This window comes from Gobio gobio (genome assembly GCF_949357685.1).
Source record: "Gobio gobio genome assembly, chromosome: 1".
NCBI lineage: Eukaryota > Metazoa > Chordata > Actinopteri > Cypriniformes > Gobionidae > Gobio > Gobio gobio.
The window spans coordinates 49,090,629-49,336,848 of record NC_137097.1 but is presented as its reverse complement, the minus strand read 5'-3'; the positions used below and the strand labels follow the sequence as shown (position 1 = coordinate 49,336,848).

General features: G+C 38.1%; 12 protein-coding genes across 24 annotated transcripts; 5 read left to right on the top strand and 7 right to left on the bottom strand.

Moving 5' to 3' along the window:
- The first annotated feature begins 6,400 nt into the window (after window positions 1–6,400).
- abat (4-aminobutyrate aminotransferase) lies at window positions 6,401–35,673 on the top strand. 5 transcript variants are annotated; one of them, XR_013816886.1, is made up of 17 exons: window positions 6,401–6,719; window positions 14,174–14,353; window positions 15,333–15,430; window positions 15,914–15,943; window positions 16,876–16,993; window positions 23,142–23,191; window positions 23,801–23,881; window positions 24,253–24,345; window positions 24,865–24,927; window positions 25,033–25,096; window positions 25,343–25,491; window positions 28,499–28,636; window positions 29,059–29,226; window positions 31,264–31,410; window positions 31,686–31,797; window positions 32,539–33,685; window positions 34,997–35,512. XR_013816886.1 is itself a non-coding variant. In XM_079821691.1 (16 exons), the coding sequence occupies exons 2-16, from the start codon at window positions 14,284–14,286 to the stop codon at window positions 32,658–32,660; spliced, it is 1,503 nt and encodes a 500-aa protein (XP_079677817.1). In that variant the 5' UTR covers window positions 6,401–6,719; window positions 14,174–14,283; the 3' UTR covers window positions 32,661–35,673. The 5 variants fall into 5 exon arrangements, 1 of the variants encoding a protein (XP_079677817.1); XR_013816887.1 differs by having other exon boundaries at window positions 32,539–33,806; XR_013816888.1 differs by having other exon boundaries at window positions 32,539–33,810.
- Window positions 35,577–70,891, bottom strand: carhsp1 (calcium regulated heat stable protein 1). Its single transcript, XM_079821716.1, has 4 exons — window positions 70,763–70,891; window positions 38,593–38,798; window positions 37,968–38,090; window positions 35,577–36,196 (listed from the first exon to the last, which is right to left on the bottom strand). Exons 2-4 carry the CDS (start codon window positions 38,781–38,783, stop codon window positions 36,034–36,036), a joined length of 477 nt encoding a protein of 158 aa, XP_079677842.1. The 5' UTR covers window positions 38,784–38,798; window positions 70,763–70,891; the 3' UTR covers window positions 35,577–36,033.
- A 106-nt stretch (window positions 70,892–70,997) lies between these two features.
- On the bottom strand, window positions 70,998–79,680 carry naa60 (N-alpha-acetyltransferase 60, NatF catalytic subunit). The gene is made up of 7 exons (XM_079813303.1): window positions 79,441–79,680; window positions 78,646–78,761; window positions 78,439–78,568; window positions 73,950–74,046; window positions 73,576–73,810; window positions 72,562–72,744; window positions 70,998–72,474 (listed from the first exon to the last, which is right to left on the bottom strand). Exons 2-6 carry the CDS (start codon window positions 78,753–78,755, stop codon window positions 72,588–72,590), a joined length of 729 nt encoding a protein of 242 aa, XP_079669429.1. The 5' UTR covers window positions 78,756–78,761; window positions 79,441–79,680; the 3' UTR covers window positions 70,998–72,474; window positions 72,562–72,587.
- A 1,028-nt stretch (window positions 79,681–80,708) lies between these two features.
- On the top strand, window positions 80,709–84,164 carry dnase1 (deoxyribonuclease I). Its single transcript, XM_079822011.1, has 9 exons — window positions 80,709–80,826; window positions 81,012–81,150; window positions 81,237–81,325; window positions 82,266–82,352; window positions 82,468–82,580; window positions 83,350–83,462; window positions 83,594–83,748; window positions 83,823–83,916; window positions 84,037–84,164. The coding sequence occupies exons 2-9, from the start codon at window positions 81,013–81,015 to the stop codon at window positions 84,082–84,084; spliced, it is 837 nt and encodes a 278-aa protein (XP_079678137.1). The 5' UTR covers window positions 80,709–80,826; window position 81,012; the 3' UTR covers window positions 84,085–84,164.
- On the bottom strand, window positions 83,114–87,850 carry eci1 (enoyl-CoA delta isomerase 1). Its single transcript, XM_079822001.1, has 7 exons — window positions 87,537–87,850; window positions 86,991–87,113; window positions 86,777–86,904; window positions 86,543–86,689; window positions 86,321–86,442; window positions 85,635–85,813; window positions 83,114–85,541 (listed from the first exon to the last, which is right to left on the bottom strand). The coding sequence occupies exons 1-7, from the start codon at window positions 87,577–87,579 to the stop codon at window positions 85,375–85,377; spliced, it is 909 nt and encodes a 302-aa protein (XP_079678127.1). The 5' UTR covers window positions 87,580–87,850; the 3' UTR covers window positions 83,114–85,374.
- Window positions 87,851–88,195: 345 nt separating this feature from the next.
- arhgdig (Rho GDP dissociation inhibitor (GDI) gamma) lies at window positions 88,196–127,270 on the bottom strand. Of its 2 annotated transcripts, none has more exons than XM_079835761.1 (6): window positions 126,762–127,270; window positions 108,959–109,135; window positions 104,115–104,198; window positions 93,275–93,351; window positions 92,463–92,526; window positions 88,196–89,998 (listed from the first exon to the last, which is right to left on the bottom strand). In XM_079835761.1, exons 2-6 carry the CDS (start codon window positions 109,128–109,130, stop codon window positions 89,793–89,795), a joined length of 603 nt encoding a protein of 200 aa, XP_079691887.1. In that variant the 5' UTR covers window positions 109,131–109,135; window positions 126,762–127,270; the 3' UTR covers window positions 88,196–89,792. The 2 variants fall into 2 exon arrangements, with proteins under 2 accessions (XP_079691887.1, XP_079691886.1); XM_079835760.1 differs by lacking the exon at window positions 126,762–127,270 and adding an exon at window positions 120,930–121,674.
- A 2,191-nt stretch (window positions 127,271–129,461) lies between these two features.
- On the top strand, window positions 129,462–130,905 carry LOC307135392 (retinal cone rhodopsin-sensitive cGMP 3',5'-cyclic phosphodiesterase subunit gamma). Its single transcript, XM_079831790.1, has 3 exons — window positions 129,462–129,701; window positions 130,006–130,046; window positions 130,167–130,905. The coding sequence occupies exons 1-3, from the start codon at window positions 129,550–129,552 to the stop codon at window positions 130,241–130,243; spliced, it is 270 nt and encodes an 89-aa protein (XP_079687916.1). The 5' UTR covers window positions 129,462–129,549; the 3' UTR covers window positions 130,244–130,905.
- Window positions 130,906–143,717: 12,812 nt separating this feature from the next.
- On the bottom strand, window positions 143,718–158,769 carry clcn7 (chloride channel 7). 2 transcript variants are annotated; one of them, XM_079834039.1, is made up of 25 exons: window positions 158,561–158,769; window positions 157,826–157,900; window positions 157,355–157,420; window positions 157,107–157,172; window positions 156,394–156,526; window positions 155,861–155,970; window positions 155,032–155,112; window positions 154,522–154,584; window positions 154,356–154,439; window positions 154,184–154,277; window positions 153,912–153,976; window positions 153,687–153,803; window positions 153,470–153,524; window positions 153,307–153,367; window positions 152,252–152,393; window positions 152,046–152,139; window positions 150,037–150,209; window positions 149,827–149,878; window positions 149,526–149,653; window positions 149,244–149,329; window positions 147,855–147,987; window positions 147,700–147,759; window positions 147,419–147,595; window positions 146,375–146,455; window positions 143,718–145,090 (listed from the first exon to the last, which is right to left on the bottom strand). In XM_079834039.1, exons 1-25 carry the CDS (start codon window positions 158,663–158,665, stop codon window positions 145,004–145,006), a joined length of 2,388 nt encoding a protein of 795 aa, XP_079690165.1. In that variant the 5' UTR covers window positions 158,666–158,769; the 3' UTR covers window positions 143,718–145,003. The 2 variants fall into 2 exon arrangements, with proteins under 2 accessions (XP_079690165.1, XP_079690166.1); XM_079834040.1 differs by lacking the exon at window positions 157,826–157,900.
- Window positions 158,770–159,414: 645 nt separating this feature from the next.
- On the bottom strand, window positions 159,415–161,806 carry ptx4 (pentraxin 4, long). The gene is made up of 3 exons (XM_079812980.1): window positions 161,568–161,806; window positions 160,734–161,487; window positions 159,415–160,310 (listed from the first exon to the last, which is right to left on the bottom strand). Exons 1-3 carry the CDS (start codon window positions 161,700–161,702, stop codon window positions 159,670–159,672), a joined length of 1,530 nt encoding a protein of 509 aa, XP_079669106.1. The 5' UTR covers window positions 161,703–161,806; the 3' UTR covers window positions 159,415–159,669.
- A 9,180-nt stretch (window positions 161,807–170,986) lies between these two features.
- Window positions 170,987–176,771, top strand: litafd (LITAF domain containing). The gene is made up of 5 exons (XM_079835835.1): window positions 170,987–171,020; window positions 172,725–172,792; window positions 172,951–173,061; window positions 174,723–174,897; window positions 174,987–176,771. The coding sequence occupies exons 2-5, from the start codon at window positions 172,747–172,749 to the stop codon at window positions 175,099–175,101; spliced, it is 447 nt and encodes a 148-aa protein (XP_079691961.1). The 5' UTR covers window positions 170,987–171,020; window positions 172,725–172,746; the 3' UTR covers window positions 175,102–176,771.
- Window positions 176,772–176,919: 148 nt separating this feature from the next.
- usp7 (ubiquitin specific peptidase 7 (herpes virus-associated)) lies at window positions 176,920–217,192 on the bottom strand. 7 transcript variants are annotated; one of them, XM_079835195.1, is made up of 31 exons: window positions 216,243–217,192; window positions 213,157–213,261; window positions 212,875–213,073; window positions 211,930–212,068; window positions 211,741–211,829; window positions 211,558–211,666; window positions 207,401–207,531; window positions 202,468–202,522; window positions 202,269–202,349; window positions 202,089–202,179; window positions 201,753–201,835; window positions 195,749–195,858; window positions 195,065–195,221; window positions 188,512–188,656; window positions 188,167–188,297; window positions 187,801–187,935; window positions 187,068–187,169; window positions 186,855–186,960; window positions 186,610–186,702; window positions 186,431–186,498; window positions 183,595–183,695; window positions 183,358–183,511; window positions 183,211–183,278; window positions 183,009–183,117; window positions 182,824–182,901; window positions 182,590–182,690; window positions 179,989–180,088; window positions 179,750–179,869; window positions 179,589–179,660; window positions 178,231–178,321; window positions 176,920–177,482 (listed from the first exon to the last, which is right to left on the bottom strand). In XM_079835195.1, exons 1-31 carry the CDS (start codon window positions 216,322–216,324, stop codon window positions 177,376–177,378), a joined length of 3,312 nt encoding a protein of 1,103 aa, XP_079691321.1. In that variant the 5' UTR covers window positions 216,325–217,192; the 3' UTR covers window positions 176,920–177,375. The 7 variants fall into 7 exon arrangements, with proteins under 7 accessions (XP_079691321.1, XP_079691320.1, XP_079691323.1 ...); XM_079835194.1 differs by having other exon boundaries at window positions 195,044–195,221; window positions 216,243–217,164; XM_079835197.1 differs by lacking the exon at window positions 216,243–217,192 and adding an exon at window positions 215,663–215,812 and having other exon boundaries at window positions 195,044–195,221.
- Window positions 217,193–219,573: 2,381 nt separating this feature from the next.
- hapstr1a (HUWE1 associated protein modifying stress responses a) lies at window positions 219,574–226,409 on the top strand. The gene is made up of 4 exons (XM_079831484.1): window positions 219,574–220,025; window positions 221,478–221,558; window positions 221,658–221,933; window positions 223,263–226,409. The coding sequence occupies exons 1-4, from the start codon at window positions 219,830–219,832 to the stop codon at window positions 223,505–223,507; spliced, it is 798 nt and encodes a 265-aa protein (XP_079687610.1). The 5' UTR covers window positions 219,574–219,829; the 3' UTR covers window positions 223,508–226,409.
- Window positions 226,410–246,220: the final 19,811 nt, after the last annotated feature.

Sequence of the window (246,220 nt, the reverse complement as noted above, 5' to 3'; positions counted from 1 at the left end):
CGGCGCGTGATGTTTCAAGCGCCGTTCGCCGCTCTCTCAGCACAGCTTGTCTGTCTAGAAGGCCGCGAATCTGACTCGCCAACGACTCCAACTCCAACTGCACCGAATGCAGCTCGAACGTGTCCTCACCTGCACTCAAAGGTAACATTAGACACACATCCGAGTTATTCGCCATTGTAGCAGAAGTGCTACGATGGCGAATTGTAGCTATCAGTGTTTACCGGGTGTAACGTTAAACAAGTTACCACGCGTGCAAGGCTAGCGGGCTACCGGTGTATACAAGTTACCACGCGTGCAAGGCTAGCGGGCTACGGCTAGTAGCGGAAGTTCGGATATAAGTAGCGATATCAAAGCAATCCGATTGTTTTTTATAGAGAATCGTATCGGAGATATGTTCACACGCTGTAAATAATAGAAAGTATTCGTTTGTAAGCGAGTATTAAGAAGAAAATCAAGGATTATGAATCAATTTGACGGAGCTCAAACACAAACAACGCGCTCACAACCCGCGCATGCGCACGTCCCGTTGTCTACACTTCAGAAGGGACTAAACTGCTTAACCCGGTGGTGTCTACAATTCCACATTAAGCTCGGAGAATCCAAACTTGCCCCAAGCACGCTACATACCCGCGGGCAAGAGAGGCAACCTCAACTACTCATACACACTTGATGAGAGAAATAACACAGAAGGGCGGCTATAAGCAGGCCCTGCAGTGTCCAACGAAGATTCCATAATCCCCAAACCCTCCCAGGAGAGCGAAAAAGGTCCTGAAAACATAATAAAATAATGTTTCACCCTTCTCGAGGGGGACTCACCAGCTCGCTCCTCTGGTGCTTCAGTCTTTGAAAAACCAGCCATCATGCTAGGTCGACCACCGTCCTGAGGGGGGCGCTCTCACAGACCAGCCAGGCGGGACCTAGAATATCATCATCACGGATGTAAGAAGCGCCTGGGGAGAAGATGAAGAGGAGGAGTGAGGGCCAATGCAATTCTTAGCTCACCCTCAAGGAGGAGACCCATCATCAACGCTGACTGCGATTGTGATACAGAACTCCTACTTCTCCCGGGAGTCCGCCTCTGTGCGCCCCACCCTCGACCGAGGGGGCGCACGAGAGGCGATGCTTGCCCTCGGGCCCCGTCTTCGGTCCTTGGACCGTGACGCCTCCTGCCTGCCAGGGAGCCGGATCTCAGTGGTATGCAGGTCCTCAGACGCTGCTGAATGCACCTCTGCGATGCTGGTCCTCAGACCCAGTCTCCGGCTGGTGCACCACCCCCGCATCAGGAAAACATCCCCTGATTGAGATCCTCAGCAAATCTGCCTGGTGCACATGCAACACCGCCATGGTGAGAGAAGTAGCACTGGGCTGACCTGCTTCTGTGTATGCCCTGCCAATAAGTTTGTGAAACATCATTTTGAAGACTTAGATGCCAGGGTTGGAGCTCTCAGTTTCCTCGCCCACCCAGATACGAGATTGCAAACATCCCGTCAGTCGGTGGCAACGACACATACCCATATACTCTTATCCTCCCAACATCAGCGACATACCGAACAAGCCGAATATGGGTTATTCCATGCCCTCTCTATCTAAATAGGAAGATCAGGAAGGAATGAAAAGCTCAACTGAGCCAATGATTTATGGACGGGGAGAAACCAATAGTTTAATCTAACACGAGCGATCTCTCCTCTACCGCGCCAACATGGCAGTCGCAGCCCGCCTGCAGCGCGTTTCATAACATTCAACGGCTCAGTATACACAGTCGGGATTGCTGAGAAGATTAATCTCCCTTCTCACCGCCATCCCTAGAGCACTTGCAGATAAGTCTCATCAGCCGCCAGATTGTCTGAGGGAAGAAAGCCTTCCCGTGACAATCAGCGAGCTCTATCCAAGAAACCCATGACACGCGTCCGCGCTCAGCCTCGGCATGAGCGGGACCGCATCATCAGTCTCGGATGCCAAACCTTCTTCCCTCAGGAAGAGAACCAGACGAGAGCGGAGCGATCTCGGATTGACAAACGCTCACATACACAAACAAACAAACAACTCCATAAGAGCTGAATGAGCATGCTCTTGATCCCAGGCAGAAATACACAAATTTGGATTACCTTAATTCGAAGCATTCAGACAAAACAGTCCCTGAAGACGAAAAAACATTGAGATATTTGCAAGGTGCCCTTATATACTTCCTGGTCGCACCTTGATGACATCATAGGCTGTCGCCGGTCAATAGGATTGCCGTGATTCGATATTAGTTCAGACACCTGTCACGCTGGAGGCGTTCCCCGTAGCGCCAGTTGACGCAGCACGAGTTCCCTTTCGAAAGGGAACTCTGTTTCTCTTTTGTGACTGCGCGAGTGAATTGCGCTTGAAAACAAAAATGCAAGAAGATAGTGCGCACGCCATGCGCGAGTGAATTGAGCGCTTGAAAACAAAAAAGTCCACTAGATATTGCGCACGCACCGAACCCGTCTTTCCGCACTCACGGTCAAAGGAATACTTTCAAAGGCTTGCGCGCGAGACAGAGCAGAACGTAGAAAGTATACCCGCGACTTTAGCAGTTGTATTACCAATTTGAGCTTGATCTTCAGAAATGCTTGGGAATATGTAGCCTAGCTTGTCTGGACGCTACCGTACTACTTGATCAACAAAATAGTTCCGCTGCTGAAAAGCAATTTGATTCTGAAAACAGCGACGCTACCACCACGCTATTGAAAAAAATTAGTTAAACTAGTAACACTACTTGTAGCGACGCTACTGCCCAACACTGAGCGTTAGGGTTAGGTTTTGTGTTTCTTTCTCTGAAAATTAGAACATTAGAGGTTGCAAGAGTTTGGAAAGGACTTGTAAAGCAGATGACTACGAATTCATGTCACTCTCTCAGCCTCAGGTGTGACCAGTTTTTCTCAAGTGGTATTCATTGCAGAGTTAAATTACATCCAGCTCTACCTCTCCGGACATCTAATGGGTAGGATTAGGGGTGTGGTTGGAAATTCTAGCTTCACCCATTAGGCCCAAATTACATTCGCTCCTCCTCACTAGAGCTAGATATAAACTCCATCCATTTGCTCTGCAGTGAACAGCCTCTTGTTTTTCTTGCTTTGGCTAAATGTTCATGGAGCCATTCAATTTATAAGTCAACCTGAATACAATCACTCAACATGCATGTAAAATCATTGCACCCTTCAAAGTTCATTTTAAAGCTTAATGTAGACTATATATTTTCCCCAACCAATTAAATGCTTTTTTTTTTAAATACATGTACATGTAGTTTTTGTAATGTTGTGTGCACTCTGACTGTAGCATTGGATACAATATTGGAAATGTAAATTTTTTACTTAACGGCACAACGGGCGCGTGCTGCTCCCGCTCTCCATACGCACTGCTTGCGCGTGCAGTGTGAAACCGGCGTGAGACTTGAAGCTGGCTTCTGCTGATGAAACTGCAAACTATTCTTCAGTAAATTTTTCTTTAAACGGGTGATGAAATGAGAAATCAACTTTCCTTTGAACTTTTGATATATAAAAGATCATGGTAATATAAGAATATCCTGTAAGTTTCAGAGCTGAAAACTTCCTTGTTAGTCAAAAAAAAGCTTTTATTGACACCAGGCCCAGCAAACGATCGATTTCAGAATGTTCCCGGCTATGATTGTAGTGAAGCACCTCCTCAACAGAAGAACAACGCCTGATTCTGTAGCCCCGCCCACCGACTCGTGCCACTAACATGACAGCTAAAGCCCCGTTCACACTGCCAGCGACACGATCCCATTCATTTCAATGGAAGGCTGGCGACTTCTGGCGGCACGAGCGACAGAATGTGGGCGTGTCAAGCGACGCGAGACACACGACAAAAGTTCAACTTTATGCAAATGAGAAGCGATTTTCGCAAGCGACAACCAATAGAAGTGAAGTCAGTGGAGTGCACGTGATCCGTCTGCTGTACTGCTACTGCTGTGTCGTGTCAAGGTAGAGGAGGGTGATCTGCTACTGACGTTTATAGGCAACCTGTAGTGGGAATGCCCACTAGCGACATGAATCTCTGGCGCTGGCGACATGCAGCGACAAAACCGCTGGCGGTGTGAACGGGGCTTAAGAGCAGCAGAGAGCTAAACAGCATCGAATTTCTAAGCAGTAAACATACCACGTAAGCTTTTCGGATTCAGATTTTTAAGCATTCGGATTCCATATATTATGAATGCATGGATGAACTTTATTTTTAATGACTATCCAGCTCACGTGGGGAAGACATTGCACGTATGTTAATTTAACCACGGAGTCGTTTGTAAAGAAGAGACTGGATTTGCAGACAGGATGAGATTACATGAACGAATTAAGCAACACACTAATGTGAGTAAAACATTTTTTTTATATGTAATAGTATTGCATTGTTACAGATCGTTTGATATCTATGGATTATGTGAACGTGTCTAACAGAACATACCTTAGCACGCTCTCACAGGCTGGAGAATACTTTATTTGTGGTGTTCTTGATTCATTACTGTCTTGCGTTGTTCACTCTCTTGACTCGTGTGTGTGTGTGTGTGTGTGTGTGTGTGTGTGTGTGTGTGTGTGTGTGTGTGTGTGTGTGTGTGTGTGTGTGTGTGTGTGTGTGTGTGTGTACGTTTTGCGGTTATATTCATCGATCGGGCGGGCCAAGTAAAGTTAATTAAAAAATAACATTCCAATCAATGGCGGGTGGATGAGAGATGAATCATTGTGTTTGTTTGATAAAGACATTTTGCGAGCCCTGGCTGTGGGCTGGGCGATTCATTCCGGTTGCCGGTTGCCACACGCTGTCACTGACAGGGGGAGCAGAAGCTTATTAAATATGCAAGTCTTATCCAATCCTAGCCGTGGACGTTTACTTCCAAGTCTTCAGTGCGGCACACCCATCAAAACCGAGTGTTTTTCAGAGAGCCTCAAAACCAAGGCAGAAAATAGCCTATTATTCATTATGATGTTTTTGAATGTAAAAACCATGCGAATGCAATAAGTTGACCTCAGACAACAGTATAATTTTTTTTTAATCCAGTTCATGACCCCTTTAATTAATTGCACTCCTGAAACTTAGTCTTCATTCTTCACAACTGGTCTTGGGCCCTAAACTTGTTATCACCCAACAGAATGAATGTTCATTTTCATGCACCCATTTCACTGACTGCTGAGACTGACAATAGGATGAGCCAATAGCACTAGAGTGTGGGCTGTTAACAAGCATTTAAGTGGTTGTACCTAATGAAGGAACACACCCCCATTCAAGTCTAAACGAATAATTTACAACAAAATGAACGGAAGTGGGAATATGAATCATTCTGGGGTTTTTTTTTTTTTTTTTTACATTTATTAAATATCTATCTATCTGTCTGTCTGTGGACTGAGAATGGATTTTCAAACTGTAAATTGCTGAGTGGGAAAAGGTGGGTCATATGGTGCAGCTACATTTACGTTTCTGTGAATGACACCCACACTGAATTTCCGAAATCGCCCCCTATACCCTCAATCACTATTTTCCCTACATTAGTCAACTAATACAGTTCACTTGAAGGAGTGAATAAAAAAGAGCGAGTGAATTCAGACAGCCGCGTTGAGTATACATTACACTTGTTATTGCGGTGCATTGTTGAACAGAATGAGTGCACTCGATAAAATCCACTATGGTTTTGGACACCACTACAAATGGGTTCCTTCAAATAATGCCCTATTTGAGGGTATAGGGGACGATTTCGGATTCAGCCAAACAGTTTAGTCTAGGGCTGCACGATATAGGCCTACCAACATTAAATAGAAATCGTGATATTGCTAGTGCAATTTATTGATCGCAAAGGTCGCGCAATTGAATTAGCCTACATAAATATGCTATGTGTTTTTAAGCGTGCTGCTACAGTTCATTACCCGACTGGAGCGAGCTTGTTTTAAAGACATATACTCTTTTATGTCTCTAAATGAATACATTAAAATGTAAATTTTAGTATTGAAATTTTACAGTTGTAGCCTACTATAATAATAAAACAAAATTTTATTAAATACTCTATTTCCGATATCAAACTATTGATTAACATAAAGCTGAATGTAATGTCAATTGTTTTCTAATCTCAAATATTTTGGTGGTTATTGAGATTATATATATCTAGGTGGGTCCAGCTAGAATGGAAAAAATTGAGAACCTCTGAATTGAGCTTTTAAGGCATCCCTTTTTTCAGCTGTTTTTAAACTGTTATTTTTTAAATGTATTTTAATTACTGTATGAAGTGTTAGCTTTGCAATAATACGAAATATTATTTTTGTAAGGAATCGGTTGAACGAATGATTCAATAACTCTCTCATAAGGCCACCTACTGGCATACAGAACATTGATTTAATCAGTGAGTGAATCTTTTTGGTGAACCGCGTCCTGATTCAAAAGATTCGAGTCACGGAAATGAATCAAAACCTACTACTAGCCTGGAGCTAGAATATGGGAAATATGAAGTGCTGACTGAACTACACACAGCTGTGCTTACAGTAAGGGAGCTGACATTTCCGGGAGCTGCAGCTCTCTCTCTATTGGCTGAAGTCGGCGGAACCCCAGCAAAACCCTCCTCTCGGGGAAAAAAAGCCAGACTTCAAATGATGTTTTAAAGTCTGGCTGTGTTCCACACTCCTGCGCGCTTGTCTTTCTTTTTCGTCCTTCCACCAAGAACCTGATAGATTTCACCTCCCGTACAGCGAGAACACATAAAGGTGAGTCTTTAAATGTCATTAAGTATCATTACAGCAGCTGCGAACAAGTGTAGCGAAAGAGGCGCTGCAGCGTTTTCACCGCAGCGCAAAATCACGTTTGTTTTTGTAAATTATAATCATAATCAAAATAAGTTTATCGTGCATTAGAGGTATTGCTGCAGCAACGCATCGGTGGGCGTTGCTGCAATAGCTATCTTATTTTGTAGCACGCGTTTCTTATGAAACATTGCAGCGTTGTGAGACAGACTGGCCTGCTGCATCGATTCGATTCTCTCCATACGTCTCGCTCTCAGAACCGTTTGACAGGTCAGATCCAGTCGGAACCGGATACTGTTGCTTCTCATTTCCACCAGCTGCTTTGTGCGCTTAAGTTTTCATGTATGAGCCACATGCCATTCAAATGCACTCATTTATTGCACCTCATAACAGCTTTTTAATTGTTTAGTGGTTTTTTCTCGCCTTAAGCATAGTCTGTGTGTCCGTAACGGCACGTTTGCCCATTTGCTGTATTAATTTTCTCGAGGAACAAAATTGCATAAAATAAGTTATGTTAGATTTATAGTTAGCCTACTTATAACAAGATACACATGAAATGGGTTAAGAAAAATAAACTATATATATATATATATATATATATATATATTCCCCCCCTTAAATTTGTTTCAAGTATGTCTAGATGTTTTAACGGAAAACGGGGGATAAAATACTGAATAAATAAAATAATTTTTGTATTGAGGACCTGTTGTTGAACCATAATACATTAGTGGGATCTAGGCTATAGGATCACTGTTTTTAGGAGAAACTCTATTAAGACTTCTCAAAGAAGTCTGTTTCTTTGAAACTCGAAAGGCCAGTTTCCTTTTTTTAATATTCTGTAAGATTATTTAAAGTTTACGTATTGTGTTACAAGAAACCCAATTTTGTTCATAATCAAATATAATTACATTTTATACACTAGGTTGTACATTGCTGTTGAATCTTTTTAAGTTGAGTTTCCAAATCATCCATGTGAAATGTTGTTTACATGTTCAGCTGCCCTTGGTTTATGTCATCCAGTGACATGTTCATAGACTTGTTTACGCTCTCTCCTGCAATAATATCCTTGAGTTGCACACTGCATACAGCTAAAGGATGATTTATCCTTCACTGTAAAAAACATAATTTTCATTTTCATTTTTGTTAAACAACAACAAAAACTGGTAATTGTGGTTGCAAGACACTGACAATATTTCCAGTATGCCTATTACAGGATGACATGTTGGTGCCTATGTATTTAGTAACTTATAACCATATATATATATATATATACGCTAAGTACCGAAATCAGCTTTTTAGCTTAAAATGGTTCACAAAACACCCTAATGTACATGTAAATATTATGTATATTTATAAATAATATAATTAAATGTATTGTGTCATTCAGGGACTTCTGGGAATGTTCTTTTATAGTTTTTACTATAAATTATATGGTATATTCATGTTGTTGTTTTTTTTTGCTTCCAAAACCTATACATTTATAGCAAAATTACATAATACAACCCTCTGCAATGAAAAAAAAAAAAAAACATGGTGCTCTTGACTGAATAACCTTTGGAACTTTAATAAGGATTCATCTATATTTAATTTATACAGTGAACTTATTTTACATTTGATATTCAATTTCTGTACATAATATCTACCTAATCTGTTTCTAACTACTGTTATCTGCCTGAAAAACCTGAAAGCACTGTTTATTTCATTTGCATCTTTGTTCTATTGTGTTTATTTGTGCTATTGCTTGTAGTTTGATCATTATTTTGTTCTTATTTTATTAGACTGTTTACTTTAATAGTGTTTGAAATGTATATTATATTTATGTAGATTTTTATTTGCATAGTTCTTGCATTTCATGTAAAAAAGATTAAAAAATGTAATAGCCAATGGCGACTCAAGCTTTAGTGTGTCCACTCCAGAGGGTTGATTTTTAATGCAATGTTGTTGTTTTTGAGTTTATTATTATAGTATAGTTAGAGTTAGAGTGGACAGGAAGCGAGGTGGGTGGGTGGGAGGAAGAGAGGGGGACGGGATCGTGGGAATGGTCCACGAGCCAGGGCTTGAACTCAGGTCGCCCAAAGTGTAACGCTCTATGTCAAAGTGCTGCTCACAAGCCTGTCGGCTCTGACTTATAATGATATTTAAACCATTTACCGTTAATCCATCTGCCGTTAAACCATTTTCAATTTTCACCTTATTGGGTAAGGTAGCTATACAGCTAATCAATTTACAGGTTTTTACTGTAGCATTTTTTTTTAATTGCACCGATTTTTACAGTGTAGATAGCTCGAAGATTGACAGACAAAAGACCTGCTTAAACATTTGATTGTGGAGCAGGTTTTCAGAAATGCTGAATGTTTTTGAATGCACATTTCAGATGACAGATGGATTTTCCGATCTTTCTGTTCATGTATGTGGGACTTGTTATTCAAAGCATCTTCCCATCTGATGCTGAGCTTCACATATCCCTGTCCAAATCATGCTTTGTTTTAAATGAATCAGCCATGCATTTATTATTCTTGAGCTATTGATAGGCATAAAACATGCAAAATTGCTTCTTAACCAAGATTTATCCTCTTAATAGCACCCCAGTTTTTTCTCTCCAGAGGTTGATCGGTCGTCCAGACAAGAAAGACAGCCAGTTGTACTATTGTTTTCCTCCTTGGTTCCCTTGGCAACTGTCTTGCAGTATCTATTAGATGTTTTACTTCCTCAATTCCACCGAATGTCCCCGTTTTCATGTACCATTGCTACAGAGACTGATTAAAGACTCTTAATGTCTATTTCAGCTTCATAACCTCTCAGATTTTGACTGACTCTTTTTATTAGTCATCTTTTCATTGAGCTTTCATATTCTGTATTAGAGTCTAGATTCTTTTTAATGAAATTGAGGAAACTCCTGTGAAGGGGTTGAATCTTTCTTCACCCTATTTATAAGAGCGAGTGTAGCAAAGAATGACTTCTGCATGACCTAAAAAATGAAATTGTCCAGAGGGGAATTGGTGTATGAAGTTTACCAATAGGCTTTAATGGGGTTAAAGGGTTAGCGATGAGTAGCTATTGTGCGCAATGAACCGTGCTCATATCCTTCACTGACAGCTCGGTGTCTTTAGTTAACTCAATGTTATCAGTAGATCAAAGTTCATTTGCTGGTGATTGGGATTATGATGATTATTTCACAAAGTGCAAAACAAAATCATCTCTCTGCTATCTCTTTGGTTACAACAATGGTTTTTTTACTACATTTTGTCTACTCTGAAGTTTCAAAATGAGTTTTCTTGTATTGAGGATGTATTCTGAAGACTCTTTCATGTCTTCTTGCTTATTTCTACTGATGTTCTCTGGCCCCTTTTCCGAGGGGAGCCGCTCCCAATTCCATGTTACGTAACCAAAATAATTTGCATTTAAAAAATGGCTTTGTGTTTGGTACGTTTGCTCATTGCTCTCGTGGACCGCTGACTTTAGTTTACACTCTGAGCTGAGAGGATGAAGTGCAGAGGGATTGGTGGCGGCTCGGAGTTGTGTAATCCAGCACAGGCGGCTATTGTTCACTTTGAAATGGTCCCCCAGCACAGCGACCATACAGAGATCCCTGATGAATATTGATTAGTTGAGAGAGAATCAGATGTAATGTGATGTGAGCAAAGAGTGCTGGTTTGATTTTGATGTTGAAAATGAGCAAATGAACTTTGAAAACAAATGTAATGTTTTGTTTGTCATTTAGGACCTTGACGGTGGTTTTGGATTTCCGTTATTTTATTGCCTGCACAGTCTCTCGTATTATTATTTGTATTATTATTCAGGATCAACCAGCCAGTTGTTCAAATGTATTGGCTTATTAACCAATTCCCCTAACCTACATTTTCACGTTACAACACAATATTTGATTTGGCTTTTAATTTGCAATAATGACTAGAAATGAAGCTATATAATGTATTCACTGCTGATATAAACTCTTCAGCTGGAAAACGATCCACAATGTCATGAAAAATGTTTATGATCTTCTACCTTTCGCAAGCCATTCTTGCAATTTCGACAAATCCACAACTACGTTAGCCAGCTTGACAACAGTGTTAAAAATGTCACAGAAAACCAATTTTATACATTTGCATAAACTCATGTATATATAATTTTATTCAGCAGGAATGCCTTAAAATGGTCAAAAGTGATAATAATGACATGTATAATGTTGCAAAAGATTTCTATTTCAAATAAATGCTGTTCTTTAGCATGCTTATTAAGCAGCACAACTATTTTCAACATTGCTAATAATAAGAAATGTTTCTTGACCGGAAAATCATCGTATTAGACTGATTTCTGAAGGATCATGTGACACTGAAGAGTAATGATGCTCAAAATTCAGCTTTGACATCACAGGAATAAATTACATTTTAAAATATTAAAAACAGTTATTTTAAATTGAAAAAAATATTTCACAATAGTGCTGGTTTTATTGTATTTTTGTTAAATATTGGTGAACATAAGAGATTATGATCAGTGATATGGAAAGTGACATCAGTTGGCCTTAAAATAATTAAGACCACAAGGTTTCAGTGACGGTGTCCATACTGTTTTACACTTTGGCATGAAGCTCTCACCTGCTTTTACCATACATCATTTCAAAGATGTATCTGCACTCCTCTTCCCATCAGCATTCTCTTAGCTCTCTAGCAGTCAAAGAAACAATCCAGCAGCGATTACATCTCTTGTGTTATGTTTAGAAGAGGTTAAATCATGGCTAGCCCAAAATGTCCTCTTCCTAAATGAAGATAAGACCGAGGTTATTGTTTTTGGCCCAGACACAATTTCATCTGTAATTGGATCCAGTTTCTATCAACTTCGTCTACTGTCTAAAATCAAAGACTTTCTCACTCCCAAAACTCTAGAAATGACTGTTCATGCGTTTGTTACGTCTCGGCTAGATTACTCCAACTCTTTATATTGCGGTATATCTATGTGGTAAAGACCCTAGCGATCACCAGGAGAATCCAAAAAGGTGTCTATTAAAGCAGTTGTGCAAAATGTGCAAATAAATACGGTCAAGAGAAATAAAAAAAGGTTATCCGTAAAACATTCTAAAAACTAGAACTGCTGTGTACTACTACAGTACAAACTCTCCTCAGCATTCGAGGACAGAGTTTCAGTGCGCTCACACAGCGCTTTAGTAACCAGGTTAAAGTCTCAAAACCATGATCCGTCCTCCCATCCTCTAGTGATGGCTTGTTATATAAACACCTTTTCCCCTGTTGCACACCTTGTTGCCCCCCCCAAACTAGTTTAACGCATTTTGCTTGCTGCATCCTCACAGGCGCATAACAACAGGCTTGTGTAACAGAAACCGGTTCTATCCAGTCGATGAGCTGTCTGGTTGTAGTGCTTCTGAGAGACGGAGCGTCTGGATTTTTCTTGCTTCTGCCGCCTCTATTGCGTAATCGCCCTCATATTTGGAGCACGAGAGATGCACTTTCTGCTTCTCCTCTCCTGCACATGAATAAAGATGCCGTGGGTCTGCTCCGCTGTCCAACAGGCGACCAGTTCTCCCTTCTGAATTGATTCCTTCGGACAAGCAAACGTATTAGACTAGCTTCCTTTCAATAAAGCAGGAAGACTGATTCACAGGTTTTCAATGAACAGACTGGAAACAAAGGCCAATGACATTTAAACTAAGCAGGAACAATATTGCTTCAGAAACATGGTTTGTTCTAGTTAAGAACATTTTGTGCATAATAATTGCATAACGTCACTGTGCTGTTCCTTCCCTAAGCATATGCTCAGTCATTATGATAGCTGAAGATATGTCGGTCGGGATTCCCTAAGGCATCAGCTTTTCCCTTAGGCTGGACTATTCTTCCCAATTAATCTTAGGGCCAAAGTGTGACCTAGTGTGCTCGAGTTCCCTGAACCCTGTGCCTGTTGGGAAGGTTTAGCGGTACTTGAAAGTCACGGCGTTAGTCACTTGTCTGCTGCCGCCCCTTGTCCTCACAAGACTCTCTGTCCCAAGAAACGACTCTGCAGTGCAAAAAGATCATCCGAGGTCCAGTGAGGGTCTAAGCCATGTTGTAATTAACACCAATCAACCGTGCTTTAATTAAGTGGCATGAGGGCCGACTGTCAGGACCACTGGAGTAGGACAGGATTGATGGGCATGGCTGAACCTGCTGCTCAGGGAGAGAGGAACTGTCTGTGGTACTGAAGCCTGATCCCAAGACTGTCTTTCTGCAGACTGTAAGATTTGCTCCCATCTGGTAGTTAATCAGTTTCTGATTTAATTTTTATTTATTTTTTCAGAACTAAGGCTTGAATAGTGATGTTAAAATACGTCCTGTTCCCTGTACTGTCCCAAAAAAATGCAACTATTTGTAGAGACGAGCTGCATTTTGGCCCTGGGGTGCTTTCTGAACATTGCTCAGTTTGTTTGAATCAGGGTTGAACTAAAGCCATTGTGAACTAAAACTAAACTAAACTAAAACAAGAACTATTAAACAAAGTCGAAAAACTTAAACTGTAATGGAAATTAAAAATGTTACCTTGGCAATAAACTGAAATAAGTTTAAACACTAGAATTATTAACTGGAAATAAATACTGTAAAACTAAAACTAAACTAAAGGGCCGTTTACATGACACCATTTTCAACTAAAAACAAAAATATTTTTATGCTGTTTAGACACGAGTCATGACAACGGCGTTTTGGGGACCTGAAAATGCAAGCTTTTGGGTTTTAAAGTTTTGGAAAATGATACAATTATTGTACAAAAACGTGAATTTGTGAAAACGGTGACATCATGTGCTTGCGTATTATGTTTACAGGCATGTGTAAAAGAAACAGTGTTTCTTTACAAAGTGACATCTCCAACTACTGGCCGGTAAACGTATCCCAAAACTGAAATAAAGATAATTTTATATATATATATGTATTTATATATAACTTAAAAAGGTTCCCCTATGATTACGAGCCAAGAACCATTTTTGGTGCCATATAGAACCTTTTTTTTTTTGAGTGTAATAAAATAATTTAATAACACTTGTTTGAGCATCTAGACCAGGCCAATGTAGTGCAATTATTATAATCAATGTTGCAAATTTGTGGCAGGACTATGTTTGTCCAACCAGTGTCAAATTGAGTGATATTTAATTGTTTGTGGTAATATGTTTACGTTGTCATGATTCTAATATCACAACCACAATTTCTGAACAAACTGTTCTTTGTACTTTCTGTTTTAACTAAATGAAAGTCTCTATAATAGTATGTTTGAACAATGCATATATACCTGTATAATTATATGTAAGATCAAGGGAATTCCTTTAATGTCACATAAGATTGTGGATATTATTATTTCTCCTCTGACCTGCAGATTATAATTTCATTCAGAACCCATATTGGCTTCCCTGTAATCTTATCTCTCTCTTTGTCTTTCTTCAGGTGAAGTGAAAGGCAGGTGAAAGGCAGGCAGTGTGCTGTCTCTCTCTCTCTCTCTCTCTCTCTCTCTCTCTCTCTCTCGCTTTTCATCTCTGCCTTAGTGAGTGCTACACATGGCTTCCTCACTCCTGACCCGCCAGCTGGCAGTCTCCCTTCAGCAAAACCTGCGTCTTGCCGCTCCAGGTAAAAATACCACACTGAGATGGAGGACTATGAGACCCTCCGGTCTTAAGAGCTTGTTTAAAAATGTTCTCAACCTACTAGTGACCTCAAAAAGAGCTGTAGCTGTCACAGAGACTTTATCAAAGTGATGAAACTCCATGCTCAGCTTAGTAAGTGAGAGGTTTCCATTACAATGATAATGATGTGTGGATATGGAGTTGAATGTAAAGAGGGACATAGTTCAAAGTTACTTAACCATGTAAATGAGTTACTGAGATCTGGTTCTGTCCAGCTTTGGCTGGTGAATTCTGCTTGCATAGAGATGTATGTGCGTGTCTTGTCCTTCAGTGGCTGGTCACATTGACCCAATCCTGCCATCGTCCTTCATTAATCAGTAGCTCAGCTATGAGCCATTCTGTAAACGTATGTAGCCCCTCAAGTGCACATGGTTACTACTGTTCAAATATGGCTATAAAAACATTTTGCTATGTGTATTTGTTGGCCACTGTTCAGATATACAACTTAAGTTTAAAAAAATCTCTTACAGTTGGTTAAATACTTTGAGCAAATGCACATCTAAATTGCATTGCTAAGAATTTTATTAGTACAGATGGTGTGAGAAGCCTCTTGGAATTGCTCCGTTTATTAGGAAGTTATCTTCACTGAAACTGAGGCAACCTTTCAAAATTCAAGAGGAAATTAAAGGATGAATGAACGACTCTTTCCTGTTATGCAGCACCTTTTGAACTCTGTAACCTTTTTAAAAAGTGAATTTCTATAAAAGAGTACCAGATTTGATTATTTACACAACAGCAATTCTCATGTTCAGCTAAAAGTGATTTTATTTTAATTTTCTTCTTGTAATATGATTTCCCTTTTTAGAAACCGTGAGTTTAATATATTATTCAACATATTTCGTAATTATGGGAAAGTATAATATAGCATAGTAAGAGCCCATGATTAGTCTTATTTAAGTTTTTATTCTGTTTTGCTGTATTAGGTTCCAGATATGTCAGCAAAACTGCCACTAAAACGGTTTCAGAGTTTGAATATGACGCCCCATCTATGAAGACGGCTGTGCCAGGTCCAAAGTCCCAGGTTCAGTCTCTGCATTTATACTCTTTTACCATGAGATTTATCACCAGATTGTTTTGTGATGTCTCTACCAATAAAAGCTACATACTGTTTCTTTCCTGCATTTAACTGCAGACTCACTTTAAAAATGCTGTCAAAAGTTTGGACACGCAACCATATTATTATTTTTTATATATATATATATGATTATTTTGCATCAACACAAATTAAATTGTAAATTTATGTTGTGACCAAAAAAAGTGTCGTTTTTCCTGTGTATGCCTGACGCTACTTTCCCATCTCTTTCCAATCCAGGTTTCCATTTAGAAAAGGAAAAATTGTAGTTTTGTAAAGATTTTTTTTTATTAGGCATTTAAGCATAAGCGCTTTTAAAATCATAAGAAAAACAGTGTGTGTCCAATCTTTGGTGATTAAAGCTGACAGAAATATCTTTTGATAACTCTGCAGAGCAGAATGACTAATAGATTAATTTCTTTCATTCAACAGGAGCTGATGAGACAACTCGGAGAGATTCAGGTGAGACAGACATGGAAACCTTAACGAACTTGTGTTTTGCAAATAGATAGAAGTCGTACATCCTCTGTACATGCAGATATTTCAAAGCCAGTGTCAATCACATACGGTGCAGTTCTCTTAGCTTGTACTTGGATAAGGATTTAAGTATATGAGTCACATTTTCACACGGTGCCATACAAAACAAAACTATATCATTAACAGTAGTAAAGCAAAACTGCGCTAGATCAACAATGTCACTTCTGATGTGTCGTCTAGCCATATTTCAGCCTGACTGGGTGTCTTCAGTGTATTGAGTGATGAATGTATTTCAGGCATTAATTTATAAGCTGTCTGGTCTGGCTTCTTGAGAGCAGTCACAGTCATCTTTTGACCGCTTTGCTGTGGATGAGCACATTGATGTGAGCTGACAGGCGTCGATGAAGCTAATATCACGGATTCGCTTCGCCGCAGCTCCTGTGCGTGTCTGCTGGCCGCTGTCTGTCTCCCGTGCACGTTAAGCAGACATAAGAAAAGTCTTATTCTATTCATCAGATTTGCTAAAAATAGATTCTGCATCAGGTTCAAAGCCACAGAGACGGAAAAGCCATTTTCATTAGATAAAGCACCGTTGCTCACAATTTTGTGGTATTGAGTCACGGTCCAAATCTTGACAGCTTTTTCAGTTGTACAGTACATGTGAATTCTTTAAAGGGAATATATTTTAGACTTTTGTAGGTTTAATTTTTTTATAAATTCTTGTGCCAATTACCATTTAGTTGTACAATCCCCACTTTTACATACACGACATCAGTGCAAATGCTGATATAGTTCCTTTTTAGCCATTCGCTTGAGATGGAGCTGAAGCCAAAAAAAAAAAAAAAAATCAGATGTGCAGACGAATCACAAATCACTTCAATAGCAACATTCAACTCTACTTCTCTCTTGGTTCGCAGAATGTTGGAGCGATTCATTTCTTCTGCAACTATGAGGAGAGCAGGGGGAACTACCTGGTGGACGTGGACGGCAACCGAATGCTGGACGTGTACACACAAATCTCCTCCATCCCCATCGGTGAGCTCAGTCAGTAAGCTGGTCTCTGTTACAACACTTGCATCTCTCTGCAGACCACTGACACGTCTACTGTAAGACAGGAAATAAGTCAACTTTGATTTGAAAGTCTTTTCTTCCCAATGGTGACGTATATCCAAGTGAAACAGAAAAGAAAAAATGTGTGACAGGTTGTCCCGTCCTCACGCCAGTAAACACTTAATCAGAGGAGAGAAGAGATGTCGCTGCAGGAGGGAGAGGAAGCTATTTTGATTAGTGGTTACGAGGGCACGTTAATTAAAAAAAAGATGTGTGCACAGATAAATCACTTATAATAAATACAACAATTGTAGAAGAACTGTCAATGTCATGATGATTAATGTTGTTCTCTGGAGGTAGTACTTGTTTTGATTTAGTGTGTCTGAAGTGTTTTGACACCCAAGACCCAATAGCACTTGGTGTTTTGGTGTTAAACCATATTTGAATATATAGAATAATTTGCTTATTATAGAAGACAATAAATCATATGGGCTTTGTAATGACATTAGGTTTAGTAAAAGAAGTTTTAATGAGTTAGCTATTTCAATTATTATTAAGAGATTGGTTTTGAGATTTAAATATTTTCTTTGAATGTAAATAATATAGAGAAGTTACAACACTAGCAGCAGTGTTATTATTATTATTATTATTTATAAACTATTATAGTATTTATTCATATTTGTAATGCATTTTTATATTTGTATATTTTCAGTTTTCATTTTAGTTTTGGATTTAGTATTTTTATGTGCTCTTGTCATTTTATTATTATTGTTTTTTTTTGTTTTTTTTATCTGTTTAGTTTGAGTAATTTTTGTACTTAAATGAAAATTTGAAATGTATCCTTGACAGCTAATTATAAAATAAGTTAAAAGATTTGTATCTAATATTTAGGGCCCGAGCACCGATGGTGTGAGGACCCTATTGGAATTGCTCTGTTTATTATATATTGTTTTTCATTTTATTTCATTAATGAAAATTTGTATAGTTTTAGTTAATAACAACACCTCACTTCTTCCAACACCAGGATCTTCCAATCCAACATACAGTGTTGTCACTGTGGCCACTGTCTGTGTTGTTCAGTAAATGTGAGCGGTGTCCTGTGGCTTTGCATGCTGCGACTGTTGGTGTGGATGATTAAATGTGAGCGACAGGAACTTGGGACTTCCTTTGAGGATTGCCTGTACAGATACGACATACAGACTTGAGAGGCAGAAAGACTAGAGCACCTTTCCTCTGTCTGCATCTCATTTGTTTGGTCCGTTAGCTTACTTACATTTAATCAGCCTCAACAAATTGAGTGAAGCTACTGTCTCTCGCTCTCAGATGTGCCTTCAGGTGGTGACTCAGATTTAATGAGCTTTGATTTCCCTTGCACTTGCTGCTCCTCTATCATTTGGACAAAAATGCATTATGGGATATTGTTGTTACATTAGTGTACAACCCCCACTCACCCACAACATTTCCAATGACAGACACATGCATACACAAACATGCACTACAATCCACCACACTTGTGCTCTTACTTAATGTGTTGCACGCCCGTATCCTTTGTGTTTGCCCTGTGGGCTGTTCTTTGCACGTGTCAGTAAAGCACATGGCTTCATCTAAAGCTTTCTGTGATCCTGGATCAGCCGCTGGACAAATTCAACCATCAGTCTGCAAAATGGATAACTCTATAACTAGCTTTAATGGTTTTGTTTTGTTTTTTTAATGAGCTTGAAAATGAATTGAACTTCTACTGTACTTCTAATGTATTTAATCCCTCCCTCTTGAATGTATAACAACTACAAATTATACTGCCTTAGTCAGACTTGTTGGATGACTACAGCACGTGTCTCAGTAAAGAGTAACTTATGCTTGAGACGTCTCAACGTCTCCTGGTCTCTGCTTCGACGAGGAAAAAGGTTCCTACACTAGTCTGTACTGGCTTGTCAAGAGTTCATATGAGGGCCATTCTTGTTTTTCAGTACATTTTTGTACTCTGTATAGGTTTTAGAAGTAAATGTGCTTGTGCTTGTGTAATTTAAGGACATATTTCTTTGAAACAATATACAAGACTTTCAGAAATGTGCTCTGGTCAATCTCAGGCAGTTAAATTGCGTTAATTCTGACTTAATTATTAACGCTATGGCAAAAAAAGTAATCAATATAGATTATATTATATCAAACTAGATAGTCAACATTATTCCCAAGAAGACATTTGTTATATTTTATCACATTTCAAAAACAGGTTGAAAAGATAAACAAACTTCAGTATTGTCCTCCTTAATAACAATTTTAACTTTTTCAAATAACAAAAAATACTAGTGAACATAAATAAATATAATAAAACAATACACAATAAATGAATACAAAGTGTATACAAATGTTTTAAAGTGGGAGGTTTACATTTTTAACTGATTAATGGAAATGAAAGGGTTAGTTCACCCAAAAATGAAAATTCTGTCATTAATTACTTACCCTCATGTCGTTCGACACCCGTAAGACCTCCGTTCATCTTCGGAACACAAATGAAGATATTTTGGTTGAAATCTGATGGCTCTGAAAGGCCTCCATTGGCACAATGCACGGTTCACTCTCAAGACCCTTAAAAGGTACTAAAGACGTCGTTACAAAGTCCATCTCACTACAGTGGTTCTACAATAACTTTATGAATCGGCGAGAATAGTTTTTGTGCGCAAAAAAACCCTAAATAACGACTTATATAGTGATGACAATTTCAAAATACGGCCTCATGAAGCTTCGAAGCGTTATGAATCAGTGAGTCGAATCATGATTCGGATCGCGTGTCAAACCGCCAAACTGCTGAAATTTGGCGATCCAAACTGCTGATTCGGTTCACTGATTCATAACGCTTCGAAGCTTCATGAGGCCGTGTTTTGAAATCGTCAGCACTATAGAAGTCGTTATTTAGGGGTTTTTTGCGCACAAAAACTATTGTCGCCGATTCATAAAGTTATTGTAGAACCACTGTAGTGAGATGGACTTTGTAACGACGTCTTTAGTACCTTTTAAGGGTCTTGAGAGTGAACCGTGCATTGTGCCAATGGAGGCCTTTCAGAGCCATCAGATTTCAACTAAAATATCTTCATTTGTGTTCCGAAGATCAACGGAGGTCTTACGGGTGTCGAACGACATGAGGGTAAGTAATTAATGACAGAATTTTCATTTTTGGGTGAACTAACCCTTTAAGCTAATGTGCACTCTAGAAATCTTAACAATTTGGAAAAGAAGTGCCCACAATAACAATACCATTCATTACCACGTTAATTACCGCGATATACAGAATACTGACACATGTCTGTTTGTGTTATTATAATAAAGGAAACTTGTATGATTTAATCTTTAAGAATTATAGTTTAAAAGAATTATAGCCTACAAATATAATGGGGGCATGAAAACGTACTGTATATCAGGAATGATCCATGAGGTAACAGCTGGTGTTCTGCTTGTATGGACAAATGCTTGTTTCAGTTGACTTCACAGGGCTAAAAGAGCCAGATTCAGCGTTTAGCACAGAATGAACTCCATGTAGAGTTCAAACTAGTACTGTTTCTACATCTAGTGAGCTGTAGGCATGCAGTTTTAAAAGCTGTCATTTTGAATAAGCTGCTGTGGTAGATTTTCACCTACGCACCTGACTTAAGTTAAACGGGCGTTTTCTCTTTGACACCTACAAATTTATACTCTACTAGGCATCTCCTCTTCGACACCTGCTTCTAGTTGGACGACGTCTCGCCTCTTTTGAACACTATCACTTTGGAAAAAGGTCTCTAGTGTTCCACTATCACTTGGGAATGGAAGTATGATCTGTAGTGTCTAGCCCAGTGTTTCCCAACCACGATCCTGGAGGCACACCAACACTGCAGATTTTGCATGTCTCCTTAATCAAACACACCTGATTCAAATGATCATCTTATTATCAGAGACTCCAAGACCTGAAATGGGCGTGTGGAATAAAGGAGACATGCAAAATCTGCAGTGTTGGTGTGCCTCCTGGATCGTGGTTGGGAAACACTGATCTAGCCTACCGCGCAGCAGTAATCAGACAATGCCTTCGAATATGCTTTCATCGTGGCAGCAAGGATCCTATCAACTACAGAGAATCCCCTCGACAAAAAGAGTATAACCATGTTTATATAATAGGAGCATGGCAAACGTGACATGATTCATTCACCAATATGGTTGGTTCTTCATGTGTATAATTCTGTTACTAGTAAAAGCTAATTTGGATTTATACTTTATACTTCAGCTTGTTGCTAGGGTCATAAGGTTAAATATATGTAAATATATTCAGAGAGCTGTCTAGTTTTGTTTCCCCTTTTGTGATATACTGACACCTATTCAGACACACTTTGGCCCAAGTGTTGGGGACATTTAGTTTTCTAAAGCATGTAAATGTTAATCCTGCAAGAAAAAGAAATGTTAGTTATGATTAATTAAAAATGTTCTTAAATTGATAGTTCACCCATAAATGTTGTCATTACTTACTCACTGTTCCAAACCTGTATGAGTTTTTTTCTTCTGTTGAACACAAAAGAAGAGATTTTAGTTGACGGCACCCATTGACTTCCATAGTAGGGGGGAAAAAAACATTCTTTAAAATAACATCTTTTGTGTTCAACAGAAGAAAGAATTTCATACAGTTTTGGAACAACATGAGGGTGAGGAAGTGATGAAAGAATTTTCATTTTTGGGTGAACTATCCTTTTAACACTGCTTTAAAAGGTGCCTAATTACAAATGAGAGATATGTTGATTAAAAAAAAACGATTTATAATTTTTATACGCAGACATGCTGAATATCACGATACTGATTATGATTCAAGATTCAAGAGATTTATTTGTCACATACACAATTATATAGAGCATATATAACCAGCAGTGAAATGAAAGTCAGGTCCGCTCCATGGACAGTGCAATATTAAAGAAAAAAAAATAATAATAATAAAAATAAAACACAGATGAAAATATACATAGAAGTACAATATACACAGATAAAAAATATTCATAAATATAGCTATGCGAAAATGAATTAAGGTTAATGATGTACAAGAGGCAATGTGCATATGTGCATTATACTGTAGTCTTAAATATTAAGATATACAGGAATGTATAAGAGGTAAAAGTGCAAACGGGTCGACACTGTATGTCACATTGAGGTAGTGAATGATGAAGATCTTACTGATAAAGTGAATATTAAGGAGAGACATCAAGATGTTAAGAGGCTGGTTTTGAATTTAAGAGCCAGATGAATGTGTGATTTGCAAAAATTTGTCAATTGTAGCTTCACTATGTGCAAGAGCTCTTTGCTGCTGGTAGCTGGGATTGCTATGAACAATTGTATGTAATGTCAATATTGGGGGGAAAAAAAAACACTGAACATTGTTTGTGCTTACATTTTGGATGTATAAATGTCAATTGAATAAATGTCAAGATTCACATGAACATGTACCCTACATGTTCATATGAAACTTGACATTTATTCAATTTGTTCTGGGCTTGTCTTGTTCTGCAGACATAACAGATCAGTTCAGGCAGGCAAGGTGCACAGAGTCAGAGATCCCAAAAAGTCACTTAACCAAATTAATAAATGTCATTATGCAAGTTTGCACCAAAATATGAAATCCTTATTTAAGTTACTTCTTAAGTAAAACATTTCACATAATTAATTAAGCTTTTAAATCATAAGTCAGTAGATGTGCTGTTCAAACCAAAGACATTGGACATTTTCTTGAGGGGAATCGACTTCATACATCTACACTACAAATGGGGACCAAGAAAAGCTCTAGCATTATTTTCCATTTGGTTTGATATTTCTTTATGTATTGCAATGCCATGCCTACATATTCAATTGTGGCCTAAGTTTCCTATTACTTTTGGGTGCTTTGTATAAGAGTAGTAGTATCAGAGCTGTACTCTCTGCCGCTGTAGTCATTGGGAGCGACTATTTCATTTATCCACCTCAACTCACCAGCATGCAAATACATTTGTTTGCCATCAGCTCCAATTGACAGATATGACAAGTCAATTCAACTGCTGTTTGTTTTGGTGTGTTTACACTGTCAAATCTCTTTAAATATCTCACTGTATGTATAATGAATAGATTGACAGTGTGTTTGATCTTTTTTTAGGTTACAATCATCCAGCCTTAATGAAAGTGATGACTAATCCAAATAATATGGTGAGTCCTGATCAGACTATGTAATATGAAATTTGTGTGTGTGTTCTTGTTAAACCTACATTGAGAGGATCAAATGTCCCCACAAAGATAGTAAAATGTGAAAATATTGACATTGTTTGGCCATTTGGTCGGAAAACAGCTTATAAATCATACCAAGTGATTTTTTTTTGAAAATGTAAAAATGCCAAAAGTTTTCTGAAGGGTAGGGGGATAGAATATACAGTTAGTACAGTATAAAAACCATTACAACTAACTATTGAAAGTCTATGTAAAGAGATAAAACAAGTTTGTGTGTGTGTCTATTCATAGATCACTGCACTCTAATTTCCATTGTACAATCTGTCAAACAAAGATGAGTTTTAAAGGTGTGATACACAGAGCTGATTTTCAGTGGCACTGCTTCACTTCATTTTTCCCTTACAGAACAAAATTCTTTTTTTTTATTATAATGTTTTGAAAGTCTCATGTTCACCAAGGCCGCATTTAAAAAAAAAAAAAAATCAAAAATATAACATTTGAGTACAGCGTGATGCGCGTGGTGGGAGCGGCTGCGCTGTGTATACACTTATGTGTAGTAGTCTCAAATTGTGTGTGAATTTTTGTTTTCAGAGTGCATTTATCAACCGGCCTGCACTTGGTATTTTGCCACCTGAGAACTTTCCAGACAAAGTGACTGAGAGCCTGCTGTCGGTGAGTGTGATTTGAAGAGACACAAGTGAAGCATTTCTTGAAAGATCAGGGTTTCCACAAACTTCCACAAAAGCTAATAACAGCATATGTCTCAGAAAGTATTGCTGATAATGCTTACAATAAAACATCTCACAAGTAGAGAGTAAGGACTGCGTTTTGCGCAGGGATTCTATTTTTCTCTTGAAAAACAGATTGTTTTTGTAAAATAAAGCCCTTTGGGATTTTCTTTATCTTGATAACGTCCTTTGCAGATATCACTATGAACCTAATAAATAACTGCGCACTTTTTCACATTGGCCGGAAGGGGCTTGCAGTTTATTTGTAGAGGTGCCAGTGTGGAGTGCTGTAAATGACTCTTTCTTCAACATCAGATTGCCCCCAGTGGGATGACGCGAGTACAAACCATGGCCTGTGGTTCCTGCTCCAATGAGAATGCTTTCAAGAGCATGTTTATCTGGTACAGAGTGAGTGGACTTTCCTCAATTTGCTCCTGCTCACACAAAGTGCAAACAAACAAATTTGCTTTATATAGGTTAATGTTGGTTGTATTTTGGCAATAGTATAATACCCAGGATAAGTCTTTTTGAAACTCTTGGTGGTAAAAAATCACTGTATATCACTATAATTATTATTATGATTTTTGATATTAGTATGATTGCTTGCAACAGTTTATCAGAAGCTTTAAAGCTTAAATCTGTTAGAGATCCTGATTTAATTCAGATAACCCTTAATAAGGGCTGTCAACTGATATGGATAATCATAAGAAAATATTATATAATTACACAAACATTCCTGACTGGTATGTAAGTTCCATATTAACTGGACCATATTAAAAAGGACTCTTGGACAGTGCTTTTATTAATTTATATAGAAATAAAACAATAAATTGAAAAATATATGTATTTATATTGGCAGAACAACTCCATACACATGAATACTCTTAAATCATCTGATATCTAATACTTCTTTTTAATGGTTTCTAGAATAAGGAGAGAGGACACAGCAACCCCTCTGAGGAGGATGTCAGCTCTTGCATGATCAACCAGGTTAGACAATAAACACTGTGAAAGACACACATTATGCATTATGACTGTGGCCCTCAACATCATAATTTTCTTTTTACACACACTGTTCTCTTTTCCCTCTCTCAGAGTCCTGGTTGCCCAGATTTGAGCATCTTGTCTTTTATGGGAGCTTTCCATGGAAGAACTCTGGGTAAGTGCTTGAAAAGTGTCTGTTGTTTTATAAGAGTATAATTGAAAGATGTGTCTGATTCAGCTCAGTACACCATGAGGGAGGGACAGATTCAGGGATTTGACCTAGCACGCATGTATTTGCCTTTCATTTGTTTGCCTTTGCAGCTGTTTGTATCATATGACTTCATTTGACCAACAAAGACACCTGGCTGTTTTGTTTTAACTGGGACATCCATCCCCTAATGTGTGTGGTGTTGGATTACAGGTTGCCTGGCCACAACACATTCCAAAGCCATTCACAAGTTGGATATACCGTCCTTCGACTGGCCTATCGCACCCTTCCCTAAGCTGCAGTACCCTTTGGAGGAGTTTGTAAGGGAGAACGCCCATGAAGAGGCCCGCTGCCTGGAGGAGGTCAGACATCTCTCCTTAATGTGCTCACAGAAAATTAATTAAAGGAATATTTTGGGTTTAGTACAAGTTAAGCTTAATCAACAGCACCTTTTCTTCAAAAAAGCTAAAATGTATGTTACACTGAGATACTTACAATAGAAGTGAATGTGGCCAATCCATACATTTTAAAATACTCACCATTTCAAGTATCACCACAAGATGTAAACAATAAATATTTACTGTTTAAAGTTATGTCCCATTTTACAGCATGAAAACAGATCACTGTAAACCCTAAACCATTAAAACGACTGTATAAATGAGTATTTAAACAGCTTTAAGTTGTTTGTTTAGCAGAATTTCGTGGGTGATTTTCAGTCATTTCAATAGGAATATATGCAATTGGGAATGTTGCACAAGGCAAAACATACCTCCAAAGCAGGTATCCATGTTTTTCACGCAAAATCGCCTTGTTGCCCAACAGAAAGCTGCATTGTCCACTGTCAATAGTGTAGTAATGCACAATGCACCGCTAACACAGAAGTCATTTTCAACCAAACGGCTGTTTGTCAATATGGTGGAAAAACTTGAACCCAATGCGAAATCAGCGCGGTGAAATGTTTCGCCATTACTAGAAATACCTGATTGAATGAATGGAAATTATTAGATTTTGCACACTATAATTTCACAGAGCAATGATAAATGTGATGACACCAACGTTTTAAGTAAAGTGATTTTTTTTAAATTATAAGCTTAACATTTCTGCTTTTAAATCCTTCAGGAATCCTTTTATTGTTATTATTTTATGTATATATATAATATATTTATTATTAATTATTATTATAATTTTTTTATTTATATATATATATACACTCACCTAAAGGATTATACTCCAAACTGAATGTCAGAATGGGAAAGAAAGGTGATTTAAGCAATTTTGAGCGTGGCATGGTTGTTGGTGCCAGACGGGCCGGTCTGAGTATTTCACAATCTGCTCAGTTGCTGGGATTTTCACGCACAACCATTTCTAGGGTTTACAAAGAATGGTGTGAAAAGGGAAAAACATCCAGTATGCGGCAGTCCTGTGGGCGAAAATGCCTTGTTGAGGCTAGAGATCAGAGGAGAATGGGCCGACTGATTCAAGCTGATAGAAGAGCAACTTTGACTGAAATAACCACTCGTTACAACTGAGGTATGCAGCAAAGCATTTGTGAAGCCACGACACGCACAACCTTGAGGCGGATGGGCTACAACAGCAGAAGACCCCACCGGGTACCACTCATCTCCACTACAAATAGGAAAAAGAGGCTACAATTTGCACAAGTTCACCAAAATTGGACAGTTGAAGACTGGAAAAATGTTGCCTGGTCTGATGAGTCTCGATTTCTGGTGAGACATTCAGATGGTAGAGTCAGAATTTGGCGTAAACAGAATGAAAACATGGATCCATCATGCCTTGTTACCACTGTGCAGGCTGGTGGTGGTGGTGTGATGGTGTGGGGGATGTTTTCTTGGCACACTTTAGGCCCCTTAGTGCCAATTGGGCATTGTTTAAATGCCACGGCCTACCTGAGCATTGTTTCTGACCATGTCCATCCCTTTATGACCACCATGTACCCATCCTCTGATGGCTACTTCCAGCAGGATAATGCACCATGTCACAAAGCTGGAATAATTTCAAATTGGTTTCTTGAACATGACAATGAGTTCACTGTACTAAAATTGCCCCCACAGTCACCAGATCTCAACCCAATAGAGCAGTGGTTCTCAAACTTTTTATGCCAAGTACCACTTCAGAAAATAGTTGGCTCTCCAAGTTCCACCATAATGACCAACATTAAAATACAGTAGTGTAGTAGGCCTAACTATTCAGCTACAGCTCTGCACAGTTCAGAAACGAGGCAGTTTATTCCTAATAAGAATATTTATTGTTGTCAGCCACTTTAACATTGTCAATACACAGTTAGTACATTAACACTGTACTGTGGTTACATACAGGTAAATAAAATAATTAAAATAATGATTAAATTAAAATGTGTTGTAAAGTTATATTAAAACTGTACTGCACTTAAATGTAAAAAAAAAAAAAAAACTTTACTCAAATAAAGATTAAATTAATTTATTATTAATTTATTTAGTGATTCCTCTGCGTACCACTAGAGGCAGCCTGAGTACCACTAGTACCACACTTTGAGAACCACTGCAATAGAGCATCTTTTTGGATGTGGTGGAACGGGAGCTTCGTGCCCTGGATGTGCATCCCACAAATCTCCATCAACTGCAAGATGCTATCCTATCAATATGGGCCAACATTTCTAAAGAATGCTTTCAGCACCTTGTTGAATCAATGCCACGTAGAATTAAGGCAGTTCTGAAGGCAAAAGAGGTATATGTATATATGTATATATGTATATATGTATATATGTATATATATATATATATATATATATATATATATATATATATAATATATATAATATAAATGAATAGTTAAAAAAATCATACATTGTGATTTCTGGAATTTTTTTAGATTATGTCTCTCACAGTGGACATGCACCTACGATGACAATTTCAGACCCCTCCATGATTTCTAAGTGGGAGAACTTGCAAAATAGCAGGGTGTTCAAATACTTATTTTCCTCACTGTATGAATGTATGTATGTATGTATACATGTGTGTGTATATATGTATATATATATATAATATATGTATATGTATATATATGTATATTATATATATATATAATATATGTATATGTATATATATGTATATGTATATATATATATGTGTATGTATGTATGTGTGTGTGTGTGTGTGTGTGTGTGTGTGTGTGTGTGTGTGTGTGTGTATATAAATATATAGATATAAATATCTTACTTAAAATGTTGGATGGAGTGCAGCATAGTTTACTAAAAACAGACAGTAAGCGTTACAATGCACCGACTGTAAAATTGTTATATAGTTCTTTACATACAATTAAGATAAAGGTAAGTAAAGCATTGTGTAAGTTTTAAACTTGTCTGTGTGTCAGGTTGAGGATCTCATTGTGAAGTGGAGGCAGAAGGGCAAACCAGTTGCTGGCATTGTTATCGAGCCCATCCAGGCAGAGGGAGGGGACAACCACGCCTCACCTGACTTCTTCATCAAATTGCGAAATATTGCACGCAAGGTGAAGCTCTTTTTTCCAAGCTAACTCTTCCATAACGCTTAGTCATCCTCCATAGTCATCCTTTCTTACTGGATCTGTGCTTTTGAAGTCGTTTCAGATTGACACTCCAGTTATAAATGGCTAAAATGAGACGCTTTGAACTCTCTAATATAAAAGACACTCACGACTCTGCACAAAGTTCTTTTATCTGCTCTAAATTGAGTCCTTTTGAACGAGATAAGGCAGAAGACAAAAGGGAATGATTTAATAAGGCTGCTTTATGCAGAGAAAAGAGGCCCTTTAAGTAATTGTGGTGATGTCCGCGCTCTCCCTGAAAAACTCAGGTAGAAGTGTTCACAACAAGTGGAGCGCAGTGGGTGTTGTATGCAGTTTTATGCAGACTGACAAGATGACAGATGCTTATTTGTGTCTGGATCTTTCAGCATGGCTGTGCTTTCCACGTGGATGAGGTGCAGACAGGTGGAGGAGCAACAGGCAAGTTCTGGGCCCATGAGCATTGGGGTTTGGATGACCCTGCTGATATTGTTTCCTTCAGCAAGAAGATGCTGACAGGAGGATACTACCACCGGGATGAACTGCAAGCAGACAAAGTAAGAGCTGTCATCGTTTCCCCAGATGTCCCCTCATGAAAAATTGTCAATCCCATTCCCTGTAATTGTTCCCAATTGGCTGCTTTATCGTTTTTGTTAATCGTTAATGAATGGCTTTATAATGTGTTTTAGAACCAGATGATTGTCGAGTCAGTTTCACAATCTTGTTCTAAAATGATTGCGTGTCCTTGGATGAGGTTCATAGCTGATGGAACTGAACAATCATGCCCCCTACTGTTTCTTTCTGTAAAGTGACCTCCAATGGTGCAGTTTTATATACATTCTAAGCCGCATAAACTTGGACTACATTTAATTAAATGGCTAGAAAGGCTAAATTATATAAATAACAGCTGATTGAATTAAATACCTTCTAAACAAACGTTGTAAATTACACACTAGGTTTTAACTGGACTTTCAGTGAATATATTATTATAACTATTATTATTAGTAGTGGTATACATTAATAAAACATAAAATAGTGATGGTAATTTCTTATTTATTAGGAAAAATAAGTTCAAGTGAGCTTTATTGTCACTATATGTGGACATACAAAGGAATGAAATGTCTCACAGGACCACAGTGCTACATATGTAAAAATATATGAACATAAACAAACATTTAAACTAATACATTACAAAATATGTATCTACATATAAACTATAATATAATAGTAATTGTTGTTGTTATTATTACAATAATAATAAAAAATTATTATAACAGTATTAATAATTTTTATTAATACATTTATTATTATTTGTATTATTATTATTATTATTATTATTATTATTATTATTAATACTTTCCCTGCCAGAGTTTTTTTTTTTTTTTTAAAGGGTTAGTTCACCCAAAAATGAAAATTCTGTCATTAATTACTTACCCCTGTTGATCTTCGGAACACAAATTCGGAATCAGCAGTTTGGATCGCCAAATTTCAGCAGTTTGGCGGTTTGACACACGATCCGAATCATGATTCGACTCACTGATTCACAACGCTTCGAAGCTTCATGATTCCGTGTTTTGAAATTGTCATCACTATATAAGTCGTTATTTAGGGTTTTTTTGCGCACAGAAACTATTCTCGCCGATTCATAAAGTTATTATAGAACCACTGTAGTGAGATGGACTTTGTAACGACGTCTTTAGTACCTTTTAAGGGTCTTGAGAGTGAACCGTGCATTGTGCCAATGGAGGCCTTTCAGAGCCATCAGATTTCAACCAAAATATCTTCATTTGTGTTCTGAAGATGAACGGAGGTCTTACGGGTGTCGAACGACATGAGGGTAAGTAATTAATGACAGAATTTCATTTTTGGGTGAACTAACTCTTTAAGTTGCCAGCCACCGTCAGTATTGTTGATCATCATAAAATGTTAATGGACCCCAGAATATTTTGTTTTCTGAATTAATATATTTTTATCGAAAGAAAGAACAGAGCCTCTGCTTTATAAGAAATAAAAAATTATTCTAGTTTAATGCATTCTTTTTTTAATAACAATTTGAGCTAAAAGCTGAGAAAATCACGTTTTTGTTAAAGACTATGTCCAGATCGGATGATTAAAACATAGCTTGCATAACACCCTCAAAGCTTGTACTTTGTATGCTGTAGCTCGTCCTGGGTCGAGATTTCATTCAGCAACATTAGGCTATTTTGACTTATATGATGTTTAATGTTGATGATCTTGTTATTTTACATATGCATCAGCATACATTTGCTATCGCTTGTTTCTGCTTCTTTACACGCCCCCTACCATATAGCAGTGATAACACGGAAAGCCTGAAATTTAAAACGGTGTGATTTAAAAAAAAAACATGAAATTACATTAAAACCAGAAGTTGAGGCAGGACATTGTGAAGGGTCTGTCCCTTCTATTAAAATAGCCAATAGCCTTTTTGGTCTATTTCCATGGGGAATTTTTATTTTCTTTTTACAGTATATTTGCCTATGAAAGACCTCAAAGCTAACAGACATTAGTAACATTTTTGGTTTCATGATGTCTTTTAAAGAATTTTTAAACTGACATGACTGTGTGCACCTCAGCCCTATAGAATCTTCAACACCTGGATGGGAGACCCCTCGAAGAATCTGTTCTTATCAGAGGTGCTTAATGTGATTAGAAGAGAGAACCTTCTGGAAGAGGTGGTACGCTCAGGGAAGACTCTTATGCAGGGCCTTTACGCACTGCAGGTATAGTCATCTTCATTTTTATCCTTACATGCCTGATTCCTCACAGATGCCACAGCTCATCATGAGAGGCTTTAAAAACGTTAATGGTTCCATCATGACATTCATTGTTCATCTGAGGGCCGGCCTCATAACTCTTGCTTCCGGATAGAGAATCTGAGCCTGTAATCGATCTTAGCGGCGTAATGAGTGTTTGTTTTGAAGCTGTGGATTTATGATTCTTTCCACATCGTGAGCTGTGCATTTGTTTTAATGTCTCGCTGATTTTCTTCACGTAGACCCAGTACCCTCATATCCTGAGTAGCGCCCGTGGCCAGGGAACATTCTGTGCCATAGACGCCTGCGATGATGCCACACGCAACAGTATCATGATAAAAGCCAGGAACAAAGGTAAGCTGTGGCCGCCTACACCATCGGTTCTTTGCTGAGAGAATTAAAAGAAACTAATTTTATGATAAATGTTTTTTGTTCTTAGGACAAGTGGGTTGGTTATTGCTTTTTATCTGTGCGCTCTGAAACGCAATTTAATTTACGATGTAGGGAAAAAAGTCACAGGTCCTTCCTCGATTGCAGCAACTTACATTTTTATTACAGATACTTTAGGTTAAGTTACATTAGGGCTGGAAACATAGCTAGTGACAAAGCTCAGGTCATTGTCAGGTATGATATTATGCAAGAATGATATTAGTAGTATAGTAATAATATTATATTAAATGGATAGTTCACCCAAAAATGAAAATTCTGTCATTATTTACTCACCCTCAAGTTGTTCCAAACCTGTATGAGATTCTTTGTTCTGCTGAACACAAAATAAAATATTTTGAAGAATGTTTGTAACCAATCAGATAGAGCAACCATTGACTAACATAGTAGGGGAAAAAAATACTATGGTAGTCAATGGTTGCTCTATCTGCTTGGTTATCTATCTTCTTTTGTGTTCAGCAGAACAAAGAAACTCATACAGGTTTAGAACAACTTGAGGGTGAGTAAATTATGACAGAATTTTCATTTTTGGGTGACTATTCCTTTAATAGTAGTAACAAATAGTGTTAATTAATTTTAGACCCTGTCCACTCGAGATGCAGAGGCTGTATGTTCTCTAAAATAAAAATTTTCTGTTTATCTCACCAGGTGTGTTTTTGGGTTCCTGTGGAGAAAAGTCCATCCGTTTCCGTCCCGCTCTGGTCTTCAAGGAGTACCATGTCCATCAGCTCCTGAACATCCTGAACGACGTTCTGGCCGAGCATAAATAGAGTTTTGGTTGCCAGGTCGGCCATGATTATGAAACACTTAGGGTCCAAGCCCAGTCAAGGGTTTATACCAGCCTGTCACAATTAATTGGTCACAGTCTCTCTCTTTCCGTCCGCTCTCTTCCTGACATGTCTAAATAAGAAGGACAGAAATCTGTTTTCTATCTCTTTTTATTTAGCTGATGCAGATTTTCAGATTTTGCCCTGCTACCATATTTCTCTTTTCGTTTTTTTTTTTTTTACTAAGGGTGGACATTTGAAGATATGAAGGATTATACAAGAATTATCCCAGCGGTAATGCCCCCAATTCAGGGTCATTCACTCAAATTATATATTTAAAAAAATCTCTCTTGCTGATGTCGCAACTTGTGAACTGTAAGGTCATTCAGGACCAGAGAGTTTCACAAACAAAAAGTCCTTCTGTTGAAAGTCAGTTAAATAAAGCAATATAGCGACCTCAGAGATAGTACAAGATTTCTAATTGCAATATTTCTTATAACCCTTTTTCATGTCAAATAAAGAGTCCAGGTCTGAGCATTTGGAAGTTAACATGAAAAGATGTGTATGGCACTAAAACTATATGAAAGTAGCTACTACTGTCTTATATCATTTATGAAGATAAAATATAACTATTTTAGTATCTATAAAGAAATGGATGCACTGGATATGTCTAATTTGTAATTTTGCATGATGAATTTACAGAGCACCTGAATATTACGGTCCTCTCTGAATTAAAAGCATGCGTGAAAGACAAGTCGTGGAAGCATTGTTGGGCTGATTGCATCTTGAGGTGCTGGAGAGAGCCGATTGAAAGCTGGAAAAAGTGAGAAGGTGCTGAGAACTGTAGAGCCTCTAGTCCTGTTTTAACACGACGTCTATTGAGCCAGTATCCTTCAATCAATCAGAAAGTCCCTTTATTGAGGTGGCTGCTTTACTGTGTTATTCCTCAATCATAAAGAGCCACTGTCTTTATTGTGATGCGAAGCGGTGAGATATGAACAGAATGTTGCCAGCACAAAACATTCAAAGCACAACCTGGTGAGGGCTGATATTTGCTACAGGACTGCAAGATTTCATAATTGACGATAATGAATTTGTATTTTCACAGCCAAACATCTACCTGATCTAACAATAGAAATCCGCCAAGAAGCATGTTTTAAAAGCACAAGCTTGGGGCTGTTCAACTTAGCGTCAATCCTCTGCTCAGGTGAGCATGATCCCCTCATGTTTCACATTACAGGCCATGTAAGAAAAGGTATGTGGTTCCGCTAGATAACATCTACAAGGTCATCTTCACTTAATGGCTATTACAGTCTGTAAATGTTTATCATCTTTGGGGTGATTCTCCTGTTCCAGTTTCTCCTAACTGAAAGACTGAACATCCCTTCAGCTTGGTTTGTTTCAATCGTCCTTTCCTTTTTACAGTTTTTCTCAGTCGCTTTGGTACATTTCTCAGATCAGAATTGAAATTCTCAAAACTACCTGTTCAATCTTCACATCGTGTCACTTGTGCACACCAAAAAAAAGCAGTTTCTCATTTCTTTGAACAAGTTGCAAAGGATTTTGTCCAATTCTCTGCTGTTCCCTACATTATCAATTGCTTATGTCATGTTGATCAAAATGTATAATAATGGGTCTCTGTTGAATAGTCTGACCCCCCACAACGTTTAGGCATTAGTTCATAGCATAAATCTTTACATGCAAAATGGTAGAACTAGTTGTCATATGTCAAGCATATTTCTAAACATTTCCATTAGACTTTTTTCTTAAAGATATTCATTGTGATGTGGATGAGAATTTGTGGCCCAATAGACAGGAGCGTCAGGAGGTGTAGGACGACTGCACTGTGTTCACATTTCTACTTTTCTTTCTTCTTTGTGCTATGCAGTGCTGTCTTTTCCTTTCTGTATCACAATGACATGGTCTGTCAACAAATATACAGTACAAACAGTAAAAGCGTAAATGTGAATCTTGTCCAGTCTCTTGCACTCAAACTCCCACATACACTAAGATGTAACCTACAATTTAAAATAATTATCACCGAAACTTTAGCCATAGTTTACATCAGAACATCCCTCCAGAGTACACTGTTATATTGACAACATGACTAAGCAATTTGACTGTCTTATCCGTACACAATGACACAAGGACTTGTCATTCTGATGGCACTGACATGTTCATTGACACAGATATTTACTTTTGAGAGATAAATTAAGGATTATGAGCAAGAGACTGGCTTTTACAGGTAATCCAGTTTTGCTATTTGTATAAATTGTTTTGAGAAATGCACTTACTGTTTTGCAAATGTCGAGGATGATGAATCGAGAAATGTACCAAAGCAACTGAGAAAAACTGTAAATACTTAAACCCCAGTATGTGCTTAATGTAGTGAGATTATGAAGTGCTCATTGTATAAGCTTAATTAGTGAAGACTAACCACGTTTTCACGTTGTTTACAGCCACACCAGAATCAAGTTCCTTATTTTACTGACATTTACTCATCAAATATAAATATGTATAAAATCACATCTCTAACAAAGTGTTATTCCTTCGTGATGTTGTGTCCCATGTCAGTGTAATGTAGAAATGTAGTTTTGTATCCCTTTTAAATGTTGTGGACAGGCGGCAGGAGCAATTCGAGATGTAATAGCTATCTATATCTGTTTGTACTTGGCAGTCAGAATTTAATGGAGAAACGTGTATTATTGATACCTATACTAACAATGACAAAAAACGGCAAATGGTTTACCCTGTTATATGTAGTAAAATTAGAAAGGAGGTAATTTCTACATGAAACCTTAATATTGTCTGAGGAAGTTATAAAATAAATCTGTTATAATAAATCTGACAATTTGAATATTTTTTTATTCTTGCCTGTCGTTGAAGCAAAATGACCAAGAAACACACATGCACATGAGAAATGATCAAAATGATATATTTTCACAATAAATGTACACATACACAGTGAACATGTTTTTTTTTTTTCAGTGAATAAAAAAAGGGAAATCTACATACTAGATATGCGTTAAGGCTTCCTGTTAAGAGTGTGCAATCAGTTCTTAAGCGTAAATCAAATCAACCAGAAATTCACAGATGATTAATGCAAGCATAACTGACTGCGGTTCATGCCACATAATTGAACACAAACCAAATAAATCAAGATCATTTTAAACAAACTCCCTTCCTGAAACCAAATAAAGAAAAAAAAGATGCAAGATTTTTTCTTTGATTTGTGCTGTCATGTCACAGCTCTTAAAGGCATTCATTCATTAAGCCCTGTTCCCTTCCCCCCACCCCCCAAACCTCCAGAAAAGAAACCCTTTCCAACATCACTATTGAACCATACAGAGTCAGAGAGCTGCTCTTCTCCAGGACCTCATGATTCGAACACCGCTCCTGACCAGGTCTCATGCTTCGTGCCTGGTGCTAAATGAGTGATGGTCACCTCAACGGCCTGGATCTTCTCGTGTTTGGGTGGAAGAGAGCAGATCTTGTAGCTAACTTCATCTCCTTCCACAGGCACATATTCACCCTCGATGCTGTTGGAAGAATGGAGGTCATCAGCAAAACACGTGTGCTTACTGAATTTAGACAAAGGCATGCGTTTAAAAATTGCATCATATGGAAAACACTGTGCTTTTCAGATGGAAAGAAACAATGCTCGGTAGGCCGTGGCATTTAAACGATGCCCAATTGGCACTAAGGGGCCTAAAGTGTGCCAAGAAAACATCCCCCACACTATCACACCACCACCACCAGCCTGCACAGTGGTAACAAGGCATGATGGATCAATGTTCTCATTCTGTTTACGCGAAATTCTGACTCTACCATCTGAATGTCTCAACAGAAATCGAGACTCATCAGACCAGGCAACATTTTTCCAACGGTCCAATTTTGGTGAACTTGTGCAAATTGTAGCCTCTTTTTCCTATTTGTAGTGGAGATGAGTGGTACCCGGTGGGGTCTTCTGCTGTTGTAGCCCATCCGCCTCAAGGTTGTGCGTGTTGTGGCTTCACAAATACTTTGCTGCATACCTCGGTTGTAACGAGTGGTTATTTCAGTCAAAGTTGCTCTTCTATCAGCTTGAATCAGTTGGCTCATTCTCCTCTGACCTTTAGCATCAACAAGGCATTTTCGCCCACAGGACTGCCGCATACTGGATGTAGTTCCCTTTTCACACCATTCTTTGTAAACCCTAGAAATGGTTGTGCATGAAAATCCCAGCAACTGAGCAGATTGTGAAATACTCAGACCGGCCCGTCTGGCACCAACAACCATGCCACGCTCAAAATTGCTTAAATCACCTTTCTTTCCCATTCTGACATTCAGTTTGGAGTTCAGGAGATTGTCTTGACCAGGACCACACCCCTAAATGCATTGAAGCAACTGCCATGTGATTGGTTGATTAGATAATTGCATTAATGAGAAATTGAACAGGTGTTCCTAATAATCCTTATATATATTTATATATATATATATATATATATAATCCCAGTTATATAATATAATATATATATTATATATATATTTAGGATAATAAATGGAGTGGAGGTGGACATTTTAAAGGCAGACTAACAGGTCTTTGAGGGTCAGAATTCTAGCTGATACACAGGTGTTCAAATACTTATTTGCAGCTGTATCATACAAATAAATAGTTAAAAAAATCATATATTGTGATTTCTGGATTTTTTTTTTGATTATGTCTCTCACAGTGGACATGCACCTACGATGACAATTTCAGACCCCTCCAAGATTTCCAAGTTGGAGAACTTGCAAAATAGCAGGGTTTTCAAATACTTATTTTCCTCACTGTATATGCATCATTTTTAAGTTAACTGCCAATGTAATTTTATGTAGTTAAAGAACATTAAACTATCAAGTCCAGAGAATGAGCAAATTACAAAAGGGTGCAAACGCTCCTTGAATCATGAATCATAAAATAATTTGATATACTGAATACACAACGGGCAGCTGGCAAGGCTATCCGTTTTTCCACTGGTCAAACACACTTCATCTGAAAAAAGCCAGTCTAGCGCCCTTATCTCTCACATTCAAGTATTTAACTTAGCCCTAAACCCAAAACCTTTCACACGCACTCCACAAGTTTCTATTCCCAGCTGCGCCTCCTTCATGATCAGTTCAACAAATTTGGTCTGCATATTAAAGATGATTTGTGTTTGGATCTGCGTCACTGATAATCAAGGTGTTGTGATTCCGATTTAACTGGGTTTGTGGTGGAATGTGTGTTGGCTTTGACATAGGAGCATGAAATCTTGTTGAAGACAGAAGATGTTTGCCCAGTGAACTCACTCAGATATGTGCACAAAGATGTCATTGCCTCCGTCTGATGGCGTGATGAAACCATGTCCTTTGGAACGTGAAAAGCACTTGCAGACCCCACTGAAGACCGGCCCCTCAGCTGCACGAGCTGCACTGTCGGGGTAGAGGGACAAAAATATTATTAGTACTGGGTGTCCCGACTCAGTCCTGGAGGGCCAATGCCCTGCAGAGCAGGGTTCCTCAAACTTGGTCCTGGAGGGCCACTGTCCTGCGGAGTTTAGCTCCAACCCTGATCAAACACACCTGAGCAAGCTAATCAAGGTAACCAGGACCACTAGAAAATCACAGGAAGGTGTGTTTAATTAGGGTTGGAGCTAAACTCTGCAGGACAGTGGCCCTCCAGGACAGAGTTTGAGGAACCCTGCTGTAGAGTTTAGCTCCAACTTGCCTCAACACACCTGCCTGGAAGTTTCTAGTATGCCTAGTAAGACCTTGATAAGCTGGTTCAGGTGCATTTCATTGGGGTTGGAGGAGCTAAACTCCGCAGGACAACGGCCCTCCAGGAGCAGGATTGTACTTCCCCGATGGCTGATATAGATACATTGATGGGTTATAACAGTGGATGGTTCTGTAGATGACGTGCTGCTGTACTCACGCTGAGCAGGTGCGGTTGCGGCGGGTGGGCAGGGGGCTGGGAATCAGGTAGCTCCTCATGGGGGAGGGGGACCGGTCTCTGTGGCGGCAGGTAGGCAGACGCAGAGAGCTGGGGGACACCGGAGAGATCGGCGACAGTGGGGACAGAGGAGGGGTGGTGGACTTCACAGGAGATGACGCTTCTGAGGACATGCTGACGGTGGGACACTGGGAAGGCAGAAAGTGTGAGAAGCTTTACTTTTAATAACTGAAATACATTCTCTAGCAGTATTTCCTTAATATAAGAGCACACAAAAACAAGTTCTGTCTTCCGAGTGACATTCTTGCAAAATGGATTTCTGTGAAATGTAGGCCAGTGATAGGCTTGTATTATGACTAGAGGTTTCGCAAATTCGCAATATACCCGTATTGATGAAAAAAATCAAATAATCCACATACGATAATCCAGCACCAGCAACAATCTGGTTGACACTTCAACACTGTACCGCATCCTAACTCTGGTTCAGTCAGGTCCACTTAAGTCAAAAACACCATAGACAAAACTTTTAGTCAACTTTTTATTGGCATATTTTGCAAAAATTTCCATTTCCATTTTAAGGCTCTGATCTAAATTCCCCATCCTTTTCATGAGCTTCATGAAAAGCCAAGACGGGGAACAGCAGCAGATTCTGGGGACAGCCTCACATTTTTTTAACTGGGAGGGCAGAGAAATCCCCCATTTAGAACAGAGTATGCATCAATGACAACAGAATGACATTGATTAAGTTAACAGTTTAAGGAGGAGCTGGGGTGGCGGTGGGTTGCAAAGCAGCATGCAGCAGAAGCAGCCAGCAGGCAGATTGAAAACAAGCTACGCATAAGTAAGGCGTCCTGTTTGAGAGTTGCCAATTGAGTGCATAGGAATCGGATCACCTGATATGGGCGGGGTTGGAATTTTTCCAATCAGCTGATAGCGGAGCTTGACTACGTGGCCTGCCTGAACTAACGCAGAATGCTTGATTTGTCACCCTTCATAAAATGGGAAAAAAAAGACGAAGCAGTGTGCAGCAAAAAGAAGGGGTGTTAGATTGTCAGTTAACTTCCTGCAGACCCTAGTCTCCCTACACTTTTTATTTTGAGTTTGATTCACTGGCCCAAAAATAGAACACAAAATAAAGTAAAAATACAATTTGACACGTGCCATTATTCCCCAATAAATTTGATTGCAATTTTGAATCTTGTTAACATAACTTATTGGAACTATATTACAAGGAGCCCTCAACATAAAATCACCACCAATTTCCAGCGAGTTTACAAATCCAAATAAAGCTATCACTAAGACGATGTGGCATGATTCATCTCAAAACAGAAACCTGATGGCCTTCCTTTTGAGAATTTGCCACTGCTACAAAAATAATGCAATTCCCTCTGATAGCTGGCCTGTGATATTGACACAGATCTCAGGTAACTAAATGTCTCTAGTGTACAACGCAGTGGAAGAGCCTGAGGGAGCCACTTGACAACCCAACACTGAATGACTCAGATCAGCAATTAGTTACGTACTACTGAAACATGAGATATAAAGCCTTTCTTCTCTTTCTTCATCTAAATATATACTGGTATAATATTCTGTAGTCATGCTCCACTGCGTCTCTCACTCCTGTATTCATTTCAAATACAAGGCATTATGTGCAGACATTATAGATGTTAATTATTCATATATTATTTATATACAATTTTAAGCAGACAGAATGTCTTTTTAAGCCATTTGACTTGATCGTTCGGTATCCCTGATAATCACTAGCACTGAAACACAACCCGGGCCTTCAGCGGCAGCTCCCATTTGCGACAGTAATATGATCGTTCACTGTTGATGCTGCAGGCCACGTTCAGCCTTTGTTAGCCCTATATCCAGGAATATATTACAAACCTGCTCTGCCTGCAGAGCATTTGGTCAGGCCTCTAGAGGTTGTAGGATCTGTTAAGTAATGCACTGAGCACCAGAGCGCTGCATGTTAACACAAACAGCCTGCGAAGGGTCAAGCATCCCCAGTAATCACAGCAGGAAATGGCACCGAATGCATAATCGCACGCCCTCCCCCACTGTCATCGCTCTCCTCTGGGTCATTACAGCCCCGCACAAATGGAGGGAAAAGAGCGGGATGACCACGAGAGATGTTCTTTATGAGCCATAAAGTATATTATATAATAATTTGATTATTTCAAATCGCAAATTGGCTTTCCGGGCACTCCCAGGCGGTTCTGCCATGGCAACACTGTACCAACGACTCCCTCGAGAGATGCCAGATGAGAATGGGCCCCTTTGTACCTTCAGATGGATTACATCACTACAATTATAGCTTTCTGCTGTCAGACTCAGCATGCCCCATAAACAGAAAACGAGGCCAGTGAGTGTTTGAAAGCCAGGACCAATTATACAGCGCTGATTGTGTGCTGAGGTACTGATGCATGGGTGAACGTTCGCTTCAGCTCTCATTCGTTCCACATTCACATCAGCAGAAAGAACACAGGCAGTACATCCCCAAGCGGAGGAAGAAACTTCCACCGTGTGGCCAAGATTTTTGGGGGATATGGCATTTTAAATGGCTTGGTGTAATGTAAATACCACAACATGAATTTGGCAATCATTTATCTAAATGTATATATTAAAACAGCAAGATATTACCATACTTTTACAATACTTCCTTGTAAGAAATGATGAAGCTTCTGCTAATATAAAGCAATCTCTTTAGAAGTGGTTCTCAACCTCTGAAACTCCAAATGGGTCTCCCATTACCCAAGACAATATTTGAAGATCAACCCCCTACACAGGCTATGATATATTTCCTCTTGCACCCCTGCTGAAATGAAAGCAACGGTGCTTGGGAGAAACTAGGGGCTTATATTACAATTAAAATAAAAGTAATCTTTTTGTTACCAACACATTAAATGATAAAATGCAGAATTTGTTACTGTGAAGTTGAACATAAACCTAAATTGGCCACTTGCTCAGCTTAATTAAGTAAATATTCCCAAAGAGCGAAGAAACAACACAAACAAATTAGCTTGATCTGTTGCCGATTATTGAGAGGATGAATTAAAAATGCGAATTATGTTGTTTATCAAGGTTGTACACTGCAATAACAAATGTCAAAAATTGTCATGTTGAACTATACCTTGATTTTTAGCTTATATTATTATTATTATTATTAGTAGTAGTAGTAGTAGTAGTAGTAGTAGTAGTAGTAGTAGTAGTAGTAGTAGAAGTTGCAGAAGCAGTAAAAAAAATATTAAAAATGTGAAATAGTTGTGTATATAAACCTTTATTTTTACTACCATTTGTTTCAATGTATATACCATTCAAAAGTTTGAGATTGGGGAGATTATTAATGCTTTTGAAATAAGTCTTTTTTTTCCTCACCATGGCTTGAATAAAATACAGTAAATATTGTGAAATATTACAGTTTAAAAAAAATTCAGCAGCCATTAGTCTTCAGTGTCACGTGACAAAATCAAAAATCATTATAATATACTGACTTGCTGCTCAATTAATTTCTTATCAATTAAAATGTGACATCTTTTTTTCGGAATTCTTTGATGAAGAGAAAGTTCAAAAGAACAGCATTTATTTGAAATATATATATTTTTTGTAACGTCACTTTTGAAAAATTGAATGCTTCCTTGCTGATTCAAAGTATTAATTTCTAGTTTAAACAAACAAAACAATTACTTAAAACAAAACTAATATGGAACTAGTTGGTAGAAAATGTCAATTCCAAAGAAGTCTAACAGCAAACAACAGTTTTTGAAAACTCTTTCCTCGCCATTGACGTAAAATTTCTGGATCTCCGGGTTTCTACTGTTATACAGTAGGGGGCATTATTATGCAACTTCTGAAAGAGTACTGAATCTCCTGATCAAAACGCATATCAAACGATATCATATGTAAGCAGATGCATATGTAAAATAACTGCTTAATGATACCGAATGAAACGTCAACCTGGAACGAGCTAGGACTAGGGCATGCGTATCACCAACAATGTCACGATACGATACGCATCACCATATTGATCAATTTGGAATTTAATTTCTTTTGAGCAGAGTTTAGTAACAGTAATATCTGTTCATTGAATAACCAGTGTTAGAACAGTTGTGATAACTGAAAAACTATTTTGTTTTTGTCATTAAAAAAAACTATGAGTTAAATGAAATGAATAAATTGTCACAAAAAAACTTTGGAAAGGCTTGGTTCAATATTGATTATTTTGGATATATATCAGGTACAATATATGGCAAATTTTGGAATGTAAAACAAATCTCGCAATAAATCTAAAATCTAAAACAAATTTGGGAAAACAAATCTCTTAACTAATGCTGTAAACTATGGGAGTCAGTTGTACTATAATATTAAAGGTCAAAATGAACTGATTTGTACAAACACTTAAATTGCACTAAATTACATGATGTTTTTTTATAATAAAAGTTTACATAATCCATTTTTTAAAAAATATAAACATTTAAATTGTGGCTGTCATAAAAACTTGCCAGATTAATTCAAACATGCATTAAATATTGAAGAACATGAAATATTATAATGCATATGGAATATGGTGCATATATTTAGCAAAATGCTCCTCTCTAGAGTCAATTTTTCCAGCTGACCTACGAGTTTATGGACACAAGATATGTTTTTTTCTGAGGTAAATGTGACGTTACATGACACTATAGAGATTGCTAATGTGTCGTCATCATGACGTATTCCCAGTGGTGAACGCAAAGCATTTTGGGAATCCGCGGCACAAACGGGGCTGGCCGCGGGCGCCAGACTTCTTTGCATGGAGGGAAGAACGCAGTGTTCAAGATGCGTCTACCTGCTGTGTTATAAACTGTAATAGTCGTTCTCACGATAGAAGTGGCATAAAGCTTAAGAACGGGATATCCTTTTATCGTTTTCCAGCGTGGAAAAATAATAGTAGAAGACATGTTTCAGAGGTGACAAAAAAGGCGACGAATGGCGGAGTATGTTTTTATGGTTTTTATGTTTCCACTGTTCGATTGCGCCCACGCCTCTCTCTCTCACACACGCACACAAACACACGCTGGTTTGTTGAATTCTGACTGCATGGAGATAGATGAGAGAGAACGAGGAGTGTGGTGCTTAAAACATTAGCATACCTTTGAACGGACGACAGTTTTCTGACCCACTTTTACAATCTTCATCCATCTGTAAAAAAGACCTGGGCCTGCTGCAGTGACTTGAAGTTACTGAAAACTTTGTGTGTGTACGCACTAACACTTAATAACACTTAATATCATGTAGTTGTATATATATGGGTGCTGGAAGTTGGGCAACAGTTTGACATCCCTTGACCAGTCGCTCAGCTCGTAAGGATCCAGTCCTTTGATTCCCTTTATTTTCTCATCATATCTCGTCTTTGCATTTGGATTTAGTTTTAGGCGATATAGTCCGACAAGGTTTTCTTTAGCCCGCTGCATTTTGTAGGATTATATTTTGTTTTTTCCTCAAAATTGTTTTATTTTCATGCCAGAATACTAGCCTGCTATGCCAGGCCATGTAAAGGGGCCAAACATACCCATAATTCTTTGCGTTCTGATGACGTTGCCGCCCAGTTGGTCACATGTCTTAGCGATCTCTATTTACAAGCTGTTTTACTAACGCGATCGAGTGATTCCATGTGACATGATACAGATTTCGGTAAGTTGTACTCTATCTTTTAACACACGTTCAGATGTTCATTCATGTTTATTTCGCGCTGTAACTGGTATTAAGTATTAAGGCGGAAGAGAAGATCCGTTCACGTGCGCTGCTAGCGGCCGCTTCTCTAGAGCTGAGCTGCGCCAAAGCAATCTCACGCCACAGCGCCAAAGCGGTGTTTATGTTTTTGAAATTTGTAATAAAATGGACGTCATTTGAAATCTGAGACTTTGTTTTATATCAATAGCAACAAAGCACAAAGAGTATTGCTATTTAATGGATGTGAGGCGCGCTGCAATTTTTTTTATTAACTGAAAACCTCTTCTCCATTTTGAATGTCTTGCACTGCTGCTCGCGTCGCGTTGATTACATTCAAAAGCACAGTATCGTACGGCAGCTGCTGTATCGATACGCGCATCGTCAGGAGTTCATGACGATGTATCGTTGTATCGATATTCTGAGCACAGCCCTAGCTAGGACAGTGAAGCTTTGAGGGTGTTCTTGATGGACTCAATCTCCGACTGTGGTTCTGAATCCGATTGGACGTAGTCTTTGACAAAAACGCGATTTGAGCTTTTCGCTCAATATTGCTTTTCTATGAAACACCCATATTCAAGTGTTGATAAAAAAGGAATGCATTAAACTAGAGTAAAATGTGTTTTGTTCGTTTGAAAGCAGAGGGTCTCTTCTTTCTTTTGACATATTGCATGTTCAGATATTCATACAACAAAATATTCTGGGGGCCATGAAACTTTTGTGAAAATGATCAAAAATGCTGGCGGTGACTGGCTACTTTCTGACGGGGAAAGAGTTAACGTATTATTAGACAAACATCAACAGAGGGAGGAAGACATGACCTCAGGATGAGCACACACACGCCTCTACATAAGGTCAGCTATGGAATTTACAGGATTTTCCCCATCAACTCTAACCAGAGTTTGCTTTTGAAAAGTCTGCCAGCGTAGGCAAATAACTCTGTCTGGCCCTAACCAACACAATAGGGGCACTACGCTATATTGTGAGCAGAGATCCTAAACTATGCCATGTCACTAGGCAAAATAGCACTAGAACAAGTCTTAATAGACAAAATGGGATTTCAACCACAGGCTCTGCGCACTCAAAGAAAACCTTTTTTTTAGGGAAAAAACATGCGGTGGGGCAGAATGACGTACATTTGCATTGACCTCACCTAACAGGAAACAAACATGTCGTGGCAGCAATGATGAAAGAAGCTGCCCACATCAGCTACAAATAACTAGTTTAACAAAGTAAAGTCACAAGGTGTGTTGTTCACGTCACTATCTAGTTCTTTCAAGCCAAATGTTTAGCATACTCTTTACATGAAGCACACAGAGCATACAAAGGCCGTAAACAATTCTGTTTGCAAGTACACAGAATCTCAAATTACAGCATATTAGTGACATTGACAATATTCCCTCAAGGATTTATGGGTGGGATAAACAACCTCCGCAGGTAGATTACAAGTGGACGTCACCAGCAGACAGTTATGCACCGTATTTAACTGCTGATTTACTAATCTGCACCTGATCTAGCAACTGTAATAACAAGCAGCTCTGAAATCAATCTCATCTCTGCCCTTGGTGTGACCGGGCTACTCACCTGCAACAGTGTGCTCGGGTACAGACAGGCACTGCTTGTTCTTCAATGAGGAAGCGTAACTTTGGTTTGTGTCAACCACCTCCCCCTCTTTTACTCCACCTGGAGCCTATGTATGGAGGGCGGAGCTTCTGTGAAAGTGGTGATTATATGGCAGTGATGGAGAGATAAAGGGAATCTGAATGCTCTCCATCTGGATGGTTGAGTTGCTAAACAGCTGCGGGACATTTCCGGGAGAGGGACGGACTGTGAGTCTGGAGTTGGGAAAGTTGCGTGGGTGACAATTTGCTGTTTGTTTGCGCTCAAGAGAGCACCTGAAGAGGTCTAGTTTGTAAAGTACACAGGAAGTGAGCAGCACAGCTTTTATTGCCTTTTAACGCTTTAATGAATGTACATTCCCAACAAAACACAAGTTATGAGGGACAACTAACAACTGCACTACTTAATGGAATAAAACAACGATTATAACACCAGCACAGAAAAAAAAAAACATCACACCAACCTCAGCTGCATTCGCCCAACAACATGCCCACTCCTGCCCATATTTTCCCAGAGGACAACATGCTAAAAGGATATAAACTGATGGATAAATATAATAAAGAGTTTGTACCTCTGCAAGGTCTGGACTCTGGACGCCTACATTCTTCAACTATAGATGTTTCTACACACAGTGACGGCACACTATTGAATCCAGCCTACAGTTTCAGAGGGCAAGGACAGGACAGCTCTGACTCAGACCCCTGCTGTTACAACTGCATTAAGTAGCGTGAATGAAAGCACAAACACAACTTTCTCAGAGACTCAATGGGTTTTATAACATATTTAAGCAAAATGTGGCGCACAATGTAAGGACATAGTACTTCGCCCAATACTCAGAAAAGCAATTGATACTTCAATGGCATATGAATTTGAGCAAGTTCAAAACATTCTCCATTGTTTAAGCACTGAACAAAAAGAACTTCTTGAAATTATCAAGTACAACTTGCTGCCTATAGAGATCATTTCCCCAGCTATAATATATGAATAAATAGATATTTTACTCCCTGATTGTGCTTAAAAGAATAGTTAACCAAAAGTGTAATTCAAGTTTCCATTAAATAACTTATTTATAGCCAATATATTTTTTGTATATTCCATGATATAATGAAAATATTTCCATACAGGTTTATAATGACATGAGGGTATGTAAAACAGTTTTCATTTTTGCATGAACTATTCCCTAAACGGTCTCTAAACAAAAATTCTTTATATTCAAATTCACTTGCCGCACAAAAAACTAAACCACATGCAACCTGATAAAATGCCACTGCTAAAATTCATTACATTTTAAGAAATGCTGAAATACAAGAAGAAAACTAGGGACATCTTTAGTTTTGCAAGAAGGGTGGAGATCATGTTTGAGATGTCAGATTATGACAGGAATAGTTTGGTAATGTATCCAAGTTTCCATATAGCCTTGAGGGAAAAGAATAGCAAGAGGAAAAACAGGGAGGTAGGGACCTTCTGTTCAATCAAAGAACCCAACCAGGAAACAGCTAATCAAAACCGTAGTTTCATCCTGCAAGGATGGGTTTACTTTCAAACAATATATTTATGATGAAAACAGCTTTTTTTTTTTTTTTAATCCCAAAATACATTTAAGGCATTTGTTTTTATTTCAAATGCCTTAAAAATAGCATGCGGGGGCATTCGTACACTTTATCAATTTATTCATGGTGCCTCATTGAGATCCCCATATCTCTCAAATTGAGCCATACAGGGCCTTCAAAACGAACCTTAAGAACCTGAATATAAGATATCTTTAATACTTCTTGGGTTACAGTCATGCAAACTGTCGCCATTAACCTGTAATGCAACAAGGGTGGTTAAAGTCAGCAGATTTTACTAATAGACCTACCAATCTCTGTGTAAAAAAACAAAATGAGGCTGCCATCTTTCTTTAATTATTGTCCCCCTCCTGTAATTTGGCTCAAAGAAATGTTGCTACATAATAGTGGATTACTCAGCAAAAAAATAATCCATGGCATTTACTATTTTGGCTTATTAGGCATCAGTATATGTTTGTCTTTCTTCAGAATTTTTTTTTTAGATGGGAGGTTTCTGAAATTTGGTTGACACAGAGTCACCTACATAGTTAGCTTACTGTTGTCCTTGGAATATAACTAATTCAGAAACATATTTATTTTTATGATATCATTAAAATATTAATGCTAAAAATGTGTTACAGTTATGTGACAGTGAACAAGTCTTCACTTTTATTTATTCAGTGCTTTTTACAATACAGATTGCTTCAAAGAAGCTTTACAGTGATAAGAGGAAAACAATGCAAGTTTGTTTCGGCTGTTCAGCAGATTTAGAAGAAAATTGTGTCATAGTCCAGCTTAAGTAAATTCAGTGATGGTTCACTTCTGTCGACGACGACGACAACAACAACAACAACAACAACAACAACAACAACAACAACAATTTAGTTCATTTATCTATAGAGCCGCTTTGGAGAAAAGTAATGTCATCATCCAGCTTAGTTCGACGACAACGACAACAACGACAACAACAACAACAACAACAACAACAATTTAGTTCATTTATCTATAGAGCCGCTCTGGAGAAAAGTAATGTCATCATCCAGCTTAGTTCAGTTCTCATACAATGGTGTCAATGCAGGCAGATCAATTATTGTTGAATATTTATTGTCCCCAACTAAGCAAGCCAAAAGCCAAAAGGCAACAGGGGCAAGGAACCAAAACTCCATCAGGTGACAGAATGGGAAAAAAAACCTTGTGTAACCCATTAAGCCTTGGACATATGTTATTTTCAGTACAATATTTCAAGGTTGGCCATTTGGAAGTTTTTCCAGAACCTGAGAAAAGCAAATATCTGAAGTTAGCACATCACAGATCAAGCCGCTTCTGAATTTCTCTGGTACGTAACAACAGACAAAGCGAATTAGCATGGTAGGTAGACTCCGACTGTTATTAGGTTCAGCCCACTTGGCACTGCTTGACTAAGGGTGGGATTGCACAATATGAACAGTTATGAAAGGCAAAGGTTACACACATGGTTGGGGGACTTGCAAAATATGATCTTTGTAAGAAATGTATTTGACTTGTATAGTTGAAAAGGTTAAATCTATTGTGTCAAGAGGCTCTGAACTCGAATACATCTCAATAGCATTTTCCGGCAGATCACTACAGGGTGCTTTCTCTAGAAACAATTACCATAATTTGCATTTCATTGCCTTCTTATTTACTATGAGCTTAGTCTTGAGTTTGTACTGCAACAGATTGTGCTAGTATGTGTAAACAGACGATAAGACAGCCGTCTGCAATAGTCTTTATCTACATTCAAGCTGAGTTTTGGATAACTGTTTGCTAACTTAAGTTAACATGTTCTCTATTAACTAAATGGTTGGTTTATACAATGAAATATGCCCTTAATTCATGTTTTTTAATATATACCAGGTCACATAAAATGGTTACACATGGGCACAGAAACCCTGGTAACAAAACCTCTGCCTGAATAACCTTGTAATTTTCTAGTAAGGGAAGAGCACACTGCAGTATTTTCCAAAACAGTAACAGATTCAGTACATGACCTCTAGTTGTCTTTATATGGTCCCAACAGGGTATGCTGTGACTGCCCAAAGTCCAATATTACAACTTGAGAACTATCAGTTACGTATGGCCCAATGGTCTAGGTAGAAATGAGTGTAACACACAATGTGTTCTTGGAGTAAAGAGACAACATCATTTTTAAGACAAGAAATTGTGAAAATGGGAAAATAGTGGACCTAAGCCAGGAAATTGTAAGCGCCAATGTAATCAGCCTTTTTCTTGTCCTTGTAGTTTACAGTAAATCCTCATTTTGCAAACACAAATTAGGAATGATAAACTAAATAACTATAAATGACAGATAATCTAAAACATTCAATGATAGTTCATCCAAAAATTAAATACAAATGTTATTTACGGTGCATTCAAGTTTGTATTGTTGGGAAGACAACATGTCACAAGGTGCATTCAAATCACTTCGCTCTGAGCAAGACGATGATGTACCTTTTCTACAAAAAAAATACAGCAAGATTTTTATACTTTATTTCTACAAAATATATATAGGCTAAAGAATCTACATCAGATGTGGTTTTGCTTCATAATTTTTGTTGTGTTCAGAAGTACAATTGTGTTGTTGTGACTACTATTTAAAAAAATGTTGTGTAATAATTAGGGATTCTCATTTCGGTTAATTTTCACAACCGACAACCGCTGCTCATTATCCGATTATTAACTGTTAACTGATAAGATTATAATATTGAATTGCCATTAAATAAAAATACGATTGACGAGTGTCTGACCCGTTGGTCAGACACTCGTCAATCGTATTTTTAATTAATACGACGACTGTCTGACCCATTAAAAAGACACTTTTTTCACTGGTTTATTTTACTGTGCAAACAGCAGCATACAGATCAGATGAAATATAAACTAAAGCATAAAATAAATAGGCGGCCTCCACTAAATATTTTTCACTTTTACAAATAATTACCAAATAAGATGACAAAACGAAAATAAACTGAATTCGTTTGAAGCTTTGAAGAACCGGAATAGTTTTTTTTTTGTCGAATAAAAATAGCAGGCCTACCTCAATCCACACCTTGTATGGTTTTTATTTTTATTTTTAAAGTAACATGTCTAAATGATGTGGCGCCGGCACAGCCTGTTGACAGTTAAACCCGCGGCATAAACCCGAGGTGCGAGCCTCTGCTGACTGCGCGCGCGCCTTCTTCGCTCGCCGCTGTGTTGTTCTTTGAAACAACAGAGGGCAACTCGGGGTAGTTGTTCTAAACCAGGGGTCTCCAAACTCGGTCTTGGAGGGCCACTGTCCTGCAGAGTTTAGCTCCAACCCCAAACAAACACACCTGAACCAGCTAATCAGTGTCTTACAAGGCACTTAATGTTTACTTTAGCAAACTTGACCAAAACCACACAACGAAAAGCCTTAAACAAGGCTTCAGATGGTACTGGTGCCCCGGGAATACAGCAATAAGTAGAGTGGCCAGCACCTTTTATCTGCTTTCCACCAGTCTAGAGCTTGTACTACTGCTGTATTTTAATACCGCGTAGCATATTTTTCAAGTAACTTTGTCGCCCTTTCTGTTGAAATGGTCCCACACAGTAGGCTTCTTCTTTCCCATTGCTTCATTTTGTGAAATATGTATATATGCACGTGTCAATGCGCTCCGTGAGTGAACAAATACAGTAGGGATGCACGATATATCGGCAACATATCGTTATCGGCCGATAAATGATTATTTTTGATGTTATCGTTATCCGTCCAATAAGAAAATTTGACCGATATATTCAAGCCGATAGATAATGTATTATTTCCTTCAGCTGAGACGGACGCGCTGTCCACCATGATGGGTTTGAATTGCTCTAAATATGTTTGGAATCACTTCGAAAAGGAAAATACAGTTATGTGCAACATGTGCAGCGCAAGTCTTCTATAATCTACATAAAATGATAATGAGAATAGAATAGGCTGTAAAAGAGCGTTGTGTTTCAGCGCGTTTGTTGAGGGAAGAGCGCGCCCACGGAGTTACACCTTCATGACGAGCACAGTCAAGTTCGCTTGTGCATTCACAGCCTTTTGTGCCATTGTAAGTTGTAATTAGGGGCCAAGCACCGAAGGTGCGAAGGCACCTATTGAAACCGTTCCCGTTCCTATTATTATTATTATTAGGGGCCAAGCACCGAAGGTGCGAAGGCACCTATTGAAACCGTTCCCGTTCTTATTATTATTAGGGGCCAAGCACCGAAGGTGCGAAGGCACCTATTGAAACCGTTCCCGTTCTTATTATTAGGGGCCAAGCACCGAAGGTGCGAAGGCACCTATTGAAACCGTTCCCGTTCTTATTAGGGGCCAAGCACCGAAGGTGCGAAGGCACCTATTGAAACCGTTCCCGTTCTTATTATTATTATTCATCTTCTTCTTCTTCTTCCGCCACGAAGTCTATGGCAGCCCATAGAACCGTATGGTAAAAAGTTGTGAAATTTGGCACACTAATAGAGGACAGTCTGAAATGTCACCGTAGCAAATTTGGAGTCTCAAACTCAATCCCTCTAGCGCCACCATCAGTCCAAAATTTGACTCATGTTTATGCTAATAACTTTTGAACCATAAGGGCTAGAAACAAAATTCTTTTTTCCTCTGATTCCTTGGCTCAATGCGATTCGATTGCACCCTATGACGTCATTTTCCGTCATAAAAATTTTCCCGCCATTTTTAATTTTCCGAAAAACCTACTTTTACGAACTCGTCCTAGACGGTTCATCCGATTTGCACGAAAATTGATCCAGATCATCTTCAGACCATGCTGACAAAAAATCTTGCAAATCAAGTTGATTCGTCAAATCATTTGCGATAAACGCGCAAACAAATTTTACGTAGCGGTTGCAAAAACACTCTTAAGGCAATATCTCCGCAACGCTTTATCGTATTTAAACCAAACTTGGTACATGTCATCACAAGCATGACTTGAGGCAACATACAGCGTTTCGGCGCAGCGCCACCTACTGGTCCGGAGATACGAAAAATTGCTATTTTTGCTTATAACTTCTGAACTGTTTGTCCAAAAATCATAAAAGTGGTCTCGTTACATTCAGGACGGCATGCCGAGTCGTCTGATATTCAATTTTACCATATCGGCCATTTTGGCTGTCGGCCATTTTGAATTTTGTCAAAAAATGCGATATTTTACAAATGCATTAGTATATTGTTACTAAACTCGGTATGTGACTTCCTTGCTATGCCCTGAAGGTACTCAAAAAGTTTTAGGGCAGTGCCACCTTGTGGTCAAAAGATATAACAAACTTGACAAAAATGCTAATAACTTTTAATTAAATTAGCCTAGTATATTGAAACTGGTCATAATAGAGTCATTGGCTCATGCAGATTCAATTGCAACCTATGATGTCATTTTCGGTCATGATAATTTCCCCGCCATTTTTAATTTTCCAAAAAACCTACTTTTACGAACTCGTCCTAGACGGTTTGTCCGATTTGCACGAAAATTGAACCAGATCATCTTCAGACCATGCTGACAAAAAATCTTGCAAATCAAGTTGATTTGTCAAATCGTTTTCGATAAACGCGCACACAAATTTTGCGTAGCGGTTGCAAAAACACTCATAAGCCTATATCTCCACAACGCTTTATCGTATTCAAACCAATCTTGGTATATGTCATCACAAGCATGACCTGAAGCAACATGCAGCGTTTCGGCGCAGCGCCGCCTACTGGTCCGGAGATACAAAAAATGGCTATTTTTGCTTATAACTTTTGAACTGTTTGTCCAAAAATCATGTCTTCCGCACCATGCTTTGAAGGTACTCAAAACGTTTTGGGGCAGTGCCACCTTGTGGTCAGAGGTTATAACAAAATTTACAAACATGCTAATAACTTTTGATTAAATTAGCCTAGTTTAATGAAACTGGTCATAATACAGTCATTGGCTCATGCCGAGAACAGAGATACAAATTTTTCCATATTTGGTCAAACATCCTGTCCTCAATGTTCTTATTTGATCAAAACCTACTTTTTCAAACTCATCCTAGACCGTTTGTCCAATTTCCACCAAAATCGAATCGTATCATCTTCAGACTGTGTCAACAAAAAGTTAGGGATTTTGCATCAATAGATGAAACCGTTTTTGTAAACCGCAGCGACGAAGTTGAGCCATTATGCCAAAATTACTCTTGAGGCTGTATCTCTGCAATGCTTTGACATATTGGCATCAAACTTTGCATGTGTCATTGTTCCCTTATTCTGACCACACCACATCAATTTCGTATCTGTGCCACCTATTGGTCAAAAGTGATAAACCATTAACTTACATTATCAGTGACTCAATATATGATATTTCAGCCATTTTGCCTAATCTTCTTAAACTGTATAATTGTTAATTGTTGCAGTTGGTCTGACACTCTCAGACTACAATGCATTTTCAGCCTTTTGCTTAAAATCATCTTAAAACGTGATTAATTGCTCATTGCTCCAGTTGATCTGACACTGCCAGCCATTTTGGCATGTATTGTCTTCTTCTTTGCGCTTGGCCCCGGTATTGCTGCTTGCAGCTATATTTATTATTATTCATCTTCTTCTTCTTCTTCTTCTTCTTCTTCCGCCACGAAGTCTATGGCAGCCCATAGAACCGTATGGTAAAAAGTTGTGAAATTTGGCACACTAATAGAGGACAGTCTGAAATGTCACCGTAGCAAATTTGGAGTCTCAAACTCAATCCCTCTAGCGCCACCATCAGTCCAAAATTTGACTCATGTTTATGCTGATAACTTTTGAACCATAAGGGCTAGAAACAAAATTCTTTTTTCCTCTGATTCCTTGGCTCAAGACGATTCGATTGCACCATATGACGTCATTTTCCGTCATAAAAATTTTCCCGCCATTTTGAATTTTCAGAAAAACCTACTTTTACGAACTCGTCCTAGACGGTTCATCCGATTTGCACGAAAATTGAACCAGATCATCTTCAGACCATGCTGATAAAAAATCTTGCAAATCAAGTTGATTCGTCAAATCATTTGCGATAAACGCGCAAACAAATTTTACGTAGCGGTTGCAAAAGCACTCTTAAGGCAATATCTCCGCAATGCTTTATCGTATTCAAACCAAACTTGGTACATGTCATCACAAGCATGACTTGAGGCAACATGCAGTGTGTCGGCGCAGCGCCACCTACTGGTCCGGAGATACAAAAAATGGGTGTTTTTGCTTATAACTTTTGAACCGTTTGTCCAAAAATCATAAAAGTGGTCTCGTTAGATTCAGGACAACATGCCGAGTTGTCTGATATTCAATTTTACCATATCGGCCATTTTGGCTGTCGGCCATTTTGAATTATGTGCTAAAATGCTATATTTTACAAATGCATTAGTGTATTGTTACTAAACTCGGTATGTGACTTCCACTCCATGCCCTGAAGGTACTCAAAACGTTTTGGGGCAGTGCCACCTTGTGGTCAAAAGTTATAACAAACTTGACAAAAATGCTAATAACTTTTGATTTAATTAGCTTAGTATAATGAAACTGGTCATAATACATTAATTGGCTCATGCCGATTCAATTGCACCCTATGACGTCATTTTCGGTCATGATAATTTCCCCGCCATTTTTAATTTTCCAAAAAACCTACTTTTACGAACTCGTCCTAGACGGTTTGTCCGATTTGCATGAAAATTGAACCAGATCATCTTCAGACCATGCTGACAAAAAATCTTGCAAATCAAGTTGATTCGTCAAATTGTTTTTGATAAACGTGCACACAAATTGTACGTAGCGGTTGCAAAAACACTCATAAGGCTATATCTCCGCAACGCTTTATCGTGTTCAATCCAAACTTGGTACATGTCATCACAAGCATGACTTGAGGCAACTTGCAGCGTTTTGGCGCACCGCCACCTACTGGTCCGGAGATACAAAAAATGGCTATTTTTGCTTATAACTTTTGAACCGTTTGTCCAAAAATCATAAAAGTTGTCTCGTTAGATTCAGGACGGTATTCAGAGTTGTCTGATTTTCAATTTTACCATATCAGCCATTTTGGCTCTCGGCCATTTTGAATTATGTGACATATTGGCATCAAACTTTGCATGTGTCATTGTTCGCTTATTCTGACCACACCACATCAATTTTGTAACTGTGCCACCTATTGGTCAAAATTGATAAACCATTAACTTATATTATCAGTGAATCTTTATATAATATATCAGCCATTTTGCCTAAAATCATCTTAAAACGTGATTAATTGCTTATTGCTCCAGTTGATCTGACACTGCCAGCCATTTTGGCATGTCTTGTCTTCTTCTTTGCGCTTGGCCCCGGTATTGCTGCTTGCAGCTATATTTAGGGGCCAAGCACCGAAGGTGCGAAGGCACCTATTGAAACCGTTCCCGTTCCTATTATTATTATTATTCATCTTCTTCTTCTTCTTCTTCCGCCACGAAGTCTATGGCAGCCCATAGAACCGTATGGTAAAAAGTTATGAAATTTGGCACACTAATAGAGGACAGTCTGAAATGTCACCATAGCAAATTTTGAGTCTCTAACTCAATCCCTCTAGCGCCACCATCAGTCCAAAATTAGACTCATGTTTATGCTAATAACTTTTGAACCATAAGGGCTAGAAACGAAATTCTTTTTCCCTCTGATTTCTTGGCTCAAGACAATTCGATTGCACCCTATGACGTCATTTTCCGTCATAATAATTTTCCCGCCATTTTTAATTAACCGAAAAACCTACTTTTGCGAACTCGTCCTAGACGGTTCATCCGATTTGCACGAAAATTGAACCAGATCATCTTCAGACCATGCTGACAAAAAATCTTGCAAATCAAGTTGATTCGTCAAATCATTTGCGATAAACGCGCAAACAAATTTTACGTAGCGGTTGCAAAAGCACTCTTAAGGCAATATCTCCGCAACGCTTTATCGTATTCAAACCAAACTTGGTACATGTCATCACAAGCATGACTTGAGGCAACATGCAGTGTCTCGGCGCAGCGCCAATTGCTGGTCCGGAGATACAAAAAATGGCTGTTTTTGCTTATAACTTTTGAACCGTTTGTCCAAAAATCATAAAAGTGGTCTCGTTAGATTCAGGACGGCATGCCAAGTCGTCTGATATTCAATTTTACCATATCGGCCATTTTGGCTGTCGGCCATTTTGAATTATGTGCTAAAATGCTATATTTTACAAATGCATTAGTGTATTGTTACTAAACTCGGTATGTGACTTCCACTCCATGCCCTGAAGGTACTCAAAAAGTTTTGGGGCAGTGCCACCTTGTGGTCAAAAGTTATAACAAACTTGACAAAAATGCTAATAACTTTTGATTTAATTAGCTTAGTATAATGAAACTGGTCATAATACATTTATTGGCTCATGCCGATTCAATTGCATCCTATGACGTCATTTTCGGTCATGATAATTTCCCCGCCATATTTAATTTTCCAAAAAACCTACTTTTGCGAACTCGTCCTAGACGGTTTGTCCGATTTGCACGAAAATTGAACCAGATCATCTTCAGACTATGCTGACAAAAAATCTTGCAAATCAAGTTGATTCGTCAAATCGTTTTTGATAAACGTGCACACAAATTTTACGTAGCGGTTGCAAAAACACTCATAAGGCTATATCTCCACAATGCTTTATCGTGTTCAATCCAAACTTGGTACATGTCATCACAAGCATGACTTGAGGCAACTTGCAGCGTTTCGGCGCAGCGCCACCTACTGGTCCGGAGATACAAAAAATGGCTATTTTTGCTTATAACTTTTGAACTGTTTGTCCAAAAATCATAAAAGTTGTCTCGTTAGATTCAGGACGGTATTCAGAGTTGTCTGATATTCAATTTTACCATATCGGCCATTTTGGCTCTCGGCCATTTTGAATTATGTGCTAAAATACTATATTTTACAAACGCATTAGTCTATCGTTACGAAACTTGGTATGGGTCTTCCGCACCATGCTTTGAAGGTACTCAAAAAGTTTTGGGGCAGTGCCACCTTGTGGTCAGAGGTTATAACAAAATTTACAAACATGCTAATAACTTTTGATTAAATTAGCCTAGTTTAATGAAACTGGTCATAATACATTTATTGGCTCATGCCGGGAACATAGATACTAATTTTGCCATATTTGGTCAAACATCCTGTCCTCAATGTTCTTATTTGATCAAAACCTACTTTTTCAAACTCATCCTAGACCGTTTGTCCAATTTCCACCAAAATCGAATCGTATCATCTTCAGACTATGTCAACAAAAAGTTAGGGATTTTGCATCAATAGATGAAACCGTTTTTGTAAACCGCAGTGACGAAGTTGAGCCATGATGCCAAAATGACTCTTGAGGCTGTATCTCTGCAATGCTTTGACATATTGGCATCAAACTTTGCATGTGTCATTGTTCCCTTATTCTGACTACACCACATCAATTTCGTAACTGTGCCACCTATTGGTCAAAAGTGATAAACCATTAACTTATATTATCAGTGACTCTATATATGATATTTCAGCCATTTTGCCTAATCTTCTTAAACTGTATAATTGTTAATTGTTGCAGTTGGTCTGACACTCTTAGACTACAATGCATTTTTCAGCCTTTTGCCTAAAATCATCTTAAAACGTGATTAATTGCTCATTGCTCCAGTTGATCTGACACTGCCAGCCATTTTGGCATGTCTTGTCTTCTTCTTTGCGCTTGGCCCCGGTATTGCTGCTTGCAGCTATATTTATTATTAGGGGCCAAGCACCGAAGGTGCGAAGGCACCTATTGAAACCGTTCCCGTTCTTATTATTATTATTCATCTTCTTCTTCTTCTTCCGCCACGAAGTCTATGGCAGCCCATAGAACCGTATGGTAAAAAGTTGTGAAATTTGGCACACTAATAGAGGACAGTCTGAAATGTCACCGTAGCAAATTTGGAGTCTCAAACTCAATCCCTCTAGCGCCACCATCAGTTCAAAATTTGACTCATGTTTATGCTAATAACTTTTGAACCATAAGGGCTAGAAACAAAATTCTTTTTGCCTCTGATTCCTTGGCTCAAGACGATTCGAATGCACCCTATGCCGTCATTTTCCGTCATAAAAATTTTCCCGCCATTTTTAATTTTCCGAAAAACCTACTTTTACGAACTCGTCCTAGACGGTTCATCCGATTTGCACGAAAATTGAACCAGATCATCTTCAGACCATGCTGACAAAAAATCTTGCAAATCAAGTTGATTCGTCAAATCTTTTGCGATAAACGCGCAAACAAATTTTACGTAGCGGTTGCAAAAACACTCTTAAGGCAATATCTCCGCAACGCTTTATCGTATTCAAACCAAACTTGGTACATGTCATCACAAGCATGACTTGAGGCAACATGCAGCGTTTCGGCGCAGCGCCACCTACTGGTCCGGAGATACGAAAAATTGCTATTTTTGCTTATAACTTCTGAACTGTTTGTCCAAAAATCATAAAAGTGGTCTCGTTACATTCAGGACGGCATGCCGAGTCGTCTGATATTCAATTTTACCATATCGGCCATTTTGGCTGTCGGCCATTTTGAATTTTGTCAAAAAATGCTATATTTTACAAATGCATTAGTATATTGTTACTAAACTCGGTATGTGACTTCCTTGCTATGCCCTGAAGGTACTCAAAAAGTTTTAGGGCAGTGCCACCTTGTGGTCAAAAGATATAACAAACTTGACAAAAATGCTAATAACTTTTGATTAAATTAGCCTAGTATATTGAAACTGGTCATAATAGAGTCATTGGCTCATGCCGATTCAATTGCAACCTATGATGTCATTTTCGGTCATGATAATTTCCCCGCCATTTTTATTTTTCCAAAAAACCTACTTTTACGAACTCGTCCTAGACGGTTTGTCCGATTTGCACGAAAATTGAACCAGATCATCTTCAGACCATGCTGACAAAAAATCTTGCAAATCAAGTTGATTTGTCAAATCGTTTTCGATAAACGCGCACACAAATTTTGCGTAGCGGTTGCAAAAACACTCATAAGCCTATATCTCCACAACGCTTTATCGTATTCAAACCAATCTTGGTATATGTCATCACAAGCATGACCTGAAGCAACATGCAGCGTTTCGGCGCAGCGCCACCTACTGGTCCGGAGATACAAAAAATGGCTATTTTTGCTTATAACTTTTGAACTGTTTGTCCAAAAATCATGTCTTCCGCACCATGCTTTGAAGGTACTCAAAATGTTTTGGGGCAGTGCCACCTTGTGGTCAGAGGTTATAACAAAATTTACAAACATGCTAATAACTTTTGATTAAATTAGCCTAGTTTAATGAAACTGGTCATAATACAGTCATTGGCTCATGCCGAGAACAGAGATACTAATTTTTCCATATTTGGTCAAACATCCTGTCCTCAATGTTCTTATTTGATCAAAACCTACTTTTTCAAACTCATCCTAGACCGTTTGTCCAATTTCCACCAAAATCGAATCGTATCATCTTCAGACTGTGTCAACAAAAAGTTAGGGATTTTGTATCAATAGATGAAACCGTTTTTGTAAACCGCAGCGACGAAGTTGAGCCATTATGCCAAAATTACTCTTGAGGCTGTATCTCTGCAATGCTTTGACATATTGGCATCAAACTTTGCATGTGTCATTGTTCCCTTATTCTGACCACACCACATCAATTTCGTATCTGTGCCACCTATTGGTCAAAAGTGATAAACCATTAACTTACATTATCAGTGACTCAATATATGATATTTCAGCCATTTTGCCTAATCTTCTTAAACTGTATAATTGTTCATTGCTGCAGTTGGTCTAACACTCTCAGACTACAATGCATTTTCAGCCTTTTGCTTAAAATCATCTTAAAACGTGATTAATTGCTCATTGCTCCAGTTGATCTGACACTGCCAGCCATTTTGGCATGTCTTGTCTTCTTCTTTGCGCTTGGCCCCGGTATTGCTGCTTGCAGCTATATTTCATCTTCTTCTTCTTCTTCTTCTTCTTCTTCCGCCACGAAGTCTATGGCAGCCCATAGAACCGTATGGTAAAAAGTTGTGAAATTTGGCACACTAATAGAGGACAGTCTGAAATGTCACCGTAGCAAATTTGGAGTCTCAAACTCAATCCCTCTAGCGCCACCATCAGTCCAAAATTTGACTCATGTTTATGCTAATAACTTTTGAACCATAAGGGCTAGAAACAAAATTCTTTTTTCCTCTGATTCCTTTGCTCAAGACGATTCGATTGCACCATATGACGTCATTTTCCGTCATAAAAATTTTCCCGCCATTTTGAATTTTCCGAAAAACCTACTTTTACGAACTCGTCCTAGACGGTTCATCCGATTTGCACGAAAATTGAACCAGATCATCTTCAGACCATGCTGACAAAAAATCTTGCAAATCAAGTTGATTCGTCAAATCATTTGCGATAAACGCGCAAACAAATTTTACGTAGCGGTTGCAAAAACACTCTTAAGGCAATATCTCCGCAACGCTTTATCGTATTCAAACCAAACTTGGTACATGTCATCACAAGCATGACATGAGGCAACATACAGCGTTTCGGCGCAGCGCCACCTACTGGTCCGGAGATACGAAAAATTGCTATTTTTGCTTATAACTTCTGAACTGTTTGTCCAAAAATCATAAAAGTGGTCTCGTTACATTCAGGACGGCATGCCGAGTCGTCTGATTTTCAATTTTACCATATCGGCCATTTTGACTGTCGGCCATTTTGAATTTTGTCAAAAAATGCTATATTTTACAAATGCATTAGTATATTGTTACTAAACTCGGTATGTGACTTCCTTGCTATGCCCTGAAGGTACTCAAAAAGTTTTAGGGCAGTGCCACCTTGTGGTCAAAAGATATAACAAACTTGACAAAAAGGCTAATAACTTTTGATTAAATTAGCCTAGTATATTGAAACTGGTCATAATAGAGTCATTGGCTCATGCCGATTCAATTGCAACCTATGATGTCATTTTCGGTCATGATAATTTCCCCGCCATTTTTAATTTTCCAAAAAACCTACTTTTACGAACTCGTCCTAGACGGTTTGTCCGATTTGCACGAAAATTGAACCAGATCATCTTCAGACCATGCTGACAAAAAATCTTGCAAATCAAGTTGATTTGTCAAATCGTTTTCGATAAACGCGCACACAAATTTTGCGTAGCGGTTGCAAAAACACTCATAAGCCTATATCTCCACAACGCTTTATCGTATTCAAACCAATCTTGGTATATGTCATCACAAGCATGACCTGAGGCAACATGCAGCGTTTCGGCGCAGCGCCACCTACTGGTCCGGAGATACAAAAAATGGCTATTTTTGCTTATAACTTTTGAACTGTTTGTCCAAAATTCATGTCTTCCGCACCATGCTTTGAAGGTACTCAAAACGTTTTGGGGCAGTGCCACCTTGTGGTCAGAGGTTATAACAAAATTTACAAACATGCTAATAACTTTTGATTAAATTAGCCTAGTTTAATGAAACTGGTCATAATACAGTCATTGGCTCATGCCGAGAACAGAGATACTAATTTTTCCATATTTGGTCAAACATCCTGTCCTCAATGTTCTTATTTGATCAAAACCTACTTTTGCAAACTCATCCTAGACCGTTTTTCCAATTTCCACCAAAATCGAATCGTATCATCTTCAGACTGTGTCAACAAAAAGTTAGGGATTTTGCATCAATAGATGAAACCGTTTTTGTAAACCGCAGCGACGAAGTTGAGCCATTATGCCAAAATGACTCTTGAGGCTGTATCTCTGCAATGCTTTGACATATTGGCATCAAACTTTGCATGTGTCATTGTTCCCTTATTCTGACCACACCATATCAATTTTGTATCTGTGCCACCTATTGGTCAAAAGTGATAAACCATTAACTTACATTATCAGTGACTCAATATATGATATTTCAGCCATTTTGCCTAATCTTCTTAAACTGTATAATTCTTCATTGTTGCAGTTGGTCTGACACTCTCAGACTACAATGCATTTTCAGCCTTTTGCTTAAAATCATCTTAAAACGTGATTAATTGCTCATTGCTCCAGTTGATCTGACACTGCCAGCCATTTTGGCATGTCTTGTCTTCTTCTTTGCGCTTGGCCCCGGTATTGCTGCTTGCAGCTATATTTATTCATCTTCTTCTTCTTCTTCCGCCACGAAGTCTATGGCAGCCCATAGAACCGTATGGTAAAAAGTTGTGAAATTTGGCACACTAATAGAGGACAGTCTGAAATGTCACTGTAGCAAATTTGGAGTCTCAAACTCAATCCCTCTAGCGCCACCATCAGTCCAAAATTTGACTCATGTTTATGCTAATAACTTTTGAACCATAAGGGCTAGAAACAAAATTCTTTTTTCCTCTGATTCCTTGGCTCAAGGCGATTCGATTGCAACCTATGACGTCATTTTCCGTCATAAAAATTTTCCCGCCATTTTTAATTTTCCGAAAAACCTACTTTTACGAACTCGTCCTAGACGGTTCATCCGATTTGCACGAAAATTGATCCAGATCATCTTCAGACCATGCTGACAAAAAATCTTGCAAATCAAGTTGATTCGTCAAATCATTTGCGATAAACGCGCAAACAAATTTTACGTAGCGGTTGCAAAAACACTCTTAAGGCAATATCTCCGCAACGCTTTATCGTATTTAAACCAAACTTGGTACATGTCATCACAAGCATGACTTGAGGCAACATACAGCGTTTCGGCGCAGCGCCACCTACTGGTCCGGAGATACGAAAAATTGCTATTTTTGCTTATAACTTCTGAACTGTTTGTCCAAAAATCATAAAAGTTGTCTCGTTACATTCAGGACGGCATGCCGAGTCGTCTGATATTCAATTTTACCATATCGGCCATTTTGGCTGTCGGCCATTTTGAATTTTGTCAAAAAATGCTATATTTTACAAATGCATTAGTATATTGTTACTAAACTCGGTATGTGACTTCCTTGCTATGCCCTGAAGGTACTCAAAAAGTTTTAGGGCAGTGCCACCTTGTGGTCAAAAGATATAACAAACTTGACAAAAATGCTAATAACTTTTGATTAAATTAGCCTAGTATATTGAAACTGGTCATAATAGAGTCATTGGCTCATGCCGATTCAATTGCAACCTATGATGTCATTTTCGGTCATGATAATTTCCCCGACATTTTTAATTTTCCAAAAAAACTACTTTTGCGAACTCGTCCTAGATGGTTTGTCCGATTTGCACAGAAATTGAACTATATCATCTTCAGACCATGCTGACAAAAAATCTTGCAAATCAAGTTGATTTGTCAAATCGTTTTCGATAAACGCGCACACAAATTTTGCGTAGCGGTTGCAAAAACACTCATAAGCCTATATCTCCACAACGCTTTATCGTATTCAAACCAATCTTGGTACATGTCATCACAAGCATGACCTGAGGCAACATGCAGCGTTTCGGCGCAGCGCCACCTACTGGTCCGGAGATACAAAAAATGGCTATTTTTGCTTATAACTTATGAACTGTTTATCCAAAATTCATGTCTTCCGCACCATGCTTTGAAGGTACTCAAAAAGTTTTGGGGCAGTGCCACCTTGTGGTCAGAGGTTATAACAAAATTTACAAACATGCTAATAACTTTTGATTAAATTAGCCTAGTTTAATGAAACTGGTCATAATACAGTCATTGGCTCATGCCGAGAACAGAGATACTATTTTTTCCATATTTGGTCAAACATCCTGTCCTCAATGTTCTTATTTGATCAAAACCTACTTTTTCAAACTCATCCTAGACCGTTTGTCCAATTTCCACCAAAATCGAATCGTATCATCTTCAGACTGTGTCAACAAAAAGTTAGGGATTTTGCATCAATAGATGAAACCGTTTTTGTAAACCGCAACGACGAAGTTGAGCCATTATGCCAAAATGACTCTTGAGGCTGTATCTCTGCAATGCTTTGACATATTGGCATCAAACTTTGCATGTGTCATTGTTCCCTTATTCTGACCACACCACATCAATTTCGTATCTGTGCCACCTATTGGTCAAAAGTGATAAACCATTAACTTACATTATCAGTGACTCAATATATGATATTTCAGCCATTTTGCCTAATCTTCTTAAACTGTATAATTGTTAATTGTTGCAGTTGGTCTGACACTCTCAGACTACAATGCATTTTCAGCCTTTTGCTTCAAATCATCTTAAAACGTGATTAATTGCTCATTGCTCCTGTTGATCTGACACTGCCAGCCATTTTGGCATGTCTTGTCTTCTTCTTTGCGCTTGGCCCCGGTATTGCTGCTTGCAGCTATATTATTATATTTATTATTATTCTGTGTATGTAATATCATATAAGATGCGTTTGGTTGAGTTAATAAACGATGCAGTAAAGCACTTCATTGTACCGGTCTTTAGCTTCAGCGCGCGCCCACGGAGTTACACCTTCATGACGAGCACAGTAAAGTTTGCTTGTGCATTCACAGCCTTTTGTGCCATTGTAAGTTATAATATTATATTTATTATTTTGTGTATATAATCCCATATAGGATGCGTTTGGTTGAGTTAATTAACGATGCAGTAAAGCACTTCATTGTACCGGCGCGCGCATTTCAAACAGAAATGCACAGCATTAATAACTACTGGGACTGTCCTATACATAACACTGCAATGAGAATATTTCTGTTATAAAACGTAGTGAATTCTCTGGGTTTAGTTGTTTTTCAGCGCGCTGTTGTGGGAAGCGTCAACAACGCATTCTGACCAGCACAGTCAAGTTCGCTTGTGCATTCGCTTCATTTTAAGCATATCGTTAGCCTCATAGCATAATTGCCCAGATCATATTTCAATGTGTTTGGACTTAGGCAATTATGCTATGAGGCTAACGATATGCAAGTCGTAATATTACGTTTTTGTAGTATAAACATCTGATTAAAGTCATATAGGATGTGTTTCGTTAAGTCAATAACCCGCAGTGCTTCACTGTAACGGTGATCATCTTAAGTTTCAGCACGCTCTCAAACAGGGGAAGAGCATCCACAGGAGTTATAACCCTTCACCTATGCGTGATTTTGTGCTAATATAAGTTGTAATATTATATTTATTTTGTATAAATATCTGATTGTTCTCATATATGATGCGTTTAGTTGTTAATTAAACTTCTAAGCGCTTCAGTTTATGGTTGTTCGTTCATTCTCTCCAGCTTCAGCGCGCTCTCAAACAGCAACATTATTCCTAATAGACTAGACTAATATTACAGATGTTTACTATTACTGTAATATTAAACATATTTTTTTTTCAAAAACACAGAAGCATTATTTTTTATAATTAGCACTTTTATTGTTCTGGTATCATTTCCATCAACAATATGGTTTGATTAAAACCATTTCTTTATCGTCTGTGCGGAGGTTATTTCATGCACTTGCATTCTGATTCTTTATTATGCAGCCTAAGTAATGCTGTTCAATTACTTGTTTGCATTATTTAGGTATATTATTTTTATTTTTTAGACAATATAATTTTTGGTAACATTTTACAAATAAGGTCTCATTTTATTAATGCATTAACTATCATGAACAAACAGAGAGCAATAACCTTTGTTTCTTTTAGTAATAAAATGTTTGTGTTTTGTAACAGTCCATTCACAGTTCATACCTAATGTTAAAAGACACAACTTTGGGTCTGAATATGTTGAGATTAACATGAACTAAAATTAATAAATCCTGTTGAAGTAGTGTTCATTCATTGTTGGTTAACTAATACTAACAAAAATTAAACCTTATTGTAAAGTGTTAAAAAAAAAATTTTGGCCATAGGAGTGTAAAATTAATTTGAAACGGTAAGGAATCTCACACTGGTTCGAATAGGCTACTGTAGTGTATAGGTTTGATTTATGTTGAAGTGTTTGGGGCATGGCTTTTAATGGTGAGCCTTTTGTTTTTGTAATCAGGCTCTCAGAGTTTATTAAAATTTGTATTTAGATTTATCGGCCAATATATCGGTTATCGGCTTTCAAATATTAAGAATTATCCGTTATCGGTATCGGCCAAAATGTTCATATCGGTGCATCCCTAAAATACAGTATATTTTTCTTAAACCATGCAGCAAACAAACAAACAAAAAAGCCTTTGACCGATTAATACTATCAGTTAAACGGTTTAAACTTCTTACTTTTAAATGGTCAATATGAGCATCCCTAGTAATAATGTATTGTGTGGAGAACGGAAGTGAAGAGTAAACAAGAGATAGTAAACTATCTGTCTCCTGTTCTTTATTGGCTGTTACGATAGCAAGCTAGATTGAATCTGCTACCAATCACGCTAAATCCATTTCAAATTCCTGCCAAGTAACCGCCCTGTACAAGCGGTGCAGCCGACAGTAAAACGCAGAACAAAGGGGAAATGGTCACATGCACCTCTTAACGCAACAGTGTAAAAAGATTGGATATGCTAAACTGCACATATCAGGGCAATCAAATATGCCCGTGAAATTTAATTGCCAGAAGTTACTGTAACAATAAAGTCCTGCCTCCTAGTGCCCTTCCTATGCTGATTCTCCTGTATCAGTCTTTCAGTGCACTGTTGTTGAGTCAACAGAGTTTGGATGTGTTAAAAACTATACACCGCCACACCTGTCACCGTCTGCCACTCTCGTAGTGCTGTTCGTAGTGCGGTGTCAAAGAAATAAAAAAACTTGCTTGCAAGCAGCTGGGGTGATAGAACACATCAACGCCTCTGCATGGGTGTCTCAAATTGTTGTTATGCAGTAATCATGGATGCTTTTCAGGTGCCACACATCAACAAACTGCTCTCTGCTCTAAAAGGTTCTATCTTTTACTCTATCATCAACCTGACTAATGCTTTCTACCAAGTGCCACTGCATGAGGACAGTAGTGACCTCAGCCTTTATCACTCACGACGGACTGGTCCTTTTTTGTCGCGTTCATTGCAGACTGGCTTCAGCAACTGTCCCATTTCAGATGATGATGACCATCATTTTGTCTGGCTCGATAGGGGTTGAAAATTTTCATCCACAGATGTGACATGTCTAGGCCTTAGAGCGCTCTTACAATGACTAGAAGCTCCTGGCCTGTAGCTCAGTAAAGAAAAGTTATGCTGATGCTGATCTTAGGTCAGACCATTTCAGCGGAGGGTCTTCTTTGTGAAGAATCACGTGCACAGGCGATTAAAAATGCCCCTGCCAATCATCTATCACGTTTGCCCTTACCTGCTTCTCCTGCAGATAATGCTGTTGCTCCAGCTCCTACTGATGATGTTGATGAGGAGTTTACTGCTTTTCTGCTGCCTGTGCTTCCTGGCCTGCTTTAACCAAACTTCATACACCAGTTTTTAATGGTTGGCCTCCTTGACCCAAGAAACTGGACGTCGAGTTGTTGCCATACTATAAACTTTGACTGGAACTCTGTTAAAGGGGTGATTGATTGCCCCTTTTTACAATATGTAAAATATGTCCTCAGAGTGTACATGTGAAGTTTTGTTTTAGCTCGAAATACCCCACAGATTATTTTTTATAGCATGTTAAAATTGTCCCTTTAAATGCAAATGAGCTGCAGCTCATGGGGCGGAGCTTCAAGAACTCCAGTTAGCAGGTTTGATAGCCTCATGCAGACAGGCAATGAAACTGTTCAGCCTTTTATGTTCAAACCGGAGTTGGACAATGATGGAGAGACTCAAGAAGAAGTGACAACATGTAGAATGCAACAGGACGTTTCTGAATGGTTAGTTGATGAATTTATGTAGCTGATGTGGAGTTAACTATCTTCAAGTTATTGATTAGCATATTATGTCATGATAATCTCACCCCCTTTCTTGTGTTTTCCTGGGGGCAGGGTTTATGTAAATTTCAGGGTTAGTGATGTCACTAACCCGGGAGGAAGCTTGTGTAGTCCATACCAGCCGTTTGTTGTAGTCCTTAAAAAGCTATTTCTGTAAAAGAAACTATCTCCCTTTGCTTTGAAAGTTGGAGCGTTGTAACTTTGCAGATATTGTTTATGCTCAAACAGAAACATTACACACATTAACTAAAGTTTAAAAAGCGAAATCATTATCAACCACCCCTTTAAGGATAACTTTGTCTTCCGAGGCTCACAGCTGATTGGCACCTGCTGCTCTTCGATCTGTGCTGGTCTCTTTAGCGCACAGAGGACATCAGGGAGAGTTAATAACCAAACAATGCTTTCGTGCTCTCTATTGGTGGCCAGGGATGGATCCTCAGCTTCATGAGGCTGTCCGTTCCTTCCACGCGTGTCAGCTCAATGACAAAACTGTCAAGTCACATCCTGCTCCTCTCCAGCTGGTGCCGCTGCCAGATAGACCATGGCAGAAAGTATACTGTGCTGCTTATATAGGTGGGCCATTTGACACTGTTGCCTCCGACTGCAGGTTAGCTATAAAATTAACTGACATTAACTGTCTCCTTTACTCACACTGCCACTCAATTTTGTGGTTTAGTTTCTGTTATCAGTTTTCAGCCACCATGGAAATCCATTGAGTACAAGTCTTTTGCTGCTTTTCTGGAAGGAATATTCGTCACCATCATTCCTCTCTCTACTACCCGGCAGCTAACGGTCTGTAGAGAGGTGTGCAGTGTGCTGGCCATCCAGCAACATCAGCCATGGAAACCTGTGGTAACTGGAAAGACATGGAATGCTTCCAATCTCCATGCACACCAACAACTCCGGCTGAGAACACTGCTCACTATATAAACACTCATACCACTAGATGGTCTAGACCTAAACGTGATGTTCGGAAGCCTAGTTGGTTATATCTTACCACGCAGTGGAAAAGCAAAGCAAGCTAAGACATACCAAGCGTTGCCATTAGGGTTGGGTACCGAACTCTGTACTTTTAAAGGCACCGACCGAAATTACGTCTGTACTACCGAGTACCGATTCACATTAAATCAATCTGTACTAAATTTCGGTACCCAACCCTAGTTACCATACAGTGCAAAAGCACCATTACTTAGATCTGATGTGCTCTTCTGGATATGTGTGAATGTGTCTGTTGTCGATGCGGCTAAAGGGGAAAATATTGTGTGAAATTGTGTTGTGACTACTATTTTGAAAAGTGTTGTGTAATGATGTAATGTGTGGAAGTGAAGAGTAAACAAGATGGATGAAGTTCGCTACTGCTGTAAATCCATACTTCCATCGCAATTTACAGTACTACCGTCTTTTAAACATGCAAATTATCTAGTTTTATTGTAAATGAAAAATACTAATTTCATTCATTTTAAAAATGTTACCATATCCTACATTCAATACTGATTCTACATTCATTGTGTAACACAACTTTGTGGTGCCATCCTTGTGTATTCAACATGTAATTACAATCTTTCCGATATGCCTTGAATGCCCTATTATATAATTTTTTTTTTTATTTGTGCACTATATTTCAAATTCAGAAGACTTGTCATATAGTGCACAAGTTGTATGAACCAATAGTTTGATACTTGCTTATGTTGCTTTTGCATTGTTTTGAAACAGTCCTCATTCAACATAAGTACACAAAAAGGGGGGGGGGGGGTACATAAGATAACATTTTCATTGTGGGGTGGAAAAACACAATATACAAAAAGAATATTGAATTCTTCAACGTGGGACACAAAGTTACGTTGTTATTTGTAGTAAAGCAAAACTGAAAACCAGAGCACATCTCAGAGAGGATCTGTTTTTCACTGTCATCTGATGTCAACAGGACTTCTGCAATATTGTGTCAATATCTGAGATTCAGCAAAAAAAACTTTCAAGACAAATGTATCAGGGTGATAGTCAGTCTGACAACAAAACACCTTCACTACACGTAGCACGCATCTTTGCTGTTTATTTCCTTGAATTGTGGCACATGTTTACTGGTAACCTTACTTCGACGAGCTGCTTATTGACCCCTCCCTTCACAAGCTCAACTAGTCTCTCTGTGCATTAATTAAACCATATTTCACACCATACTTGCTCAAAAAACTTCATACAAAAGCTCATATCCGATACCTCAAAAGTTATAGCCTAGCCCAAAAAATATTCAACGTAAGTGTAGAATCATGCCAATGACCGAGTGAAGATGCAACAGATTATAGTCAGATACGTCTAAAAGAGAAATGAACCAATGCTTAGACCGAGTTAAACAAGATTAATCCGAAACAGAACAGAATGCATCTCTCATCATAACTCATTAGTCTCTCGAATAATTAACGAGCATGCAGAAGTCGCGCGTCTTTCACTTTCATAAAAAAGTCACTTTGTTTGGATGTAATCTTTCCAAAAAAGAATCACAGCATTACTCACCGTTCGCAAATGGGCGCGAGCCAAAGAAAACAACCGTGGGTTGTTGAAGGCAGTGACTAACGAAAAACAGCCACGAAAGAAAGTAGTTGTTGCTTATCGTTCGCTGGTCTACTCTGACTGTGAATGAGGGTCCAAAGAGGCGTGACTAAACCGATACCATTCAAAATTACCGTAAAACCTCAAATATCCCGAGTCTGAGACGTAAACAAAAAAAAGAACATTCAAACAAACGGTTGCACAATCTTTTTTATTATTATTTCGCTCTTACCTGTAGGTAATCTGCAGGATGCTCTTAATGCATGAATCGATTGATAAATGAAGAATAGACAACTGGAGGGATGCAAACGGATAAGAGCAATACAACAAATAAAATTAATTTGTGTACAAATTAAAAAATCTCCTGATCGACAATCCTCTGTCAACACTAGAGGGTGCTTTACAATTCACAGACTATAAGGAAACATTCAGTTTCTGCTTTGATTCATTTCACCTCCACGTTGACCATCTTAGGGTTAAAATGTATTTTTACTGTAAGAGTATATTTCAGTTCTTACTACCTACATAATGAAAATGTTATACAATGAAATGTAAAACAGAACAATGTACCAATTCACAAGAATGCAACATTAAAAACAGACTGGAGAATAATTGTAGGATATTTACACACAATTTCACACTCAGAAGCACAAGGTGGTAGTGGTTCTATTATCTATCTTGATACCTATTCACACATGCTTTTTGTAACTCAATATGTTGCATGAAACAGTGTTTATACAGATCATGAAATGGAAGAAACATGTTTTCCAAATGCATGACGCCCAATAACACAATAATACAGTTTCCGTAAGGTTCCTCTTGTATTTCCACAGAAATGCTTCTCTGTGAACGTCCTTCACCAATACATAAGTGTGTTTCAACAAAGACATGAATGGATAGTCAAACACAAATAAATACTATCTTTGATATTGTGTAACGCAGGAGAATGTTTCTCAAATATGTTTATTTTGTGTGTAAATCCCTGATTCACAGCAACATCCCGAAATTAAAACATTTCTCCCCCACTACATTCATTCATTCCCCCCTTTAAAAGAACATAGTACATTGCAAGGAATGGCAGGGTGTAATACTCCAGCTAAATTCAGATTTTCTGAATTTAAAGAGTTTTCACATTTGCATTTGACATTAACAATACACATTTGGTGAGATGGAGGGTTTTCTGAAACTGTGGCATTTTTCCCTTCACAGCAACACTACATTCATTGCCTCTGTGCAAATGTTTTTTCTTTTATTTAAAAAAAAAAACCCATCTAAACTTAAAACTGGGGCTGAAATACATGCTTAGTGTCAAGATGTTCCTGCACAAACAAAACACTAGAGCTTGACATGGATGAAAATGACTCAATTAATCAATTAAAAAGTATGCATACTTCTACCATCAAACCCTAAAATCATCTATATCGAAGTCACAAATAAAAAAAATCTATTTATATTAAAAATCTGGATTAACAATAGAATATTTCTAAACAGCAGCAGAATTACAGGCATGAAGTAAAAGGGCAAACTACTAATGACAATGCATATATTAAAGTATATATATATGTATATATATATAAAATGTACAACTATAATACACTGCTCCAAACCAGAGAGTCGATATCAGTCTTCAGCAACCCAGGCATCTGATGTGACCCAAACAAATCAATCTCTTCCACCTGATAAATAAGACATCATTATTGCTTAGAAGAAAAAGAATGATACATTTACGAGTGGAAAGAGGTGATCTCATGAGTCAGGCTTACCCCGCACCGATCTGACCTCACAATCCTCACATGGTTCTGCTGTACTCAATGCCACTCTTGGAAGAGATGCCAGACCACGGCAGAAAGCTGCGCAGGAGATTCTGTGCTTGCCGGTAAATTCTCTGAGGAATAGAGCAGGGGCTGAGACTGGCCAGTGCCGAACCTATATGATGAATATAATCGGTGCTGAGCGAGTCAAGGAACATTTTTTTCTTACAGTTCAAATTCATTAAACTAGTATATCAAGGGATCTATGTTGCGTTTTTGGAGGTTACATTTTTCCTGTTTAAGTTTGGCAATGGTAAGATCATTTTTTTTTTAAGAAGTATCTTATGCTCACCAAGACAGCATTTATTTGATCAAAATACAGTTTAAAAAAACAGTAATATTGTGACATGTGACCATTTAAATGAACCGATTTATATTTTAAAATGTAATTTATTCCTGTGATGGCAAAGCTGAATTGTCAGCATCATTACTCCAGTCTTCAGTGTCACACGGTCCTTCAGAATGATGATTTGTTGCTCAAGAAACATTTCTTTTTATTATCAATGATGAAAACTAAATTTTGAAAATTGATGAAAAATGAAAATTAATTTTTTTGTAATACTTTGTCAGAAGGACAGTAATTATTTACAAATTATATTTTTATATTATACATTTATGTACTGTCAGTGTGACGTATCCTTGTTTTGAATAAAAGTGTTAATTTCTTTAAAAAAAAACAATCTTACTGGCCTTAAACTTTTCAACAGTAGTGTAGTAAATATAGTATTCACTACACTGCCAGTAGATATGTACCAATGAAACATGCTAACTTTTAAAAACAATTCTCTGTATTGGAAAAAAAAAAGGTGCTTGTAAAAAATACATTTCGAAAATATCATTCCTAATAATTACATTTTTATCAACAAACAACATAATATGCAGCTCTAATTACCAATCGCCTTGAGTATTCCCACTCACAGACAAATGCGACATGAACACAAATAGGTGAGATAAAGAAAAGGATATAAGATAGTCCATGGAGGATGTCCACCATTGATGTAGAGGACGTAGGTGAAGCCATCCTTCAGCACTCCTCGTATAGAGTAATAATACGGTAAATAGTGGTGCTGTTTAAAGTCTCTGTTCTCATAGAAGTGGATGGCAGTGTTATTGGTGGTGAGCACATGCAGGTAGATGGCTTTACAATGGTCCTGTGCCGTGGTGGAGATGTGCTCCTTTAAACTGTCCAGCAACAAAGAGCCTGCAGAGAGAGAGAGAGAGAGAGAGAGAGAGAAAGAGACATGAGTGACCTTACAAACTCTACAGCCCAAGTTTTATGAGGGGAAGCATATGTCATGGCAGACATGCTTACTCAACAGCAAACAAACGTCACCTCTCACCTATCCCATGCTTGCGAAACTCTTTCACGACTCCTAAACTCAGGATGTACGCAACTTGAGTGTCAACAGGAAAGCTGGAGGCCAAGATGTCTCCATCCTGATAGGGAGAAATATAAGCAGAGTTAGTGACACAGATGGTTAGCAGGGACAATATACTGGAATAGCAAAAAATCATGATTTCAACTTTGTTGTTACTGGAACATATTGAGGGTGTTAAGAGATATTTTAAGGGGTTGGTAAAGTTTTTGAAAGAAGTCTCTTATGCTCACCAAGGCTGCATTCATTTAATTTGATCGAAAATATAGTAAAAACAGTAAAATATTATTACAATTTAAAATAACTTTTCTATTTTAATACATTTCAAAATGTAATTTATTTCTATTATTCATTATTATTAGTGGAAAATGACTGTGCTGCTTAATGTAGTAAAAAAAGATTTTATAAATTAATAAATGTCTTTACTGTCACTTTTGATCTTTCAAAACAAATCGTACTGAATCCAAACTTTTGAACTGTAGCATAATATCAGCATAATATTCAGTACACAACACCAGAGTAACCTTTTTGGTGTTTAGCATATTTTAGAGAAAAACATAAAATCGCACCAAAACAATTAAATAAAAAAAATGTAAATAATATATATATATTTATTTATTTAAATACTTAAAGGATTCATTGTAGGGATGCACGATATATCGGCAACATATCGTTATCGGCCGATAAATGATTATTTTTGATGTTATCGTTATCGGTCCAATAAGAAAATTTGACCGATATAGTCAAGCCGTTAGATAATGTATTATTTCCTTCAGCTGAGACGGACGCGCTGTCCACCATTATGGGTTTGAATTGCTCTAAATATGTTTGGAATCACTTCGAAAAGGAAAATACAGTTATGTGCAACATGTGCAGCGCAAGTCTTCTATAATCTACATAAAATGATAATGAGAATAGAATAGGCTGTAAAAGAGCGTTGTGTTTCAGCGCGTTTGTTGAGGGAAGAGCGCGCCCACGGAGTTACACCTTCATGACGAGCACAGTCAAGTTCGCTTGTGCATTCACAGCCTTTTGTGCCATTGTAAGTTGTAATATTATATTTATTATTATTCTGTGTATGTAATATCATATAGGATGCGTTTGGTTGAGTTAATAAACGATGCAGTAAAGCACTTCATTGTACCGGTCTTTAGCTTCAGCGCGCGCCCACGGAGTTACACCTTCATGACGAGCACAGTCAAGTTTGCTTGTGCATTCACAGCCTTTTGTGCCATTGTAAGTTGTAATATTATATTTATTATTTTGTGTATATAATCCCATATAGGATGCGTTTGGTTGAGTTAATTAACGATGCAGTAAAGCACTTCATTGTACCGGCGCGCGCATTTCAAACAGAAATGCACAGCATTAATAACTACTGGGACTGTCCTATACATAACACTGCAATGAGAATATTTCTGTTATAAAACATAGTGAATTCTCTGGGTTTAGTTGTTTTTCAGCGCGCTGTTGTGGGAAGCGTCAACAACGCATTCTGACCAGCACAGTCAAGTTTGCTTGTGCATTCGCGTCATTTTAAGCATATGTAAGTCGTAATATTACGTTTTTGTAGTATAAACATCTGATTAAAGTCATATAGGATGTGTTTCGTTAAATCAATAACCCGCAGTGCTTCACTGTACCGGTGATCATCTTAAGTTTCAGCACGCTCTCAAACAGGGGAAGAGCATCCACAGGAGTTATAACCCTTCACCTATGCGTGATTTTGTGCTAATATAAGTTGTAATATTATATTTATTTTGTATAAATATCTGATTGTTCTCATATATGATGCGTTTAGTTGTTAATTAAACTTCTAAGCGCTTCAGTTTATGGTTGTTCGTTCATTCTCTCCAGCTTTAGCGCGCTCTCAAACAGCAACATTATTCCTAATAGACTAGACTAATATTACAGATGTTTACTATTACTGTAATATTAAACATATTTTTTTTTTTCAAAAACACAGAAGCATTATTTTTTATAATTAGCACTTTTATTGTTCTCGTATCATTTCCATCAACAATATGGTTTGATTAAAACCATTTCTTTATCGTCTGTGCGGAGGTTATTTCATGCACTTGCATTCTGATTCTTTATTATGCAGCCTAAGTAATGCTGTTCAATTACTTGTTTGCATTATTTAGGTATATTATTTTTATTTTTTAGACAATATAATTTTTGGTAACATTTTACAAATAAGGTCTCATTTTATTAATGCATTAACTATCATGAACAAACAGAGAGCAATAACCTTTGTTTCTTTTAGTAATAAAATGTTTGTGTTTTGTAACAGTCCATTCACAGTTCATACCTAATGTTAAAAGACACAACTTTGGGTCTGAATATGTTGAGATTAACATGAACTAAAATTAATAAATCCTGTTGAAGTATTGTTCATTCATTGCTGGTTAACTAATACTAACAAAAATTAAACCTTATTGTAAAGTGTTAAAAAAAAAATGTTGGCCATAGGAGTGTAAAATTAATTTGAAAAGGTAAGGAATCTCACACTGGTTCAAACAGGCTACTGTAGTGTATAGGTTTGATTTATGTTGAAGTGTTTGGGACATGGCTTTTAATGGTGAGCCTTTTGTTTTTGTAATCAGGCTCTCAGAGTTTATTAATATTTGTATTTAGATTTATCGGCCAATATATCGGTTATCGGCTTTCAAATATTAAGAATTATCGGTTATCGGTATCGGCCAAAATGTTCATATCGGTGCATCCCTATTGCAATTATTGTACGAAGAAATTACACTCAAACCTCTACAAATCGCATACATCACACATAAATCACACACAGGACTATTCAAACTCACACTACTACATTCAGAAATTTCTACCACAGTGCTGTGAAAATGCTCAACACACAACAACATTAATGTGTAATAATATCAATAACAACACTGAACTTCACACTGTCACTCTTGCAACCTGATCTTTTACCAATTTCTTTAAGTTATCAATATATATTTTTGTACATAGCAATACTGTCTATTTTATTCTATAGTCTGTAGAGAAGCATTCAAGTAAGATTTCCATTGTTCACTAAAAGTGAACTAACAGTAATATCTAACTTAAATACACTGTGCTCCAAATTATTATGTAAGTGACATATCAGTAGAATTTCAGTACAATAAACATTCAGATTTTAGTTTTTTAAAGAAAGTTTGTTTGTTTTATTTCTCCATATCTTTTTAGATAACTGGTATCAATCTCAGACAGGTTTGTTAAATAGTTTACCAGCTCTACATAGGTAAATGGAAACCCTACTTAAAGAGGTTGTTCCACATTATTAAACGGTTCTCATGCAATACAAGGAAGAAAGATCTTTCTGAAGACATGAAAAAAACTAATATTGTGTGAAAACTGAATGGAGATTATAGAATTATCATAACATTGAGAAATCAATGTTAAGTGGTCTCTTAATTTTTTCCAGAGCTGTATCTCGGTCAGATAAAGGCTTATTAAGGAAATTTTCTGTCAAAAATATAATATTTGTTTAAAAGGACAAAAGCCAGTTTTGAGCAGCAAACAGGTATTTGAAGCTCCTGGTGTCTCTGGAGTCTCAAGAACCTTTCCATACAGGCTGGCAGTTTTGTGTAAAGTTGCATTTCACCTCTAACCAAAGCTCACAAAGAGAAATGTTTAAATACCAGTTATATAAAAAGATATGGATAAATAAAAATCAAATCTGAATATTTATTGTGCTGAAATTCTACTGATACGTTGCTTGCATAATAATTTGGAACACAGTGTAATATATAAGCACTTAATAACAGCGAGTGACTGCAAGCTTTAGTAGAAGACATAACTGTACTATGGAAAAGCAAAATCCTCTCTAATGAAGGTCTTTATATAGTCTGTAACCTAATTAATCACCTGCTATAAAAAGGCTTTGGATATGTCACATGATTTGAATTATGATCCTGTACATCAATGCTCCAGAGGATTTATTTTCAACATTTATATTATAAAACACTGTAAACAAACTTCTGCTATGTTTTCATAGAACTATAACCCCATAATAGTATTATATTATTTTATTCTGAAACTTGAGTCCATCCTCATTAGGGCTTTTCACACTGCGCTTAACCCCAGGTTATCATCATCGTTCTAAACACCGCTTTTAACTCCAGGTAAAGAAGAGACCGTTTCATTCTTACCTTTCTAGTCTGAAATCTCCATTCAGTATAAACTCAATAGTACAGTCGGCAATGCTAGAGCTTTTATATTAACAGGTTGCGTGCTTTGTTTATCCAATTAATGACACTGAGCCCGCAAATAAGAACGTTAACCCAGGGTTTAGGAATGTACAATGTGAAACGTCAACATATGAATACCCAGGATTAACTGTTAACCTCGGGTAAATTTTGACCAGTGTGAAACATGTAGCAAGATAAGGATTCCGTTTACCTGGGTTTAGAATGACCCAGAGTTAACCATTTCGTACCTCTTTGTGCACTTTCGTTCTGCTTTTTATTTCTGCCACAATCATCCCCGCAATTCCACCTCTATAGGTGGCAGCCAGAGAGAAGAACTTCTTATTTGATGTGATATCATGGTACCATGAGTCTGGATACCTAAAACAAAAACAAATAACAGTGTGTTAGTGTTGTACTTGACCCGTATAAAAGGATAGTTTGGTTCAAGCACTCACTCAATGGGGAACCACTCTCCACAGAGCACTTTTATTCTCTCTATGTCATCGTGGCAGAGCAGGCGGAGCTTTACTTCACTGAGGGCGGTGGTAGACACCACGTCGGTCATTCACACCTGAAAGAAAAAAATTAAGATGAACAATTCAGTAGTGCTTAACAACATACATCTCAGTTTTAAAAACCATTCGTTTCATTGATCAGTCCATTATGTGTTAAAAGATTCATGGATTGGGACATGGCTATATATAACTTGCTTTCAAAAGCTTTTAGCTACTTGTTTAATATAATCTCACTACCAGTGAAATAGCCACTATTAGGAGAAATGTGATAAGAGTAAACATGCCACTTTCTGTTTACGGTCAACTCAAATGTTGTCATTTGTAAAGATAAAGCGAGACAAGTTGTTAAAGTAAATAGATAACCTTTTAGCCATAATAAGTAAGTAAATGAACATATTATATTAAACAAATACACATCACTATTGACACTTAAGAGGTATCAGTTACAGTAACCTCATAGTAATCTATTTCAATATGAGGAACAGCAAACACAATTCAAAACAAAATGTTGAGTAAATGAATACACATAGAAAAAGTCCAAACTGAACGACCTCATAATCTTAAAACTAGCAGCTAGTTAGTACTTCTGCATGTCAAAATACACAGACATGGATAGCATGATGTGGAAATACAGTAATTCAAATTATCAAACTGTCAGTCGCGTTTCCTTGGTATGTTTACATGCTAACAGCTACATGCAGAAATCATTAGCTGGGGTGCGAAACAATTCCTAACCTGCCTAGGTTCACCGCTTGGATAAGCAGAAGGATATGCCGTCGTTTCTTTCTATTGCAGTGGAGAATGTTCACTGCTGCGGTAGCATGGCGATAGTGTGTGAATTTGTGTCCGGGATGAAGATGACACATTCAGTCAGAGACTCGATCTGCGTTCTGTAATGCATTAGCGTAGCCGTTAGCACTTCGTCAACTCTAGGCAGACACTTCCGGTCCATTCCGTTCCGTTCCGGAATCAGCCGAAAGCCACCGACGAAGTGCTTGCCTTCGAGACAACAAGAAGATACGATACATTGTTAAACTATTAAATTCCTTACAATGTAATGTCCCCCGCTATTCATTCCCAACTACTTTTGATCCTGAATTTGTCTCTTGGAAAAAATAATAAATATTTTATAGTTGTTGTTGTTATTATTATTATGTTTGATTTTCTCCGTCAGAATGTTATATTGTATTTTAATGTCTCTCCTTTAAAGTAATATTTTCTTCTGTATCTGTTAAAATGTTTACGTCAATGCTCAACTTAACTGTTTCATTAGAAAAATCAGGGGGAAAATTCAAGTTCAAATTGTTAGATAGCTTGCAACATTATTACCTAGATACATTATTACCAAGATAGCTTGCAACATTATTACTAAGGCAAACTTTTTGTTTGGTTTCAATTTCTCAGCATCCAACAATTAACAATGTACGGTATAACATGTGTATGCACTATATAAACACAATTCACATAAAAACAAAAGTATATACATAATATATCTATATTATTTATATAGTAAGGGTATTTGCATGTCAATGATTTGCACAAACATGAAGCGCCCCCTGTTGCACGGAAGTTGAATTACTCTAAGGGAGGGTGGGCTCAGTTAACAGGGGTCAATTGATTTGAGACCTTAAATGTCAGAGTACTAAATCAAGTTTCTTGTTGGTGACAAACAAATACATTTTATATAGGCCTAGGCTATGGCTTTCTACGCAAACTTTTTACAATCAAATAAATATTAAATATATTTATGAAAAGTTACATGCAAAGATTCTGACCCTATAAGAGATCATTGTGTTAAAAAAAAGTCCTTGAATACTGAGGTACAGCAGCCAGCTACAAAATAAATATTTTCTAAATACTTCTATTGTCAAGCCACCTGTAACAAAGTTACATTAGACTTTGTCTTATCACCCATCTGTTTATTTCCCAGGGAGAAAGTGGGCGAGAGGTTGGCGTCTTTACACAGTAGTGGTAAATAAAAACTCTCTAGAATATGTGATACCACTTTTATTCCCTGAGAGAGGGACTTGCTGAGGTGGAGTATACAAAGGCTCCTTAGTGGTGCAAAAAAGGCTTTCTCCCAGTTCTCACGGCATAAGTGAAAGCAGAAATCAGCAGCAGGTAAAGCTATTTTTATTTCATAGAATCAATTCTAATGCATATTTATATTAAGAGTAATATTTACTATACATTAGTTACACTAATGTTTTAAAATTCCAATTGACTTTTATCTGTGCTAATCTGTCTTTTAAATGATTAATTACTGTCTAATGCATGTCTGAATATGTTTTCATCTCGATATAAAGCATGAAGATTATTACCACTATAAGTCTGCTCCTGGCATCTGTCCACATTGGAAACTCCTTTCTGATTGGAGCATTTAACATCAAATCCTTTGGGGACTCCAAAGTATCCAATGCTACTCTACTTGACATCATTACTAAAGTGAGTGACACCCATAGAATATATACTTACACCCATATAATACTTACACGCCCTCGTTTGGTATAACGTTATACTGTGTCTGTTAGGTAGTTCACCGGTATGACATTGTACTCATCCAAGAGGTGAGAGACAATGATCTCTCTGCAACTAATAAACTGATGGAAAGTGTAAATGGGTAAGTTGTGTAAATTAAAGGGATAGTTCACCCAAAAATGAAAATTAGCCCATGATTTACTCACCCTCAAGTCATCCGAGGTGTATATGACATTCTTCTTTCAGACAAATAAAATCTGAGTTATATTAAAAATGTTCTGTCTAATCCAAGCATTATAATAGCAGTAATAGTTGCTCTGTTTTTGAAGTCCATAAAAAATGCATCTGTCCAATGAATAACGTGCTCCATGCGGCTCCGGGGTGTTAATAGAGGCCTTCTGAAGCGAATCGATGCGTTTGTGTAAGAAAAATATCCATATTTAAAAATGTCTTTCATTTTTTTCTATGGCTCTGCATCAGCCATCCTCGCGGCATCACTTCCGGCGAATAAGGTCAAAATACATGCAAAATACCGGCGCGATCATAGATATATACATAGATTCCTCATTAGTGCCTGCGCGGATCGGTCAAATGAGAAATCTACGTATTTATATCTTTGATCACGCCAGTATTTTGACCTCATTTGCCGGAAGTTATGACGCTGGGAATACTAGATGACATTCGTCTGATAAGAGGTAAAAAAAAAAAAAAAAACATAAATACTGTTCGGTTTCTCGCAGAAACCGATCGTTTCGTGTCTTAAGACATCAATGTGTCGCCACGAGTCGCATGGTTTAATAAGGATTCGTATGTCCATGTGTTTTTACTCTCATTGCTCTCATACTCTAAAATATCAACATTGACATGCATTATACGACTATCACACTGCAACGGTTGGAGTTAAAAATCTTAATTTGTGTTCTACTGAAGAAACAAAGACACCTACATCTTGGATGCCCTGGGGGTAAGCAGATAAACATAAACATTTCGTTTTTTGGGGTGAACTATCCCTTTAATGTCTATAAGTTACCGGGTTTATTTGAATACAAATAAATAAATATATATATATTTTTTATTATCAGAGGTTCCCCTCCAAATGAGTATCAGCACATTGTAAGTGAGCCCCTGGGTAGGAGCACTTACAAAGAGAGATATCTCTTTATTTACAGGTAACATGTAGCTCAAATATCATATAAGACTAATATGTGTACTGTAAATGTGTACTAATATGTGTACTTGTGGTTCATTTTAAACAAATAATTTTTGTTTTTTTATTCTCATCAGGCATCAGACAGTGTCCGTTTCAAACAGCTTCCTGTATGACGATGGCTGTGAATCATGTGGAACTGATACTTTCAACAGAGAACCCTTTGTTGTGATGTTCTCCTCTAAAACAGGTGGACGTCCCAGTTCATTGTGAAAATGTTACCAGAATACAGTCGAAACGCACTGTTCGGCAAAAGCTTTTCGTCCAAAGAAATGTATGGTGCACTCAATTCAGAGACAGTTCATCTGAGGTTGAGTGTCGTTCTAAAGGCCACAATGAAAATGAAAGGAATGTGATTTACAGTTCCTGGGTGACCATATTTATGGCTGAATATACATTCCCATTCAAAAGTTTGTGGTCAATAAGAAATAAAAAAGTAATTATCACTTTTCAGCACGTTTGTTGAGCAGCAAATCATCATATTAGCATGATTTCTAAAAGATCATGTGACACTGAAGACTGGGGTAATGATGCTGAATATTCAGGTTTGCCATTACAGGAATACATTACTGTACATTTTAAAATCTACAACAACAGAAAATAATTATTTTAAATTGTAGTTTACAATATTACTGTTATACTGTATTTTTGATCGAATAAATGCAGCCTTGCCAAGCAAAAGAGAGAAAACCATAAACATATCTTATACACCTCCAAACTGTTGAATAGTAGTGTACATTGTATTTAAAATGCAATTTTGACTGTATTTGGAAAACATAATTATTCATATACAGCAGTAAAGAGAAAGGATATCAATTATTAAAAGAAATTTGAAGCTCACAGTGACACTAAACAAATTTCTAACACACATGTATTTTCTTCCTCAACAAAAACTCAAAATCACTATTGGAAATAACAACAAAATATTTCCAATAAAACTGAGTCTTTCTCCTCCATAGCTGTCCAGGACTTTGCCCTCATTCCCCAGCATACATCTCCTGAAGTTGCTGTGCAGGAAATTGATGCTCTGCATGATGCCGTCTTGGATACTAGACAACGTTTGAACACAAATGTAACTATAATGAGGCATAGTGAGCTATACACTGACGCTTCAATTTAATTGAACATCACTTACCGGTATAACTATGCTAATATTATACAGTATGATTTAGGTGATTTGTGACATTTCAAATTTTATTTTAGAACATCATGCTTTTGGGAGACTTCAATGCTGGCTGTAGCTACGTTTCAAATTCGAATTGGTCAAAAATACGACTGCGCACTGACCAAAGTTACACCTGGCTCATCCCAGACAGTGCGGACACAACCGTCACACACACAAACTGCCCTTATGACAGGTAGGGAAAACATCACAAGCTATTTAGCTGGATTATCCGTTATGTAATGACTCGTGATATGCTTGATGTAAAAGGATTGTGGCCACCCCTGACATGATGAGAGGAGTGTCCCCTGGATCAGCACAGGTCTTTGACTTCATGGAAGCCTATGGATTGAGCCAGAGCTGGGTGAGGACATGTTTTGCCCCATTGGGATTATTATTCTAAACATTAATCCTAAAGATCTCTAGAGACTGAGTTATTGCTGAGTGCGTTCATCTGTCTGAAGTGCTCATGTCTCTCTCACAGGCCCTGGCAGTGAGTGATCACTTTCCAGTCGAGGTCAAGCTCATGTGAAAAAAATCAAGGTTGTTCCCTCCCAGTAGATATACACTGATTGTAACACTTGGTGAAAATAAAAAGAAATCATTTGCTTCAACAAATCATTTTCCAACATCATGCTATAGCTATAAGAAATGCATAAATGAATGTGAAGTTGCAGCTTTATAATTTATGATATATTTATATTTGCATTTACAAATTTAGCCACAAGACCATTTAAAATGAACGAGTGGCAAAAGCTGATTAAAAATTCACTTGAAAAAGGTGAAAATCATGAAATTAACAGATTTTTTTTAATGGAATATTGCAGTTTATTATAAATGTTTTATTTATGCACATACTTTTTAAAAACATTAATGTGCATCTGTAATATTTAATCAAAATAACTTCTCCCACTTGCAACGACATCTCTACACTGATGTTTACTGGCGTGAGGGATGGACAACCCGTCACTCGCATGACATCACAGCAATTGCAAATCTCAACCATCCAATCAATTACCACTGGACAAAAATTCAAGTCCCGTCCTACTTTCTTTTTCTTGATCAAGCTGACGTCACAATAGGGAAGAAAAGACTATCGAAACTTCCGCTTCATGCAGACTTTAAAAGAAATGGCAACCAGTTATTCAACCTGACACACACACACACAACTTTAATCTAAATGTTGAATTAAAAAAAAAAGTTCAATAGACAAGTTAGATGTCCACTAGTGTTGTAGTACTTGAGACCGGTCTTAAGACCATTTTTTGAAGGTCTTGGTCTTGTCTCGGTCTCGACCACATTTGTACTCGGTCTTGTCTCGGTCTCAGACTAAGAGGACTCTGGATTTTGTTTCAAGACCACAACTGCTGGGATATTCCTAAATTGCCAGTGCATTAATGATGTTGATAAATAAATCAGACAATGTAATTGGGTAATTTCATTTGATTGGTAATAGCTCTATATGTGTCTTATTCTAATTATATCTATTGGTTAAAAATAAGTCATTTCTCAGGCAGTAATGTGGATCTTTATGAATTTAAGGAGTGCTGGTCTCGACTCGGTCTCGCCCTGCCTTGGTCTTGGTCTTGTCTTTTTCTCAACACACATTGGTCTTGATCTCGACTTGGTCTCTGATTAGGTGGTCTTGACTACAACACTAATGTCCACTACCCACATGCTTATAAGATCCCGTTTTGGTTTTAAAAGATTTTATTTACAAACAAAGTTATCCTCTAGTAACAAAAGAGAGGACAATGTGATATACAGTGACACTGATGCGCTACATAAAGGCAATGTCAACAACAGGCACGCGTTCCGCTCCTCAAGACCTCCTCTTCTTCAGCATCTCCATGTACATCCCAATAGATTTCTGGATGGAGTCTTTGGTGATGAAACTGACGAAGTTTATGGTGTCGGCTTCTCTGTTCGCAAGAAGTTTGTCTATGGTGGGTTTTCTCATCATAGACTTACTTATCTGACGGGCATGATCTGTGTGCAAAAAAAAAACAGTGTACATGAACGAAATATACAAACAATAGCAGGCAGAAATATTGTATTTTGGAGCAAGCTATTACTATTTACCTGGGATGGCCAACCATTTAGTCATGGTCTCAGTAGCTGCGCTGAGAACTTTATCCTCAGGAACAAGCTCATCCACCAGACCGACCTTCAGGGCTTGAGGAGTACTGTACAGTAAACCGAGCTGAAGACCCTTCTCGGTTTCTCTATGGCCCACAACATTTGTCATGGTGTCCTTAAACCTGATTTACAAAATCTCCATTAAAGTACCATCCTGTTTTACAGTGGGTATGTTTACTGTACGTGCACTCATTTTTGTCACTTCGAATGAGTCCAATTCGATTTTAGATTTGGAAAATTCTGTTTATGTGAATTTTAAACTTTGCAATCAGACTCACATATTCATTTACATAGGCATTACATGTATTCTGAAACAAAACGTCAGCGCATACGCAGTGCCCAGTCGGTGCGTTTAAAACCAGAGAAAGTCATTTTTACTTGATGACACACCTAAAGGAAAGCTGACAAATATGTCACAAAAGCTTTTTTCAGCAAATATTTATTACATACGGTCTCCTCCACTATGCAGTTTTTCAACTGAGGTGTTTAGATGAAGGCTTTTCAACCCGATGGAGCCATCAGTCCGATTACTAACAGATTATTTGGGTAACTGTAGCTACTAGCTAGCGGTTCCAAAAGTTCATGAATCGTAAAAAAGCGAGATGTAAAAACACAGCAATAGCACTTACCAAAAAGGTGCAACTATACCAAGTTGTGTTTCATTGAGACCAATGTTATAGCGAGGATTATCGGCCATGATCCTGTAGTCACAACACATAGCCAACAAACAGCCACCTGCAGGACTGTTGCCCTAAAAACAGAACAATTCATTTCTTAACTAGAAATTTGACCCTGTAGGAATACTTAACCTAAACCAGCCAGGTATTACAAAACAGAAGAGTGACACTCACATTGATCGCAGCGATTGTGACCTTGGTGGACCCATAAAGCTTCAGCCACGCGTCCTGCACAGCCTTCCAAAATTCTGCGCAGTGCTCGGGGCTCTTCTGATACATTTCCAAAATATCTAGGCCTGCAGAAAACACCTTCGGCTGGGCCTATAGCAAAAACAGCACTGTCAATGAAATGAACAGACATGTAAACCAAACCAGATTCCACTAAGGCAGATGTTTCTGATGACTTACAGATGTTATGATCACACCTCTGCAGCTTCTGTCCAGTTCAAGTTTTTCTAAATTAATAGCAAACTCAGTCAAAAAGTCAAGACTGAGACTGTTGACCGGAGGACTTTGGAACTGCATTAAAGCAACACCTGTGAGAATATTAAATTATTATAAAGGGGGAAACGTTTTGATGAGCGTGTAGGTGCAAATGCACATTATGTATTAATATTCTTACCATTACCACTATCCAGGTCCACTTTAATTTTTGAGGATGATGAATATCTGTTTGAAGATACAAAGTATTGCAGAGCACAGGTTCTCCCATGACTGCTGTTTCCAGACAGCAGTGATACAAATCCTGCAAGAGAAATATCCAATATTTTACATATGTAAAATCCATGATATTTCGCAGTGCATTTATGTGACTATAGGTAATATATCTGTAAACATGTACTGTGCAATGCGCGAGCACAGTGTTGTATTTCCCAGTGTGAATCAGCTGTGCCCTTATTAAAGGACACGAGTGGTAAAGAAAAAAAGTTAACACCAAAACAACAACTGACATATATATCATTATGTGTTAATTTACATAGAGATTAATTCAATAACAAATGATTTCTTTAAATCATACAAGAAGGCGTTGACAACTAAGTTATGTTGTGCTCCACTGACCTTCGTCCTAGTTCCTTAATGCATTGCTACTGCATATTACATTCAAAATAAAACACGGTCACTGCACAATAGAAAACAGATAAAGTTTCAAATAAAGTAAAACACCTACCAGAGGGGGTGAATTTGGCACACTGTCTTAATACTGATGACATCTCGTCAGCTGAAGAGATAATGCTAAATTGCTAACTCAAATGTAAACTTCACCGTGGTCGTAGTACTCGTGTTGCCAGATTTCACTAGAAAAACATGTGAGCTGTACTTACAAAACATTCTCAAAATAAGTATTTCCCTAAAATAACATATTTGCACTTTTTTAATAAGATTATAAAATAAAAATAAATAAAAATAAATTTTACTGCAAACTACAACTGGCCAACGTCATGAAAACGCAAGTTGAAAGACACATATAAAGGCGCACATGGCAACACTGCGACGTGCATTCCCTGCGTCAATCATTCAGAGAGCCAATCAGCAAAGAAGTACGCAATGTAGCTTATAATGATTGGACAATTTTGGAAGGCGGTACGTGTTGTGGCAGACTCGAGGTGGTGGTTCGTCTTATCGTCTAGGACTCTAGGAAGTGAACAAATATCTACTTTTCTCTCTCTTTTAAAAAAAAATGTCTATTTCTGTTTTGTTGTTTGCAGCAACCAGAAGTAACTGTTCATTGCCAGCCATTACTGTTCTGCATTTTATATATTGACTTGACTTGATGTGGTAATCATAACATTACATGAACTACTAAAGTACAACATTTGAAACAAGACATACAAGGACAAGCCAAACTTTATTAAAAATCCAAGATGAAAAGGTATGACAATTCGGAAGCAATAGATCTATTTTTAGCAAATGAATCAGTCAGCTGAAAAAAATGCCCTGACTAAATCTTACATTACTGCTTTCTGCAGCCGCCATTACATCACAATTAACACCCCCTAATTAACATGTTTTTTTTTTTTTTTAAATGTAGCATCATGCAATACAGACTACAAGTAGACTAATGACATCCAATTGTGAGGACAATCGCATCACCAGTCACAATACGAATTCGAGAAAATATACATCATGTGCGAATATTTTGAAAAATGTTGATCAAATACATTGTATAACCATATTTTGACTGTGGAGTCAAACGGTTATCAAAAATGACAATTTTAATTCTCTTATTTGTCTTCCTATTGCTAACCAGCTCACAGTTAATGATGATTTAGCATTTGTCTCCCTCATAAAGGCATTACACAATGCACATGCAAGTTATACATTTCCTGTGGCATTTATTACCTTTCTTCAAGAAATCTTATTCTGTAGAAACAGTCAAATCTGATCATTTCTGCAGAGTATTTCGGAATATTCTGCAATACATCTGAATATGATAGCGCAGTAGAGAATCGTTCAAGAGAAATCAAGATATGCGCATGTCAGATAATGACATCAGAGATAGAGGAGTGTAAGGTAACAGTATCGGCAGGCATATAAACAATAAAATGTTTTTATTTTGGAATGTAAAAAAACAAAAAACAGAGACTAGATGGAGGACAGATACAGACACCTGAACAGAGATGAACAGATCTTGAACTGTTTCAGGGAATGAGGAGGGTGTTTGACAATGGGCTCCCGTGATGGTGGGTTCCCTGCTGAAAAGACCAGCAAATGTTGCATTTTAGAGCCTGGTATGGGCTTCTTAACTAGACTAACCAGTAAGACAAGTGAACCCGCTTCACCAGAAATGCTGTTTGACCAGCTAAGTTTGGCTGGCGAACAGTCAAACAACTTCATACGGGTCTAAGTTGGTCTTTTTTTTTTTCTTTTTTTTTTTTACAGGGGTTTAATGCTCAGAAATACCTTTTTGACAAGCAACACTTAGTACAAACCACTTCCTACACATGTATTTATCAGTTAACAGCAGGCCGATTACATCACCATTACAAGACATTAGCCATAGCAGACACGATGGCTTCACATTCAAGCATGCACTGATCTGGTCATGGGCTCTGTAAAGAACTCGAATGCACTGCAAGAATACAGACATTGTAATATTTACATTTACAGTTTACACTAACCTGAGAGTACAGGCATGAGGAATTTCATTTTGTTGGTTATACTGTTGTTATATCTATTACAAAGTACTAAGTCGCCTCTAATACCCTGCCGGTCACTGTATGTCCTCACCGTTGATTACACTTAATATGTAAGAATATCTTCACTATTTTAAGGTTTTTGTTATATGACTAATTCTTATTGAACCATTTGCACTGTCAGCTCCAGCTGCATGTCTACCTAGCCTAAGTCTCTGTTTTAAACATTAGTCATAAATTGGGTATTTTGCTATGCATCTGGGAGAGAGAGAGACAGAGGAAGAACCTCTTTACTCTGCACTGTCCCAGTCTTTTTTGATTTGCAGGTTCCACTCCCACGACAGATGGTCTGTCTTGTCGTCATCTGTGAAGTAGGATTTGATGTGGTAGCTTCCCCGAACGATCAAGCCCTTCGGAGCCTCCTCCACCGGGGTCATAAACTCATGCTCCTCAGCTCTCGGACCGTAGCTGCCCACCATGTACACTGCCTTATCCACTACAGGTAAAAAGAATACAATTATTATTATTATATATATATATAAAATCAATGAGTCACATCAGGGATTTTTTAAAGGTTTTTTTTGGTCTTTTGATGGAAATATCTTTTAAAATTTAGTAAATATTTTGTGTCATATTCATTCATTTGCAATGTAATAGCAAAATAGCGTGACAGTCCATCTTGCATCTACATGTGTGCCACATGTATGGAAGCATGCATATTTCCGCCACGGAATAAAAAAAATGTAAAAGTCCCAATGTTCCTTCAGTTAATTTGAAGAAGTCGGAGTTCCAGGTCTCAGAAGACATTAACTTTATTGTAGAAACAACTAAGTGAGATGCCAGTGTTACGAGCCCCTGCTCTTTCTCTTGTTTTCTCTTTTTCTTCCTGAGCATAGTTGCCAATTGGATGGGGGCGGAGCCTGATGATTCCTAACACCTGAGGCCTCTGCCTATTTAAGAGCTGCTGGTGGCACTTCAGTTTGGGGGCCTACCTCAGGAAACCTGTTGTTTTGGAGTTTGTGGTTTTCTTTTGTACAGGATGGTGAGTTTCATTTGTCTAGTTATATTAGGTTAGCGGGAAAGCATAGGCAAGTAAGCTGACCCGGAAGATTCTTTTGTATATATTCTTTTGTGTTTCTCGGGAGTTAGGAAAGCATTTACTCTGAGTTGTAGTTTAGATCAGTTAGCTCACCAGTCCTTATTTTAAGTTCTGTCCGTTTATATCGTTGTTTGTTTTGTTACTTTCCATTGCAATTACATTTCCTGTGGCATTTATTTACCTTTCTTCAAGAAATCTTATTCCGTAGAAACAGTCAAATCTGATCATGTCTGCAGAGTATTTCGGCATATTCTGCAATACATTTATTTTTTTTATTGCCCTGGCCTTTTGATGTTTTGTTTTGATACCTTCCTGAATGGCTTTTATGTTGGTCCCTATTTTGGGTCGTAACAGCCAGCTGAACATCTGATCATCTCTGGTAAAACTCCATATCTTATACTGTGTTCTGCATCCAATGAGCATCCTTCTATTTATCTCTCTTGCTAGACTCCTCACAGTTTTGCCACAATTATATGCAAATGCTAGCATTTTTCAGGAGCAGCTGACTAACATTGTGCCAATTACAAAAGCAACGTCACGGCATTTTGACGTCAACTGTGACATTCCAAACATTCACCTTTTTTTTTACTGGTGGAAAAATCCCTAACTTCCCAGTTGTTTAAAAAAAACTCTTATGACAGTTTCTCAGCACTTCACATCTGTGCCCAATACAACAAGTGCAATTTTCCTGTAATTTCCATACTTTGGACAACAGACCCTGCTTTTTATGCACAGCCTAGTTCTACTTTAATGAATTTCTTCAACATTATCTCACAATTTTTTTTTCTCCGAATATATATCTAGCAATTCTGACTTTATAACTCGCAACTGCAAGTTTCTCACAATTCGGAGGGGGAAAAAAAGTCAAATTCAGTTTATAACCTGCAATTTTTACTTTTTTTCCTCAGAATTGTGAGATACAAACTCGCTATGAAAAAGGTAATTGTGACTTTTTTTTCTTTTAGTTTACTTTTTTTCGGAATTGGGAGTTTCTCACAGTTCTGAGAAAAATCAAAATTGCGAGAAATAAAAAGTTGCAATTACCTTTTTATATTTTTTTATTGAGAGAGGGTGGCTCCTAAAACTGATTGGTCAAAAGCTGATTGATTCGTTTCCCCCACAAGTAAACTGTCCAATGGCATTTTTTTTAATTGACTGACAAATGGATAAAGTAAAGCATTTTGGCAAAACGACAAAAAAAAGAGCAAAAACTTTAAAACATATTTTAATTTAATTGTTGTTTAAATATTTATTCATTATTATCATTACAATTATTATTATCATTACTCGTTTTTAAACAGGAATTGAATAAACCATTTTAAATATGCCTATTAATAAAATAAAATAAACATTTCCATTATGTTTGAATTAATAAACTGAAGTGCCAGTCCTGGTCCTCCAAACACTTCAAGCAGGCCAATGGACTATGACTGATATTGTTAATATTTTGTGCGATTACTTTTTCCTCGTCATATTTAATAAACAGCATGTTTTAATTAAAAACCTTTTTAAAACTTAATTATTGTCATTTTATCTTAATTATAAACCTTTTGTTAACAAACATTAACACTGATTCACACTACTTCAATAGTTTATTTTTTATATAATATCAGATCAATCAAAGTGGAGTTATCGTAGATAATCTGAGTGTTATTAGACTAAAACCAAAAACATGACCTATGAATATAAGATAAATGTGTTTGTCAGGTAGTGCTTTAAAATGGCATTGTAAGATGTTTATTTAGATCACACACATTAAAACAGTACATGTGCGTTTAAAGATATCCATACACCCTTGACTCAAACACTTCTAGCACCAAGCAAGGCCAACATTTAAATTCATGACTACAGATGCTCTTACCTCTGAGTCCTTTCCTGTAGGTCAGATGCACATATTTCAGTCCAGACACGATATCCCTGTTGACCTAATGGGAATGGATGGGATGAATTAGAATAAATATTAATTCAACATGTCATTTTCATCTCAGGGCATTCAACCTGTCGTAGCACACAGACACCAGCAGAGGTCCTTGAACATTTAGGAATACACTCCAGGGAATACCCAGAATTTGCACTGAAATTAAGTTATTTAGTAGTTATGCATGATTTTTTTGTGTGAAGCTAAATCAGGCACTTTTTTCCTGATTAATCATGGGATAGAAGGATACTGTTGGATACAAAGTGTATTTTGCAGGAACATGATCTGGTATGACACACTGATTCTAGATGCCACTTTTAATTTATGTTCTTGAGAAAACTTACTTAACACAAAAACATTTCAACATCACTCATATGAAGCAAAAAGAAACAAAAATACACAACCCACTTTCTGCTTACATTGTACCCAGAACTGTTTACAAATACTGTGTGTTATTTTTAGCCTGGGAACATCCGTGTGTATTTGTGTATGTTCTTCATAGTTCTGGCCTGATTAAGACAGGAAATAAACAATCTATCCACTTCGAGCCTTGCATTTCATATCTACGAAGCTTAGGTTCAACATTTTCAATGGAATTGAAACAACATTGTAAAACTAGCCTTATTTTTTACAATACCTAAGAATATATAGAATATATAGAATAACATAGATCTTAAATACACAACAGTATTCTTAGGTCACAGTATAAAAAACTAACCACTACTGCTGACTGTTTTATTCTATTTGATTTATACCTTAAAGTGGATTTTCACCCTGTAGTCCACTCCCTCCTTCATGGTGAAGTTCTTCTTCTTCAAAGCATCCAGGTCACCTGTGTAAAAACAAAAGAACACATCAGCCAGAGTGAAATTAAGTCAAATTGGTTATTGTTTTTAAAAGTAACGCAAGTTACATAATCAGATGACATTTTCAAGTAACACATTACTTTTAAATTTACAACAAAATATCTGAGTTATGCCAGTACTTTTTCTCATGTATGGTCTGACACCTCTCCTGTCCCCATGTTGAAAGAAATCACGAGAAAGGTGCATCACGTTTTTTTTGCAATTCAGAATGGCAGCAATAAACGTATTCATTTAACTTTTGGTGTGAAAGGGCCTTTACATTTTCCAAAAATATAACTTTTTTTTGGTTATTAAAAAAAACCATACAAGCAAGCCCAGCCCAGGTGAGAAAAAGTAACAAAAGTAACGCAACACATTACTTTCCAAAAAGTACTAAGTTACTTTTTTTTAAGGAGTAACGCAATATTGTAACGCATTACGTTTAAAGGTGCACTGTGTCGATTTTAGCGGCATCTAGTGGTGAGGTTACAAATTGCAACCGCTCACCCCTCCCTCTAAGACAGCAGAGAGTGACTAGCGCTCTGTAGAGCAGTTTGTCTGTTAGAGCAGGGGTCTCCAAACTCGGTCCTGGAGGGCCGCTGTCCTGCAGAGTTTAGCTCCAACCCCAAATAAACACACCTGAACCAGCTAATCAGTGTCTTGCTAGGCCCTAGTAAGACACCGATTAGCTGGTTCATGTGTGTTTAATCGGGGTTGGAACTAAACTCTGCAGGACAGCGGCCCTCCAGGACCGAGTTTGGAGACCCCTGGTTTAGGGCTACTGTAGTAACATGTCAGCGCAAAATGGTGATGTCAATGTAAGGGGACCCGCGGTGTATGTAGATAGAAATGGCTCATTCTAAGTTAATAAAAACATAATGGTTCATTATGTACTAAAAACATAGTTATGTATATAGTATATTGCATTTCTGTCAATAGATCCTTAAAAATATTACACACTGCACCTTTAAAAGTAACTTTCCCCAACACTGATTATAATCACATTTTTAAAGAAATATATCAATATCATAATTGTAAACGTGAGCCTTTTATGTTGCAGGTCGCATCCTTTTGCTTGTAGTTCAACTGAGTTCAGTGCAAAGAGCTTCCTTACAAAAGTGCAACTGCTGCGTTATCAATTTATCCCTTGAATCTCCACTAAGTGCTTTGTAATGGATACTGAAAGAGACCAGGGAGGAAGGAGGAATCGGAGATTGATACAATGAACAACATCAATGATGATTTGTGGCCCATTCACGTGATGCCAAATGCCAGACTGTGTTCATTAGTGTCCTTAAAATTAATACTATTTTTAGACTATATAGGCTTCATCATCTAATGGAGCTGGACCTCGGCTTGGAGATTCTCCGTCTTGAAGTGGATTCTCTACATGTGCTGACATGTGATGTCAATGTTAATATAACTGAAGCAGCATCAAACCCTTTTTCTACATCACAAAGATGAAATCCCTTATCTGTAATTGACTAAATCTAGCTCTGATAATCACTGTAATAACATAATCCTGATTGGACAAGAGGATTAGTCCATGTCTGGGACAGTGAGAGTTAAACCGTGGGGTGTGTGATCTCCTTATGACATGCTGATTAGCGCCACTTACATATAAATTACATTGTCCATACACATTACATATATAATGATTTTTATGCTTTACAAACTGTATATTTTATCCCCCAACCCTAAACCTACACATTACAGAAAACTTTATGTATTATTTTAACATACATTTTTTTATGTTTGATTTATAAGCGGTTTCCCTCATGGGGAAAAAAATGTCCCCACAAGGTTAAAAATGTCAGGTTTTAATATATCCATGCTCAAGCATACCTGTTTTGTCTCGTCATATTAGTGATTTTTTGGTCCGGACCGAACTACAAGTGTAAAACCCTAAGACCAAATGCACACATAGGTAATATGTGTATGTGTGTGCACGTGTAGATTTCCTTCCCTGTGCTTAAAGATTCAGGAGGTGTTGTTTGGTTATGAGCACAGATTCCTGAAGTTGTTGTAGTTGGTATGCCATTTTTGTATGACTCCCACACAGCAGCGAGAGAGCATAGAGGGAGATGGATAATAAGGAAGATCCCAGCGGAAGCTCTAGCAGTCTGGAGGAGCTGCAATCTAGCAAGAGGTGAGAATGAGAGCAGCCCGTTCAACCCTCACTCCCACTGCTGCAGCGTCCAACACAGACACCTCATCACCATCGACATAACTCACTGAATCTCGCTTTACTGAAAGATCCGTTTCCTGCATTTATATTACATTGCCAAGAAAGGACAAATCAGTTCTGAATTTCTACATCAGTCTTTTTAGCATCCTTCTAAATGTGACTTGACATTAGTGTAACCGCCAGATGGCTTATTACTTTACATTTGTACAGGACAGCACTTGATAAAAACTTAAACATATTAAAGCAGCCCATGATGTAAAAAAGGAGGTTCATTTAATAGTAAAAAGGCTATGTTAAAAGTTCCTTTATATGGTGAAAAACTGTAATACATCTATCAGGACATTTCATGTAATTATAAAGTAAAATGAAAAACAACAAGCCATCTTGTAATCAGTTACTACCGAGCACCGAAATGATATGTAATCTGGATTAATATGATTCCAAAAATTAAGTACTATTATGTAACATTTTAAAACTCGTAATCAGACTAGTTGCATGTTATTCTCACAATGGCATAATTATTCATATTATTCATTGATTCTCCCTACTATTACTTTTTTGTCTTTTACATATTCCTTTCTAAAAAGCAGACTATTTATATCCATTCAGAAGGTCTTCAAGGTTTGTGGAATTGCACGCACAGACCAGCCACTAGTCATGTGACTATCACAGAAAACAGACCCACACAGCATTTGATCACTGGATTCACAGAAATAATTTCACTTTTAACCCTTAAATGCATGCATGTTTTGCCAATCATTATTGCATATTCATGTCTTTAGTGACCCGGAACTACAGTTGTGGTCAGAATTATTGGCACCCCTGGTAAATATGATCAAAGGAAAGTCGGGGGAAAATGGCCACGATTATTGGCACCCCTAGAAATAGTAAAATATCTGAAGTACATTCTCATTAATATTTAACATTTTTAGCACACCAGGTGACTAGGAACTATTAGTCTAGTTATGATTTCTTGTTCCACAGGAGCATAAATATGAGGAAACACCAAAGGCCAAATTCCCTTAATCATTCATAACAATGAGTAAACCCAAATAATCAGTGGCGGTTCTAGACCACGGTAACTATGGGGGCCAGGCAGGGGCCACTTGTGCTTTTAGGGGGCACACGTTAACATTTATCTTAACCAGTAGATAATTAGGTAGTTCACCTGAAAATTCTATCACCATTTACTCACCCCCATGTCGTTCCAAATAGGACTTTCTTATGTTGAACACATTTTATTTATAACTTATAACATTTATAACTTATTTATTTTATTAAACTGTTGTATAAGATCAGTAGGCCTATCGCATTTGCACTCATGCTATTCTGGGTAGAAAAACAGAACTTGTGTGATATTGCACTCGTTACTCATGTTATATTGCTTAGTCTATATCATGATGTAAATGTGAGGGCGTTTTCACACTGGCAGTTTAGTTTGAATAATTGGTAATGTGAAAGTTGTCATGCGGACCCGGGTGAGCTGAGCTCAGGGGAACTGAATTCGAGACTGCCTGAAGGAGGTAGTCTGAGCTCGGTTGCGCAAATTGCGCTCGAGCTGTGCTGCGATTCATGGGAATTTGAAAGCAACAAGCTAATACGACTAGCGGGCCAGTGGCGGACCACTGGAGGCAAAGTTGGCGGCCCACCGGGGGCCCGCTGGCATTTTGCTCATCGTTTTCCTAGCGGACCACCGGCGGCAGCCACCACTTTTCCGACAGTGGTCCGCTACCGAGCCGCTGGTTTATAATAAATGTTTTCTGGCCACCCACGGACGATCCACTGGTCATATGATTCACAACTGGGTAATTATAGTTAGATCCAATATAATAATATTTAATGCAATAATGAATCAAAAACAAAGTACACAACTGCTAATAACCATTGTATATGTATTTTTTTGGATAGAGGCAACACAAATGCGTAGCTAAACAAATGGAAATAAACATAAAATAACTATAAACATTATGATAGCCTATTCAAAATATGTACTTTTGTTAATATATATATATATATATATATATATATATATATATATATATATATATATATATATGCATGCATGCATGCATGCATGCATGCATACATACATACATACATACATACATACATACATACATACATACATACATACATATATATATATATATATATATATATATATATATATATATATATATATATATATATATATATATATATATATATATATATATATATATATATATATATATATAAACAGGATACATAAGACTGTATTATATATTATAAGATTAAGACTCGGGTGCGCAAGAAAAGTAACCTGCGCATGCATTTTATCAGATGACGGTGTATTTAGTTCAATACAACACATGTGTAAGGGATGATAGTGTTGATGATTTACCTTGGATACGAGCGAGAGGGAGCCTGTGGTGTATTCGCGGTGTAGAACGCGCTCTGACGCGGACCACAACAAACGTGCCCAGTGTAAAAACGCTCCGAGTCTAAAACTCAAACAGGGGCATTTCTGCCGCATATCTTGAATTTTATGGACATTCTGGCACTGAAATGGTTTGGTTAACGACATTCTAACAATACAGGTTTTGGAACAACACGAGGGTGAGTTACATTAGGTGTTTTTATTTTCTTTTAGGGGGAACTAACCCTTTATTTTATTCCCAGATTATTGAAAGTCTTTTATTTGGCCATGTACTGTATCACTCGATCTGCAGTCTCTACACGTGAAGTAAAATCATTTCAAGTTCATTTATTTATTTGAAAAGTAATGTATCTGTAATATGATCATGCATGCTCAATTTATAAAAGTAAAACTAAACCATTTATTTTACATGTTTTGTAGCCTACCTGCTCTCTGTTAGCAGACTCTTCGCAAAGTTAGCATAGACATCAAAACAAACATCTAATACTCTATAAGCAACACTGGACAATTGGATAAAATAATATTATTTCTCGCTATATGTGAACAAGACTGAAATTACATTATTCTGTATCTTTTCTCGGGTATGCCTATCTCTGTCATATTCGCACATGAAGGGTTCTTTCATTGCGTTGGTCATAATTTATCTTTGGCTGCATCTTCCTAATTCGGAATATGATCAAAGATTACATATGTGGACGTGTTCGGAGAAATTAGCCATTGAAAAAATATATTTTAACTAACAGTAAATGAACGAAATGACTGAATGGAATTCAAAGTCGTCAAGTCAGTAAAATTAATCTCCAGTAGCTATCACTGCTGCGTAAGGGTGCAGTTACATTCAACACAACGTGTATAAAGAGAGCTTATTTTATCTATAATCAAGAGCGTAGCAACCGCTATAGCCCGCGTTTTACAACCATTTGAGCGAATGCAGACTGAGTGACGAATCATTCATAAACAGACATCACTTGCGCGCAGCCTCCTCATTGCTTCTCTGCATTGGTTATTGGTTATGACACAATAAAGTGCTCTTTTCATCACACACCGCCACAGCAAAAAACGCACATTGCAACCAGTTTCAGAACATTGTTTGGTGCGATGTGATTCCAAATTTACGGGGGCCAGAGGGGGGGCCAGGCTTGTTGACACGGGGGCACCGGCCCCCCTGGCCACCCCCCTAGAACCGCCACTGCAAATAATATAGTTCTGATGTGCAGCAAAAGATTGTTGAGCTTCACAAAATAGAAAGTGGCTGTAGGAAAATAGCTACTAAAGCATTGAAAATTCCCATTTCCACCATTAGGGCAATAATTAAAGGCTAACTTCAGTAATTTAGCATTAAGCTTTGTATCAGTAGAAACCCCGTAGCATATTTGAATTATGGTACTTTCCCCCCTCATATCCCCCTGAGACGAGAGAATTATGCAGTTTATTCCAGGAAAAAATCATTTTTTGGCCAGAGGATAAAAACTACAGCCAGTAGAAGGAACTGTTCTGCATGTTTTCAACCCGCCCACAGGGGAGGGATCTCATGCACAGAATGTAAATGCGCACGGCCGCTCGCCCTCAGGCATTCATAACGGAGCAGTGCCAAGCAAAGTGAGTGTTTCAACTTTTCAATGAATTCCTATGAAAGTTTAGCTTCTATATGTGATCTGAAAACGTGCCAGACTGGACACGCGCTGAGAATGACAGCCGTGCTTACCTCAGCTCTGCTCAGCTCTTACTTCGCTCTCGTGCTGAATGAAATCTGACTCCTGCTGCGTTTCCCCTGTGACTTCCGTTCGGCTCACTCACACTTTATTTAAAAGACACGTTCAGTTTTTAATTGTAGTGTTTATTCTCTAACTGAACGAAATTATTGTATTATTATGAAGATCACAACGACGCTGGGGGCGGTGTAAGGAGTGGCCTCGTAGGGCAGCGAAGCAAGTGCATTCTGGAAGTAGTTGTCTTTCATCCACGAGACAAAAATACATTGTCTGTCTTTTCTCAGTCTAGAAGGCACCAAATTCAAAAATAATTTCACATTTTACTACATACATGACACAGTTTAAATACACATTCATCTTCCCAGCGCTGAAGTGGCCCTTTAAGAAGTGCCAAACAACTAAAGATGTTCTGAATCTGCCTGGAAGAGGACGTGTGTCTATATTGTCTTAATGCACGGTGAGGAGGAGAGTTTGAGTGGCCAAAGACTCTCCAAGGATCACAAATGAAGAATTGCAGAGATTAGTTGAGTTTTGGGGTCAGAAAGCCCCCCCAAAAAATCGAACAACCCCTACATCCCCACATGTTGTTTGGGAGGGTTTCAAGAAAAATCCTTCTTGCAAATCCAGAAACAAACTCCAGCATATTCAGTTGTCAGACACGACTGGAAATTCAAAAGGGACCTGGTTCTATGGTGAGATGAAAAATATTTTTTTTTTAGCTTTTTGGCAGCAAACCCACCAGATGGGTTTGGTGCAAACAGGGACAAAAAAGTCCCCAATGTCCACGGTTAAAAATACAGCTGGATCTTTAATGTTGTGGGCCTATTTTTTTTTGCTGGAGGTCCTGGACTTCTTGTTCAGATACATGGTATCATGGATTTTAGCAAATATCAACAGATAAAAAAAATCTAAACCTGATGGACTCTGCTAGAAATCTTATAATGGGCCATGGTTGGATCTTCCATCAGGGCAATGATCCAAAACAAACATCAAAATCAACAAACAATTGATAAAGGCCTTCTGAAGCGAATCAATGCATTTGTGTAAGAAAAATATCTATATTTAAAACTTTATAAAAGTAAATGATCTAGCTTATGGCCGATCGCCTTCCGTATTCAACATAGGGAAATAGTGTAGTGCCCGCGCCTTTCTCAGTTCAAAATGCTTACGCTCTGATGACCATGCACACCAGTTACGCTCGTCAGACGTAGAGTAAGCATTTTGAACTGCGAGATGCCCCGGAGCAGTGTGGAGCAGTTATGATGGATATAGATGCACTTATGGACTTCAAAAACAGAGCAACATTCACTTTATAAAGCTTGGAAGCATTTTTTATTATAACTCCAATTGTGTTCATCTGAAAGAAGAAAGTCATATACACCTAGGATGACTTGAGGGTGAGTAAATAATGGGCTAATTTTCATTTTTGGGTGAACTAACCCTTTTACATTTCAGTTGAAAATGTTTATATGAAATCAATTTGTAAGGTTTTTTGTTTGTTTTTAGGTTAAGAGTGCATCCTCTGTGCTTCTTTCACACCTCTCTCTAAGGGGATGCGCCTCTGCAAAATATTCAACTGCTCAGATGTTGACTATTCGGATTCAATTAAGAGTGTCGTGATAAGGTCTGGCTTCCTGCTGTTCTAATCTGAACGTCAGCAGAGCAGAACTTCTGCTGTCATGCTGAGTGCTTTTCGAGTCTGAATGCAGTCAGGTTCTGCCCCCCACCTTCATCCACCACTAACTGTTACAGTCTTTTTCCTCCACTGCGTGTCGGCCCAGCCACATCCATCAAAATTTCAGTCTGGTTAGCATGTTCCATCCCAGTGGACGTCCCACCGTGAGGTGCCACGCTCGGCTGTCACTTACAGCAGGACTCTGGCACATCTGCGTTACTGATCACAGATCTCTAATGTGCTCCTGCTTGCAGCTCAGACTATGGAATGATATTTTATGCTGTTTTTCTGCAGTTTCTTGTATAGTGAAAAGTGTTCACTCTATATTTATGGATTGGGGTGAACGAGCTGCAGCACGGTATTTCATTGCAAAAATAAAAAAAAAAACGTATTTTTTTTTTAAATATATATATATATATATATATATATATATATATATATATATATATATATATATATATATATATATATATATAACATTTACCGAAATATGCAGTACTCTACCATTCAAAAGATCGGGGTAACTTAAGTTTTTGGTGCATTTTGCTCACCAAGGCTGTACTTATTTGAACAAAAATACAGTAAGAACTGTGATATTGTGAAATAGTATTACAATTTAAAAGAACAGTTTTCTATTTTAATATATTATAAAATGAAATGTTTTCCTGTGATGGTAAAGCTGAATTTTCAATACCATTACTCCAGTCTTCAGTGTTACATGATCCTTTCAGAAATAATTCTAATATGACTTGCTCAAGAAACATTTCTTATTATTTTTAGTTTAAAATGGTTGTTCTGCTTAATTACGTGTGGACGTTTTTTCCCCTAGGACAGCTGGTTTGGAAGATCAGCATTCATTTGAAATTGAAAACTTCTGTAACATTATAAATGTATTCTGTCATTTTGATCAATTTAACGTGTCCTCGCTATAAAGGCAAAAAAATATATATATTACACTACTGTATTACTATACTACTCATTGATATATATGTTAATGGTAGTGTAATTATCTGGATCACACTGGAAGAGAATATTATAACTAGAAAAAAGTTTGTTGACAGGGTTTTTTGATTTTGTCACCAATAATGAAAACGAGAGACATTTTAATAAATGAGAATAAATAATAGAGAAATAAGAGATGAAGACAAGCATTTTACATAAAAGAACAAAAATTTTAACTAAAAACGTCAACTATGTATGGAAGCTTGTTTCCGTCACAGAATAAAAAAGTTAATCGCAACTTTTTCATCTCACAATTCTGACTTTTTTTCTCAGAATTTTGAGTTTATATCTTGCAATTATGACTTTATAACACACAATTGTGAGTTTATATCTCACCATTCGGAGAAAAAAATTCAGAATTGTGAGATGTAAACTCGCAATTTTGAGATAAAGTCACAATTATCTTTTATAGATTCTTTTAATTAGCTTCCATAACTATAGACTAAAACAACAACAACAACAAAAAAATTAAAATGTACATTGATCTGAACCCCTTTGTCTTGAGTAACATTGTTTTAAATCTAAAATGACCATTATCCAGCCATCAGGTAACTAATAAAGAATTAACATTGTTTTGTTCCTCTTATTTCAGTGCAGAGGTAACTTCAGAACAAAAGTTGCTAGACAGGAAGTCCACACACAAAAGCGCAACAATGTACTCTGAGTGAAGAGGGCTACGCCTTCCTGTACTAACTCAAACTGCAAGTCACTTCTGGTTTTGTTCTAAAAGAGGAAATGGGCAGCTGCATAGGTTTGACGCTGAATTATGTTACAGATTTTTTAACTGAAAAGGGCTTCTTACTTTAAATCTCTGACTTAGACCAGAATCATCCTATTGCCTAGCAACCAGGTGACCTTTTGCAGTATTCCCGTTGTTAAAGAGAGAAATACACTGTTGGACTGGCTAAGGGCAAAAGAGGGCGGCAGAAACCTGCTCTGACCGTCAAAAGACCTGACAGTCCCCTCCAGTGTATCGAGGGCAGGTACATGGCTGCATACAACAGTGCATGTTGATTTGTGTTGCAGATCTCCATCTCAAGCCTGCTTGCATGATATTGGCTGGCAGAGGAAGGAATGACATCATCCCTCTGAAGGCAGGGGAGGTGAAGCATTAGAATGCAGCGCAGAGCTACTGAGGCTCTGTCAATAGTGTCAACTAAGCAAATGCCCTTCCAGCTCTTGACCAGCAGCCTTTGTGTGGACTAAACCACAGAATCAACCCACTTACCTATTATCCTACCAATAGTCACATTAAAAATATAAGTGGAATGCTTTGGATTTGAAATAGGGGTATCATTGTCAGTGGTGTTATTGTAAAAAAAAACTAATACAATTCATTTTCATTAATTTAAATAAAGCTTAAATAAAATAAAATAAAATATAATATAAATATTAGATAAAAAAACATGTGTTTGCTATATAGAAATATTAAAAAGCACATAACAAAATGAATACAACTGAAAAATAAATACAGCATAAATAAAAGCTCATTGAAAATATTAATATATACTATAATAGTAGACTATATAAATAATAGTCAATGTAGTGCATTATTTCAGTACAATTAATAATATAAAATAAAATAATGTGCAAAATAATAAAACTACCCCATTTGAGGGATTGTCACAGGAAGTATTAGTATATCTGATTAATCAGAAAAAAATTAAATAACATTTTTTGAATCGGCTGAAAGCCCTCATTTTAAATTAAGTTTATTGTTTTTTCACTTAACTAGTTTGTCTTGAGAGACTCACCTGTCAGATCCATGGTGATGGGTCCAGGGGCCTGGTCACACATCAGAGTCAGCCGGGTCACCTGAACATTAGGAATGGTGGGATCTACAAAGCAATAAATAAAACAGATGAGAAACAGCAAAATGTTGTCTCTACATTTATTATTGAACCATACTTAAACTATACTGTACCTACAGGATAAACCCAGCCTTTTTTCCTTAGTGCATAAACAGTAAGAAATAGGCAACCAGTGCTTATTGGCTTTAATATTCTCAGCATGCAGTGAAGCTGCATCCATTTTAGACCAATATTATTTGCTGGTTAAATAACAAATATAAGTGAAGCAAATATGAGTGGTTCTTGTCTGTATTAAGTTCCCCGCCACAAAATTGGGACTTTCAGTTTGGTCGCTTAGAAAAACAAAATAATAGCACACATCTTCCACACAATTTGAAGTATCATTCTCCAGGCCGATTCATCCACACATTCATCATGTGTTTCAGGCCACAGGGAAGATACTTGGAATAAATAAAGTAAAAATGGGGATGGGGAAACAGGGCTTTCATGTGGACCTGCAACTCACTGGCCAGTCAGTGTGTAAATAAGAAGCATTAATCATCTCAGATGTGTGCAGATGAACATAATCAATTCAGGTTTGAGGAAAGACAGGTTTCTCCAGCCATACAATTCACACTCATTTCCTTTGTTTTATCTGCACCAATATAAAAAGCTGTGTTCCAAAACCTAGTGAGCTGACTCAATGCCTACTGCCTACATAGACAGTATTCTAATGGTCATGGAACCTCATAAGTGACTTTGAGGTAACATTCTATATAGGCTCAACACCAATAAAGTTCCTCACAGGAAACAGATTGCAAGTTACTAAGCTAAAAATACATAGGCTATCAAAAATGACACACAAAACTGATCGAGTTTGACGTTAGCATGTTGCTAAGCTAATGGGACAATACTTCAAACACATATAAAAAAAATACACACAAATATTAGGTAGGCCCTAAACTGATTTCATTTGAGTTTGATGTTAGCATGTTGCTAAACTAACATGATGATACTCTAATAACTCATAAACTAAATAACAAAATCTCAAATATTGGGTAAAATAGATTTCAATAGAGTTCGATGTTAGCATATTGCTAAGGAATAATACTCTAAGCAAACAAATACACAGCAAAAGTACACAAATATTGGTTCATTTACCATTTTGAATTACATTGATCTATTTTTATGAATACTTTTCAGCACTGAACCAAATGTATTCATAATCATTAAATTGCCATATCTTTGGAACAGTCTTTATGTCAGGAAAGAGCCAACAATTCTCTAAAATGCAGCTCAGTAGGTTTTGGAGCAGAACTACAGTGTCTTTCACAAACATAATAACCTTCATTATAAGATAAAGAGGCATTTAAAGTCTTGTCAGTCACTGTTGCTAATAAGCCAACCATGTATTCCCTCCCAAGTTTCTTGTGTCCATAGGAGCTCTGGACATTACAGAAATAGATCGGGCCTGTCAGGGTTTAGGTGGACACAGAGCCGCTGCAGGTTAGTGACCCCAGCATGCAGTCTCAGCACATTTAACAGTGATAGAGCTGCGGCTGCCCCACCCCTTAAAGGAACAGTTCACCCAAAAATGAAAATTCAGTCATTATTCACCCTCATGTCTTTCCAAAACCTGTATGCTGAAATTATTTTTTTCCACTGGAACACAAAAGGAGATTTTTTCTTTTATCTTTTCCATACAACAATAGTGCATTATGACTATGTCTGTCAAGCTTTACAAAAAAGGACAAAAGAACACGCACACACACATGCATGCACACACACACACATGCACACACACACACAAATCAACATAAAAGCAGTTTATTCACTATATTTCAAGTCTTCTGAAGCCACAGAATGGCTTTGTGTGATGAACATTTAAATCTTTAGTGAAGATACCTTAGAAAATCCTTTTGTATTTCTCAGAATAAAACACATGCATATAGGCTTGGAAGTTGGAACAAATTGAGGGTGAGAGTGATATGTGAACTCCCATAGACCCTACATCATAGAAGTTGTCCCATGAAGCATGCAGGGCAGGTGACTAGCTTAATTTAGGCGCTTAACTCGACTGTTCCACTGAATGATTGTTTCTGCAGTGCCAAGAGGGAGCTAGTGGTGTAAAACTGCACATAACAAATTGTTGGACGGGTCTCATTGATGCAGTGTTATTGATGCAGGGTGGGCTGGTTTTAAAAGTGGGAACTACAGTTCATCATCCGCTGATGGCTACAAGTGCCGCCAACCGCCACAGGCGTGCACACTCGCAAAACTACGCACTGGGGACTGCACACACCAAACATGACAGATCACCATGGCATAATCCCACATTATATCTGAAAAGATCTTATGGCAAATTAATAGACGTCAAGACAAACCTGTTTCATATTTCCAGTGTGTTCAGCCCCAGTGAAAGGATAAAGGGATAACTCACCAAACATTTAAAATCTGTCATCTCATCTTTACCCTGGTGACCCATATTTTTTTCCTTTGTGTAGTACAAAAGGAGAATGTAATAATGCACTGATTATTGTTAGATTAATATAATTAAAATGTTGCTTTAGCAACTATCTGAAATATGCTTTAGTTTAAGCAGTAAATTACTAACTGGAAATAAATAAAAACTAAAACTTAAATCAAATTAAAATAAAATAAAACTAAATATTAATTAAAAAAAATAACTAATATGAAAATGGCATACGCACATAATTTAATTACTGTAAATTAAAAAGAAAACGGAAAAGCTAATTTAAAATAATAATACAAAAATAGAACAATATATAAATAATACAAAAATTACACTGGTACTAATATTAACATATAGATTTGGAAATTATAAACACAATTATGTAAATTATGACAATTTTCATTTCATACACAATATAGGATATGAGGATATAAGGAAGGAGCTAATCATAGTTTTCGAGAGGCAAATAAGATCCACTTTGGTGCCTTGCTCTGATTGGTCATCATGATCTCAGGTCTGTAAGCAGATCTTTCAGTCATTACACTGAAACACAAAACGCTATAAAATACCAGCGCACGCTGCCGTCCAGCATATTGAATAAAGTCTATTATTAACCTGGCCATAACCAACAAAACAAAGATGAATCATTTATGAATCAGAGGACTCACAATGTAAATAACCTTGGCACACAAGTTGCATTTAAATGGGGGGGAGGGGGGACAAAGAAATTACTGCAGTTGATCAATTCGCTACAGAAAATTAAATTGCATCTAAATCAAACGTTCTAAGCCCCGTGAGTCAAGAAGGAATTAATCTGCCTTTTATGCCTCTAGGAAGACTGTATCAGCAAGTATTTCAGTTCACACTTAAAGGATTTGAAGTGTATGTTCGTATTTTCCCTTTGGCCAAAAAATTAGGATTGCTGGGCTTTGATCATAATATCACAGAAACAATTCATCGTAGAGAGAAACAGAACAAAGCTATTTCACTCAATAACTGAGTAAGAAATACAATAACAGATCTTATAATTAATGCAGCAGGACAGAATATCACATTCAAATTATCCAGGGTTATCATAATTCATGTTTCATGTTTCTCAAAACAACAAAGCAGTTCAAAGCCATGCTATTCAGACTAAGTGATAGCCACATTCTCATTCTTTCTCTGATTTAAGAGGATATTGTTTGGGGGCTTTGAACCAAGACTGGAGTCCCCCGGGGGGATATGAATCCGTCTAGACAGCAGGAGGAGACGGGAGAGCCGTCCCTGGAGAGCCGAGCTACAGCTTTAACCATGAAGACAATGCAATCTTCACAAGACGAGATTCTTTGCAACATTCATTATTTGTGTGTATCTATAAATGTGGGTCAAAATATCAATAAGATTCAAATATTTTTAGAAGTTGTTTGGTTAGACTGTGATCCACAAACATTTTTGAAAAATGTTCAAATGTTGAGAAAATTCACCAAGCCTGCATTTATGGCTCGTTTCCACCAAGCAGTGCGGTACGGTTCTTAACGGTAAACCCTGGTTGTGTTTCCACCACCAACAGCACCCTTATGATAGGCGTGGAGTAGCGATCGCCGTCATTCTCGCACAAAGAAGAAAGCGACACAGTAAACAACAGTGGACGACATACAGCAGATCTTGTTCTTGTTTCTCTGTATGCGGCTGTTTTGTTATAAGAAGAAGACACACTTTGTTTGAGCCAAGGCTGCAAGGAAAAACATAGCCAAAAAAGCACAAGCAAGTGATGATTCTCTGTCAACCAATCAACGTTCTGCAGTGAGTCTAGCTCCACCCTTTAGTACCGGACTACTGTGCTAGGTATCCCAACTGAAAGGTGCCAAAAAAGTGGTACTTTACGGTTTGGAATTAGGGTAACATTCACAACTTCTGACAATGGAAACGGCAAAAAATGCATACCGTACTGAACTGTACCGCTTGGTGGAAACAAGCCATTATTTGATAAAAAAAATACAGTAATACAGCTGTATTGTGGAATATTATGACAATTTAAAATAATGTGTTTTCTCTGTGAATATATTTTAAAATGTAATGTATTCCTGAGATGTCAAAGCTGAATTTTCAGCATCATTACTCCAGTCTTCAGTGTCACACTAATATGATGATTTGCAGCCCAAGATACGTTTCTTATTATTATCAATGTTGAAAATAGTTGTGCTGCTTAATATTTTTGTGGAAATTCTTTTATGAACAGAACATTTAAAAATACTTTTTGAATGGTAGCATATCAATTATAATATTAATACAATATAATATGAATAAATGGTGTGCACATGCAATAGGCATTTCAAAAAAGTTTTACACTAACCTGCCACCACAGGTCCAGAGCCCAGGAGGGTTTGCTTGTACTTGTTCAGGCTTTCGTCATCCTTGTCCAGATCCTGGATCTCCTGCAGACTTTTTTGAGCCGGAGGCTGGTAGTTCAGATCTGGTTCATCTTCGTCCTCAACCACTGGCACGTCTTTCTCTTTATCAGCCATTATGCCTGGGAAAAACAGGAATGAAGGGATTTAGAAAGGTCTAATCATGGTCTTAAGCTTAAGATTTGCTGTTGCTTCTCAATAAGTTTTAAAGAACATTCACAGACATCTTCACATACAGATCTCAAACTGCCAATATTTCACAACATACCTGAATCAACATACTTGTTAGTCATAAAACAACATTTCTATTTATCATTAAGATTTTATAATGAGGGCTGTGGTTGTGACTTTTTTTTTTAATTTTATCAACCTAATATTTTATCTTCTTCTGAATTTAGGTGTAGTCAATGGTTATGTAATGATAACATTTCTGTGCTTCCTCTGACTTGGATTAAAACTGACTAAAATGTAACCTTAATATTACTTTATAGTTTTTGGGCTGATTTTGAAAAGGACTTCAGCATGCCAGTCATGATCAAGTTTGGAGCATCTGGTAAGAGCATAAAATCGCCAGATATTGAACTATTAGTGTAAAAATCTTGTGTGAAATATATGACCTGTTAAAGTACATGGTTTGTGATGTTCAATGTGATTGTTTCTTGGTTCTACAGATGAGTAACGCTCTGATAAAAGACTCTCTGCTCTCTTTCCTCTAACACATTTTTAAGCTTGGAACACAAACCTATTCAGATTGGCTATCACTGCTAGAGACAATAGATTTGAACATTTATCTCTTTTAATATTCAGAGTCATATGTTGTAATCCTCATGTAGCAGAACAATACACTCATCTTTATTATACTCACTGATAATTCCATTGCTATTCAGCTCATTTATAACTAAATACCCACAGTCTGACAATATACATAGCAAAAAGAGCAACTGATGGTTTATGCACAGTAGCCGTTCCTGTTTAATTATAATAAGCCATTCTGGTTGTAGCAGATCTGTTAAAGAAATCATTGCTTTTATTAATTCAGCCACTTGTCAGACATTGAAAAACGTGCTTTCATTGTCAAAACCAGCACACCGCGTTTCAGCGTAACAGCTAATAATTACTGGAAAGCAGACAGCTGAGGTATTGCTCCCCAGAGAAACAGAGGAAAATAAAGAACCAGAAAACTGCTCTCCATGTAGGAGGCCAACAAAAGGGACAGCAATTTGTCATATGAATTAAGAGAGCCGAAACGTAACGTCCATATAACTTCCCTAGAGAAGCAGTCTTGTGTAAGTGTTGTACAGAAATATACTGCCATTTTCTACAAACGGTACAAAATGGGGCCTAAAACTCTTAACCTTCAGAAAATATAAATTGTTAACCTCAGGGGGTGGAACTTAATATTATATGGGCTGTTTTATTTTCTATTCAGTTTCTGAGGTTTGGGCAAGTCTGAATTTTACTCTCTTTTTTTTTCTTTTACTAAAATAGCATTTATAAATTGAAGTAATGGATACAGAAAGACTAGATTATTGAGGAGAGAAAAGCAAAAAAATATCATTTGAAGGTGGATACAGACATTTTGAAACTAGCTAGTTTTCATGCTAGATTAATTTTACGTTAGATAATAGTTTAACAAGCATATCTTATACTTATCACAACAAAAAACATGCAATTTGTGCCTCACTGGCCCCCGAGTGTACCGAATTCATACACTCTAAAAAAAAAGGCTCGTAATCATAGGGGAACCTTTTTTAGTGCTATATAGCACCAATTTTGGTGCTTCAGTGGTTCTTCAGCGGTTCTTCAGAGGTGCTATATAGCACCTTAGTCAAAGAACCGGTGAAGAACCTCTGAAGAACCGCTGAAGAACCTCTGAAGAACCTCTGAAGAACCGCTGAAGAACCTCTGAAGAACCTCTGAAGAACCACTGAAGCACCAAAATTGGTGCTATATAGCACTAAAAAAGGTTCCCCTATGATTACGAGCCAATAACCATTTTTGGTGCAATATAGAACCTTTTTTTTTTAGAGTGTAGGAAAATCTAAATAATGACAATTGCTTTCACTAGTCTGGCAAAACTCCTTAGAGGATGGATTTTTCCTGTAAACAAAAAGAGAAAGACAGAGATACTCCCACCCAGGTTTATATGTTTATATGTTATATGTACAGTCTGTCAATGCTGTTCAGGCCAGCTCTGCCCAGCAGCCATGGAAACATGCTTACATCCTCCTCTGTGATTATCAAGAGCGACAATGAACCTTTATAAAAGGAGAACAAAAACCCTAAGTGCTGTAATGTGAAGGCAAATGCAATAATGGAAGGACGGGGCTATAAAATCTGATCTGATGGAATCAATAGGGTGTTTTTGAGGGTCACTCTCTAATACACCATTAGTTTTATAAGAGCGATTTTCTCTCATAGCGTCTAATAAAAATATACCACCATCTCCTTTTGCATCAGATAGCATTAGCTCAAGGACCATGACACTCATATGCTGCTGCTGTATATAAAATGGGTAGCCAATTTCCTCCAACAAAAAGGTAGGAAAGTGTGGGAATGAATTCTTTATCTCTACATCAATTGAAAAAAAAATACACTATCCAATAATACAATTTGAGGAAGGACATATAGGTCAGATTACATTTTATGAGGAGGCTGCACGATTTGTGTAATTTTCAGGTGCAAAATGATGTTGAGACATCCGGCATACTTCAGCTGCAGAAGACAAAGTGAGCCAATTAACCTACTAATACAGAGAAATAAACAATCTGAATGTGTACAGATACAAGTGGTAATAAAGTGCGAGGGGGCAAATTTGGCTATGCATAAATGTATATTAATCAACAGCCAACTCTTGTGCAAAATGCCTGAACTGACTGCAGTTTTACGACATTTTACTCAAGTGTGGCCACATTTTGCACACTGGTGTTCTTTGCACCAATATCATGTGCATAATAAGGCTATTTAGTTAATTATCCCTGTGCAATAACAGCTTAAATATTGCAAAAAAATGCACACTAATTAAATATCTTGCACACCGAATGAATACACAAATCAAATCCCCCGAGCTGAGATTTACTATAGGGAAGCCTGGTCACACTGAATAAATGACTGGACTAATTGGGCAATTTAAAGCATATTCATAAGCCAAAGCCAAGATTCTCACTGCAGATTACAAGAAAAATTAACTACGTAATACGCATATGCATGACGCCACCGTTTCCACAAATTCACATTTTTGTAGAAACCCATTTTCAAAAGTTTGCATTTTCAGGCCCCTAAAAGGACGTTGCCGTGTAAATTAACAGCCAAAACGCATTAAAAAGTTTTTGGATTTTAGTTGAAAATGGTGTTGTGTAAACAGCCTCACAAAAGAATGAGATCTTACAAATTCATACTAAATATTAGCCACCAATTTGCCATGAGATTGTGTTAGACCAGCCACAATTTTTGTACTATGACCCTCCAATTGAGAAGCACTGCTGTAAAGAACACTGGAAACTTGCTGCCATTCTAGCAGTGGCCACTAGTGAGAGGTCATTTTTATTAGCAAAGAGAAGAATGACAGTAATTACCCTTGCTCAGCTGTGTTAAACAGCAATAATAATACTGTGAAGAATCTGACAAGCTTTTTTAATTGGCTTCCCCCACCCTTCAGAGATATAATTTCGGAGGGAAATATGTGTGCGGCAGCATCTCGAGCTTCAAAGGCAACATGCTTTGGCCTTCTTTGATCAGCAGAAGCAGTTAAGTGCCTGGCTACATTGTGATGGATAGCATGCTGGTTTTCATCTGATGGCGCGTTGCAGGTTTCAGTGCACAGCTAATGAGGTGGAGTGAACGAGCAAAGAGCGCTGACAAACTGCAGTCTCTCATATTCAACTCACAACGGCTGTATACCCAAATATTCAGTGGACTCTTAGCAGATAAATGGAAGACCAACTAGGGTTTCTTTAGTCCATTCAAACCTCATTCTTCTAACATTAATTGAAGACCCTTGCAAAGGGTGATGAACCCCTGAGGTTCAAAGGGTAAGTTATGCGACAACAATATACTAAAAATGGAAAAGCTTTTCCTTTGCGTTTCCTTGGCATACAGACTACAACGTTGTCAAAACACGCCCTGTTCACACGGATCCGTGAAAAATGACTAAAAACGCGGTATTATGCTGCCAGGCCAGTAGTTGGCGATGTTACTTTGTAAAGAAACACTAATGCTGCGGTCCAGGAGCCCGTAAGTTACAACTTCAAACCACGAGTCACGACTTTGTAGCGTTCCAGGCAAAGTCACGCCAAACTGCCTGAGCGCTAGGAATTGTGGTAAGTTAGCTAGATGTAAATAAAGCATTGTGGACCGTATGGGGCTTATGATCATTTATAATCATTTCTATCGCCAAATGTGCTTACTCCTTGCTTATTTGAGTGAAACGGAGGAGGAAAAATTACTCATACGGCAAGAGAAGCTGTTATACCTTTTATTTTACGTTATTTGTATATTTGTATTCATAAATCCATAGGGGCTGCCATTTTTGTTTCGCGGACTATGTGACGTCAGAGCTGGTAACTGGGAGTACATCGATCTAGTACGAGTTCACAGGTGGGAAGTCACGGGTTTGACTGTCGTTCCAGTGCACTTTCACGGGTAGAAGGTTGGAAAAACATGGGTTACGGGTTGCCTGGAACGCGGCATAATACGCATGTGCATGACTTCACCGTTTTCACAAATTCACGTTTTAGTTTACACGAAGATGATAACAGTATTGTTTTCAAAAACTAGTACTTTGAATCCTGTTTTCAGGCCCCCATTGTCGTTTAAATTAATGGCCCCAAAAAAAAAAACAATCCTGTTTTTAGTTAAAAATGGTGTTGTGTAAATGGGCCCTAAAAATGCCATAAAAAAAGCATAAGAACACTAGCTATGTTTCCATCCACATTTTGGGATATCGCATTATATTGGGATATCGCATATTTTTTATCCCCAAAATGGGATATTAAAAAAAAAATATTCCTGTGAATTTTTTTTATTCATGCTTTAAAATAGCTTGAATGTAACTCTACACCCTTGCTTCATTTAGTATGTGCAGACCCATGAATATGCAAATTCGCCCCGCCTCCACCCACTCACTGCAGCTCAGAAATCCACTCAGTCAACTTTACTGAGGTAAACCAAAGTCCCTTTCTATATTCATAGTCTTTTGGGTAAAGCTGCACAATGGCAAGTGGAAATACTAGTTTAATTCAGCCATATATGTTTGAACTAGAAACTGATTCAGAAGTGGAAGAGTGAATTATACAGGCTTGTCTACAAGTCGATGTATCAGAATGGTAGGCAGGGCTTGCAAAATCGCTACCCCGACATCCCGGGGCTAATGTGTTTTCCAGTCGGGCTACCAAAATATATCACCGCCCTGCCCGACAGGCTATCTTAAATAGTGAAATAAAATTCCTTTCCTGATGTAAGTTGTTCACACTCTTGACTTGTTATTTGATGGAAAAATATGATCGCAGAAGTTTTGATCATTCTGGTTTGACCGCAGAAACGTTTTGCTGATCGGTTTTACACTGCACGCGAAATCAGTGTGGAGGCAGCGCCCAAGCTGTGCGTATGGAGAGCGGGAGCGGCACGCGCCAGCTTATAATGTGTTGCTTATGTTACACAAACCCATTCGCCATCTCAGAGTCAGACAACTACCTTCTGAAAATCAGCATCATAGTTAATTATATGCTAAAGCCCACCCGCACATTGACGTGATTGGTTACATGGTAGTTTTTGATGTCAGAAACACCAGCGATTTCAAACCGCATTTTTGAGACATTGATTCACTGCAGTTTTAAGGATAAAATACTCAGCAATAGTGGTGACTTATGAATTTGCACATGGTTTGTGTAAAAGCATATTAAAAACACCATAGGCATATAAACAACATTAAAAACGTTTACCACAGGGGGTTCACAACTTTGAATGGAAAAATAGCTAGTGATTCTGCTGTTTATTCATTTATGTTTCAAAGTGTGGCATGTTACACAGGGTTGCCAACTTTTAAGTTCAGGTTGGAGTGATGCACTATTTTAAACTTTTCTTGGGTTAAATTATATTTGCTCGCATTCATTAATATTCACTTGTGTGTGCTTATATAAGTATCATTAAAAATATTAGGATGTAAGTTATTAACATTTTAAAATTTCACATTTAAAGAAATCTAGGGTTTGATCTTGTCTAAATATTTATTCAAATGCAAAACCTAAAAATAAGTAAGCAGTTATGATCTGCAATACTGTTTTGAGCAACTAGACTAGATACATGTATATTTATTAAAGAGCCATACAGGCACCTATAGTGGGTAATGGCATTTCAAATGACAATTATTATATTTCCAGCCACAAAAGGACTCTAATTTGCTGCTTTGCATTGGAATTCTCTATTTTAACCTTAATTACTACACTAATTGTAATATGAAAAATAAAAACATTAGAAGAAAAATATTTAAAATGGTCATTAATGGACCATAATTATTGCACAAATAGTATTTAGTACCAAAAGATCTCTTCAAAATATTTAAAAAATATTATTGAACTAAAATATATTTATGTAATTGAAAAATAGTTAAGGTGTATGGTCACATTTGACCATAGTGTGAGTGTGACCAATTAGTAAGGAATACCTGAGGGCTAAATACAAGAAAAACATTAACATTAATGTTAACAACGTTGCATCTCCATCACTCCCCATAATAAAATGATACTATATGCTTGATGTAATAATCAATGCACACTATGCTGTACTGTTTAACAAAAATTGCTGCAAATACCTGTATAGTGAAGCTGTTGTCTATCCGCTTAAGCCATTTTGCCATGTCACAACTCTGTTTTTCAACGGCTCTGGCTTTAACTGTTATGCCACATTAGCGTCAACGGTACTTATTGGTACTTATTGTATCGTGTGTCTCACGCATGCGAGAGTTGGCAACCCTGTGTTACAATAAAAAAAAATTGTCTAAATATCTTGCCAGCTCAGTTTCCTGTATATTAACACTTTTAATTGAACTGCTCTGCAACCCTCACATCCTCCACTTTTTTTCAACTACTTTGACACCGTCAAAGTCTCTGCTAATCAAATTGAGAGCAGAGTCGAAAGTGATTCATATCAGTAAACTCTTATCCTTTAAGTCAGTGACAAACCCAAACCACAGCAGGCCGGAAATGTGCACAATTCAACGGTTTTAGAGACAGAACCCCGCAAGCCATTTGACACTGTCACAGGAGGTTTTGGCACTAATATGTTGAAACAATGCGTCAGGAATACATTTATTATAATCTAGAATATGGCAGAACACACAGATTAAATACTCACAAGCACAAGATGATTTTCAAAACAAAATGAGAGGAAATTATATTTACAAAGCAGGACCACAAAAAAAAATATCTACAGACATTCTGCACAAATTTTGAGGGAACATCTGCAAAGCGGATTAGAATATGGTAAAATATGTCATTTTATTTAAATCATATTAATTAAAAAGAAATGAACTAGACAATTATCTGCTGAAAGAATAACAAATAAGCCAAAATATAAACAAAATGTAATATAAATAAGAACAATGTTAACAATCAAGTGTAAAATACATTAAAAACATTAGGCAAGATGACAAGAGTATAGGAATGCAAAATTTAGGGGGGGGGGGGGCAATTTTTCGCAATAACATTACATTAATAACATTTGATGGGATTTAAAACGTTGTATTAAGAGCTCCAGATTTGCTTATTTGTAGGTGCTGCACAGTTAGGCTTAATATTTAAATGTGATTATATATTAATATAACTATAAAATAATAATTATTCATATTCCTTTTATTGCTATTATTATTATTACTAAATAAAAAATATTAAACAAAATAAGAAATATTGTGATAATATTAAATAATTTATTAAAGAATGTATTATTTATTAATTTAATAAAACCAACAGTTATTAATCCATTAATGTATTAAATAATATTGTAATAATAATATTAATATTATTAAAATATTAATAACATTACTTATAATTATAACTAATTATAACTAGTTATATTATAACTAAAGGGAATATTATTATTGATAATATTCCTTTTATTATTATTATTATTATTATTATTATTACTAAATAAAAATATGAAACAAAATAAGAAATATCACTACTGTAATAATACTATTTTTAAAGAATTTAATAATAGTAATAATAATAATATCATTTTGCAGTACAACTGTAATATTACAATACTCAAATGAATCGCTTCCTTAAATTCTTTGCTTTTAATCGTTAAACCATAAAGCTTTTATTTTGAAAAAAAAAAGGTGCGGGGAGACCTTAAAGTCCCTGTGAACTGGAAGTTGCAACTGACTTATTTAAGTGTTGTGACGTATTTCCAAGTGAAACAGAATATTGAATAAAGGGCGGGGTTTTACTTTAGCGCACCTCCTCTCTATCCCTCGCTCATAGAAGACTGATGGTTGGAGGGGAGTGGTTAAGGGTATTTAAACCCAAGCTGTCAAACTGACGTCATCATAGAGGGAACGCCATTCCAGGGGGGAAGCAAATTTTCAGATTTTGATTAAAGATTACCATGAAAAAATAAATAAATAATTAACATGGATTAACTGTTCACCACATGACTAGTAATGTACGCTAACAAAGTAAATATGGTCAATTCTTATTTTCATGATGACTTTAATGCTGTTTTTGTTGTCGACAATTGATATAGAAACAATTAAATTACAAATTTGGGAAGATAACATAAAACACAAGTGTAAAATACACTAAAAACAGTATACTATATGTAACAGAAAACAATATATATTATAAATAAGTATAAAATATTAAAATAAGTAAGAGTCGGGAATGAACGACATCCTCAGGATCGTTAATCAGACAAAACAGAGCTGAACACCTGACTGCATGTAGTGCAATGATGCATGTGATCTTCCTCATTCATATGGCCTTTCCCTACAGGGAGCACAAACACGTCAGCTTTTTGAAATCTCCGTTTCTCCTACATGCAATCTAATTGATTTACTCCTTTAAACATGTGTCAGGTCTCTGACGTGAAGCCATCCATCACAACACAGCGCAGCAGCAGCTGAGGCTCATTGAGTCGTGATGCAGCTCTGCCAGGCCACAGGGGGTCTTAGCGTGTCAGCACCTGCAGTCTTGTAGAGAGAGAGAGAGCGGAGAAACCCGTTCACCGATGCGTCCCTTGGAGCCCGGTTTTGTGGGCCTTCTCTAAACACCATTGATTCTGCTGGAATCACCCTGCCTTAAACTACTCTGGCTTTGTTCACACTGCACACAAATCCGGTTTGGTTTTCAAATCCGATCTTGCGGACTGACTATCCACACTGTATATCTGTTTCTTTATACAGTGCTGTCGAAGGCCTTGCGGCAAACGGCACCCTAAACATTGTAATCTTCCCATGAGTTTGCACTTTTGCGATGGAACGCCACTTTGACTGTTGGGAAGAAGTCTGCTGTGGAGCTCGCTTCAGTGAGGGCCCGGCAAAAGTGCCCATCAAGGGTGCACATCGACACCCCGAAACCTGAAATAAAAAATGGGACATTCTGCGGTCTCATAGACTTCACGATCATGTGTACGTTCGGCCAACGAACTTGCATATGAAGGCCCTGTCCCAAATGGCACACTTCATATCATGGGCGTCGGAAGCAAAAAAAAAGTGGGTGGGTCCTCTCCCAGAAAAATTTTACTGGAGTAGAGGACATTTACATTAATATATTGCCTTGTTTACTAAACGTCTGTTTGGGCCAGACAAAATCATGGAAAATACAGAATAATTTACATAAACAATAGTGTAGGGGTAAGACGCATGGCATCAAGTTGACGCAAAACGACCCAAGGTTCGAATCCACCTTTTGCCGAACTCGCTCTACTCCCTTTTCCCATCAGATATCAGATTGGAAAGGCATTTATTTTCAATAAAAATGAAGAAAATATTAGAAAAGTGAAAATAAAGCCTCTAATGTGTTTATAATAAGTGTTTATCAGTTAGGGGTAGGTAAACAGACATCATTAGAATTAGAGATGATAAAAGTGAGTGGGTCCAAAAGGATCATTGGTCTTAAAAAGTGGGTGGGTCTTGTCCCACCCACATACAATGGTTCCAACGCCTATGCTTCATGTGCACTTACGGACGTACAATGGTTGCTGCATGCATGTGTCCGTTAAGTCCATGAGAGGAAGACCTTGAGTGTTTAGGGTACCATTTGAGACAGGGCCAAGGTGTGCCCTTTGGGACAGGGCAAAATGTCTGTGTAACGGACATAGGCCAGTAAGAGCTGTGCATGTAAACCTCACCTCAAGAGGCAATCTAGCGACTGATAGCCTTGTTAGCGTGCCCACCTCCTGTTCGGATTCCAAATATCATAACAAAATATCAGATTTCCCTGTTGAAAAAGCCAGCATATGCTGGTTAGGTATGTTTTGAAGCATGGCAGCTGGTTTGAGCTGGTTTATGCCTGTCCTTAGTTGGTCTGAAGCGGGTTATAAGCTGGTCCTTAGCTGGAGCTAGTTTCTTAGGACCAGCACTTGACCTGCTTAAACCAGCTAAGGACCAGCTTAAACCACCTGCCATGCTTCAAAACACACCTAGCCAGCATATGCTGGTTTTTTTCAACAGGATTTGATCGAATTTCAAAGAATATATGGATTTAATATGATTTTGTGTAATTTTTTATCCAACAGTCTTCTGACAATTCATAATTATTTTACATTTTGCTAAACTGGAATCCGTATGAATTTGTATGATCTTATTTGTAAGTTTTCACACAACCTGCTAATGCCCCACTGAGGGCTAGGTTTAGGAGTGCAGGTTCATGCTGCCTTCTTTTCTTATCTTTTTACTACAAATCATACATTTTCCTACGAATCACATCGTACAAAGTTGTACACAATTCCAACTTTGTAAAACACTTTCTCATGAGATCAGGTTGAGATTAGTTGGTTAGCATGGCTCCATTAGCCCCTGTTGGTACATGTTGTAACTACACTATACGCACAGTGGCAGATTCGTTTTTAATAAGTTAAATTGACTTTATATTTTTCCTGTCTCTAGAGTGATTAGTCCGGTATCTGCCTCAAAACACCTGCAAAACTGAACACCCGTGAGCAAAACTTCCGGGGGTTCTGCGTCATCCGAGCAACTGCCATTGAGATTAATGGGAACGCTCATGGAGAAGCCACATACTGTATAGGAATCTGAGATAGCAATGTCAATGTAACCCATCCCACACACATTTATATGTACATTTACTCTCCACTTTACACATAAAGGCAGGTGTTCATTTGTCATACATCATTACTTCCAAGATTTCAAAGTGAAATGGAGACACTAAGAGAGTGAAAGACAGATAAAGAGGTAAAGTGGGAGTGAGCAACACTGGATTGGTGTCAGTAAGCAGAAGCTCTGCAGAGTGAAGCCCTGAATCAACAACATCTGTGACCTGTAATTACAAGCAACACGATGATCACAAACACAAAGCAATGTTGTGAGAGCAACAACCAATCAATCAATACATATTGATCAATCATCCTTCGCTTGTTTTAACTGAATCACATGCCAACTAAACGTCTATATCCACAAAGGAAGTCATCAAACAAAATGGCTATTCAGTATGACTTTTAAAAAATCCGTTTGAAATGTAAATAGGTTTTAGGATGCATTGCAACTTATAAACGCCATTCACAATAAGCTTCAAACTACTTCAGCTGAAGGTTTATGGCTGGTCTATTAGATTGGCATATCATCTGAGGTCTTTCTGTGGAGTTTGAAGAGCATTTAAACTGCATACATTCAAGTTCATTTTACTACATCATTTTCAACTTTTCAACATTTTTATCTCATAATAGACAACATAAATGCCTCCTCACCTCTGTAGCAAACTGTTAACCAGAGCAGTTCAAGAAACTGTCCTCCAAATTCACAAACATCCAAGCCCAACATTGTGAGTAAGCTCTTTTTTCCACAAGGTTTCCCCAAAAAATCAGGAAAAAAAAAAATCAAGAAAGCACACTTCCAGTGGTACAGAAAAATCTGTGTCTAAAACACATTTAAAAAAAGAATTCACAGCAGCATCCCTTCTACCGCCACAAAAAAAACCAAGATACAGAATCACTGGGTGTGGGTTGGCTAGAGAGAGAGAGAGTGAGGGAGAGAGAGAAGGAGAGATAGTAGAGAGACAGTATGTAAGAGACAGAGAAAGAAAGTAAGGGAGTGAACGAATGCACAAATGATCTGTGTGTAATCCACGCTGGAGGACCGGCTGTGGCTGAAGTGTTGGCAATGAGGCGGTAATGTGGGAACGGTATTCCGGTCTGCAGACGCTATTGATTCCACCGGCATGAGAAGCAAACCCTCCGCCTCAGTTCAGCACGCCTCCCAACCCCATCACTCATTAGACAGGAGACTGCGATGATCTCATCCTCTTTCTCTCTCTCTCTCTCTCTCTCTCTCTCTCTCTCTCTCTCACACACACGCACACACACACACACACACACACACACACACACACACACACACACACACACACACACACACACACACACACACACACACACACACACACACACATACACAGTACCCTTTCCCCTCCGTTCTCTTTATTCCTTGTTCTATTTCTCGGTCTTCACATTTCTATTCTCTAGAGACACTTATTATTCTTACCATCCCCCATTTTATATCAACTATCATATTGTTTCCCCATTTATCTCCCTTCTCTCTCTCTCTCTCTCTCTCTCTCTCTCTCTCTCTCTCTCTCTCTCTCTCTCTCTCTCTCTCTCTCTCTCTCTCTCTCTCTCTCTCTCTCTCTCTCTCTCTCTCTCTCTCTCTCTCTCTCTCTATCTATCTATCTCTCTCTCTCTCAGGGGCAACATGCTGGGCAGACTGTTTTTTTTCCCTCTGGTCAAATGACCAGTTCTATCAGTTTGTAGTTCTCCAGCACGTCGTTCTGTCATCTCTTTCAGGGGTCATGGTCCTGTCAGAGGAACCTGTCGGAGGTTACACTGGGCGTGCCTCTGCATTTCACATAGCCTTGATGCTCTGCCGTTGGAAGCGTCTTGCTGAGAAGTGCTGCAATTGGTTTATGTGCACAGACCCATTACGGCATCTCGCTGCATGTCTGGTGCAAAGCTATGGCACAACCAGCACATGATCTGATGTGTGAACTAGGTAAAGACACATTGGATTGCACCTGAAGAGGTATTTATATTTAGCATAATGGCCATGCGTTACAGTGATTTTTCCATGTGCAAGGGATGCTCTATAGGGATAAAACACACCTGACTGTTTAAAAATCACTGTATTGAACATCTTTGTGTTGCTTTATTACTATTGGAGAACTCAGAAAACCAAGGACAACAACTATAATGAGATTTAATTATCCTTCTAATTGTACGAGAATATGATATATGTCGAACTTTGTTATTGCCATTTTATTCTATTTAAATATCTAAATGTTAGTGTGAAAAAGAAAAATGACTTTTAGATATCAATCTGCATATGCGAAAGACATCTGTTATGCTCATCTTTGCTCGCTCCTTTTAAGTTATATTGAGTAAAACAGCAAATTTTTCATGAAGCACATTCAAAAGACATGAACTGGAAGCGATCCAATCTGATTTACAGAATACGGAAGTTAAGTTGCGCATAACTCCACACCACAATAATGATAACAACAAAGAGGATGAAATCATTATCTTTCAGAACGTTTTATTTCCAGCTGATGAATGATAAAAACACAGCCAATCAGAATCCATCCTGCTCTAAAGAACTTGAGTTTTTAAAGCGGCAGACGACAAAACTGCAGCACGCACTTATAATAAACAGAACTCTTTTGTGCATTGGTGTGTTTTTGTTTGTGTTTTTTTTTTATTTGTTGTGCTATGCTAATATAGCTGTTGTTTTGTTATCTTTGTAGTTATTGTTCTTGGTGTAAATGGGTCTATAAATTTTAATTTTATTGGTCACACACACAACCACACACATTTCGACATGCAGCGAAATGCTTTTTATGACTTACTGTACATAAAAGTAACAATAGGAATACATTTTACAATACAATATAGAAAATAGTCTGTGTTACCAGTGTTACATGGTGTTCAACCGCACACCGATTACATCCCTTGTCCACCGCGGCACTGTTCTGTTTTCTACACATTCTATCATTTGCCTCCATCCCAATACTGAACAACGCGACATACATTCACATCACACGTTAGTGGTAGAGTTATGCTCACGGGAACACTATAGTTTTTCACAATCATGAAAGTTCATTATTTGCATGCGTTTTAAAGCCTTGCCGGTTAAACATTTCATTTGCGTGCTCATGCGCTGTTTAAACATGCGCTTTTCTGAACGTGCACACTAAACGCCTGTCAAACACGTGATTACTGGACTAAGTAGTCTTACTGCGCTAATACTGTCAAATACACACAAGGTTAACATAAACACAGTTGGTTATGTCTAAAGTGAAAGTAAAATCGGCGTGTGTCTGTATATTAGATGCGTGCAGGTCTTAAATTGACAGCAGGGCAACCTAGCGAACATGCTGCCGCTTGTCCTTAAAGGGACAGTTCACCTCTAAAATTATGTCATTATTTACTCACTCTAATGTTGTTCCAAACCTGTATTCATTTCTTCTGTTGAACACATACAGTTGATGGTAGCCATTGACATCCATATTATTATTTCCTACAATGGGGACCAGCAACTGGTTGGTTTCCAACATTCTTTGAAATATATTTTATGACAAAAGAAAGAACTTTATTCAGGTTCAAAACAACTTGAGCGTGAGTAATCAATGACAGAATTTTCATTTTTGAGTGAACTATTCCTTTAATGTTAATTAAACAACAAAAGACAAAGAGAAAATCACTCATTGCTCTTGACTGAAAAACTTTAATACAGTAGCTTTAATAAGAATCAATGTATATTTTATAGTGAAATCTATGTAGTGTTTAATTTTTACATTTATTCATTCAATTTCATACTTAAATGCTGCTGTACAGCTCTGAGCTGCCAGTGTAAATCTTTATATTTTATATTATACAATACACTAGGAATGTGTACAAGGGCTTTTAAGTAAAGTTTTAAGTTTAAGTAAGGTTTTTCAAGTCTATTAAGTAAAATAAAGGAAGTATTGCAATAAAAAAATTCTCCTTAACCCCTTGCTGTTCCTGTTACCTAAGAATAGAATAGCAAAAAACTGATGAGAACGATGACGTTGATGTCGTGCACTAGTTTGAGATGACATACGTCACGACCAAACGTTAGCGATTGGTTATGGCAGATCCAGAGTTATGGCAGATCCAGAGATCCCCCCCACACACACACTTCAAGGAAGTTAACGCTTGTCAATGGAGAGTGGCCAGACTCTCTGTACAAATGAAATGTACGAGAGTCTGGTAGGACCAGGAAGTTTCATTCAGATATATGTCACAAAAGGGAAGAGAGGACTATCACAACTTTTTGAGATCTTACTTGTGGTTATTCTATCCGACAGTGTAGGCTTCACATTGTGGTCAGCTAGCGCAATCTGGGATTTGAGTTCAGGCTGACTGACAGTTGTTTAAATCAAGCAGCTCTGAAAAGGGATTTGACAGATTACATAACAGAGCTATCAAACTAAAGCGTGAGTAAACTGAGAGCACAAGACTGCTGGTATCTAGTAGCCTGTGATTTCCAATGACCGCCCTTGTCAAGACATCAAAAAACTCTTGACGGGGCTGCTTCAACTTACTAAGAGAAAACGAACTAACAAAAACTAACGATGAAGTAATGCATGCACACTTTAGGCAAAAAATTTCTCTTCACTTATGATCTGCTCGACTGGAAACTGTTGCACAAACAGGAAGTTACAAGAGCAGGCTGCTAATTTCAACCACAGTTGGTCTAGATCAGTGGCATTCTTTTAACAATATGGAGCTTGTCATCTATTGTCTGAATGTGCTCACAAATTGGGTCTCAACAAAGTCAAATAAATGTAAACAGTTCTGAATGGTTCTCTTGAGACTTGCTCTGAATTGCAATTCACTTGCGATTCAGCTCTGTTCCACTACCTCAGGAAGTCCTACGCAAGCCTAGGCCCGAACAACAAACACCTCAAGAAGGAAGTGAAAGGGCCGTCTTGATCAATAGACAGAGATCTTGTTTATCGAGGTCTGCCAGTTAACATACACATCTTCCTCTTAAGGGATCTGCCAGGCATTATTATTAGCCCAAACCTACAGTGGCTGCACTTAGTGTGGGGGAAAAAATATATTTATCTGTTCAGATAGAACGAAAAAGAACCAAAAACAAATACCAACAGTTGTCATCTCTTCGAAAATAATTTCCACGCTAGCTTTTATAGGCTATTCATCAGCTCGGTGATGCACCTTGACGCATGTCATCTACTGCACTCATCAATATGAGGCTAAAAGGCATCACAAGAATTTTCCAATCATTTTACAGCCCCTTAAACCATGTCAATGCAAAATGAGCTTTCAAAAAAAAAAAGCATCATATCTGAATTCTCCAGAGGCTGCAATAAAATAGCAATAGACCTTCTCATGCTGATGAAAGCATACCAGTTCGGCTATAAAGACGCTCAACAACACCATCATATATAGCACTTGCTATGCGAGAATGTGTAAAAGTTTTTTTTAGAGCAAGAGAATAACAGTGATTCACCAGCACTTTAAATATGTTCTCATCCATGCACAAGTAAAATTACCCATGGCCGAATTCAACTCAAATGGCAACAAGAGATATTTGCGAATATAAATAATATAAAATAGGTGAAATATTGACATGTCTTGGTGATGTGGTAATTAAAATGTTTCTAAAATACTTGTTTCTGATTGCTCAATTGCAACATCCATAGCTCAAATATTTCTGAAAAAAATCTGAAAAAAATCACAAGTCAGCAAATAAAATAATTTCAAATAAAATCAAGGTTTCATGTCCATGCAGAATAGCAAGTATTCCGCCATATTGTACCGTCACTGGTCATAATTCCAAAATAAACCCCTTTAGGGTGATACATCAGAACAATTTTTTTTTTTTTTGTGATAATGTTATACTGTATCAATAACATATAGGCAAAAGTCTGTTGACTTCTCATTCGGCTATTTTTTAATATTCATACTTATAAAGTGATAAAGAATGTCAGTAAGATGTCTGTGCATGGTATGTAGAGGACACAGGAGCCAGTCAGAACAGGATCTCAGTTCAGTCTTACGTTAAAAGAGGATGTGGTTGCATACGACGTTACCAAAAAAGTACATCAAAAGTTGGAGGATGGGGCTCACGCATACGGTCTTTGTGGCATAAGCGAGATTATTAATGCACAAAATGATCACCAAATCCAGATATTAATATCATTCAGTAGCACATATTCCAGTCAAATGAAGTAAAATCATAACTGTGTGAATTGAACGTTTGAGAATAGCAAGCTAAATCAGAACAGTTTGAATCTGCAAGTTACTCCAAACCTCCTACAGTTCAAGACAGTGTTCACATTTCAGAATTTCGCTTAATATAATCCTTGCCTCCCCCCAAAAAAACGAAAGTAAAAAAAAAAAAAAACATTTTTGGCAGTGTTAAAATATTATGAATTTTGTTTGCATCGTATACATCTTTGCATCATTTCTACAGCGAAAGAAATCGTTTCTAACATTCGAAACAAAGTTATATATTAAAGTAACAAAGTAAAAGTGTCTTACCTCCTTGTCTCGTCTTGCAGAACTGTAGATGCGGATGTTCAAGAGTGTTCAGATCATGTGTGTTCCAGGAAATAGAGTTTACCAATCACAACTCAACGCCTCACACTACCACACATGTCAAAAGAAACACCAGCCCAGTGTAGCCTACATAAAATGATTTAAAGCGGTTTTGTAAATATCGCTATGTTTGTAGCTACTTTAAAGAATATCACATTGCTAAAAATGGCAAAATAGTGTCACAGGAATGAGTGAGCACGACACTATCACTGTTGTTGCACGTGCTGCAAAAGCAAACAACTGCTACATTAGCATCGTTAATCTGATATTGTGTATTCAAACAGATTTATTAAACTTTTTAAAATTCCGGTGTACTACTATGTGCCATATTAGCCGTATCAATATGCGTAGCTGCATAGAAACTCCATTATAATGAAGAAGACAGAACAGAATCTACACATTCCAGTATGCAGCGTCTCAGCGGTTATGGCTTCTAAAAATGCCTTGTACTCAAACTTGTCTGCTAAAATAGGCTATATGACATCTTTGTCTCAACATGTCTCAACGGATTTTCGACGTTTTTGTTAATGCTTGCTGGCTGCTGCAAACTGCTGCACTCTTTCTCCTGTTGTCTGTACGTGCTTCAAAATGCAATTTGAACGCAATTTACACTGAATACAAATGAATAAAGATCTTAATATATGCCCCTACAAAAGCTGAATGTTAAATGTAAAGTTACAAGTTTTATTATAAATTATGATAAACGTTATGTATTTGCACCCTGACTTTAATGTGTTAGATGTGTCTAATAGGCCTACAATAAATCTGGACAAAATGGTCAGTTATTGCATTAACATTGTTTTAGCCACACTTTGGTCATAATCTTCTTAGTAACATTCAACGTTAGATTTTTAAAAAATGATTTTTACTCTTGTAAGATGTAGTCTTTGCACAAGTCGATATACATCTATCCTGGTATTGCTGGAGTTGCATTACAGTAGAGGAGGAATGAAGGGAGTTATGTGTGGAGAAGGAATGCTGAAGAAGTTGCCTCAGGCCACAGCTTTTATCCCTCACTCAGTCATACCTGTTTTTGTTCTCTAGAAAAGAGTATGCCATTCCAGTGGTTCTCAGTCTTTTGAATACTAAGGTCACTCACTGACCAATTTCCAAGCTTTTCGGCACAAACCAGCTGTGTTGCAGTGGTCAGAATTTTGAGATCTCAGTTGTGTATATGATATCAGTTTACATGTTATAGATCTTGATCATTTCAAACATTTAAAGAATTTTAATTAAGTTTGATTTAATATATAAGTAAACTTTGGGCCCCTTGTGAGATGGCTGAGGCCCCTGGTAAACCACTGTGCTTTATCAGACAAGTTAATTACATCAGCTTTTATTAAGATATTTACCACCCCCTTCTGTTTAAAAGTTGAATTGCATTTTCCCAGCTGGTTTAGCGTTTAATATCTGTTATTATATAATAATTAAAAAAAATGTTTTTTGTGTTTATAAAAGTGTATGTATGGCTACCGGCTGCTGCTGCTGCTACTAACAATCCTTATACATATTTTTTTCCTATTCATATTTATCAATCTCTTATTCTTATTTCATATTTAACAGTAAAATAACACAGAAATACAATCAGGTCAGTTATGCCTTCTCAGTTTTATGCCATTGACACAGAAGGCTCTCTACAGATCTCCAAAGTTCTGAAGTTAACTTTGAAACTCTGAAGTTAACTTTCAAAGAAACCCCAATCACTCTGTGAACTGGACATTTTTTTGAGGTCTCATTTTCTTTCTTTAAACTGTCTTTAAAAGTCTGCCTTTTTTATTGTCGTATCAGTTTATATGTAATCCGAAAAGGCTGCATGAGATGATATTTTACCTGTTGGCCTGAATTCCTCTTCCCTAAAAGAAGCAAGTGTCCTTTTTCAATTGTATAAAAGCCCTCAGCCACATGTCATATCTCAGTTCTATATTTGACATCTGCCTGTCTCTGTGTGATATGATCTTAATGGTGCTCACTGCTCAACATCAATCACAATGTCAGGGACTTATACATTAGTCTTTAAAACATAGCTTACGCCACACTGAACATCAGCAACCGCCATGTGAAGTGCACATAATACTGTTGTCTTTCTCAATTTAACCCAATAACCACTTCTAAATTAATTTTAATATATGTTATGGTAAAGATGATATTGTTTGATGGATGGATAGATAGATAGATGGGTTTTTTAACATATTCGATATTTGCAATCATTGTTGATTTTTGAGTAGAATTACTATATATGCAACTGACTTTGCAAAAATCTTTAGAAGATTCTTTGAAACATGTCTTTATGTAAGGTAATATCATTATCAAAGTTGTTGACCGCTTGTGAGTACACACGCCTTAATAAGATTTTGTTTTCATTCATTTCCTCTGCATATTCCATGAATTAAACATATGTTACCTAACCCATGACATACTCTCCAGGTGAACATTATGTCAGTAGACCATTCAGAAAGATTTCTCAATGAAGGCCAGATTGTGTTTTCAGAATCCAAAGAGTAATCCTGGCACTTTGGCCGAGATAACCTGGAACAGATTGCTGCTGTGTCACTGTGCTAATCTGTCAGGCTTTGTTATTGTCCCATTGACGCAATCACGAACCAGTCTGAATGTATTTAAGCCGACTTTCATTGAGCATAAGGGGGAGATTGACATTGAATGAGAAGTCATCTACAAACACTAGAGCCCACATAAGAGCCTGATTTTTTTGGAAACAGAGACGGTGTACGAGATGAGCTCGGGAAATAGCTGCGGCAGTCTCAGTGACTCACCCATTACCCCAACTAGAGTAGGACCAACAACACCCAGAAGAGGACCCCCTAAATTCAAACATAGAATGACTAGACAATTCAAAAGCAAACCTCCCAAGAAGGGAATCAAAGGGTGAGTAGACAACATTTAAATCTACTTAAAAAAAAAAAAAAAAAAGGTTCTTTATTGGCATCTATTGTCCCATTAAGAACATTTACCATCCAGAGAACCAAAAAAGGTTCTTTATAGTGGCAAATGGATCTTTGTATTTTTAAATTGTTCTTTACTCTAAGAAAAATAAATTCTTCTTTTAAAACCGTTGATTGAAAGATTCTTTGGGGAACTGCAAAACTCCCTTTTGGACTCTGTTTTTAACAGTGGCTATAAAGAAAATAAACTTCATTTTTGGGATCAATTTCTTATCTCCTTTCATTAGATTTGGAGATGAGATCCCGGGAATGGAGGGTCTTGGCACTGGTGAGTACAGCTCTTTGTTCAAATTACTGCGTTCTGCTGAACCCATTACTCTTCCAAACTGATTTTGCTCATTGTCTGGATCATCGCCGTGCTTCATCTGCCAATTTCTTTCATGCACAGACATCACTGTGGTGTGTCCATGGGAAGAGTTTAGCCATCTGGAGTTGCACGAGCTCGCCCAGTATGGTATTATTTGAGACGGACTACAGGAAGATGTGTCACCTGGACTAGACTGGCTCCACCTCTGGATCCCAAATGAGGGATGCTGCAAATGGACACCTGCACCATTGCCTTTATACTCTGTTACAAACAGCTAAGTTGTATAGACGCCAACCTACCAGTCTATGAATGCATGATACATTTTTATATAGTGGCTATTCAGATGCAGTAAAAATTAGGTTTATTATGTTTTATATGATGATAAAAATTGTTTTTATTTTCTACAGCACATAACCAAAATACCATACAGTGGTACACTCCGTGGCACCACCTGCCAAGTTATCTATGAAATGTTTTTATTTGTGCTAGGTGTATATTTTGTAATTTATTTCAATATGCACTCTGAGAGGAGAGGCCTTATTAGCTGTTCACTTCAATTGTCGTATTGTATTGATGTTTTAGACTTCTTTTAGCAAATTTTGTTTTCATGTTTGGCTTAATAAAATTAAAACATTAATCTGTGTTTTTAAATGTGTTCATATATAGATTTGGTGTAGACATGGTCTCCTTTTTCCTCAAGTATTTGAAACATGAACATGAAATGTGGAAATTCACCATGGAAATTCATTGCTGCAAAAATCGGATGACTCCCATTGACCTTGTTATTAGTAGTTCACAATAAATCCTCTGCCTTCTCTTTTCTCATTTTTCTAAATTACTTCTTCATAAGGATTAACAGGGTAAAAATCAGTAGGCCTATTAAATTAGGCTACATTTGATATGCGTTAAAACTCAAAGATTGACTTGGTCGTTAGCAATTTTCATAAAAGGAAGTCAAAACAAAACGTTAGAATTAGTTTATGAATATGTTAGAATATGTTTATGTTTACATCAAGTGTTTTAGTAACAACGAACGTTAGATAATTTGTGCTAAATGTATGAGGAGGTAACCAAAGCAACAGCCTTGAATTGACCAAAGTTTGTAAACGGAGAAGGTTACTTTAAAAACATACCTTTTAATATTAAAAATGTAAATAGTGTAAAATCCACTATTGTTTTAATAGGCTAGAATTGTTGTATAGCTTAATGTAATTACATCAGAAGTAACTGTAATTAAATTATAGAAAAATTAAGAATAATCCTTACTTAACTTTTTCAAGGGAAAAGTAATTAAATTACAGTAATTAGATTACTTAGTAATTAATTAGGCCTACACCAAACATGTTCTTGTAGATTCATACCACAGATCTATCATACAAATCATTAGTGTATTGTTTAAACAATATTTAGGATAGATGGTCTGCTAATTGCTGTAGTACTACCCTAATAGGTTCTTTCAAAGTTATAAAAAAAAGTTCTTCCAGTAACATTAATAGAATGTTTATTAAAAGTTACCAGAGGTTGTTTGCATAAACCATTATGTTAAGACAGTGTCTTAAGATCTAAAGGTGCTGGTCATATAATTAGAATATCATCAAAAAGTTGATTTATTTCACTAATTCCATTCAAAAAGTGAAACTTGTATATTATATTCATTCATTACACACAGACTGATGTATTTCAAATGTTTATTTCTTTTAATTTTGATGAATATAACTGACAACTAAGGAAAATCGCAAATTCAGTATCTCAGAAAATTAGAATATTAATTAAGACCAATACAAAGAAAGGATTTTTAGAAATCTTGGCCAACTGAAAAGTATGAACATGAAAAGTATGAGCATGTACAGCACTCAATACTTAGTTGGGGCTCCTTTTGCCTGAATTACTGCAGCAATGCGGCGTGGCATGGAGTCGATCAGTCTGTGGCACTGCTCAGGTGTTATGAGAGCCCAGGTTGCTCTGATAGTGGCCTTCAGCTCTTCTGCATTGTTGGGTCTGGCATATCGCATCTTCCTCTTCACAATACCCCATAGATTTCTATGGGGTTAAGGTCAGTTGAGTTTACTGGCCAATTAAGAACAGGGATACCATCGTCCTTAAACCAGGTACTGGTTGCTTTGGCACTGTGTGCAGGTGCCCAGTCCTGTTGGAAAATTAAATCTGCATCTCCATAAAGTTGGTCAGCAGCAGGAAGCATGAAGTGCTCTAAAACTTCCTGGTATACGGCTGCGTTGACCTTGGACCTTGGAGAAAACACAGCGGACCAACACCAGCAGAAGACATGGCACCCCAAACCATCACTGACTGTGGAAACTTTACTCTGGACATCAAGCAACGTGGATTGTGTGCCTCTCCTCTCTTTCTCCAGACTCTGGGACCCTGATTTCCAAAGGAAATGCAAAATTTACTTTCATCAGAGAACATAACTTTGGACCACTCTTGTCTTTAGCCCAAACGAGACCCTTCTGACGCTGTCTGTTGTTCAAGAGTGGCTTGACACAAGGAATGCGACAGCTAAAACCCATGTCTTGCATACGTCTGTGCGTAGTGGTTCTTGAAGCACTGACTCCAGCTGCAGTCCACTCTTTGTGAATCTCCCCCACATTTTTGAATGGGTTTTGTTTCACAATCCTCTCCAGGGTGCGGTTATCCCTATTGCTTGTACACTTTTTTCTACCACATCTTTTCCTTCCCTTCGCCTCTCGCCTCTTCGCCTTGCCTTGTCTTGCTCTCCTTGTGCAAGGTATCAATAGTTGTCTTTTGGACAACTGTCAAGTCAGCAGTCTTCCCCATGATGACGTAGCTTACAGAACTAGACTGAGAGACCATTTAAAGGCCTTTGCAGGTGTTTTGAGTTAATTAGCTGATTAAAGTGTGGCACCAGGTGTCTTCAATTTTGAACCTTTTCACAATATTCAAATTTTCTGAGATACTGAATTTGAGATTTTCCTTAGTTGTCAGTTATAATCATTAAAATTAAAAGAAATAAACATTTGAAATATATCAGTCTGTGTGTAATGAATGCATATAATATACAAGTTTCACTTTTTGAATTGAATTAGTGAAATAAATCAACTTTTTGATGATATTCTAATTATATGACCAGCACCTGTATATGACCCACTAGTTAGTCATTCAGTCACTTTTTGCTATCAAATCATGTCAATCTAAGTTTTTACCTAACTTATTTCAAAAAGTTATGTTAAAAAAAGTTAAATCATTTTTCATGTCTAACTTGTAACTTGTGTCTTAGCTGTTTGTTATGTTTATGTCTAACATTTTTAAATGTCACTGCTTGTTTCAGAATGTACAGAGAACACTCAAAACATTCCAAGAATGTTTGTAAAATGATGCCCTGTTTACACTGGTGCGTTTTCGTTTTAAAATGGATAACTTTTGCTACGGTTACGCCTGTCATCTACACTAATCTAATCCTTTAGAAAACGCAGCAGACCCCGTTTTAGTTTGAAACCTCCGGGGTTATGTTTCAGTGTAAACGGACCAAAACGCACACGATTGAAAACGATGGTGTGGCTGCCCATTACACTACCTGAGCACGACCAGGGGTCCGTTCTTCGTACCTCGCTTAATACATCTGAGATGATTTGACAGATCCCAGACCTTTTACTCGTGAAATCTCTGGCTAATTTGGTTCTTCAAACGAATTTGCGTATTGGATTAAAATATCTGGATTAAGTTGTCTAAGATTACTGCGTGTTCCTGTGTTCACTGAAGAGGGCAAAGAGGTTGAAACCACAATCAGTAATGCAAATATTGGCTGGTGGCAAGACAGTGACGTAATGACATCATATATTTAAAAAAGCCAAATATCATATAATTAAAAAAGCCAAAAAACTCAAGTATAGGTCTCTGCAGGATTTAATAGGAGTTACTAGATCAGTGGACGAGGCCATAAACAGAGGGGCGTTACTTGACTTGCTCACGTCACAGTGTGGGTATAGGGTTTAGGGGTGGGGTCAGGTGAAGGAGATCATTTTCATTGCATGATTTATAAACACCCATCAGTTTGAAAACACCCACAAATTTATAACCGCAACTGTTGTTCCTCAGAGACCCCATACTCAAAAAAAAAATTTTTTTTAACACAATCAAAACAAAAGAAAAAACACATTTCTGGACCTTTATAAGGAAACAGCCAAACGACCAAACCAACATAAAGGTTATAATATATAAATGAAATGTTTTTTTTAAAAACATGATTCCCAATTATTTATATTCACGATTTTATAGTATTTGTACACCCTTTACATTTTTATTTCAATGTTGAAATTAGCAATTAATTTAATTTTTAATTCAATTTGAAGCAGATTTGTTACGTGACAGTATTAACGTTTCTTAAAGTCGGCATGAAACGGAAGTAGCGATTGCTCTTTCCCCCCATATTGTGATGTATATCCGAGTGAAACGGCTTCTGAAATAAAATAAAAATGTAGGGCGGGGCTTGATTTCGTCCTTAGGGAATTTATTGGATCGTTGGAAGTTGGGCGTTGCTAACAAAATGGAGGAAATGAGACAGACCGCGATAGCCCTGCCCTCGCGCCATAGCACATGACAGGAAGAGAAGCAAAGTCGTTTCGAGGGGGGAGGGAAGGTTAACGTTTTTCATTAAAGATTATAAGGACACATGAATGAAAAAAATGATGAAGTGCACAGAGTTATCTGCATTAAGCCACTCCCATAATATCGTCATCACTCAAATTAATGCAGGGCTCAGAGTAATTGTGTGTAACTATGTGTAAACCTCCAATAAAATGATAAAATAATTATTCCATCACAAAATTCTCTCAATCAAGTGGATGTGTATTATACAACAATTATAATAGTATTGTACAACTAGTATAATATAACGTCTCGGTTACGTATGTAACCCTCGTTCCCTGAAGGAGGGAACGGAGACGTACGTCGGAACTGACCGACGAATTGGGATCTGATCTCAGAGACCATTCTACTTCGAGTGTATTAAAAACGAGCCAATGGAGATTGGCATGCGATCCACGCATTCCACACACCGCCCCGCAGCGCGGGTATAAATAAGGAAGTGGAATGCTTGATCATTGCTTTTTTCTGCTGAGAAGCCGAACTAGTGACTCGGCCCCCTAGCGGAAGCACAGCACCTGGCGACGGGACGTACGTCTCCGTTCCCTCCTTCAGGGAACGAGGGTTACATACGTAACCGAGACGTTCCCTTTCAGTCGGTCACGTTCGACGTACGTCGGAACTGACCGACGAATTGGGATCCCTACCAAAACGCCAGGGCGCTGGCCCTTCCAGCGTCCTGCTTGAGCGCACTGGACCGTCTTAGATGGTACGGAAGTCAGGGCTCCAAGCAGGGAGGTCAGTCACTGCTGTTTCTGCAAGACCCACCCAGTGTGACTATTGGATAACACTGGGAAAGCGTGCCCGTCTCGGGAGATGGTACGCTGCGGAGCCACGTCCTTCAGTGGAAGGATTGGTGGCCGAATACGCATAAGGACTAACCTGGCAGGGTAGTGCAACATATGGCAGTCTCTGGGGTGGTTCCAACCTGGTTCCAGGGGGGAAAGAACACGCCCAGAGACGACAGAGCGGGCTCTGTCAAGGGAAAGACACGGGGCTAGCCGGGTAGGGTAGCTGATACCGTGGAAGAATACACATATGGGGTAGCCGTGAGGGGACCGCTACATATGGAACCCAGCCTACACACACGTTTCACAAGCATACGGGTGCAGGCCTGGCGTCAGACGGCCGCAACGTCTGACACCGCAGGGGTGACGGAGGAGCTCGACAGGGTTAGCCGTTTCCGGGGAACACAACTGGAGAAATAGACGCACGTATCCGGCCCAGAGGGCGGGAGTGGCGTTGCAAGCCGACACTTAGAACGGGCACTTAGCGCTACTGGCCACTGGGGGCGAGGATGCGGGAAGATACCGGCTCTACACGGAGGCTATAGAATCTAGCGAACGTGTTAGGTGTCGCCCAGCCCGCAGCTCTACATATATCTGTCAACGAGGCGCCTTGAGCCAGCGCCCAGGAAGAAGCAACACTCCTTATTGAGTGTGCTCGCAACCCGAACGGGCAAGGCACGTCTTGGGACTGGTAAGCCAAGATGATAGCATCCACTATCCAGTGGGCTAACCTCTGCTTGGAGACAGCCTTTCCCTTCTGCTGGCCTCCGTAACAGACGAAGAGTTGCTCTGAGGTCCGAAAGCTTTGAGTCCGGTCGACGTAAGCGCGAAGAGCGCGGACGGGACAAAACAAAGCCTGGGCTGGGTCTGCCTCCTCCGAAGGCAGCGCTTGCAGGTTCACTACCTGGTCCTGGAAGGGAGTAGTAGGAACCTTGGGCAAGTATCCAGGCCGGGGTCTCAGGACAACGTGAGAGTTGGCCGGCCCGAATTCTAGGCACGATTCGTTGACCGAAAGTGCATGCAGGTCCCCTACCCTCTTGATGGAGGCCAATGCCGTCAGAAGCACTGTCTTCATTGAGAGGATTTTAAGCTCCACAGACTGCAAAGGCTCAAAGGGAGGGCTCTGAAGTGCTCTGAGCACTAGAGCCAAGTCCCAAGAGGGTAACGAGTTTGGACGAGGAGGATTTAGCCTCCTCGCCCCTCTGAGGAACCTGACGATTAGGTCGTGCTTTCCCAAGGACTTACCTTCGACTGCGTCGTGATACGGCGCTATTGCTGCGACGTACACTTTGAGGGTGGAGGGAGACAGCCTTCGCTCCAGCCCGTCTTGCAGGAAAGAAAGCACGACACTAACCGAACACCTTCGGGGGTCTTCCCGGTGGGAAGAGCACCATTCAATGAACAGGTTCCACTTCAAGCGTAGAGGCACCTCGTAGAGGGGGCTCTAGCAGAAGAGATGGTATCCACCACTGCCTGTGGTAGACCACCTAGAACCTCCGCGTCCCATCCAGGGACCAGACATGGAGTTTCCAGAGGTCTGGACGCGGGTGCCATAGAGTGCCCCGTCCCTGAGAAAGGTGGTCCCTCCTCAGGGGAATCGGCCAAGGAGGGGCTGTCGCGAGGAGAGTTAGTTCTGGGAACCAGGTCTGGTTGGGCCAGTAGGGCGCAACTAACAAGACCTGCTCCTCGTCCTCCCTGACCTTGCACAGGGTCTGTGCAAGAAGGCTCACTGGGGGAAATGCATATTTGCGCAGGTCCCGGGGCCAGCTGTGCGCCAATGCATCCGTGCCGAGGGTGCCCCCGGTCAGGGAATAGTACCACTGGCAATGGGTCGAGTCCGGAGAGGCAAACAGGTCTACCTGTGCGGCTCCGAAGAGGTCCCATATCAGCTGGACCACCTGGGGATGGAGTCACCACTCCCCCGGAGGTGTCGACTGGCGAGAGAGCTCGTCGGCTGTCTGGTTCAGTGCACCTGGGATGTGAATGGCACGAAGCGACCTCAGATGCTTCTGACTCCAGAGGAGGAGGTGGCGGGCGAGTTGGAACAAGCAACGGGAGCGTAGATCACCCTGACGGTTGATATACGCAACGGCCGCAGTGCTGTCCGTACGGACCAGTACATGCTTGCCACGTAGCGGCCCCTTGAGGCGGCGCAGTGCCAAGTGTACCGCTAACAACTCGAGGCAATTGATATGCCAATGCAATTGAGGTCCCGTCCACAGACCTGAAACTGCATGCCCGTTGTAGGTGGCCACCTAGCCCGTGGAGGAGGCATCCGTGAAGAGCACAGCATGCCTGGACACTTGTTCTAAGGGCACCCCGGCCCGGAGAAACGAAGCGTCGGACCATGGGCTGAAAGTTTGGCGGCAGTAAGGAGTCACTGGGACCCGGTACTGGCCGCTCTGCCATGCCCACCTCGGGACTCGGCCATGGAGCCAGTGTCGAAGCGGTCTCATATGAAGCAATCCGAGCGGCGTTACCGTGGCTGCAGATGCCATATGCCCCAGGAGCCTCTGAAACAATTTCAGTGGGACCGCTGTCCTGCTCTTGAACAAATTCAAGCAGTTCAACACCGACCGGACCCGCTCTTCCGTGAGGCGCACAGTCTGGCTGACCGAATCCAGCTCCATACCGAGATAAGAGATCCTCTGTGTGGGACAGAGTTTCCTCTTCTCTCGGTTGACCCGAAGGCCCAACAGGCTGAGGTGACTGAGCACCATGTCCCTGTGTTCGCACAACTGCTCCAGAGACTGGGCGAGTATGAGCCAGTCGTCGAGATAGTTGAGGATACGAACGCCGCGTTCTCTGAGCGGAACAATGGCTGCCTCTGCGACTTTCGTGAAGACAGCCCGAAGGGCAGGACTTTGTACTGATATGCCTTCCCCTCGAACGCAAAATGTAGGAACGGTCTGTGTCGAGGAAGGATAGAGACATGAAAGTACGCATCCTTCAGGTCGATCGCTGCGAACCAATCTTGGGGACGGATGCATTCGAAGATGCGTTTCTGCGTTAGCATCCGGAACGGGAGCTTGTGCAGGGCCCGATTCAGGATACGCAGGTCCAAGATTGGCCGTAACCCACCCCCTTTCTTGGGTATAATGAAGTAGGGGCTGTAGAACCCCGCCTTCATATCGGCTGGAGGAACCGGCTCGACCGCGTCCTTCGCCAGTAGGACATCGATCTCTGACCGCAAGACCTGAGCATCGCTGCTTCGCACGGAGGTGAAGAGGATGCCCTTGTACTTGGGAGGCCGGTGAGCGAACTGAATCGCATAGCCGAGTCTGATGGTACGGATGAGCCAGCGAGACGGCCTGGGGGCAGAAGCCCAGAGACCGCACAAGCGGGACCAACGGCACCACAGACGTACCCGGGGTGGGGCAGCGAGGCGGAATAGACAGACCCGACTCGGGAGGCCCGGAGGCGGCCCGGAGTGTTGTCTGAGTATTCCAGGGTGGGGCAGAGTGTGGGTGAGAAGGCCCGGGGGCGTTCTCGGTGCCCACACTGCTGCCCCCTGGCGAAGGGAGAGGAGGAAAGAAGTGACAAGGCCCGGGGGCGTCGCACACTGCCAACCTGGCCCTCTTGGGGCCCAGGGAGAGAGGAAACTGCTCTGAAAATGTGGGTACCGCTGCTTATTAGCTAAAGTAGTCCTTTTCTGATGCACCAGAAAAGAAACTAGATCAGGGAATAAGGAAAGGGACTCAACCCCATTTGAGGTTTCATAGTCTGGACCGCGCATCTAGAGAGTGCCGAGTGACGCGCTGGGTTGCCGTGGCAACCCCCGCTGTTAGCCGGCGCTCGACGGCACACGGCGCGCTGAACGCTCAAGCCCTTACGAGAATGGTGAGACGAACAACGCGCCGACGTGACCATGCTCTCCTGAGAGAGCATGGATCACCCACGAACGCAATCACACATGTTTATATGTGAGAGAGATCGTGGCCGTCAAATGAGGACAGGAAACAACCGCATCCAGAAACACACGGTTTGAATGACATCTTGAAAAAGACGCAGGGTCAAACCGTGTTGCTCTTTTAGAAAAGGAAAACCGTTCTTTCAGTGCTGAAGCACTCAGGGAGATGACCGCGGCTCACGCAGTTCAGATAGTGCAAGCCTGCGTGAGCACTCAGAAATGGAAACGCCCAGCCAACCAACAAAACCAGCTCTTTATCTCCTCTGAAGCGGCCACCCGCTGAAAAGCGCCGTCACACCCGCACTGGAACAGCAATCCTTCTCACGAGACTCGAATAACACTCTTCGTAGACACAGCAATGACGCTGTTCGGCTCCGAAAAAAAAGGCAATGATCAAGCATTCCACTTCCTTATTTATACCCGCGCTGCGGGGCGGTGCGTGGAATGCGTGGATCGCATGCCAATCTCCATTGGCTCGTTTTTAATACACTCGAAGTAGATTGGTCTCTGAGATCAGATCCCAATTCGTCGGTCAGTTCCGACGTACGTCGAACGTGACCGACTGAAAGGGAACTAGTATATTATATGTATAACTACGGTAGTATTATACAACATAATATTATTTTAAAATATTTTTTTATATTATTATTATTTAAAATTAAATTAAAATTATTATTGCCCCTTACTCTTGTAATAAAGTAGCAATGGCTGGGACAGATTTAAAGTATCATGATGCAATCTAATCCTGTTAGAAATAAGCTCCCTACTCGAGCAGGTTTGATCTTACTGTTGCTATGACAGCAAGTCCGAACGAACTTCGAAGAACCAAACAATCCAAGATCATGCCAAATCGTCAAACAATCAAATCCAGCTAACTGGGTTAGCAACGTACGAACGGACCCATGGGCTGCATTTCCCTAAAGCACTGCATGGCTTAACTGCACAATAGCTGCTAAAAAGGACTACAAAGTCAGTAAAGCTTGCAGTTCCATCTCCGTGTTATTGTTTACACGGTCATCGACATCGAGGCTGGTATGTTACAGAGCAGGGCCGTGCAGAGAGTTCGTCAGGGGCAGGGGCTCAAATGTAAAAAAGGGGCAATATGTAAATATATATATATATATATATATATATATATATATATATATATATATATATATATATATATATATATATATATATATATATATATATATATATATATATATATATATATATATATATATATATATATATATATATATATATATATATATATATATATATACCCTGTTCGTCCCTGTTCGTGCGAACCAGCCTCTTACTGCATTTCGTTGCCTTGTACCTGTACTTGTGTAATGACAATACAGTTGAATCTAATCTAATACACATTATATATATATATGTATGTATGTATGTATATATATGTATGTATATATATCCTTATGCTCATCAAGCCTGCATTTATTTAATCAAAAATACAGAAAAAACAGTAGCCTAATATTGTGAAATATTATTACATTGTATTCTTTTTAACTTTTTATTAATCAGAGAATCTTGAAAAGAGTATCACAGTTTCCATCATTGACATTAAATCCTCATATTAGAATGATTCCTGAATGATCATGTGACACTGAAGAGTGGAGTAATGATGCTGAAAATCCAGCTGTGATCACAGGAATAAATTATATTTTAAATTATTTTAAAATGAAAACCATTATTTTAATATATTTCGCAATATTGCTGTTTTTTATCAAATAAATGCAGGCTTGATGAACATAAGAGACTTCTTTCATAATGCTGCATAATATTAAAAAATGGTAATATAATAAAGTCCTTTCATGTAACCATTTTGCCAGCTTACACTTCACATAATAGGCCTGTAGGAGCCGCTGGCACTTGGGTTTTGTTAACTTTGATAGTGTCATGAAATAGTAAGCGGTGTATCAATATACATAAATACAAGTGAATTTAACACTACTTACCATTAATGCGACTTTTGCTGCTGTGGTTTTGTGCAGGGATTTGTTTGTTGTCAGTTAAAATCCATTTTGTCAGTGATGCAATTTATAAAATGAGACAAACCGCAGGAAATTGTTCCACAAACGTTAGTTCGTCTGTCCATGTAATTTTCAACCGATTTATGAATAAGAACAGAAAATTACTGTTTCACATCACCCAATGGAATTTGAACTTGCTTTGCCAGATCACGATTGGTTGGTGTATATACATGACAAACGAGCATTGGTGAATTGTGTAATACTTTAAAATATATATAGCTAATATATAGATTTTTAATTAAATCAACACATTAGCTCTGATTATGGATGAAAAAAAAAATATTGGTTTACTTTTTTCCCGCGAGGCCACACACTCTCTGAAAGGACCATATTTGGCTCGAGAGCCGCTTCCGAACAGTGGAAAATCAGCTGTCAATCAAAACGCACGCGACCCATAGCAACGCGTTATGGCAACGCCTCAACAGAAATTGTCCGACTTTTGAGCCTTTCGTTACTATTGTATGCATTGTCATGTTATAATAATCACATTTATTTAGTTTTATTGACCACGATATTATCATTGATATTTGTCTGAGAGGGGCACTTTTGATTCATTTTGAAAAAGGGCAGGGGCTCGAGCACCCAAAGCCCCCCCCCTCTGCACGTGCCTGTTACAGAGCCAGCCACGCCATCGTTTTCAAAAGTCTCCGTTTTCGAGGTGTGAAAACGCCGGAGTAGTGCAGACGACAGGCGTAACCGTAATTGTTTTTTATAACGAAAATGCACTAGTGTAAACGGGACCTTAGAACATTCAGAAATAATGTTTTCTTTACTTAAAAAAAAGTTAGAACATGTTTTTGTTGCCTGGGTATTTGGGTTGAAGACAATCATCCAGTTGCGCAATAAATTATAGGCTATATGTTATAGACCAACTGAAAATCAATGAATATAATAAGCTATTAAAGTTTATACTAAATTAAGATACTTAAACAGGGGGAGTAAAACATGCAACTGGACACAGTTACTGGATGATCTAGCAGTTGATGCCAGACAGATGTATTTTGGCAACTATTGATTTGAGAGGATTAAGGAAGGAGATTTAGATTTGCTCTAAATGGATTAGGACACACTGATTTTAACCCTCAGGCTCCTGCGCTGCAGATGGATACATTTAATGCTCTATGCGAAATTTTTCCTTTTTAACGGAGCATGATTAAATTAAAATAAATGTCTGTGCATGGTTACAATTTATTGCTGTTTAATACTACCCAGATAACCTCACTGACTCATAATTCAGCCATATTCAGATTTATTTACATAATTATAAAGTAGCCTATGTAAAAAATTATTTAATATTTTTTTAATTATCATCCAGATATGATGTAATTACATTAGCCTATAACTCCTGAGAAACACTGTAGAGACAGAGGCTGAATCCGAAATCGCCCCCTATACCCTCAAATAGGGCATTATTTGAAGGGACTGCCATTTGTAGTGGTGTCCGAAACCATAGTGGACGTTATTGAGTGCACTTATTCAATCCCACATTGCGCCGCGATAAGTGTACAGCTGATTTACACTCAACAGCTGTCCGACTTCACGCACTCGTTTTCATTCACCCCTTCAAGTGAACTGTATTAGTGGACTAATGTAGGCCGGGCGATTTCGGATTCAGCCCCAGAGAGATCAGTGTGTGGATAAAACATGTTTAGCCACACACGACAGCAATTATTACAATGAACAGGGTGAATCAACATGGGATTCATACAAGAAAACTTCAATAAGATCCTTGCAGCATTACTCACGGAATTCCATTTTGCACATGTCCACACCTTTAACAATTTTTTTCAGATACCTCATAAGAATGTGTCAGTGTAGTATCTGGGATGATTATGCCAAGTTAAAGCTGAAACATAACGCTTAGTCATGTAGTGTTGTTGCCTTAACAAATTTAAACATGGGCCGAGTTTCATGAAATAGAATGTTTTTTTAATCTATACGTTTTAAAGCCTAGTGCAGTGGTTTTCAAACCTGTCCTGGAAAAATGTGTTTGTGTCCCTCATCAGACACACCCAATTTAGTTCTTTCAGTCTCTCCCCCTCATTTATCCCAGGTGTGATAAATGAGGGAGACACACAAATTGTGCAGTGCTGAGTTGCCTCCAGGACAGGTTTGAAAACCACTCTGCTAGGGTATTCATAAAATTAACCTTTAACAGGGTCACATTTAAAATAATACAGTCTTGGACCAGTCTTATTCTGCACTACACAGATTTTAAAAAAATCCAAATCAGCCATGATTATCTGAGAGAATTACTGAAGAGGCACAAGGAGTTCATTTGTTGAATCATAGCTTTATTAGTTCAAATGGTTATAAAACTCAACTTTTTTCTTCTTCAAATCAACAAACATATAAAAGTCGAGATCAGCAGAGCAAAAGATCATTGATCAATAAAAACAAAAAATGTTGGCTTGAAACATCGAAGCGTACAGCCTTCGTACGCAAATTTTTTAGCTCATAGACAACAAGATGTCATGTTTATACGCTTCATCTGATGTTCAGTTAAAGACCGTTTCTTGCAATCAGTGCATGGCAATTATTTTAGCATAATCTTTCACTGCTCAATACTGTGATTTATATGTTCATTTTAAAGTATAGATTTTCACAGAAAACAAATGCAGCTCAAGGCAGAGAATTCACATTCTGTCGGCAAACTGCCCTCAGGAAATGTACTTCATAAAACCACTAGCTAGTTTTAAACTCGTACCAAATCTTGTCAAGTGAAAAATAGGATTTATGCATTTAATTTTAGGGCCTGATCTACCCTAAAATATTTCATACAATTAAAATTGATAAATCAAGACAGAAACATTTAAAAATCCTAAATAAGACTAGGTAAACAAAAAAGTAATGAACCATATTAACTGTAACAATAAATGTAGTAGTCTGTATTAAGTGCACATAAAGGTATCGCCAATAGGTCTCTTAATGCTACAAATGGGGATAAGATCAGGAAACTTGCACATTCATAATGAATATCTTACTTTGAGCTAACAACATTTTACTAGAACCATTTTTGATGCATTAGCAAGTAAGTATTCATAATTTATAATATGCAGGAATTGTTGTGATGGCAAAAATGAAACCTTGTTGAAAAAGAGAAATTGCATAAGGACACAGTCATGTCGATATACATTATCCATGGCATGACAATACACATTGATGTACATATCTCAACGATAAACATGTAAGGTGACACAAAATGATGCTTTTGGAGAGGCACGAAAAGTTAGGGCTCCCGAAAAGCTCATCTTCTCTAAAATAGAATAAACTTAATAAATAGTCACATAGTGCAAAACTAACGTTACGTACTAACATAATGTGCTCATTCGCTGCATTTCCACAGGCAAAAATCAATGCATAACTGACTTTGTGATAAAGGAGCAAAAATGTATTTTTCAAATAATCAAGCACTTAAAATACTGAATGTCGGACAAACTGTGCATGTTTTAGTTTTGTGTTTGGCATCTTTGACATGAGAGAGACTCTGACCAGCCCCTGAGTTATTACGGTCCAAAGCTGGTGCTCTGAAGGCAGGTTCCGAGGAACTTTGACGACCAATCACGTCTGAGCCAGGTGAAGCTCCTCCAGGCCATCTTTACCAATGTGGTAGCGTGCAAGGTCCTTCCTGGTTACCAGCCCCACAACCTTCACATCCAAAGTAGAGGGAATTAGAAACCCATAACATTTCTGAATTTTGATGTTATCGCAGATAACTGATGAATGGCCTACATTCAAGTTCTATATTATATCCTCTATAATACTTTTTAAAAAACTAAATGAAGAAAGACATTTTTATAAACAATACAAGACATTTGATTTTTTTTATTAATTAGATTAAAATATTTCAATAAATAAGTCAAGTCAAGTCACCTTTATTTCTATAGCGCTTTTTCTCAACACAGATTGCTTCAAAAGCAGCTTTACAGTGATGATAGGAAATTAATTTTGTTTTAGATGAAAACCTAAAGTAAGTTTTTGATTCATTTCTGTTGTACGAACTGATTTCAAAATGTAAAAACGCATGTAAAAATATATATATTGCACAAAATGAAAATAATAATGTAAATATTAATATTATAAGTGTAAATCAAATTTAAAAGCGCATTTTAAAAAAATAAAAAAATAATTTCATCTCTTAAATGTCTTAGTGTGTGTTTGGTCATAATTTAGAATTTTTTTAAAATCTAATTGCAGATTAGATTTAATTTAAATCTAATTTTTTTATCTCATAATTAGGACTTTTAATCAGAATTTAGATTTTTAAGTTGTAATTTTGACTTTAAATCCAATTTGTTTTATTTTTATCTAAGAATTTTTTAAGTCCTAATTTCAACTGTTCATCTCACAATGACTTAGCATGTCATATTTTTTACTTTTTTATCTAATAATGAGGACTTTTAAAATCATATTTTCAACATTTTATCTTATAATCATGACTTAGCATGTTGTGTTTTCGACTTTTTATCTCACTAAGTTATAATTATAAGATAAAATGTTGAAAATATGATTTTAAATGTAATAAGACATGCTTACGGTCATTTAAAATCATTTTTATACAACATTTTATCTCTTAATTATGACTATGATAATTGAAATTAGTTTTTTTTTTTTTTTAAAGAATAGTTATTTTGAGATTTGCTAAAGATTACATATAACAGTTTTATTAAATAATTAGTGTTTTTAAATATGAACTTAAGATAGTATTAGATGATAGAAAGGTAATCTAAATGTAAAACTATGAACATGCAAAATTAAATATTCAATATCAAACGATACTGACAAAAAAAAAAAAAAAGACTAATATCATCTAATAACTGATTAATAGTTCTAATATAGTACCAACATATTGTTCATTCCTGAACATTAGCTGTGAGTTAAAAGTAGTAACTGAAGCACAATAAAACATAGGTGGAATATTGATACACTTACCCTGTTCTCATCATCAACCACCACTAGATGTCTCAGTCCTAGCGCCCGAAATAATTTAAACACACGAGGGAGTGAAGTCTCCTGAAATCAAATAAGAAAAACAACAGTTAATACCACACATGATTAAACCACATAGTCATGACAACTAAAATACACTTCCTGGTGGCATTTCTTGCTAATTTAATGGGGTGTGGCAGTGGCATTCTGGTTAAAGCTTTCCAATAAGCCGGAAACTGGAGAGGTTCCAGTCTCAGCCTCAATTTATTATTTCGTTTTTTCCCCCCAAATGCTAGTCTATTGTTATGATGTAATCAATTTCAGAAAAACCTAAAAAACACAAAAACTATGATTGGTTGCTTTATATGCAAGTCAGACAGTCTTAGGCTATGTTCACATTTCACTTTTTTGACATAAAAAGTTGACAAGAGAGCTCTTTAAGTAAAAAAAAAAAGAAAGCTGGCAGTGTTTGGATCCAAATAGCAGCCGAGGGCATCTTTTGTTGCTATAACAACAGCTGCAATAAGAGTGGTGTGTGGTGCAGAGATACAAAATGTCGAGAAAGAGAAAGTTGGCTCTTGCGTAGGCTTTTGAAATTAGAGAATGGGTTCACAACGACATTTGTGGGTGCACAACATTATACAGGGAAGAAAACAGTATGGTGCTTACAATAATTTAGTCCAGGAGCTCCGGTTGGATGATGCGTGGTTTGCTCCGACACTAGCACTTGTGTTAGTCTTGTTGTTATGGAAAACGAGTCACGTCTTGCCACTCGCTTGTCATTGGTCAGTTGTCAAAAAAGTGCTTGATGTAGGGCGTTTTTATCAGAAAACGTTTTTCAACTTGAAAAGAAGCGCTGAGCTGCAGAAAAAGACGCTTAAAAAAGCGTTCACGACTTTTTTGAAAACACGGTTTACTCCATAGGATTATAATGTAAAACAGACGCTGGCAGCTTCAAAAAAGACATCAAGTGTGAACACGGCGTTAGTCTGTGGGGCGGTTCTTGGCCAGAATATGCTACAATGCAAGTTACTTAGGTTAACTGACCTGAGGCACAGTATATGGGGTTGGGTTCATGAACTCAGTGAGGTCCATCATGCACTCCCTCTCGTCCTGAGAGACATGGATGGACTGAATAGGGGGGAAACGCGGATATGCATCTCTGAAGTCCTTCAGCTGTAGCTTCCTTTGGATGAGACGTGAAGACGCCCTCTCCACAAACACCTGAGACAAAGACAGAAGGCTGAACTATTAGAATTTGCCATAGTAACAGTATTGCCTATTAAATAAAGTCCAACTAAATCCAACATAATACAATTTTTCCACACCTTATGTTTGAGAAGAACAATAAGTTGAGAGCGGAGAATAAGTCCACAGATTTTGCCCGGCTGCGGGAAGAAGACGGGAAACTTTTAGTCTTTGTTGAAACTGGAATATACAAGGAGTGACAGGATCTGATGTCATATTGTCATGGTTATGTCACCTCATCATGCCCAGTAGTATGGGTGACCACTGGGAAGCCGTTGTGATTGGTGGATGTGTTGCTAAGAACGTCCACAATTGTTCCAACCTTCTCCACTCTGTTAAAGCAGGTGACTGGAGAGCTCATGACCTCCCTGTGGTGAACAAATTCACTATATGACACTGCACCAGTATTATATAATATTGTAGTATATATTAATATTTTGAATTAGCTTTTATTTTTATACTAAGTTCTACTCAATTTGTAGTGCTTTTATGATTTTTTTTAAGTATTCTATTCAGCTTTATTTATACATTTATTACGGTTTTATTTTTAGTAACTTCAACTTATTTTATTTCAGTTAGTTGCCAAAGCAACTTTTCGTTTTAAGCTTTTATGTTTAAGTTTTTCATTATATTGCATAATATACATAAGATTACATTTTATTTTATTTCAGCTTTAATTCAATGAATGAAAACAATTTTAATAGTTTTAGTTGATTAAAACAATACTGCACTAGACTAGTAGCTGGCCGATATATATGGCCAAGGACGATATATCAGAAGATATTTTACATTTTATTATCATCTCATCGGCTGATAAGTTTTTCTGTTTGGGCCAATAAGAGTCATAAGCAGTACCTTTATTTTGACAGCACTGTGCTTAGAAGCACCCATTCTCCATCTTCATTAGTTTACGGACTTAAACAATTAAATATACAAAAATGTCTTTGAATATTTATAAATAGTTTCTATCTAAAGTATAGATTTTTATCCAGTTTTTTTTTTTTTTTATGTACGCATTTTCAAAGTTTATTTCTGGTTTTATTAGTAATATTAAAAATATATTTAAACTTTGCAGAATTTAGACGTGTTATTTAAATCTTTAAATATAATTGTGTGATATTATATAGGTCAATATCGATATTGGCCAATCCATATTGGTCAACTACAACACTGCACGTAAAGACCTTCACCTGATTGAAACTCTGCAATGGTATGTTTAAGTGTAAACCCCAAAGTATACTTCGGGGGTTTTTTGTGTGTACGCTAGTGTATGGGTACAGTTAAATGTAGCGCGTGTGAACACAGACGTTTGACATATGCCCTCTAGAAAGTTTCATCTTTCTTCAGAATATGTGGTAATGTGGGGATTTCCTGATGAAATTAGGGAAGGACAATGAATTGTAGGTCCTAATATTATTTAATAATGATACTAGCCTTAAAATAATAATAATAATAATAATAATAATTTAATACATTAATGGCAAAACGAGCCAATTATCGTCTTCTATCGTCGATATCTCTCGCTATACACGATATCGTCTATCGGCACAACCCTAGTCAGTATAAAGTGCATCAGAGAAGATAAAAGCATCATATGATATGTAAGACTGAAAGATGTGGTTACCTAGCTGTCAGCCAATGAGAAGTAGCAGGAGCCTCCCAGTGGAGGAAAGGAACACTCTGCAGCTTAATATGGATGTCATAGAGACCCTATAAACAACAAAAACCAGTCAGACAAATGCACACACATGCTTCATGCTCTAATAGCACAAAACATAAATGACATGCATGCATGACTAATGCTTTGTGACACCCTTCAAAAAAAACAGAACAGAAAACTACTGGAAAGACAAATCACCAGTTCACAAGAGACAAAAACAACCATGCTAGATATTTTGCTTCTCACCTCTACAAAGTAATCCCCCACAATTTTGGCCGTCATCAGCACAAGCATGATGGGAAAGCCATAGGTCACGTTCCCGGTGGCTTCTACCAGGATTACCGTGAGACTGAGGGTCATTCTGACAATGCCACCTGTCAGATTAACACAACGAAATAGCCAGACTTGTTATTGAAGACACGCACTTCCTTCACAGAAATGCAGTTGGTAGCACTATTATAAACCACCATAAGACTGCATTCCTGCTGAATTTCCTTAAAGAGCGTCTAGTTGAAATTCCCATGATGCTAAAACATCAATAACTCACCAAGCTGAGCCGCAGCACCCATCAGAGCATATTTTCCAGGATCCGCCCAGCTCTATTAGATGACAAAATGTCAACAAACAGAGAAACACAGAGCTAAAATATGTAGAAAGATTAGCTGTACTATTTTTCTCAAATGTGTGGTTTAAGAAGATTAATTAAAAATGTAGCTATAATTTTAAAAAGTGCAGAGATGGGTAAAGCTGTTCTTACTGGTTGGCTGGAAGCGATGACAGACAAAAGAATCCCAAAGAGTCGCCCCCAGGCTGCTCCAATGAGCAGAGAGGGGATGAACACTCCTGCCGAAACGGTCAGCCCATACGTCCAGACAGCCAGGAAGAAATAGGCCAGAGTGAAGACCCCCAAAGTCACAGGGTTGTATGTTCCTGAGAGATATATTCCCAGTAAAATTACAATATTAAAACTAGATTGCATTAGGACTCATTTTCAGAACAAGTTGGGCAGTCTGGTTAGAAGGAATGGCTGAGACTGAAGGCTTAATAATAATAGGCTGTGCAGTTATGGCCCATTTATGAGGTATATATACACTGAGTAATATGATTTATTAAACACACTAACGTGACTTTTGCTTGTCCAGTTCCCTTTAGTTGGATTCAAGTATTAATTATTAATATTATCTAAATTTATATTTTTTAATGGGGTTTGAGAAAAATGAGCTGTTTTGTGTGTGTCTGCTTTAAATGCAAATGAGCTGCTGCTAGAGCCTTCGCAGCTTGTGAACACGCGAATGAAAACTGAAACATGATACATCTGTTTGGTTTTGATGATCATCTCTACCACAGTCACAGTCACGCTCACGTGACATTGCAGTTCTTCATCATGAAATATTATCATCTGCATGCGTTTTAAAGCCATATCAATCTCAACGTGAGTGTTGTTCACATGAAAACAGTTGCTTATGTCTGTGCACGTATGCAGCATGTACAGAAATCCTGTGTGTATATTAGGTCTGTGCACTAAATTGAAAGCAGCGTAATATACAGTACCTACTGCTATATATCTGCTGTTAATATGAATCAAACAACAAAAGATAAACAGAAAATCTATCACGGCTCTTGACTGAATGAACTTTAGTAGCTTTAATAAGAACACATTTTTTACTTGAATGCTCTGGCAAGGAGATAAACATGGCGGGTCTATGCTAATACGCAATGTCCATCAACACTCATGGGCGGGACCTGTAAAATGTGACACCACATTGCCCAGAATCTGCAAACGGCTTATTCTGAGACACTGCTTATGAATTTTTTTTTTTTTAAAAAGGAGTGGGTGGATTTTTACCATTATAGGGTGGTTGTGTACACACATTGCCAACACACATTTATGTTTAAACACCATGTAAAAGTGAATTCTGCATAATAGGTGGCCTTTAATATTATACATTATTTTGATTTACTTTATTTACCTATTCATTTTTGTATATCGTTTGTTTTTGATGTCTGTTAATTGTTCTAAAAAGGTAACAATAAAAGACACAAACACGTTTGGTTTGCTGTCTTTGACGGGACTCTATATACGTAAATGGTATTTATACTGTACAAACGGTCTCATTTGTTAAGCGAAAACACTGTTGGTGTTTTCTAAATGCCTTAAATGTAAAAGACATCCATGCACAACCCTGCATGATCTTTCTGTAGTAGGGTGAACATCTGTTCTTTTTAGAATACAATCAAGGACTCCAGCTCTAGGGGGCACCATAAGGCCACTAGCCATGAAGTAATATTAAAACCATATCATTATATGAAGTAATTGTTATATTAATCATATATAAAGCATATAATTATGATGTTAGCAAAAAATATAATCATATTACATTCTGAAGCATTACCAATTTGGTCATTATAAACCTTGCCAATTGGTATGTTGTGATTCTTCTTGTTTAGTCCAGTGGCTGCGTATGGACTATTGTGCACTTTCAGCACTCTGGGAAAGCGATCAAAGATGGCTATTCTCCAGAGCGTAGGAAGATTTGAGCTGCCTGTGAGCTGGCCTGCTTCCAGCTTGTAACTCGAAATCTGCTCAAAATCTTGGCAGATACATGCAAACAAACACATACACACAAAAAACATGCAGGCACACCACATGATTCAAGAAGTGTTGCAACAACGTTCAGGCTTGATGTTTTAAATGCTAGCCTGATAAGTTGTCCACACACATTCTCAAGGCTGTCCACACCCAACCACACCTGCACAGAGACACACCTGGAGGGTTGTGGAAGAGACTCCTCACACTTCGCTCAGGTGTGTTGAAGAAGGCTGTGGCCATGGAATTATATTCACCATCAGCACAGAAGAGCTGTAAATGAACAATATAACAAATCATGTTTCTATTTGCCATTTCAGATTATATTCTGATCTAGGATCAGTTCAACTAAGAATTTTTGAAAGCTCAGTAAGTATATAAACACCTGCAGAGGATATTCCTCAGAGTGGTCTGGTCCCAATGGCTGGCAGTCATTGGAGAAATAGATCATAGCAAAGGAAACTGTAGCGGTCACCGCAGCAACCAGCATAGCCTCCATTACCTGCAGGCAGGGCCGGTGAATGTACCTGAGACATAACACAACCTGTTAAAATCTCACAGGCTGATGGATGTAATTATTTCATTTACGTATATGAAATAAGAAACTTTTGTAAGTTTGTGTTCTCTAGCTGAGTTTCCATCCAAACGTAAAGAAAGTTCACAAAAAAAAGCAAACAAATGCAAATTAGGTCTGTTTACTTTCCAACAAGATCGCGTGGATGACGGTGGTATTGGTAAACTAGTAACCAACAGTAAATAAACCACCATAAGCGGAATCAGCTGATTAGTCATGTGGGTTTAATGTTCGCTACCTCAAGCGAAAAAACTTTTTTTACGAATTAAGAGACCCCCCCCAAAAAAAACATTTGCCGTTTTCATCACTCGTTTCTGATGCGATACTTCAAAATGTGCATAAAAACAGGGTGATGGAAACATAGATACTGTCACTTCTGTTCAATTGAATGCACCCTGCAGAATAAAAGTCTTAAGTTCTTTTTTTTTTTTTTACTGACTGATCTTACTGAGCCCAAGCTTTTGAATGGCAGTGTAAATAATAAAGCTGACATATTTAAAAATAAAAGGTTTGTTAAATGTAATATTCATCCAATCCAATATTACTTAACGTTTTGTGTTTTCAGTATCAGTCCTTCTCAGACTCTATTAAACTCAGAACAAGTTTGGAAAGTCTCTTCCTTTACTTGTTGGCCTAAATTTGACATGAGGGCGTAACCCGGAAAATGATTGGGCTCATGACAAATGATTGATATGTAAAAGACGTCATACACAGCCAAACTGCTTCTTCTAAATGATACACAATTACATTTTGGCACCAAGAACAGTGTTCCATTATACAAGTTTTTGATTTTCACAAATGTTTTCCCTGAATGAATGCAAGACATATTACCCATGACCTTCCATATCAATAGTTTGCGATCCTACCTTATTCTGAAAATTGTTAGCCAATTATTTAGTAAATTGAACAATGCCCCGAGCATCCCTCCTGGAAAATGAAAGAAAAACAGAAAAATAATTCAAAAGCTCATTTTAATTTTGTAAACAAAATTATTAAGATGTTTTATGCACAAAGTAATGTTCCCCTCACCTAAAGCTCCAATGATAATGAAGAGAGGAATTTCATATATATTATATTGTACAGTCTAAAAAAGAAAAGAAAAAAAACACATTACATTTAATATAGCTATACCAAAAAATTCTGATGTTTGATTCTGAAATTCTTGTGATATTTTGGAAAGCTTTAAGAGTCAATTCCACTTAAACAGATTTTCAGAGTAACTTAGGGAGAAAGATACAGGACTTACATCCCCGTCAAAGCGGCCAAAGTTAATGAGACCGGGGCTGGAGAGTTCTCCAGGCTTCCCATGGTAAATACTCAGGAAAAAGTTCAGTGTGAAGGAGGAGACCATCGAAGCAAAGAACTAGACAAAACAAAGCAGGATGAGAGGTTCAAGCAGTTGACCTTCAAACTGAGTGAAATAGACAGTGCTCTTTAATGAGGAGCCAAGCTCTAATTCACAGTCACTCACAATTCTCCAAGTCAACATCTGGTTCCAGAAAGACGCGCCTTCCTCTAAACTGAACAGAACCCCACCTGTGCCAAAAAACACAATGGATCAAAGATGATCGTGAACAATCTGATCCAAGATTCATTCCAGGGCAGTTTTAGCTTTTATTCAATTGAGCACATTATGTATTTTCACTTTCACAACTCTGTGTATATCAGGTATTTTAATATGCTGTATAATTTGCTTCTATCTGATGTAAAAAATTTAATTAAAAAAAACTCTGCGAGTCTCACCAACAGGGGCTCCAAAGGCAGCGGAGACTCCAGCCGCTGCTCCTGCCGAGACAAAGTCTCTCTTTTCTGTGTCCCTGCGGAAATACTCGAACATCTACAGGAACAGAAACTTGCAGTCAGGCTCCATGTCCACGGTAAGATTCGAGCAGACTCCATAGTACAGAAAACTGACCTTCAAATCTTTTTTCAGTGAAGTGCTTCTGCCTTGAGAAACTCCTGCAGCCACCACTGCTCCTGAGTGAATCATGGGCCCTTCCTGTGAGAGAACAGCAGATGTTGAGTCCATTAAGCCCAAATTAAAGTCCCACTTACCCCAATTGACGGATTTTCTATTGTACCTTTCCAACAGCAAGACCTCCAGCAACTGAGCAGATCACACCAAAGACCTTTACCACCAGAGTCTGTGGATGTGGAAGAAGAAAAGTGTCAGAGATCTCTTTAAAAAAAAAAAGAGATAGAAAGAGTGAAAGTGACGTGAAGGCCAGGTATGGTAACCCATACTCAGAATTTGTCCACTGCATTTAACCCATCCAAGTTAGTTAGTGAACACACACACACTGCAAACCATGGACACACACCCGGAGTAGTGGGCAGCCATTTGGTGCGGTGCCCAGGGATCAATTGGGGGTTAGGTGCATTGCTCAAAGGTTACTGAAGGTGGAAGAGAGCACTGTTCACTCACTCCCCCAATCTCACTCCCTGAGAATCAAACCTGCAACCTTCGGGTTACAACTCTCTAACGATTAGGCCATGACTGCCCTATAGAGATCTATTACGACATTTTTATCCAGTTAAAAACAAGTTGCTTTGTTGTCTTACAGAGGAGCTTAAGCTATAAAAGACATCACCTTTAGTCGAACAACACGAGGGATCTTCACTCCGTTCAGGTAGCATTTTATCTGAGGGATTCCACTTCCTGCAGCAATGGGCTGAGAGAAAACGAGAAGACAGAATGTTAAACAATGTTCGAAGTTAAATAATATCTTACTACTTGCAAAATGCTACATAGTATACAAATGTATGCCATTATTCAAATGTTTGGTGTCAGTACATTTTTTTAAATATTTTTTTAAAGAAGTCTCTTATAATCACAAAGGCAGCATTTATTTGATATACAGTATAAAAATGTGCTAATAAATCAGCAATATTGTGAAATTATGACAATTTAAAATAAACGTTTTCTAATGTAATATATTTTAAAATGCAATTTATTCCTGTGATGGCAAAGCTTCATTACTCCAGTCTTCAGTGTCACATGATTCTTCAGAAATCAGCCTAATATATTGATAATAAACATTTCTTAGTATTATTAATGAATTGTGTGGAAGCCATAATACATTTTTTTCCCAGGATTCTTTGGTTAATATTAAAATAGCATTTAAGTGGAAAAATCTTTTGTACAGTCTCTGCGCTTTTGAGCAATCTAATGAATACTTGCTGCATAAAAGTATTAATTTCTTTCAGGACAGTAAGAAAAATGACAATTTCTAACAAAATAAACAACTTTGGGTGAAAAAAAACCCCAATCTAATTAAATAAATCGAGAAATAGAATGAATAATGTAGTATTCTAGTATGCTATTGCAAACAGCCAAATTCTGCTTTCTGCTTGAGTATATTGTACAGAAGAGAAGCATACGTCACACAAATATCAATCTGATAGGAATAAAACACTTACCTCAATAAAAGCAACAGCAATAGCGCCAACCATCACGAAAGCGGAGTTCAGCACTGCCCACAGTATAAGAGAGATGGACAGGCCTCCGTGCTCTGTGAATTTCTCAATGTCTGAACATCTGGTTAAAGAAACTCTGAAACCAGTAAGAAATACATGATGCACAATGACACTTAATTAAACTGAGGAAACCGTTTTCATGCAATTAAATTAAGCATTTTCATAAAAAATGGTTTTAATTGATTGCTTCAAAAACATAAATTTAGCAATTTAAGTCATTTCTGCAAAGAAAAGTAAAAGGATTTAATCTTGCATACATGGACCACCACATCACATATCAGACTACTGTATTGTAGCACTGTATTAGAAATATTACTTACTGAGCTATATTACTGCACAATACCATTATGGCCAAATTATTCATGTAGTCCCAAAAGAAAAGGATTATACAAATGTCCATATTACAATTGTAAACTGATTGCATGATCAAATAAGAAGATTGCAAAATACACAACTGACAGACAGAAAAAGGATACTCTTTTTGACTACAGAGTACTTGATGCCAGCGAGTTTCTCCACAGCAATATCTATCATGCATGCAATGAGACCAGTGAAGAACCCAATAAGACCACAGATCACCCATCGCCGGATCTCCAGACATCTGAAACCCTATGGTTCAGATAAATAAACATTTCATGTTAATCTGCAATGGCCACAACAATTTCCTGTTGCATAGCAAAGTAACCAGAGTCTGTTCTGTCAGTACAATGAACATTATCTTATATTCATTAACAGTATCATAATCATAATGATCATAATCATATCAGTGTGTGCCGTTCTGCAAATGTTCAAAATGATTGCATGGCATATTCATTATAGATCAAGCAGAGATTACCATGAAAAAAATGCGCTAAGCTGTGCTGTTGGTTTCATGCATTCATTTAGTGATATTAATTATAAAGACTGAAAAAAATTCAGTGTTCAGGGGTTGAGTTGATACAACATGTGTACATTGACCTAATTTTTTTATTTTTATTTTTTTAAGCATGTGAAACACTCCTAAGACTGTCTGTGAACTACACATTCACATCTCTATCAAACGTTAAGGTTGTAAACTCAGAAAGTGCCTCTATGAACAGCTTACAAAGGCGCACATGACCCAAGTTAACCACTAAGATTTTTCCAAAGACACAGACCCAAAGTTTGCCATCTCCCCCTCTATAAGAAAATCTCTGGTGGCTCTACTGACCATGTGACTCATCCGTCTCTCTTCCTCCAGGAACAACTGATTCTCACTGTTATCATAATCAAGACTCTGAAACACAAAAAGAATAGGTGTGACGTTTTATATCATAGCTCTTCAAAGACAGAACTATTCATTTGAATACATTTTAAGCGCTCATTTACAGAAAAACTACTGATTCTTCGAAGCATTCCTAACAGACACTCAATTGAAAGAGAAGAGGGCAGTTGAAGGTCAGCTCTAGATTTAATTACCTCATATTTGAGGGACAGCAGCTTTTCGTTGTGAGGGATTTCCTTCGGTCGACTTCTCACAAAGTCCTGTGTGAATTGGAAAAAAACACACTCTATCAAGGCCATATACAGTCATTCTATGCTCATGCAATCAGAATAGCACAACACTTTATTTAGCTACATCAACTCTTTGCAGCCATGAGCAAACTTGACCTCATGCCAGCACATCGGAAACATCCTCAAACAAGTACATTAAGTCAAGCTTTTTCCTGATTCTCCTGCCAAGAATGGTTGATTTTAGAAGCGATTTAGACCAGACTCATGCAAAGCATGAAAAAAATATTTTTTTAAAAATTGAACTGAAACTACAGTTGTGTAAAAACAGTGAAGCCACTCTTCTGGACTGGAATAAGAGCTATTGAAGTGACCGTTGTTTTGAAGTGTTCTTTTTAAAAATGAATAAAAATGAACTTCTGTTAAAACTGATTTTACCTCTTCGGGTGTGATTTCCTCCTCAAGGTCCACAGTGCTCAGCCTGCCTATGTGAAATATACCTCCCCCAGATAACTATGAACCAAACACATTAAACTTATCAAGTATCTGTTAATCTACATATACATAAAAAATATATTTGTCCTCTTTTTTTTATTTTATTCTAAGGCCCCACACCAAGATCAATGTATAGAGCCCAGTGCAGTAGTGAGGGGCCCCAGAATTTCTAGTTGTGGCCCTGACAAAAATCTATTGATTAGATGGCTAATGACTTCAACTTAGGAAAACTAGATCACACTGGACTGAACCAAACACACAATGTAGGTCAACAGATCACAGGTGCTTGCCGTTTCTTAGCAGAATAAGAGGGTTAAAAGAAATGGGAAGTTAAAAATCTAAATATCCAGAGTTGCAAAACACCCTACATGTCATTAGGCAAAAATAAAAGCCTTACACAGATTTACAAGTAACACAAAGGTTTACCCTTTAATACTAGCTTTAATATATAGGTGTTTACTATTTTGTTTTCGCTTCAAAACTGTGGAATGACATGAAGTGTACTATTAATATCATGCTGTCTGCCTCTGCAAGCCAACACACTACCTTTGCATGCTTAACGCAAGCGGTATTTAATCAGCAGAGCAAGTAATTCATATAAGCAGAAGCCAACCCATATTTTAGATTGAATGCGAGTTCCATATGTCTTTTTTGTAGTCTGCATGGCCTGTCTGGTACCTGTCTGTTGTATTTCCCATCCTCGGCTCCGTTCAGCAGTGGCGTTCTCTCTCCGCGATCCTCGCCTCGGCCAGACCATGACACTTTCTTCGTGATGTTGGCCATGTCAACTTTGACAGTTATACATTCATTAAACCTGCTAACTGGACATCTACTGCGAACACTACTTCCCCATGACTAACAATCATAAGCAATCCCGTGACGAGAGTACGGAAAGCACAACGGTCCAAAAACGAAACAGTTTTTAAAGGAAGTCTGGGAAATGTAGTTCATTGGGTTGTGTCACATGTCTTGTAACTGAGACGGGACTGTTCTGAACGGTTATAAACATGCTCATAACTCGGTCCTATTCGATATTTTTATGATATTAATAATATTAAAAACATATATTTCCACCATATGAATGGGACAAAATAAAAGCAACCTAATTTTCAAAGTAGAAACATGATATTTAACACTGTTTCCCTCAAATGCTTGTGCAATATTGTAGCTAGGACAATTTTATGCGTTTTTATGAAAACTAGTTAAAGCTTTAGTCATTTGTGTGTGTGTGTGTGCGTGCGTGTGTGTGTGTGTGTGTGTGTGTGTGTGTGTGTGTGTGTGTGTGTGTGTGTGCGTGCATATATATATATATATTCTTAGTGCTGTCAAATCGATTAAACACGATTCAGTCTTACGATTCAGTTTGTGTTTAAATTATATAATAATTCATACTGAACCGTGTTGCTGATTTTTAACAGTTTGGGAACTCCGTATGTGCTTGGTAGTATAAATACATTTTGTGGTTCATTAACTGTTACATTTACAGCCTTCTTTTTATGTTGGAGTCTGAAAAAAAAAATATGACAAATTTAAGTTCCTTGATTTATTAATTTATATTTTTGCTGAACAAGAAATCTTGTTTCCTTGACACTGTGTTGACAATGTTGACTGTGACCAACAAAAATATTATGTGTTTATTTAACGCAAAGTTTAGTAGAAATAAAAAGTCAAAAGATAGTAAGAGCAAATGTGTAAAATATGATTAATGAAAATAAAATACCAAATAAACGCAAATACAAAAACAATGCATATACAGAGGTGTTTTTCTGGCTGATTCTTTCATGCCTTTACATGCAGTGTTCCAGACACTCACAGGTAATATGCTGAACAGAGCCAAACATCTGATCTACATCATCCAGGGTGAGCACTGCTCCTCGTGGCACCCCTTTGCCAGCGGCCAGCCCAGACACCTCCCCAGGGCTCAGGGTCCTAGCCCACAACCCAAAGCCAGCCAGTCTGCCCACAAATGCTTCAGCTTCATCAAAGTCCCCTCCAACCGAATCCTGCTCCTGCCCCAAGACCACAGAGCCCCCAGGAGGGATCTCATAGCCCTTCTGGAACTTGGATCCAGTAGATACGAGATGACTGTCTAAATAATACCAAAACCTGCCTTCAATGGAAGACCAGATGATGCATAAATGGTGCCAGTGGCCATCAAGGATATTTTGTAAAGATAATTCACGATATGCTGGATCGCCAATCACAAAATCCATGAAGCCCAGAATGTCAGAATTTCGGCCATAGAGAACAAGCATATTGTCATTGGTCTCCGTGGCATAAGAAAGAATTGTTCCAACATACTTGGCATCTACTTTCAGCCAAGTGCAGATAGAGAGTTCATGTATTCCCGTTTGGAATCTTCTCTGGAAGGTGACATAATTTTCAGGGGAAGCAGACGGGAACAGAAGCATCGAACCCACGTTGCAAACTTTTAGAATGAGATACAAAATTATTATTACATTTTGGCATAAATTAACAAATAGTGAAATCTGACCTCTGTCTTTGTACTTGTTCTGACAGTAATAATTGAAAAATTTGTCAAATAAAAACTTGTCTCAGTCCTATTTATTTATTATGTTTTATTCTATATCCTGTTTTTAGTATTATTATGTATATAGGTGACACCTTTTAGTTCAGCAGATAGGAACTGAAACAAACCCATATTGCAAACTTTCAGAATGCCATACAAAATTATTAGATTCTGATTCTAAATAGTAAATAGTTTTTGAATGATTGAAAATTCAAATTGTTAAACAATGATTAAGTTTCTCTATCTAAACTGTGGATAAGTATATACAACTGCATTTCAATTTCATTTTTAGACACAAAACCATAAGAGTTCTCTAAATACCTCTGGCTTCTTCCTTTGGGGCTTGAATATGTGGGATTTTTTGTCGAAGTGGAAATTGAAAAAGTTCCTCTTCAGCCTGAACTGTTGGTTGTACAGTGCTCTGCCAGGGTTGCCGTTGTCTGTCTCTTACTTTGTGTGTCTGTGGTTGTTTGGTGGGCCCAGAAGTTGGCAATCTATCTCTCATTCTGTGTTCGGACTTCGGTTTAGGCTGGACATGCCTCAGAACCACACCTTGTTGCTTCCTGGTCGAATTGAGGGGATCTAAAACTCCTGCCTTGGATGCTGAAAGGATCTTAAACAACCCTTGCATCTGACTCTCCAACTTCATTATCTGAGTCTGATGTCTTTTGAGAGAGGTTCGAAGATCCTGCATCCCATTTTGAACTTGATTCCTCAAGGACTCCAAAGAGCTGATGTGACTTTGCTGGTTCTGGATCTTGTGGGACAGGTCAGAGAGCACGGTTCTCTGCTTTTGGATTTGTCTGAGGTTGAGATGGTTGTTCTCCCTTAAAGCTCTTGTCATGTTGGACAGACTCAAGTCAAGCCTCTTAGTCTTTTTCTGTAGACTCTTAGTCCAGGATTTGAGGGAATTCAGACTGCTCTCGGTTGTTTGTTTAAATGCACGGAGCTCTCTGGAGATCCTCTCAAACTGCAGACTCAAAACTTGAAATCTTGAGTCTATGCTGTTTGAAATGTTGTAGTTTTCAGCAATGCTCTGAAGATGAGTGAAGGTCATCCGTTGAAATCTCTTGAACTATTGGAGGAACACAGATACAGATATCAGATGTAATATGATATTTGAAGACAGTATGTTAAATGCTAAACATAACAAACCTGCTGATTTAGCCTTCTCAGTCCTTGGTTTAAGAGTTTATATGTCTCAGCTGGTGCTCCTCTCTGCGTCCAGGTCAGAGGCATCAGCAGGAAAAATATAACCAGGAACAAAACACTTCTGCTGGTCCATCTCATGATCGCGTTACCTCCTTTAAAGCCGTTTGAATAACTGAATCTTAGATATTAAAAAAATCTAAATCTTACACAGTTTATGTCGTTGTACGTCCTCCTATCCCTGGATGTTCTGGAAAAGATTTCCATTTCCTTTGGTGCAGTGGCCAACAGGGAAACTAAAACATGACTAAATGGATTTCACAGACCCCAAACAGAAATCTCCAAGCAAACACACATTAAGTTAAAACACCGGTGAACAGCCGATCTTAAATATTTGCAAGACAGACAGATTCTAGGAATACGATTTGGAATTTCAGTTTATATATCTTGATTTTAAATTGTAAAAATGTTTTTCTTCCTGTGCACAAGGTATTTGTCTGTATAAAGTAACAAAGTGTTCAAAGCTGTAACGTACTGCTCTGAGACACAAGGCTGAGGATCCAAATGCAGGTTTATTTTAAAAGGTATTCCACACTCGTAGTCAACAAACAGGCAAGAGGTCATAACAGGTAATCAGTCCAATCAGGCAAACAAGGGAAGAGAGACAGGCAAACGGATAATCCAAGGAACAGGCAAATAATCAAAAAAAAACGACAGACAAGAAACCAGGGAAACGCTCAGAAATGCAGTGATACAATTAACAAGACTTCGCAGAGAATGAATGACATGACCAGGCTTATAAAGTGTGAGCTAACATGGTAATGGGGTGCAGGTGGATGTAATCAATGAGTGCTGATGAGTCCGGGCAAAGGATTATGGGTAATATAGTTTGTGATGGAGTGACAGTCTGGGGTGGAGTGCCCTCAGGTGGTAATCAGGGGCACTCTCACTGGTGATTGTGACATAGCCCGCCCTCGAAGGAGCGGTTTCCAGACACTCCTAAAACTGTCCAGGAGGGAGGTGGAGCGGAGGTGGAACCGGGGGCGGGATGGAGGGCCTGGAGACTGAGGCAAAGCAGGAGGCCAGGATGGAGCAGGCTGGGCAGATAACCAGGATGGCGCAGTCCGGACAGATGACCAGGGTGGCGCAGGCGGAGCAGGCTGAACAGACGGGTCTGCACATAGGCTTGAAGCCCCCCACGGCGGAGCAGACGACCACCACAGCAGCGCAGACGGTCTTGGAGACCCCCACGACGGAGCAGGCTGAGCAGGTGGCCTGGTAGGAGTCCTCTCTGGACTCGTGACAGGAGACGGGATCCTCTTTGGGCTCGTGACAGGAGGCGGAGCCGTCTCTGGGCTCGTGACAGGAGGCGGAGCCGTCTCTGGGCTCGTGACAGGAGGCGGAGCCGTCTCTGGGCTCGTGACAGGAGGCGGAGCCGTCTCTGGGCTCGTGACAGGAGGCGGAGCCGTCTCTGGGCTCGTGACAGGAGGCGGAGCCGTCATTTGTCTGGGTGCTGGTCAGTGGCTGGTGCCGTCTCTGGGCGCTGGTCAGTGGCTGGTGCCGTCTCTGGGCGCTGGTCAGTGGCTGGTGCCGTCTCTGGGCGCTGGTCAGTGGCTGGTGCCGTCTCTGGGCGCTGGTCAGTGGCTGGTGCCGTCTCTGGGCGCTGGTCAGTGGCTGGTGCCGTCTCTGGGCGCTGGTCAGTGGCTGGTGCCGTCTCTGGGCGCTGGTCAGTGGCTGGTGCCGTCTCTGGGCGCTGGTCAGTGGCTGGTGCCGTCTCTGGGCGCTGGTCAGTGGCTGGTGCCGTCTCTGGGCGCTGGTCAGTGGCTGGTGCCGTCTCTGGGCGCTGGTCAGTGGCTGGTGCCGTCTCTGGGCGCTGGTCAGTGGCTGGTGCCGTCTCTGGGCGCTGGTCAGTGGCTGGTGCCGTCTCTGGGCGCTGGTCAGTGGCTGGTGCCGTCTCTGGGCGCTGGTCAGTGGCTGGTGCCGTCTCTGGGCGCTGGTCAGTGGCTGGTGCCGTCTCTGGGCGCTGGTCAGTGGCTGGTGCCGTCTCTGGGCGCTGGTCAGTGGCTGGTGCCGTCTCTGGGCGCTGGTCAGTGGCTGGTGCCGTCTCTGGGCGCTGGTCAGTGGCTGGTGCCGTCTCTGGGCGCTGGTCAGTGGCTGGTGCCGTCTCTGGGCGCTGGTCAGTGGCTGGTGCCGTCTCTGGGCGCTGGTCAGTGGCTGGTGCCGTCTCTGGGCGCTGGTCAGTGGCTGGTGCCGTCTCTGGGCGCTGGTCAGTGGCTGGTGCCGTCTCTGGGCGCTGGTCAGTGGCTGGTGCCGTCTCTGGGCGCTGGTCAGTGGCTGGTGCCGTCTCTGGGCGCTGGTCAGTGGCTGGTGCCGTCTCTGGGCGCTGGTCAGTGGCTGGTGCCGTCTCTGGGCGCTGGTCAGTGGCTGGTGCCGTCTCTGGGCGCTGGTCAGTGGCTGGTGCCGTCTCTGGGCGCTGGTCAGTGGCTGGTGCCGTCTCTGGGCGCTGGTCAGTGGCTGGTGCCGTCTCTGGGCGCTGGTCAGTGGCTGGTGCCGTCTCTGGGCGCTGGTCAGTGGCTGGTGCCGTCTCTGGGCGCTGGTCAGTGGCTGGTGCCGTCTCTGGGCGCTGGTCAGTGGCTGGTGCCGTCTCTGGGCGCTGGTCAGTGGCTGGTGCCGTCTCTGGGCGCTGGTCAGTGGCTGGTGCCGTCTCTGGGCGCTGGTCAGTGGCTGGTGCCGTCTCTGGGCGCTGGTCAGTGGCTGGTGCCGTCTCTGGGCGCTGGTCAGTGGCTGGTGCCGTCTCTGGGCGCTGGTCAGTGGCTGGTGCCGTCTCTGGGCGCTGGTCAGTGGCTGGTGCCGTCTCTGGGCGCTGGTCAGTGGCTGGTGCCGTCTCTGGGCGCTGGTCAGTGGCTGGTGCCGTCTCTGGGCGCTGGTCAGTGGCTGGTGCCGTCTCTGGGCGCTGGTCAGTGGCTGGTGCCGTCTCTGGGCGCTGGTCAGTGGCTGGTGCCGTCTCTGGGCGCTGGTCAGTGGCTGGTGCCGTCTCTGGGCGCTGGTCAGTGGCTGGTGCCGTCTCTGGGCGCTGGTCAGTGGCTGTGATGGAAGGAGACTCTGGACTGGTGGGTACTGCATAGATGTCACCTTCCTCCATGACACCCACAGTAAATGTAGAGCCGCTCACCTGAAGGGCATAGTCAAGGAACTCACTCAAGGACCCTCGAGGACCATCACGGATCAGTTTGGTTTTGTAAGTGTTGGTTGAGTCCATAGCAAAAAGAGTAAATCAACATAAAGTCCGGGAGGTTGGTGGTGTTTGAGATGTTCAGAAAGTCTCTGATGTGGTCCTCGAGTGAGTGAGTTCCTTGGCGTAGTCGAACAAGGGTGACTGCTGCTGGATCCATTGTTGGCGAAGTCTTCTGTAACGTACTGCTCTGAGACACAAGGCTGAGGATCCAAATGTAGGTTTATTTTAAAGGGTAATCCACACCCGTAGTCAACAAACAGGCAAGAGGTCATAACAGGTAATCAGTCCAATCAGGCAAACAAGGCAGGAGAGATAGGCAAGCGGATAATCCAAGGAACAGGCAAATAATAAATAAAAAAAACGACAGACAAGAAACCAGGGAAATGCTCAGAAATGCAGTGATACAACTAACAAGACTTCGCAGTGAATGAATGACATGACCAGGCTTATAAAGTGTGAGCTAACAAGGCAATGGGGTGCAGGTGGATGTAATCAATGAGTGCTGATGAGTCCGGGCAAAGGATAATGGGTAATGTAGTTTGTGATGGAGTGACCGTCCGGGGTGGAGTGCCCTCAGGTGGTAATCAGGGGCACTCTCACTGGTGATTGTGACAAAAGCATGGGGATAAAAACAGGTAACACTTTATTTTAAGGTGAAGTAGTTACTACATGTACTTAGTAATAACAGTAAGTATTTAGGGCACCCAGTCCCAAATATACCCTATACCCTAAATGTAACTTTACAAAAAAAAGAACTATAAGTCATGGCAACTTACATTATACTTACTTATACATTTTACTCATCAAAATAATTGGAGTTACACAAGTTATATGAGATTCAACTAGATTTTTTAAGTCTGTTTGATATAATTTTAGTTTAAATGACTTGAACAAGCAAGTTTTTTACTTAATTTACGCAGCAAATGAACAAGTTAAAATAGGTGGACATTTTTTGTGTATAGAAAGTACATGCAGTGAATTAATATTCAGAACTTATTTGAGTAAGTACAATGTAACTACGTCACCTTAAAATAAAGTGTAACCAAAAAACAACACAAACATAATTTTCTAGAACAATAACATATATAACCATACACAAGTCTGAGGTAACATTTTAACTTTTATATGGCTGACAAATGTAAAGCAGATCTGAAACCTGAAGTCTGAGCAAGTATAGGTTCAGCTCCCCCTATAGTTAAGAGGTGGTACAGTTGCCTAGCAATGAACACATTTGCACTCATCTCATGGATCATGTTTCAAATTTTGATCATGCATTATTTGTGCAACCAACACTCAACACAGCCTGGGCGAATTACCTATCAAAGCTGGATCTGGATCTGTGATTGCTTTGGCACTAAATTTAGAGTTCAGATCACAATTCAGCACCAAGATCTTGGTCATATCTACATTAAATAAATTTCAGTTCACACCAGGTTGAAATATTTCAGAGCAGATCAATTTAATAAATAAATTAACAAATACATGGTTGAATAATGCCTAAAGAGACATTTGTTGAAACGTGTAAGGAAAGCCTGCTAATCATGCAACAGGCAATTCCAAAATATCTTACCTTGAAACAAATGTATAGCTTCCTGCCTGCATAGTAGACATTGGTAAGAACTGTCTATTTAAAGTGTGGTTTAAAGATGTCCTCCCTTTGGTGATGGTATTTGTGGTTGCATTGTTGCTGAATGCTTTTTTGTTGAAGACAGACAAAACCCGGTTTCAAGAAAGAACACTAGAACTGTGTCACTGTTGATCTGTATCTCAGAGTGTGCTCTCTAGTGTATAAAAGTGTTGCTCCGTGATATTGGAGATAATTGGCTATATTTCAATACCTGGTCCTGCAAATAATGCAAAAAGTTTTAAAATGCAAAAGGAATTCTTTATTATTTATCTTTAAAATTAAAACTGATTTCCCAGCCTTCACATAGCCTCCACAAAATCTGTTAGATTTAAATAATAATACAGTTTTTCTCGCTTTGGTACATTTCTTGAATCATCGACATTTGCAAAACAGTAAGTGCATTCCTCAAAACTATTCGTACAAATAGCAAAACACAGTGGATTACCTGGAAAAAAGCCAGTCTCTTGCTCATAATCCTCCATACATTTCAGTGACATCATGCAGAATGACAAGTCCTTGTGTCATTGTGTATGGATAAGACAGTCAAATTGCTAAGTCATGTTGTCAATATAACAGTGTACTCTGGAGGGATGTTCTGATGTAAACTATGGCTAAAGTTTTGATGACAATTATTGTAAATTGTAGCACCTTAGTGTATGTGGGAGTTAGAGTGCAAGATTCACATTTACGCTTTTACTGTTTGTACTGTAATTTGTTTGCAGACCATGTCATTGTGATACAGAAAGGAAAAGACAAAAAGAAAGAAGAAATGTGAACACAGTGCAGTCTTCCTACACCTCCTGATGTTCCTATCTGTTGGGCCACAAATTCTCATCCACATCACAATCAATTTCTTTAGAAAAAAAGTCTATGGAAATGTATATAGAAATTTGCTTGACATATGACAACTGGTTCAACCATTTTGCGTGTAAAGACTTATGCTATGAACTAATGCCTAAATGTTGTGGGGGGTCAGACTATTCAACAGAGACCCCATCTAATACATTTGGATCAACATGACATAAGCAACTGATAATGGGAAACAGCAGAGAATTGTACATAATCATTTGCATGGATGTACCAAAGAATTCGCAACTTGTTCAAAGAAATGAGAAACTGCTTTTTTGATGTGCACAAGGGACACAATGATGTGAAGATTGAACAGGTCGTTTTGAGAATTTAAATTCTGATCTGAGAAATCTGAGAAATCAGCGACTGAGAAAAACTGTAAATAATAAAGATAAAAAATGATCTGCCAGGACATTATCTGTTCAGTTTACAGACAGTTCCTTTCACCCTAAAACATAGCACAATGCAATGTGAAATTCAAAAGAAGGGGAACACACCGGAAAAAAATTATCAATAAGGAACATTCCTTCATATTACCACAGTAGATTGGGCCCTATTTTTCCTGGCTTTTCTCGGAGTGCAGATCTTCCTGGTGGACTTCTCTAGCTGGAATGTGATTTATGAATGTTCTTGCCCTGGTTGTCATTCCATGCTTTATGGGAACTGCACACACTAATCTCCTTTTCTTGTTGACGTTATACTAGAATTGTTTCTTAGTTGCAACCACACCCAAGATCACATCTTGATGCCTGATCAATCTCACAAAAGGTACAGTACGAGCTCTTCCAAAGATCTCATGTGGATCTGTTCCGTAAGGAAGGGACCTTTAAAAGGCAAGAAGACCCCAGATGACAACTCAATTACACTTTCTAAATTTATCCAGTGTAGTTTCTTAAAATATCTTTATGAAGCTTTGAACACTTGAAAATCCAGTTTGGTGGGATATTGCATGTCAACTTGTGTTATTACTGCAAAATAGAGCAAAAAGCCATAGGAGCCATATACATTCTCAAGGGACTTATTGTTTTAATAAACCTGCAGCAACAGAGACACAAACGAAACAATAATCAGAATACACTCTGTCTGCTAAGTGACATATTTATCATTCTAACTGGAGCCTAGGGTTAGGATTAGTATTTATAGAATGTATGTTCACAGTTGTGTTTTTAATGCAGTTTTGAATACATATCATCCAGTCAGAATTTAGAGTCTGAAAAATTAGCTTTTTAAACTGAATGAAGTATGCTAGTTTAAGAAATTACATGCAATGGCCTAAAGGCTTTAAGAAAAGGTTTTGGAATGTGTTTTATTCAAAACATTTCACTTCATGTTAATAACTTCCTACATCTTGTGATCTTTTGTTGCATTAATGGTTATTTTTTTCAGATTTTTTTCCCCGTTGTGTATGAAAATATAGCCATATTATCCATACAAATGGCTTTAAACAAGGTTTTCTTAGGTGATTTAAGGCATTTACAGTAAAACAGTAATAATGTGACATATTATTACAATTTAAAATAATTGTTTTTTATTCGAATATTTTTAGTCAAAGCTGAATTTTCAGCATCATTACTCCGGTCTTCAGTGTCACATGGTCCTTCAAATATAATTCTAATATGATTATTTGCTGCTCAAGAAATATGTATTATTATTATTATCAATGCTGAAAACTGCTGCTCAATATTTTTGTGGAAACTGTGATAAAAAAGAGAACAGCATTTATTTTAAACAGAAATATTTATAATATTCTAAATGCCTTACTGTCACTTTTGATCAATTTAATGCATCCTTGCTGAATAAAAGAATCCCTGACCCCAAACTTGAACAGTAGCGTATTTAATGCACATAAATAAAAAGTTCAGGTGCATGATGTTGCAACATGAACAAATAACCAGAGATCATACTCTTCCAGTGCACATCCAGAGGAAATTGGCAGACCATATGAAGACTTCAGATGCAAAAGCCTCTAAGTCCGTCTGACATTTTTCTTTAAAATAATCATTTTTGTCAGGCTTCTCTGTATAGGTTTCTACCTAAGTACCGGTACTTCTGAATGGGCTGAGGCTGGGATTTAGTGGGTTGGAAGTGAAAGTATTTTATGAACGTATACTATATGCGGAGAGCATTCACTCAGTATCGTTATCTCATTTTTGACCGAAGTGGCTTTTAGAGGCTTTTGCATCTGAACTCTTCATATATTGACGAAAATATTACAGGGCAGAAAAACTCAACATTTCACTAGAATGAATTTAGGCCTACAGTAACCATTGGCATAAATTTTGCAACCTTTTCACGGAATGTGGAACAGATATTGTTTGTTGACAGCAGGAGGAATGCTGCCGGACAAGCTAAACCACAGTGAAAGGAGTGTCACACAAAAAGACGCAGATGAGAGGCCGAGCCCACTCTCATGAAATCAGCAACACAGATTCTTCCACTCCCTGCCACACCTGCATGGAGATCTCATTAAGTCAAGCTCACGTACCCTCACCCATCCATTTTAACTTTGCCCTTAGCCCTTATGGGACGTTTATCACCCACAAAATCTGTTTGTAAGTAAGTTTTATTGCTGATGTGATAATAGAATGTAACAACCACAGATTAGACTGAGAGCTTACACTTTAAAACAGAAAGAGCTTGAAAAAAAGTGAAATATCTTAGCTGGAAACTATCTAGTCTTAGTTTCAAGAAAGGATTTTTCAAATTTTTCAGACCACTGTAACGTGTGGTTTTACATCTTCTCTTCGTGACCTGAGAAAACCCAAGGCCTTTTTTTTTTTTTTTACACCTGTTAAGTAGCCTACTTGTTAAGTATCAGGTTGACATTGATATGTTGATGACTTCCATTACTTTTACAATCACTCATTATAAGCTATAAAATATTTACTATTGATGACATTGATCACACTATTAAAAATATAGGCAACACTTTACAATAAGCTTCAAATTGTGAACATTTGTTGATGCAATAGGTATCATGAACTGACAATGACAAACTAGCATTTATAAATAGACTGTTCATTATTAATCTGTGTTTGTTCATAATATAACTAATGTTCAAATGTATGCGGAAATAAACATTATCAAGATTAACAAATGCTGTAAAAACCTTCCTGTAAAGTATTACCAATTCAATTCTGATAACTGTCCATTGTAATTTACTGGGGTCACATCAATGTTACTGTATCAACATTCACATCTCTCAAACCTTCTTAAAAGATTCAATAATAACGTTCAAATGGGGTTTTACAATAAGTGTTTGATTTTAAAATGGCTTCTTTATTATCATTTCACACATAGATCATTATGGGTCCTGTGAGAACAGTAAAGGAGTCACTACATAAGATATCGACTTATTTTTGATTACCATATCTGGCAAACTCCACATTATAGCAAACAAAATATTTAGGTTTTCATTTGTTTGAATTACCAGGCGTGAAACACCTATCACAATACACTGCTGATTTTTCAGTCATTTTCAGTCTAGAAGTATTATGTTTACATTCATACACCCTGCCAATGACTTTGCCATTAGCAAAACTGGTTATTCAGAGACTTTTTCAATGATGGATATGTAAAAATGCAGCCTTCTTCCTGTTTCTGTCATCAGAACATTCATAAAAGATGACAGAATATGTTAATGTATTCTAACAAGGCGGGGTGGAGCAGGTGAGTGACTATGAAAAGCTTGTAAACGACATAGAAACTGGTTTCAGTCTAACCATCAGCAACAGCGTCAACAGGACAGGTAAGAGAGCTCTCTGTACAGTTTTGCTGTGCCTCTGGATTAAGGTGGGGCATTTATGATGATATAAGAGAAGGTTTTAAATTTTGAAGTAAAAGATTAATTTACAATTTAACAGTATGGCATTGCTGTTTATATTCCTTTCAGGATTTTATCTGGAATTGTTCATTGAATTTAATTAGAACTGATGGAAAATGTTCCATGGCTGTTGATTTAAATTATTTATTACGATTTTAAAGGTGCTTCAAATTAGAAGAAAATAATGAGTGAAACGATATGTGTTCTGAATTGTGGAGTAGCTATCCCTGTTCAAAAACACATTATGGTGTTATTGTAATTTTATAATCAGAAAAAGTCATTTTCTTGAGCAGTTTGTCTGAAGGTACATTAAATGTCACTTTCTTTTATTAATTCAGCAGACGCTTTTATCCCAAGCGACTTATAAATGAGGAATACAACAATCGATTAGTCTTAAGGAGTCAATAACACAAGAAGTGCTATTGCAATACAGTTTTGAACGGTGGAGAACAGTTCAAGACAGAACAGGGATGAAATAGTTGAATGTTAAAATGTCAAGTCAAAATGTAAATTGATATTTATCATTGTGTGGTCTAATTTTTGTTTAAATGTTGAGCTCTGTAATGGCGAAATGTCCAGAGCTTTAATGCTTCATTTAATAAGAAAGACAGCCTAGCTTTGATCAAAGCTGACCTGAACAATGAATGGTGCTTTTTGACTGTTTTCTTTAGTTGTAAAATAACTGACGCATTTAGACAGTTTGTGGTTTCCAGATCACCTCCTACTGATACACACCTAAAACAAGATAGAATTAGCTTTACCAACATTTATACCCGCTTTGAAATGGGACTACTTTATGGTCTTGTACATACACATTGCTGATCTGATATACGAGAAGTTCAGGTAAATTAACACACAAATCTTGTATAGAAGTGAAGATCCTATTTGAGAGTTGACAGATTTACGATCACAAATGACACATTCGGGCTGTTTTAAGTTACTATTATCCATTTTAAATTCCTAGCACAGGTGCTGGAGTCTGGAGCTTGTATGTTTCTTGGTTGATAGATGTTGTCGAAATTGTCTGTTTAAGAGAACTCCGGAACTTGTATTCCATGAGAAGCATCAGGGTTGGATTATTTGAGTATATTAGTACCACAGTCAGACATGTGGTAGAGCAGCATTCCTCTTCTGTCTTTGGGTGGACATCTGTATCAATCAGTGCCTGGGCTTGTAGAATTGCTGTCTTTTGTGTTATCTAAGCGATTTCCGCACCGTAGCATCATGGACATTAATGCCACATGACTTGTAATATGTTTGCATTTTATACACTTTGCCAAAACAAGTCTGACTAACAGGAAGTTGACAGGCAGCTATTGAAGATAATTGAGCAGGAAGAAGAGAGTGTTCAAGCTATTTCATTGAGTAGGCTAAGTCAGGGAAGACATGACAGTCCCAAACCCAAGTTTTTAATGACTCAAAATGGTAAACAGTAAGCAATCCTAAAATATAGCGTATTCTTTCTTATAGCACAGTCTTCAAGTGCCTTGCTCACAATTTGACATTTTGAACATATTTTTTTGCCAGCACAGATTAAGTCAATTTATCACACTTTAGCATATGAAAATGTATTTGTGACAACCCTAATAGCAAACATCACATCTTATATCTTTTTTACTTTTGTCCCAGCAGTTTAAACTCTAAAGACAGAATGAGTGCTAACAAAACTGGGGACCCACCTCCATATGCCACACCAAGTAAGTTTGTCATTGGTAATTTTGAATGACTCATTATAATAATCATAATAATGAAAGCAATCCAGCCAGTGCGTGTGACGCAAATGTGAAAACCTGAAATAGATATGAAGGGAAAATATTAATGTTCTGCCTGGTATCTTTCCTCTTGACATCAACAGTAGAGGGTACCAAGGGCCCCAACGTCAAGGTCTACCATGTGCACACTCCATTCACCCCACAGAGCTCCACTATTAGAGATCCTGCAATCCAAGTGAAATCCTCCACACCCGGTGAGTCTGGTACCTGTTAATTATCTGTGGAAAAATGTTAGTTGGAAAGGGTACACGGAAAGAACCACTCATGTTTGGACAATGTCAGGAATTTACTGTATTGGACCATTGTCCTTATATTGTGTGTATTCAACATTTAAATAAATAAGTTAATAAGTGCAGTGTGCATGGTTTATGGAAGCCCGTTTCCATCATGGAATAATAAAAAAATAGAAATCTATATCAAATCTATTTTCACACAATTTTCTGTGCTACACACACCCTTAGCAACCACTCTTAGCAAACGTAAACATTACGTTTGTTCTCATTGATATTGTTCATTGAAACTTACTGTATTATGTAAATAGAGTATTTTGTGTGTGTGAGAGAGAGAGAGAGAGAGCATTAGATACATTTAGATATAGCATTTCCTTTGCAATATCTTGTCCTTTAAAGGGTTAGTTCACCCAAAAATGAAAATTCTGTCATTAATTACTCACCCTCATGTTGTTCGACACCCGTAAGACCTCCGTTCATCTTCTGAACACAAATGAAGATATTTTTGTTGAAAGCTGATGGCTGAGAAAGGCTTCAGATAGGCCTCCATTGGCATTCAGTACATTTACACTCCCAAGACCCATAAAAGGCACTTAAAACGTTGTTACAAAGTCCATCTCACCACAGTGACTCTACAATAATTTTACGATGAGACAACAATAGTTTTTGTGGGAAAAAAAAATCTAAATAACGACTTTATTCAACCTCTTCTTGTCTTCCGTGTGTTCCTCCACGACGCATGCGCGAGAATATGATGTAGTGCCGGGGTTCGGGAATCCATGAAATGCACACTTTGAGTGCACACATGAAATAACCCCATTTTGAGAACTACGCCGAGACCTAAAGCACGATCAATGTAGAATTCAACAGCTTAGATCTGCTTGTAAACAAATCGCTTCTGGGTCATGCGTCCGAACGCCGGATCTGCGTAATATTCTCGCGAATGCGTCATGGAGGCACACACGGAAGACAAGAACAAGTTGGATAGAGGTGTTATTTTAATTATTTTTTTTGCACAAAAACTATTGTTGTCTCATCGTAAAATTATTGTAGAGTCACTGTGGTGAGATGGACTTTGTAACAACGTTTTAAGTGCCTTTTATGGGTCTTGGGAGTGTAAATGTACTGAATGCCAATGGAGGCCTATCTGAAGCCTTTCTCAGCCATCAGCTTTCAACAAAAATATCTTCATTTGTGTTCCAAAGATGAACGGGGGTCTTACGGGTGTCGAACGACATGAGGGTGAGTAATTAATGACATAATTTTCATTTTTGGGTGAACTAACCCTTTAACAGTTATGGGGTTTTCCGTGCTCTGACAATAACAGGGCTAGTCAAAGCATTTGTCTGTTGCGTCTTGTTCCGTGTTCACAAGAAGTTTCCGTCCTTTCAATATAAGTCTTCATACTGACTGACTCAATCATAGTCTCTGCCGCCATCTAATGGTGATATAATGTACCTTCTGTTGCTGTTCATGGTCAGGGACTACCCCCCCCCCCCCAGAAGGAATACTTTTGTTGATTTTACTTAATGAAAGTTGCATTGATAAAAAAATGTTTTGCCTCTAATATTTGTACAGCCTGTATAATAAATAATATACTTACTAAACACATGCTTTTCCTGTAGTTCAGTCCCAGGCAACTGATGGCAAAAACAAATTCGTCAGCTATGAATCATATGAGCTGGGTCGCAATCCAGGAACGACCACCTGCACGCACTGCCAACAGCAGGTCTTAACCAACGTCACCTACAAAGTGGGAACGTACGCCTGGTTGATGTGCTTACTCTTCATCCTGTGCGGGTAAGAGTGCATTTGAATTTTGCAGATGAAAACGTCAAATCTTGTGTGCGCCAACAAACCGTGACTGTCAATGTCTTCCTCTTTTCCAGGTTTATTTTATTCTGCTGTCTGATTCCATTCTTCGTCAAGTTTTTCAAAGACGCCTATCACACATGCCCGAAATGCAATAAGATCCTGCACATTGAAAAGAAGCGATGCTGCTAACCCCGTCCCATCCTTTCCCTTCCCCAGTTTTAACACTGCTCATGGATTTGTGTTGCACCTTACACTATATGAAGGACACTTTCAGACCAACACAGATGTCATCTTAGTACAGACTTGTCTGTATGAACTAATGCGTTGCAATGTTTGTAACTAACCTTTTGGTGTTCATCTGGTTTAGTCTTTATTACTACATTCACAAATGAATATGAATACTCATGGGTTTGATTGTATATCTATAAAAGGACTCCAGGTTATGGGTTAAGAAATTTGAGGTGTTCGTGGAACCAACATTTTGATTTGCCTAAGTACATTATAGCATCACGTAATGTAAATAGCAGCAATTTCGCCATCAACTGCACCATTTAGAATAGTGGTTCTCAACCAAGGAGCCCTCAGCAAAATTCAAAGGGACCTCAGGATGACTTAAAACAATACACACATTAAAAGCAAGCTAAAACATCTAAATATATATCTTATTTTAATATACCTCAACATTTATTTCTTTGAGTTCACGCAAATAAATGTGAATATATGAAGTGGACTCTTTTTAAAAGTGACTTCTAGAGCTGAAAAAGTCATTCAAATTAAATTTGATCAGGTAAATTGTCCAGTATATCACGATCAACTGGAAAAGTCATGGGGCCTTTGAATATTGTTATCAACTTTTTCAGAACCTGTTAAATAAAAAAGAAACTATACTTTCAAAATTAACTTTTTTGCTTTTGGGTCATTGTTTAGCAATTGTTTCACTTCTGTAAAAAGCCTCTGAATCATTACAATAATGTCATATGTGCATCTAAATGAAACATTCATAATAAAACACTTGTGCAATACCTTAATGAGAACCTATATCGTGTTTATACACACTACAATCTTCATATTACATGACACCAGCACAGCATTACAGTCGAAACTCCATCTTCAAGTCTCAATTCTCCACAAACCATGGCTGTAGCTTTTATAGAAAATTTTATTCAACATACATTTTCCAGCAAAAAGGCAATATACAGGAAGAGTTGTCGTACACTGCTGCTACACGGAGGAATTAGACTGGAGAGAAAAAAAGAATCAAAAAAGAAAGGTGATCTGCAGGTCATCTTTGTACTGCACTTAAACGAGACAAACTGTTGCAATTAGTTAAGGAAAAAAAACCCTCAAATAAAACGGTCAGGATCCAAAATAACTACACACAATGAATATGAACATCTGAATTGAGCTGTACCCAACAAATCGGTGTTTTAAATTTTACATGTTCATTCTTTAAATATACAATTTTAATTGTTTTTACAAAGCCAACTATGCACTAGGGAGCATTCCTTCTGTGCTTAAAGAAAAAAAAAAGGTTTGTATTGGTTCATTAATGCTGGTTTCTCTATGTCCCAAACCAGTCTACTATATGTCTGCAGCCTCGTGCCAACAAACAGTACAACGAATCTGGGGCCGCCAGCAAGCGACCCCTCCCTCCCCATCAGAATAATCCCACAGCCAGTGACAGAGGAGCTAAAGAAAAAAAAAATTTATGGGGAGAGGAAAAAAAAGAGCAAAGGGATATGCAAATCAAACTCCAACCAAAGATTACATTTAACAGTGCTGAGAAATGTAAAACCTTGGATATTAAGTGCCAACGTGCAAGATGAAGTACAGACGATTTATTTTATTTTTATTTTAAAACGGATGCTGTGGCTCTTTACTTTATTATACAGGATTTCCAAAGACGACAAACTGAATTTCTCCAACCAAACTAAGTGAGAAAGAAGAATTGTGTAAACGTGAAAATTGACTAGTTGCACTAAGGAACCAGAAAATGAGACAACCATGTCAGGGCAACTAGCAAAAGCATCAGCCATTTGCGGTGATTTATTTTTGTTGAAGGATGGAGGTATCCTTTTCATCTTCTGCAAATGACATAACTCCTCTTTCCATCACCTCCACCTCACAATGCAGCAGCTTTCTTGCCGTAACAATTCTTTTAAAAACGAACTTAAAAAGAAAAAAAAAACGAAACAAACAAAAACAAAATCAAAACAAAGTCTAGGACATACTGTTCCCCCTTTCTTGTTAAAATCCAATTCATTCTTCCAGACAAATAGGCAGTCAATAGTTAGAGAAGCCAAATCGAACAGCCTCAAAAGAAAAACAGGAGCATCAGCAGTCACTCCATTCGCTGAAGACTTCATACATGGTGCCTGTGTACCCAGACAGCAGGTGTTAAAAGTGGTGCACACAAGAGGTTTGGTTAAAGTCTTTAGTATCGTCGGTTAGAGTGGGGGCTTGTCAGTTGTGAATCTTGATCGCTTTTTCCAGGTACGTGTAGCGACCTCTCTTTGGAGCTTTGTTGAAGTGGTCAAGCCCTAACCAAGGCCTCGGGTGCGACATGTTCCCTGATGAAGTACAGAATATGATAAGGTTTAGGGATGCACAATATATCAGCATCGGCCAATATATATATATTCATCATTATTAATGTTATCATTATTGGCCAGATAAGAAAATGTATCCGATATATTAAAGCCGATAAATGACGGATTATTTCCTTCAGCAGAGACACTGGAGATGCGCACGGTTTGCTGTGATGGTTTTGAATTGCTTGAAATATGATTGGAATCCCTTTTGAAAAAGGAAAATACAGTTAAGAGCAACATGCGCAGCACTGTCTACATAGAATTATAATCGGAACTCTACTGTAAATGAATGTTGCGGATTCACAACAGTTAAACCTTTAATTAAAATAATTTCATTATTGTCAGAGCGGAGTCTAATCCATTTTATTTATCAATGACATTGATGCATTTTGATTCTTTAAATGTTGTCCAATGACTTCATTCCTTTTTTGTAAAAAATTTTTTTATAAAAAGGCAATGGATTTTTTTTATTTGATCAAGAAAGTTGGCCATAGGAGTGTAAAAATAATTTTAAACTTAGACTTGTTCAAACTAGGCTGTATACTGTATATGTTTGATTTATGCTGAAGTGCTTGGGACATGGCTATTAGTGTGGAGACATTTTTGTTTTTGTAAATCAGGCTCGCAAAAAATTATATAAAAAAAAAAATGTGGATCTACATTTATCGGCTTTCAAATATAAAGAATTATCGTATCAGATGTCAGAGGAAAAAGGAGCATGACATACCTGGCTGTGGCTCAAAGTCTTTCAGATTCACCTCGTAGTCTTCCTCGTTGATATACTGATGCCGGCCCATCATGACTATTGCAAACTTGAACTAAAAGAAAAAAAACAAAACAAATTATTTTATTTTATAATGACTGGTGGTGTGGGTGAAACCTAACTTGGTTCTGAATCAGCTCTTAATTAGTAAAATCTTTTATTTTTCAGTCTCCCCGCACCCCCTCCAACATTTTGTGTCTAAAAAGGCACTTTGTCTATAATATTTCAAGTCATATTTAACTGCGATAACGGCAATCAATAAATACAATTTATCGACCATGAATTAACCAATAAATGCATAAATGTCTCAATCATTATTTACATATTCAGGTCTTCAGCAACCCAGAAGGAAGCAAATTTAACATGGATGGATCTCTAAACTGCCCCAATAGTACAAAACTGTCCTGATAGTTTGATAATTACAAAATAATAAAATAAAGTTTATTCCATTTTGACATTACAAAAATATATAATATATACCGTCTGGAATGCATGCATTAATAATTCAGGCACTAAAATAGTCAAAGCACTAATACTTCCATCAAATCCTTTAAGTCACTATATAACAAAATATAAAATTACAATATTTTCATAAAGCCATTTTATCATGTACAACATTATTAAAATTAGTTTAAAATGGGGATGGTGACGCAAAAACTCCAATGCGGCTGTATGACTCCATGGAAGTGGTTGCATCTTAAAACGCATTTATGATGCAAATTTACTGTAAACAGCAAGTTATTTCTTAAGGGATCAGACAGTCAGGACAAACATCTGATGTGTCAAAATAGATAGATCTAATAGGCCGCATTTGCATTCATATACGGCTCTATGATGGCATCAGTAATAATCCAACAGCAGACAAGCTGATAATAATAATAAAAAAATCTAGATCAAGAATTGGATCGGGCTCCCAGAATCACACTGGATAGTGAAATGCCTGAGTATATCCTATGCAACATATGAATCGCATTCGCCTACATTACTCTTAAAAACTATTTTTTTCATCCTCATTAAAAAGCAATATTATGTTAGCTGAGAGCTTTGTCAAAGCAACAATCCACCATTAAACAACGCTAATATGATTGTGCACTTGCTTTGTAGTAAATCATTAAACCATGTCATGTCCAAGGTAGTATTATGATTGACAGTCTCGTCGTTTAGATTTAGAGATTCAATATATTGAGCAGAAAAATATACTTTCATTATTATATACCTAGAGACCAAAAGTATGCATTTGTTAATGTGCAAAAAATGTCCAGGTTTGACAATTCACTGACACACATTGTGATTACTTGTGACATTTGTAAAGCTGCTCTTACCTTCTCAAACTCTTTCTCCTGAATGTCAAGCATGCTCTGAATTCTCTTCATTACTTCTCTGAAGGGTTCCCCCTGCCACAATAAATGCACACATTAAAAAGGACATGACACAACAGAACAGATGACAGCTGTCCACCTACACATGCACTCCACTAACACACCTGACGGATCTTGAGCAAAAATGGAATTCCGAATGTCCCGAAAACTTCCTTGTGGAAATGTGCAACTGGAATCAGCATTTCATTCTCCTTGTCCAGATCAACCTGGTCGAGAGGGATTTCCTGCCAGAAAAGACGTCAAACTTGTTTCAAGGGAACAGCATCCACAAACAAGTAGCATCTCTCAGATTCCAAATCAGATTCCAAATCATCAGGACTTCTGTTTATCAGCTCATCCTTACCTCTATTCTGAATGTTCGACTGGCGGCTGGAGATAAACATTCTAGCAATTCATCTTCCTGGTGAACCCCGATAATTTTGTAGCTGACAATCTCTAACAGCCTGTATGAGCAAAAGAGAGAATGATATCAGGAGTGACAAGTGAAAGGAGTCAGAAATATATCAGAGTGACTCGTATTGCAGCATCAGTGAGTGATTAAAGCACGGCTGGCTCATAAATCAGTGATTTTCCTCAGGATCAGGATCATCAAGTTTGTAATCCATTCTATAACGCTCATTACAATCAAAACAAGCATTAGGTAGCACAAATCCCATGTTTATGACAACTATTAGAGCCGACAAATTAACATTGCATGAAACGCATCAAATGCAATGAAGCATCAAATGTCTATAGGAAGGAAAATAACACTGGGAAATGTCCTATCACTTTGTATGTGTACAATACCGTCCAACAGTTTGGGGTCAGTAAGATTTTTTATTAAATTGATCAAAAGTTTCATTCAAATTTTCTAAAATGCCATTATCTGGACATTTCTATTCATCAAAAGGATCCTGAAGAAGAAAAAAAAAAAAAAAAAAAAAAATCAGCATAGACTGATTTATAGAGGATCATGTGACACTGAAAAGTCATTCAAGCCTTTTGAGAAGAATAAATTGCATTTTAAAAATACATTAAAAAAGAAAACAATTTCACAACATGTTTTACAATGCTTTTGATTAAATAAATGCATGTTTGGTGAGTATAAGAGAGAAAAAAAAAAATCTTACCAGCCCCAAACTTATGAACTAAATAATATGCATCACTTTAAATTATTTAAATATCATAAAATGAATAGCCATAAAAAGTCAAATAAGAGATACTGACAACATGTTAAAAGGGGGGAAAAAACCCCCCAACAAAACCAAGATGTTTGCAAGATTCTATACAGCACTCATGGTAAGTCCCTTAGAGCTATCTTTGAGCAGATAAAATGATGCAGAAATTGGCTCTAATTCACTAACAATTGCGTACACTATTTGTATTTATGCGCACATTTACATGTACGAGTATGATGTGTACAAGTGGTTTCAGTTGTTCCAACATTTTTCGTAAATTTAGAATAGATTTTAGAACTAAAGTTATTAATGAATCAGGATTTGTTCGTGAAAACGTTCGAACTCAGATTTAATTTGTGCTTATGCATGCTTAATAAATGAGACCCGTAGCACTTTCCATTAGGGCTGGGTTAAAAAAAAAAAAAAAAAAATTGATTTCTTGATTTAAATCTATTCTCATTTTTATGAACTGAAATCAATTCTTAAATCCCAAGAATAGAATAGTCATCCTGCTTTCAGTTGATGAATGCATGTAACTTAGTAGAGCCCCTCTCATCCAATAAATCACAATCTCTGTGCTTTGTTACTTTTGATAAGATACAAAGTCTCAGATTTCAAATAACGTCCATTTTATTATGGAATTTTTAAAAAAAAAATACTGTTTTGGCACTGTTTAATGTGGTGTGACAGATCACAGTAGCGCCTCAGTTCAAGAGAAGCGGCAGCGCGGAGTGCACGTGAATGGATCATCTCTGATCGGTTACAGCGCGAAATAAACATGAATGAATGTCAATGTATGCAAAAACTGAGTACAATGCACTGAGATCTTTATCACGTCACATGTAATCGCTCAATTGGTGTTTCAACCGTGGAAAGACGTCAATAACAGCTTGTGAACAATATGTCACGTAATGTCATTTACCTCAGAAAAAAACGTTCAGTGTCCATAAACTTGTTAGTCCGCTTGAAAAAAAATTTACTCTAGAGATGAACATTTTGATAAATATATGCACCACATTACATAGGCTATTTATTATCATTTATGTTCTTCAATATTAATGCATGTTGGAATAAATCAAGTTATGATTGCCACCATTTAAATGTTTACATTTCAAAAAAACTAATTGGAAATATGATTATGCAATTTTTTAAGTTAGTATTATAAAAAAAATAATTAAGTGTAATTTATGTTTGTATTTAAATCAGTTAATGTTAACCTTCAATATTAGTAATGTACCAACAGCCTACTATGTATAGTTTACACGCGATAAAGACCGTCTGTCTACTCAATGCTCATCACTGTAGCCTTTCATGTGAGGGGAAAAGACTAAAAATAACACTATAATCAACACTTTCATGAATCGTTAATCTCGATAGCTGTAATAGTAAATTTTTTTTGTAAAAGTATTCGAGAGGGGTTCCACATGTAATGCGTAAAAGCAAAGACGTCAGCCAATCACAACAGTGGGCATTTACACTGAAGTCTCACAGCAGACACGCCCCTTCAGACAGAGGATTCAAGCCAGAGGGCTAAAATCAGGATAGAAAAATGCCTTTTATTTCTAAATTCCAACATTTAAGAATTTTTTTCCTCAAGAAAATTTGCCATGTAACAGTGTTTGAGATATATATATATATATATATATCTCCACAATAATCAATATTAAATCGAAATCGTAATCGAAAGCTTATGAATGGAAATCGAATCATGAAATTTGCGTCAATACCCAGCCCTACGCTCCATTATTCAGGGCTTTCAAAATTCAGTGAATTGAGAATAAACAGACCTCAGCTTCTCTGAGCCTTTGTCTGAGAGCTCCACTGCTTTTTTACATTCCTCCAGAAGGTCCCGAACACAGCCATGCTTGTCAGGGTACAGTGTGATCTCCTAATGCAAAGGGAGACAAAATATTCACACTGATAAGTGTGCAGAACATGGTGGAAACGTACATTATGAAAACATGGGGGGCTGGCTGACATAAGGATATATTCAATGTAGAATTATTGCAGCACGTTCTTACCTCCTCTCGAAACATACTGTTGAGCCATATGGCTTTGAAACTCCTCCTGTTCTCAAAGTCTGTGATCTTCATCTTGAGCTGGGGGAGGCAAAACCATGAATAAATCAGATGCCCCGAACGTAACGGCTTAGAAGATCTCATATTCCCTTAGAGGAGTGCAAAGTGGAAGATAAGACCTCTCTCACCTGCTGGTAGTACAGCTTCTTAGGCTGCCGGGGCTTGAAGAACTGCAGCAGGTCTCTGAGAGTGCCTTCATAGTTGTGCCTGAGTGGGTTGCCTGGACCATCTCTGTACCTGAGAGGGAGGAGAATAAAAATGCAGGTTCATGGATGCAAACAGGGGGCGGGAGGTGAGAAGTCACATTAAACTAAAAATTAGAAGACGTACCCCTGTGACTTGAAAAACTGTAGGAGCATGGGGTCAGTATTTAACCTCTGCGCAACAGTCTTTGCCACCTGAAAACAAATCATGATGAGATTTTTCAGAGGTTGCTTGCATTACTGGCACTTTCTGATCCATTAAAAAAATAACAACCTGGAAGTAGTTCATTCGGTTTGACAGTGTCACAACAAAGCCTGGGTCATTGTGAATGGTCTTGTCACAGAAGATGACATCCACACGGTGGTACAGGTCTCTGAAGTAGTCTTTTGCAGTAGGCAGCTCACTGGTTTCATTTTCAGGATCGTCTCTGGCGGTTAAACGACAAAAGAACAATCAAGGCCCTGTAAACCTGTGCAAAATGACTTAAGAATCAAGACGACTAATACTTACTTCTGGAACACAATTATGTCTCCATCCATAAGCTCATCCAGAGCCTTGTCCAGGGAGACATCATAGTCTTGTATTCGCTCTGTTAAATTCGGTTTAACTTCCTGTAACAGAATGCATCATGTTTTAACTATATGTCCCGATTTGAAGCCAATTCCTAGGTTATACAGAATATATTAGTGACCCTGGACCACAAAACCAGTCATAAGTCGCACAGGTATATTTGTGGCAATATCCAACAATACATTGTATGGGTCAAAATTATCGATTTTTCTTTTAGGCCAAAAATCTTTAGGATTTTAAGTAAAGATCAAGTTCCATGAAGATATTTTGTGAATTTCCTACCGTGAAAGTATCAAAAATGTATTATCAGTAATATGCCTTGCTAAGGACTTCATTTGGACAACTTTAAAAGGCAATTTTCTCAATATTTAGATTTTTTTTTGCACCCTCAGATTTTCAAATAGTTGTATACTATTTAACACTGTCCTATCCTAACAAACCATGCATCAATGGGAAGCTCATTTATTCTGCTTCCATATGATGTATACATCTCAATTTAAAAAAAAAATTACCCTTATGACTGGCTTTGTGGTCCAGTGTCACATTTATATTAACCATTAAAATGCATCAAAGCTCAAAGTTTAGGGCCTGATACTCTCTCCAAGGCTGCATTTATTTGATTTAAAAAAATACAGCAAAAGCAGTACTATTGTAAAATATTAACATTTAAAATCCAATATTTGTATACATTACAAAGTAATTTATTCCTGTGACAGCACAAATGAACACAAGCTATTCGGTCTTCAGTGTCATGTGATCCTTCAGAAATGATTCCAATATGGCAATTAGGGCTGAACGATTTTGGAAAAAAATCGAATTGCGATTTTTTAACTAATATTGCGATTGCGATTTAATATGCGATTCTTTTTTAAACTCTTTATCTTCTGTATTATTCAACAATACATCATTGTATAGTAATGGTGGAAATCTTTAATTGGTACTTCACGATCCGATTCTGGGAGTCACGATCCGATTCCAAAACAATTCTTGAACTTTTTCCTTATTAATTAATCTTATTCATTTATTAAAAACTTAAAATGTTTTTTATTATGATATATGTAATAAGCTTTTTAAAATAACTAGAACATTATAACATTTTAATTAAAACAATTGCATGTTAATAATTTTAAATATATAAACTAATATAGCTGCAAAACAAGCTAGTAAATCATAAAGAGGAACAATGAACAAAGAGTGCTTTCAGTATTTAAGAGTATCTGAACTGTGAGTGATTTTTCTCTTTCTCAGCTTTACTGTTGTTTGATTATTAATCATGACATCATCATAGACAGCGGGAGACCTGCATTCACACTATTGCACAGATCTCTTTTGAAATATAAGATGTTTTTGCCCTGTCTGATTAATTCATTAAGACATTACTGACGGTGTTTACATTAATTTTGCGTCATAAAAGCATTTTGAGACTCACACAGACGCGTGCTCGCGAGCACTCTTCACAAAGCGCCGCGTGAGCATTTGAAATGGAAAACCTTCTGTCAGTGAGTTACTTATTTTTTAATATACAAGCACACTGTATTCCTAACGACATGAATGAAGCCTTCGTTGAGCGTTTGTAAGGAAAATACCGGCGGGCGAGAACACACTCTGTGACAAAGCTAAGTTTCTCACAGCGCATATCCGGTGCAAAGAAGCCTGCGAATGTCATTGCGATTCGCGCCGTTAACCGTTCCGGACGTTATGAAATATTATTTTATGGTTCGTGTGTGATTTTGTGTGTGTGTGTGTGTGTGTATGTGTGAGAGAGAGAGAAAGAGAGAGATAATGGAAGCAATCAGAATACGGGTGTTTCTAAAACACACGCAGCGCCACCACGCACCTGCAGTTAAAATCTAAGCTCAGAATCGATCCAGAATCATTGGAGAAGAATCTTCTCTCACCTCTATTGTAGCCTATAGTATGAACGACACAATATTAGATAGATCAAACAAACAGTTTTTTTCCACTTTTAGGCCAGGCATGTGTAACATGCCAAGTTGCTTCTTCTGCAGACTTTACTCTCGCGTGTCACGTGACCAGACTGTAATCGCAGCCTTTGCGGTTAGGAAATCGTGTTTTATCATATCGCGATATTATCGCAAATGCAATTAATCGTTCAGCCCTAATGGCAATTTGGGGATTTTTGTGGAAACAGTGATGCATTTTTTCAGGCTTCTTTGAAGAATAGAAAGTTCATCAACATGTATTGAAAATCTAATTATTTTGTAACATTATAAATGTCTGTCCCTTTTGATTTAATGCATCCTTATTTATTATTATCATCATTATCTTTATTTTATAGTCAAGTCAAGTCAGTCAAGTCAACTTTATTTATATAGCGCTTTTAACAATGTAGATTGTTTCAAAGCAGCTTTACAGTGTTAAACAGGAAAATAATGCAGCATAATTTTATTCAGCTGTATAGCCATTCTGGAAAAATTTCAAGTATCATACAGTGACAGTGTGGGCTTTAGATCAATAATTTGATCAGTAATTTAGTTTAAATGGTTAATTTAGTTTATTATTTAGATGTATTTCGATGTTTAGTTGAAAAATTTAGTGTCCCCATATACACACACACACACACGCATACAAAAAAATACAAAAACTAACCCCAAACTTTTGAACAGTAAAATCCAAACCATACATTTTCATGCCGTTCTATTACAATGTTTTGATGTCTAAATTCAATTGGAGTAAATTTACACTGTTTTTAATAGTAGATATTTACTATAAAAAATAAAAACACAAACGGATAAATTATTCAAAACAGTCTTACCTCATAGAGGATAAGGCTAATTCCCTGCTGAAACCCTGCTCTTTCACACATAACGGGCAGCAAGTCTCCTGTTTGGGTAAGGGTTAGAATGGATTAAACATAAAGGATCGACTTCTGTTTAATTAAATCTTAACAAAAACATGAGAACAATCCTGTTATATGTAACTTTGATTACTCACGTATTTTACAGGATATAGGTGTGTAGATATGTCCACAATAATTTAAGCTTCTGGTTTTTGGATCATACATCTTCAAGAACAACATAACATCATCTGAAAAGCCAAAGCAACAAGGTTAAAAGTTTGATCTGAAAACGTTTTGTAGGCCTTTTTGCTCTAGACTAAAATAAAATGTCACATCTACAGTCTGAAACACTAAATGTTCAGAGTATATCCATAATATAAATGTAAACATTGAAACTCACGGTCTTTGTCGAACTTGGGTAACGTTGCACCACTGGCAGCCATTTCTGGATCTACAGTTTCTAGAAATATTGTCCATGGGTTCTCGTTATCGCTCAAGTCGATCATCTGTTTGTGATATTGAAATGAACAACTTTATTCTCACATAGAGAGCAAAAAATGAAACAAGAACGCCTTAATATGGATGGATTAAAAATAGGAGTGCACAGACTTACAGACTTGTTGCAATCTGCTTCATAATCCAACATGGCCGGCCGTTTAGTGCCGTTGCTTCTGGCCTGCATTGGCCAGAGTCTCATCTGGTCCTGCGGGAAACCCTGGAGGAAATAAAATTAATTGAGACCATCTTCATGGACAAACCAGAAAAAAAAACTCAGTTTCATTTCAAAATAAACAATGTTGCTGATTTTTTGGATTTGCAAGCTCCCAGAATGCACTGCAGCATTAATAAATAATGCTGTTACTGTAGAAGGATTAGCTTTTTGTTGTTTGCTGACTGTCATCAGTTATATGCTATGTGGTTATGTTAAGAGCTCATTTTTACACTCTCGACTGTCACCATGAATCAGGTTTCAGCATTCAGGGTTGTGGTCTATGTAGGAATGTCCCTTTCACACATACAGTGTTAACTTGTAAATTACCATTAAGAGAACATGTGCGAACAGGACCTTTTAAAAAATATAGGTAAATTGATTCTGGCAATTTACCAGTATAGCAAAGTTGTGACATTAGCAGTATGATGCTGTGTGTGAACAAAGAATGAAAATTACTGGCATGAGCACGTACAAGGTCAGAACGTGCTGATGTAAGAAGTCAGCTTTGGGCCAATCACAAAGTTCTTAAAACATTTAAAAAAAAAAATTCCTTTACAAAATTCCTTTTGTACATTGTTAGGATCCAAAAAAAGAAAGATGTTATCCAAGGAACTTGTGTCAAGTGAAGTCTCACCATGGTCTGTGAAAGGTTCTGGACAAACTCAGCCAGAGTGGAGCTTTTCAGAACCTTGAACACTGTGTATTTTACTTTCTCCTCATCATACATGTCATTGCCCTGATGTCCACAGAACTGGTCTTCTGTCACCATCTACAGGAACACAGAGTGATGACAGGATGTTTTAAACAGAAACACAAAGTAGAATGGAATTATTTTACAAATCCAACTCTAAAAGGTCTAAAACTTGAGGCCTATGCCAACATGACCTGAAGTGACCCATTTTATCTGGTACACCAAGTGGGCCAATAAGTGTTCCATTTAGAAGGCACATTTGCATTTCCAAGAATAATTGGTTTGGTTGGACATAATGCGGCTCCATACCTGTACTTGCATGTAAAGGTGAGCCTCCTGCCTCTCTTTTCTCTTCTGGGCTTCCACCCTTTTCTCCTCCTGCAGCCTCTCCACCAGCTGCTGGGGGATATCCATGTCTGTGACCGGCTGCAGGACCTCACCTGGACATGACAACAGCACTTATGAGGACAGATGGACACATGATAAACACATGCCCTGAGATCGACAACCAAAGGTTTTCATGAGGGCTGGATTTTTGTCAGTGTCTACAGATGCCAGCCACTTAGTCACAGGCAGAGTGAAATTACCACATGCTAAAATGATAACATCATAAATTAACCTCACTGCAGGCGAAATAATGTTCATGCCACTCACTGAGCTTGGATTCTCTGATGTACACCAACATGTAAGCATTAGTGCAGTGACGCACTGACAAGTCATCATCGTGACCTCCATAATTGTGTTCGATGGCCTCTTCTTTAGTGCACCGAGAAACGACATCATCGTCAAATTTACACCACTGCAAGAACAACAAACAAACATTACATCTGGAAAAATAATGAAAGCATTTGGGAGTGAATTTAATAAGCCACTCCAGAGATCAAACAAAATGGCAGTCAAAACAAGGTTTGGTACCAGACTAAATACTAAAATACAATACTAAAATATAACAAATACAATGGAGGGCTCCAGATGATAAACTGTGGCACTGCTGCCCCAAAGTTTTGGTTGTGCCATCGTCCGATTCCAATTCTACTTATTAATTCCTCATTTTGATTTCAATAAGGTAAAAAAATAAATAAAAAATATAATACGCAGTCACATTTATTCCAAGTCTTATTGGAAAACATTTCACTGTAGCTGAATACCAAAATGCAAAAATTTTAAGTCTAAAGAACACTTACACAAAAATGTTTTGCCTATGGTTTAAAAATACCATAGGAAAAACAACGAGCCTAACAAATATAAATTTCAAGCATTAAAAGACAAGTAAACGCTCAGTAATAATAAAAAAAAAACAATTGCACAAATAAATACAACTGAACAAAGGCACGATCTAAATAAACAGTGTTTTAAGATTTCAAATTACAGAAACTGTACATGTAAAATAACACTGCACTTTATACAGTAAATATATACATTACAAAAATAGTTACAAAAGTTATTCAGTCACGAACAGCAAGTTATTTTTCTCTGTCTTTTGTTTGATTAATGTTATTATAGAGACGGCAACAGGAATTTTAGGCTGCTGTCACTTTAAGAGCTGCACGGATCCAACAGTTTTACACATGCGTTCTCTTCACTTAAGACATATCTGACTGCGTTTACAAGGAAGTTTTTGTGTGTATTTGTCCGTTCAAGTGCAAAGAGACACAGAAGAGAACTCCATATGAGGGGTGGCTTTCTGAGCTCAAGCTTTGGGATGTGTGCAGCACAGAAAACAGAGTGCAGTGCGGGTCTTCTTGCGCTTGAATGGTTTAAAGTAGTGATGCACCGAAATGAAAATTCTGGGACGAAACCGAAAATTCAGGATGCACTTGGCCGAAAACCGAAACTGAAGCCGAAAATGGCTTCTTTTAAAAACGTGTATATATATATATCTTGAATTTAATGGATCTGATAAAAAAGTTAAAATAGATCCACAAACCAATAAAATATTCAAACTTTTATTAAGTTACATAAAACCTAAAATATTTTTTACAATAAATATAAATCCCAAATAATATTATTCTTCAAGTTTTGTGTTCCATCAAATAAAATAGTTTTTTTAACAGTTGTGCAAAAAAAGATCCACAATTATCTGAATAACTGCACAGAAAAAGAAAAAAAAAAATTCACAGAATGGTTCTCATTAAGGACATGAGATGCTGCACTGAATAATCTGTCTGTGCACTGTTTGTACTGGTGCTTGGGGAAGATAAATAACCTGCATGCAATCCGCGCAAGCAATAGAAAGCGGCCTTCGTTCGCGCGCCAGTAGTCAAGGGGATTGTCGCTTCTGGCAATGGGTAGTTCAGCTGGCGTCTCTATTTGTTCTCATACCGCTGACATGCTTAATCTTTGATAGGCAGACGCGTCACGTGATAACAGCTCGACCGTGAGTGAAACTTAAAGGTCCCATGGCATGGCATTTTTCTATTATTTTATAATATTTCCTGAGGTGTACTTATATTGTTAATATGACTTTTACATCATAAAATGTCATAATTTAGAAATAAAAGGCATTTTTTCAATATTGCTGTTTGCCCTGTGGCTGAATGCCCTGCTTCAAGAGGCGTGTCTACTGTGAGACTTCAGTAAAAACGCCCACTGTTGTGATTGGCTGACATCTTTGTATTTTAAATGAGCGGAGGGGGCGTGGTTTAACTTGGTCTATGAGGCACGAGCAGGCACGAGCTGCTGCCAGAGAGATGATTGGACCTGAGTTCACTTCACATCAGTTCTCAGCATGTCTGAACTGTTGTAGTTACAGCATATACTTCAGGTTATTAGTCTATTTCTAGTCGGAGGGACTGTCACTCATGTCAGAAAGTTAGTAACTTTAGTAAATTTAGGATCAGCGCTGACTGGAGACGCGAACCGTTTAGAACGATTCAGTCCGATTTGGTGAACTGATTCGGTTCACTAAAAAGAACCGGTTCAAAAGAAAGATCGTTCGCGAACCGGACATCACTAACGTACCAGAGACGGAGATCAGCGATTGCTAACAAAGTTATTTATAGTAGCTACTGAGTTATGAGAGCGCTGTCAGTCAGCGCGAGTTTATTGTGTTTGTATCTGAGAGTTCTGAATAAACACGAGTCCCAGTCACACCGAGTCCGTCTTCATCATTATTACCAACTTTGTAACACATGCAAAGTACCATTACAGCTGTCGAGATAAACGTAAGTGTTAAAAGTAAGTGTTGACAATAGCATTATTTTTAAAATAAAATAAAAGCGTCAGTGACGCGCATTGAGTACACAGCGCAAACAAAGACACAACAGCAGTAATCGAATGTAATCCAGTTTATTGTGGGGCTAGGCTGGCTAGCCCGGATATGCTCACGCTTACCCCCCTTCTGCTTAATCTCACGCCGTGTTTGGTGCCTCCGCTGTGGGCCAGATGCAGTACTGGGGGTCAGGGATGTTGAAGGCCGAGCTTCGGCGTGTGTGAGGTTTATCTCTGCTGATGTTGAGCAGAAACTCATGACTGTATGCACATTTTAGAACCGATAGACGCGACGAGGACGTACAAAAACACTGACTCACAAGATAGAAAACACGAAAACACCGTTCTGTCTGGAGAGAGAGAAGCCGCATTGTGTGCACGAATAATAAATAATTAGCTACACATAAGAAATTACTGATCACAGATCAGAAGGAACTGAAAAAAGACTTCTGTTTTCATTTGTACATCCAAACACTGAGAAACTGCCAGCATTCACTCGTTCACAAGGAATGATCTCTCGAGCGTTTGCATGGGCGTGCCAGATTCTCTGGGCGGAGGAAAGGGAGGAAACCGTTCCTGCTTGGACGTCAAACCAGGAGACTTCAGGATTGGTTCGTCTGGCCTGTCATTTTCTCAAAGGCAGAGAGAGACAGCCAGAACTCGGGTTTACACCGATCAACATTTCTATCCACTTGGGGACAATATTCAGGCTAGGGGAACTCATATTAATGTTGAAAAACCTCATAAAATGAAAATTTCATGCCATGGGACCTTTAATAGCACAACGGCGAGCGCGTCGAGTATAAACGCCTCGTCCGTTTGGGGAGGAGCACGTGCAGTCAGCGGAGGCTCGCGCTGCGGAGCCAGGCGAAAGTATAAACAATGCTTAAGCGCTTGCGCACAGATGGGAGGGGCGGGTGATATTCATTTTTGGCAGTTTTTTTTTTTTTTCGGCCCGAAACCGATAATGCCATTTTCGGCCGAACATTTTCAGTGCACCCCTAGTTTAAATTCTTATTAAAATGCACACAGGAATTGGTAAGCAGACTCAAAATGCACATCTCTTATCGAATCCACAGTTGTTGGAAATTTGAAACCAGTTTTCGATACCCCACCCTAATAACCACAGCAACATTTCATAAATATAATAAAGTCGATAATATATTGCAATTTTCTTTATTGTAATATATTTTAAAATGTAATTCATTCCTGTGATGTGACAGTTCTGCGGTAAAGGCTGCTGAATATTCGGTTTTGCCATGATTTGGCAATTTGGTGTTTAAGAAATATTTTTTATAGTGCTGCACGACATTGAAGAGAAACGCGATACACATTAAATAATTTGATATTCGATATGATAATGCTTGTGTGTAAAATAAATTAAATTTAAACATTTAAAAATGGAAAATGGTAAACTAGCGTATGATTTCACATTCTTTTTGAGAGAATAAAGCATCACTTCAACTTCTACAGTAAAACACTGTTCACCTTCATAAAAGTGTCATTTTAACAGTGTAAACCAGGGGGATTGGGGTTTCAGTTTAGGTTTATTTGACAACAGAAATTTAATTATTATTATTTTTTTTAAATCTTTTTTTTCACTGTATGAATAAAAAAAAAACACTGACTCTAAAAAAGCAATTAAATCAAGAACAGTGGGTGATTTTCTCTTTGTCTGCTGTAATGTTTGATTAACATTAAGCACACAGACGGAAGCAGGTTTATTAGGATGCGGTCACTTTAAAAGCTGCACATATCCAATACATTGGCTGTTTACATGCACACCTTTTGTTTCAATCGGAATGAATCCAAATGTAGTGTTTACATGAACACTAAATAAAGTGATCGGGCTGATTGATACACGTGCACTCTCAACTGTTTACTCCACCTAAGACATGATTGACACTGTCAAAATGACGCCTTGGCGACTATTCACATAAACAGAGTTGTGTATATGGCCATTTAAACAGTGGAAGAGAACTGAAATAGCGATTATGTGCTGTCCGAGAGGCGGCTTACTGCGAGAGCAAGTACTTCACTTATTAAGCATGTCACACATATGTAACAGTCATGTTCGTGACTAAGTTTTAACATTGTCCAAGCGCGATTGATCCCGGCGAACCCCGCAGTGCGTGTCTGGTTTCACACTCAACTTGATTCTATCGAACCCTAGTGCATTTTACGCCATTGCAAACGTGCACAGCGCATGATAGAAAAGAGAACACGGATCTATATATTGTTTTTCTTATTAAATTGGTGCTATTATGCAAAGCTGTGTAAACACTTGGGTTTACTGTATGTGTGTCACATGAACCAGCTTTCTGCTGCTTGCAAACAGACTCCTTTGAAACAGTGGATTGGCCTGATTGCACTTGCTATATGCACGAATACACTGCAGGCTCACACTCGCTCGTATCAAAAGAAAATCATCAACAATATCATCCCTTACATTTGTTTTATTTAACTAAATAAACATGCGTAGGTTACTTTACTGTAACCTTGTTCTCATGTTTCCTGAACAAGCGTGCACTCAAGTCCACGCTGCTTTCACATTCAGGCGAATCACGGCACCGTTTGAGTGCAACCGAACTCAGGCCACCTTCTCCAGGTAGTCACGGGTTCGGTACCTCGGTGCTCTTCCAGGTCTGCATGACAGCTTTCACATTAGCATTTTCATGCGAACCATGCCCCGTGCAAAACGCCTTTAGACATTTGATAATCTTCTGAGGTATTTAAATAATTTAGTTATCATAAGCCATTGCGATATCGCGACATGTACATTTGCAATATTTCGATATATCACGCAGCCCTAATTTCTTATCAATGTTGAAAACAGTTGTGGTACTTAATATTTTTGTGGAAACAGCGATAACCTCAATGAATAGAAAGTTCAAAAGAACAGAAGAGCATTTATTTTAATGCTTGTAATAAAAAATAAAAAAAACGATATACCCGTTGCATCATCGGGTCCGCTTGGATCAGGTCGAACGCAGGCTTATAAACAGTAATAACTTACAATTTTTCAACTAAAACCATAGTGTATCTGATCAGAAACTTCTTGTTAATGAGTGAATGCGCAACATTTTTACCATACTATTACTACATTTACCCCCTTTTTATTAAGTTAAACAATTTAGAAATATTTTTAAAAAAAGCATTACACCAGCAAAAACCAGATGATAACAAATATATATTTATCAATATTCATGTTATCATCATTATATTAAATTTATAAGAACATATAATGAGAATTACCAGTATGAACTCCATAATGGATTTACCTGAATCTCATTTTCATGCTGCAATGGTTCATCAATAGGTGACAAAAGAGTGAAACTTGGACTTTCAAATTTTGACCATTTGGTCAATCAACTTTTGATATACAAGCAGACAGTTATGTTGTCATTTTATTTTAATTTCAGAGTAATTTCATTGCGAGTGTAGGAAAGAGGCTAATTTGAGAAATCTAACTAATAGATTTATTTATTTTTTATTTTATATACATTTCTATAAAAACATTCTGTATAATTTCATGTCTAAAGCCACAGTTGACTACCGGGTTAAAAAGGACCCAAACACAAAAGGTGTAACAATTTCATTTTTATACTAAAAACGTACTTATTTTTTTTAAGCACGTTTTTAGAGACAAAATGCAACAAATTGAGTAACTATGTAAAAGTGCTTACTGTCACTTTTGATAAATGTAATGCTTTCTTGCTAAATAAGTATTAATATCTAGCCACAAAAGTGTTCCCACAATTTTAAACAGTAGTTTATCTACAAGCAACAGCAGTGTGAAAACTAAGTGAAGACTATTTGGAACAATATTCAGTGTCAGTCTGGAGCCCCACAATGCTTTCAAGTTTTACTTAACTAAAATTCACAAAACATTTCATGCAACCACAAGCCACCCCAAAAGCCACCCCATTAACCATCAACACAAAAGTTAAGGACCCCTGAAATAAAAGGTTCTCACTATTGGTGCGGTGACACTCACTTTGCCGTCTCCTTTTGGATTAAGGTAGACGACGTAGTGGCCCCCGTGGTTGTCTCCGCTATGCACCAACACGGCGTGGAGAATGTAGTTGGCCGGGTCTTTCACGTCTGGTTTCTGCAGAAACTCATCCAGAGGTAACTGCTCTGGGAATTCAAACCTGCAGGGCAAAACATCAAGTTCAGCCTACATTTCTCTAGCATCATCTCAGAAAGTGAACAAGAGCTTATGCCAGAGAGATTATTGAAGAACATCTTAAAGTGCACCCTCAAGTCCATATCCAAGTTAGTGCTCAGTCAACAAGCACAACATTTAGATGAGTCACTCTAACAAATACATTTTTTAAGAGTGTAATCTCCCTCTCCGCAGGACAAGCATTTATTCCATCCTGATGCTAAAATCTTCATTACATCACAGTAAGTTTTTCAAAAGTGTAATGAGTATCAGGCGGCTTTCACACTGGGTTCCGTACCCCGGTGTGCACCCGGGTCCACACGACAGCTTTCACATTAGCAATTTTTCCTGCGAACCGTGCTCCGTTTCAAATTAAACTGCCAGTGAGAAAGCACCCTCAGTGTCATTTGTTCTGTCACAAACTCGTCATTCATACTGACACATTTGATGTCAAAACGGCAGACCTAAAGCACAGAACATTACATCTACAACATATAAAATAAAAGTTGTTACCTGTCGTTTATCTTAATATTTTGGTCAGTCTGAGGGTCGTACATGAACCTCATGAGCTGTAGGTGCAGGATAGGAGGGAAGGTCAGGAACTTTACACCCTTCTCTGCCTCCTAGAAGACAAATGAACCACAAACACAGCACTTGTTGAATAGGCGCAAAATGAAAACCGGTATAATCCATAACAAGCTGTATATTACTGGATAGAGTAAAGGCAGTCACATTACCAAAACTTTCACTAAATTGTACAGAAAAAGTAGGAGCGTTGTCCATTGTAAATAGGGATGGGTACCAAAACCCAGAGAGAGGGTACAATACGACAGTCCCTGCTTAATGAGTGATGATGGCCATTTCATTTCTCCCTAAACTTAACGTCAGAATCAGAGACTGTTGTAAAGTGCAGTCTCTACCGTTTCTTGACGTGTTTGATAATAAAAAGAGCTATTAAAAGCACAATCTGCACAAGAGACGCCATTTCCATTTTGTAGGCCATGTTAATGTTAGTAGACCTTCCTGAAATTAAAGCACTGTTTATTTAATTAGTGTCTAGTGCAGGGTGGTATACCGGTTCATACAGAATACGGGTTTTTCTTTTTGTTATGAATTTTGATGATACCGCAATACCGGTATATGTCGCTTAAACAATAGCTGTGTCCCAAATGACGCACTTACACCATGCACTTATACACTATGTACTAGGGCTGGGCGATAAATCGATTTCATCGATTAACTCGAATGTGTAGTTTACGTCGATTTTTTTGGATGAAAATCGGTTTTCTCTTTAACATCCGCCGACACTCCCCTCCGGCCTCCCGTAATCCCAAATGGGCTCAGCCCGCCCCCCGCACATTTGCCACAGAGATACACAAACAACTAAGACAGTGTCATTCGTAATTGGTTCGGGGTTTCGCCGTCAGTTGCAGAACAAACAATAACCCGCTGCAAAGTGTGTTTTAAGTCTGAACGGAACCGCACTTCTCGTTTGAGCTGCGCGGACGTTTCTCAGCTCGGAGCAATTAATAGACAGTGCAGCGGGAGCTCACAGACTCACACACGGGCCGATCTCGTGACACCGTTACTACACGTTTGAATTCACCACATAATTAACATCGCTAGTGCGAAATCAAACATAGCTGATGTGGAAACCAGGAGAAACATTGAGACAACATGAGCAAAGATCATGGGTTTCAGTCACAAATCACCAACATTCACCATGATTTACCTTAGTAACACCACATGGATTTAATGTTGTTGTCATCATTCATCTCAGGGTTCGAACAACCTTTTGAGATTGAAATTCAGGCACTTGAGGGTTTTCAAGAGCTTCACACTTTTTCCAGCACTTCAAGGCTCTAAATATTACCCAATTTTAATTGGATGATTTGTAAAAAAACATTTAAAAGGGGTTTTGTGGAAGAAATAGGAAAAAATTATTAATTTTTTTTAATGTGTAGACCACGTGGCAAACAAGCACTTTTATTTTGAAAAGATGGGAAATTACCACTATAACCAGTAGATGGCGGCATAGAAGCACTTATTGACTTATTAGCCATTTACAATATACCATTATCCCTATGGTCTCGAATATATGGACAAAAGTAGGAAGTTACGTCTCATGAAAAACAAAACTTTTCTTCAAATTGTGACTAAATTACCCAGAAACCAAGTAAAGAGCTCCTTTAATAATCACTGAAGCTGTTGGTCAGTTCAGTGTGATACTATAAAAGAACAATGGTTACCTATATTTAATAAAGCAGAATATTTACATTTTCCCTTAAATTTTGCGCACATTACTGTTGTTAATAAAAGTTAATTTTATCTGCATATCAATTCCTAAACTTTTGACATGTATATTGTATATTGCAAAATATATGGTGCCCATTTATACTGTGGAATAGTCGGGGTTTATTCACATACTGAAAGTTTTGGACCCCAGGTATGTGCTACCAAGCCACACTTTTTTTTTTAAAGAAAATAAAGTTAAAACTTGTTTTGAACAATTTCTGTGTCATCTGCAGATTGATTTTAAGTAGGAATTGTAAATCTGATTTTTTGTGAAAACAATCAGGGATTCTTTTTTTTTAGGCCATATCGCCCAGCCCTACTATGTACTTATGCACTATGTACTCAACCGTGTAGTGTATGAACTTTACATGGTTATTTTGTCATTCAACATCAGAATCTGGTAGTGTCTCCCCCTCCACTACGTAATTAAATCTGTGACAGTAGAGTGCATGAAGTGTCCAACATACCACACTTCGTTTTTTCCATTAATTTAGTACATTATCCGGGTTTAAGTGCACTGAATTGGGACGCACCTGCTGTTCGGAACACGGGGCAGCGCGACACCGTTTGAGAGGGGTCCTGTTTCACTGTAGTGAGGACGCCGCTGAGATCGCATTACAGCCTATGGCTGAATCCGAAATCGCCCACTTTACCCTTAAATAGGGCATTGTTTGAGGGAACGGCCATTTGTAGTGGAGAACGAAACCATAGTGGACGTTATTGAGTGCACTCATTCAATCCCACATTGCACCGCAATGACAAGTGTAGCCTACACAGGGTTTTTCCTGCATTGAAAATTTTTTGGCGGCCGCCAAGACAAATTTTTGGCCCGCCAAAGCCTTATTTGATGAGTTGTTGTGATTTAGGAGTGTAGAATAGATGACTGTTCCACTTGTGATATGGCCGTGTTAACGGAGTGACAGAGAACGAGCAGAGAGCTCCTCCCCCGCGCGACCGCTCTCTCTTTCTATCGATGTCTTCTCATATTTCACATATTGGCTCATATTTCACATATTAATCAAAATCAAAAGGTCGGAAGCTGACATAAACATAAGTTTCAATAAACGGTAAAACATTATATTCTGTTATGAAGTGTATTCTGTATTGACAAATCTTTCGCGATGTTCTAACAGACGGGATTCGCACACAACGCGTCTGCTAATGTCCGATTCGCGAACCAATGACTCATTTGAATCGAATCATTTTAGCGACTGGTTAGAACTGATCCGTCCAACACTGAACGAACAAATCAGTATACAGATTCGTTCGTTCAGTGTTGGACGGATCAGTTGTTTCACTAGATTATATTTCACTACACATTGTCAACATAAATAAGCTGAATGACTGTGGATGTATATATATTCATTTACTCAGAACACCTCTGAAACGAGAACACAAGTGTGCTTACCCAATTTAGCAAGAGTGGATAGTAAGAATTAGTTTAATCATTCACAGTCATTCAGCTTATTTATGTTGACAATGTGTAGTGAAATATAATTTACTGTAGACTGGAGTTAGGTGAGACCAGAACAAAGTAGTTAGCTAGCTGATAATTTTACAAAATTGTATATGGTAGAAAATTAGGCTATTTGTTAATTTTGTATACTACTTTTTAATATTGATATGATTATACCAAAACAATTATCAGTAAATATTGTAAAAAATGAGGATCAAAAGAAACAAACATCAAGGTAGAGATCATACATAATATCAGACGTCAAAATAAGATAAGCAAAAATTACAAACGGTTTCTTTGCATTTATTTTAAATGTATTGTCAGTATTGCGCTCACAGATCACGTAGGTAGAGTACTTTTTTACTGTGTGTGTGGATGACCATGTCTGTCAGACACCACCGAAGACCATTTTTGACCCAGGAAGAACCCTGCTACAGCCGGTGTACACTCAACGGCTGTCAGACTTCACACACTGGTTTTCATTCACACCTTCAAGTGAACTATATTAGTGGATAACGTAGGGAATAGTGATTTCGGACTTAGCCTGTGACAACAGCAGAGAATTCAAACAACATGCGGCACATGGATGAGATTAACAACTCACCACATGGATCATATCGGATATAGACCGGAGCGAGCGTGCTTAAGTTTTTTATGGACATATTTAATCAACTCTAGTGCTGTAAACATGAGCCAGCAGTGTGTATGCGCATATATTTCATCACGTCTTCTTCAAATGAAATGTATGTGAAAACATGGACACTGATACTACAGCCATACGTCTGATCACGACCGCGATGACACAATGGATTATTCTGCTACAACGAAGAAAATTATGCAAGTTAATGGACTGACAATTCAAAGAATGTGCAAAAAAGTAACCGCTTTATTCTTTGTGTAAAAATGACGCGTGTCCTTAGTTCAGAGACTGTAGACTCTTAAATGTATTGCAAATATCCTTAGATCTTTTAAATGTTCTACCACGTTTCTCCTCTTTTTGGTAGTTTGTTGTTATATAGGGTTAGATTTTTAAAATGCTTAAGGTGCCCTCAACTGTTTTTTTTCCTCTCTCCATGTACATATTTTAAAACCTTAACAATACCTATCCCTAATTGCAAATGGTATGTGTGTAAATATATGAAGCTCTTTAAAAACCAAGCAGCGTTATATGGGTAAACACTGCAAATCGGCATGTTAAACGTTTAAGACGCTTGAATCCGATGTGAAATTTGTGTAGCACTAGGGGTGTGACCGTTAGTATATAACCGTGAGACAGACGGTTATAGTTAAACACCGTCATTAGAACTCTATAACCGCCAAAACCGTGTTATTAAAATATTTTTTACAAAAAAAAAAAAAATTCATTTTTTAGATAGGTTCCCTCAGCTGACGAGGGAAACGGAGGCGGAGTTAGTGGTGCTTCGGAGGCTGCTACTGCTGGAGATGATTCGGGAGAGGTCTGTGCAGCACCCCCTACCAAGAAGAGAAATCTTGGAGATCTCCTTAATAAACGGAGGTCTGAAATCTCAGCCCCTTTCCCGATCAGAGCGCACGCTGACACGGAGTTAACCCGCTATCTCCAAGAACAACCAATTGACTGTACGGCTAATCCACTAGCATGGTGGAGAGTAGGGCTGGGCGATATATCGCATGACATTGTTAGGCGCATCTCGTCAGTAAAGCCGGTTCCTTGATTACTTAGTAAATCGCCATCACCTGCTTTCAGATAGAGCGGCATTTACTACACAGAGCCGTAGTTCACTGACAAGCTGAGCCATATCGCATTAATTATCACGGACGTATCGACATAATGTCATGCGATATATCGCCCAGCCCTAGTGGAGAGACAATGAAACACGCTATCCGCTCTTAGCAAAATTGGCACGTAAATACATGTGTATTTGTGCTACAAGCACAGCATCAGAGCGAGTTTTTAGCACTGCGGGTAACATAGCTAACTTACCCCTGTCAGATCGTCACTAAAACCAAGTAAAGTGAACATGGTGTTCCTGTCACGGAACTTGGAAGTCGAAAAAGATTAGGAATTTAAAATGTCATTGCACTTTTTTTGTTTCCAGTATTTAGTTAGTTTAATTAAGGTATTATCACAACAGTTGTTGTTCTACTTTTTTCTTTGGTAAAGGTATGTAGATTTTATCATTTGTAATTTAGGCCTAGGCTACTCATTCATTTTTATGCAGCTCTTATAGAATTTAAGTAGCCTACTTGTTTTAAAGGATTAGTTTACTGTGTGATTTATTTAAAACATAGCATGTTCATTGCAAAGGTTTTTTGTTGTTGTTAAGGATTTGTTTACTGTGTGTATATAAATTAACTTATAGCAAGTAGCTAATCAGTGTCTGCTTGTTTATTCAAACTAAGTTGTCCTATAACTTAGTTGCCCCCCCCCCCGACGACGGTTATGTTACGAACCGTCACATTTGACTCACATCATAACAGTCATCACCAATTCTGAAACCGGCACACCCCTATGTAGCACACTTCGTTATCTCATATGTACAAAACTTAATTATGCTTCGAAACTGGCATTTATCATATTTTACTGTATTACCATAATCAAACACTGGTTTGTAGCACAAATAGTTACCATTTACTGCACCTTATTTTTCCTAGTAATTTATCTATAGCGGCTAATCAATTGGAAGCCTTGCATATTCAAAGAAAATAGAAGACATACAAAAAAGCAAACGTGACTGAGCATTTAGGGTTGTTAGCACGGATGGGAGAAGTATGCAAACCCCTCACCTGTAGACCATGCTCCCCTGCATCGTATTTGTTATCCCCATCCAGCTGTTCCACAGCCACATAATCCTTGAATGACTCAAAGACTGCAGGGCAGAGAAGATATATTGGTAACACACCTCTACACAAGTAAATCTGAGACTCTGTGCAGTCTACAACACTATTTTTCTTGAAACGGCTAAGCTGAATTAGCCAATTTTGGCGGATCAAATATACATTATGGAACTCAGTTGCAAGATGTTAGAAAATTCATGCATTTACAGACCACATTACAAGAATGGCCTTCCTGGAAAAGAAGGGAGGACAGCAAGACAGAATATCAGAGAAAGCCACACTTACTGTTTTTCTTTCCTTTTATGCTGAGCTGGATGTCATAGTAATCCTCTATTCTTTCTGACCGATAGTCCACATGCTTACACTGTATGTAGGACTGAAATAGAGAAAACACCCAAATGTGGTGAGGCTGAATCAATGAATCAGATGTAGAGCCAAACCACAGAGAGAGACCGGGTGACTTACCACCATCTTCCCTCGGAAGAGCTTTGGGATTGTACCCTCCACACATGTTCCTTTCATCTTGTTCTCTACATTGTCCAACAACTAAAATTGGCAAAAGCACAAAATTGTTGGACTCAAATCATTCTCAATCTGTCATGACTAATCCTTTACTTGATCAACAAGTTAAAAGAGAAGGATCCATGGAGATAGGGCTACTCACCACTCGGCACAGTTCCTGTACATCATGCTGCATGAAACTGTCTAGAGTCTCCCATCTGAGGAAACAGACACAATTTTTAAATATAAACATATGTATGGGGAATAAGAAGGATTCACATAACACCGTGTCCTAAGATGACGTGACGCCGCAGCACATGACAAAATGATTAACATGGAAAAGATACCTTTTTTTGTCCCATCCAGCCGGGGAAGCGAAATACGACAATTCTATTTTAGAAATGTTTTCTATTTTTTTGCGACATTGCAGCTGAAACAGCAAAACGTATGGCAATGATAATCTCAGGTACTGTTTATGTGCTTTATTTAATGTTAAAAGCTTGTAATGTGACTTTAAATGTCATTTAGTGCTCCAGCTTTGTATTCATAAAAGCAACAATGGATAATTCACCTCAGATCTTGAACTGTGAACAAACAAATGTATACTATAACAAAGATTGTTTTAGTAATTTAGTATGTATTTTTAAAGGTGCCATAGAATGAAACTTTTACTTTTGTAGCTTTTTGCATTTAGTTAGTCTGCCAGCTCAGAAAAGCTGAAAAGAAAACATGCAGCCAGTTTGTTAAAATCTGTCAGAGTTTGAAAAGGTGTCATTCGGTGATCCTTTTCAATTTGTTGCCAGTTTTGACGCAACTAGCTAGTTATTTGAATATGACCGCCCCTGAGCAACATACGAAGTCCGCCCTCTTCCCAGTCCATTTTGTACACAGACAGCGAAGTGGCTAACGAAGGTGCCTTTCGTTTTACTACAATTTCGCTTTACAATGAAGCAATCCTGGCATGCATTATTTTTTTTTTCAACTTTGTGTTAGGATGTACAGGCTCACAGGTGTCCTTACACAGAATTCCAGCTTCAGAAGAAACCAAAGCGAAATAGCTTAATTTTATTTATGAATGTAATGTCCCAGACAGAGTGGCCAAGAACTTGCCTGTGTGTGCCAAACATTTTTCGCCAGACTGTTTTCAAACCTTGGGCAATACGAAGCTGAACTTGCATCAAAGTTGCAGTTAAAGGATGGACCTGTACCTATAGATGTACTTTTTTTTAAAATATGTTTGTTTTGGTTATTGTTAGCAAACACCAACATCTGAGGAGTGTTTACTAGGAGTGTCAAACGTTATAGGCCTAACTGACGTGAGGTAAAAGCTTACAAAATGTGTGCTGACATTAGTTTTTATATGAAATTGTGAACGTAACAGTCCACAATTTGGTTGGCTAACGATATTTGTAAGTTATGCAGGTATTGTAAAGCAAGCAAGGACAATAGCAAAAATGGCAGATCATGGATATACGCTTGTATTTCAAAGTACATCACAGCTCCTGTGTACAAATGAGGTCAAAAATATGAGGTTGGATGCCATATCTCCCCATCGTTCATGCCGGACAGTAGAGATCTGTTTGCAGTGTATGCTCCCTCGCTGTGCAACAGCCAATCAGAGCAGAGCTCAACATTCTTATTCAAGACCCTTTTAAATAAGGTAATATCAGCCCATTTCATGGTTGTAAATGGACATGTAAAACTGTATATACCCAAGCCACATACCTTATGTGTGGATATCAGAGAACAATTTAAAATAATTGTATCAATGCATTCTATAGTACCTTTAAATTGTGTAATATTTGTGAATTTCATTATGTACTAATTTCCTTGAGTGCGCTGTCAAGATTAATTTCTGGTGCCGTGCACATGCCGCAAGGTCCCACCCACACGCTGTTCTGATTGGCTGTGGATTTTGATTGATTTTGTCACATCTCATAGTCACGTCACATCTGGAGTGATGCGCTATTACACATCTCCTGGACGAGTGCTGAATCTCAAGATCAAAACAGAGGCGAAGAAGAAACATAAACGAGCGATCTCATAAAAAGATGCATACGAAAAATAATGCGATCAGCAATGAACAGCATCTAAATTAAAAGCGATTTTCTCAGCTTTTTTCATGAAACATACCCACAATTAAACTCTTGATAAAAAAAATAAAAGCATGAAGATGGGTCTGTTCTTTCTTTGATATATTGCATGTTCAGATATTCACACAAGATATCCTGTGGGCCATGAAACTTGTGAAAATGACAAAAACGCTGGCGGTGACTGGCATATTTCATGTTTACTTTCATTTAAAAGACATAACCGACTGTGTTTACGATGATACTCGACAAGACAGGATTTAAAAAATAATTTTGTGTGAATATTCACACGCTGTGAGACGCATGGGTGCGCTTAAACTAGTGTTGCTAGAGAACCCAACAGAGACAAAGGCACTCTCGTCGATGTATGCTTGAACATTTAAATAGGCAAAGCTTACAAATGGGTAAATTATCAGTGAAGATGCGGTACTGGTCCGAGCGGGCAGGTGACAGTTCCGTCAACTGGCCCGAGTGTCTTTCACGCTGGCCCCGGGCCATCGGCAAGTCCTCATTGTCGAGCCCTGATTGGGGTCACATGGGGTGGGTTACACCAATAAGGGTTAAATCTTAAATCTAGATTAAATGAAGGTTTATCTAATAATTCTGTTGCACCAAACTTTAAAAGCAGGTTTACATTTAAACCATTTTTGATCCTGGATTTAATTTATATTTAAGATATTCCCTTTAATCCTGTTGATCCATAATTTTTAATTCAGATTTAAATCTCAATTAGGGATTAACTTTAAATTTACAGGTGAGGAGGTTTAAATAATACAAAGGTGCACCTACAATTAAAATATGTGGCTAAAAGAACAAAGACAGAAACGGTGGATGTGTCGTCAGTTCTGAGAGAGGTGTTTATTACAAATAAAATAGAATAAAGCGCATTGAGCAAGCAGAGTGTGAGGGTTGTGGCGGCCCGTAAGTTTACACCTGCTATCCTGTCCGGGATGAGGATCCGTCACTCATCTCGGTGCACCTCAGTGTTGGACAAAGGAAATGAGAGGAATATATTAAGCATTTAACTGTAGGGGTGATGAGAAATGAGAGGCGCACCAGCGATCACTGGCACATCACCTCATGACCACTCCACGAGGTGCTGCTGGGCAGTGCTAAAAAGGACAGTGCGGCGCTGTTAAAAGTAGGGCTGCTCCGATTGATCGGCAACCGATCTCGATCGGTCGATAATCGCTTTGGGATGATTGATCGGCGGTCTCCAAAAAGGCCGATCTCATGAACCGATCGCAGCTGACGACACATAAACCCGCACCTGCCGTGAGAGCTAGGGCATGATACGCAGCGACACAGTCTCATTCTCTTTCCAGCGCGGGTAAAATAATTATAATGCTGAAGGTGAGGTACAATTCATATTTCTATATTAAATAACTTACGCAGTCATTTGAAAACGTTCTGTGGGACGTAACTTAAGTTCACAAACAGCGCGTGAATCACCGCGTGTGCGCGCTCTCTCTCTCTCTCTCTCTTTCAAAATGCTCAAATGGCTTCACATCAGTGCATCGCATGTGCACTAAAATCGAGCTGCTCAGTTGACACAGGATTTGCCACTTTGCACAATCGAGGCAGTGTCACACACACACACACACACACACACACCTTGAAATGGTCAGATACACACAAATGATTGTACTAAATGACCGTCTTGACGAGTATATGCACGTAAACCCCGTCGTGACTCGCGAGTGAACGTTTGTGCAACTGCATGTAACCGTAACCGTGTTCGCTCTTAAAGTGACAGCCGTCGAATAAACTGCTGCTGTCTCTGAGTTTCTCTTTGTCTTGTGTTGTTTGATGAACCTTTATGACACTCACTGCTCTTGAATGACTAACTTTTGCAAACTTAAGTGTAAGGATTAATCTAATTTAATTTATTCAAGGAAGATCAATATTAATTTACATTTGATTTCTTATTAAATGTCTTTAGTATTTCTTACCTCAATACTAATGTTAGACCTACCTGAAAAATTGTTTTTAAAAACAAAAATGCACTGCATGATCAAATATTTAGGTGAGATAATTATATACATTTATTATATACATTTATTTGGGAAAGATGGCCTACAGTAGCCTTAAGTTATCTCATTTTCTAAAATAAACACTTGGTGGTTCTTAAAGATCTTTACTCAGTTAATTTAGAGTTAGTTTAATTTCTACAAATGGTGCAAACTCTGCAAGATTGTAGATAAAAGATTGCCATTCCCCTGCCATTCTGTGATCGGCAGATCATGATCTTGGTGATCGGTAATCGGCCCCAAAAAATGCTGATCGGAGCATCTCTAGTTAAAAGTGGAGATAGTCACTCCGGCAATCATCACAGTTGTTTTTTCTTGTCTCGGTTGTTTTGGCTTATGTTATTGAGGTAATATTACTCCATTAATTGATACTATAAATATATTTCCACGCTTTAGAAATCCGTCCTCTCTATGTAGTAGTTTATAAAGACAGCTAGCATTTTACGTGTTTATTTCTTTTATCGGCAGGAGTTACTTGCGTCAGAGAGAGATTATGGTGATCAATAAAGGAGGAAACGGAAATACGGTTTTAATTACTGGTTAGAACTCTAATCCCTGATTTGTTCTTCTGGATTTAAAATTAAGTGGTGCAACAGCTCGATTTAAAGTAAAACCCAGATCAACAAATTCTTGATTAGCACTAATCTTAGCATAATTGAATCCTTATTGGTGCAACTAAATAATTAAAATATTTATTACAACGTTTTAGAGGGTCTTTTTAAACATCGGAGCACTTTTTGACTCCAAAGTTCTTCAGCAGTGGGAACTGTAAGCACGATTTTTACAGGAAATTAAAATATGCTCCCTTAACTGAAAAGAAATCTGTGATAAAACCGATTCATAATTTAGAAAAATGATTAAGACGACCAACAGAGTATAAAACATATACAAGGAGTATACACATTTGCTCAAGAATGTCAACAGGCAGACGTGTCAAATGTCGGTGTCTGATTCAGTGCTTGTAAACAAAACTTACCCAAAAGACTTAGTCAGCTTCTTTGTCCCAACAGGCTTATCACTGTGCTGGAGCTCATAGAACACCCTCTGCAGGGCGAGGGGAACGCTTTTAGAGGAATCATCTCCCTCAGTGGGCATCATATAAACTGCCTAGAAACCAAAAAAAAAAAGCAGGTTCTCTTGACATATGCATAGCATTAACTTGTGCTTTTATTTTGAAAACAATATGCTATTAAAGGTGCAGTGTGTGATTTTAGCAGCATCTAGCGGTGAGGTTGTGAATTGCACTCCCCAAACGCTCACCCCTCCCTTTCGGAGGACATAGAGAAGCTACGGGGGCCCACATAGGACAGAAATGTCATCGTCGTAGAGAGCAGAGAGACTAGCTCTCTGTAGATAAGTTTGTCCATTTAGGGCTACTGTAGAAACAGGACAGCGCAAAATGACGATTTCAATGTAAGGGGACCCGCTGTAGATAGAAATGTCTCATTCTAAGGTAATAAAAACATAACGGTACATTAAGTAAGTTCTTTATACTCCATTGAAAACATAGTTATGTATATTATATTGCATTTCTGTCAATAGATCCTCATAAATACTACACACTAGGGCTGAAACGATTCCTCAAGTAACACGAATACCATTCAAAATTATTTGCCTCAAAGCTTCATTTAGGCCATTTAAATACACACGGTCATGTTGCAGAAAAATTTGCTATCCATGGACGCTGCGGATAACCCACGGGTCGGATGGTAAAAAAGTTAAATAAAAATAACACTCAAAATTACGGGTGGATGAGCGAGAAATCAATGTGTTGATTTTAATAAAGACACAGAACTCATTTCACGGTAAAACGCAATGAGCGCATGTCATTCTTTTACTTTCATTTAAAGCTAATAAAAGACGACCACAATGTGAGAGAGCGGCATCAGCACTGGTAATATAATTTAGTCTGGCTATTTTTAAATGAAGACAACTGTGTTGAGCTTCAGTATGCAACGCAGCACGTTTAAGTTTAATTTGCGGCAGTTTGCGCATCAGCTGAAGAGATACGTTTAATGGGACTTTATATACTTGAAATCTCCGAAATGTACACCATTTAAATTCTCTCAAAGCTAAGCCCAACAAAAAGCTGTAACTTTAGTGTGCGTGTAATGCGCAGCGCTCCTCCTTTCAGAGTTGCGTGCTTTCATTTGCATTATTTAAAAATATTACTTTAAATCATATTTATAGGTCCTAACTTAATAAAAACAAGGTGTGATACAATGATGAATAGGGGTGTAATGGTACACAAAACTGACCGTTCGGTAAGTACCTCGGTTTTGAAGTCACAGTTCTGTACAGCAGTTTTCCAAATTTGCGTTTTATTTATTTTTATTAAACAGTGGCTTACTGAAAAAATTGTGTCTGTCCTCAAATTAATTAAATTATAACCAAGTTTCTTAAAGATAATGCTGTAAACTGTATAGGGAGCCCTTACTTGCACTTTACAGTAATATTAAAGGTTAACAGAGCCCAAACTATTAGCCTAAATTCAGTTGCTATTTATGTTTAGATATAATAATCAACACTCAAATGCAAACATGTAAACATCACAAGGCAGTTTTTGCATCAACTTCTAAATCCAATTATAAAATGATGTTTTTTTCTCCAATTCGTTGTTGAAATATAATCATCACAGTGTCTGTCATTTTCATGACAGGTTTATTTAAACATGCATTAAATAATCAAGACATAACTAACAGGTTAAGTAGAATATAATGAATATATAGGCTAATATAGTGCATATATTTAGTGAAAGAGTGGATTTCTCTAGTGAACTCACAGCTGTGGACTCTGAATGACTTCTGAGGTAAATGTGATGCTTCGTGACATTGTTTACAAGCTGTTTTATTGTCTTTCCGCAGTTGAAACACAGATTGAGCGATTACACGACATTAGGGATGTGACGGTGAGGAAATTTTCCCACCGGTTAATTGATGTGACAACGCCGGTAATACCGGTATCACCGGCAGAGGCTTTTAAATCACTAATTCTATCTAACCGAAAGTAACATGCACACGACCGCTCTGAACTGAAAACGCGCCAGTGCGCACACACCGTGAATGACAGCTTGTCTGTAAATGCGCGCTCTGTGAGGCCATGGGTGCGTCTCAATCAGTTCCCTAGTTCAGTAGTCAGGGCACTGATCAAGAATTGATCAGTCTATGATTGAGATGCACGCCATGAATGAATAACAGTTTGTCCGTTAAGCCTTGTTTATACTCGACGCGCCCGCACGAGCGCGAGGCAAAAATAAATGCTTGCAGTCAGCGTAGCGCGGAGGCTCGCACTGCGGAGCCAGGCGAAAGTAAACAATGCGCGCTCTGTGCGGCCGTGCACATTTTACTTTCGGTTTTGAATTAGCGCCAATTCGGCTGCGGCTTGCTTGAATTGTGGGTTCATCAGCCTATTATTTTTAATGAAAAACACAACAACAAAACAAATGACAAACTCCCTTAAATAGGCGCTTTTACGTTTCGCTTTGAAACCAAATCTTCCGCGATCATCTCAGTCAGCTCCTCACTCTTAAATCTGATGAATGACTCCTGCCGCTGCCGAGACTCACGGTCGGATCCTGCTTTATTAAGCAGATACGTTCAGTTTTTATTTGTATTGTCTGTTCTCTAACTGAATTAAATTATTTTATTACTATAAAAAAATCAAAAAGGCGGTGGGCGGTGCCACAGTGGGCAAGTGATGTAACCGGTGTTGAGTCTGGACACCGGTAACACCGGCAACACCGACTATCGTAGCAAGCCTACACGACATATGATACATTTCAGTAAGTTGTAATGCATCCTCAACATACCTTAAGATATTAATTCATGTTTATTCTTTAGGAAGAGATGATCGCATTCACTCACGCGCCACAGCTTGAACTGATGCGCCCAGAGCCATTGAAAAACAGAGTTACGACCCTTTTTCTTCCAAGATGACAATAAAGGCTTATGTCATGCCTGAGCTGCAATTAAGCTGAAACTTGAAAGTTAAGTTGCACAACATAAATGCAATGTTTAGGTATTATTGTTATTTTAATTACTATAATTTTGATTTATAGGTTGTAGGTTTAGTTTTAGTTTTAGGTTGAACTATATTTACCTTTTTTAAAGTAATTTGAAATTTATTGTTATATTTTTATTTATGATTTTTGCATTTTGAACGTAATATGGCAATTTAATGCACTAAATGGTTTAGTTTTCACAGATATTAATGCATGCAATTTCAGCTATAGAAATGTAAATTTTTCTAAAAAGGAAACAAATAAGTTGTACATTTCAAGAGACCAGTCTTATTTTTCTCTTGTTTATTTAAAATTGCTCTTTGATAAAGAAACAGTACGTATTATCCGATTACTAAATGGAATAATCGGTAATATATCAATAGCTGCAGCCCTACTACACACTGAACCTTTAAAAACAGATTTAAAAGAATTAAGTAAATTAAATAACACACAACACTACCACTGACCAGAGAGCTTACATAATCAATTTGAAAAGTAGACCACTGCCATATAAATGTGAAATATATACTTGTAAGAAAAAAAGTTTCTTAATAAAAAATAAAAAACATCTTTCCAACCCCAAAATTCAGAATGGTAGTGTATAAAAACTACCACGCTTTTATCATTTTACATGTTCTTATTCAGAACAACATTGATTAAAGGTTTTCCTGTTAATAACAGGGCTTGCTGTAGAAAATGTGCTCTGCCAGCACAGGGACACAACGATACAAGCTCTGATAAGCAAGATTTTCTCTTATCGCTTCACATTTTCTTTCCACTATAAAATGAGTCCCCATCCGGTGAGATGCATGACCCTAATAAGAACCAAACATTACCAATAAGATTCAAAATATTGCCACACTTGGCTGCGCCTGAAAGCACACTGCATCATCTCTCATCAACTCAACATAATGCATCTACTTCTGTTAGGTGAGGGATGCAGTAGCAAAGCAGGCTGTATTCCACTGGAGCTTACAGTTGGAAATGGAAAATCAATTTGCAAAGTAGGACTAGTGTTTTTAAGTCATTTAACTCATGCACATCACAAGAAAGCATCATATAATTATATTCTGTAAGAATATTACAGATTAACAAAACCTTCTGATTGTGATAATGAAAGGCAGAAGACTCACCCGCCGAAGCTGGTTAGTGAAAAAGAGAGTCTGTAGTAAGCTGTTCATATAACATGTGGCTCCTTGATTCTTCAACCCCACGTAACCAGTGTGTTTCTTTGAATCCCAGCTGTAAGTAAAACAGAGATTAGCCAGCGTCGTAAAAGCTAGTCAACATTGAAAACATCACGAGAAATGACTTACGCCACGCCGTGAGGTGCATCGGCTTGAACGTAGACCTCAAAAGTGACCTTATCATCCTCCACAAAGCCCCGCTCTGGATCAGTCACATCCTGAAACCAAAGACATCCCTTTAACATCAGCTAATTAGCTCTGCTCCCCTCTGACAACACCAGCTCAGCAGAGAGGTTCATACAAAACGTGTTAACTTACACTCCATGACATGAAGTTGGAAAAGCCCCAGTCATTTTCCTTGTGGAAGAACAGGTGACTAATGCGGCGGCTGAAGGATTTCTCATCATCTTTGTAGTTGATTATTTTGAGCATGGCTTGAGCATGGCATGACCAGGAGCTACATACGAGGAGGAAACGGTTAGTTAAATTAGGCTTGCTTAAACAAGAAGTTGCTTCAAGTGAGAGAGAACTATTACCAAATAAATAAAGAAAACAATATAGAGATGCACCAATGTATCGGCTGATTGTTTAAAAACAGCCAATGATCAGGGCCGATGGTAATGTCAATCAAAATGTCAACGGTAATGTCAAACAAAAGGGTGCAGAAAAAATGTGTCCGACTGCAACTCATGCTGTGTGAGTGAAGAAAATGTCTCATGTTGAATTAAGGGCAAGTTAGCGTGACAATAGCGCATTAACAGTTAAAAAATAGCTACATAAAAGCAGGCTCCATTTGACCCTATGAATCACCCGTAGTTCAAGCAAGGGTTGCCAGGTCTTTTTTTTTCTTCCCTACCCTAAACATTATTTGTAGCACATCTCTCATCCAATAGTGGCAAATAGTACTGTGCTTTGTTACTTTTAGGTGTAATAAGCCTATTATATCTGAAAATAAATAGCAGTTTAATACCTTTGTTGTTAATTGCAACCGATATTATTTTGTACCAAATTAGAGGGTTCTCTGTATAGTTTGCAGCATTATTTTGGAGAGGTTTCTTTTCCATAAGAAAAATCAAAAATCACCAGCTGAGAAATTTACTATCGGTGAAGCTCTACTTGTATATTTAAAAAGGCAAATATTAACATTATATATATATATATATAAAAACTTTACACAGAGAAATGGAGAATAAATAAGTCCATTAATTGAAGGTCATCAGTGAAATCTCTATACTAGAAAATGTAATGGCAGTGATTGCTTACGTAGAGTCAGACTCAGCATTGCACTGAAGGAAGAATCCAACACTCTTCTGGTGAGGTCTGTCTGGGTAAAACCGGGGCATCACCATGATCTTCCAGGGCAGATTTCTCACGAAGCAGGGTGGGCTGAGCACAGACTCACTCAGCCTGCTAAAGCGCTCCACCACAAAGCGGAAAGTTGCTTCAGAGCGCCAGCTCGTGTCTGTTATGATGTGTTGTAATAAATAGTTAGAACTGCAGATGTACTTCCATTCATAACTTGAGACCATGCATTATGTTCCTTACCATCCTCCATGTCCTCCTCTGTGTTGTTGTGTCCGTCAGCCATAGCCACGTTCCCATTGATGACTGGATTTTGAGGAATTCTTGGAGGATCATCTGGGTCCCCAGCTGACAAAAAAAGAAAAAAATGCAAATTTCCTTGTCAATTGTAATAATAACGTAAAAAACACCAGGCACATAAGATTTCTTGCAAGCTCACTGACTATGGTGCTACGCAGATCCACTGTGCAACAGGTACAGAGCATCTTTCAGCAAAACAAAACAAAAAATGATTGTAAGAATTACGTATTCTCACATATATTAAAGTGTTCTTTTTTTATTATTTAAAAAAAGCATGTTAAGCCCAATTAAAAACCACTGAGAACTGCCAGTGACAAAGCTAAATTTGCATCTGTAGCCATCGAAGACTCTATTGCTATAATAGAACATAATTGTGTTTCACATTGAATCCAATTATATTGAATAAAAGCAAAAACACAGCCAATGCGCACTCTTTATTCATAATTTTGTTGAAATTTTTAAACTTTTTTGTGGTTCAGATCGTAGTGATTCGAGTGCACCTGAAATCTTAATAATGACTACCCAGGTTGGACTTGTGCTGCCTTTACATGCTGCTATCAATTTTCATAAATACGAGTTTCCTAATCAGAAATTGGATATGAATGGCCTCACAACAAATAATTCACATCGAAGAGATACCCTAGTTGGGGAGGCCAGAAACTGTAAACATGGCAGAGTAGAGAACTATTGCTGTAGTGAGTTTTATTCGTTTTCCCCTCAACATCTGCATATCTAAATAACCATTTGATGCATATTGAATGTATACGAGACAGCAGGCATTTAATTGACCGAAACAGAATCTCGATAGCATGATGAATGTATACAACCAATCAATGTTTATATGGTTATCAGTGTATGAAGTCCATTGGATATTGACAAAATACACAACCAATACAGTTTATCCTCAAGAAATAGGCAAAAAAATGAATCAACCTCCACGATTCCTATTCTTTCCGACAACTTGAATGCAACAAACTTGCAATTACGATTTCAAAGAGGGAAGTAAAACAAAATATTCTGATAACGCATGAAGGCAGCATAAAATGAGCATGCAAGACAAAACAAACTGGTTCTCTTCCTGCCTATAAGTGAAAAATATGCAACATGAGACAGACGTTTTGCGTTTTAATGAGGGCTGGATGAGTGAGACTAAAAACAGGCCAACCTGCATGCTTCATATTGGTCATTTGCGTTTGAGTTGCGCATTCTTAGGCCTTCGTGTGGCGCGATATGTTCATGTGTTGAAAGGTCTCAGTGCGGGTCTCTGGACAGCAGCATCAGAAACGCCCCCACACGTGCACTGCAGAACTTTGATGAAACGCAGCGCAAATTTTAGCGTCCGAAATACAATGAGTATGAAAAATCACATTAATGTTCTAGAGCCTTTTAAGTGGTATAACCGCGATCGCGAGTTGGCATGAGCCAAAAACAGACATGCAAGCCGTAATCATTAAAAATGGCGAGCGGTACCACAGCATGACTCGTTGTACAATGAAGAAGCAGAAAATCCCCGCGCGCAGTTGGAGGATCCCCACGCGCTGGCCTTGACGCAGACATTACGATGTCTAAAACACATCACGTCTTAATGTAAAGCTTGCTGCATAGGTACTCCCACATATTAAAACAAGAATAATAAGGGTGTCGTTGAGAAATAGACGCTACATTAATGAGTCCATTAATGTGTCGATTCTCTCGTTCACCCCCTCCCCCTCCATTCACATTTAGCCGAGCTGCTAACGTTTCCCTCCGCAAAACAAGCTCTTATTCCGGGCAAACAGTGTCATCCGACACCATCTAATGAGCAAATAAATTACTTGGATCGCGGATCCTTTGGTGAGCCATCATGTGCCGCGGGCCGCGCAGTCACCCAGATATAAACAAACATACGCAAGCAGGCCTCTCACGAGTCTGATCTGTGCAAAATACAGTCCACCATCTTGAAATAAAACTGCCATCCACTCCCCCTTAATCGAGCTGCACAACTTCATTTGCGGATCACATCCAAAGCCAATAACAACAACAACCGTAACATTAATAAGACATTGTAACAGCCGAATGCAATTTAGCCGATTAGATATCGCACCGAAAGCTCGTCATCTTACATGTAGTTCAGGAGCGAATTATAGTTCAAAATGGTGCTGTTGTCCAGCAATCATCCGGTGATGCTGTTTATTTGACTCCACTAGCACTGAGCAGTCAAAAACACGGTGGCGGGACACGAGGATTTGCTGACTACGGATGAAAGCCATTCAAATGAAGCCGCAACTTGTTTCAGAAATGTCTAAACAAGCAGATGTTCTGAAAGGTCACTAAACTGACCGATTAAACTAGTAAACTGGGCGAATGCCCTGTTTAATGCGCTTGTCAGATCACATCAACAGCGAATCCTTCTCTGTCCTTTAAATCACAACTCGTACCACAAAAAAACAACAATATATAATTGACTTACGTTTATCCATTCTGCGTGCGAATACGGTTTCGTCCGTCTAAATAACTAACTTAGCTTATGTGAACATTTACCCCATAGTGCTTTTCAAAAGTTCCCCACAGAATCTACAGGTGTAGCCGAGGGGCTCCTTACATAACCAGATGAAAATCTGACACAGTTTGGTAGATAGAAAGGCTTAAAGATGGGCTGCGCCACGTTAATGCAGGCAGTATATAACGTAGCCAAACGCTAATAGAACAAAATCCACCTCGCGTAACGGTCACCTAAACAGTACAATTTAAAAACCAACCGTTATTGGGTTTCTGATAACAACGCGGCAGTGAAATAGAACTCAGATGATGAGGTAAATAAAAAAAATGATGGACTTTTTGCTGACTAGCTAAACTCATCATGCAGCGAGGTAACGTTAACGGTTAACGTTAGCTGCTGGCTAACAAGCTATTGGGGTCAAAACATGCGACAGAGTGGTTTGCTAATAAACAGTTGGCTAGTTACATACTGGGTTTAATGTGAAAATGTTGGCTGTGATATTTAATTAAAGGCTGTGAGCTTTTCATTTTTGCTCGAGGCCTTGACGTACCCTCCATCTCCATGTCCTCGGGCTCGCTGAGCTGCTGCTCGCCGGCTTTCTGCTGCTGCTGCTGCGTGTGATGGTGGTTCATGTTGGCGGCTGTTAGGATGGGAATGTGCCTGGGCTCTTTGTCTCCCTCGGGCCGGTCTGATGGCGGTTCCGCGGGCAGAGGCTGGTGGGGAGTCGGAGGACGCGGAGGTGGGGTAAACAGGTCGAGCCTTTGCGGCTGGGCCTGCACTAAGACAACCTCGGCCTTGTCTGCTGTCAGCGCCGGGGATGGAGGAAGGGAGGCCGGTGGGGGAGCAGGCAGAGAAACGCGGACGTATTTGCTCGCTATTCGCCCAATCTCGGCGCCTGTGTGAAGGGATTCTAACGTTAAGGATAGTCGGTGGTAGAGCTCTGGCTTCTGCTTCACGAAGGCCCGATGAATGAAACCCCGGCTTTCCCCCGTAGAAGTGCGGGGCGAATGCAACTCACAACAACCTGCAGCCGGGGAAAACACAGATAGCCCAGCTGAAGCTAGCAAAAGTGATAAAACAAGAAACAGCGCAACGCATGCGCCTCGGAGAGATTATTTTAAATACAACTTTCCCTGCAATATTTCCAGTCCGTGTGCTCCTCCGATTGTCCCTCTTCTAGGGGGGAGCGAAGAAAAAACCTATCCATTCAAACCAGACTCTAATGTGAAATCGCACTAATTTAGAAGTTTAAACTCACAAAGATGTCCGCGTTTCGCCTCGCCGCTATTAGTGAAACTAATCTGAACACCTAACGCCCAATTGCACACTGAAGCTGCATCCCAAACGGCTATTCAAACGAGAAAAGATAATTTTGCCCGGTCACGGCCAGAGCCTCTCTCACCCGCTCCCGTGGTTTATGGTGTTCAGTTTGAGGTAAAACTCAAAATGGCGGTCGCGCTCCTCTCTGAAATGTCACATCCGCATGGAGATCCAAACAGTGGCGCACACCGCCAGCGCCATAAACACAAATGCTGCCTCACACTAGTTTATTGAAACTTTTCTATATTTTTAGTTGTTGTTTCATATTTAGTTTTACTGACAGCAGCATCCAGGTTATGCAGTTATGTGGGTTTTGTAAAATTACGGAATTGTGTAGTTGCATTTTTTCAAAAAAAAAAAAAAAATAAAAAAAAAAAAAAAAAAAAAAAATATATATATATATATATATATATATATATATATATATATATATATATATATATATATATATATATATATATATATATATATATATATATATGGCCAAAAAATATAGATATAGCAAAATTCGCTCTTTGATTCCTCTTGAGACATGGGACTTGAGAAAACACTTGTCCTTAGACCATTGCAATACTTTGTCTAGGTCTGTATTAAACGTATGAGTTTGTTTTTTATTAATTTTAAGTAATTGTAAATAAATAATTTGAGATAATTTCCCTCATTTTAGCCATCAGGCTTATATCTACTGCATTTACATCTGTATTATGCAAAATACACTGTCAACAGTAAAGATTTATCGTGATAATTTATTAGATCTCATAAAATAGTTTGGAAACCACGTCAATTCATTCTATGAAGTTGGATTATTCTAATAAATATTATACATTATTATTGTGTCTGATAGTGTTGACCATAGAAACATCTAGCTGATTTCTCTGCCATTACCATGGTGTTAATATGTTCAGTCCATTTCCTTGTACAACATTGTAAGGTCAATATGGGAGGTGTGTGTGAGGGGGGTTTGGGAGGTGGAAATATTGGCAAGGAGGACTGCATGGGTCCTGCATAGTCATTCATGTTTTGAAAATGTCACAGAAAACTCTTCTCTGCAACTAATCTGAAATAATAAAAAAAAATAATGCTCTATATTCCGTAACAAGTAACGACTGCATGTCTTATGGTTGATAAATTAACATGAAGGTGTTTGTGTTCTGTTTAAAATACTTTTATTCTCAGCCAAATAAATTTAGACAACACCAATTCAAGTGCGCAGTCTTATCAGTATCCTTCGATTGACTTTTGCTCAATGAAGCTCCTTTTGTTTTTAAAGAGGAAATAATTGCTTGATTTCACAATAAAATTTAATAGTAATTCCCTAGAGGTGACTGTGCATTAATACAATTGTTTCACACCTGGAGCCCTTCAGTGTCCTTGCATTTGTCCTAGCATATTTTCTATATAAGTGTGTACCTGTGTGATAGCATAGCACATTCATTACTGTGGTCTATTTAAAAAAAAAAATGAATTTGTCAGCTCAGCATAAATGCAAACAAAAGAGTTGAAATGTGTGGAGCTGAATTTGACAGCTGTCCCCACGTTATGTTTAATATTAGGCTACATATCTTATTTAACAACATTTGTACACTGTGGGTCAGAATGCAATAGTGAACTAATTGTTTACAAGACTTCGTACAATCCTAGAAAATATTTTCCACAGTTTATATACTAAATAGGATGGGATTTCCTTTAATAGTTAGGAATTTTACTTCAACTTTCATCCTGTTCATGCGGACATTGTAATTGTGCTGTAATATAACAGCCATCAAACCTTTTTACATAGTATAAGAGAAGAACTTAGGCCGGTTTTAATTTACATTTATGCATTTGGCTTTGCCAAAGAAACTTTGCATTCAAGGTGTACATTTAATAATTTTATGCATTTCGTTGGGATCAAAACCAATGACCTCTGTGTTGCTAGCGCCAGGAATGCTATAAAGTAGCCTATATTTTGAAAAGATTTTCAATGGCATTTACTACAATTGCTTTTAACACTAAGAGCTTACATCTTCAAACTTGCTGCCTACAGGTCTGAAGTGGTTTAGCCTACTCTCAATAACACCCACTTGCTCAGAAATGTAATCAAAGCATTATTTATAAAATCCTTGTTTGAGCAAAATTCACGCTCTGCAAGCATATCTGAGCAGATTTTGAGTTTCCAGCTAAACCTGCATTGTTAAATTTACCTACAAGAATGCATATGTGGGTCAAATAAATTATTTGCTTTAAAGCTAATGTTAGCATGTAGCACGACATACAGTAAGCCTATATTAGGCGTTAACTGTTCTTCTTCTTTGTTTACGGCGGTTCAGTTATATCATTTTCAAGTGGTGCTCCTTGCAGAGCCAAATGATAAACAGCCCCCCCCTCTCTGGACCTAATGGGTGGAGCTCAACCTAATTAGATTTAGGGATAGGGTAAGGTTAGGGTTAGGGTTTGGCTGGACCTTCAAGCTCCACCCATTATGTCCAGAGGGGGAGCTGGACGTTATGCTCAACCCACTGGCTCTTATGCTTTTGATACGGGCATGCGCAAAACAAGTGGGCGTGTTTTAAATATGATCCGCCCACATCGAGGAATGCGCAGGGCAAACGCGATCCTCTAACCGGGGTAGACAGCTACAGCCCTGGGTAATTACATTTCGGCGTCACAAAAGACAAAACATTTCGTTTTAATTCAGACCTGTAAGTCCAGAAATAAGGAAATTAAACGACACTGATCAGGTGTTGTGTGATTTCAAAAACGCGAATTAACCCACAAGAGCAAGACATTACTCTAAAAAAACGAGCAGAAGTTCACCGAAGTTTCTCAGTATTCATCATGGAGGAGAAGAAGGAGGAGAGCGAAGCGGAGATCCACGAACACGGACCCGAACACTGGTTCTCCAAATGGGAGCGCCAATGCCTGGCAGAGGCCGAAAGGGAAGAACCGAACGAGGAGGCGGTGGACCAGAACCAAGAGAAAATGTGGCATCTCTTCCAGAATTCCGCTACGGCGGTAGCGCAACTTTATAAAGGTCTGTGGGCAGAGAAAGAGACCCCGTAAGCGGCCCACAGACTTCCAGCAGCTCGGCTAAAAAGACCTTTCGCTTCTAGAAAAATATCACGTAAACTTGCTGTTTTTCGACCGAACCACACCTTTCGATCAAAGAATTCGTACCGGTATCATTTAGCCACTAAAGTAATTAAAAGCAGCGTTTTACGTTTGTTTTTGACCGTGTGAATTGTAATTAGCTTTAGCCGCGCCGGTCTGGCTGTGTTTGACAGTTTGTTCGTTGTTATTATATTGGCCTTGCTATTGCTAACCGGCTAGCCTGAAAGCCGGGTAGTTCGCCCTTTAATACGATATGTTTGTTCCTTTTCCGCTAAACTATCTGTGTAGGAGTAACTGGTTTTAAGTGTAACACATTTACTTTTTTTTAGTCTTATAAAATCACACCTTTTGATAGAGCCCTGTCGGTTAGTGAGCTAGCTTGTGTCCTATTGTGGCTGTTTCAAAACCTGCACTCAACTGCCGACCTTTGTGAAACATAACGTAGGCACGTTAGAAGACACTTATGTTGCTATTATATGCTGTTCAGGTTGGTGCTCACTAGGGTTTGAGACACAGACATTGTCTGGATTACATGAGTATCTGAACACGCTCTTAAAGGGATAGTTAGTTCACCCTAAAATGGAAACTCACTGACATTATTTAGTGGCTCTTATGTTGTTCCTAACCTCTATGAAGTTCGTGCTACATGTGAAACACACACAAAAAGAAATGTTAGGTACCGACAGGCACGGTCACCATTTGCTTTTGTTGTTCTTTCATAATCTGCTGAACTGATAAGTGCATCTTTTTCTTTAGTTGGTTATTATAAAAAAATGCTATAGTGTAAAGTGGATATTCAGTGTTTTGTTGAAATTTATTTATATATATATATATATATATGCACACATTTGTAAAAAATTAAAAAATGTGTCTGTGTTTAGAACATTATTTATTTTCCCTCTAAAAAAAACAAATATGCTCTGTAATTCTTTAATGAATATTGTCATTTTTTTCCCAAAACCTTGCATGAGTTTCATTTGAACACAAAAGCAGATGTTTTGACATGTTGGGTACCTCAGTCACCTTTCACTTTCATTGCATCCTTTTCCATACAGAAGTGAATGGTGACCTAGACTGTAGATCACTAATATTCTTTATAAATGTAGCAATAAATTAGCACTTTTAATGATTAGACGCATGTCTCTTCAAAAGGAGTATGGATATGGTTTAATCCATTGCAAAACCAGCTGAATTTGACATGTATTGTCTCTACATGGTTAGAAAACAACATTTTCCATGATTCCCTAAGTCTTATGGTGTAAAGGTATAACAATAGAAATCATGTCTGAATACTTTTCTGGACCTAATTTGTTTTAGTAATCTCTGTTGTCTTTAAGGTCACATGAGTGCCCCTGATTTTATTCCTGTCTTGTAGATCGAGTCTGTCATCAGCAAGGACCGTCATTGTGGTCTCCATTTCAGAACGCTGCAACAGCTGTGACTAATCTTTATAAAGGTATTAAAGATTTGGGTTTGCACATATCTAGTGCCCCACACTGTTGTTTGTCGTATAAATTGCATACATAATTACATGTGAATGTGATCTCTTCAACAGAGAGTGTTGATGCACATAAGAGAAGCTTTGACTTAGGAATTCAGATTGGTCATCAGCGACGTAATAAAGATGTTTTGGCCTGGGTCAAAAAGCGAAGGAGAACTATACGAAGGGAAGATTTGATAAGTTTCCTATGTGGTAAAGCGCCACCACCAAGGACTTCTAGAGCTGCCCCCAAACTGACTGTCATGTCTCCTAACCGACCGCCTTCATCGGACTCCGTATCATCTGTAGAGACTGATTTACAGCCCTTCTGTGAGGCCATAGCACTACATGGTAAATATCACTGCCCAATCATAGTTAAGATACAGAGCTGACTGAACATGATTATCATATGACATTGCACATTTGTGTCTCAACTTTTAGTGCACTGTGTAGTCTAGAAATTGTGGTTATTGCTTAAAATGCAATAGCATTAGCTCAATGTAAAATGTATATATTTTTCCTCCCCAGTACCAGTCAAAAGTTTGCAAACATTACTATTTTTAATGATTTTGAAAGAAATTTCTTATGCTCATCAAGCCTGCATTTGTTTGATGAAAAATACAGAAAATGTGTATTTTAATATACTTTAAAATATAATTTATTTCTGTGATGCCAAGCTGAATTTTCATCAGCATCATTACTACAGTCTTCAGTGTCACATGATCCTTCAGAAATCATTCTAATGATACTGTTTTTATCAGTGTTGCAAATATTTTTTTTTGCAACCTGTGATTACTTTTTTTTTTTTTTTTAGGATTCATTGATGAATAAAAAGTTAAAAAGGACAGCATTTATTCAAAACAGATTTTTTTAAAACAATACAAATCTTTACCATCACTTTATCAATTGGATACATCCTTGCTGAAAAGTATAAATTTCTTCCAACAAAAGAAAGAAAAAATTACTGACCCCAAACTTTTGAATGGTAGTGTATATTGTTATGAACTATTTCTATTTCAACTTTTTATTTTTCAAAGAATCCTGAAAAAAAGTATCATGGGTTATAAAAAAATATTAAGCAGCACAACTGTTTCCAACATTAATAGTAAATCGGCATATTAGAATTATTTCTGATCATGTGACACTGAAGACTGGAGCAATGGCTGAAATAAATTCTAAATCACAGAAATAAATTGTATTTTAAAGTTTATTAAAATAGAAAACCATTATTTTAAATTGTAATAGTAAAATGTTAAAAAAGATTAATGCCAGCATGTAAATGAGTATTTTATAAATAATATTTATGCATTTACATTCATGGTTGAGAAGTTGAGAAATCTGTGTTTGCTTTAAAAGATCATTTTCTCCATTGACCCTCACATGGTTCACGTACAAGGATTGCATGACTGTACCTTCCATAGTATTTTTAGAGTAAGATATCTGGTTGAAAGGTTTATTTTCAAGCACAGCGTGTCATACCTCTACAAACGTTGCAGCTCTCTAATACACTAGACACATAAAGACCATTGCGTTCACATTACCTACAGTTCTTACCATCGGTTATAGAGTATTTGTGAAATCACAGCCAGCGAAGCCCACCACAAACATGTCTAAAATGTATCATTCACTATTCATGGGTAGCGAATGTTGCATTGACACTTCAAATCTCATCTTTTCCAGGTCTAAGTGGAGCAATGGCCGGCATCAGCGTCCGCTCAAGCACTCCCGGCTCTCCGACTCACGTCAGCGGCAGCTCAAATGCAGGACGCAGACGGAATGGACTGCATGATGTGGACTTGAACACTTTCATATCGGAGGAGATGGCCCTCCACCTTGGCAGCGCGGGCACCAGGAAGCGGACCTCGGTCCAGTGCGCCGACGTCATCACAGACTCCCCAACCCATAAACGCAACAGAATGCTCTGAGCTCAGTTGTTGTTCTGTATGCTTTGTGCTGCTTGAAATAAAAGCCACTTAATCCTCAACAATTGCGTTCCCTCAAAAGAAAACAAGGAGCGCAGTGCACTTGCATATTGAGTACAGTATGGCATACGGTGGAGGCTAGTCCATAACGCTCCATGCATGTTGACTTGTTTTTGCGCTTACCACAAAATGAATCTCATCAGTCAAGTGACGTATAATTTTTTGAGTTGTATGATGCTGTCGGTATCCAGTTTATTGGAAACGTATTAACTACAAGATTACAACATCTAAATAGGCTGTTTTTAGTTAGTTGCGCTTCCTAGCATTGCCAAGCTAATAACTCGATGTTTGTTTTCCGATAATAATGTCGACATCAGCAATTTCCCATCAGCATATTTTTCTTTGCTCTCATTGAATGGAAGTTCTGTTGTGATCATTTTAGAAATGTACAGCGTTATTGGTCGTAATTGAAACTGCTGCTGATCTAAACGTTTGTGTGAGCTTGAGATGGTTGCAATAATGATTTTGCACTAATGCATTCAGCCAGACCTGTTGTTTTTGTAGGAACCATGAAGTCATCAATAGAAATGCAATGGAACGAGGCGTATGATAACACGGTGCAATTGTTGACATTTTACATTTCAAGGCTGTTGTGATTCGGTTTAGTGGTTAGGGGAGTCTTTGTGCTATAAGAGTGGCTTTCTCTTAGGAGAGGTATACTGAAGTAGAGGGAAAAACTGTGTCGTCTTGAAATTAAAGTCTCCTTTATGTGCTTTTCAAATCCAGGCCAGAGGATTTGGAGAGCTGCACATGTACGGCCTCGCTTTGTACTGATATATAGAAGTCAAGCTGGATTCTGACCCCTTAGAAGTAGAAATGTATGTCAATATGAGTCCCTGGGCGATCAGAGTGTGTGCTCCTTTGGTTCTGCTGGGCTGGAGCGGATGCTCTCATATATCACTCTTCATCTAACATTATGGATTTTCTTTTTGCCCTTGTCTTTATTTCTTGATATAAGATGCTTTATGTAGATTGACCAATTAGATGATATGATCCTCATGTTGACACTTCTAGATGAATGTGTGTTGGCATTTCAGAAAATGCTGGTGGTCGGGAATCATGATGTGGAGTGTATGTTCTGTCAAACCCCAATCAAACTGCTTTATGCAGACATATTCAGTTACCAATGTTTCAGAGAGTTTGCTTTTTGTTTCTGTAATATGAATATTGGCTATTTGGTTATTGATTTTATGATTCATTAGACAGACATTTGTTTTCCATATAAATGAACATCTAATATTGATTAATCTAAAAAAAAAAAAAATGTTTATCATTGATTGAATTGACATGTAAGGCATTTAATTTATTTAAAGGTCAGGATGTAAAGCTAACATTTTGTAAAAGTCATGTTGGAAAGTAAAATAGTCTAGGCAATCCAGAACATCATAATGAAACCACAGTTGCCATTTTTGAAAAAACAAGTTATAGGCTAAGTTATTAAAGTTACATTTGTATATTCACATGAAGTGTGTATGTTTTGTTTACAGTATTTTAACAGAATTTGTCAAACTAAAATGAGTCTTTAAATATCTATTGTGTCATAGCACTAGAATTTGCACATAACTGCTCATGTATGTAATGCATAGTTGTGAGTTTTGCTAAACTGTTTATGGGAAAGCCAGAGGCACAAGTGATTGCAAAACCTTCCTGACAATCTAAACCTTTACTTGATGTAAACCTATCGCACACAGATGGAAAATATTTCGAATCACTGTGATTCTTGTGAGTTTGGTCATTGGCATGGGCTGTATTTGTTGTGAAGTGCTTCAGTAACTGATGCTCAACTGCCCTCTTGTGGTAATTAATATACTAACACAGAAAATAAGTCGACATAAAGCAGTTCAGGGGTCTGTCTGAAACCATTTTATGTGAACAAAATTAAAATATGCAACAACAAAATACATTATTAAACGAACTTCAGCAAAAGCTAAAGTTCAGCTTAGTGTTTCATTGTTATATTGTACTATTTTAAATGAAATGATTTTAATTATATATGCCTGATTCCCCTATTTAAAAAAGTTAACTCTATAACATGAACCCCTTAACATAAACATTTTGAATGAAAGCTTAAACATTTGCATTTGTAAACTTTATAAACTACATTTGAAAAAAGAAGATATTTGGGTCCTATTTATACATCCTTTTTATAGAAAGTATCATCTATTTCATCATGGTGTGACTTATAGGAGTTTAACAGTCCAAAAAATTACACTGTAAAAAAAATTCAGGTCTCCTATTGAAAATGTTCTAGTGACCGATCACATCTACATTTTTCAGTTGGCCAAATTGAATTTCTGTGAATTGATGCAATTTAATTCACGGAAATTCAATTTGGCCAACTAAAATTTTTTCAATTGGAGACCGGATTTTTTTTTACAGTATATAGAACTTTGTTAATTCGTAAACTGAAATTATGAAAGACTGATAAAATACACACATAAGAGGAAGTAACTTTATACATGGGTGATTATAATTGCCGGTATTGGTGTCAAAGTCATTATTTTTTCCACCATTTTTTTTCAAATGGTTATATTTTTAATTATTCTAATAATTTGTTACTCATTGTCATGGATCACAAGATGTTACAGGCCATAAAATTATAATATTTTCTGTAAAAATCAATTATATGGCTGAAAATCAGGATTTCTTGTCCGATTTGTCCGTGTATTTTTCCCCATGATTTATCATTGTCAATATTTTAATTTACTTTTCTTTTGGTAATAATTCATTTATTTTATTTATAAAAGACCTACAAAGTCATCTACCGTATTCTACAACCTTAAATTGTTTAAAAATAACTTATACAAATTTTATAATCTTATAAAAATCGAATAAAACTGTCCATAAATCTTGCGTCAATTCTGTTACTGTACCATACTTTGCATTTAAATTGGTGGAATTATCTCCCACAACCATGTAAGATTCAGGAAATTATGTCACTTTCCTTCTTCATTAAATCAGTGTCTGCATAGAATAGGGAAACATGAGACTGGAAAATGTGACAAATGTGGTCTAGCAGAATCAGTAGAACATGTACTCATAAAATGTGATGCATATGAAAGAGCAAGATTTCATTTAACTCAAGCTTTAAGATAGTTGGGAATATATAATTTAATTTAATTCTGTTAGGAAATGGCCCAATTCAATCAAGAATATTTAATGAATTATTTATTTTCTTAAAAGAACTGATCAATAGAATGTAAGATACCATTGTAGTAGGTTTTTATTTAGATTTTTTATATTAAGTATATCTTCCCAACCTATCCAGTAGGTGGCGGGGATGCCCAATATAATTTGGTCTGCCAACCGCCATTAAACACCAGAAGAAGAAGAAGTCACTTTCCCTCACTGATAGGATCAAGATCTGTGTGAAAAAGTAAACAAAAAAAGGAAGTAACTTTTGTTTAGCAAGCACTGATTTATTAAAATTGAATATACTTTCAATAAGATACTGGAAAGTAGCCTACTTTAGTTAGTGAACAGTTTTTTTCCCACTTAACTTTTTGAAATGCAAAAATACTCAAATGATAGAATCACTCAAATGCTTAAATATTAGTGTAATTTCACCTCTGTCTCAGAAGTTAACAGCTGAAGAAGCCGTAATAATTTAAATGAAAGTAAGAGGGTCATTATTTCAAGAATGTAGGCTAATAAAATTATAAAATTGTTCAGCCGTTTGAATGCACAGGACATTTTCTTCATTAGATTTCCGAGCAACCTGATGAAACTAAGATGAATTGGTATCAGATGGTTTGGGTGAAGGGAAGGTCAACCAATTTGAGCTGTGTCCCTTCTGTATGGCTGCTTTACAGTTTGTGTGTTTAAAAAAAACAAAAAAATGTACAGTTTGTGTTTGAGAGACGCTGTAGCCTATTTGACGTCATGTCTTTGCACAGGGGAGTTTGAGGCTGATGAAGACTGCAGAAAACATAACACTGGATGGCGCTGTTAGCACAGCCGTGTGACCAACGGCAGAAATTGGAAAAGGGTAAAAATCCAATCCTCAAGCACATAGAAGGTTATATTCAGCAAGGAGATGAACGCAGTTCTATGACACAACGTGTGTGCATTTAAATGGTTATTAAAGGTGCATGTATTATTTTTTTTAAAATATCCCAAAACACTAGGCCAGAGTTGTATATTTAGTTCAGTTGAGTACTTACAATATCCTAAATGTTTCCAACTATTTGTAAATCGTGAAAAAATTGCTATTTTAACCAAGGAACCGGGACTTGTGAGGGAGTCGCCTGTCAATTGCGTCATATATGCGTTACCCTCGGTTTCCGATTTTTTTTAATTTTATTTTGCAGAAACTCTTTACTCTTATCGCACTGTGCAACAAGTGTCATAGCAGCTGCCGAGTGAACGCACAGAGTAACGTCAAAACTTAATTTTCAACACACTCAGATGTATCTAATATGATAAACAGAGCTGCGTTACCTCATAACGCAGCTCCTAAACTCTGGAACAGTCTTCCTAACATTGTACGGGAAGTAGACACACTCTGTCAGTTTAAATCTAGACTAAAAACACATCTCTTTACTATGGCATACACATAAAACACTTTTTCAATTAAATGATTGTTAGGCTGCATTAACTAGGTCAGCCGGAACCGGGAACACTTCCCATAACACCTGATGTACTCGTTACATCATATGATAGTCTCTCGGTTTTATCCCGAGGTTTACTGCAGTCAGCCGGATCCGGGCCGTATCCAGATCAGATGGTGGACCTGCGCCCAGACATGACCAACGCATGACCCTGAAGTGTCTGCAGAGACTGTGTCAATTAGACTCCCCTGAAACTGCCTCATCGACACGGCATCCTCAATAAACCCGTCTCTGGCGTGTTGCCTCCGATCCTTCGAATATTCCGATCTATTATGACCTCTGACCTGTAAAGTTTCCAGAATAATGATCATACGCTGTTTGTTAATTGGCCAGAGGAGAACTGCCCCCCCGCTGAGCCTGGTTTCTCCCAAGGTTTATTTTTCTCCATTAGGTCACCTGATGAGGTTTTGGTTTCCTTGCCACTGTTGCCTCTGGCTTGGCGTGCTCAGTTGGGGACACTACATTTTTCAAAATGTTTCAACTAAATATCGAAATAAATCTAATTATTAAACTAAATTAACCATATAAACTAAATTACTGATCTAATTACTGATCTAAAGCCCACACTGTCACTGTATGATAATTAAAATGAACTGATGACATCACCATTTTCTCCAGAATGGCTGGACGGCTGAATAAAATTGTTGCATTATTTTCCTGTTTAACACTGTAAAGCTGCTTTGAAAAAGCGCTTTATAAATAAAGTTGACTTGACTTGACTTGACTCATACTCATGACCAGAAAAACGGCAACTGTGGCATAATAAAAGTCCCGCCGGCGGCTATACCATAATAACAGTCCCGCTGCTTGCGAGGCGTGTGTTCTGCTCATAGACCGTAAAAAAATATGGACGATGCGACTTCATTATCTTCCGCTGAAGTAATTGAAGCCTCCGGAGGTCCGAATATGGCGCTGACATCTTGCGCAGATTTGGGACAGAGTCTGCGCAGTAGAGAGCAGGAAGTAGAGACGCGATATCAAAAACCCACCCACACTCTCGCAGATGAAGAACAATTCATTATGTCGGTGTGAAATAAACAGTTATGGAAATGTAGAGATTAAAGCTAAAGTTAAAGCTAAAGCTTTAATCTCCTCCCAAAAATCCAGAGAAAAGTCTGTTAGTGCCTCAGTAACAACTTCACTCAGAGAAGCCATCAATCTCAGCTGTCAATCAGGTCAAGACCACATGTCAAGATTCTGCGCTCAAACGCGGCGTCATCAAACTACGCCTTTGTTTTGAATAGGCAACCTCTAGTGGATGGAAAAGTTACATAGTGCACCTTTAAGCTCTCATATTAACATTACTGAATGAAGCAGAGCAGGACTGAGTGTTGTGGGAGCTGAACAAGGCCGCTGGAGCGATTGTTAATAAGAAGAGCGGAACACACGCCTCGCGAGCAGCGGGACTGTTATTATGGCATAGACTTGGTCGGCATTACTGGGAACGCCCACAAAAACATCATATCCGCTTATGCCGTGGGAGAAAACAATCCATTAGAATGAATGCACGTAGACGAGCCAGGCATTACGTAATGTACGTTGAAAAGGTCATGCCGAACGTGGGTGTTTAAAAGTGTGGAAAAGGGTTAGATTTTATTGTATGTTGAATGGCATATTTATTATTGAATTTATCAATGTTTTGTTAAAAAAGCATTTGTATTAGTCTTCGAACGTTCGCTTTGTAAACAATAGGGCGGTACTTCCGCCCACGTTCGGCGTGACCTTTTCAACGTAATGCCTGGCTCGTTGCATACCAGCTCAAGACGATCAATTGTGGTTAAAACATTTTTTTTTAATGACCGATCATTTTGCTAGAAAAGACCATATTCCTCAGGATCGTGCAGTACCATTTGAAGCACTTCAAAGCCCTTTGTAACTGCATTGATGTAGACGTTCAACATTTTGGTTGCAATTGAAGTACATTGTGTGGAGAAAAATGAAATGTTTTCCTCAAAAAACTTAATTTCTTTTCCACTGAAGAAAGAAAGACTTGGACATATTGGATGGCATTGGGGTGAGTAAATTATCAGGACATTTTCATTTTGAGGTGAACTCAACTAATCCTTTAAAATAGCAATTTTCTCACGATTTACAAATAGTTGGAAACATTGGGGATATTGTTTGTACTCAACTGAGCAAAATATATAAAATTGGCCTAGTGGTTTTTGGATATTTTACTGAAAAAATGTTGCATAGTGCACCTTTAAGGGGAAATAATAGCAAATAGCAGCAACATCAAGCATATAGCCTCATAGGCTATAGTAAGGATGAATTATATGAAAGTGCTACTGGGACATGAAATGGAAAATGTGTCCTTGTGGGAAGCAAGGAATAAAAGATGTTTACATTTCACCAATCATAACACATAACAACTTTTTTAAGCTCATATGACATAAGTTTGGCTATAGCCACCAAAAATCACACCAATGTTAAAACTATAGCATATAGGCTAACTAGTTATTTAGCACCATTATGACTGTCTGCCCAACAGTTGATCTGATTCAAGGGTAATCGGCTGCTTTGTGGGCAAATGGCAGATGTTAGCAAATGTTAATTGTCATTTAGCAGATGCTTTTTATCCATTGCGTCTCACTAATTGCGGTTACTGCCTACCCCTTGGAGCAACCTGGGGTTAAATGCATTAGCACATGGGAACAATGGTGATATTATTGCAGTAGCCTATTTCTCCACTTCCTGAGACACCCGTCTAGGGAATCAACAAGCTCTTTTGAGGGAATATGCATTGACTCTGAGCCCCGGTCTGGTATTTTATGCAATTGGTCATCGGCTCATTTGCCCTGCAGGCTATGTATTTTGCATAGTCCATTTTTACACTCCTGGTCACCCCAACAAGTTAAATTTTACATACGTAGATGTATAGATATGATATAGGATCATCTGTTGTACCTCAAGGTGGCACTAATATATATTCCCTGGTTGCCTTTTGACCTTTATTCTTTTGAAATTCTTTAGTATCTAATGCTTTGCCCAACACACACTCTTGAATTGTGGTCTAATCTCCATCTGAGCGGGTGTAAATGAAATATAACATTCTGTAGTGAATTACATTGGCTATCTCTTGTTCTATAACAGTGATGTAGGAGTGAAATCAGTATGTATCAGGCACCGACCATGAACAATTTATGAAACCCATAAACTGAGCCTGACAAGAAAGTAATACCGGGCAACAAACCGCATTTAACTTACTCATTTCACAGCTCATAGATCCAGATTGTGACAATGACCTGTGGCCATGTAATGAGGTCAGATATATCAAGCCCTGAGCACTTGACATTTATGAGATGTTCATGAAACTGTATTTTGGCCATGTTATGCGTGTGAATGAACAAGTGGTTGCTCATATAATCATGATCACTATCTTGAGATGTGCAAGTACATTCAAAATCAATAACTGCATCTGCACATTGAAATCAGCTCATTTTTAACTGTCCTAATATACAGTATCATATCCAGTTTAAGATGTTATGAAAATGTCGCTACAGATGCAAATAATCTTCATCACACATTTTCAGAAGCAGATTACTTTTTATTTCAAATGTGCACATCAGGTTTGATATTATTATTATTATTATTATTATTATTATTATGATCTGCATCCAAATTGGGTGACTTTTCAGCATAAGGGGACAGAGTTATACGTAGCTGTTTAATAAAGAAGAATAAAAAAAGAGAAAAGAAACAGAAACTCCCACCAAAAGCAATAGAGCTCCAGCAGCTTTATTGCTCAGACCCAAAAAATAAAGGGATATGAAAACAAAGCAGTAAGCGAATAAAGAAATTAATAATATGCTGCTGCTATTCAATGCAACAAATACCTCCTAAAATCAGAAGCAAACAACATCTGACTCAAAGCTGGCATTAGGCAAGGCTTTGATATATTCCTAATTCCATCGAAATCATTCGTTATGTGCACTGCTCAACAAAGGAGGGTACAGTCACAGAAGCAGAGGAGCCCTGAAGGTATAGAGCGCTGGGGACCATAGCACATGCTTTTCTGCATTAATCCCCATTTCCAGACATCAGGCTTTGACAAGTCTTCTATTTTCTTTCACTGTCTCTCTGAATTTAATGAAAAATGCAACATCACTTTCCCATCCTGAACTTCCTCGGCTTCAGACCTTAAATTATGGATGCTGCCCTCAGAGCTGATCTATGAGCATAAAGTGATGCACAAGGCATGAAACATTGGAGAACTTTTTTTATTATTTTATCTATCACATTATTTGCCTCTTTTGAGATGTTACGTGAAAGTCCCTGCATACATCAGACTAATGGAACATTCCAGATGAGTAATGTTACATGACAGCTTGTTCGGTGACAACAGACTGATTGTACAGAGAATTCATAGTGTAAATGCACTTATTCCCATGTGTGCTTATATGTGCTAACCTATGGTATCACGATCATTCCATTTTGATTCCCCGGTATTATTGGAGGAAGAGGTTTGAAAGACATTAGATTTGATGATATAATATAACACATTCTCCAACTCTCTAAGTTGGGTTGCATATAAAATAAAATAAAATATATACAATTTAATTACTGAAACATTAAAGATTAGATTAGATTGTAGTTGTATGCTGTATAACCCAATTGGCACTTAGCCCTTTAAAAATGCTGTGACTAAAGAGTCCACTATATCTTCTATAGAGTGCATGCCCTCTCTAATGGAAGGCTTGTCTTAGCCAATGAGAGTGGATGCTTGCCATATGAAATGTCTAAATTATTGATTCATTGGTTTGCAGCTCTTCTAATTGTTTTAAAAATGCATTACCTCCCATGTAGGGAATTTAGATAAAATCGAAAGTCTATTATTAAGAAGCTTTTATTGAAGAGAAACTGTGGGCTTATTAGTTTCTTTTGCTGTTTTGAGGGCATTTTTATTAGCTGTAGCTGAAAGAACAATACACACTCAATGTAAATTATAGAATAGCAATTTTTGTCATCTGGGGACGTGCTATGTTCCAAGACTTAGTTTATAGGTTCACAAAAGCTTGGAGAGAAAGGCATGAAGCTCGAAGTAAAATGCTGTCTGTTTGTTGAAGTCACCATGAAATCAAATATTTTATCCTTATTTTTTATGGAATATTGCAGTATTTATTATAAATAATTTATCTAATAAATGTATCCATTAAAAAAACAAAAATAATGTGCCCTTGTAATCTTTAATCAAAATAACTTCCCCTCCCACTTGCAGCGACATCTCTTGATCGAAAAACAACAACCATCCAATCAATTCCTGATGGACAAAATCAAGTTGTCATTAAGAACGGTCCACTCAGATCTGTCAATTTCTTTCCAGCTCAACCTATAGCGAGAGTTTGGGCCGTGGCTATTGTTGCAGGCTGAGCCAGAGGGTGTTTGGACGCTGTGGGACCGCATGGCTGGCGTGTTATATGGGAAAGACATTCAGCATTGGTTACAAAAGTACAAGCTAAAATGTATTGCATTAAGACCTTCAAAGGTTAAGCAGGTCATGAACTCGAAAGGAGCATTAGAATGCAACGTGCTACAATGGATGCTTTAATACAAAATCAGCATGCACCAGTTTAAAAAGATAAACGTTCCAGTTGATATAGTTTACTTTCTGATGTGTCCTCAAATAGTTATGGCACATCATGCTCAGTGCAGATACGTTGGTTGGGTTTATTATAAAAGAGATGCCCGCATTCGCTCTAGTGTTAGCCTACGCAATTGCTTACTCTTGACACATAGCAACAGCTGAAAGTATTCCTCGTGTTGGACCTTTTAGCCTAATTTATCTGTTGAGACAAGCCTTCACAAGCACCCAAAATTGTGATGTGATTGCACAACGTTTTTAGGAGGATGATCGTTGCGCTTCTCGGATGTCTCGCTCAAGTTTTCATTATGGTGTCGGACAGCTTTATCCCATAGGGTGGCTAAAATATAATGACACATCTTCTTAATTGGACAAAGTTGCTTTCATTTCAAATGAATTATATCTAAAGTGAGTCCACCGCAAGGGCCAAGCGGAGGGCACTGGATCGGTCAGCTTAGTGAATGGCTAATAATGTATTTATCCATTAGTCAGCAGAAATTACCCAAGCAAGACGACATTTTTGCATGCCAGCAAGAGTGTTGGAAACACCAATTATTTGTGGAGGTAATTAATGGACTAGAGGCCATCACTCGCAGGAAGACCAGCAGAGCTTGAAGGCTCAAAAGAGTGCTCTGATAACTACACAGTGAGAGAGACATTGCCATGCTGAGTGATTTTCATATTCACAACTGAATTTTTGGTTGGATAACAAGGTCCCAGAATTAAAGTCGGAGGTTATTAAGATGCAGGAATCGTGTCTTGAGTGCACTTTTTGAGAGAGGCAATGTTTTCCCTTGGTGATTCCAGTACTAATGAAATGTATTTTAAACAAAAGCAAAGTGGGTCAAAGAACTCTCAGTTCTTTTTGAGCCAGACTTTGATGCGAAATATAAAAGCTTAAAAGTTTTGACCTTCAAAATTCTATTGCTGCAGGTCAAATAATCTCCAAGGTCAACACAAACAGTGTTCTCAGTTCTACAGTTCTTTCACCTTAATTTTTGTGTGTGAAAATTACAAGACCCATGATTATTTTTTTACAGTGTAGTGCTGTCAATCAATTAAAAAAAATGTTTTTTCCCCCTGTAATTTATGTAATTAATTAATTTAAAAACATCTGCATTTTTAATATTTTTATATTGTAATAACTTCACATGTACTCTCCAAACTCTAAAACTGCTACTGATAATTAAAAGCTATATCAATTTCAAGTGAACTTAAAACAATCTTCACATAAACCCATTATAATAAATGTCATTTATCTATGGTCTTCCTACCCGTCTAACAGGTAGGAAATATACAGAAACTGAATAGAGAATGTTACATCACAATATTTTCATTCCACTAATCACTATAGGCGGGAAGGCGCCGAAACATTGGCAGGATACGTTATCCGTTGCCATGGTTACTTCGACAGTGAGACCGAGACAGCAGCTTGAGATTTGCTTGCATTTTTGAGATATGGCGCAGTTTCTTGGGAAGAAATTGAGAAGGAGGAAGCGGAAGGAGCGGTGCTCTATCGGGAGAGACTAAATAACCAACCCAACCACACCGCCAAACAGCGTTGTTTAGAGAAACTGCTTGACATCAACAACATCAACCCGTACGACCTGCAACTACAGAATAGACAAAAAACCCAGAAGCGCTACCACCTCTCACATACCCTGACATCGTCAATTACCTGGTTTATGGTGTCAGTGCCTACACAATGCAAGAGTTCAGTCTCAGTATCGTAATGGCTTCAGTAACATAATGTGGCTGTAGTGATCGCAGGGCGCAGGAAATTCAATAAGAAACTTTTTAGTTTGCAGGAGAGTACAGAAATGAAACTCATAGAACACTACCACACAAACATAAACAAGACTGAACAATGAACCGAGGGATTAAATACACACAGATTGATTAACAGAACTAAGAACAGGTGAGTAATAAACGAAACCAAAACAGAAATAGAATGTAACAACTGGTAACATTAGATTATTGATTAATCTGTGTTGACTTTTGACAAGCATTTGTTTATTTAGCTGGACATTTGACAGTCTGCTTTTTTTTTCTCACAATGATAAATCAAACATTTCATTACCAAGAGGGATTCATTATGAGAACATTGCAACAGATAAGACACCACAATAAAACACATTGTACATGTTTATGGGAGAAGGCTTAGCACTTTATAAGGATTGAGACTTTATTAGCAGCATGCATCCATCCCACATCAGACATTATAGGATTCATTAAAGCCCTCTTATTTCCCTTGAGAGGAGAAAAGCGTAAATATATTTGTTCTCATAGGGTGTTTAAGAGAAAGGGGGATCTTCTCAAAGCAATTTTCATACACTGTACTTCTATCTCAGCGTTTCTTGTATCATTATGTATGATTACAATACTAGAGGGTCTGTCAGTGTAAAATGAAAACACAGAAATTCTCCCCTAAGATGTTGATTATCATGAACATAGACTCAAAGAGAGCTGCTATTGTCAAAGAGGAGGTGTTTTCTGAGGCCAAACAAATACCAATTGCTTGTTTGTAATGACAGAGGTAGTCTTTTACTGCACAAATGTTAGTAAGAAGTAAGAAGTGCATAGGAAGCTGCATGGCTTGGATTTCTGATGGTTTCCCAGTTGATATTTTGATTCACATAGATTCACATTGTCCACATAGATCCTCTGCGCATTTTCTGGTTTATATATATATATTAGGGCTGTCAAAAGATTAATCGCGATTAATCGCATCCAAAAAAAAAGTTTGTGTTTACATAATATATGTGTGTGTACTCTGTTAATTATTATTTATATATAAATACACACACAAGCATATATATATATATATATATATATATATATATATATATATATATATATATATATATATATATATATATATATATATATATATATATATATATATTAAAAAATATTTAAAAATACAAAATTATATAATTATTTTCAAAATTTCAGTTTATTGAAAGTCCAGCAGCACTTCAGGTTTTCTGCCTTCATAGTCAAGTCACATCAGTGTCTTTCAATTGTGTTTTCCAGAACCCTGACTGGTTACAGATGCCACCATGGCTGACCAATTCACTGTTATATCGCTCAAAACAGCTTGTCCTCCGCATACAGGGTGGGAGCTCATTTGGGGTTTTATAGTCAGAATTTGCAAGCAGGATGTGATATCAAGACAATTGAGCATGACATGGGGTGGTATGCACTTTTTTTTCAGCAGTCCTGGCTCAATCCAGTTCAAATATCAGCGTAATAATAATAATAATAATAATAATAATAATAATAATGATAATTTAAATATGCAGACAAAAACATTCTTATAATGTTCCTGCAAAAGAAAACAAGAAACCAGTTTTTTGCTTAGGTAGACATACTGCAGCATGCAATTCAGTATTTTCAGACTTCCACATTTTCCCTTCTGCGCCAACAAACAAAAACATTACCACACGAGAGAGGTTAAGGAAGGGGTGAACTCTTTGGTACACTGCACAATTTTGTCTGTTTCTGCAAGAGGTAATGCAGCAAGCTTAGCACACAGAGGAAAACATTTGTATCTCATGAAAATGTAATGCTTTTTGTAGGTGCTGGTGTTGTTGTGGCTCTTTGCCAACTACCTTTGATGTCGCCAAGGAACTTCTAATTGCGTGCATGTGAAAGAGATGTGTACGGATGAGATGCATGCATGTAGTCACTCTGCTCTCAAAGGGATCTAAACGGTAAAGGTGATTGCTTCGAGCCATGCTCTGTTTATCACGTGTGATACCTCCTGCTGAAATACCTTAACACAAATGCTTAACCTAAACATTTGTAATCTTTGCAAATAGGGCTTAGCAGCTAATATTCTTACAGACAGATTTAGCCAAAACAAAACAAAACAAAACAAAACATAAAACACCCTTATTGGACTTTTTCTTCTGCTGTTCAGTTGTTTATTCATTCTAAGAACATTTAGGTTCCGAAAATATTACGGATTGATGATTATATATAGTTTGTGAGCCCCTACATTTCTGTGCCACAGTATAGAACATTGTTTCCATCTTGGACAGGCAAGATGTGTGATTAGCCCTATTCCACAATCTAGTCTATGTGGTTCAATGGTTTGTGGAAAGAATAAAAATGGCACCAGATGAAATTGTTGAATAGTATACTCATTTATAAAATTGTACACATTTCTTTATATACAGTAGTGGCCAAAAGTGGTGTCCGGAGGATGGTTTGAGGAATTAATTTTTAATGACCATGCAAGTTCGATTAGCCCATCAAAATAAACTTCCCTATAGTGAAAAAAATCTATGCCAAAATGTATTTAAAATAGGCCCTCATATATACTACAAACCAATTAATATATTTACTGACATATCTCTTGAGACTTACTGATATAAATATTACAATTAAACTTTATTCTTCTTTATTGCACAATGCATATTTCTTATTATTAATCCTAAAAAGTGTTTATCACTATTACTGAGAATAGTATGATCACTGTATAATTTTAATGCAAGATATTTAAAGTACACCTGAAGTATACTTGCAATAGTTCCCATTAAATATACTTAAGTATATCTTTAATTGTACCTCAGCACTATTTATGGATAACTAAAGTGCATTAAATACAAAATTACTTGTTCCAATTTAGCAGACTTTAAGTATAACATTTTAGTACAATTGCAGGGTATTTATATTAAAGGATTAGTTCACTTTTAAATAAACTTTTGCTGATAATTTACTCACCCCCATGCCATCCAAGATGTCCGTGTCTTTCTTTCTGCAGTCGAAAAGAAATTAAGGTTTTGGATGAAAACAATCCAGGGTTTTTCTCCATATAATAGACTTCAATGGGTCCCAAACGGTTCAAGGTCCAAATGACAGTTTCAGTACAGCTTCAAAGGGCTTTAAATGATACCAAACGATGAATAAGGGTCTTATCTAGCGAAACGATCAGTTTCTGCGAGAAACCGAGCAGTATTTATGCTATTACTTTACCTCTTTTCAGACGAACCTGGTCATCTCTGAGCTCAGCCATTACTTCCGCAAAGTGAGGTCAAAATACGAGCGTGGTCATAGATGTATACGTAGATACCTCATTAGCGCTTGTACAGATCAATAGAATTAGGCATCTACGATCGATATATCTATGACCACGCTCGTATTTGACCTTGAACCGTTTGGGGCCCATTGAAGTCCATTATATGGAGAAAAACCCTGGACTGTTCTCATCCAAAACCTTAATTTCTTTTCGACTGCAGAAAGAAAGACACGGACATCTTGGATGGCATGGGGGTGAGTAAATTATCAGTAAAAGTTTATTTAAAAGTGAACTAATCCTTTAAGTACATACATATAAATGTTTTTGTAGTATGTAGCATAAAATAAATGTATTTTAAATACATTTTAGTATATTTATTTTTCACAAGGGTTATAAAAAAATACAGCTACAGGTTTTATTTTACTATGCCAAAAAAACAAAAAACAAAAAACAAAACAAAAACAAAAAAATGCATAGATACAAAAAGCTCACAGGAAACAGTATAACATAAATTGAACATACGTGCTCTCTTGTTTTAGCATGTGTTCACAATTTCTTTGTATGCAGCCTGGCCAAAAATGATGTTTCATTGCGATATTATCACAAATAAAACAATTGACTCAAAACATGAAATATGCTTTACAAAATCTTTAACACATTTTAAAAATTTGAATAAATGGTTTATTATCTATTTTCTTTAAATAAAATGAGAAAATATTAATTAATTAATTCAAACCATGATTTAGTTTAGACCTGAGAAATACGCATTGTAACCTTTAAATGATGGTTTGGTCATCTCTAAGCGCAACTTTATATATATCTTTTTTATGACCAATAGTATCATAGGAGTGTATATCCAAGGAATCCATGTATGAAGAAACTGCTCACACTCCAGTTGTCCTGGACGTGTCCTGCCTTATACACCAATGACAATGACTTTGATGAGATGCCAATTGCATGCAGCTGCATCAGTACGGAGACATTTGGATCATTATTTTTAGAAACAGGGGATGCGGTATGCATACTGGTGGATAAGGATTGGGTTGCTGTTAGGTTTGATTGCAGGATTTTGCTGGTCTTTTTTTTTTTTTTTTTTTTAGTTTTTTTGCAACCCTGTAGTGTGTGATATGTTTTGTTAGAGCTGAGCCTCATCTAGATTTCTGAGAACAAATGGATTTTGAGTATAAGATAAAAAATAAATTCTTCAAAATTAATTAAAATTATTAAAAATAAAATATAATCATTCTAAAAACTAATAAAATTATCCACCACACTACCGTGTGGGAATCATTTTTTAGTGTTAGAAGTCTCTTATGGTCACTAAGGCTGCATTATTCAATCGAAAATACAATAGAAACAGTAATATTGTGAAATATTATTTCAATAAAAAAAAAACAGATTTCTATTTTAATACATTCTAAAATGTATTCCAAAGCTGAATCTTTAGCAGCTAACTTCCATTACCTTTTTGGTCTCTCTTGAATCAGAGTTGCTGTTTGCCATATTACGGAAATGTATGCTGATCACCAGCTGTTAAGTTCAGAAGCAATTTTGATTGGTTTATTAAAATAAAATATTTATTTTAGGCTGGAATTGCTAAAAAAAAAAACACGTCACACTCAAGAAATACATTACTACGGTGATAAAAAGTGTTTTTATTTTCTTGTGGTCACATCTTGTCTAGCCTATAGGGGAAAGAAACTAGCCAGGACTGCAACCGTTGCCACTTCAAAAATTAGGTGCTGGATGCTCCTGGCTTTAGCAATTCATCTCTAGCAATAAATCAACATGTTTCTAATACACAGTGATTACATTATATTGATCCCTCTTGGCATAAAATATTAGAAGCACAAGATGAAGAGTGGACCAAACTATTATATAAAAGTCAATTAAAGTTATTCACTAAACAAACCCCATATAGTTGAAGAGGGACATACTGTATAGTTAAACAGTCAGTGAAGTGTTGGCTTCTACCATGGGCTAACAAGCAGCTAAAGTTTACTCTGAGGTACACTATATGCTGAGTCATGAGACAAGGTAACTGGAAGGTAAATCTCATTGGAGCAGCAGCCTTACCGCTTTAATTAGGATTAGTGTTTATATGGCCTGAAGTCCTATGCAGGATATTTGTAGTATTTTTTGGTTTTACTGGAATGGATGGAGATAACAGTGAGGATGAACCAGGTAACTGGCATTTAAAACACAGTCCTTTAATCACATTCTACGTGCTTCATAAAGTGATTCGTCTTGAAATCAATGCAGTCTTGCTTTAGCTTCTGTGCCTCTAATTATGGAGTGAAGTGAACTCTTTATCACTGCTGTCATAGTCCATCTACAGCAGGTAATGAGACGGATCGTTCCCACTCGCTCGTCCGTTCTCACAACGGAAGGGTCGCTGAAAAATACCTTGTGAACCTCCCTCTCTTAATTAATATTTTATTAGAAAGATTTAACAGGCATGACATAATACCCTCGTTTGAACCTCCCAGACCACTCAAATGGCCCATCGGCTTTCAGCATCTCAATCAATAAAGCAAACCACTAAGAAAGTTTCCTGCCCTTTTTCCGGCCTCCGTCTTTATCTTTTTGAAGAAATCAGCAAAAGTATAATTATGGAGGAACTGAACTGGGGCTTATCTGCCTCTCATGGGTGAAAATAAGGCTTTAATAAGGCCCAAAGGGAGTGAGTCTGTCTTGTCAGCTGCTGGAAGAGCCATGTGCTCTGTAGGTGGCAGTGGTGCACTTTCATGTTCAAAAGCTTATTAACACCCCTATCCTAGCCAAGACTTACAGTTTTTCTCAGTCGTTTTGTACATTTCTCTGATCACAACTGAAAGTCTCAAAGCTTCTTTTGAACAAATTGTAAATGCTTTAGTAGCCTACATTCATGCAACTGATTATGTAGCTACAGTGTCTGCTGTTTCCTACATTATCAATTGCTTAAGTCATGTTGATCGAAATATATTACTGGTTCCCTGTTGAATAGTCTCACTCCTCAAAAACATCTAGGCATTAGTTCCTTGCATAAGTCATTACATGCAAAATGGTTGAACTAGTTGTCATAAACTGTCAAGCATATTTTCTATACATTTCTATTCAATTTTTTTTAAAAATGTGTCCTAAATTAATGAATTGCAGAGGTGAATTTTGAATTTCGCTAATGAAGGGAAATGTAAAGGGTTAGATCAACCAATGACTAAGTTATCTAAAAGAGCTCGGAGGTGCATCTCATAAAGCTTCATTTGGCAAGCATATATAGGCAAAGCACAACACAGTGTTACACATTTTGACAATGGAAGAACGACAAGGAAACAAACAGGGTCAACAGCCAGTAAGAAGAGGAGTAAGAATGAGTGGTGGAAGGGTACAGAGGCAAAACAGAGGAGAGAAGAGGCATGAGAAGAGAGAAGACGAAATACATGTTACTGATAAAATAAGGGCCTCTATTACTCACAATAAAGTGGATAACTGAGCATATGAGCACACAGAAGTAAACAAGAAGGATTTGTCCACTTAAAAGATTTGTTCAATAGGACAGATCATTTTTATGTATATTTTTATAGACTTCATGTGGCTGACACTTTTGTGAAATATCACCTTAAAATGTACAAAACTGGAAAATAAATGGCTATTTAACAAGGACAGGTGTAGTCAAAGTTATGTGATGTTAAATCTTTCTTTTTTTAAAAATGACTTCACAGAAGTAAACTTACTGAACGGTTACAGTTGTGGAGTTTATAATAGTAATTAGTGGATTCATTGTACTTGAAATAGCAAAACAGGGGCAAGGAGCTTTGAATAACGCAAACGTGACAAGAGAAGAAACACTCATTACAGACAGGCAGCTACCTTCACTCATTAAGCTATAGTTTCTAGTTTCATTGTTAAAAATAATTTTAATTAGCTTATTGTTAGCAATAGCATCATTGTGCAGAAAGCCTACATTAATTATTTGTGAAGAGTGTGAATTGTAATGTTGGAAAAAATGACCTCTTTTTCAAGTCTTTAGAGGCAGACAAACCCACGTGCTCCTTTCGTACTCTTGGTTTATTTTTTTCCCCCACACGCTCTTGATTAGCTCCAGGCTTGAGAGTTTTCTGAAAGTCATAGTGCACCCTCACTCTTCTATGCATAATTATTTGTTTAATATCAAATTAGAAATGCATATCAGATGTGCTGCCATTTCAGATTCTCCATGGATGTGCTTGCAGAGGGGAAACAGTCTGTCCTCTACATGTCATTAACAAGCCCGGTCTCTAGGGACCATCAAAGACACGCTTGTCTTCCGATCACTAATCTATCATCATCTGGACAGATTAGTGACTTACAACCTGTACTCTCTGGCCAGAGTGCAGTACTGTGAGTGGAGAATGACTGACCTATGAGACCTGATGATGAAGGGTATTTGGGATAAAGAAGAGTGAAGAGAAGGGACATGTCATGATATTTCACAACACATTCTAGGAAAGAGTTGACTGCCAGAGCTCAGGATGAGAGCGAAAAGACTGCCATCTGCCAAGGGCAAACCTCATGCCAGTGACTGTAAAGGTCTGCTGCTCCTCGCTAAACTAGACAAGAGGGTCATTCCTGTCATGCAAACCCTTTTGAACTCTGTAACTCTTAAAAATAAATATGTTATGTTTTTACATTTCTTATGTCTTTCTATAAAAAGAATATAATGGACTTTTGGAAATATGGTCTGACCAAATTGTATTAATTACAATTTAAGGTATAGAAGGGGTACCGTTATTACGGATTGCCTGTGCACAAAGACCTTTTATCCCTGTATCTCTGGTTAGGAAAGTAACCAGATGACTGTGAGGAAGATGGGATGGTGGAGGGATACTGAAAAACTGTCGAGGAACATTGGTGAGTTGACTGGGTATTTATATAATCCTCCACTTGTGCTGATTGGGTAGACATGTTGATTACTGATTGCTGACAGCTGGTTGGAATGACATGATGATTGGATAGATCACTTGAACGTGTTCCCCTGAACTTTGTTAATAAAAATATATAGTAAATAGTATGAGTATTTGGCGTGCTGTCCGAGGAGAGGGCTCTGAGCTCGGTATTTGGCACAAAACCAGAGTGCAGGACAGCAGCCGGAAACATTACTGATGACCCCCAAAAATTGCAGTGCGTAGGCTGATTGTGCTGTTTGGAGCATTCGTTTGAAGGACTGGGAGAGTTCTCATCATGTTAGATGAAAACATCACTGATGCGGCAGTGGAGAAATTAGCCAGAAGAACTGAGCTCCTGCGGGAGCCGAGGTGACATCACTGTTGCGGTAGTGGAGAAATTAGCCAAAAGAGCTGAGCTCCTGCAGGAGCCGAGGTAAACATCACTGTTGCGGCAGTGAAGAAATTAGCCAGAAGAGCTGAGCTCCTGCAGGAGCCGAGGAAAACATCACTGTTGCGGCAGTGAAGAAATTAGCCAGAAGAGCTGAGCTCCTGCAGGAGCCGAGGAAAACATCACTGTTGCGGCAGTGAAGAAATTAGCCAGAAGAGCTGAGCTCCTGCAGGAGCCGAGGAAAACATCACTGTTGCGGAAGTGGAGAAATTAGCCAGAAGAGCTGAGCTCCTGCAGGAGCCGAGGAAAACATCACTGTTGCGGAAGTGGAGAAATTAGCCAGAAGAGCTGAGCTCCTTTGGGAGCCAAGGTGACATCACTGTTGCGGCAGTGGAGAAATTAGCCAGAAGAGCTGAGCTCCTGCAGGAGCCGAGGAAAACATCACAGTTGCGGAAGTGGAGAAATTAGCCAAAAGAGCTGAGCTCCTGCAGGAGCTGAGGAAAACATCACTGTTGCGGAAGTGGAGAAATTAGCCAAAAGAGCTGAGCTCCTGCAGGAGCCGAGGAAAACTTCACTGTTGCGGAAGGGGAGAAATTAGCCAGAAGAGCTGAGCTCCTTTGGGAGCCAAGGTGACATCACTGCTGCGGCAGTGGAGAAATTAGCCAGAAGAGCTGAGCTCCTGCAGGAGCCGAGGAAAACATCACTGTTGCGGAAGTGGAGAAATTAGCCAGAAGAGCTGAGCTCCTGCAGGAGCCGAGGAAAACATCACTGTTGCGGAAGGGGAGAAATTAGCCAGAAGAGCTGAGCTCCTTTGGGAGCCAAGGTGACATCACTGCTGCGGCAGTGGAGAAATTAGCCAGAAGAGCTGAGCTCCTGCAGGAGCCGAGGAAAACATCACTGTTGCGGAAGTGGAGAAATTAGCCAGAAGAGCTGAGCTCCTGCAGGAGCCGAGGAAAACATCACTGTTGCGGAAGGGGAGAAATTAGCCAGAAGAGCTGAGCTCCTGCGGGAGCCGAGGGGACATCACTGCTGTGGCAGTGGAGAAATTAGCCAGAAGAGCTGAGATCCTTTGGGAGCCGAGGTGACATCACTGCTGTGGCAGTGGAGAAATTAGCCAGAAGAGCTGAGATCCTTTGGGAGCCGAGGTGACATCACTGCTGTGGCAGTGGAGAAATTAGCCAGAAGAGCTGAGATCCTTTGGGAGCCGAGGTGACATCACTGCTGTGGCAGTGGAGAAATTAGCCAGAAGAGCTGAGATCCTTTGGGAGCCGAGGTGACATCACTGCTGTGGCAGTGGAGAAATTAGCCAGAAGAGCTGAGATCCTTTGGGAGCCAAGGTGACATCACTGCTGCGGCAGTGGAGAAATTAGCCAGAAGAGCTGAGCTCATGCGGGAGCCGAGGGGACATCACTGCTGTGGCAGTGGAGAAATTAGCCAAAAGAGCTGAGATCCTTTGGGAGCCGAGGTGACATCACTGCTGTGGCAGTGGAGAAATTAGCCAGAAGAGCTGAGATCCTTTGGGAGCCGAGGTGACATCACTGCTGTGGCAGTGGAGAAATTAGCCAGAAGAGCTGAGCTCCTGCAGGAGCTGAGGAAAACATCACTGTTGCGGAAGTGGAGAAATTAGCCAGAAGAGCTGAGCTCCTGCAGGAGCCGAGGAAAACATCACTGTTGCGGAAGGGGAGAAATTAGCCAGAAGAGCTGAGCTCCTGCAGGAGCCGAGGTGACATCACTGCTGTGGCAGTGGAAAAATTAGCCAGAATAGCTGAGATCCTTTGGGAGCCGAGGTGACATCACTGCTGCGGCAGTGGAGAAATTAGCCAGAAGAGCTGAGATGCTTTGGGAGCCGAGGTGACATCACTGCTGTGGCAGTGGAGAAATTAGCCAGAAGAGCTGAGATTCTTTGGGAGCCGAGGTGACATCACTGCTGCGGCAGTGGAGAAATTAGCCAGAAGAGCTGAGCTCATGCGGGAGCCGAGGGGACATCACTGCTGTGGCAGTGGAGAAATTAGCCAGAAGAGCTGAGCTCATGCGGGAGCCAAGGGGACATCACTGCTGTGGCAGTGGAGAAATTAGCCAGAAGAGCTGAGATTCTTTGGGAGCCGAGGTGACATCACTGCTGCGGCAGTGGAGAAATTAGCCAGAAG

Coding starts and splice junctions, on each gene's coding strand:
- abat (XM_079821691.1), top strand. CDS start 14,284: ATGGCTTCCTCACTCCTGACCCGCCAGCTGGCAGTCTCCCTTCAGCAA. Junction 25,097..25,342: donor TTTCCATGGAAGAACTCTGG/GTAAGTGCTTGA, acceptor GTTGGATTACAG/GTTGCCTGGCCACAACACAT. Junction 31,798..32,538: donor GATAAAAGCCAGGAACAAAG/GTAAGCTGTGGC, acceptor TTATCTCACCAG/GTGTGTTTTTGGGTTCCTGT.
- carhsp1 (XM_079821716.1), bottom strand. CDS start 38,783: ATGTCCTCAGAAGCGTCATCTCCTGTGAAGTCCACCACCCCTCCTCTG. Junction 38,091..38,592: donor CGCAACCGCACCTGCTCAGC/GTGAGTACAGCA, acceptor CTACCCCGACAG/TGCAGCTCGTGCAGCTGAGG. Junction 36,197..37,967: donor ATCTTTGTGCACATATCTGA/GTGAGTTCACTG, acceptor TTCTTCCAACAG/CATCGAGGGTGAATATGTGC.
- naa60 (XM_079813303.1), bottom strand. CDS start 78,755: ATGACCGACGTGGTGTCTACCACCGCCCTCAGTGAAGTAAAGCTCCGC. Junction 78,569..78,645: donor GGAGAGTGGTTCCCCATTGA/GTGAGTGCTTGA, acceptor TTTTTGTTTTAG/GTATCCAGACTCATGGTACC. Junction 74,047..78,438: donor GAACGAAAGTGCACAAAGAG/GTACGAAATGGT, acceptor TCTCCCTATCAG/GATGGAGACATCTTGGCCTC.
- dnase1 (XM_079822011.1), top strand. CDS start 81,013: ATGAAGATTATTACCACTATAAGTCTGCTCCTGGCATCTGTCCACATT. Junction 83,463..83,593: donor GACAACGTTTGAACACAAAT/GTAACTATAATG, acceptor ATTTTATTTTAG/AACATCATGCTTTTGGGAGA. Junction 83,749..83,822: donor ACAAACTGCCCTTATGACAG/GTAGGGAAAACA, acceptor TTGATGTAAAAG/GATTGTGGCCACCCCTGACA.
- eci1 (XM_079822001.1), bottom strand. CDS start 87,579: ATGTCATCAGTATTAAGACAGTGTGCCAAATTCACCCCCTCTG. Junction 86,690..86,776: donor GAGGTGTGATCATAACATCT/GTAAGTCATCAG, acceptor TTTTTGCTATAG/GCCCAGCCGAAGGTGTTTTC. Junction 85,542..85,634: donor TAAATGGTTGGCCATCCCAG/GTAAATAGTAAT, acceptor TTTTGCACACAG/ATCATGCCCGTCAGATAAGT.
- arhgdig (XM_079835760.1), bottom strand. CDS start 121,002: ATGTTGGGCTTGGATGTTTGTGAATTTGGAGGACAGTTTCTTGAACTG. Junction 93,352..104,114: donor CATCACCATGGATCTGACAG/GTGAGTCTCTCA, acceptor GTTTTTACACAG/GTGACCTGGATGCTTTGAAG. Junction 89,999..92,462: donor CTACAGGAAAGGACTCAGAG/GTAAGAGCATCT, acceptor TTTTACCTGTAG/TGGATAAGGCAGTGTACATG.
- LOC307135392 (XM_079831790.1), top strand. CDS start 129,550: ATGAGCTCGGGAAATAGCTGCGGCAGTCTCAGTGACTCACCCATTACC. Junction 129,702..130,005: donor CCCAAGAAGGGAATCAAAGG/GTGAGTAGACAA, acceptor TCCTTTCATTAG/ATTTGGAGATGAGATCCCGG. Junction 130,047..130,166: donor AATGGAGGGTCTTGGCACTG/GTGAGTACAGCT, acceptor TTTCATGCACAG/ACATCACTGTGGTGTGTCCA.
- clcn7 (XM_079834039.1), bottom strand. CDS start 158,665: ATGGCCAACATCACGAAGAAAGTGTCATGGTCTGGCCGAGGCGAGGAT. Junction 157,901..158,560: donor ATGGGAAATACAACAGACAG/GTACCAGACAGG, acceptor TTTGGTTCATAG/TTATCTGGGGGAGGTATATT. Junction 146,456..147,418: donor CCCCATATACTGTGCCTCAG/GTCAGTTAACCT, acceptor ATTTGATTTCAG/GAGACTTCACTCCCTCGTGT.
- ptx4 (XM_079812980.1), bottom strand. CDS start 161,702: ATGAGATGGACCAGCAGAAGTGTTTTGTTCCTGGTTATATTTTTCCTG. Junction 161,488..161,567: donor TGAGAAGGCTAAATCAGCAG/GTTTGTTATGTT, acceptor TTCCTCCAATAG/TTCAAGAGATTTCAACGGAT. Junction 160,311..160,733: donor CCCAAAGGAAGAAGCCAGAG/GTATTTAGAGAA, acceptor TCATTCTAAAAG/TTTGCAACGTGGGTTCGATG.
- litafd (XM_079835835.1), top strand. CDS start 172,747: ATGAGTGCTAACAAAACTGGGGACCCACCTCCATATGCCACACCAA. Junction 172,793..172,950: donor ACCTCCATATGCCACACCAA/GTAAGTTTGTCA, acceptor TGACATCAACAG/TAGAGGGTACCAAGGGCCCC. Junction 173,062..174,722: donor AGTGAAATCCTCCACACCCG/GTGAGTCTGGTA, acceptor CTTTTCCTGTAG/TTCAGTCCCAGGCAACTGAT.
- usp7 (XM_079835194.1), bottom strand. CDS start 216,324: ATGAACCACCATCACACGCAGCAGCAGCAGCAGAAAGCCGGCGAGCAG. Junction 195,222..195,748: donor AATATTAAGATAAACGACAG/GTAACAACTTTT, acceptor TTTGCCCTGCAG/GTTTGAATTCCCAGAGCAGT. Junction 188,657..195,043: donor TGAGTGTCACCGCACCAATA/GTGAGAACCTTT, acceptor TTGTTCTTGCAG/TGGTGTAAATTTGACGATGA.
- hapstr1a (XM_079831484.1), top strand. CDS start 219,830: ATGGAGGAGAAGAAGGAGGAGAGCGAAGCGGAGATCCACGAACACGGA. Junction 220,026..221,477: donor GGTAGCGCAACTTTATAAAG/GTCTGTGGGCAG, acceptor CCTGTCTTGTAG/ATCGAGTCTGTCATCAGCAA. Junction 221,559..221,657: donor TGTGACTAATCTTTATAAAG/GTATTAAAGATT, acceptor TCTCTTCAACAG/AGAGTGTTGATGCACATAAG.